The following is a 288,358-nucleotide window of genomic DNA, read 5'->3' as shown; positions in this document are numbered from 1 at the left end:
ACGTATGGTTCAGAGAATTAAATGAACTTAATGTGGTGTATTGAAAACTGTGCTAAAATTACAAGCTAGCACTTTAAATGTAAGGGGTTTTCTGGTCTTGCTTGCAGACTAGGGGGCTCTTTAGGGAAGCATGCAATCTGGGTGATTCTTCAGCAGTCAGGCCGCAAAGAGCCAGCCTAAAGCAAAGTAGGTTGAGCCTCTGTGTCTTAGAGGAACAGCCTGCTTTCTCTCTTTGATTCTTGTATACTAGGGTTCTGAATTCTAAGAAAAATGTTCAAGCATAAACACAGAGGAGTATTTTATGGTTTTATTTCCTGGAAGGTTGCAACATAACACTTAGGAATGAATATAGAAAAGAAAAATAGCCTTTTATAATAAGCCCGTTAGAGTGGCTCCAGCACTAGTAACACAGACACACACACACACACACACACACACACACACACAGTAGCTTTTGCTCACTGCATTTCTTAGGCAGATGCAGAACAGAGGCAAGCCAGGTTAATCACGTGATCCACTACTCAGAGCATTCCCACTCTTTGCATAAAGTTTCACCAAATTAAAAACAGAGATCTCAGAGCCAAGTTGTCACTTGTAACTTTGCAAAAACCAAAGACCAGAGTTTGAAACTCTTGCCCCAAGCTTGCGCTACCTGCCCCACAGCATACAATTCACAAACACTCCCTATTCAGCAGCGAGTCAGATTCAGTGCGTGACTTCTACCTCCAGCACTCAGTACTCCAGCTCACCAATAGGAGTTGCTGGGTGCTCAGCATTTTTGAAAATAAGGCCAATTATTTAGACAGTTAACTAATATTCAGCTCTTAAATCCATATTTAGGCATCTGTCTAAATAAGTGGCCTTATTTTTAAGAGCTCAGAGTCCACAAAATATCTTAGCAGCCTCAGGGGGAGCTGTTGGGTGCTCAGAATTTTTGAAAATCAGGTTGCTTTTGGCTTGATCCTGAACCCATCAAAGTCAATTGTAAACCTCAGACTGTGTTCAGTGGTGTAGGATCAGTCCCTGAATAGAGCTTTAGGAACTGAACTCTAGGAACTCATTTCTGAAAATTGATTTAGGGAATCTTAAGGGTGGCTGACAAAGAAGGGAAGAGAGAATATCAGACCAAGGACAAGTCTATTGAAGAAGGGAGGTAGAAGGAAAAGGAATTCAGGCAGTGGGAATGTCCTTTGGTGTAGGGAGCTATGGAGGGAGAAGTAATGAAAAATCTTAAGGAGCAGAAATTGCCTTTAAAATCTTTAGGCATTTCTCCCCATTTGAGAGATTGAAGATGCTGCATCTCTTCAGTTCATGTCTTTACATTAGAAGCCGCAGGAAGCCCATGGATCCCATGCCATCAATTTCTGTCCTCCACCATGCAACTTCCAGCACGACTTAAAAGCAGCATAATCTCCTGGCATTCTTGCAGAGCAGACCAAACCAACAGCAATTTGAAATTGACTAGGGTCACACATTGTTATACACAAAGTTGGTATAGCCGTGTCGGACCCAGGATATTAGAGAAACAAGGTGGGTGAAGTAATATCTTTTAGTGGACCAACTTCTGTTGGGGAGGAGAGGCAAACTTTTGCGCTTACACAGAGCTCTTTGTAAGGTCGGCTCTTTGTAAGCTCAAAAGCATGTCTCTCTCCCTAACAGGGGTTGGTCCAATAAGATATTGCCTCACCCACCTTGTCTCTCTACAGTCACCCACAGTTAAGGCCTCTCCTGTGGCCTTACCAAGCTAAGCAGAGGTGGGATCTCCTGCAGCTGCCTGTAAATATCTGTTGACCCTGTGTGATAGGCTGCCTGGGGCTTCCCTCACCATCTTCTGAGAAGCAGTGTTCACCCATGCGGGGAGCATCAGCCATAAACAATACAGTCATGTCAAGGTACCAATTAAAAGACCTTAAACCTTGCTTTAGTTGCTTGTGGAAGAGTGAACTCCCTGTTGGAGTGCCCCCTTTCGGCTGGGTGGGCATAGCAGCTGTCCTCTCACAGCTGGATATGGTGTAGCAGGCTCTCCTCATTTAGTGCCCCCTGTTGACAGCTGCTCTGGACCTGCAGTGATCTCCCTCTGTGACCTGGTGTGCCTGGGACAGCCCTCGCTGAAAATGACAGTCAGGGCAGGCTGCAAAAGGAAAGCACATTCTCCCAAAACTGGTGGCTTACCTGAAGTTAGACTCTCCAATCAGTCACGAACTGTACCTTTGATCTCCCACACTGATTATCAAGGAGTTAAATAAATAAATCACATCACCCCCTTATTGCATTCCAGTCTCTGGCTCCCAATCAGCACCTAGGTCCAGTCTAGTGAGCGGCTATTTAAAAAACTCTACTCAATATACAAAATGTTCTTCTGACCCCCTAGGGCCAGCCACATTGCCAGGTTGGATATTTTAGGTTGGATTTACTCAAAATACCATGCTGCCAGCCAATTCTTTAGTGTCTAAAACTAAAGGTTTCTTATAAAGAAAAAAGAAAGAACAAGAAGAGAGTTGTTAAATGATAAAGCACCCAAATATATACAGAGATTTCAAAGTCCATATATAAAGTTCTTAGCAGTATTGGTGAGTTTGCTGGCTTGAAAGTCCCTTTGGAACACATCCACAGCTCATTCAGTCCTTTGGAGTAACTTTTCTACAAACTGAAGCTCTGAACAGAGGTAAGAAGCAGGAATGAAGACAAAATGGAGATGATGCAGCTTCCTTTTATATTCTTTTGCCATGTGGCTTGTACTTTCTGTGTCCCCAAACACAAGCTTTAGAGCACACGGCATGGAAAAGCCTCAGAGTTCAGTCCATAAGCATACCACATGCCTTGATATGTATAAAGTGTATCCTCTAATTCCTTTCAATTAGTTCATTGTACAGTTGATGACCCTTGATGGGCCATTGAACAGGTTAGGCAGTGCTGATGCCAATCTGTCTGAGGGTGTCACCCAGAAATACAGTACAAGTTTGAAAACACAGATATATCACACATATCTAACTGTATAAGGTGATACAAACATATAAACAAGATCACACTTGGCAAATCATTATCTTTTCACAGATACCTCACATGGCATATCTGGTCAGATTCCTTGAAATTTTATAATATTGGTATCAAAAATATCATAAAGTGTCCCACATATTCCAAACAGCATCATACCCTCTTCTCTTGACTCAGCCCTCCAGCCAGGTCATGTTGAAATCCACCCCTTTGGGGGTAACAGAAAGTCTAACAAATAGAGTCCCAATTCTTACAAAAGGTCTTTGGCCCTGACCCTGGGCCCCATAGTCCTCCCACCCAGCTGAGGACTCCCAGTCATCCTTATCCCCTTGTCAGGGGTTTACCACACAATGGCTGGTTGGGAATCCCAGGCCCACCCACTAGACTAAGTTCCAGTTTAAGGATCCTATAATCAGCAGCCCAAATCGGTTCAGTCAGACTCCTTGTTGCTGCCTCCTTGGACCTTCCTACCACAGCCTGTCAGCTGGCCTCTCCCACAACCAGGGCCATCCTTACCCATACGCAAAGTACGCAGCTGCAGAGGGCACCAGGAAATTTGGGGCACCACATTTCCTGGTGCCCTGTGCAGCTGCGTCCTGCTCCAGCCCCTGCTTTGGCTCTTTCCACCCCGCCGAGGACTACAGCAGGGCTGGGCCTGCACTCACCAGTGGCGGGAAGTGCAGCAACCCGGCCCCAGCCACGCCACCCGTGAGTGCTGGGGCATGGTTCCCCCCCTTCCCCCCAATTCAGCCCCCCCTCCCCGTGGAGGCCTGGGGCCAGCCCCCCTGCTCCCTCCCCACAGAGGCCTGGGGCCAGTCCCCCTGCTCTCCCCCCAGATATCTGGGGGCCCACCCCACCCCCTACAGGGGGGCTGCATAATGCCCTAGAATTGCTAGGGACAGCCCTGCCCACAACCTCTTTAAATTCACCCTTATCTCAGGGCCAGGACCTACAGGGCTCTCCCCTGGAACCACCCCAACAAAATCCCAAAACAAAAGTACAAATATAAATTCACTTCTGTCCTCCTGGGGCTCTCAGTTCCTCAGCGGAATGCATCACAGTGTTCTGTCCCTGGAAGTCCAGATTCTGCCCTGTTATCAGGGCTCACTACCAGACCCTGTTCCACGCTGGTGGCTGCTTTGTTTATCTCCTGGCCTCCTGCCAGACTTTGCTACTTAGGAGAGGATCCCAGGGCCAGCTCTCTACCCGGGTTCCTCCTTGACCCCCCCAGACTCTCCACTCGTCCTCATCATAGATTGACTACAGAGTTTTTTCCTACATCCCCCTTCTGCTCCAGACTTCCTCTCTCTAACCACCCGGCTCCTCTCCCAGCTGGGACTCATCTTGGATTAGGGCTGACCCACCCTTTGGGTGCAGCCAGGAGGGTTAGCCTCAGGCCCACATTAACCCTTTCACTATCCGTGTAGTTAGACACCACTTCACACTAGTCTATGTGAATTCTATGAATGTGTAGGTAAAGCATAAACAGGATGCAATATGAATGAAGGAAACAATTAACTTTCCTCTTTCCCTTATCCTTGCTGGCCAGAATAACTTCTTCCCTTCCAATGGAAATAGGCTTCTAGGGAACTGCATCACAAAAGCAGGGACAGGATCAGTATTACCTTTAAGTAAGGCCTAAGTAAGTAAGTATCCACCCTTTATAGTGACAGAGCAACACTTGCATGTAGGTGGTGATGTATAATCATGAGCTTGCTTTGTTTTCTGTCTGTCACATAGTTTTCAATCCACATGACAGTATTCATGATCAAGCCAATTTGAATCAAATGTTTTAGAGAGACTGTCAAATGTTTTACTAACATCTAAATTATGAACATTGTATCTACCACTTCTTTCATCCACTAATTTTGTTAGTGTCAAAAACAATAAAACAATTACACTTGTCTAGCACGATATCTTTTGGTAAGTCCAAACTACTTATTGTTATCTTCTGGGGGAAAAAAATTACTTTCTTCCTTTCTTTCTTCCATTGCTTTCCTAATGCTAAAACTTCGAAGTTACACTTCTAAGGCAATAACTGGCAAGACAGCTCTCCTTTCCCATTTTGAAGACCAGTAGTATATTTGCTTTTCTTTAATCATATCTTACTGGTTATTTTCCTATGGCTTTTCCAAAAATATATGTCAGTGTTACAGTAGGTTTATTTGCTATTTCCCTCAAGACTAGCTAGACCTACTGATTAGTAGATGAACACCGTTTTCCATTTATCTCCCTTGTTATCCATACAATTAAAAAAAAATTAAATTTCAGCTCTTTTGGGAATGTTACAATCAGACCTCTCAACTTAGCAAATTCTAAATGTGAGCTGCAGTGTGTGATTGTGGATGCGTGAGCTGCCCTCTTGTGGCCAGGATGCCTCTGCTCTGCCCTTTATTCTCCATCTTCTAGGCTGTTTTACACAGACTGCACACACTTGCTTGTCCAATTGCCATCCTTACAGGGATCTCGGTTTATTCAGTCAATAACTCAAAAGTAAAGCTCAGAGTCTCAAAAATCTGTTCCAAGGGATGGCTCTAACCTGAGGGCCTGGGAGAGCGAAAGGGTTCCTTTATCTAGTCCTTTTCCTTTTTAATGAGTTTTTAGAGAGTAATACACCTGGGGTTTAGCATGCAGTTGTCCCGCTGAGAGCTTACTCCTCTGTAGACTTCCCAGAATCAACTCCCTCAAAACCTCCTTTAGCTCTTTTATCAGGAACCAGCTGCTTGCAGTTCCCTCCCTATGCCAGGTGTCTCTGGTTAGTTCATTTAGCTTGTTAGCTCCCTCACAAAGATCCAAAATGAGAGACACACTAATAAATATTCATGCAGGAAACTTAATTTGCTGTGGAATTCCTTCCTTCTGTATAAACAATTCTTTCTAGTGCCTCAGTTTCACGATTCTTTATCTCTGATGTAAACAATTGTGAATAACAAAAGTGAGGAGACCCAAAATGTGTGTGGAACAGACTTCACTTTGGGACTAAAATGAGGGGTATCCCTCAAGAGGAAGGACAACTCAGACATATGGTTACAACTTTTACTGTGGGGTTGCTACTGGCTGTGCCTCCAGAACAGGATGTGCTGTTGCTAAGAAGTGGTTTCTGTAGCAGCCATAATCAGATAAACACTTTCTGATTCTCTTTCCTTCACCTAGGTGATCTTTATAGGAGCTGAAGAAGTCTGGATAGAACCAGCCCAAATCTGGTTTAATTGTTTTTGTCTCAGGTGGAATGTGAGCAAACCCTACATTAAAGGAACTGTGAGCTCAGGCATTCTTGTACTTCAAGACATTATGGGTACATAACAACCAGAAAAACAACTCATTATTTTGCAGCCATGAGCCCTTCTGATCATTCATACTAAGTTATAGTAATACTAGAAAAAAGTAAATTTTCATCACATTGAATGTGCAAATTCCCATTAGCAAGAGGAGTGTGAATTCCAGAATATTATTGACCTATTAGTTTTAACTGGTTTTGTAAAACAAACCATTTACAGGTTGCAAGTGGAAAGCAACTAATATAGTAAATTGCTAAAGAAAAGCTACAGATAACTTGGCAAAAACAGGAGGCCAAGCAGGGGTCAAAATCAGTTATGCCAAAACAAATATCCTTGAAACCCAGACATCAAGCAGTAACATCATATTAGACGGCAAAAACATCAAGAAAGTAGAAAAGTTCATTTATCTGGGCAGCACCATACTAGCCAACAAATTCCTGGAGAAAGAAGTGACAAGGACATATCATTAAACAATGTATGAAAATCAGAGATACACAGCACCACAACAAAACTAAGAATTTTCAACTCAAACATAAATCTCAGTGCTAACATGCATCTGTGAGAGTTGGTGATCCATTAATGTGTTAGACAGAAAACTAGACACCTTGGAATATAAAAACCTATGAAATATTTTAGGCATCAGATAAAGAGACTGTCACTAGTGAAGAGATCCAAGAAATTACCAACCAGTGGCTCTTCTCCACTGGAATCAGAAGGAAGCACTGGACATATTTGGGGCATGTACTCTGGATGCCAACACACAGACTCCCACATGAAGCTGTCAAGTGGAAACCAACTGATGTGAGGAAAGAGGGTGCCCAAGAGAAACCTTAAAAAGGATCCTTTGCAGGTAGGGCAGAACAGTTGATCTCAACACCATGGAGCAGTTTGAAACAGCAGCTATCCCATTCAATTACATCATATAATGGCAAACTACTAAATAATGACAAATGTTTTAAATGCTTGTATACAAATGCTAGAAGTCTAAATACTAAGATGGGTGAACTTGAGTGCCTGGTCTTATATGAGGATATTGACATACTAGGCATCACAGAAACTTGGTAGAACAATGCTAACCAACGGAACATGGTAATACCAGAGTACAAAATATGTAGGAATGACAAAGTAGATTGTGCTGCTGAGGGGGTGGCACTATATGTGAAAGAAACCATAGAGTCAAATATAGCAGAAATCTTAAAGGGATCAAACTGTACCAGAGAATCTCTATGAATAGAAACTCCATGCTTGAATAATAAGAGGATAGCAGTGGTGGCAGTGATTGTGAAATGCTTAGGTAGATTAGAGAGGCTACAAAAATAGAAAACTCAATAACAATGGGGGATTTCAACTAACCCCATATTGACTGGGTACATGTCCCCTCAGGACAGGATGCAGAGATAGTTTCTATACATCATTAATGGGTGCTTCTTGGAGCAGCTAGTCCTGGAACCCACAAGGGGAGAGGCAATTCTTGATTTAGTCCTAAGTGGAGCACCAGGTCTGATTTGAGAGGTGAATATAGCTGAACCATTCAGTAATAGCAACCATAATGTAATTAAATTTAACATCCTTGGGGTCAGGGTGGAGGGGAGGATACCAAAGAAACTCCCCACAATCGCATTTAACTTCAAAAGGGGGGAACCTAAATAAAAATGAGTAAATTAGTTAAAAGGAAATTAAAGAGAACTGTCACAAGACTAAATTAATTGTAACCCACATGGAAGCTGTTTAATAACACCATAGCAAAGGCTCAAACTAAATGTATACACTAAATTAAATAAAAAAGAGTAAGAGACCCAAAAAATGCCATCATGGCTAAACAACATAATAAAAGAGGCAGTTAGAGGCAAAAATGCATCCTTTAAAAATTGGAAGTAAAATCCTACTGAGGAAAATAGAAGTATAAATTCTGGCAAGACAAGTGTAAATGCATAATTATGGAGGCCAAAAAACAATTTAAAGAGCAACTAGCAAAAGACACAAAAATGATCAGCAAAATTTTTTTTTAAGTACCTCAGAAGCAGGAAGCCTGCTAAACAGTCAGTAGGGCCACCGGATGATCAAGGTGCTAAAGAAACACTCAAGAAAGACAAGGCCATTGTGGAGAAGTTAAGTAAATTCTTTGCACTGATCTTCACTGCAGAGGATGTGAGGGGGACTCCCACACCTGAGCCATTGTTTTTAAATCAGATGAATCTGAGGAATAGTTATAGAGTGAGGGATCAGTAGAAGAGATTTCGGAACAAACTGATAAATTAAACAGTAATAAGTCACCAGGACCAGACGGTATTCACCCAAGAGTTCTGAAGAAACTCAAATATGAAATTACAGAACTACAAACTGTTGTATGTAGTCACTGTACCAGATAAGGGTAGCTAATGTAATGCTGAAAAAAGGCTCCAGAGGTGATCCTGGCAATTATAGGCCAGTAAGCCTAATTTCAGTACCAGGCAAATTGGTTGAAACTATAGGAAAGAACAGAAATCCCAGACACATAGATGAACATTATATGATGAAGAAGAGTCAATATGACTTTTGTAAAGGGAAATCATGCCTCACCTATCTGTTAGAATTCTCTGAGGGTGTCAACAAGCATGCAGACAGAGTGATCCAGTGAATATAATGTACTTAGACTTTCAGAAAGCCTTTGATAATATCCCACACCAAAAGCTCTTAAGCAAAACAAGCAGTCATGGGAGAAGAGGAAAGGACTTCCTATGGATCAGTACCTAATTAAAAGATAGGAAGCAAAGGGTAGGAATAAATGGTTGGCTTTCACAATGGAGACCTCTGCTGTTCATCATATTCATAAATGATCTAGAAAAGGCTGTGAACAGTGAGGTGTCAATATTTGAAGACAATACAAAATTATTCAAGAAAGTTAATTCCAAAGCTGATTGTGAAGAATTACAAAGCAATCTTACAAAACTGGGTGACCAGGCAAGAAAATTAAAGACAAGATGGGTGAGGTAATATCTTTTATTGGACCAACTTCTGTTGGTGAGAGAGAGAGAAGCTTTCAAGCTTACACAGAGCTCTTCTTCAGGTCAGCTCTTTGTAAGTTCAAAAGCTGTCCCTCTCACAAACTCTCTCCATTAATTTGTTCCGTATGGCTGATGTCCGGTGTGCAGTCCAGAATAACAGAGTGATATCTTGCTGACTTCAGAGCTGTCACAATCTTCAGTTTGACTTTTGTTGCCAGTAACTGTATGATCTCATTTTGAATTTTTTTTCCAAGGTAGTGGGTGGTGACTCTTCTTAGGTGCTCCTGGAGTACAGCATCAAACTCAGCCATCAGCTCCACAATTTTAAGGAAGTTTCCATTGTTTGGCACATACAGCTGATCTGAAGTGCCACGCAGTGTTAGGTTTTGGGTAGCAAGCATTCTTACATTGGCAATGAGCCTTTTCAGAACATTTTGCTAGTAAAGAGACTCTGATACAATCTTTTCTTGATGCTGATCATCTATGGTAGCCTTTAACCTTAGTCTCATCTCAAGCTCTTTCCACTTATAGAATGCTCTCTGGTGATTTGCTGCCTTCTCATGGCATGCCAGATTTCTTGTCAGATTTTTCCACTCCTTTGTTCCTGTAGAATCCAATGTGTCTGGAACATTAGACTGGAAGAGTTTGCAACAAAAACAGTATGCAGCATTCTGGGGTTTTGAGTACATAAGCCATGGCCTCTCCACTTTGTCACCGTTGGGGATTTCACACCAGTAATGTGTTAGATGGAAACTTCTATTTTCATTCTTTGGAGAACATGAAGTTTTTCACTTGCTGTGGCTCATGCAGCACAAGAAAGTCCCTCAGGCTACTGCTCAATTAGGTCCACAGTCCTGGATCATCTAAACTTAAGGAACTGAACTCAGCAGCAGCTGTTTCTTGCACCTCCACCACACTCTTCTCTGATCTACACTTTTCTTCAGGAATGTGCATGGTTACATCCATTTGAGACAGTACTACAGTAGCTGTCAGGTCACCTGCACTCTGACTAACTGCAAGATCAGGCATCTCCTCACCACTCACATCCTCACTGGGGCTAGAAGACTCACCATGAACATTTTTGTCTATGTATCTCAGGAAAGCTCCTTCCTGCTTAGATAAAAAAAAAGCTTCCTTTGCTCTTTCTTCTTCTGAATGCTGCCCCAAAGGGGCATTTTCTTCTTTCACTCATGAGTGCTGTTCTGTGCCAGCTATAGTGGCTCTCAACATTCAATTGAAGGGGACAAATAAGCAGGCTGGTAGCAGGGCCTGAGTGAGGGAAGATATCAGTGTCTTAAGGGCCTAACTGGCTCCTACTACTTCAGTTGACTGCCTATTCTCCTCCTCAAGTGGGTTCAGGGAAGCAGCAGGAAACAGGAAGCTCCCTAAGAAGCTGGTGTTAATCAGTCCACGCTCCGGGAAGTGCTAGAGAGGTACATAAGAGGCTTCTCCTCCTCCTCTCTCACCCTGCAGCTACTGCTGCTTTCTGTTATTCCCTCTCACCTTTTCTCCTGCCTGCCTGTTATATCTCTTGTGCCCTGCTTCCTCCAGCACAGCACTCCACCATCTCTTGCATCTCGAGCAGAGAGAATACATATGCACCAGCAGCAGACACAATATTCTACGCTCTGGGTCCTAGTTGTACCCCCGCACAGTCTGGCACCTGAGGGCGGCCACATCAGTTCGCCTCCTGGTAAGGCCAGCCCTGAAGACAATGTAAACCTAGACCATCCCTGACTGTGTTTAAGAACATAAGAATGGTCACATTGGGTCAGACCAGTGTTCCATCTAGCTCAGTGTCTTGTCCTCTGACAGTGGCCAGAGCTCGATGCTTTGGTGGGAATGACCAGAATAGGGCAATTAATGAGTGATCCATCCCTGCCTCAGATGCCAAAACATTGTGGCCTGGCCCTGACTGTCTTTCCTCAGTGCAGGAGGCTGGACTAAATGACCTCTCAAGTCAAGGTCTGCTTTGGCCTAATTTTAAAGCCTGACCCAAACCCAGATAGACCACAGCCAATCTGAACCCAACCTGAGCAGGTTGAGTTCTTTTCCTACCTGACCTGAATCATTGGACACTTGTAGTTGGGTCCCGTTGGGTTTGGGTCTTATTGCAGGGATCCGCTCCCAGCTCTACATTTCTATGATTCTATGAGGGAGTTACACATATAACTCTTTACAGAAATTAATATTAATGGACGTTCCAAACCTAATTTACCCTGCACAAAAATTTAAAAAGCCCTAATGTTTCACACTTCAGGCCTGAGTGTATCAAAATTCTAGTAGGGTGTTGTAGTTCATGAAAGTTCCCAAACTAGAATTCCACGCTTTAGAGAGGGGCCAAGCTACAGATTTCGGTTCTAGATTTCAAATTGCACTAAATTTGAGGCGTTTGGATCCAGGGATTAAGTTCATGCCCATCTCCACTATTAATAACTGAAAGTTGCACAGTGTTCTTTCCAGACAGGGTGGATGTGGTGTTTCATTTACAGACAACTCATAAAAAAGGCGTTACCATTTAAACACTGGCATTGAATTTATTTTCAACATATCTTTGTGAAAATCCTATTCTTTTTACTAAAACTATTAGTTTAAGTTTATTGGTTTAGAAAATCCCTCATAACATAAATAAATATGTTTTCTACAAGGTCTGTGGTCAATAGATACTTATTTGAACTGTAAACAGAAGCTAAGGGTTGCTATGGTGTGTTTTTTTGCTCAAAGGCTATTTAGTTCATTGAGCGAACAACAATACCGACAGTGGAGTTCATAAAACGCAGAGCATAGGAGTAAAACAACTGTCCTCAGCATGGCTCTGCAAAGTCCTTATTTCAAGAAAACCAGTGTGATATCGCAAGATCAACAGCGAAGGTACGTACAAGCAGGAAGTCAGATTGATCAGTTTCACTGTAGGTGGGGTTACTTTAACCTATATTTTGTGATATCAAGATATAAAGCAGCTCTCAAAGTTTGTTTGTTTTTGTGTTTTTTACAAGCTCAAACACCAAAAGTTATAGGCTGCCTTTAGTTAAAATACACATTCTAAATAAATATTTACCATATATTAGGCTAAAGGGACATTTAAGAGATTCCAAAAGGAGTGTGGGCTGCTCCAGAATGGGAGTACAGAGTGCCCAAGGACATGATGCAGCTTTATTTATTTATACCACTCCCCCTACACTTAAACATGCCTCTCAGCATTTGATGCAAATGGTATATGGCAGTTGAGATTACTATTAGTTTTGAGTTCAGTTCGGTCTGAAAACTTCACACACACACACACACACACACACACACACACACACACACACACACACACACACACACAAGCTGAACGTTTAGCTGAGTCAAGCAAGGTTTCAGGTTTCAAAATGAAACTTTTTCACAAGAATATTCAATCCTATTAAGTATGGAGTTGCTGATGCATCTCTAAAATGAATCCATCTATTAGGTCTGGTCTACACCTAAAAATTAGATCAACCTAGCTATGTTGCTCAGGGCTATGATAAATTTCATGCCTTGAGCACCATAGTTAGGTTGACCTATGCTCTAGTATAGACACGACTAAGTCAATGGAAGAACTCTCTTCTCGTGGAGATGGATCGACTACATTGACAGAAAAACCCCTTCCACGACTGTAAGAAGCGTCTCTACCCTACGGCGCTACAGTGGCAGAGCTGCAGTGCCATAGCTGTGCCGCTGTAGCAGCTATGGTGTAGACATGGTCTTAATTAGAAGAGAACATAATAACTTAGAGTTTTTAAACTGTGTCTATGCTGTATCTACAAGTATGCAAAAGCTGCTCTTATTTACTTATGCTAACTAACTGATCAGAGAGTACGTTTTACTAAAATCAGAAATACAGTAAGTATAGGTAAAAGCTTCCATATGAATTCTGTTTACAATTTTACTTTTAGTCTCAAATGTCCAGCTTTTCTGAATAGTCCTATAAGGGTGTTAGAAGGAAAGGTTGATGCTTTTAAAAAATTAATAAGGAAGCCAATTTTAATGGGAAAGAGTGGTTTGGCTCACATGGGAGTAATTAACTATAATAGGAGTTACACTTGTAATAAGTCAGGCAAATAATTGAATATTTCACTCATCATTAATAAAAGAAGGTAATAATGTGAAGCAGGAGTTCTGTTCATTTATTATTAGTAATAGAACGTAATGACATATCAGTTCGTTGAGTGGCAATTACTCCAACACAGAGATGGGATGGGTCTGAAGAGGTACCTTTTACTGATCAGTTGCATCATCTCTTATATATGTAATAAATTATTCTTGGAAATAAACAAAAACTTAAGAACTTCTGAAATAGGAATGTGGAAAGACATTAGTGAGAAAATTATTTTTAAAACCAAACTGTAGATTATTAGAACTTAAAATATTAAATCTATTTTCCCTTTTGCCATTTTTAGTTCATTTATTTTTTAATCTCTCTGATCTTGGACAACGGATATAGACTAGTTGCTTCCTCTTCTATATCTAGTCAGTCAAATTCATTTTTAGGTTATACACCTAAGTGGTGCAAATACTGCAGGAAAACGTTTATTTTAATGGATTCGTCTCCATGGCTTTTTTTTAAATTGTGGGAATTTGTCTTATATTTTGTAAAATCTTGTTTATAAAACCCTAAATTTTGGACCAAAGCTGATGATATTCCCTAAGAACTATATTATATTATAAACAGAATAATCTATATTACTAATCAAAAGAGAAATAGAGCAAATTATTCTATTGATCTAACTCATCTACTGATTTCTGCTGTATGTTTTTAAAATGTTAAATCATCTAACTAACAACTTGTATCTGATCAGGTTATTGTCTTAATTGTCTCTGTGTACAGTTAGAGTAGGCTCAGATGTGCTTGTGCTTTACTGCATGTGCCACAAACTGAACATCGTCTCTTAGTGAATTATGACTAAAAAGCAAAGCAAGTAAAGAAATCTTAGAGACCTAATTCCATACGTCTCCATGCATGAATCAGCGTAATGTTCCCTAGGTGACCACAAGCAGCTATAATATAAATTAATATTCTGGTACCATTGTCCTTATGTAGAACAAATGGAGTTGGAATTAAGAGGTGCGATCTGCATGAGATGGAGGTTCATGATGCCAAAGGCAGAGGTATGCACTCAGAAACCATGTCCCTTTACTCCTAAAAATCTAACTTGGAATCCCTTCCAGGGCTGCAACCAAAGAAGACCTGCAAAGCAGCATCTCTTTGAAGAGGAGCAGGAATTTTTGTCCCATTGTTCCCTTATGAGACCCAGCTTTTGAGTCATGCAAATGGACTTAGTGCTTGTCTTCACGTACAGCACTGCAGCGCATCCAGTGAAGACACTCTATGATAATGGGAGAGAGCTCTCTCATCGGCATAATAAAACCACCTCCACAAGAGGCAGGAGAAGCTATGTTGACTGGAGAAGCTCTGTCCACACCAGCACTTATGTCGGTGTGCCTTATGTCAATCAGTGAGGTAGTTTATTTACAACCCGGAGCAACATAATTTCTCCGAACATAAGTTGTAGTGTAGACTTAGCCTTCATCTGAATCAGATTTTAGCCCCAGAACTGTGCATAGAACACAGTATATGGTACAAGACTAAAAAAGTATTCTTGTGTGTTGTAAATAATGTATATAATACATCTAACTGAAGCTCTGATACTGCAAACACTTATGTATCTGCTTTATTTTTCATGAGCCACTGAAGTCAATGCAAGATCAAAGCCTAAAATATTAAAATCCCCAAATTATTTTGTCACATCATTATGTCAGGCCAGTGACCTAGTCTTCAAAGTTGCTGAGCCTTGACTCTAAAGGAAGCAGAGGGAGATTGGCCCAGTTAAGGGAGCACAATAAACCAAGGCAAAACCACAAACAAAAACTTTCCCATCTCAGGCAAAACTTACCCCAGTCTTAGCAGGTCCTTGAAACATTAATGTCGCTGTGTGTAACCTGTCCATTTCTGTAGAACAGCAGAATTACAATGTCAAAGAAGAAATTTAATAAGACACTGACAAACACATTAACACTCTTCCACAGCAGATGAATTCTGTTAATTTAATCAAATGATCATTCCCTTGAATTAACACTCCTCCTTTTTGAGATAAAACAGGAAAATAGAATCCTGACAATTCAACAGAGGCAAATCAAGGCCTAATTTTTAAACAGGCTTGAGAGAATTAGATTTTTTTTTTAAATCAGTAAATGTAATACATTTAATCAGTAAACATCAATTTCACTGTACACACACAAACCAATGAAAAACAGTATTTCCATCAATAAAAATCTAAATGTATAGATGCAAAGAAAGAAAAATGCTGTTTGAGAACTTCCTTGTATTTGATTTACTTTGTATATTTTTGTTAGGGGCTTATTCCTTCACCCGCTTACTTCCCTGGTCCTTCTCACATGAACAGAGAGCAAAAATACCCGAAGTCCAAAGGTGCAAACAATTTGATGTTTATTGGAGTGAACTTCCAGCAAGCATAATTCCAGTTTCCTTCCTTAGCGTCCCCCTTCCCAGCTCTGACACCACAGAGCCTTACCTGTGTCCCCGTTCCCATTCCCCCCTTAGCAAAACATGATTCCAATTTCCCCACCCCCATTCCCATTTCCCCCCCTTACTTCCTGATTGACTCTGTTTAGCTATACCTTAACCAATCATTTTCCTGAAATTTAACTAACCAATCTTAACATATTGTCACATGATTATTTAACCAATTATATCCCACCACCTTAATTAGTTTATTAATTAAGTATTAATATTATTAGTTATTAATATTAATTAGTTTATTAATTATACAGCAGACAGAAACAATCACAGAACCAGACGGAGATTATACAGAAAAACAATAGGGAAATGGGGACTACAATGATAGAACAACACAGAAATGAGGATTTCACAACTACATCTATAAAGACATAAGGATTTCCTAGCTATGTCTATTGATAAGTGAGTTCTTGCCAGACAGGATGCTATCAAACCAAGTTTCCTTTTACATTTTCTAGGCACTTCTCTTTCTCTGGAGGTGATAGGCACTATCAGGACAGGATTATATTCCTAACAGACCAATAGCACCTTATTTCAATGTGACTAGGTTGGAATGTGAGGATGTGACCGGTCGCTTCCCTTATTACGGCTGCCTCTGCTGCTGAGCCAAAGGCCTTGGCCTAAGAACAGGGCCTCAGACTGTCACAGTAAGAGAAGGCCCTTACACCGGCAGACAGTGATTTGGATTCTTTCTTTTATACCTCTATAACTAGCCAAGTGATAAGAATACACCTAAATTCTTAGACTATAGGCCTTTACAGACAGGCCTGAATATCTATATCATAACACGCCATCCCTTTTTTTCTTTTTCTTTTGGGATCCTCCTGCCCAGGTATCCCTGGAAAAGCATAGGATATGTGGCGACATTTCCTGAGAGGGCCAGGCATCAAGGTGGAATGCGTCGTTGCTCCATCTGTTCCACTGCCCCTTGTGTAGTATAGTGCCCTGCACCTTCTCTTGTATGGGCATACCACACCTATTCCAATTAGTGTTCCAGACTTCCCATTATAGTGGGCCTGAGAAGGTTGGGTCCGGTTTGTCTAGTACACTGTAGGGTTTGGAGGGCTTATTACATTACTTATAGGTTATCCCCATATGCAACGTAACACAAGTACAGTTAACAATACAAAATCCACAGCAACACCGAGTCCTGACCACTGCAGTATGCTCCAACATCCAAGCCACCACCAAAACACTGCCTCTCCCTCCTTCGACAGGGTCACGATCTTATGTGTCCAGTTGCTGGCAGTTGCAACAAGCTGCCCCTGCAGGTTTTGCATGCTTTTGTCCATATCATAAGTCCATTGAATGTTCACAAAGAAATGGGATATTGTCCAAACCATCTTCACCACTTGGTATGGAATCAGGCAGTATGCCCTGGTTTGATTATTCACAGCAATAAGATTCACAGATCCATTTGTGCACCAAAGTCCGGATAGCAGCATGTAGATAGGTGTAGTTTGGTTATGGGCTGGTATAATTGTGCCCTCAGTAATACATACAGTTCCAGCAAAACACCTTATACACAGTACACCCAATTGTCCACCCCTTGCATAGGCCATTGATCCTGCTTCTCCATAGTCATAGGAGAGGGGCACATCCAAACATCTTCTGTTGATTTATACCATTTCACACACCCCTTCGTTGATTCCCAGTGAGCTCCTCCCCTTCTCATTATTCCCATAGAGCTTGTGGGGCCCTTCTTAGTTGCCGTTCCATTTCCATTTCCAGGTACCATGGTAGCTACAGGTGCTGGCCTCCTAGTTGAGCATTTTGCATTCCCATATACACATCTCCCACCCTGCAAGGTTAGCCTTTTGAAGCCATCCCCCACCCACATCATGTTTCTGTTCATTAAAACACAACAATGCTAGCAAGATGAAAAACACCACAGACAAACAACACAAAACATAGATCCATGGTATTCTGGGTTATTTTTCCGCTGGCGCCAGCTTGCTTGTAGAGTATCTGAAAAACAAAAGAAACAATTTCCACCACCCCCTAGTGGGGACAAATTATTGCCTAATAATAATACCACTTCCTTTTACAAATTTCTTTGCTATTTGCAGGAAAAACAGAAGAATTACCTCCAGGCTGTCCTTATTTTGTTCTATAGTCAGGCTAGTGAATTACCCCACTCACTGGTCATTTATGAAATTCATGAGGGTGTGTACCTCAGTTTCCCCTCTTGTACAACAGACCAAGTTTGCAATAATTTCTCTGCTGTACCAAGCATTACGTTTATTCTCAGGTAATAGCTGAGACAGCTTTAGATTTTAGCACTGTACACACACACACACCCCTTAAGGTTAACCTGTTCCCCTTATTTTTAAGCTTGACTTGTTTTTTCTTTTTTCACCTCCCTTTCCTGGAGTGCCATAATCCGAGTCTTCTAGTAGCTTGTTTGCTGACCAGATGTATTCATTATCTGAAGCTCCTTTGTGCCCATCAGCTAGGTAATTTGCATTTACACAGGTTTCAGAGTAGCAGCCGTGTTAGTCTGTATTCGCAAAAAGAAAAGGAGTACTTGTGGCACCTTAGAGACTAACAAATTTATTAGAGCATAAGCTTTCGTGAGCTACAGCTCACTTCATCGGATGCATCCGATGAAGTGAGCTGTAGCTCATGAAAGCTTATGCTCTAATAAATTTGTTAGTCTCTAAGGTGCCACAAGTACTCCTTTTCTTTTTGCATTTACACAGAGGCTTTCTAGCATGCTTTTGGATCCAAAGCTATTAGCAGCTCAGAGACTGTCTTAAAAGGAACACATTCCACTTCCACTAGAGTTCTGATTACTTTCCACTTTCATCTCCTGCTCCAAATCATACAAAGATCTGAAAAAGAAAGCACAACCTATTGTGGCTCCTTTTGGAACCCTAATAGGATTTTAATTAAGTATCATGTTTTGTTTTCATTTCCTTTTTTTTACCCCTTCTCCAATATACACTGCACACGTCCTGGGAAAATGCATACGCCTTCCATAGTTTAACCTCCATAACATTCGCCATATTAATTTTACACAAGGTGTAACTGCCTCCCCCGTGCCCACAGAGTTTTCATTCACACCCACCAAAGCAACAATCTGATCCCCCAGAGCCACCCCCAGGCTCAGTGTTCCCATCATTCCTCCCCTTTTCCTTTTAGCTATGCACACACACAAAATTCTCTTTTGCCTAACATCCCTTGCACTGCGATTACTGTTTTACACAACTGTACCTTGATTACACTCCCATCTTGTACAACTAGACACAACCAGGGGCAGCCAAGTTAAGTTGCAATAGAAACCTCTTACATTCCTTTAGTGATTTTGATTACATTACCCAATAGTCAAATAATTTTGATCAGATTATCTCTCCGCCTGCAGCAGTCCCTTATAGACCATTTCTGTTGGAAAAGGGCCAATTTTCCTTCAGAATAGCTGTAAAGGCTTCTGGGGACAGAAGCATAGTGGTGGTAGTAGCCACTCTACTGACCCCCTTGGATAATTTAATTACCAAGCTTCCATCCAATGTGACTGCACAGAGTTGCACATACAGTTACATTTATATAACTGGGTTTTATCATTAAACAAAAACTTTCTTCTTGTAACACCACAACTGTTACTCTTTTAACATCTTCACAATAGTTACCTTTTACCATTTTCACAACTCCCAAATGTTTACTTTCCTCCAAACCCTGTATTATCAATTTTTGCAAAAGCTATTTGTAATTTTTCACTCCTTTAAATCACTTACTCCTACATTTAGTTCTTTAAGGTAGTGCAATTTGTCTGTAACAACTTATCCACCAAGTACAACTATTGCCACACAGCTGCCTTAATCTGTGCTGTCTTTATCTTGAGACTGTTCAAAGAGGCAGTAAAACATTTGTCTCCATGGATGCCCATGGATCTTTTACTCCAAAAATTCCAGTGGAATACAGCAGACCTCCCTCATACTTTGTCCAAAATAACCAAAAACATTTCACATAAGTATCCAAAGTACCCTCCATTAAAACTTCAGAAAAACAAAAGTGTGGAAAGGCAGGGGGAGAGGTGGGAGAAGAGGAGGAAAGAAACCAATTAAGCCCATCAGGTCAGTTTAAAGTATAGTCTACCAGCAGCAAATTAAGTAAACCGAGAAAAAGAAGAAGGAAAAGAAGAAAAGGACATAGTTAGCTCTGAGCCATGAGTAGGCTCCCTGGGTTGAAACAGTTGGGAACCCTCATCCCCAGGTTCTCATTCTGGGTCTGGGAGAAGAGTGGGGTTGTTACCTGCTTCTGCAAACCCTGCCATTTTGCACTTTGAAACCTTTTTTTTTCCTTCTTCTTCCTTTCTTTCTTTCTCTCCATTCCCCCAGGACCAAGTCCCAGCTCCAGTCTCTAAAGGTAGTCTGTTAACTCTGCTTTTGACTTTAAACCCTGTTGTGTAAAATCATCTTTAACCACCCCTAACTAATTTACAGTCCTTCAGCAGCCCTTGCTGAAGCAGCACCAAACTTGAAAGATTACTGGCAGCTTCCCATAATGCTGCCCTTACTTCAAACCTCTCACAAGTGGACTGAAGTGCCTCCTTTCCCTGAAAGGCATTCAGTCCCAATGGGCAGAGACCTTCTTCCCCTACCCATATACCAAGGAGGATGGGCTCCTCAGCCACCCCTCATCCTTCTGGGTCCCCTAACACTTCCTCCATTTCCATTTTAATCTCATCCCAGGTTGACCCCTGCACCTGGTATGGGCCCTGGTTCTTCCATATGCATTTATCCAAAAAATCCTTTACCCTCGCTTGCCAGAACCCACAGCTACCATCACGAGAATTTGCGATACCCCCTCCAAGCAGCTGCGCGGACTGTTGGGGAGGGGGACTTAAAGACTGCCACTCACCTATCCGATGTGATGCATCCGAGTCACTGGCACCAAGATGTTAGGGGCTTATTTCTTCACCCGCTTACTTCCCTGGTCCTTCTCGCATGAACAGAGAGCAAAAATACCCAAAGTCCAAAGGTGCAAACTATTTGATGTTTATTGGGGTGAACTTCCAGCAAGCATGATTCCAGTTTCCTTCCTTAGTGTCCCCCTTTCCAGCTCTGACACCACAGAGCTTTACCTGTGTCCCTGTTCCCGTTCCCATTCCCCACCCCTTAGCAAAACATGATTCCAATTTCCGCACCCTCATTCCCTGTTCCCATCCCCCCCTTACTTCCTGACTGACTGCAGATTATATAGTAAAACTTGAGTTCTGCTTAGCTATACCTTAACCAATCATTTTACTGAAATTTAACTAACCAATCCTAACATATTGTAACATGTGATGTTGACAATTTGTGGTTTAACTATTATAAAGCTTTAACTTTTTGAATCTCAATGTTCACTGACATTAAATAATTGTCTGATCCTGCCTATTGTTTCCTGCAACTGTGAAATTTAAATAGATAAAACTTAGGGCGTGGATTAAACACAGTTAACTCACGTGATTAACTCAAAAAAATTAATTGCAATTAATCACCCACTGTTAAACAATCGACTACCAATTGAAATGTATTAAATATTTTTGGATGTTTTTCTACATTTTCAGATATATTGATTTAAATTCCAACACAGAATACAAAGTGTACAGTGCTCACTTTATATTATTATTTTTATTACAAATATTTGCACTGTAAAAATGATACAAGAAATAGTATTTTTCAATTCACCTCATACAAGTACTGTAGTGTAATCTCTTTATTGTGAAAGTACAACTTACAAATGTGGAATTATGTACAAAAAATAACTGCATTCATAAATAAAGCAGTGTAAAACTTTAGCACCTACAAGTCCATTCAGCCAGTCACTCAGACAAACAAGTTTGTTTACATTTGTAGGAGATAATGCTGCCCACCTCTTGTTTACAATGTCACCTGAAAGTTAGAACAGACGTTCGCATAGCTGGCATCGCAAGATATTTATGTGCCAGATGCATTAAAGATTCATATGTCTCTTTGTGCTTCAGCCACCATTCCAGAGGACATGCGTCCATGCTAATGACTGATTCTGCTTGATAACAATCCAACGGACTGATGCATGTTCACTTTCATCATCTGAGTCAGATGCAACCAGCAGAAGGTTGATTTTCTTAAAGGCTTCTGGGGACAGAAGCATAGTGGTGGTAGTAGCCACTCTACTGACCCCCTTGGATAATTTAATTACCAAGCTTCCATCCAATGTGACTGCACAGAGTTGCACATAGTTACATTTATATAACTGAGTTTTATCATTAAACAAAAACTTTCTTCTTGTAACACCACAGCTGTTACTCTTTTAACATCTTCACAATAGTTACCTTTTACCATTTGAGCCCATCAGGTCAGTTTAAAGTATAGTCTACCAGCAGCAAATTAAGTAAACCGAGAAAAAGAAGAAGGAAAAGAAGAAAAGGACATAGTTAGCTCTGAGCCATGAGTAGGCTCCCTGGGTTGAAACAGTTGGGAACCCTTATCCCCAGCAGAAGGTTGATTTTCTTTTTTGATGGTTCAGCTTCTGTAGTTTCTGCATCGGAGTGTTGCTCTTTTAAGACTTCTGAAATCATGCTCCATAGCTCATCTCTCTCAGAGTTTGGAAGGTGCTTCAGATTCTTAAACCTTGGGTCAAGTGCAGTCGCTATCTTTAGAAATGTGTTCTGTGTTGTAATTGAAATCAATTTATTTAAAAATGTAGAAAACATCCAAAAATATTTAAATAAATGGTATTCTATTGTTGTTTAACAGTGTGATTAATCGTGATTAATTTTTTTAATCTCAACAGCCCTAATAAAAATGCTTAAAATCCATAATTTCATGCAACTGTAAAAATGTATACCAAGAATTAAAAAAGGCTTTAAAATAAACATTGATATTCTATCAAAATTGTTTTAAAAAAATGAATTCTACTATGTCTATTTTTAAATATGGAGGCCTTCTTAAGTAGCTGCAATTGCAAAACTTGGAGTAGGATATTAAAAAGAGCCTGAGACATTTAGGCACCTTAATTCCCATTGGGCCCCTTTGAACATCCCAACCTATGTGAACAAAATAACTCAAACAATTGCACCCTGGGTTTTTGCTTGTGGCCCATCAGACCCACTTCTCTAAAAATTTGGCCCCAGAGTCACATTTGGTGAGTTGAAATGTGAAACCACCACCTAAAGGAGGGGAAAATGTGGGGAAAGCAGGGTTCTAGGCCATTAGTATTTAGATGATTTAAACAGTCTGTACAGCAGTTGTAGCGCAATTGTTCAAATTATGGCATATACACTGGGTATGTCTGCACTTCGAGCTGTGGTTGTGATTCCCGCTCCAGGAGACATACCTGCACCAACTCTGAGAGATCTAGGGTGCTAAAAATAGAATATACCCACAGCAGCATGAGTAGCAGGATGAACTGGCAACTCCCAAGTATGTACTCTCTGAGATGCTACAAAAGTACTTGGAGCAATTAGCCCGTCCCATTGCTTGCGCTGTCCCAGTTACACTCTATTTTTAGTGTGCTGGCTTAATCAGAACTAGCATGGGTATTTCTCCTTGAGCTGGGAATCCCACCCCCCCTCCCAGGTGTAGATAGACTATTGCAGCTCATGGCCTCTCCCTTCTGACATATAGAGGCATAGGAACTGTCCTACCAGAAAAGACTAGTGGTCCATCTAGTCCAGTAGCTGGTATCTGACCGTGGCCAATGTCAGATATTCAGAAGAAGGTGTAAAATCCCTCTAATGCACCTACCTAATGGGGCAATATTGCCCCATCTAGTGATCAGCTGATGAGAGCCTGTGTAATTTTACCTTGGTAATGCAACTGCATTATTATTCCTATAACAACTGCTACTGCTATTTTAGAAGCTTATTAAACTGGTCTCAGCATTCCGGAGAGTCCATTCACATCTGACCTGAGCATTCTAAGACAGGGGCCTCCTGAACCCAGAGCCTCCTTGCCTGGGAGCTGGAGTACTGCCCATCATTGTAGACAAGCTTTAATTCAGTGTCTTCAGTAAAATTATAAAAAGATCTTTAGAAAGCCATCTGTCACAAGCAGAGTCCAGTCTGACCCATTTAAAATGCTAACTAATGCTGCTGATCCAATTTTGTTTGACTGCTGCTGCCACATATCTTGGGATTCATGAGGACCTCAGCTGTTTTTCTTTCATTTTTGTATTGCTGCCCGAGTATTGGCATGTGTAATGTTGCAAGATTAAGCTAAAAATAGAAAGTTCAAAAGACATGAAGGAAGATTTTACACTGTTTTGACTGCTGCTTTCTTTGGGGAACAAAAAATGCCAGCTCCACAGCAAAGAACAAAACAAGAACAAAGACACTAAACAACCCTAAGAGATAAAGGACAGAACTGAACTTTAGAACATACAGGTGATCTCGGAATAGAAGAAATAATCAGCCTAACTAGGCTTTCAACGCACAGACTGTTACCCGCTTTCCAGATCTCAGACAAACATGGCCCAGTTTATGAGGGGGATGTCCTTGGTTTTAACCAGTTAAACATTTCCTGCTCACGCAGTATGCCTGGCCAATGTGGATTTGATCAAATCACTTTAAAATGAGGGCTGTGCTAGGTCCCTACCTAGTTTGGAAAGTGGATTACAAACATCAGTTTTAAATGATTTTGTCAGTTCACAGGAATAGCCAAACTGAATCAGACCGAGGCCCATCTAGTCTAGTATCTTGTCACCAGCAGCAGCAAGTACCAGAGGCTCGGAGAAAGGTGCAAGAAACCCACCAGTTTACCTGGATTACCAAGGATTACCTGCCTTGAGTGAAAGTTTCCCCCTAATCCCCAATAGTTCAAGGTTGGTTGAAGCCCTGAAGCATGGGGATTTAACAATAGAGTTTCTATTTTTAAAAGGTAAGTGATGTCTAAGCCACATAAGCAAACAACTACAATTAAAGCATTAAAAATGTTTTGCTACAACAAGTAAATTTTAGGCCCTTAGATCCATATTTGGGGGCCTCAAGAGAAGTAGTTTGATTTTCAGTCAGTGGAAGCGGCACATGCTGAGCACCTCTGACAATCAGGCCACTTTTATTTAGGTGCCTAAAATAGCACTTAGGTGATGAACTTTGGGCACTCAAGTTTGTAAACTCTGACCTTATTGTATTTAAGCTGAGCTACAGTGACTCTATTAGGCAACCAACCACTCAAACAGATGCAGAAAAGCAATTATGAGAAGAAAGCAAAGCTGCTCCCCCTTTCTGAAGGTGGTGAGGAGATGGCAAATGGAAACCTTCTTAGGGGCTGTTCGAGGAAAATGCTCTTGGATACTTTAGATTGCAACTAACTAATGGATAACAGTTGGAAAGAGAGTGAAAAGGCATCTTAAAAATTAAAATAGGCTCTGAAATATCATAATCTACAATGCAACATACTGCTATGAATACGATCTTACACCTGAGTTGAATACTATCCAACTGAGACAGAATGAGAACATTGGTGTGAATGGTGACAAGGCAATTCAGATACTCTTTGGTACACCTGAAGCAGATCTCCTCAAAACACCTGCCTGCTAATAATGGCTCCTTGTGTTTGTGGGTAGAGATGAGATTGCTGCCTTACTCTAGATTCCTATTAAACTGATATCAAGCATAGTTGTTTCATAAATAATTGATCATGTTTTCCCAGTAACTAATGAAGTGCTCTAGGAATTATTTAGACAAATTGTGCAGGGGGAAATGGAAAGATAAGATAAGATAAAGCAATGCTGTTCTATTATCTAAGTGCAAAAGCTCCCTCTAGCGATGAGAATGTTCCTTAAGCAATTATGAACGTCAAATATAAAATAATAACGGCCTAGTATGGCTGTCTATTCACACTCTATGCCTTCCTGCCTCTTGCAATGCGCTTTATCTGGGACACCAACTGAAAACTACTCAAATTTCAGCCACATAAGAACACAGCAGCACAACTGCTCTAGGGCCTTTGTCTGCAAGAGTTTGAGGCCAATATGTTGCAAACTGCACCTGCTGCCTTTTATCTCACAAGTATACCTCAAGATTTTATATATAATCTCTTTTAGTAACATGGGACCTCATAAACTGTGTCTTAATTTATGCCCCACTAAGGTAATTAAGACCAGTGATGACCGAAGGCCTAGTGTTCCCAGATATAATCTCAAGATGGTGGTAGAATGGATGGCTTTCTTCTTCAAGTGCCACAACTCTACTCTGTAATGCTCTCTCCTCAAACTCTTTGGCCTGTGTTATACAGGATGCCAGAGAAAATGATCATAATGATCCCTTCTGGCCTTCAATTCGAGGAATCTCAACCTAAACCATGGAATATCTATGGCAATCTTCCTGGCAAGTCGACAAACACTTTAAATGGCCTTTTTGTAGTTTTCTTACCTATAATTTTAATTATGGTTTGTGCACAGTGCTATATACAATATAAAAGGCAAAGAAAGGTTACATGATATGCCTGACCAAGACTACTTTGCAATTCAGCAACAGGCCCAAGAATGGAAGAACTCAGACTTCTTCCTATCCCCCACTCTAGGGTTGCCAGCTCTGACTGGTCCTATTAAAATCTCCCGGATTGTGTTCAGTTGTCACTGGGAGATTGATGCTTATTCCGGGGGACTCCAGGCCAATCCACTCCTCTGCTCTCACCTTCACAAAATACCACAGCAATCCTGAGAGTTTAGAAGAATGCATATTTCATTCAATATAAAAAAAAAGTCTCTATTTATATAGGAAAAAAATCCCAACACATTAGTGAGTGCGGGGAGAGAAAAAGAACGTTACGGTACCATTCTGCAATGTATAGAAACATAAATATAAAAAAGAGACTTCTGAAAAACAAACACACTAGGAAGAATTCCAGACCCTTAGTCCTGAAACCAAATCCCATGGGCAGAACCTTGCCTTTGCACAGAGTCACACTAACTTTGATGGAGATCAACCTGAGCACAAAGACCAAGCAGTGGAATTCTGACCACAAGACCAGAGTGCCATAGACTGGAAGGAAACAGATATTTTCTGCCATTTGCCAATATACACTGACTTTTCTACCATGTTGACTTCATTACAGTCTTCCCTCCCTCCCCACTTCTACAGACAAAATTCTCTGCCGATAGATGAAAATGCATTCTCTGAATTTTCCAAACCATTTCCATGAAACAATACAGGGTTAAGGACAAGACTCGTAATCCCTATCCTTCAATGAGAATAACACAGGCTCACCCCTGCGCCTCATGGAACTCATTATGGGATTGGGATGGGAGTTCTAGCAATAAATTTACCAACTCAAATAATTTCAACCAAAGGCAAAGCATAAGTTGGTTCCAGATAAGAAAAAATACAGCTGATATTGACTTACACAGTCTGATTTTTCTAACTATTGTATAGTTTAAATAGTTGACATTTTGGAGAAATTAGGTAGTTTACAATAATGTTTTTTTTTAAAAAAAGCAATGCATGTTATCCTCAGCCATCCATTCAAGTTTTACATAGCTTAAACTACAACCTCCTCTTCTGGTCAAGTAAAATTAATATCTAAACAGCTGAGATTTTTTCCCCACAGAAAAACATAGTAAAACATTACTTTCTTAGGGAGAAAAAAATCAAGAATATCATTAAACTCTACCTGAGAATTCTGGATGCTGCCATTACATAAACACAGGCCTGTGAACAAACTATATACAGTAAACTTCTGACCAGAGTTTCTGCCACTTAGAGTGTCCCTTTTTAAAATGACAGGTTTCAGAGTAGCAGCCGTATTAGTCTGTATTCGCAAGACTCGGTCACTCGATTACAGACCTAAGAGTGGCTATCCTTCAACAAAAAAGCTTCAAAAACAGACTCCAACGAGAGACTGCTGAATTGGAATTAATTTGCAAACTGGATACAATTAACTTAGGCTTGAATAGAGACTGGGAATGGATGAGTCATTAAACAAAGTAAAACTATTTCCCCATGGTATTTCTCCCCTCCACCCCACCCCCCACTGTTCCTCCGATATTCTTGTTAACTGCTGGAATTAGCCTACCTTGCTTGTCACCATGAAAGGTTTTCCTCCTTTCCCCCCCCTCCCGCCCCGCTGCTGGTGATGGCTTATCTTAAGTGATCACTCTCCTTACAGTGTGTATGATAAACCCATTGTTTCATGTTCTCTGTGTGTGTATATAAATCTCTCCTCTGTTTTTTCCACCAAATGCATCCGATGAAGTGAGCTGTAGCTCACGAAAGCTTATGCTCTAATAAATTTGTTAGTCTCTAAGGTGCCACAAGTACTCCTTTTCCTTTTTAAAATGTCCAGTACCCAGTCCCCCACAAAAAAAAGTCTTATTGGTACATTAGAATCAGATTACTACGTCAAGTCCCAGTAACCATCAACATACACTAATAAAAAGAGAGCAGCATAAAACAAAAACCATCCTAATTCCAAATGAGTCCCCCACTACAATATCCTTTCTGGGTAACCAGAAATATTTACAGGTACATGATAAGAGGGGAAAGTAGGGCATTATCTGCAAGCATTCCTTAAACCATTCTTTTTATTTCATATTAGTGATGATTTGAACATACAGCAAGGAATTTCAGAGCAATGTCCAAAACATCACCCTTAAACTCACCCTGCTGTGTGTTAATGGTATGGTAGCACCCCTGCTTGATGACTTCTAATCCCTAAAGAAAGTGGAGTAATTTAAAGCATAAAGTTCCATTTTTAGCTCTTGATCGTCTTGTTTCTGAAGCAGTAGATATGTCAGAAAATCATAGTATTGTAATGTTTTCCAAAGTCCTTTTATTTTACAGGCATGTCACAACCACCATCCCAGTGCATACTGTGTCCAGAGAAGCAGCCTGAATGCTATGAGACATCCAGTCCCATATGTAGACTCCTACCTAGCCTACCTTGGTTTATGACCAAAATTCCCAATTTGATAAACACTCACCTCTCTTCTCAGCTAGTGGGGTCAGAGTCAGAAAGGTCTGTTTAAATCACTAGTTCCTTGTCTGTCTCTGAGATGGACACATAGGCCCTGATCCTGCATCAAGAATGCACTCACTTAAATTGAGCTCTGTACAGGTGCAAGAGTCCACACCTGTGCATCCCAATTCAGGATTGGAGCCTTAGAATGTCACCTTACACAGAGTACAGACAAAGGTATCTGGGAGTGGGTTCTAATTAGTAGGGATTCCGGTTTAGCTATGTACCCACCTGGATGATTTTTATATAATTTTAAATTATTATTGACTCACTTCTTGTGGACATCACTGAAGAAATGAGTCTTAAGGAGGGATGTGAATAAAGACCTGGCAGGAGCTTGGTGAACCAAAATTGGGGGAGTATTCTACAAATAGGAGGTGGCTTGAAGATTGTAATGAGACATCTGGGATTCCAGACTCCTTTCTTAGATTCAAAATAAGAAGTAATTGTGGTAAGTCGGAGGTGTCTCTTGGCAAATTCTGACCTTTTACAGGCAATCACTGTAAGTTTACATATAGATTCAAATCTAAATAGAGATATAGATCTCTCTCCTCCCTCAGAGACCCCACTGCTGATCTGTCAAAAGTTGAACTCCGGAGTGCACTGACTGATAAACACATTGGACCTTAGGCTCAAAGTTAAAAATGGCCTCCTGCTTCAGCTTGCTTGTAAATGCCACCGAATGACAGTATCACTCCATATGGCTAATCAACCACATGTACCATATCCTGAAGAGCAATCTGGGATGCAAGTCATTGAGCAGATCCAGAGGAGAAATCCAGCAAAGTAACAGAGTGGACTGGGAAATGGCTTGTTTCTTCAGTTCAGTGGCATTTATAAGGAAGATGAGGCTGGAGGACAGTTTTAATGTTCAACCCCCAGCTAGATGTGTTAGTCTGTCACAGCGCACCCAGGGACTTTTAGCAGCTGGTCAGCTCCTTGTCCAGAGAACAGTAAGCAATTAAAGGTCACGCCTCCTGAACCAATTTTTGATTGTTGAGGAGTTTTCAATGGGAGTTTTCTTAGTCAGGCCCGAAATTAAGAGGCTTTCAAAGTATGAAACTAACATTGATCCCTGGAAAGACCTTATTCTAAACAAACAGAAACTCCGTCCTGAGGAGAGTTCAAAGCTAAGTCCCCAGCAGCTGTCTGCATTGGTTTCCACTCCCTCCGGGATAAATATTCATGAGCCAGCCTGGTTTCCAATGGCGACAGTAAACACACTGGGGAAACCAGCAACTATCAGGGCATCCTGTTTCAGTTGAACACACAGAATAAAACTAACCCTGGCAAACTTGGCAGCACACTCTACACCAGGCTTTGCTACTAACACAGCCGCTGTTTTGGGGACTTTGCAATCAACGTGGCATGGTCTTGACTTTACACAGCAGTAGCTGGTGTCTCAGAAGCTGAGAATTAGGACTTGCTGGCTATAGCTGGTATCTTTAGCCTTTGGTAAGGATTGTTCTTTTTAAGATTATTATTACAATAATGCTTCTCTTAGCAGTCACCCAATGGAGCAACGCAAATCAGCTGCCTAGTAGAAGAGGGTTATTAAGTAAAGGGGAAACAAAATAGCACACAGATTGCCTGTTGGAGGTTGGGTTCTTAGTGCAGATTCCTTGCCAAATCCTGAAAGAAAGTGCTAGGAGAGAAAGGGATGAAGGAGAGAGAGCTGTGGGATTGGAGGGTCTTAGAGAGCATCTCCTCTTAGTCTTCCTAGTGGTGACAACATATCGCGTCACAGGGGAGACACAGATGGGAAGCAGATCAGCTGGATTCAGGAGAACCACCTCCGCCGGGTATCAGTTACCAGCAGCCAGACCTTTGGTGGAACTTGCCTCATCCTCGTCTCCTTCTCTCAGCACCCCCCAGCATGGGAAAGCTCTGCCTGCCAGTCGGGTCTTAGGACAACAGGGAGCCCGGGCCCGGGAGGAGGAGCAGGCAGCACTGCGGAGGGACCAGGTTCGGCAGGACAAGATCTGGAGGGAGTTTATGGAGGCTGAATGGAGGGGAAGAAAATATTGGTAAGTACCTCAATTCCAACTTCAAGTGCTTGTCTTAACACTGCCATTGCTCAGAGACTTAGGATATATCTACACTGTAGCTGGAAGAGGTAATTTCCAGCTCAAGTAGATATACCTGCGCTACCTCTGATCAAACTAGCATGATAAAGACAGAAGGGGAGCCGTGGTGGTATGAGCGGCAGGAGGGGCTAGCCATGCGAGTATGTACCTAGGGTCTCAGATGGAATTGCACTCAGGATAGCTAGCCCAGCTTGATGTTTGCACTGCTGTGGCTACACTTTATATTTAGTGCACTTACTCTGATTGATCTAGTGTGGGTATGTCAACCTGAGCTGGAAATCACACCTACGCTCAGTGCGGACATACCCTGAGGGCCTGATCCAAAACCCATTAAGTCAATGGAAAAACTTCTACTAAATGGACTTTGGATCAGGCCCTAATTCTGCAACTGCCAAGAGTAAACACTATCTCTGTTCTCCTCTTTTTGGCAATACTCTGTTGGAGTGTATCTCTGGGCAAGTCGTGCTTGAGCAGAAACAGAGACACTAAGGAACCCCAGGCTTAATACTGCTCAGCTGTATATGGATGTCCACACAGTGAGGATAGAAATGTGACAGTATCTGAATTGATTGCACAGATGCTGATATTATTGCCTGTCCTCAAATTCTTGGAAGTGGCTGACATAGAGACTGGACAGAGCGTTCTGCCAAAAAATTATTTGTGCTTCAACCCTGCAAATCTCTTGAGTGCCCTTAACCCCGCACATATTGACACACCCACACAGGGAAAATCCCATTGTTACTAATATATCAGCAGGGTGTATAGCATGCCTGGGGCATAAATTATGCTTTGACTGGATATATACACAGTTGAGCTGATGGAACCAGGCTTTAAGATCTCTCTCGCTCTCACACATGCACACTATTTGTGAAAAGAAAAGGAGTACTTGTGGCACCTTAGAGACTAACAAATTTATTTGAGCATAAGCTTTCGTGAGCTACAGCTCACTTCATCGGATGCATTTGGTGGAAAATACAGAGGGGAGATTGATATACACACACAGAGAACATCTCCCCTCTGTATTTTCCACCAAATGCATCCGATGAAGTGAGCTGTAGCGCACGAAAGCTTATGCTCAAATAAATTTGTTAGTCTCTAAGGTGCCACAAGTACTCCTTTTCTTTTTGTGAATACAGACTAACACGGCTGCTACTCTGAAACCTGACACTATTTGTGATCATTCTCCAATTTACATCAACATGCCCGCTAGAAGAATATGTTTGGTAAAAGCAAGGTTAGCTTGAGTTCTGATTGTATGCCAACCTCATCCAGCCAGACACCAGGGAAGCAAGGTAATAAGTGGGTAATCAGCTACCATGACCTTCCCTTGGATTCACTGGGAAGGAGGGAAGAGATTTTTTGGTAACTCCCCTTCTCCCACCAGCCTCCTGCAGATGACACCAACCCTAGCAATGATTGTTTCTTTCCTCAGGGACATATTTTTAACTTCTCTCTTTGCCTCTTTCAACTCAGCCTCCAGGTGAGAGGAACAAAGCTCACCAGCAGCTCCACGTCCCCTCACAGAGCTTGGGATGGGAGAAATCCTCTCCATTCTGGTAGCCTGGGAATGAAAGAGGGCCTAAGGGAATGAGACCAATGGGTTGATTTTCATATGATGAAGCCTAGGCAGTCCTTGATTACTAGTACTTCAGAATACAAATATAGCATTATCCAGATCTGATATGTTTGTACAGCGCCTAGCACAATGGGACCCTGATCTTGGCTGGGGTCTCTAGGCACTACTGAGATATGAAAATATATAATAATAATAAATGCAATGCCAATTAATTATTATTATATGCTAAACTGCATTGCAGGACTTCCACACCACAGTAGCACTGTCCACCTGGTGAGATACTGCACAGCAAGCTAGTGAGCTGTAGATTTACACTATGAATTGCCGTGCAGTAACTCATTAGGAAGGCAAGCCCTGAGATAGCACCTTTTCTCCACAGATACCAAAGCACTTTAGAAAGATGGCTATACTGTCATTAGCCCCATTTTACAGATGAGGAAAGTGAAGGGATTTGCCCAAACTCACAAAGCAAATTAGTGGCAGAGTCAGGCATAGGACTCAGGTTTTCTGACTCACAATCCTATGATCATGCCACAGCTTCCAGTTAGTCCATTTGTACAAAACACTGTAGCAGGTGGCTGCTCCCCTACTTGCAAATAAAGCTTAGCATGATAACAATGAAAGCCATGTGCTCATTGCGGGAGGGAGGTGTTAAGCACAGAGAGCTTTATGACTGTAAGAAACTGTTCTCCTATTAAACTAGTCTGAGCAGCAGGAAATGGATGGACTGAAAACGTCAGATTTGGAACTTAAATAGACTCTCAAATGGCAGACACAACAGCAAAAAACTTCTCTTTATTGAGTTACTTTTCTAAGGAGAGCACAGACTTCAGGTGCTTCTGCCTTACTGTTTACTTTAAAAATGACAGCCTGTAGGGCTGTGAAAAAACATACAGAATACCTCTATGTTTGTTCTTGTTTGGAGGAATTTCTTTCTATTAATATGGCTATTAACTAGAAAAACCAAGGTAGAATACCTAGAATTCTGGCTAAGATTGGGGATTACTCTATGTCAAAGTTCGGGTATTGTTAATAATAACTGTTAATTGACACCAGCTGATTTCTAGGTTGTGGGTTGTTGGAAATGGAATTTTCGTTGTGAGAAAAAGTGTGCAAAGACGGACATCAGAGCAGCATATATTATTGGCATGATAGGAGAGATTGGCAAGGGATCGTTTGCCAGCAACCATAACACACATGTCTTTGGAACACAAGAGCTCATCCACTTTTTGAAGCTGACGCTCTTGAACTTTCAGCCAATTCAGTAAATGGAGATGTTTGCAGCTCCTGCTAAGAGCAGATCCACGTCTGCACCATGTGAAACCATTCTGTGTATCCACTGTGTGTGTGTGATTTTAATTGTTCAGGTACCACAGTGATGAGCACCATATAAGAACATGAATTAACAACTTCTGGCCCAGTTGTGTTCAAATTCAGAGCTGGATTCATCTGAGAGGAATGTACAGCTTGGTTCTAAAATAAAGTCTGACTGTACCATGCTATTCTAGTCACACAATTGAGATAAAAATTATCTGGAGAGAGAGAGAGAGAGAGAGAGAGAGAGAGAGATCGGTACAGCAGGGACCCCCAAAACCCTGGTCTGTATTAAAAGGCAAAATCACTATTGTAATTATCTGACTACTTCTGCTGAGAGGAAAGAGTTTGTCCAGAGAAAATGGGAGTGAAAACCTTTCATTTATTATTTGTTACTGGGACTGTGTCTTACTATGCGTTTGTGTCCTGCCTGGCACAGGGTGATCCCAATTGTGATGCGGGTCTTCCATTAATACCCACTTCTGCTCAAAGGGACATCTATAGTCACTGCAAATATTTATACATTTTAAATAAGCCAAAATAATCTCTTAATCGGGGCTGAGCCTGCTCATTTTCTCTTTTAAAAAGAAAAGAGCCCTAAAATTAACGGATCACTTAAAATCACTATTCTTTGACTTTTGCAGCTTTATTCTATGATACAGAATCAGGTTTATTTTAAATCATAGAAAGTTTATGAAACTAAAGTACAGAACAGGAATGAGACATGCAAGTTAAAAACTTTTTTTTCTACTCCAAGGTACCAGAATTGGGGTTTCATGAAGGACTATGATCCAATGGTAGGTTACACATAAATTTACTAACTGTAATCCAGGCTCTTTTTTGGTTTACAACAGAGTTTCTAGTAGGCTAATTTTCTAAATTGAGCCATCCTTGAAAATAATTTGTCAAATTGTTTAAGATTAAAAACAGCAGGAAAATATGCCTAAGAAATCTGAAGTGCCACACATCTGCTATTCTTGTTCTAAGCAGATGGAATGCACTGGGTGTGTATTTCATTTCAGTTTTGAATCAAGTACAAATGCCATAAAAGGACTGACATTTTAAAATGGTACTTGAAGAATCAGCCTAGGAAGGAAATTAAGAAATATTGTCAGCACAACAGAATCTGATTCATTTATTTTAAAAAACCCATCATCATCTTGCTCAACAAGTTTATAAATGGGATTATATGATGTGGTTGCCTAGAATAGCAGGTTACTGGACTTGATGACTTGGGGGTGGAGGATATCTTCCATCTTTTGTTCTTGCCATCACCACCACCAGAGCGGTGACTGACAGCCCATGCAATGCTGTTGAAGTCAATGGGTTTGTATAGGAAGTCATGGTCCCAATGATAAAATTCACATTCACTGTGAATGGGAGCAGTATCAGGTCCTGGCTTGAAGTAGAATTCCCCCCTCCCCTCGCCCGCAGGTGCCTATATTCTAAGAGGGGGAGTGTTATCTTATCACAAGAATGTACACCAATGACTTTGAATCCAATCCTGCAGCCTTTACTCAGCCAAAACTCCTCCTTTGAGTAACTGGAAATTTACCTGTGTAAGGACAAAGGACCATTTATATTTTAAAATACCAAATGACTGGAAAAAAAATTAAAAATGGATGATTCAACCAGCCAATCTGAAACCACTTTATCTGGATGAAAGTTGGTGCGTTAACTTACCATCTGCTCAGACTATTCTTTGATTGGCTCAGAGAGCTAACTTCTTGGATGCTGCTTCTTTAAAGACTGCTGACCCTTGGTGAATAAGATGACATACCACTTTTCAACAGCAAATTAAGGTGTGTCTTCTTGGAAGCTGATGGGGCATCACCAATTTCAGTTAGTTTAATAATGATTAATTTTACTGTCTCTACAGAACATTTTCACATAAAGTCAGTAAATAAAATGTCAGGTAAAATTTTTTAAAATATCTGAGTGACTTAGAGTCTTAGGTCTCATTGACTTTCATTTTTGAAAATGGGAATTAGAGGCTGTTGAAAATTTTACCCATAATCTTAAGCAAGGGTCTTTCCATTTATTTTTTCCAGGGTAAGAAAAAGGAGCAGGAGCAACTGCCTGAGTATATGCCTGTGTTCTCAGACAACATTCCCAACACCACCAATCAGACTATCGGCAGTAGAATGAACACTGAAATTGGCAAAACTCTAGTAAACATGGATTACTTCCTCAGCAGTGGAAGACAAAAGAAGAAACTTGACCCCGAGTTCCAGTCCTCCTAGTGTTAGAAAGAAAATATCCCTAACAAGATATGTGGCAGGATTCAAGCTAACAATCTTTTTAGAGTCTCACAGTAAGAAAGTTACAAAGCATCAAAGCCTTTCCTGATATCACTGTATTGCATGACATTTTTTCATGAGCAAAGGTGGACCTTGTGCTTAAAAATCTTCTGGGGAAATCCTAATATTCGGAGTGATTAGAATGGATATAAACAGTTGTTTAGATCACAGGGTCCAATCATGCTCCCATCAAAGAAATGGCATTAACTTCAAAGGGAACAAGGTCACCGCCAGAGAAGAAACCCTAACCTAAGATTGGTCACAAGATCTTGCCAGATGCAAGATAACATTATATTTTTAATTTCAAAGTAATCATTGCACTAGATAGCAGCAGTCCCTTGTGTTCCATTTGTTTAGCTAGGGTTTTATCATACTCCCCATCACCTCAGTGTCTGAACTCCTCACCAAAAGTAAAAACCAAGATGATGAAAACCTCTGTTCTAATTTTTCTCCCTACCTTTGTGGAAATGGGTGCAATTTTCCATTTTTTTAATTTGCTTTTTCCCCTCTCCTTCCTTTTACTGCTACCACTGCCCTCCTCTTTCTCTTCGCCTGATTTAGTTGTGTCTGGGGGAATACTAACACAGAGAAGAGGGTTTTACACTCTGCTCTGGAGGCACTGGTAGTCATTCTGATCTCCTTCAGTGATAAGTTCCAAGGTTCAGTTGCCCAGAAAATCTGGTCTCCCGTTCTTACAAGCTTCACCCTTGAGTTTAACAGATTCATAGTTCCTGAAGAATGTAGTTGCCCAAGAAGATCATCATCATATTGAAAGAGGGAGCATTCTTTAAGATATCTAGAGCCAATTCTATGGAGGGGCTTGAAGGCAAGGATGAAGACTTTGGTTTGACCAGAGAATGCAGAGCACTGAGACGATGCGAAGAGGATGGCTGTTTTCTGGACTAATTTTAGCTGTTTAAGGTTGGAGTGCTCAGACCAAGTGAAAAGGGCTTTAGTAATCCATCTTGAAGATCCCAAAAGTATGGATCACTGTAGCAGAGTCATCACCCAAATATACCCGGCACAATGCTCTAGCCAGACGTAAGTGGAAAGGCATTTTTCTGTAGTTGCCTGTATTTCAGACTCCAGCAGCAGGAGGCAGTCCAAAAGCACTGACAAGGTGAGGACCAATTTGACAACTGAGAGCTAGCCACCCTCAATAGAAGGTGAGGGGATGGGATTTCAGCAAGGCATAGGGACAGTTTGGAGCTAGTGCTCTCTGTGCTGGGGAGTAAAGGAGATGTAGAGGTAGGTGCAACCTGCTGCCATTTAAGACCATGGCAACACACAGTTCCCCTAATGGTTTCACCTATGTTTTAAAAGGCTGGGGAGAGAATTGATCCTTGTGGGATGCCACAGCTGAGCTCTCTGGAGATGAAGGAACACCACAATCTGCGAGCAGCCTGAAAGGAGGCCTGGCTCCATTACAGTGCTTTGCCATTGACCCTTGAGGAGATGCAGGAATCTTCTATAGTAAATGGGCTCAAAATACTGTATAGAGTTGCCCAAAGCAGGGGTGACATAACCATCATTCTGCCCCCTCACCCTGACAGTCCAGGCTCTCTCCTGAGCCCAAGGACTTCTTCCCCTTCCTCCCCCACCCCAGCATCTAACAGAGGTAGAGAGGAGATCAGGTGCTCCCCTATCTCTACAATGACCAGCACAGCTTGCTGGCTACAAAGGGGAACGAATGCTGCCCCACCTAAGCACACAGAGATGTGCTCAGCACTGTGTCCAAGACTAGTCTGTGCAGCTTGTAATTTACATTATCTCCTTGGAAATTAACATTCAGTTTTGTGCTGTAATTAGATTCCTTATCCTGAGAGATACTGCAGTGCCCCAACTCCCATTGAGGTAGGAGTTGCATGCTGAGTTGCAGGTGGTCAGTATCTCTCATGATCAAGCTCTTATCCAGCCTCATGTAAGAGCAGCTCATTTATAACTAGGGCTCTACCAAATTCAGGCCACAAAAAACGCATCACAGACCATGAAATCTGGTCTTTTGTGTGCTTTTACCGTATACCATACAGATTTCACAAAGACCAGCTTTTCTCCAATTGTGGGTCCTGACCCAAAAGGGAATTGCAGGGGGGTCACAAGGTTATTTTAGGGGGGGTGAAGTATTGCCACCCTTACTTCTGTGCTGCCTTCAGAGCTGGGTGGCCAGAGAATGGCAGCTGTTGGCCAGGCGCCCAGCTCTGAAGGCAGCGCCCAGCCAGCAGCAGTGCAGAAGTAAGGCTGGCAGTACCATACCATGCCAAGCCATCCTTACTTCTGCACTGCTGCTGGCGGCAGCTCTACCTTCAGAGCTGGGCTCCCGGCCAGCAGCCACCACTTTCCAGCTGCCCAGCTCTGAAGGCAGCACCACTGCCAGCAGCAGCGCAGAAGTAAGAGTAGCAGTACTGCAACCCCCCACACCCTACAATAACCTTGTGACCCGCCTGCCTCCAATCCCCCCACACACACAGCTCCTTTTTGGGTTAGGACCCCTACAATTACAACACCATGAAATTTCAGATGTAATGAGCTGAAATCATGAAATTTATGATTTTTTAAATCCTATGATCATAAAATGGACCAAAATGGACCGTGAATTTGGTAGGGCCCTATTTATAACTCATTCAGCAAAGAACACTGAAAGCACATGAAGTTACATGCCTAGCAACCTGCAGGTGGCACTCCAGACCAAACAATCCCTTGGAAAGAAAAGTAAGGGAAAGCAATGTTACACAATGATTTTTAAAATGAACATTCCTATTGGCAGCATGCCAGATTCCCAACGTGGTTACCCCTGTGTAAATCCAGAGTAACTCCACTGAAGAGTGACTCCAGATTTACACTGGGGTAGCAGAGTACATTCTCTCTCTTTTTTAAATTGGATTAAAAGCATCAAGCAAAATAATGCCACAGTAATTTCAGAGGGATGGGGAGGTTGCAGTGAAATGTCTTACTGGTTTGTCTTTTTAATTAAAATGTTTTGGCTTTAACTGATAAAAACTCATTTATTTTGCATAACTATTTTGATTTATTGCTGGAATGAGTTGCTGTGCATCATCAGTGTTAAATCAGGCTACTCTGTTCAGAGGTCTTGACATGATGGAAATGAGAGAAGGAACATTTCACATCTTTGCTACTTGGCAATGGGAAAAAGCTGCCACGTTCTTTGGGGCAAGTAAGGGAAATGGCTTCTTTTCAGAACTGTGGCATGTCAATGAGGATATGGAATGTGGGTAGAAATTAGATTTTAACTCTAAGGGCCCGATTCTGCCTTTGGATATACGTCTACACTGCAGTTGGGGGTGTGATTGTAGCTCAGATAGGCATACAGGCATTAATTGCTCTAGCTTTAATCTCGCTAGCATGGCTAAAAAAAAATACTCTGGCACAGGCTGTACAAGCCCGCCTAGAATCGGCCTGCCAAACTAGATAGGATAAAGCTAGCAGGAAAGTACCTACCTGAGCTTCAATATTGCATCCGCTTGCAAAAATAGATGACCCCTTAGGTACACAGTTGCAACTCTCATTGAAATTCTGTTCCTAAGCTCACAGAAATTAGATCTAGGTGTCTAAGGGAAGACTGGTGCACAGGAGATTTATACTTGAGGGGGGGTTGAAATTAGAGCTGGTCAAAAAATTTCTGTAAAATAGTATTGCTGGGTTTTGACCAGCTCACAGATTAGTTGAAATTTTTTGAATATTTGAAATTTTGATCATTTAAATTAATTACCCACATTTTTTCTGCAGGGATTTTATCCCTAAAATATCTTTTCTATATATTAATTATCTCTACATTTTTTTTAAATTACATTTTTAAGCCTTTCTATCTAGTTGTAAATGTAACAACAGTTTTTCTAAGAGCTTGATTATGGAACCCTTATTCATATAGTCCCCTTGAGGACAATAACTACATCATTATTCAGAGAAGTTGGTGCCAACGTCCTCCCAGTAGCTGAGACTCGCAAGAAATAAAAATACTTTGAAATTTCACACTTATGCCTTCACGTCACACGTATGCTCACAAATCATTGAAATCCTTCTCTGGCATATTTTTACCATGGTTTTGCTTACAAATAGTGATCCTGATTCTGCAGTCTTTACACCAGCAAAGCTCCCATTGCAGTGCCGGATGAGGTCTTCTACTAAGTACTTGTACTGACTGAAGCATGTTTACGCGGTACAAAGCAAGGTCCTAATCCTGCAAACATTTAAGCACAGAATTCTACTGTGCATAGGCCTATTGATTTCAATGGGACTACTTAACTTTATGTGCATGAATACATTGATAAGCGTTTGCAGGATCAGGGCCATCACTATGTTACAATTGCAAAAACCCTGGATAAAAGCAACAGCATTTCTACAGAAAATCTTAGTAAGCATACCTGGGATTGTGCCAAAGCATACAGGGATTTTCAGCTTAATCATGAAAGTGCACAGCATTAGAATTAACAGTGCCATGCATTGTTGCCAGATTACAATATTCCAGAACGTTGTTGCCCAGATTCAATGTGTGATTATGTTAATACCTTGACTTTCTGATTAAGATCATTGAAAAGGGGATTGAAAATGGCTTTAAATTGCTGGTAAGTGGCAATTAGATATTAATAACTTATTTCTTTCCCAAAGGTACTGAGCACTCACAACTCCTGTTTAAATCAATGCAGGCTACAAGCACTCAGCACCTTTGAAAAATCAGGTCATAAACACATTTCACTAACAAATGTCTGGAAGGGGAAAGCAATTGCTTATAAAGTAAAACAAATAAAGGACAGTACAGCCTTGATAATCTGAGTGATGCATGGACATTTTGAATAGATCTGGATAATTTATGTTATTTAGTTGTAACCCAAAACTCTAGAAAATTACCACCCAGTAAATAAAAATCAGAGCCCAACAATATCCTACCTCACCCATATATTATCAGCCCTCATCACATCCTTCCTTTCACGAAAGCGTGGTAAGATAAGATGGGCTGTGCAGTTTATTCTGGGCTATTTCAATCCATCTGGGACTTCAAATTCTAAAGCTGAGAGCCCCTTGTAGAGAATCCCCCATCAGCAGCCCCTTCTTCGTTAATGTGAGGATGCTCCTACTTGAGCCCCTATGCTGAGTTCAATGGCAACAATGTCACAAAGGAAGAGTGGTGTTCTCTAGGGTAGGCAGGTGCTAAGTCATAAATCCTACAATCAAAGCTAGCACCTAAGGCTAACCAATATGCAGTCAGAGCTAATCAAGGAGCTCTTGTGAAACATGCCCATGGTGAGATGTCTTAATCAAGAAGGCTGTCGCATTCTATACCAGTTTCAGTGTTCAAATTTATCTGAGGCATAGTTCCACATACTCTGCCTAGGACCCCAGCATCGATCAGCAATCTGAGAATATACCCAGAGTCCCTGGTGATCTTGTAGTGGGGCAGCTAACCCATGAGGTCACATCATCATTACCACTGTTATGACCAGCTAGATTAAAACTAGTGCAGGTGTGCACTTGAAGTATAGATGTACCCTTTAAGAGTAGCTGGGGATCTAACCAAAACTGCAAACTGAGTTAACGACTGAGAAAAGACAGACACACACTCTCATCACCAGGGCAGCTATAATCCTTACCCTATCCACCGTTGCTTCCCCAAATCCAAAAGCATCATTTCTGTCATATCTCAAGTAACCATTATACTCCTGGGCAAATTCTGTGCCAGAAAATTAAAAAATTCTGCACACAATATTTTATAATTCTGCATATTTTATTTGTCAAAAAACACAATATAATCATGGCAGTTTCAATTATTTTGGTAATTTATTTCAAAATACCTGTCAGCAAATATATCTGTAACAATACAAACAAAAAATAAAAAGATACAGGGAATGTTTTTTTGACAAATAGATTCCTTAATAGGCATATTAATACAGAGCTAGCTAGCCCTCATTCATAGTAATGGAGATTGCTATATATTGAAGATCAGACTAGATTATCATAATGGCCCCTTCTGGCCTTAAAAATGTATGCATAATCAATGGAAATTCAATGTGATTAATAGATCTTGAAGAAATGACACTGATGGGGATAAATGAGATTTGAATATTCAATGCCGAATTGTATTGTAAATATTTCAGTGTTCTTATGGTATATAGTTATGTTCTTCAGTTTTATAAGCTTTGCTGTATTTCTTGCCTGATCCAAAACAAGAGATTAAGACAGTTCATTTTTCATATTTCCTGCAGTTAGAGAACATGTACCAGTAAGAATATTACTCTCATTCTTCAGCTTGATAAAGTGTTTTCCCTGGAGCACTTTGGAGCATTTGGGAGCTCTTTAACATTAGTGCTAACTGAATGCACTCGGTAGATTCGAATGCTCCAAAAATTGCATATTTTATGTGTTCTCATTTCAAGCCCTGCTCATAAAAAGTAAAGAAAACATCAGTGTGAAATCTACAGTATTTATACAGCAAGACACCAAATTTATTTGTCATATCTTTATCAATTTGATAAAGTCAGGAATATAATTCTCAAATGGGTTTTGCTGATTTTTTAAAAACACTAAAAAGATTTAGTTTGTGAGGTTTATCTCCCATGTAGTTCAAAATATAGTGAAACCGATGATGACTGTAAATCCAATCATGTAGCTTAGAAATGCCTACATTTAAATTCCACATTTTCTGCCTTTTAAACATATTATAAAATAAAACTTCATTGTTTAGAAGTCATTTCAGTAGGTCAATAAGGGCACCAGTCCTGCATGAACAATAAAAAAGTAATAAGATTCCTGCAACAAACGCACGCAAAAGTTACATATGAACAATCAGATGCCGATCTATAATTGAACTGGGCTGGGCTTTATATATAGATAGCTATTCTGGTTTGCCTCCCACATATATACAGTAATGTATAAACAGCATAAAGCTCTGAATCAACAATCACCCTCAGTCAGGCACACTAACTCAAATATTCATGCCAAGACCAATACATTTTTTTAAATTAGTGGTAATTTGCCATAACCTCTTAAGAGGTTCCACCCAGATCCAAGCCAGTACAACTTTCCTAAGATATTTTAAGTAATCTAAGGGTTTCTAACATAAAAGCTCTATTGGCTCTTTAAAGAGACAGTAGCTCTTCCTCTCTTGAAATGTACATGGAACAGCTGGCTGAATTCCTTGAATCCTGGCTCCCTGGCAAGGATCTCACAAACTCTGCATCTGCAACTGTGGAGTCATATAGTTCTGTAAATCACAGCTCTCTCTTTCCCAGAGAGTACAAATGCCAGACACACTTCATCTGACTTATACCTTAACTCTCAAAATCTCTCAGGAAAGTAATAAGCATCCACAAAACCACCCACAGAAGTTGTGTGTGAATGTTATGTAAAAATTGGGGCCAGATCCTTGCCTCAATACAGCCCCTTTGTGCTACTCTAGTGATGCGAAATGGTTGCAAAGTTAGCTTAATCAGCTTCCAGGAGAATGCTTGTGTGTAGGGGAATCCCCCAGGTGGCATAAATGGATCGATACATAACATTAAAATGTAGTGTGTGAACACAGAGAAGAAAATATTGAACCAACTATCATGAGAGACAGCTTGATTCAGCAGATGAGGTACAGAATCAGGACACCTGGGTTCTCTTCCTGGGTTTGCCACTGAATTGCTATGCAATCTTGGGCAAGTTACTTAAACTCTCCCTGCCTCTGGTTTCCCATCTATCGACTCCCTGATTAGGTGCCTTTTTAATACACCTACTTTTTAAGGTCTGTGAATTTAAAGGTGCTATATAAGTAATATAGGTAATAATTATTGATGCAAATGAGAAACAAAGACAATCTAACCCAACAATTTATTGTACAAACACCAGCAACTGTCACAATGTTTATTAATAGCTATAAGATTTTTTTTCTTAGAATCCACACGAATTGAAAATGTTGACAAGAATCCCTGTGAAGCAAAATTGCTCTATTTCACAGTGCCTTAGCACTGGCTGTATTCTACCAATTAGAGACAAGCCAGCCACAGAACCACAGACCCAAACACCCTTAGCTTGGATTCAAACACAACTTCTATAGCAGGCCTTTGCTATTCAGTTCTGTGAGGGAGTTCTCCAAGTGAAGGAGGAGTGATTATGTGAATGGGGAAAGGCTGTTGTCTGTAGTGTGTGTGTTTGTGGTGTGCTTGCTGCTTGACTGAAATACACCATGTGGTCTGTTTGTGTGGGGGACCGTGGGCTGAGCCTAGCGGTCTGCTAGGCAAGGCTGAGAGCTTCTTAATGAGGTTTTGAGCCCTAAGCCCTTTAACACTCATCAACCCTTAACCAGGGGGCGGGGCTACTCAGGAAGACCAGGGCTTTAAAAAGCTCACTCTTAAGTGACTAGAGGAGCTAGCAAACAGGAGTAGGTAACAGGGGAGTTCTGTGAGGGCTAGATACACTTTATATTCTTTAAACTTAAAGCCAAAACCACCCCTGATGAAAACAAAACAACAACAAAGGAACAAGCTGCAGGAGTAAAAAGAGAATGCAGGCAGAATTCCAGCAACAGAATGGGGGCTATGCAGTTTATTGCACCCAATGCAGCATGTATGGGCAGGTGGTTTAAGTGTGCGTTCAGTGCAAGGAGCTCTTGGCCCTCAGAGACCATGGACAGGCTTTAGAGCCCAGAGTGGCTGAACTGGAGGAGCTAAGGGAGACAGAAAAGTACATAGATGAGACTTTCCGGGACACAGTAGAATGAACCCAACCCCGGTCCAACAGGCTCTGTTCTGTTGAGGAGGATGAACATCTCACGGAAGGAGAACATCCAACTAGAGCAGGTGGAAACAATCCCATAGTTGGGACCTTCCTTCCAGATGTCGTCGTATCCTCTCACACTGAGGGTACCTCTCCGGGGGAGGGAACTCCAGTTATTAGGAAGAGACAGGTATTAGTAATGGGTGATTTGATTGTTAGAAACACAGATAGCTGGGTTTGCAATGATGAGGAGAACGGCATGGTGACTTGCCTGTCTAGTGCAAAGGTTGCGGATCTCTCAAGACATCTAGATAGACTGATGTGTAGTGCTGGGGAGCAGCCGGTTGTCATAGTACATGTAGGTAGGAAAGGATTAGAGAGAGGTCCTGGAAGCCAAATTTAGGCTGCTAGGTAAGAGATTGAAGTCCAGGACCTCCATATTAGCATGCTCTGAAATGCTTCCAGTTCCATGTGCAGGGCCACTCAGACAGGCAGAACTGCAGGGTTTCATTGCATGGATGAGAAGATGGTGTAGGGAGGAGGGGTTTAGATTTATTATGGGGAAACTTTTGGGAAAGGAGGAGCCTATACAGGAAGGATGGGCTCACCAAAACCAAAATGGAAACAGATTGCCCAACGAGCTTTTTAATTTTAAGTGTCAGAAGTTTTTAAACTAAGGGCTGGGGGAAAGCCAACGGGTGTGGAGGAGCACATGGTTCAGACAGACACATCCCTTAGGGGAGGATCTATTAATTGAGATCCTTTATGTCCTAGTAAGGAGGAGAGGATGGAAGATAATAAAATAGGGGTAGGATCTGATGGGAAACAGTCAAATGAAAAAGAGTCCCATTCAATTACATCATGTAATGGCAGACAACTAAAAAGTGAAAAGTTTTTAAAGTGCTTATATACAAATGCTAGAAGTCTAAATAATAAGCTGGGTGAACTAGAGTGCCTTGTATTAAATGAGGATATTGACTTAATAGGCATCACAGAAACTTGATGGAATGAGGATAATCAGTGGGACACAGTAATACCAGGGTACAAAATATATCGGAAGGACAGAACAGATCGTGCTGGTGTGGGTATGGCACTATATGTAAAAGAAGGAGTAGAATCAAATGAAGTAGAAATCTTAAATGAACCAAACTGTACCATAGAATCTCTATGGATAGTAATTCCATGCTCTAATAATAAGAATACGGCAGTAGGGATAGATTACTGACCACCTGACCAGGATGGCGATAGTGACTGTGAAATGTTTAGGGAGATTAGAGAGGCTATAAAAATAAAAAACTCAATAATAATGGGGGGATTTCAACTATCCCCATATTGACTGGGTACATATCACATCAGGACAGGATGCAGAGATAAAGTTTCTTCACACCTTAAACGACTGCTTCTTGAAGCAGCTAGTCCTGGAACCGACAAAAGGAGAGGCAATTCTTGATTTAGTCCTAAGCAATGTTCCCTCTAATTTTTGACAGGCCGTGTGTGCAAAAAATTTCTTCTGTGCAAATGTTTTTGCACACGGTGTTTAGCCATGTGCGTGGGGTTTAGGATCTGTGTTCACGTGCACAGGCTCACAGCTTAGAGGGAACAGTGGTCCTAGGTGGAGCACAGTATCTGGTCCAAAGAGGTGAATATAGCTGGACTGCTTGATAATAGTGACCATAATATAATTAAATTTAACATCCCTGTGGTGGGGAAAACACCACATCAGCTCAACTTTCTAGTATTTAATTTCAGAAAGGGGAACTACACAAAAATGAGGAAGTTAGTTAAACTGAAATTAAAAGGAACAGCACAAAAAATTGAAATTCCTGAAAGCTGCATGGAAACTTTTTAAAAGACACCATAATAGAGGCTCAACTTAAATATATACCCCAAATTAAAAAAACATAGTAAGAGAACCAAAAAAGTGCCACCCTGGCTAACCAACAAAGTAAAAGAAGCAGTAAGAGACAAAAAGGCATCCTTTAAAAAGTGGAAGTTAAATCCTAGTGAGGAAAATGGAAAGGTGCATAAATTCTGGCAAATGAAATGTAAAAATATAATTAGGAAGGCCAAAAAAGAATTTGAAGAACAGCTAGCCAAAGACTCAAAAAGGAATAGCAAAAAAAAAAATTTAAGTTCCTCTGAAGCAGGAAGCTTCCTAAACAACCAGTGGGGCCACTGGACGATGGAGACGCTAAAGGAGCACTCAAGGACGACAAGGCCATTGTGGAGAAACTAAATTAATTCTTTGCATCAGTCTTCATGGCTGAGGATGTGAGAGAGATTCAGAAATCTGAGCCATTCTTTTTATGTGACAAATCTGAGGAACTGTCCCAGATTGAGGTGTCATTAGAGGAGGTTTTGGAATGAACCGATAAACTAAGCAGTAAGAAGTCACCAGCACCAGATGCTATTCACCCAAAAGTTCTGAAGGAACTCAAATGTAAAATTGCAGAACTATTAACTGTAGTTTGTAACCTATCATTTAAATCTGCTTCTGTACCAAATTACTAGAGGATGGCTAATGTGACCCAATTTTTAAAAAGGACTCCAGAGGTGATCCTGGCAATTTCAGGCTGGGACGCCTAACTTCAGTACCAGGCAAATTGGTTGAAACGATAGTAATGAACAGAATTATTAAGATGCATAGTTGAACACAATTTGTTGGGGAAGAGTCCACATGGTTTTTGTAAAGGGAAATCATGCCTCAACAAACTACTAGAATTCATGGGAGTGGGAGGAGGAGAGTCAAAAAGCATGTGCACAAGGGAGATCCAGTGGATATAGTGTACTTAGATTTTCAGAAAGCCTTTGACAAGGTCCCTCACCAAAGGCTCTTAAGCAAAGTAAGCTGTCAGAGGATAAGAGGGAAGGTCTTCTTGTGGATTGGTAACTGGCTAAAAGATAAGAAACAAAGGGTAGGAATAACCTGTCAGTTTTCAGAATGGAGAGAGGTAAATAGTGGTGTCCCCCGGGGTATGTACTGGAACCAGTGCTATTCAACATATTAATAAATGATCTGGAAAAATTGGTAAACAGTGAGATGGCAAAATTTGCAGATGATACAAAACTACTCAAGATAGTTAAGTACCAATCAGACTGTGAAGAGCTACAAAAGGATCTCACAAAAGTGGGTGACTGGGCAACAAAATGGCGGATGAAATTCAATGTTGATAAATGCAAAGTAATGCACATTGGAAAACATAATCCCAATTATACATACAAAATGATAGGGTCTAAATTAGCTGTTACCCCTCAAGAAAGAGATCTTGGAATCATTGTGGATAGTTCTCTGAAAACATCCAGTCAATGTGCAGAAGCAGTCAAAAAAGCAAACAGAATATTGGGAATCATTAAGAAAGAGATAGATAATAAGATAGAAAAATATCATATTGCATCTATGTAAATCCATGATATGCCCACATCTTGAACACTGTGTGCAGATGTGGTCGCCTCATTTCAAGAACAATATATTGGAATTGGAAAAGATTCAGAAAAGGGCAACAAAAATTAGGGGTATGGAACGGCTGCCATATGAGGAAAGAATAATAAAACAGGGACTTTTCAGCTTGGAAAAGAGATAACTAATGGGGGAATATAATAGAGGGCTATAAAATCATGACTGGTGTGGAGAAAGTAAATAAGGAAGTGTTATTTACTCCTTCTCATAACACAAGAACTAGGGGTCTCCAAATGAAATTAATAGGCAGCAGGTTTAAAACAAACAAAAGGAAGTATTTTTTCACACAACGCACAGTCAACTTGTGGAACTCCTTGCCAAAGGCTGTTGTGAAGGCCAAGACAGTAACAGGGTTCAAAAAAGAACTAGATAAATTCATGGAGGATAGGTCCATCAATGGCTATTAGCCAGGATGGGCATGGATGGTGCCCCAGCCTCTGTTTGCCAGAAGCTGGGAATGAGTGACAGGGGATGGATCACTTGATGATTACCTGTTCTGTTCATTCCCTCTGGGGCACCTGGCACTGGCCACTGTCGGAAGACAGGATGCTGGGCTAGATGGAACTTTGGTCTGACCCAAAATGGCCATTCTTATGAAAGGCAAATGAACTTTCTACATAAAAGGGACAATGTCCTAATTTAATATAAAAACCCATTTAAAGAGATTTAGTGCACACTACTCACCTTATGTGTCTTATCTCTATTTTTTTAATCCTGTGATTTTTTTTATGTTAGGATCTTAATAACCTACTTCTTAGCTAGCTTAGCTAACCATATTATTTTAAATAACATGCCAATCCCCAGAGTGGCTTACAGACGCTAATACAACGGCTCTGCTGTTACTGAATAAGCTATTTCACAAAGCAAATACTGAGTCAACAAGCTGTATTTTTGCTTACAGTACTTCCATTCAAAATTCTGTGAAGCTTCTATTCAGCCTAACATTTAGCAGGCCTTTTGTAAGCACAGCAATATTCTCGTTCTGCCTCTAAAAGCTATACAGCACATAGTACACGTAAAACCACTCAACTGGCATGCAGCCATCAACATTTCTTTTACATTTCCCTCAAACGCTCTTTCACAATATCATCGGCATATGGAACAAATAGGAATCTGCAGGACAAGCCACCAAATGCAAAGGACGCCAAGTAAAAAAGCATTTGGCTGAATTGCAAACAAGCTGAGAAGACTATTAAAAAAGTGGAGAACTAAAATGAATCATGTATCCAAGTCTCCTGGTTTTCCAGGAATGTCCTAGTTTTAGGTGTTCTGACTTTCCAGTAGGGAGAGCAAAAAAAAAGTTTGTTTTGTTTTGCAGTTTTTGCTAAACCCTAGCTGGCCTGAGATAATGGTTATTTGCCCACTGTGCCTACTCACTTCCCCTGTTTCCTCTGGCTCTGCTGTCACCCAGCTGCCCTCTGCCAAGGGTTGTCAGCAGGCAGGGAGTGAAGAGCAGATGTGCTGTGAGATAAGCGTCTCCTCACCTCATTTCCAGGGCCAACTTAAGGCCAACACTTCAAAAGGTATGTGTTTAGGGCCCCAGAGCTCATCTGATCCTGTTATGTTGAAAGGGGCTTGGATCACAAATCTCTATGAGATTGGGTCAGTGTGAACACACAGGTCAATTAACATAACTGTCAGACTGAGTAAATCAGAAGCCCCCCACAAATAAGACAAAAGGAGGTTGTGACGCCACCCAGGAGCTTGGACTGAGTGGTTGGAGAGGTTGTGTTGAGTATTGTTCTCTGTTTATGTGCTTGAGGGAAGGTAAAAGATTAGAGAAGACAGAACACACAACAGAGTACAGACAAGAACAGAGAGAGAGTGAGAGAGAGGCAGAGGCAAAAAGCAAGAAAGCCAAGCAACAGCCTGTGAGTACTGCATCACCTTGGTAAAAGACAGAGAGAGAGAGAGAGAGAGAGAGAGATATTTGGGGCCTGTTCTCTGGTGCTAGCTAAAGAGGCTTGAGGCTATCAGCTAAGAAACTGCTCCTTTTGTTCTTGGTTTTTTTTCCTGCTTTTGGAGAAGCAGGACTTTATACATTCCTTGTAAATAAACAAGATTGCATCAATTTCCACTTCCAACTAGCACATTGCCAGGGCCCTGAAATTTGACTAGCTGCTTGGGTTGAAAAGGGGGAACAATACCACCAGTAGGAGATTATAATTCACATGCTTGGAGGCAGTATTGCCATACCCAAGCACTTAAAAGGGCAGGCTCCCAAAAAGCATGAGATTGGCTTTAAAAATTTATTTTTTTTAAATAATAAATTCTGTGTTTGCTTCTAGCTTTTGAGACATAGCACGCTTGTCTTCAAACTTTTCTCCACAACCATGAGGGGTAGAACATTACTCTTGTTTTAAAATGAAAGTTGAGAGTCTCACATACTGACATAGCTCTACATGCTTCAAGAACCACCAAATATTGTGAGAATTACCAGCACTGCAGCAGGGAGCAGACTGTCACCACAAAGCCATCTGCTCTACAAGACAGGCAGAGACAGCAGCTGCAACTTCATCCACACCTGCTAGAGTAGAGGAGGAGGAAAGAAACTGTCCAGACTAAATACCTCTCTGTTGCCCTGCCATATAACACTACAAGCCCCATCCCAACTAGCCCAATTTGCTAGAGCAAATTGGCCAAACCATTGCAGCCAGGTGGAGCTGTGGTAAGGGGCCTCTTACCTATTGTGCCTTTGCTCTTCAGGGAGCTTGTGTGTGTGTGGAGGGGACTGATAGGGCCTCCTCTGCTCAGCCTGCTACACAGTGCTTTATTTGTAATGAAACAGGTGCCAGGGCTGAAGCAATTTTTTTTTGCTTTCATAACTGATGCGGCAAGCCCAGAGGTATGAACCACCAAGCCAAGCGGTGCTGGGGCTCAGCCCTGGCAAGCCCTAGCACAAATTAAGAACTGCAGCTACAGATTGTCTTTTGGGTAGCAGATGCATGGGCTGGGGCCACCTGACCACCACAGCTGCTCCCGATGGAACATTTGCTTGGACAGCAGGGAAGCTTCCAGCTGCTACTGTTGCTCCTGCTCCAGCAGGTGGGCTGGGATTTCTTCCATTCTGGTGCACCAGAGCCAATGCAACTGCTAGTATTGCTCTCTGACAAGCTGAGGTGGAGGGTTTGACTTGTGCTGTTCCTGGTCTTTGGGACACACCCCAGCCCATGGTGCAGAGGGCTGTGTGTGTGGGAGAAGGATCTCCTGGTGCCCCAGCAGCTAGTCCTGTTCACCTGATACCACCTCAGCAGAGTGCTCTCTGAGGTGGGCTTGGTGGGGTATCACTCACAGACTCCTGTGAGGAATGGCAGAGTCTGAGGCTTCCCTTCTCCCAACCTAGAGACTAGCCAACCTGAAGAAAGGTTGAGGAGGAAAGAAGCCCCACCAACCTAAAGACCACCAGTGCATGACACCTGCCTGCCACCCTAGCAATAGATGGGTCTTGGGGGGGAGTTTCCAACACATCACACACCCCCAGACAGAGGATACCATGTTTAAAAGAGGTGCTTCTTTCTCTGTTATCCCAGCAAACTCCCCTGCTGGGATGACAGGAACCACCCCCCAAGTCCTCAGTTCTCACTGAACTCAATGAGAGCTGGGGAAGCTAATGCCTTCCAAGGCGCACTCATCACTGCACAGGATAGGGGTCTGCAGTGGAGATTTGTTACACTAGTGATTAATCTGTACCAGTTTGCAACAGGAGATTGGTGCAGCTGAAGCTCATTCACCCACATCTCTGACAGGCTTCAGGTGGCAATTCTAGGCCAGTCCTACTCCCCACTGAAGTCAGTGGCAAAACTTCCATTTGACTTCAATGGAAGTATGATCAGGCCCTTGTACCTTAAAACGTTATGCCTCAGGACAAGTGGAGCTGCTTACATGAAAATGGTGCACTCAGAGGCAGAGCCTGGGTCAGAAACTATTGATACATCACAGCAAAAGTCCTGGGAAAAGTCCTGACTCTCTCTCTAGCAACCTAAAGATCTAGTCTCATGAGAAGCAACTATTGCTCTCTGGTACCTGTGTGGCTTCTATTCAAACACGGGGGGAGCCAGATACAAGCATTCAATGGCAGAACATGGCTCTGAATTTGTAGTTTGAACAAGGTAATAAGTGTATATTTTGCACAGATTTCAGGCCAATTTTCTTTATTTTCACCCACCTGCAAAATTAAAGGCTGTTTTTAAAATTGGAGCCCTCTCTGTTACCATGCTAGGTTAAGAGAACAAAGTGAAATAAAAAGCAGGTTTGAGTTCCTGGTGAAAAAAAATTGTGACTCAGAGCCTCATTCTGGTTTAGGACACGCTAAAGATAATTCTAGGCCATTATCAGAAAAATGAATGGTTTGCTATTGAAAGCTTATTTTCTTTTTTCTGTTTATTTTTAAGATAGCAATCAGCATTGAAGAATGCTCTTTGCATTCTTATTTCAAGTGAATTAGTGTTGAACCATGGGCCATCTGCTACAAAACAGGCAATCTGCCCACTGAAGATTAGAAAAATATAAAGACTTGAAGCATAAATTGCAATGTAAAGGGGTATTCTCCTTTTCTGCAAAGTATTGATTGGGAGAATCCTATATTTGATACAAAGTAGAACAATTTGGCCAGAACGGCAGGCAGTCCAGAGTGAACGACATGAACAAAAAGTCATTGTTATATTAGAATTTGAATTAAAAATGTTTTGTCCTACAGTAGAGCAGTCTGCTTTTGTGATGCGTGTCTTCTTCTAAGCTGTGCTGGGAGCTTAGATAGAAGTGACCTGTAAACAGATGCAAAGCAATGTCATTATATAAACAGGACAAGGAAAGGCAGTAAATCATTTCACTTGTTTAATTTCCTGTCCTGGAAGACAAGGTATATTTTAAAAAAATCTGCAGAACTGACACATTAATTTGTTTTACAGGTAAATGAATACAAGCACTCATAATAGATTCAAATAAAAATATGCTGGTGAAGGTGTATATATAATTTAATGAGTTCAAACCACATCCTTGATCACTTTAAATTTGGTAGACATTACAGTAGCATTGGATAATATCAGTCACGGTATTCTTTGACATGATATTTTTCAGACCATAAGCTGCATTTTTAGGGTGAAGCAGATGATACCTTAAATGTCTTCCTGCCATCCTCAAAATATCTAAAATGCTACAGACATCTATGGCACTGGTTTTCAAAAGTGCTGAGAGGTCTTCAACGGAAGCTGTGGGTGTTCTGAAAATCAGATCTATAACAAACAACATTACCACCAGGTTGAGATTTTTGTCTAACAAGAAATACCTGGAATAATTGATTAACAAGTTTTCATTTATTTCAAGGTTTGACTTCTTAAATTCTTTATTTGTTCCTGATCAATTTCTGTCCTGAACGAAGTAGTATGTATTCATACAGGCAAGAAGTTCAAACCTGTTATCTTTTTCAAGATCCCCAAATTCACTTCTCAGAGTGCTCTGTAATTAAAGAGTTTTCTTTCTTATTTTTGATGCATTTATAGTTTACACCCTTACAAAAAGTTATCTGTACAGATTTATATTTTTTCCACTTTCAATTACTCTTTTAATTAGGCAGAGCGGTGACGTCCTGGCCCAAATAGACTGCGCTTCTCTTTTTTTGCCACTGACTTACAAGTGTGGTTGTGTGATTTACATGTTAAATTCTTTGAATGTTCTTGGTTTACATCAGCAGCACCATACAAGTGAAGGTAACTGGGATGGCTGCAAGAAATCTGTCTGTCCATCCTATTTCAGGGACAATTGAAAAACCCTTGTGAAACACACAAAATACCCATATAAATTGGTAAGCTCTTTGGGACAGGAACCATCTTAGTGTTCTGTGTTTGTGCAGCACCTAGCACAATCAGGTCCTGGCACATGACTGGGGCTCCTAGTCCTATGCTAATATAAATACATAATAATAATTAATAATAATGCTAATCAAATGTGAATAGATATTTGGCAACAAGGTAAAAAGGAAATGTTACATTTGCGGATAGATCCTCACTACCAAGGGAACATGCTCCAACAAAAGCTGGTTTAGTGAGACCAGTCTGACATTTTGGTAATTTAGGACACCTGCAGTGATCAAAGAAACAGGACCCTATATCTAACTGTGTAATTACAGTAGGTGAACATCCTTTGGAGAGTCCCTCTAGCTGTGACAAGCTGAGAGAGACAGGAGGGCTTAAAAAAAGCTGCACTTTTTAACACTGTGGTAACTAACACAAGCGAGAGATCCTGAGGCAAAAACATAGTGAAGAGCAGGCACTGCAGTTTTACAAGTGTAAGCAGAGTCAGGATGAGCTCTACCCTGACATCTGGTGGCGAGTCATGGTGGGTTGTGGAAAAGAACTTCAGGGGCTGATCTCATTTGCATAGGCACACCCACCCTGCCTAGATGGTCACTTCGGCTGCTGTAGGAGCCCCAGTTTCTCTGTTATTGGGGCAGGAATAAACTGTTATTATCCTGATTATGTGAATCAAGGACAGTGGAACTGTACTTGGCCTTTTGTTATGCTGGAGGGACTCACCATCAACTAAGCAGCACTCGCTAGGCAAGGGTCATGGGTACCAAAAGCCAGTGAATAGAGAGAGCCTGTGGTCAGGTATTAATATTTGGTGGGGGTCTTACATGGTAATTGCACTTCCTCTGCTCTCCACTGTAGAATATCAGAGCTTGTTTTGATTCCCTTAGGAGTCTAGTTACAGGCTGCTGAGCTGAATTCACTTTGGGCTAAGAGTGCACCAGCACTGAGGCTCCCTTACTACAAGCTGAAATCCTAAAAGAGCTAAACTGAGCTGAAATCACTGAGTGTTGTGTTAAGTAGTGGGGGAGCCTGAAGACATATGGTGGAGCAGTTTGTGGGATGGCGAGCAGAGCAGCTTGTCAGATGCCTGGAGCAGCTAATGGGGGCGGCTGGCAGAGCAGAGCCTCATGGAGAGGTGGGGCAATCCGCTTTGGCCCACATGAGGTGCCCCTTAACCCCTCCCCCACATCTCCACCCAGGTTGGGAGGTAAAACTCTGCAGATAAACTTTCGAACTCTGGGGCTGTTCTGACCAGGAACAGAGATTTTCGGGTCATGGGACTTTGGGTGATTTTGGGTTGCTGGACTTAAGAACCAAAGGGAAAGGGCACGCCCCAATTTGCTTGGGGTGGGGTTTTTTTGCTCATGGGTTGTGTTATGAATCCTGTTGGTGGTGTTTCCCCAACATAATGCCACATTGTTTCTCTCTGTTATTAAAAGACTTTTTGCTACGCTCAGACTATGTGCTTGCGAGAGGGGAAGTTTTGCCTCTTGGAGGCGCCTAGCGGGGGTGGTATGTATTTGTCCCAGGTCACTGGGACCTATAGGGTGGGGGCTCGAGCCGGTTTTGCATTGTGTTATTGGAATGGAACCCCTAGATACTGAACTCAGCCCTTGTTGCTGCCAACTCTGACGGGCAGAAAGGTTACAAAAGATAAACTCACTGAGGGCAGCCCTCTATCCCTCCTTGGGGTTGACCCTGGCAAGCTTACCTCATGGTAAAATTTAAGTGCCCTGAGGTAAAAAAAAAAACAAAACAAAAAACCCCAAAGCACAAAACCCACAGTATTGTTAGCACTGAAGCCAAACCTTGAACAGTAACAGCTCAACAACTCTAGGAACTGAGATTTAACTTTTTGAACTTCCTTTCTACTTGTTCCAAAGTGACACTGTCAAGCTTGACATTAGCCATATCTTCACTGCAAAAGGTTTGTTTTTACATCAAGCTAGCTACTTTAATGTAAAATCCCAGTGAAGCAAGGCTATGTACTTGTCACCTATGGGTAGCTAGTTAAAATCAATCTTGTAGCCCATGCACATATGCTCCTGGGGTTTACCCCATAACTACCACAGTGCTTTGCCTCTCTGCCGCTGGATTTTACAGTGAGACAGATACCTGGTGATACTTATAATAAAGTTTTAAACCAATTTTAGGTGCTATAACTGCCAACGTTAAATGTTTATTGTTCCCTTTCCAGGATTTCCCAGGATCATCCCTGTTTTTTAAGCAGCTGTCCCCGGAAATATGGAAGGGTGCTCAGTACACACTGCCAGCTGTCCAGTTTTCTGGGCTCAAGATCATCCAGGATGGCCTGATTTTTTTTTGTACCTTAGAGACAGCAACCCTATCCTGAGCGCAGAGACCGCGTGACAGGCATGTTACATACATTGAACCCATGACAGATCTTGGAGGCAGGACATGCTATAGGGCTAGGCAAACTCACCCCAGGCACACAGAGCCAGCATGGGCTGTTACCTCCTGCTGCCCTGGGTTTGCCTTCTTCATTCTCCTAAAAACAATCCAAATCTCTCCCAGCACAGCTTCAGGGGCTCCATGGTGCTGAGTTGTAGCCCCAAGGCTGGCCTTGCCCTGTTTGTGCACTCAGGGCTTGCTGCGCTCACTGCCAACAACTTCTAAACAGGAGTTTGGTGCCAGCTACTTTTTCGCTGTTGGAACAGTTAGGGACTGGAAGGAGGAGTCTGGGCCCCAGACACGCAGAAGCACAAACTATTCTCCATCCAGTGCATTATCTACCCCCATCCGTGTTGGGGCTGAGGGCCAGGGCATCCAGTGCAACATCTCCCCTCACCCCCACTCCGTGCTGGGGCTTCAAGCCAGAGCTCTCCATCCTCCTCCCAGCCCAATCCATGCTGGGGCTGGGACTAGGGTGAGGCAGTATCTGGTTGTCGACCAGAACACCGGGTCGCAGGGTAGATAAAAATCCATGATTTTAAAAATAATAATAAAAAAATTGGATTTTTTAAAATTTAAATTGGATTTTTTTTATAAAATGTTTTTTGAGGAAAAACCCTATTAAAATACATTATAGCTCCATGATATTTCATCATGGAATAGGCATTAAAAATTCTAATTCTATAATATGAGACAATATATTCATGTAATGTTTAAGGAAAGTTTTGTAAATGAGTTCCAATAGTTCAAGGATTAGGGACCCAATCTTATGGCATTCCATAGGTTTCTGTATAGATTATTTAGGTTAATCTTTCTATCTACCCAATGGGACTCAGTGCTAAGTCTAAAAGATACCATCAGAGATGCTTAGTTTTGCAGTTTTCAAACTGTGCATGTGTGTCTCCAGAGGTAGCATACTTGTTAACAACAAAAATGTTTTTAAATAAATAAATACATAAATAATATATAGTGGTGAGAAATAACAGACCTCAACCCTATTGTCCTTCTGAAAATTTGTGTACACAGAGTCAATCCCTTACCACTCTCTAAAAGTTTAAAAAAGTCCAATGAATAGAAGATTGTTGGGGGCAGAATAAATCTGGACAAGGAGAAGAAGCCTGGAGATAAATGTGAGAAGGGAGGGACAAGAAGTTGAAACAAAAGTGAAACTGTTTGAGCAGCATATTCCAGAAGTCTTGAGGTCTTTCTGAGTGTAGCCTTCATTGATTTGAGGTCTACCATATCATGCTCATTTGATGCACCTTCTAGCCAAAGACTTCAGTGTTCCAGAAATAAAGGCTAATGTTGTTGAAATTGCAAAATACTTCCTAATACAGCATGGCAAGAAAATCCTCCAAATATTAATGATTAACCTATTGAATTGGAGATAGTTCACCTCCCAATGACTTCAGAAATATCTGCTTCAATTACCTTTGGTAAATGAAATAACCAAACCATCATTCATTTCTGATATAGCTGTAAAACTAATCTGAAAAGTTTTTTTTTTTAAAAATCACTTAAAAATGTATAGTGTGTACCTTCTACAAATGAAACCTACATCTATCTTTGAGTTGTGAGGAATATGTATTAAGGTTATAACAACCAACAAGAATGCACTTTTATGTAGAAATCCATGATTAAATCGAGTCTTCCTGACTAGTGATTTAAATTGATCACGATTTAAATCAAATCTACCCTGGGACTAGTATATAATGCTTAGGCAATCAAAAAAGGCAAGCATTTTCTATCACATTTCTTATGAACAAGTATAGATCTGTTACAAAATTTCAAGAATCCCATCTTTTCTCTGTATAATTTTAGGTATCCTTCCCAACATCCTTTTTTGACCCAGACACTTGTTTAGCTGAATGTTACTTACAGCCAGTATTCCTGTAATCCTATAATCTTGGCACAATGAGACCTGCTAAGAATCTGATGGGAGAAAATGGAGATTTAACTAATATAGTCTAATCCAAATAAGAAAATCAGCATGTTTGTGGGCCCTTGCGGTAGAAATTTTTTTGCTATTGATTTCTAAGCTCTTTACAATCATTAATCAATGCTCAGCACAATCTCATCATTTTACAGATGTGGAGATTAAGATTTTTAAAGATATTTAAGTGTCTAAAGATGCAAAAAGGCATCTAGTGGGATTTTCATGGGAGTTATGCACCTATGCACTTAAATGAAATCCACTCTGCTCGGTCGAAAAGGGATCCTGGAAGTTCTGGTTAGTACAGGGACTGTCTGGTTTGCGGCATGCACAGCGGGGCTGGCAGGCTCCCTGCTGGCCTCCGCTCTGCGCGGCTCCCAAGAAGTAGCAGCTAATGGGAGTTGTGAGGGAGGCACCTGCGGATGGGGCAGCGTGCAGAGCTGCCTGGCCATACCTCCATGTAGGAGCAGGAGGGAGGACAAGATGCTGCTTCTGGGAGTTGCTGGAGGTAAGCGCTGCCTGGAGCCTGCACCCCTAACCCCCTCCCATTCTCTGAACCCCTCAATTCCAGCCCAGAGTACCCTCCTGCACCCCAAATCCCTCATCCCCGAGCCCACACCCCCAGCCGGAGTTCTCATTCCCCCCTGCCCCAGCCCTGATCCCCCTCCCACCTTCCAAACCCCTGAGTCCCAGCTCGGAACACCCTACTGCACTCCAAACCCCTCATCCCCACCCCAGAGCCTGGACCCCCGCCCCAACCAGAGCCCTCATCCCCCGTCCCAGCCCAGAGCCCATACCCCCGGCTGGAGTTCTCACACCCCCCCCATTGCCCCAACCTCCTGCCCCAACCCTGATCCCCCTCCTACCCTCCAAACTCCTCAGTCCCAGCCCAGAGTGTCCCCCTGCATTCCAAACCGCTCATCCCCACCCCAGAGCCTGGACCCCTGCCCAGCCCTGATCCCCCTCCCACCCTCCAAACTCCTCAGTCCCAGCCCAGAGTGCCCCCCTGCATTCCAAACCGCTCATCCCCACCCCAGAACCTGGACCCCTGCCCCAGCTGGAGCCCTCATCCCCCGTCCCAACCCAGCAGCGAAAGTGAGTGAGGCTGGGTCGGGGAGAGGGAGCGACAAAGGGAGGGGCAGGGCGGGGCTAGGGTGTTTCCTTTGTGCCAGGAAAGTTGGCAACCCTAGCTGGGAGTTGGGCTCTTAGGGCTCTCCAGTGCAACATCCCTGCCTCCAGTTCCTGCTGGGGCTGAGAGCTGGGATTCCCCAATGCCAGCCCCCCGAGGCAGTGTCAGGGCCCCCCAGTGCCACACCTGCTCCCCCCAGGCACTGCTGGGACCCCCAAATGGCACACCCTCCCCCCAGCAATGCCGGGGGCCCCCCGTGCCACACCCGCTCCCCCCAGAGACAGTGCCGGGGCTCCCCAGGGCCACATCCCCCCCCAGCAATGTCAGGGGCCCCCAGTGCCACACCTGCTCTCCCCAGGCACTGCCGGGACCCCCAAATGGCACACCCTCCCCCCCAGCAATGACGGAGCTCCCCAGTGCCACACCCGCTCTCCCTGAGGCAGTGCCCAGGCTCCCCAGGGCCACCCCCCCCCAGCAATGCTGGGGCCCCCCAGTACCACACCCGCTCCCCCCAGAGACAGTGCCAGGGCTCCCCAGGGCCACATCCTCCCCCAGCAATGCCGGGGCCCTGCTGCTCCCCGCTCCCGTCCCGGATTTGCAGCGTGGCTCCCCGCCCCAGCTGCGCTCGGGCTGGCCCCGTGGCGCCTGCCAGCGGAAGGGGAAGGAGGCGCCCCTGGGCCAGAGCATGGCGCGATGGAGGCGCTGCTGGCCCCGGCCAACTGGAGCACGCGGCTCGTGCGCACGGTGATCAAGCTGCCACAGGTGGGGGCCATGCGGGCAGCCCGCTCCGCACGCGGCGTCAGCCTGGAGAGCCTGGTGCTGGAGCTGAGCGGGTAAGAGACGGGAGCGGGGGGGGCCGTGGCCAGGCCTTGCTTTGCTCCCGGCCTGGGGCCGAGCGGCGGAAGCGCCCTTGGCTCGAGGGACTTCTTGGCACGGGGAGCTCGCCCCGCTTTGCCCACTCTCCGGGCTTCACATGCGAGCCCAGGGCTGAGGACGAATTGTTCCCCCGGCTGCTGTTCACTGAGGGCGGGACTGTGAGCGGAAGGAGGGACGCGCGCCCAGCTCTTGAACCCTTATGGAAAAGGCGGCGTCTCCTTGTAGCCCCCCGAGAGCTTGCATAGCTCCTTGCGGCTTCAACGTGCAGCAACTTCCCGGCCCCCCTAGGCGGCCACCCGGGCATTCCCCGCCCTGCACCTTCACCACCACCAGTATCACCGCAGCAGCGAGACGTTGGCTTCCAGGCCTGGGCTTTAGTCCAACAGAACAGGCTGGGACCTCATGTACTTTCAGCAACTGTTTTATAAGTTTCTGTCAAGGTTCCTTCCCCATTCTGAATGCGAGGGTACAGATGTGGGGACCTGCATGAAAGACCCCTAAGCTTATTCTTACCCGCTTAGCTTAAATCCTTCCCCAAGGTACAGACTTTGCCTTGACCTTGAACAGTATGCTGCCACCACCAAGCGAATTAAACAAAGAACAGGGAAAGAGCCCACTTGGAGACGTCTTCCCCCAAAATATCCCCCCAAGTCCTACACCCCCTTTCCTGGGGAAGGCTTGATAAGAATCCTCACCAATTGGTACAGGTGAACACAGACCCAAACCCTTGGATCTTAAGAACAATGATCAATCAATCAGGTTCTTAAAAGAAGAATTTTAATGAAAGAAAAGGTAAAAAAATTACCTCTGTAAAATCAGGATGGAAAATACTTTACAGAGTATTGTATTCAGATTCAAAACACAGAGGATCCCCCTCTGGGCAAAACCTTAAAGTTACAGAAAACAGAAATAAATGACCCTCTTAACACAGTGTAAGCGGGGGAATAGTCCCGCTCTTGCGGGGAACTTTCCTGGCTTCTGCACTAACCTGGTAAAGTGGGCTAGTGAAAGGATCTGAGTCCTCGCTCCCACTTCCTTTACCCCGTGGCCTCCCTGCCCTTGAGGACTCCCCTTCCACTCTCCTGTCTGGCAGAGTCCTCGTAACCCCAACAAGGCTGGGCCCAGGATTCCTGGGGGGCTCAACCCCCAATCTTGCTGTGGTGACCTAGGACAGGGGCTAGGGTGTCCCCACTCCAGGGTACTCTCTCTGCACTGGGCACTTCTCTGACCCACTGACCATTACATACAAGTTAAAGCAAATGCAAGTTATTTAATCAACAATTAATTTTAAAAAGAGTAAGGAAAAATGGGAAAGGTTAAAGGAAACACATCAACCCTCTCTGTGGCAGGGAACATCACAAACAGTGTCTCTGGAACGTCAGGGCAGTTCACAGTCTGTTCCTTGTAAGTCCCAGGCCTTCTTCTCAGGCCCTGGCTGTGTTGCAGGGATGCTGTGGGTTGGACACTTGCTCTGGTGGTGGCCTCAGGCTCTAAGTGGTAGGACCTTTCAGTGTCGCCTCCGCCCTATCGGGGTTATGATCCAACCCTGGCCTGCAGAGCCTCTTGGTTGAGGCATCTCCCTGTGCTGGGCCCGGTGCCCAGGGTCCGTCTCGGTCTCCCCAGCTGCTCACCGCACCCAGCTCCAGACTACTCCAGCCCCAGCTCCACCACTTGGTCTCTGCACTGCTGCTGCTGCTGCTCTGCCTCCAGCTACCTGGGCTGCTTCTTTGGCCCCTCTGGCTCGGTTGCTGCAGCTCTGCTCCCAGGACTCCAGCTGCTCTCTCTGGGCTGCTTTTCTGGTCCCTCTGGATCTGGCACAGCTCTGCTCCCCAGCTTAGCTTGGGCCCCTGCTTTCTCCTTAGCTTGGCCCCTCTGTGTCTGACCCAGGCAAAGCCAGCTCACACTGGAGGACAGGACCTCCCTGGCCTCCTGACTCTTTGATTAGCCTGTTCACCCTGTCATTGAGGCTGACCTGAAGCATTGGCCTCTCCTCATTGTTCCTGGGGACTGTCAGTCTCAGGGTCCTGATTTCCCATAGACTGTTCCCCTTTTAGTACTGGGAGCTAGCAACTAAAACACCCCACTGAATGTTAGTAAGGGGACAACAGTCCCCTCACAACAGGGAAAATTCACATAAAACAAAAGATAAACTAATCTGCCTTTCCTGGCTTACCTATACTGGTTGCAATATTGGAGACTTGGATTAGGATGGGTTGGAGAAGATGGATTTCTGTCTGGCATCTCTGGAGAGAGAACAAACACGTAAACAAAGAGCACAAACAAAAGCCTTTCCCTCTCCAAGATTTGAAAAAAGAAAAGGAGTATTTGTGGCACCTTAGAGACTAACAAATTTATTAGAGCACAAGCTTTCGTGAGCTACAGCTCACTTCATCGGATGAGCTGTAGCTCACGAAAGCTTATGCTCTAATAAATTTGTTAGTCTCTAAGGTGCCACAAGTACTCCTTTTCTTTTTGCGAATACAGACTAGCTGCTACTCTGAAACCTGTCAAGATTTGAAAGTATCTTGTTCCCTTATTGGTCCTTTGGGTCAGGTGCCAGCCAGGTTAGCTGAGCTTCTTAACCCTTTACAGGTAACAAGATGTTATCTCTGGCCAGGAGGGATTTTATAGCACTGTATACAGAAAGGTGGTTATCCTTTCTTTTATGACAGTTTCCATTCCCCAGAAAGCATGTTTTAAGTGAAACAGGATAGTCCTTTACCTTGGTTTCATTCTTAAAGTAGGCCCCAGCCCAGGGGGCTGGCTATGCTAAGCTTGCCTTACTTCAATGGGAAATGGAATGCTGTTTTAAATTAAAAATCCTTACTTGTAGGAAGACAAGAATATTCAAAACAATTACCCTCTTATGAAATACGCTATTTGCTCTAACAAAGAAATCCTGTAGAAGTTGTAGATGTGTACTTAAAAGTAAACCCATTTTGTCCCAGGCTCATATGACTTACCTTAAACGTTAGTCAACAGTTAGTGCTTAGGGGTAGTAGATTTGAACTCCTGGTTATGCCAAGATTCCCCCAGGGAATGGTAACCAATCAAGGTTATTGATTCAACCAGTTAAGGCTTATTTTAAAAAGCCTTGACTTGAAAACCTATTTATTTATGGAGTTAGTCTATGTAACTTGATCTTCCTACTGTTGTCAGCTTCATCCACTACCCCCCACCCACTCAATTATCTTTCTTGGCAGCTGGTGCATCCTATCTTAATTTAGACTGTAAATTCTTTGGAGCAGGAACTGTCTTTTTGATTTGTGTTTACACAGCACAATGAGGCCCCCAATCCTGACTGGCACCTCTAGGTGCTACTGTCATACAAATAAGAAGCAGAGAATTGTATGCTCCCTTTTTGCAATAAGTTTGCTCAACTTTGTAAAGTGCACGTAGCTGCTCTGGTGCTATTCTCATCACAAGCACTTGCAAGAAGTAATAATGATTCCTAAGCTGACAGACTCAGTCAGACAGGTGGTGCTGCTCTTTACTGGCAATGCTTTATATAGAAGGAGCAGATGCACTGATGTTTAAATCTGCTGAACTGGAGTCACAACTTTTGGATTATGTTTGAGAGTAAAGTCATTGGTAAACTACAGCCTACATAAAGATCTCTGAACCAAGCCTCCACCTTCAATCCAATCACCCTTCTGCTATGAAGCCTACAAGAAGCTAATTTATTACTATTATAAAAGTTCAAAGTAGGGCTTGAGTGCTCAGCATCTCTTAAACTGGAGTCTTAAAAAGCTGATTTTATATGTAACTCTGCCCAATGCACCCTATTCTACCCTCTCAGCTGTTCTCATACTCATTTGTGTGGTGTGTGAACTCTGGATTGTGAATTCCTTGTGACAGGATCTGTCTCTATCTCTTATGTGAGGCATCAGCCCCACCTGCAGTTGCACCACAAATAATAAAGGACATTATTTGCCTCCTTAGCAGTTTAGACCTGTCCACACTGTGGCCTCAATTGTCTCCTGAACTGGCCACTTTGTGTGTCTTGGATGGCACCAATTTGCAGCATCTGTCCCTAAGTGTCTAGCTGAGAATCCCATAATACAATAACTTTATTGTATTATGTACAATTTATTTGGATGTAAATTATAAAGATAGCATTCAGTACAATATTTACCAGCAAGCGTAGGCTTGAATGGAAGGATGGTGCAGTTATTAAGACACGGGACCACAGCTCAGTTCATTGCTCTGTCCCTGGCTTCATCTGTAGCTTTTTTGCAACCTAATTTCTCTCCTCAGTTTTCTCATCTAGATCAGGGATAAAATTCCTTACTTACCTCACATGAGCACCTTCCCCCACGGGTTCAACCACCTCATAGGGCCCCTGCCATTGCGCCAAAAGCTTGCTTTCTGCCATGGGTACCAACACCATCACCCGATCCCCTGGTTGGAGCTGTCGGATTTTTGCCTGGGGATTGTAATGGGTTCGCTGGGCCTCCTGTACCTTTTCCAAATGTTCCCATACAATAGGGGTGACCTGGGCTATCCGTTCTCGCATGTGCAACACATGATCAATTATATTTCTCCCCTCATTGGGTGCCCCTTCCCACTCAGGTTTCAGAGTAGCAGCCGTGTTAGTCTGTATTTGCAAAAAGAAAAGGAGTACTTGTGGCAGTCTCTAAGGTGCCACAAGTACTCCTTTTCTTCCTTCCCACTCAGTGCTCCAACTCTTTGTGGCTTCTGGTGGGCCTTCAGCCCCTCTCTTTTTCTACCTGGGCTCTCCTGGTGGCCCAGTCACCCATGATCTAGGGCTTGGTGCTGCTAGTTTAACCGGGGAACTGGGCAGACCCATACTCCCTAATCCACCTTATGGGGTCTCACTTATCCCACATATGTACACCAGACTAGTGAAGCTAAATGGGGTAGAGACCACAGCACCGGTTGATTCGGGGAGTGCTATCACACTTGTCTTGGGGAAGCTCATGAAGCATAGTCAGCTGCTTGTGGGCTAAGTGTACAGGGATAACATGCGTCCATGGGACAGTTGGTTATTACCCCACCATCCCAGTAAAAATCGAGATTCAGGGGAACACGATTGAGGTAGCAGCAGGTGTAGTCCCTAAACTCCCATACCCACTGCTCATAGGGAGGGACTTCCCAGGGTTTGAAGACTTACTCCCGGTAGGGGAATTGGAGAAAGGAGGAAGCCTTGAAAGTAGTGAGGCATTCACAGTAGACTGTCAACTCTCAACCTTCCCTGAAATAGCCCCAGATTTGTTCTCCACTCCCAGACAGCATAGAAAGACGAAAAGGGAAAGAAGGGCAGCTTAGGCCTTGGAAACCTGAATTCTGGCCCAAAGCCAGAGGGTCACTCTTGTAGGTAGGCAGACCCGAGCAGCTGAAAAGGAGGCCACCCAGGAGGGAGAAGCACCTGAATCTGACCCACACTCTAACGCCTTTGAACCAGTAGAAGCAACAGAGACTGGTCCCCTAGATCTTGGGCAGATTAGCCCCGGGAGATGAAATTTTGGACGGGACCAGGCTGAAAACCCAAGGTACGACAATATTAGGAAGGAGGTGACCGAAATAGATGGGGTCCCTGTGGAAAGGAAAAACCAGGGTACAGGACTCCACTTCATAATGAAGAAGTATCTCTTATACCGGGTTCCACCAGTACAGGGGCAGAAGGTACAGCAGATCCTAGTACCTCAAAAACACAGAATGCAAGGGTGACCAGATGGTTTCTGTCCCTACAACCTTTCCAATTCACCATACAACACCGGGCTGGAAGCCACCATGGCAATGCAGATGGCTTGTCACGAGTACACTGCCTGACGTCCCAAGTTGCCCAACCCCGTAGTGTTGAGCAGAGGGGGGGATATGTGACAGAGTTGGGCCAAAAGAAAAGGAGTACTTGTGGCACCTTAGAAACTAACAAGTTTATTTGAGCATAAGCTTTCGTGAGCTACAGCTCACTTCATCGGATGTAGTCTCTAAGGTGCCACAAGTACTCCTTTTCTTTTTGCAAATACAGACTAACACGGCTGCTACTCTGAAACTTGTAATTATGCAAGGGTTGGGCCAGATGGCTACAGGAGAGTAATAGAAGGCAGATATATTAGCCCCAGGTTAAGTAAGTCCCTTTTCCCTGGGTAAGGTAACAGGGAAGGTTCCAGAACAATCAGGAACCTTCTGGAGACAATTAAGACAGACAGACTGATTAGAATACCTGCAGCCAATTAAGGCAGGCTAATCAGGGCATCTGGGTTTAAAAAGGAGTTCACTTCAGTTTGATGTGTGTGTGTAAGGAGCAAGAGGTGTTGAGAGTGAGAATGTAGACTGTTGGAGGACTGAGGAGTACAAGCATTATCAGACACCAGGAGGAAAGTCCTATGGTGAGGATAAAGAAGGTGTTGGGAGGAGGCCATGGGGTAGTAGCCCAGGGAGTTGTAGCTGTTGCACAGTTGTTCCAGGAGGCACTCTAGACAGCTACATTCCACAGGGCCCTGGGCTGGAATCCGGAGTAGAGGGTGGGCCCGGATTCCTCCCAAACCTCCCAACTCCTGGTCAGACACAGGAGGAGTTAACCTAGACTGTAGGTTCACAAAAACGGCCAAGCTGAGGGCTGCCATGAAGCTCCAAAGCGAGCAAATACGCCAATAAGCACAAGACCCACCAAGGTAGAGGAGGAACTTGTCACAAAGTATATATTGAAATAGACTGTGAGATCTTCAGGCCTAGGACTTTGTCTTCCTGAATGTACAGTTTGCACAATGGGAACTGGATTCTGCTGGGCACTCCCACAACAGGCAGGTTTTTAAAATGAAATTCTCAATGAACCTATTATTATAGTCTTTGTGTGCAAACAAACTGTTCAATTTTTTTCTCTTTAGCTTTCTTGTGTTTCTAAGGTACCAGAGTTACTACAGTTATCCCCTAGAGACTTACCTGGAATACCCCATCCTAATTGCACAAGGTAATACTTTTTTCTTGTTTTATATTTTATCTTTTCCCTGATTTCCTATCTGTAATGACTGAGCTTTTCTTTCAGATGCTATTCTCCTGCTCTTTGTTCTGCATTACAGTGGCAACATGAAGCAAGCTTTGCCTTACATAGTGATGTATCCTTTGACATCTACTCATTTCCATTTACACAGCACTTCTGGCAGCTCTTTGACAGAAGACTGAGCATTTTATCTCCTAATGCCAGTGAAAACCATATTCAGCCACCTTTTAATGTGTATTTTGTATTTGCATGCAACTTTCTTAGATCCCAGTAAAACCCTTTATACCAGCAAACACTATATCAGTAACTGATTTTACTGGCCTCACAACTGAGGAGGAATGAGACTAATTCATAATTTACATTTGTGTCAGATATGCACAATGGAATATATAAAGCTTCTTATAACTTTTTTACACAATTACATCAACTGTGGATCATATACACAGTGACTTTTAGATGGTCCTTTGAAAAGATATACAGCGTTGGGTTTACATTTGGCACTGGACGCTTTGGAGCAGGTCTTCATAAATTTATCAGGCACCAACCAGAGATAATGTGAAAAGTGAGGGAACCACCAGCAACATCTGGGGTAGTGACTGCTGAGAAAGTGACCACCCTGCCATTCCTGCTGCTGCTGCAGAAGGGGAGAGGCTGGGATTTACACCAGCATACTGTCTTTGGGCTCTGTTTTAGGGCTCCATCTTTCCTAACAGCTTCAGCCTGCAGATATGTGTTAAATGTGAAACTCCACCCCCTCTATTTCCTGGAGGTCAGAAAGGGAGGTTGTTGGGTCCTGGGTTTTTATTATCTTCTGTGCCAAGAGCTCCAAGTCTTCTGGCTGCTGCTGTTGGGGATGCTCTGTAATACTTCTCCCTCAGAGTCTCCTGGCTCCTGCAGGGCAGTGGGTGGGTGGGTTTCTGCTACCCTGCACCTCCCATCTTCTGTTTGGCTCCTCTTCATACTTGGGTAACCAGTGCTGCCATTTGCTGCTGCTTTAAGGATGGACATTATTATTGACAATTTCACTACTATTCCTAGGGTTTTGAATAGCAGCAGTAAAACAGTATTGTTAATTTCACTCTGCCACTGCTTGCAGACTTGTGCTATTACGATGTTAGATTAAAGTTTGTAATAAATTTACAACGCTGTGGGTTTTTAAAATGCTGCTACTGATAGAGCATCTTATTTGAAGTTTACAAAACTGTTATAAAAATATTTAAAACTATGGTCCTGAACCTTAACCAGGTATGTGACTTTATTCACATGAATAGCCCGGTTGATTTCAGCAGGACTACCAATGTGTTTAAAGTTAAGTATGTGCCTAAATGTTTGCAGAATCAAAGTTCCAGGTTTGTGACTGAAGTAATTATTCCAGCATAGAGTGACTTTTTTTATTTCAGAGTAATGTCCACACACGGAGCTATTCTACAATTGCTATTACAGACTAGTTTATTCTTAAATAGCTATTCCAGTCAATTTCCTAGAGTAGACGAGGCGTTGGTGAAAGTCCAGCCCTCAGGTCCAACATCCACCGGGGAAGGGAAGTGTATGAGGACTGGTCTGTTGTCCCCAGGACCCTGCCACAAGCGTATTAGCCTTTTGTATTAGCCTCTGGGAGGTACAGTGATTGCTAGTAAAGTGGTTACTTCTAGAGCCATCCTGGGACCAGTGTTAATCTGATTAACTTTGTTTTACTCAAAACAGTTTTACAACATATTTTCTCTATTGAAACTGTTTCAGCAAGAGTATCTTCTATTTTCAGTGAGATTAGGAAAACATAGCTAATATCCTGACCTACAGATTTTTAAGTGTTCAGGTGCTCACATAACAATGAGCATTATGAAACTTAACCCAAGGTAAGATTTGTGGGAGGATGGTACTTTCTAACTCTGCAGAAATGGATAATAGACCTGGCCATGGTAAGTAGTAGCTCTTAAGTTGAAAGTGTTCCAATATATATGTCATCCCTTTCATAGCTCCATTTATCAGTGAAAAACAATTTTAATCATTTTTATATACAGTAGAACCCCATTTCTCTGAGCCGCCTTTATCCAGCTCTCTATATTAACCAAACCCACCAGTGCACACAGGGGAATATGGGAAATTGACGCTTTGCCCGGGTGGCAGGGCTCAGGCTGACAGCTTGTTAAGAACTCATGTTGGTTTTGTTAATAAATGAACAAAACATTGTTTGCAAGAAATAAGGGTTTGTGTATTTTGTAAGTAGATAAGATGCTTTTCCCAGAGGGGTCAGCTAATTTAAAAGCAACTCTGCATCTTAAAAAAAAAAAAAAAAAAAAAAAAATGGATAGAAAGCTCTTTGCCCATTCTCCTGATTATCTGAATTTTTGATTATCCGATCTGGCCCCGGTTCCACTTAGATGGTAAATGCGTTTTCACTGTATTTTATCATTTATTCTAGAAGGTGTTCTGAAAATGAACTCTTCTGAGCTGTTAATGAGCAGTTTTCAAGTACTGCTTTGTATCTCATCTCTATTAATAGTTTGAGAACATTCCACTAGCTCATGGAGCACACTTAGTTTAAAAATTTTTGTTTTAAAGTTAAAGTCAGTCACCAACTGCTGTAATTGTTACAGTTCATGTTTTATATTTCTCTTAGAGCCTGTACCACAAAATTAGACCAATTAGTTTCTAGTCAGTTTCACTTTGTTTCATCGTTTCTTAGTAAGATTCTGTAATGTTTGGGATGCAACCAATGAAGGAATTTTTTTAAATGTCAAAAGTATTTCTACTTTTTTTTAAAAAAAAAAAGGCAAAGCATACATTATAGGCCTACGCTAAATACTTTATTAGAACTAGAAACAGATGTTTCTGGGTTTTTTTGGTATCCTTTTCTGCAGAATTTGTGTACATTAATCAATGCAGCAAGTAAATTTGCTCAGCTGCGGTATCTGTGGCAGACAAGAGATTCCGGACAAGTGAGCGCCCTGACCTGGAGTATGTCTGCATACACATGTGCAAGTAAGCAACATGCAAAAGCATTGGGTTTTGTATAATAAAGCGACCACTCCAAAGCCATTACTGTTCCTAATGTATCTACAGCAAGAGGCCTTATCAAACCCATAGTAAATCTGAATCTTCCCCAGGTAGCTTTCTATATTATTGTCTAAAAGTAAGGGTGAAATCCTGACCCTGTCAAAGCCAGTAGGAGTTTTGCCATTGACTTCAACTTAGTCAGGACATTGCCCTAAGTTTAATAATTTGACCATATTTGAATGTTGTTTTTCTTTGAGAACAGGTTCTTTTATGCATAATATTTCATCTGTTACTTTTATGCAGAAAGGGTCTCAGTCCTTTATTATTATTTAAAAAATAATGAAAGTCCAGGTGAGAAAAATAACAAAATTTGTAGCTCTGATGTGCATTGCAACTTTCTTCCTATTTTGTCTTCACAACTTAACGTCTTAGGACTTCCCATTAGTTAATTACTATAATACCAGACAATTGACAATATTGGAACATCACTGATCAAACATAATATCGAGCCATATCATAATAGGGCCAAAAGAATATTTTTCTTCATTTAAATAAATGATTTATACATAATTCTGTATTTCATTAGAAAAAAGATCTCCTGTCTTAAAGGATCAAATGAAAGGATCTCAAGCCATTTTCTAGCAATAATTTTAAAGACATAACACTAATTCAGGAAAACATTTAGAAACATTTGCTAAACATTAAGTCATGTCATGAACAGGAATGAACTTAAGCATGTTCCTAAATCCAGGTAATAACTTGTATAGGGTTCTGGTGTATAGGTTAGTTATACTTGCCAACTCCTGGTAGCAGTTCATACAAAAGGGCCTGCTACAACTGTTAATTAGAAATGTCTTGTGCAATTATGTCTTGTATTTACTGTTTTGGAAAATTACTGCCATAGCTTCTGATCTTTACACAATTTGTTTAACTTACTAAAATATTTTATAATAGAGATATTATGTCAGATCACTCACATTGTGAGACATGATATTGATCTAGAGATTAAGGCCAGAAGGGACCATTATGTTCATCTAGTCTGACTCTGGCATTACACAGGCCCATGGAATTTCACTCAAATTCCTGCAGTGAAAGGAATTATTCTTGTGTATAGCATAAGTGAGACATGGACAGAGATATATGGGCTTATATAAATTTTCCAATACAGTAAACTGGTAAAATTTTGCTCTAGTTTTTAACTGAGAGATTATATGTGTGTGTGTGTGTGTGTGTGTGTGTGTTTTTAATTTGAAATAGAAACTCATAGCCATCTGACAGACTGAGATCAGCCACCAAAAGACAGAAGAAAATGGTAAATGTGGAAGTAAGAAGCAATAAGCTTTTGCCACAGCTTACCTGGTGGTAATTTTTCCATCTGAAAATTTAGGAAAGTTCCAACTCTATCAGCATTTTGTTTTACTACTTTCAAATGAAGAAAGAAAGCGAGCTCAGGGTTGGGACTTCATTTCTGAGGCTACAATAAGTGGGGGTTACATTTAAGATGTGGATATTTGTATGGATTTTTTTTGTTCTTTTTTCTCAACTGCAAAGCAGAAGTTTCATTGTTTTTAGTAGTTGGATGCATCAGCAGATCCTCTCTGGCATACTAACCACAATTCCTTTAATTTACAGCAAGAATAGTTACAACTTTAATGACCACAAATGATCTTATAGGTGAGTAATATGAAATTGCCTTCATTTCTTTACTGCCTCACTATCCAAAGGTAACAGCAGCCTGTCCTGTTTTAATCGCAGTTATCTGGTTCTCAATAGAATAAACTATGTAGCTGAGTGGTTTATTCCAGTAAGGGAACTTGATTACTGCTAAGAAAACAGCACAGGGCTATTGTTATGGCGAGGATTTTAGCACCCATGGGGAAGACAATGGGAAGAAAAAAATCTACTTGTGTTCATCATGGGGGATGTTAGCAGTTTAAAAGGCAGATCTACTCTTAGAGAAAAAATAGATTAAAAAATTTGCTTAATTATGGAAATGCCTTCATAAAGGAAAAACAAAACCCCCTCTTTCTGTTGGAACACACAGTAATTCAGTAGTGACTTTTCCCAAATGGATAAGATATCAGAAACAGCTGCTTCTCTCTCACTGGTAGACTTTTGTATTTAAAAAAACAAAACAAAAAACACCCCTATTCAAGAACTGTAAAACCATTGAAATTATTTGTACTAGTTTAAAATTTGAAGGAAGTACATGATTAATGAAACTTACATTTGGCCGAAACTAATGTAGATTGCTGTGATGCTGTCCACCAACAAGTGCAGTGAAGTAAGAGATTGGCTGACAACACATGGAATTCAGAAACCATGTGATGGGCACATTAGATAGAATAAATCCCTTACAAAACTAAGGGATGTTTAAAATCAGCCTTTTACTCGGGGTGGGGGGAAGGGGGGGGGGAACAGACAAAAACCAGTGTATTTGAGAAAGTGACCCTGCCTGTTGTTGGCATTTCAACTGCTCAAACTAGTACAATCCAAAATGTTGTTTTTAGTGGAAAATGACTAAATTTTCACATGGTAGAAAGCAGTTTTAGACAATGGAAATGAGTAAGTCAGTATTTTTGATGTTTTACTAGATGAGCTAAAGAAAACTGCTCCATCGTACTACCCAGAGTAAATTTTAAAAAGACATTAGTACCCATAAAGTGCATCAAAATGTAGCACAATGAAAAACAGATGGGAGCAGTGATATTTGGACTTTAAACACAAATGTGGCCTGTCAACTGTTTGAGAGTTGAGAGCTCACGCTATTTTCCCCCTCATTGTTCTTGGTTACTCCATGTCTGGTGGTTATGCAGCATAGTGTATTTATAAATATCACCAGCTCTTAGAAAAGGTTTTTTGTATATTTACTTTCTAAAATGGAACAAATGGGATAAAGACACATGTGCAGTGTCAGTTGAACAGAGAAACTGCTTCTTTGATTTTTCAAATAGATTTTGTAGCCTTACTTAAAAAAAAAAACCCTAAGGTAATCAAGACAAATGATTGCTTTGTAACAAGCAAATCTCATTGTTCAAGTTTGTGTCAGATTTTTGCCTATTAAACTCTGGCAATTACCAATAAATGTTTACTGTAAGAAAAAACAAACAAACCATCTCACAAGCCTGAACTTAATAGACAGTTGTTTAAATAGAGCATTACATATGTTTATATACTCCTGTAAGATGCAGGTGATAAAAACAGGTATTGTGTGAATTTAAACCAGATTTATTAAACTTGTCATACATGGCAAGTTCATTTTTAATGTCAAAGTGATTCAAAGAAGCAGATTTACATTAAGGAATCTAGATGTATTTTTTTAAAATACTTCTAGGTATTACTTAATCATTATTCATAGGTGAGAATACATCTACCTAATTCATTTCCCCGCCTCAAACAAAACATGAATCTGGAAATTATTTTCAGAATTTTTGATGTCTGACATATGGGTTCCTTAACACAGTATTTTGAGGCAGTCCATTAAGGAGTTGTGGAAGGTGAACTGTTCAGAATGTACATTAGTAAAACTTTGTGCACAAGTTATTGTATCCTGTGGAAGTGGTAGCAGGTAATGTTAGTATTCATGCTTACAACCTTTCTATTAATTGAATGTTTTTCTCCTTCTTAGTTCTAGTCCGTTTCATAATCATGCTGGTTCTTAACATATGGGTCACAGCCACAATATTGCGTTACAGGAAGACTGAAAAGACTGATTAGATGACAGGTTCTCCCCAGCTTCAACATAGGTCAAACAGTTTGGACCAAAAAAATAGTGAAACCTGAATAAGAGACCTCCATGTCCAGGCAGCCTCCTGTATGCCACCTGCCTCATATTATCCCTTAAAAGATTAAGTACAATGTTACCCATGTTTTATTACAATTAATACTACTTAATGAAGAATATTTTATTAGAAGTAAATTTTATTGGTCATTTTTTAAGACAGGTTTCAGTAGTACCTGATATATTCTCTGCATTTTTTTTTTGTTTTTGATATTTTGTACTATGTAGATTCCTCGGACTTTTGCTCTTGGGGGAATTCTGTACCAAAAAATTAAGTTATGTGCACAATATTAAATTCTGCATATTTTATTTGTTAAAATAACACTATATAATCATGACTGTTTCAATTTTTTTGATTTATTTCAAAATACCTGTCAGCAACTGTCTGTACCAATCCAGATGACAAAAAAAGATTACCCCAGGAGTAGAGAGTTAAAGACATCCCTGTAACAACCCAGTTTGTTTCTCTGCCCCCTCCCCCACCAAGAGCCCAGCCACAGGGCCAGACACCTGCACCTCTCTTCCCAGAGTCCAGTCGCAGGGCCCCCAATCCAGAGGGAGAAACAGCTTGATGCTGGGTTCCAGACTTGCACAAGAAACTCCATACACCAGCTTTCCTTCAGGGTGTGCTGGGAACTGCAGCTGCTGAGAACCCTCCAACTCTGTCCCTGTCCCCCTGGCAGTGTCTTCTATCTGTGAGCTGGGCTCTGCTGGGTCCAGTTGGGCTCTGCAGTGTTAACTCTACAGGGAAAAGAAATTGTGCGTAGAACAGTAATTCTGCATTGTGCAGTGGCACAGAATTCCCCTAGGAGAAGTTCTTGTAACACTACAGTTCTTTACAGATTAAGGGTCATCTTTTCAGCAGTTTTCTTCATTTATAGAGGCACAGTTTTGTCCCTCCAAATTATTTTGATTTTCCTTTTGCAACTGTATGACCACAACTCATTAGTAGGTCCCTCTCTTTTTTTTTTTGTAAACAGATCTGTAATTAGATAACTACCTATGGAGTTGGCAAAGAAGGAAGCCAGTTGAAAATCTGGCCCTAAATTTGTAATTCATCTGTAGTATCACAGAACAAGCTAGGTTTGCTGCACCCATAGTGAATATATCAAATGCTCTTTTCATCCAATTAAAAAGCTTATCATCATACAAAACACCCAGAAGTCAGCTGTTTTGTCTAACCCATCTTTACTGGGATAAAAGCAAAAGTGCACCTATTAACCTTTTAGGGATCTTTCAATCCTACAACTCTAACCCATACCCATTTATTTGGTGGGTGTTCAGTTGCCCTCTAGTAATAGCTGGGCCACATAGAGAGGTTAATGTGTAACAAGACAGGTCATCCTGGGATGCCCCCTCATGGCTAGAAGTGGCCCTGAAGGTGGCCCAACATCAGTTTCTCCATCCTAAGGTTCCTCAAACTCTACCTTCACTCTTTAGTCCAATAATACCCTGGTTGTGATCTAATTTATTAGTGTAAATGCTTCAAAATGACCCCCAAAGTCACAAAGTACAGTCCATCAACATAATACAAAAGCCAGGCTGTTCTTTGGCCTCCCTCTTTGCTCACAGAAGGGGGTGCTCAGCATTCTCCCCAGTATCAACCCTCTTTCCTCCCACCACAAATGAACAGTGTCCACCTGCCCTTGGCTTAATGAAAGTGCAAGATAATTAAGGGCCACTCATCCTGGGCTTAAATTCTGAGTCCCGCCCTGGATTCCCCCAGAATTAGTCCCTTGTACCTTCCTCCTCACTGAGCTCAAAGAGTCAGCAAGCAAACTTCCTTCCACTGCTCTCCTGGCCCAGAGCTTTCCTAGCTCCTTGTCTGGAACACTGGCCTGTCTGGATTTACCTTCTCTCTTGGCTCAAAGTCAGCAGGTAAACTCTTTTCTGTTGCTCTCTGGCCCTGAGCTTTTTCCAGCTCTCTTCCTTCATCAGCTCTCCACTATTGCTTCCTTGGGGAACTCCAGCAGCTCACTCTCACGATAGGAACCTTCTACCAGATCCCCACTGCCTCTTATTGTCTTCTTTTCCAAACTTCTGCCAGACCCATTTTATAGGCCGGGTGTCTCCTCTGCATTCCCATTAGAAGGCAGCTATCCAGGCATATGTGGAGTAGGCCTGCTCCCTTTTAAAGGGCCAGTACTCCAGCTCAATGAGCCTGCTACAGTCTTAGCAAACAAAGAGCTCAGGCAGTAGAGGTTTTTGCTTTAAGATCCCATTGATGCCAGGTTTGATCTCCACTGCTGATGACTCACCTCAGTGCAGGACACTACACAACCACAGGCCAACGGTCTCTCATAGGGGCTTACCTACTTTCTAATAGAATCTGATGCAACTCCTTCTATTATATGGTTCTGCAAGTTTTCTGTGTTGTTAAGATGCAAATATGTACTTGAGGTTTTACTTTTGCATTCCACTTATAACATGCTTTGTAGTAGAGCAAAATATCAGGTTTATTAAAAGATATGTTTGCGTAATTACTAGCAGTGACTTTTGACATTTGTCTATGGGGAATTAATACTATTTTTCCAACCAGCAATTGTTATATATTATTCTGGTGTGTAGGATGCCTTGTTTTCTCCCAGAATTAAATTTTTCAGGTAGAAAAGCATCTTCTTTTTAAAAGAGCTTCTGTACCATTATTGATTTAGTCTATTGATCACTAGGGGGTTAAGGCCTGGTCCCATGGGAAAACTTCCATTTAATTCAACAGGATCAGGATTTCAACCCAGTGTGTGAGATCATAGGCATTAATCCAGCAATTAGATCCACAGAAGTGGACCCCGTGTACCTGTGCAGAGCTCCATTACTTCAATGTGAGCTTAAGGGTCTGCTTGCACAGAAAAGATTGCAGGATCAGGACCTCCAGTACCAGAAATCACCATAACTTCATAATAAAGTATTTTTTGCCAACCCTACAGGTATTTTTAATGCCTTTCACTTTATTTCAAAATCAGTTACTTAGTATTGACTTAATGGAGCAAATGCAAGGGTAGATTTTTAGCTTTAGACAGTCTGTACAAATTTTCAAAAGTTTGTGTTGGATGTGCAAAGTGTGACTATTTTAAAAAAGCATTTACAAATATTTTCCTACTGGGTAAAAACTGTATAAAACACTTAAATGTATAAAGAAGCACCAGTTTTTCTGTTCTATAGTGGCACATGAAAAATGTAATTTTCAGCTATTTTTGTTATCTTACATGGGATTTTTAATAATCCATTTCTGCAATAAAAAACAACTTTTATGACATTTGTCTTGATCTTGCCATTATACACAGAGGGAAAACTGAACATTTATTATATATACATAAAAAGAACAGGAGTACTTGTGGCACCTTAGAGACTAACAAATTTATTAGAGTATAAGCTTTCGTGAGCTACAGCTCACTTCATCGGATGCATCGGGAGAGACAGGTGCATCTCATCTTTATAATGGAATGATCTTTACCAAATGCTAAGCTTATGTTCCAAATAAATATCTCAGATTGAGAAAATCTCTTAGAGTTGTGAAGTCATCACATGCCAAAGGCTAAGTCTGCAAATCTACCAAACCAGGAATTCTGTTTCTGTTAAAAAAGTGTATGAAGAACTCTCTGATGAAGCTATGAAAGTGCTGCTTTCATACGCTTCCAGTTACCTGGGCAAGTCTAGGTTTTCAGCAATGATTTCTATGAAAACTAATCATCAAAATGGTTTTAACTTGGAAAATGACTCATATCTGGCACTATCAGATTCAGAAACATTGAGCAACTCTGCAGTTCAAAACAGGCCCATTCTGCTCACAAAAATCTTAGGCCGTGTCCAAACATGCCAAAGAATCCATATTTTCAAAATTATAGTCTTAAAAACCCAATTTAGATTGGATTATATAATTAAACTCTGTAGATGAATAAGGTCACAAAACCATCCAAACTTTAATGTCCTTGAGCCACACGATAACCGAAGATGTTTTCTCCTTCCCTAACCACCGTGGCAATAGTGACTGCTGAGTACTGAGACTCTTTTCAAAACAGGGAGATGAGCTCTAAAGAAGATAGGAAAAAAGCATTCCCACAGGACAGGCTTTCTGCAGGATATCACAGATTCACATGAGGAATTTCACCTGATAAAACTTACTTATCCCCTGTTAAGATAAACTCCTAGGTTCTTTGATACATTACAATCAGTCCAATATTTGAAAAAGTTCCAGAGCTGGATGCGACTGCAAGTTGAGAGGAGCCTCCATTTAACCCAGTCCTCTACACAAGGCATGATTGCTATCCCCTTCTTCAGAAGGAACATTACTATCCAGTCATCCTTCCTGACAATGCACATGGAGCTAAAGAAAAAAAAATGTATTGAAGGTTTGGAGCCACTAGACTGAATGTCACTTACTACTTGTGAAGGACCATGAAGATATGGACATCAGTGGAAGCGAGGTAGTCTCCTAGCCCCACTGTTATGCTTGCTATGCTGGTGACTGCCATTTTAATTATTTTCTTTGTTACGTGCTGTTCCATCTCCTCCCAGCTTCTTGAGTGCTACATGTAACAACAGATTCCTGTAAATCTAAGCAGGTGAACTGGAATTTGCAGCTTTAATCTCTAAAGTCTTATCTACACGTTGTGACAGAGCACGCCTGAGGGGTGTTTTTTGTAGAATACTCTGTGTTGCCCTAATTACCCAGTGTAGACCAGATTATGTTAATGTGAACTAGATATCTGTTAGAATGCTCCAGCTCCCCCATGTAAATCCTGCTGGTGTGCTCTACCTATCACACTCCTCTACAGCACTTTGCTGTACTGTGTAGACAAGCCCTAGCAGGTGACAAACTGTTAATAATCCCCCCACTTTTGTCCCCAGGGACACTGGACTTTAGAATGCAAAGAGGTAGCTCCGAATATATGAAGCACCTCCATAAATTGGACGTATCTAGAGAGTTCACCAAGATAATCAGTGTGACAGGCTGACATTCCTGCAATATACTGAATTAAGTTGCACTTTATGTATTGCGCTTTAATATTTTTGGGGATCATTGTATTAAAAATGCAATTGAATATGTGTTATTGTGGAATTATATGCATTTAACTTCTGTAGGAGACTGACTAATGCAATCTCTGGCAGGTATTAGGAACTTCCAAGGGTGTTTTGAAATAACACATGTGAAGCAGATTTCCTAGGAAAACCTGAGTGTAAGGGAATGCAAATGACCCACTTTGAATCCACTCTTTTGAAACTGTGCCCTGAGGACAAAAATTAATTACCTGGCCCTCAAAACTCCAAATCAAAAGTCTCTTAAACAGTATAAAGGGTGGACAAAACTTATGAGTGTGTTTGTTCTGAGGTGAAACTGTGATGAACTTGTGATCACAAAAGAAACCCCTTAGGTGAGGTTTGGAAGGACTGCTCCGGCAAGAGCCCATGTTAGGGTGGGGCTGGTAAGAGTAGTAGGATGTCTGTAGGTTCTTTTACTGTTTACTTCGTAGTGCTTTTACCTTAAATAATCAAATAAAAGTTATTTTGTGGTAATTTATAATTGCTGACAATCTCTTTATCAGAAAGAAAGCAAGCAGGTGCATTTGGGCAGCCTGCTGGGATTAACACAGTGAAATCCAGGAATGGTGCATCCTGGAAATACCCCAGTCAGAATGGAGAGACACGCAGGTCTCTACCCAAGAGAGGCAATGACCTGAAAGTGGGTGCGCTTGCTGGACCATTGAGGGAATATACAGGTGCTGTTGCCCTGAATTGTGACAATCAGGACTCCCTGTAATTTGTAGACTGTTGCCCTCCAGTATTTACCCAAGGACCAAAAGAAACATTTCCAAAAAACCTGCCAATTACTTGACTCTGCTCAGTCAGGAAGAACAACAATACCCAGCCACTGGAGCTCACACAGGGAATCTGAGGGTACATCTAGACTGCAGTTACTAGGCCTGATTGCGGCTTGAGCCAACGTACCCAAGATAGTTGTAATCTAACTAACCCAGGTCCTGGAGCAGCGAAACCATGGCAATACAAGCTTCAGAGTGGGTTAGCCCTATGAGGAATTACCAGGGTTATAAATGGATTTTGTGAACCCTGCACATACTGCCGCGACTTCACTCTTCTGGGACCCGAACTAGCTAGGTTAACATTAGCTCAGCTATGTTGGCGGGAGCTGCAGTCAGACATTAGACATCAGCTGCAGTATTACATATCCTCAGTGGAACTGGGCTTTAATTTCGCAGATTACCAAGGTTCTTTTATTCCCAGCGATGTTCTTGAGAGCCTGATGTAGGGGTTCACCAGAAAGAATTTAAACAATGGCAAAACAAACTTTCTAAACAAATAATGTGAACAAATATAACCTTCCATAGCTCTCCTTTACATTATATCAATGGCAGTAGCCTTTATTAAATTAATAAGCAACTGCTGTATGTTGTCTCTTAATCACTTAATCTTGTTCATAGGGAAATGCTTTTAAAAGAAAAGTTTGCAATGACAGTCAGAATTAGTAGAACAAACAACATGGTCTTGGCAGGTATTTCTGAAACTGACTAAAGAATGAGCTTGCCCAATTCTGAATAAAACAGACCCTACATGGGCTATGGGAAAGTGCGACTGTGAACAGAATGTAATCAGATCAATAGGTTAAGGTAACGTTTTGTACAAAGCGACCTAAATGGGAGGAGCTGAATATGAGGAAAAGGAAGCTGATATGCACGTATGTCTACAGTGATTGTAGTTAAAATCTTGATAATTTTGCATTCCAGATTACATTTTTAGTAGGCATCCTAGTTTTCCATGATAAAAAACCAAAATCCTCCAATAAAAAAACCCCAAATCTATATATTTTGCAATTAAAATGAAACGTTGAACTTTAGTTTCCCTAGCCACAATAAATATGGGTAGCAGTTGAACATGTTTGATATACAGTAGAACCCTGTTTATCCAAAACTCCACTACCCAGCTGTCCGTATTAACCAAACCACCAGCCGCCTGTTGTTGTCAGCCCCTGGCGGTATTGTTAATACAGAGAACTGGATATGGAGGCTTAGATAAATGGAGTTCACTCCGTGTATTAGCTCAGTTTTTTATGTTTTTATTTTTTCACAAAATGTAAAAACTAAAGATTCTCTGTAAAAATGCAAATTCCACGTTTTTTCATGGCAAACAGATTTCTAGGATCCCTGATTATTAATGTTATTCCTTAGTACAAGGAATAATTAGGGAGTTCCACAGTAACATTAGTTACTTGCAAGGGCAAAACTAAGTACAATTTACTATTTGTGTAACAGGCAACTATTGTGTACTGTACATACAAACACACACACATACATCTCAATGAGGAGGCTGATAAACACAGTATATTCTCTCTTTGTACGGTGGATATTTCACAATGATTTTTAAGGTTAAACTTGGTTATAAAAATGCTACCTATCAGAGGCCATATTATCCCCTCCCATATGAAAAGCCACATGAAGGAACTTCTTATGGAGGAAATCCCCAGGATGATTTCTTTGTGGAGATTCCCTGTAACATGATGCTTAGAGTGAGGTGTTTCTTCCACAGAAAAGTCACCCCAAATTTGGCAGATCCCTAGGGATCCTCAGGAGGTTAGGGCTTTCCATGTGGAGACACTGCAGTGGCTTTGGCTCCAAGCAGCTCCTGGTCCTTGCTTACCATGTTGTCATTGGATCTGTGCTGCCAGGGACCTCCTTCTGGCCTTAGTTAGATTTCTTTACACCTTCCCCTTAAATGACAGATTTCATTTTCACACAATCATGACAATTGCTGCCTTTTATATATAAATATTTCAATCAATTACCAGTTTTGTCAAAATCAGGAACTATTTTACCTTACTCAGATAGCTTATTTTTATATATATATATATTCTCCAATTCAGAATAGGATAGAACTTCCCACAATGTAACAAAATATTTTATATAAAATATGTATGCTTTCAGTGAATGGAAACAGTTTTATTGAATATATTTTTTAAATTTTGTTTTGTCTGCAAATATGTATTACCTAAAATCTGCTTCATTTCAGTAAATCACAACAAGCAGGGAAAGGATACACAGCTTTTACTGTGCATTGGGCCAATACTTGAACATTTTAGTTTTAAGTTGAAGAATGCACAAACATTTTAGGCTGAGAATGCATAACTATAAAACTGAGCGCAGACTGGGTAAGTTACACTGTATTAGCGGTAATAAAATGTAACTATATTCATTTTCAATACTCCTGTGGTCCTAAGTCCACTCTTCATGATAGTGTTATACAAGTCATGGTCCTATCCTTTAAACATCTCAACACTGTTCCCAAAGAAAAGATCAAGTGAAATGTCTTCCTTCCTTGAAACGTTAGATCATATTTTTAATTATCACACTACCAAACAATATATATATATATATATATATATATATATAAAAAAAGAGACCAAGTAAGAGGCTACATTTTTTTTTTTTTTTTTTACTGTCGATATGTTTAACATAGCATCCTGTAGTTGTATAAAACATGCATTTTGGGGGATAATTATGAACACAGCATGAACGAGCCCACATAAATTATATTTTTGTACAAGTCCAAGTTAAAAAAAAAAAATCAGATTAAGTGCCTCTGAGGCCCTTTATTCCCAGCTATAAGTTCTCAAAACACACTACTGAAATATTTTTCTACGCCTACAGCTATGTGCTAGAGAACTGGATTCAAAAATTTAAAATACATCTACGGTCTGTTTTAGTTTTCTTCAAAGTTTGTGACAGTCCTTTGATATTGAACTGTGAAAATGTAAAAATAGTCAGACTTTTTTTCCAGAAATAAAAACACATCTAGGAGAATACACAAAAAAGGCAAAATGAAGTTTCATAGCACTTAATAAGGATAATATAAAGTCAATGACTAATATTGAGGTTTGTAAAAAGGACTGGATGAAAAGTTACATGTACACATGAAAGTTATATTAGTTTCAATACTATCAGTTATTGTTTCTGTAACAAAACTCCCCCCAACCCCAAAACCAATCAATATACATTCAAAATAGGCTGACACTGATATAATTGTGTGTAAAAATAGTGCACTATTTTTTCTGCCACAAAGCAAATTTGTATCCTAAGAGCTGGTAAACATTCTTTTATCCTTAAATACAGAGAATGGGCATAGACCTTGCAAAAATTAAATTAAGGCATTCAGATAGGTAAAATAGGACTGCCCATTATGAAATAACTGAAATGAGTATGTACTTCAAACGTCTCATTATATTAGCTGCTCAACGACAAGCAGCTTTTGATAAACATGTATGAATGATATTAACTTCAACATTATGGCTTTACACAAGTGCATAGTTGCAACTGCAGTAAGTAATGGTATCTGATTAATATGCATAAAAAAATAAAGTGGAAAGTTTTTTAAAACCCTCTTGCAGTATTACAGTACAATATATATACACAGTATAATGGTCACTTCTTAAAGATGCAGTCTATATCACTGTGGTGGATCTTTCCCGCCTACTTTTCTGGCAAACATGCTGGTGGCATCTCTCTATCAAAGTTGAAAGATGGAGTTCTTCAGTTTTAATTTTCACTCTTCTCAATTCTTTTGTGAAATGTAGTGTGTGTGTCTTGCCAAGATAAACTTTTTTGGAACAAGACTCTAAAAGGTTAGCTAAAGTATCTTTATACTATTACCAACAGTCCTCATTTGATCAGTTACCCCAAGGAATTATAAAAAAGCCCTCAGAGATTAGTAATTTATATTGCAGCAAAAAATTGTAAACCTCCGATATATATAGCACAGTCTCTCAGGAAAATATATATTTTTAATAAATTTTGGAATATCGTGTTTCAGTCTTGTTTTAATGGGAAGAAAATTATCACCTTGAATAGTGACTGCATTCACAGAAGGCAGTTAGCTGAAAAAGAAGAAAGGTTTGATCAGTAAATGCAATGTACATCCCTCTGCTGAAAAGAGAAATTTGCTCCAATTTTTTATTATAAATATGCACTTCTGCACTCTTGCAACAAATGCTACTTATTTGCATTAAATAGCATTATGTTATTTAAAAACACTGTACCCTATGCACCACAATTTCAAACTTATGCTGAGATTAAAACAATTATATTTTATTGATACTACTAACTCAGTTCATTGGGCATTCTCCTGAGGGAATTCTGTGCCAAAAAATACAAGTTCTGTGCAAAATATTTTAAAATTCTGCACATAGTATTTGTCAATAAATAATCATGGATGCTCCAGCATGGCAGTGGAGAGCACAGGCCACTGGCTGCATTGAGGGGGGAGGTTGCCCAGCAGCTCCCCTCCCCCACCAGAACACATTTGGCGGTGAGGCTGCACCTGACCGTAACACAGTACAAGAGCCGGACCTGCTCCAGAAACACCTTGGAGCCCTGCCCCACCACACCAGGCACACTAGGTGTGGGCAGGCAGGCTCAGACCAGCAGGATCCAAGTGTGGAGGGGCTTTGTGTGTGGGGGGGGGATCCAAATGTGGGGTTGAGAGGATTCTGTGTGGGGCAATCTAGGTGAGGGTGGCTCAATGGTGGGGTCCAGGTACAATCTGAATACACGGGGGCTCTTTGGGTAGAGGGATTCCAAGTGCAGGGACAATGGGACTCTGCAGGAGGGGTCCAAGTGAAGGTAGATGGGGCTCAGCAGGGGGAGTCTGGTGCTCGTTGGGAGGGGTCTGGGTGTAGCGAGCTCATTGGGGGGTCTGTGTGTTGAGGGAGTGGAGCTTGGTGGGATGGATGCCTCATAGGGATGGTCCAAGTGCATACAGGGTGGGGCTCATTAGGGTGGTCAGGTGCATAGGGGGTGGGGCTCATTGGGGTAGGGTTTCAAGCATGTAGGGCTCAGCAGGGAGTGGTCTGGGTTCAGGGGTGGAGATCTGGATCCACAGAGGTGGGACTTGGTGGAGGAGTCCGTGTGTGTGTGTGTGTGTGTGTGTGTGTGTGTGTGTGTGTGTGTGTGTGTGTGAGAGAGAGAGAGAGAGAGAGAGAGGATGCGAGGTTCAGAAGGGGGTCTGGGTATGGGAGGGAAGTCCAGATGCATGGGGGCTGGGTGGACAGGAGAGCAGCTCCATATAGAGTGACCCCTCCCTCCATGGTTGAGGAGCAATGGGGGCAGGAAGAAGGGCAGAGGGATGTGCGGAGCCGGGGGAGATTTGCAAACTAATTAGATCATTTTCAGTTAAACTAGTTTTACTTAATTATAAATAGAACTGCTTTATATTCACAATAGCATTCAAGGAATTCAGCTCACTGCATTACCAATTCAATTTTACTTGGAATTTTTTCAAGTGCATTGTTAAAACCCAAAAAGCACAACACTACAGAGAAAAGCCAAGTCATAAATCTGTATTTCATAGCAATATTAGAAAATGAACAATGCAAAGCTCGTTTCAAGTCTGCTAGCCATAGACAAGTCACTTTACACTTTAAAAAGGCATTTTTACTGCAAACTGACATATCTTCAGTGTGTCAAAGATTAAAATGTGACAATTTTATTTTTACATCTCAAAAATGGTTTGTTTATAAAGGTTAGCAGTACTACTGCCATAAGTATATTCTCTGACAGTAGCAGTTATCTCCTTTTCCACTCAACTGGGGCAGATAGACATGAATTCTGAACAGAAAACTATAATTAAAATCACGTATGTAAAAGGCAAATACTCATTTTTAGTTAAAGTGACTTCTCTGAAAATTGATCTTTTTCAAACTGAATGAAATTTCATTTTGAATGCATAATATTAAAAATGAGATCTCTCATACTTTTTCTGCTTTGAAAAACAAAACCCAACTAGCATGCTCTATTCAAAAGAGAAACAATGCATTCCTCACTACTTTGATTTACCCTTTTACATCTTCAGAAATCAAAAACATCGTCATCACCATCAATATCATCATCAAGATCATCAAATGACCAATCCCAGTCTTTAAATGCCAAATCAAGCAATCTGCAATAGGAGGTTTTGATGTTTAAAATGGACTTCTCTTTATTAAAATATTCCAAAGTCTAATGTTATTAAAATTATCACTATCTATTAAAATACTTCCTTGTGTACACAGTCTTCTGATTTAACATTTCATGACATGTGGCATAACAAAAAGCAGGTTATAACTGAGGATTAATCTTTACATAAGAGTTTTCATTTCTCTATACAAAGTCCATGGCCATGCTAAATGCATATTTTTATATATATATATAATTTGTTTTAATAAACTAGATGAATTTAGTGCGCATGTAGATCAATATATTTATACACTGGAAATTTGACACATAAATCACTAAATGTAATGTAAATTCCATTTAATTAATTCATATGACTCTTTCAGACTAAAGTCAGGAATCCTATTTTTGTAACATTTCATAAAGTTGTTTAAAAAAAAAATTCTAAAGCTTCATAAGGGCTAACTGCCGTCTTGCCTTGATGTTGCAGTTCTTCTTGACTGAGCTGCAATTTTATGCTCATCTGCTAAACCTTCCATGAAACAATATGTGAGCCATGAATAATTGTTTCAGCTCATCTAAAGAGCTAATATTTTATGCAAGTCAAAATTAATACATACTAAAGCATCTGAATACTCTTAAGGGGTTGGTCGGTTTAGATTTGCAAACAAATTAAACGTAGATTTTACCATCCAGCATTTAGGACTTCATCAAAAGCCCAATAAAGTCAATAGGGTCTTTCCATTGACTTCAATGGATTTTGCATCAGGCCTTTAAACATGACAAAGCGAGGATGGAGGAAAAATACTGACCTAAATAAAGTGCGTAAATGAACCTCCTCTGGCATAGTGTTTAAAATAAAGTATGTATTTATTATAATTAGTTTACATGTATTAAATATGATGGGCTTTGAGTTTTGTTTTTAAATTTCTTTAACTTTCAAAAAATGATGAATCACTGAAGTTTTATTTTTTATTCTATGAGCTGTAAGTGTTGTCATTCCTCATATAGTGGTAGCAGATATTAGATATCAAAAGAAGTTGTCATTCGTGTGGGGAAGTGAAAGTTAATCTTCCTTGCCACGATTTAGTGCCGCAATGAAACTGACAATCAGAAAACAATACATAGTGTATGTGGAAACTGGTTTGCCTTCTTTTTAATAATTTAAAAGAACAACTGCAAAAAACTTAAAGAAACGATCAGGACATTCAAGTCTTTTGAGGGAAAATCCTCATTATTAATGAAGTATAGAAAAGAAAAATAAACATTCCATATTGTAAACCCTTGCAGTAAGAACCTTTAGAGAAACACAAGTCAAACACAAACTGGCCATAGCATTCACACTAATTCAAAAAAAAACAAACAAACAAACTATTTGATGAACACACACCAAAAAAAAAATCTTAATTGAATTGATTTGACAAAGAAGCTCGCAATAGTAAGATGGATGTGATGACCTCACAGGCCTTTTCCATCTATAACTCCTATGATTTTACAACATAATTCAATATTAAATTCATTAACAAAAAGCCATAATCTGGACAGGTTTCAGAGTAGTAGCTGTGTTAGTCTGTATCAGCAAAAACAATGAGGAGTCCTTGTGGCACCTTAGAGACTAAATTTATTTGGACATAAGCTTTCATGGGCTAGAACCTAGTGCAGTTGAAGGAATAAAATGTGTAAAAGCAAAAAGATACGCAGAATACATTTTTTGTTGTTACTCTGACATACTTCAGATTTCCCACAGTATATTTAATTACAATATCCTGGGCAAATTCATCCCAGTGCAGCTCTGCTGAAGTCAGAGTTGCACCAGGGATTAATTTGAGCAATTATGCAGTTATCTTAGGTGAAAATAGTACCAGACTTTAATTTTTTAAAAATCCCATCCATATTAGGATACAGAAACAGAGTAGATGGGTTATGAAGGAGAAAGATTTAAAACAAGCAATAAATACAATAACAACAAGCAATATATAAAATCCAAAAATGACAAATACGTTAACATATTTATACGAATTTGTTCTTTTTTTCAAAAACTAGATTACCAAATGTGATTAACTGATAGATAGATGTAAATATATAACTTTCAAAATATTGTCATTTACAGATTTTAAGTGAGTTCTCATGGTTAGTATGGTCAGCATGCTCACAGGATGAGAAACAGGTCCCTATTACTTACTGTTGCTATGGCAAAATATACAGTATAGAAAAAAAAAATCAGTGAAGAATGATTCGAAGGAGAGGGCCAGAGCTTAAAAAAAAAAAAATTAGTAATAAAATGTAGAAGTAAATGTTACTACATGTACTATGTTACATGAACATTTTGTTAAAAAAAAATCATGAGGATAAAAGTAGACTGTTACATACAAGGTGAAAATCTTAACTGAAAATTGCTGTTGACAAGTCAGAGTCTATGGTTTGCTTCTTCAGAGGTCAGTAATACAGTAATAAAAAACGGTTACCTACCTTTTGTAACTGTTGTTCTTCGAGATGTGTTGCTCATGTCAATTCCAAGAACGTGTGTGTGTGCTGCATGCATGATCATTGGAAGGTTTTCTCCTAGTGGTACCCGTCGGGTTGGCTGTGGAACCCCCTGGAGTGGCACCCTTATACTGGTATGAATACAGGTCCCTGCTGACCCTTCAGTTCCTTCTTGCTGGATACTCAAACAAAGGAGAGGCGAGTGGGTCTTGGAATGAGTATGAGCAACACATCTCGAAGAACAGTTACGAAAGGTAGGTAACCTTTTTTTCTTCTTAAAGTGACTGCTCATGTCAATTCCAAGTAGGTGACGCTCAAGCAGTACCCTGGAGGAGGGGTCGGAGTTCATCGAGCTGCTGACTGTAGCATGGCTCTACCAAATACAGCATCATCTCTAGCCAGCTGAGTGATGGTGCAGTGCGACGTAAAGGTGTGAATAGACGTCCCCATCTCTGCCCTGCAGATGTCCTGAATGGGGACTTGTACCAGGAATGCTGCAGATGAAGCCTGTGCTCTTGTGGAGTGCGCTGTCAATACTGGGGCCAGAAACTTTGCTAGGTCATAGCACGTTCTGATGCCAGCCGTGATAGAAGAGATTCTCTGAGACGAAATAGGGAGACTCTTCATTCTTTTGGCAATAGTGATGAAGAGCTGCGTTGACTTCCTATATGGCTTTGTTCGCTCGATGTAAAAGGCTAATGCCCGTCTAACATCCAGGGAATGGAGCATGCATTCCCTGTCATTGGTGTGTGGCTTAGGATAGAACACCGGCACGTGAAATTGTGAAACTGCCTTTGGGAGAAAAGCTGGGTGCGGCCGCAATTGTACCTTGTCCTTATAAAACATGGTATAAGGGGGCTCGGACATCAAAGCCTGGAGCTCAGACTGGCTGATGTGATAGTCACTAGGAACACCACTTTCCAATACAGATAGAGCAGGGAGCACGTTGCTAGGGGCTCAAAGAGAGGGCCCATGAGCCTTGAGAGCACCAGATTAAAACCCCATGGAGGGATCGGTTGTTTTATTTGGGGGTACAGTCTGTCCAGCCCTTGAGGAAATGACCCACCAGAGGGTTAGGAAACACAGTGTCCCATTGAGCTGGGATGGAAAGCCGAAATTGCCGCCACATGCACCTTTACTGATGAAAATGCCAGCCACTGTTGCTTCAGGTGAAGCAAGTAGTCCAGGATAAAGGGAATCAAGGACTGCAATAGAGTATCACCTTTCTGGAGGGACCAAATGAAAAATCTCTTACCCTTTGCCAGATAAGTGGCCTGAGTGGAAGTCTTCCTGTTGCTGAGGAGACCCTCCCTAACTGAGTCTAGGCAGGAAGTTCTAGCGGAGTCAGCCATGGAGTTTCCATCCTGTGCGATGGAGAGACTCTAGGCTGGGGTGCTGGAATGGCAGTGGTCCTGTGTGATCAAGTCTGAAACCAAGGGCAAAGTCATGGGCGTATCCACTGACAGGTCCAGCAGCATGGTGAACCAGTGCTGATGTGGACATGTTGGTAGGAGGCCTCCAACTGTATTGAGTGCACAGCTTGAGGGCTTCCTGGCACAGGGGAGAAGAGCAAGCACCACCTTGTCTGTTTATATAAAACACTGCTGTGGTATTGTCTTTCAGTATGGATACACATCTGCCCTGTAGCTGGGTTTGAAACATTGAGCAAGAGAGGCGAACCGTCCGCAGCTCCCTGATATTGATATGCAGCGGAAGTTCCGCCGGAGAGACCAGAGGCCTTGTGTCCTGAATTTGTCCAGGTGTGCCCCCCCATCCCCCCGCCATCTCTGGCTGGAGACAGCGACGGCATTCCAACATATACTGCTTGTAAGTTGAGTCGCCATCGGAGAGATTCGAGAATCCTAGGAGTAAGAGAGTGACCAGTCTATGTGGTCTCGGTTTGGCCTGTAAACTCTGGCTAGCCACACCTGAAGAGGACGTAGCCGCAACCTGGCACACTGTACCACATACGTGCAGGCAGCCATATGCCCGAGCAACTTCAGACAAGTTTGCGCCGTCATAGTGGGGAAATCTCTTGAGATCCTCTATGATGGCGTGCATGGCAAGGAAACAAGCTCCTGGGAGAAAACCCCTGGCCTAAGTCGAGTCCAAGAGGGCTCCGATGAACTTTATCCTCTGTGTAGAGATTATAGTAGAATTTTTCACGTTTAGAAAGAGACTGAGCCTGAGGAATTCACGTGCACCAGAGTCACATGGTCCTCCACTTGGGCCCAAGATCAACCCTTGATCAGCCAGTTGTCCAGGTACAAGAAAACTTGCACTTGTCGCTTTTGCAGGAAGGCCACCACAACTGTCATGCATTTGACGAACACCCGAGGAGCCGACGAGAGGCCAAATGGGAGGACTGTGAACTGATAGTGGGTGTCGTTGACCACAAATAAAATGAAACGTCTGTGGGACAGGATTATGGATACATAGAAGTACGCATCCTTCAAATAAAGAATGGCTTACCAGTCCCCTGAATCCAGAAAGGGAATGATGGAAGCCAAGAAGACCATGCGAAACTTCAGCTTCTTCATGAATCTGTTACGGTTTCACAAGTCAAGAATAGGCTGGAGCCCACCCTTGGCCTTGGGGATTAGGAAGTAATGGGAATAGAATCCCCTGCCCCTGAACTCCATAGGAACCTCTTTTACCGCCCCGAGTCGTAGGAGCATTTGCACCCCCTGCACTAGAAGTTGCTTGCAAGAAGGGTCCCTGAAGAGGGACAGAAAAGGTGGGGGAGAGGATATATAATTGGAGAGAATATACCAATTCTACCATGCTCAAGACCCAGACATCTGATATTATTTGGGCTCAAGCATGGTAGAAATGGGATAGATGGTTCACAAAAGGAGGGGAAAGATCCGGGATTGGACTGGTGTGATGTCCCTGGGCGCACCTTCAAAAGTTTTTCTTAGGAGCTGGCAACTGTCTCACCAAGCCATGGCCCTGGGTAGAGGATGACTGCGGAGGCCTTCTAGTATTCCTACCCTGTCTCCTGTTATAGTCTTGTCTCGGCTGAGAGGGGTAGAAGCAAGGCAGTGGCTGAGGCTTAAAATGCTTTCTTTGCAGGAATGGCATATGAAGCCCCAAGGACTTTATGGTCACTCTAGAGTGCTTGAAACTATGGAGCCTAGAATCCGTCTGCTCAGCGAAGAGACTTGTACCATCGAAGGGCAGGTCCTGGAGAGTCTGTTGGACCTCCATGGAGAGGCCCAAGACTTGAGCCACAAGCTGCACCGCATGACAATGGCCGTGGACATTGTACGGGTGGCCGAGTCTGCTGAGTCTAATGCAGCCTGCAAGGAAGTCCTTGCAATGTTCTTGCCTTCCTCCAGGGCCGCCCCGAAGTCAGAGCAGGAGTCAGAGGGAAGTAGCTCCTTAAAGTTGGACAGGGAGTTCCAAGAGTTAAAACTATAGTGCCTAAGAACTGCCTGCTGATTCGAAGCTGGAACCCCCAGTGGAATAGACCTTATGGTCAAAGAAGTCCAGCTTCAGTGCCTCTTTAGACTTTGGATTGAGGCCCTGGTGACCCTGCCTTTCTTTGGCATTGGCTGCATCCACGACTAACATGTCCGGCTGAGGGTGGGTGAAAAGGTATTAGTATCCTTTAGAGGGTACAAAGTACTTCCTTTCCACCCCTTTAGCAGTGGGGAAAAATGGAAGCAGGAGTGTGCCAGAGGGTCTTGGTAGTATTGTGGAGGGTCTTGATCAATGGCAAGGCCATGCTGGAAGGACCTTCTAGTGTCAGAATGTCTACCATAGGGTCCATTTCTTCTGACACCTCCTCCGCTTGCAGGCCCAGATTTTGGGCTACTTTTCTCAGCAGCTCCTGATGGGCTCTATTGTCCAAAGCCGGTAAGGAGGCAAATGAGCCCGGTACTGCCTCGCCCGGGGAGGAAGATGAAGTCCTCCTGACCTTCCAACTCACAGAGGTTCTCCCTTGCAGGAGCTTCCTGTTCAGTGGTGGATGTGAATTTGGAGCCGGGTCTTGTCCTGGGCTTGGAACCCCTTGGAGGTTCCCTCACCATGGAGGCAGGTGGAGGTCCCCGTCTGTCTGAAGTGACTAAAAGGGACCTGAGGCTTGGCCTCTGGGCTCTATGATATGCCCATGTGGTTCAAAACAGCCACTGAGCAGGTGCCTGCCACTGTGGTGGCCAGGGCATCATTGGAAGTTGCTGCATCTCGTTATGCCTGGAGAGACGAGACCAGTGCCAGCTGCGTCTGGAAACACCCGATTCCAGCTCTGACTCTGATCTTGGGCTCCACGGTGGTGCCGTGTGGGAAGGTGCTGATGATTGGTGCCAAGGCGAGGACGACCGGTGCCGTAGCATGTCCGGTTTGTCCTTGGATAGTCCAGCCACCCTGCGTCATGCTGGAGCTGCTGGTGCTGTCAGCTCTGCCAGCTCCGGGGAGTGCTGGATTGCCATCTCTTTGAGGTTCCTAGCAGTCTCAGAAGTGTCAGGAATGGACGGCATGTCCAACTCCCCAATTTGGCTCTCCCGTCCCAGGGAGTCCAACAGGACTGGACTCAACAGTTCCCCCTGGGTGGCCGGAATTAACAGTACCAGCTGTCCCTGAGCAGGAGCTGAGTGTCCTGATGTGGGATGCACTCCCTGTGCACCCTTGCGTTCCACTGCTCGGACTGTCGGTGAGCGCCCCTTTTCAGCTCTTCTCCATTTCTTATGTGGCACTTGGGACTGAGATCGGTGCCACGAAATCAAAAAACTTGTCTTCAGTGCCAGGGAGTGTCAGTGCTGCGGATCTCTGGACCCTGAGTTCTTCGCCGGAACCACAGCCTCCCTTACTGAGGCCGATGCGTGCTGTACTGAAGTGCTGGGCTTGGATCCTGATGCGGTCTGAGCCAGCTGGGGACAGAGATCTGACTCCATAAGGAGAAGCTTAAGTCTAAAGTCTCTCTCCTTCTTAGTCCTTGGGCAGAAGCTCCTGCAGATCTTGCACGTGTCGGTCTGGTGGGTTTCCCCCAAGCACTTTAAGCATGAGTCATGAGGATGCCCCAGTCCCCAGAGGGAAGTAAGAAAACAGGGAACGGGGGAGAACCCCCAAACGAAACTTCTCTACGAACTAACTAAAACACTAGAAAAAACTACACTAAGTAGAACTATATACAAGAACAACTGTTCGCTAGAAGAGCTTGCCCGAGGCAAGAGAACAAAGTAGCTCCAATGACTGTCACTGGTGGGAAGAAGGAACTGAAGAGGTGGCAGGTCAGCAGGGACCTATATTCACTGCCATAAGGGCACCACTCCAGGAGGCTCCACAGCCAACCCGACGGAAAACTTTCTGACGATCGAGCACGTGGTGCGCATACACCTACTTGGAATGGACATGAGCAATCATTTGAAGAAGAATGTTAACTAGACTGCAATTAATGTGCAAGTGAGTGCATCCCACTTTGCTCCTGAATAGTCAGAAGACAGTACCGGCAGGATTCATGATTCAATCTGATTACAAACTTTTGCTTCCTGATTCAGGATGATTATTTCTTTTTAACTTCTAACGCTGTCTACCATTTAGAATATAAATTTAAATACCACAATTTATTTCATGACTATGATGCAAAGCTTTCTAGATATTCTGAAAGTATGCCAGAACGTAAGGAAATCTTCCTGGGGTGAACATCGAGATTTATTGCCCCTCAAGTTATATATCATTTTAAGCTTTACCTGAGTCAATATTTACTTCTCATGTCAATAAAGCTTGATGTTCACTTCAACATAGTCAATATCAGTTTAATAAATTGGGCAAATATGGACCAGACCATGACCATCAGAAGGCTACTAAAATGTTCAGGTTTAGCGAAGGATTTTTGAGCATAGTTTTCTAACTGTTAGCTTTAAGGATTTAGGAGGAAAATTCATTTACAAATGTTTTACTAGAGACGTACAAGTACTCAACAGATTATAAATACATGAAAATCCTACTGACATCAACTTTGGAAAAGCTAGTGCTTTAGCAAAGATATTCTTCCAAGGACTTTTCTCTATTAGGATAATTTCTTAGTGGATGGCTGGCAACTGACTTACTCTGTGTATTTGGCTGATATACTCATCCAGTTTGACTGGTTTTGCAGTAATAATACAAATTTAACTCTGAAATAGGACTACTAGAGCTTGCCTTTTGTATCATCACTGATAGGTCTAAAAGTAAATTATTTACAAGTTGTTACTATGGTTACGATTTTGTTGTTTTGGGATGCAAGAATGGTCCTGGCACCACATTCAGCCAAAGTACTGAGAAGCAAGTCAGTGACCATTCATTTGAAAGAGACAAACTGGTTGAAAGTGGGGGAACTCAGTTACTGCAAGCACGGGCAAGGTTTAATCCTCTGATAGCCATTACTGTAAAAGTTTTTTGGGGACTATAAGACTTTTAACAAATTTTGTCCCTTCTCTTTTTACAAGTATCAATGTCTCTGTCACAAATGCATGTGCTATATATGGACACACATCATGATTTTCCTCCCCATAGCAAGTATAATTTAATGTGAACTTTTCATATAAAAAATGTATAGCAGAGAGAATCCAACAGGGCTACAAGATGTTACACATAGTTATCTAGGATTGTAAAGTAAAACTGTGTGTCAGAAATACAATGTGATCTGTATATAAAGATCACAGTAGTGCATACACAAAAAAGGGCAGAGTTAAGAGTGAACATTCAACTTTTATATTTCCTAACTTAAGTGTTTTATTTTCAACCTTCTATTCAACCTTAATGTTCTGTTAACACAGGAGTTTCTTGTACAGTATTATATACAAGTCAGTCCCAGAAGCTTTTTCTCAGAATATAATTTACATATCAGTAATGTAAAGCTGAAGAGAATGAATATGAGTATATCACCCAATCAGACAGGGCAGCTCTCATTCTACTGGCTCCTATCAGAGGACAGTCTGTGTAATTGGGAATTGTTGTTTTCGGAGAAACAAACACATGTTAGTATACATCAAAAATACATCACAATTATTCAACTGCGATGACCGGGAGAACCGCATGGTGACTTGCCTGCCTGGAGTGAAGGTTACGGATCTCTCAAGACATCCAGATAGGCTTATGTGTAGTGCTGGGGAGGAGTCGGTGGTCGTGATACATATAGGTATCAATGACAGAGGGAAGGAGAGGAGGAGTCCTGGAGGCCCAATTTAAGCTGCTAGGTAAGAGATTGAAGTCCAGGACCTCCATTGTACCATTCTCTAAAATGCTTCCATTCCCATGTACACGGCCAGTTAGCCAGGCAGAACTGCAGGGTCTCAATGCATGGATGAGATGATGGTGTAGGGAGGAGGGGTTTATATTTATTAGGAACTGGGGAAACTTTTGGGACAGGGGGAGCCTATACAAGGAAGATGGGCTCCACCTAAACCAAAATGGAACCAGATTGTTGGCACTTAAAATTAAAAAGCTCGTTGGGCGGTTTTTAAACTAAGGGCTGGGGAAAAGCCGACAGGTGCGGAGGAGCACATGGTTCGGACATCCCTTAGGAGAGGATCTATAAATGGAGTTTCCCTATGTCATAATAAGGAGGAGAGGATGGAAGATGATAAAATACAGGTAGGATTTGATGAGAACCACTCAAATGAAAAAAAGTTCCTTTCAATTACATTGTGTAATGGCAGGCAGCTAAACAGTGACAAGTTTTTAAAGTGCTTATTTACAAATGCTAGAAGTAAATAATAAGCTGGGTGAACTGGAGTGCCTTGTATTAAATGAGGATATTGACATAATATGCATCACAGAAACTTGGTGGAATGAGGATAATCAATAGGTCACAGTAATACTATAGTACAAAATATAGCGGAAGGACAGAACTGGTAGTGGTGGTGGGGGAGTGGCACTATATGTGAAAGAAAGCGTAGAATCAAACCAAGTAAAAATCTTAAATGAACCAAACTGTACCATAGAATCTCTATGGATAGTAATTCCATGCTCTAATAATAAGAATATAGCAGTAGCGATATATTACAGACCACCTGACCAGGTTGGTGATGGTGACTGTGAAATGCTCAGGAAGATTAGAGAAGCTATTAAAACAAAAAACTCAGTAATAATGGGGGATTTCAACTGCCCCCATATTGACTGGGTACATATCAAATCAGGACAGGATGCAGAGATAAAATTTCTTGACATCTTAAATGACTGCTTCTTGGAGCAGCTAGTCCTGGAACCCACAAGAGGAGAGGCAATTCTTGATTTAGTCCTGGAGCACAGGATCATAGAATATCAGGGCTGGAAGGGACCTCAAGAGATCATTTAGTCCAACCCTCTGTTCAAAGCAGGACCAATCCCCAACTAAATCATCCCAGCCAGGGCTTTGTCAAGCCTGACCTTGAAAACCTCTAAGGAAGGAGATTCCACCACCTCCCTAGGTAACCCTTCCAGTGCTTCACTACCCTCCTAGTGAAAAAGTTTTTCCTAACATCCAACCTAAACCTCCCCCACTACAACTTGAGACCATTACTCCTTGTTCTGAGAACAGAGAACAGTCTAGATCCATCCTCTTTGGAACCCCCTTTCAGGTAGTTGAAAGCAGCTATCAAATCCCCCCTAATTCTTCTCTTCCACAGACTAAACAATCCCAGTTCCCTAAGCCTCTCCTCAAGTCTTGTGCTCCAGCCCCCTAATCATTTTTGTTGACCTCCGCTGGACTCTTTCCAATTTTTCCACATCCTTCTTGAAGTGTGGGGCTCAAAACTGGACACAGTACTCCAGATCAGGCCTCACCAATGTCGAATAAAGGGGAATGATCACATCCCTTGATCTGCTGGCAATGCCCCTACAGCCCAAATTATACAGCCCAAAATGCCGTTAGCCTTCTTGGCAACAAGAGCACACTGTTGACTCATACCCAGCTTATCGTCCACTGTAACCACTACATCCTTTTCTGCAGAACTGCTGCCTAGCCATTTGGTCCCTAGGATCTAGTCCAAAAGGTGAATATAGCTGGACCTCTTGGTAATAGTGACCATAATATAATTAAATTTAACATCCCTGTGGCGGGGAAAACACCACAGCAGCCCAACACTGTAGTATTTAATTTCAGAAAGGGGAACTACACAAAAATGAGGAAGTTAGTTAAACAGAAATTAAAAGGTATAGCATCAAAAGTGAAATTCCTGCAAGCTGCACGGAAACTTTAAAGACAACATAATAGAGGCTCAAGTTAAATGTATACTCCAAATTAAGCAACATATAAAACCAAAAAAAGAACCACCTTGGCTAAACAACAAAGTAAAAAGCAGTAAGAGGCAAAAAGGCATCCTTTAAAAAGTGGAAGTTAAATTCTAATGGAGAAAACAGAAAGGAGCATAAACTCTGGCAAATGAAGTATAAAAATATAATTAGGAAGCCCAAAAGAGTATCTGAAGAACAGCTAGCAAAGACTCAAAAAGTAGTAGCAAAAAATGTTTTAAGTACATCAGAAGCAGTGGGGCCACTGGATGATCGAGATGATAAATGAGCACTCCAGGATAATAAGGCCATTGCGGAGAAACTAAATGAATTCTTTGCATAGGTCTTCACGGTTGAGGATCTGAGGGAGATTCCCAAACCTGAGCCATTCTTTTTAGGTGACAAATCTGAGGAACTGTCCCAGATTGAGGTGTCACTGCAGGATAGCTAATGTGATGCCAATTTTTAAAAAGGGCTCCCTGGCAATTACAGGCCGGTAAGCCTGACTTCAGTACTGGGCAAATGGGTTGAAACGACAGTCATGAACAAAACTGTCAGACAAATAGACTAACAGAATTTGTTGGGGAAGAGTCAACATGGTTTTTGTAAAGGGAAATCATGCCTCATGGATCTACCAGAATTCTTTGAGGAGGTCAACAAACATGTGCATAGGGGGATCCAGTGGATATAGTGTATTTAGATTTTCAGAAACCCTTTGACAAGGTCCCTCACCAAAGGCTCTTAAGCAAAGTAAGAAGTCATGGGATGAGAGGGAAGGTTCTCTCATGGATTGGTAACTGGTTAAAAGACAGGAAACAACGGGTAGGAATAAATGGTCAGTTTTCAGAATGGAGAGAGGTAAATAGTGGTGTCCCCCAGGGGTCTGTACTGGGAGCAGTCCTATTCAACATATTCATAAATGATCTGGAAAAAGGGGTAAACGGTGAGGTGGCAAAATTTGCAGAGGATACAAAACTACTCAAGATAGTTAAGTCCCAGGCAGACTGTGAAGAGCTAAAAAGGATCTCTCAAAACTGGGTGAATGGGCAACAAATTGGCAGATAAAATTCAATGTTGATAAATGCAAAGTAATGCACATTGGAAAACATAATCCCAATTATACATATAAAATGATGGGGTCTAAATTAGCTGTTACCACTCAAGAAAGAGATCTTGGAGTCATTGTGGATTGTTCTCTGAAAACATGCACTCAATGTGCAGTGGCAGTCAAAAAAGCAAAGAAAATGTTGGGAATCATTAAGACAGGGATAGATAATAAGACAGAAAATATCATATTGCCTCTATATAAATCCATGATATGCCCACATATTGAATACTGCATGCAGCTGTGGTAGCCCATCTCAAAAAAGATATATTGGAATTGAAAACGGTTCAGAAAAGGGCAACAAAAATGATCAGGGGTATGGAACGGCTGCCAGATGAGGAGAGATTAATAAAACAGGGACTTTTCAGCTTGGAAAAGAGATAACTAAGGGGGGAATATGATAGAGGTCTATAAAACCATGACTGGTGTGGAGAAAGTAAATAAGCAAGTGTTGTTTACTCCTTCTCATAACACAAGAACTAGGGGCACCAAATGAAATTAATAGGCAGCAGGTTTAAAACAAACAAAAGGAAGTATTTTTTCCACATAACACACTGTCAACCTGTGGAACTCCTTGCCAGAGGATGTCGTGAAGGCCAAGACTATAACAGGGTTCAAAAAAAGAACTAGATAAATTCATAGAGGATAGATCCATCAATGGCTATTAGCCAGGATGGGCAGGGATGGTGTCCCTAGCCTCTGTTTGCCAGAAGCTGGGAGTGGGCAACAGGGGGATGGATCACTTGTTCTGTTCATTCTCTCTGGGGAACCTGGCATTGGCCACTGTCGGAAGACAGGATACTGGGCTACATGGACCCTTGGTCTGACCCAGTATAACCGTTCTTATGCTAGTGAAACATGGCATTAAAAATTGAATTGTATTAAAATTAACCTATAACCTGATTAGGTCTGAAATCTGAGATAATTTAAAACTGGTATAGCACACAGGGAAAATCAGTCTGGGGTGATTTAATTATTTAGATCTCCCATTCCAGCCCTAAAATTCAAAGGGTTAAATTAAAACAATTATACTGTGTTGTCTCATCACATTCCAAAATACAACGGGGCCAATTAAAGTTATATATTCGCATATCACTACCTATCTTCTTAAGGCAATTCTTGCAGTTCTGTATGCTTGCTCAGCTGCTGATTTTACAAGTTACATAGATGATAACACACATCTGAGATAAGGAAAGGGCCCAATATGAACAGTTCAGGCTTTCCTTAGTGTTCTGTAGCATCTGCTACCCAGCAAAGAGGATTATGGACATTAGAAGTATAATAACTGTATTGTTATTGCATGGCATCACTAAAGGGTAGAGAAGTTAAGGTGGTTTGTGTGCTTGAACTATGTATTTTCATAGTTTAAATATCTGGATTCCTTTTAAGTGTAACCTTGATGCCGAATTTTGCATTTATAATGCTTGATTTTGTGATAATTGCAACATCTCTCTAATGTTTTTTACTCTTAAATTACTATATATAATCTCCAACTTTAACTCCATTTAAACATTTTTTTAAACTGGGAAGAAATGTAAGGCCTGACCCAAAGCCCAGTGAAGTAAATGGAAAGATACCAATGGAGCAGCTTCTCTTAAACATGTAATTTACCTACATTTTCCTGCAGCCCAGCTCAACACACACAAAACATTAAGTGTAAGAATTGGGTTTTCAGTAGAAATACCAGACAGGCAGTAAGATGCCTGCACTTTTTCCACTAAGTCCTTCAATATTTTGGTACAGCTGAAGTTCTAAATCACATATGATATAACTATATGAAGTTCCATTTCTAGAAGGTTTGGGGTGGAGTGGAATCTAATCTTTAAAGATAAGTAACTATACTGCTGGAGCATTCTTTAGTCCAGGAAAACTGCTAATTAGACTGTGATTCTAATAAGCTATTGGATAGCAAAGTAGTCAGTACTTACCTAAGAGAATATTAAAAATGAGATCAGTTTATTGTTTTGCTTTTGGAGTAAATTTATCTTTAGTGCATTCAGCATTAAAAAGTAAGAGAGACAGAAGGAAATATGGCTTTTCCTGCCTCTACACTGGATTTCAGCAGGTAGCTCCTACAAGCTGCAACTAATAGACTTCTCCATCTCCCTCAAAGAAAGATGGGGCAGAGAGAGAAAGCATGTGTACACATTCTTATCTGTTAATCTGTGTGCTTGTGACAGAAACAGACCGACAGAGAGGCTAAAACAACAGTGAAAGAAGAATTGGTACCTAACTTTAGCTACTCCTTTTCTCAGAGTCCCAATTTAAGATTTCAATAGTCTCCCTATTTTAAATCAACCATTTTAATCCTGACTTGGCAAAAATGTAAAGAATTAAATGATGTATGAAATAGAGAAGGCAACAACTTATACCATCTCTACGTATTAGGTAGAACTGTTTGGAAAATTCTGAAAAGAACCAACTAAATTTAATTGGTTTTTTGTTTGTTTCATTTTTGGGGGGAGGGAGGATGTTTTCTAATTAGCTCTAATATTAGCAAAAAGTCATCTAGGTTTGTATGCTGGCACACATAATGGAGTATACATGGAGACTCCCTTTCAATAAACTAGCCTGAGTTTTCCCTCTATTAACAACAATCCGACACTGTGAGAGGATGATATTGGATATCAGAAGAGGAACTTCTCTAAAAGATCACTGGTTGGTAGTGACAACTAGCCCATAGTATTGTGCATCATTGAGAACATTACCCCTCACAACTGAACAATTTCTCTTGATGAAGTTTGTGCAAACATCAGTCAACTTGCTGATCCTCTCCTCTGACAGACTACTGCACTAAGCACAACCCTTTCAAAAAAAAAAAATCAATTGTCTAGATAAAGTTAGAGCCCTCTTCTCCTGATTATAAACCAAAGACTAGGCAGAAGTAAGCTAATCATCTAGATAAATTTTCAAGTACATTTTCCTCTGTCTTAAGATAACAGAATCCACTATCAAAACCTTTGGAAAAAACTGAGGGGAAGAGAAATGAAAATCTGATGTGGAGAGATGAGAATTAACAATTGTCTTTGTCAACAGCAAATCTCAGGATTCTCCAGTGGAGATTAGCTATGTGAATATGAAAGACTGAATCTTAAAGGCCTAAGCAGGGACACATGCACGCTGGAGATGAATGAATGTCTGCAAAGATGGTATTGATCAGAGGATGTGGGGCTTCCTCAACCACGAGATGCCATTCGGGAGGGAGGATTATTGGTAAGAGATGGAGTCCATCTGACCAAGAAGAGGAGCATCCTTGGACACTGACTACCCAACCTATGAGGAAGGCTTTAAAATAGGTTCAAAGGGAGGAGAAGAAAAATGCCCACAGGTTGGTATATAAAAAAAGTGACCTTCACAGAGGGCGAGATGCTAGGGGGATAGGGGAGGGAAAATGGACAATTACAATAGTTTCAAAGAAGCAATAAGAGGGAAAAACTGGATGTCTATACACAAATGTAAGGAATATGGGGAATAAACAAGAAGAACTGGAAGAATTAGTACATAAAAGTTAAGTCTTAATTTAGGTTATCACTGAGACTTGGTGGGATAAATCTCATGATAGAGTACGGGTATGGAAGACTATATCTTATTCAGGAAGGAGAGACAGGGGAAAAAGGGAGGGGGTATTGCTGTATACATCAAGAATGCATACACTTCTTCTGGACTTGTTTATAGACCTAATGGGGGTCAAAGTGGACTTTTTGTGGTTGACAAATTACCTGAGAAGATAGCAGATGGTAGAGGAATTGGGTTGCTAACTGGACTTCCTTGTATTATCTGCCTGTAAGAAGCCAGTCATCAAGCTATGGGAAGACAGTAAACCCATTTCTTCTCATCCAAGCTGCCACCGCTGAAAAGACCTTCGTAAAGATCCTGGGTGCCATAGATAGTCTCAGTAGAAGGATTCTGAATAGTTAATGGTCATGACCAAGGAGGAACCTGAGGAACCTTCTGTGAGCTGGGTGAATGTCTATATGAAAGTAAAAAGAAAAGGAGTACTTGTGGCACCTTAGAGACTAAAATTTATTTGAGCATAAGCTTTCGTGAGCTACAGCTCACTTCATCGGATGCATTTGGTGGAAAAAACAGAGGGGAGATTGATATTCACACACAGAGAACATGAAACAATGGGTTTTATCATGCACTCTGTAAGGAGAGTGATCACTTAAGATAAGCCATCACCAGCAGCGGGGAGGGGGGGGGAGAGAAGAGAGGAAAACCTTTCATGGTGACAAGCAAGATAGGCTATTTCCAGCAGTTAACAAGAACATCTGAGGAACAGTGGGGGGTGGGGTGGGGGGGAGAAATAACATGGGGAAATAGTTTTTACTTTGTGTAATGACTCATCCATTCCCAGTCTCTATTCAAGCCTAAATTAATTGTATCCAGTTTGCAAATTAATTCCAATTCAGCAGTCTCTCGTTGGAGTCTGTTTTTGAAGCTTTTTTGTTGAAGGATAGCCACCCTCAGGTCTGTAATCGAGTGACCAGAGAGATTGAAGTGTTCTCCAACTGCTTTTTGAATGTTATAATTCTTGACGTCTGATTTGTGCCATTTATTCTTTTACGTAGAGACTGTCCAGTTTGACCAATGTACATGGCAGAGGGGCATTGCTGGCACATGATGGCATATATCACATTGGTAGATGCGCAGGTGAACGAGCCTCTGATAGTGTGGCTAATGTGATTATGCCCTATGATGGTGTCCCCTGAATAGATATGTGGATAGAGTTGGCAACGGGCTTTGTTGCAAGGATAGGTTCCTGGGTTAGTGGTTCTGTTGTGTGGTATACGTCTTTCAAGTCTAGAGCCACGAATCACATGGCCTCGTCCAGAGAGGGAATTACTGATACCAATATAAAGAAAAGGAGTACTTGTGGCACCTTAGAGACTAACAAATTTATTTGAGCATAAGCTTTCGTGAGCTACAGCTCACTTCATCAGATGCATGAATAAATCTGTTAGTCTCTAAGGTGCCACAAGTACTCCTTTTCTTTTTGCAGATACAGACTAACACAGCTGCTACTCTGAAACCTGATACCAATATGACCATGGAAAATTTTAATTTTTGTATAAATACATTTAGCCAGTGTAAGCTAAGAATCAGTCTCCAGTCCCCATTCTTTTTGGGGACTAAGAAGTAAGGGGAATAGAATACTTTCCCTTGATGTTGAGGTGGAACTCTTTCTATGGTTCTCCAGTGGAGAAATGAGTCCACTTCTTGACACAGAATTTGGTCATGAGATTTGTCTCAGAAAAAGGAACCATAAAGAGGTTTTATGGGCTGGAGTTGACAGAAGCTCAATCAAATAGCCATAGTGTATAATTTCCAGCTCTCGTTTGTCTGTTGTTAAAGCTCTCCAGTTGTGGGTCTTCAAAAATACCGAGAGGCAATAGGTCTTGACAGTCCCATCAAAAGAAATTCGTCATCTGTGGGTTAGCGTGAAGTGTGGCAATGGATGTTGCAGGAGCTGTGTACTTAGGCCTTTGTATCTTTTGTTGTTTGAGTGGTGGTTCCTGGAAGCACTGGTGGTAAAATGGTTGAAGAGGTAGTCTTGCTCTGTACTCCTGTTTATGATACTTTCTTTTAGGGGCAGGGGTATAGATACTCAGAAAACAAAGCATTGTCTTTGAGTCCTTGAAAGAGTGAAGAGAAGCATCCTCTTTTCACAGAGTAATTTAACTGAATCAAAGGGCAGATCTTGAATTGTATTCTGCACCTCTCTAGGAATACCTGAGGATTGTAACCCAGAATCCCCCCTCATGGGAATGGCCATAGCATGCACAGGATCTACTGCAGTCTGGAGATACGTTTTGGCCACTAGTTTGCCTTCACAAATTATGGACTGGAACTGAGGTCTATCTTCCTGAGAGAGCTTATCCTTAAAATCCAACAACCACGATGATTAATGAAGTTGTATTTAGTTAGAAGGGCCTGATAATTTGACATTCCAAATTGGAGAGAGGGGGAAGAGAAGATTTTTCTCCTTAGGAAGCTGAGCTGTTCAACACCCTTGTCCAAGGATATAGTTTTGGAATGTTGCAGTCTGGATCTTTTGGTGCTTGTTTGTACCACCAGAGTTGGGCCGGGTGCAAGAGAATAGAAACTCTGCCCCCTTACATGGAAAGTAGCAGCATATCTCAGCTCTCTTTGCATTGGAAGTGCAAGAAGAGGGAGTGTGCCACACTGTTCTAGCTGTATTCATGATGGCCCCATTTATCGTGAAGGCCTCTCAACAGGGACTTGAGGGTTACAAGAAATCCAGAAATCTATGTTAGGGCTCCTGAATCTCTTCAGGCTGTATCTGGAGCTCAAACACCACCCTTTGTAGGAACTCCTGATATTGCTTGTGGTCATCTGGCAAAGATGGCAAAGATGGTGATAACTGCCTCATTTGGGAAAGATCATGAAATTGCTCCCGAATCATCAGAAATGTCAGATCCAGTTCAACTTCATTTTCCCCATACACTGATGGGGCCAGTTTGTGTTGGCCAGGAGATGGTAAGTAAGGCTCACATACTTCTCCCAGGAGCGTAAAGTAGGCATCCCAGGGGCCCCAAGGACCCCAATATGAGGAATCAAGTGGCTGAGGAGGACCCCATGGCACAAGGTGGCACCTGTGTCTTGGAAAGTCATATCTGGTTGGAGAATGGAACCCAATCTCTGAGGACCAGTTTCTAAACAGTAAGATTAGGACCCTTCTGGAACTTCCTACTCAACGAATGAAAAAGCCGGATCCTGAACTATCAGTGTAACCAACAGTACTGGGTATTCAGGCTTGTGGGTGGCAGAAGAGAGCAGATTTGTATCCTTGGAATAACTTCCTTTTCTGGAGTAACTATGTCTCTGAATAAAGAGGGACATAAGGGGGGAGGGTGATGATAGGGGAGAGCAAAAATATCCTTTGGAAAGACTTAAGTCTCGAACCAGCCTAGGGTTTGGCGGGAGCTGGTGGAACTGTTGGAGCTGATGATTCCCTGGTCACAGTGGAAGTTGGATCCCACCACAGCTGTGACTACATCGGTACAGGGTCTGACCTGGATGTCAAAGGGATGTCTGCCTTTCGGTTTACACATTGGAATCAATATCAGAACTTAAGTATCTGTGCTTCTTTGCACCACTTCCTCCTGATGAGGTGATTTACTTGGGTCTAAATCTTGAGGACCCATGCACAAAGACTCTCCCAACTTTGAAGAATGCAGAAAGGGAGGGATCTCTTGTCTTCAGGGAAGCTTTCAAAAAAGATTTGTTTCTATGCTTGTGAAAAGCCCCTTGCTCTCTTGAGAAGCCTTCTTCTTAGGCTTGGAAGTCTTAGCTTTGACTCCTGAGCTTGTGCTCAGAGGAGCACTCCCTGTTGACTGAGGTCAATGTACTGGGGTGGGGGTGGGGCAAAGGGCGGAGGCATGGTGTGTCTCTCAATGGCCCAGATCTGATCGGGGTCTCCTGGTCTTCTCCATCAGATATTTTCTAAACCTTAGCTCTCAACCTTCATGAGTTCTGAGAGAGAAGGAGAGGCCAATATTGTACTTAGATGAGATGTGAACCCCACCTAGGCAGTAAAGCCAGCGTTGGTGTTCGTCACTCTCTGAAAAGGAGTGGCAGCAGAAAATGCAATTCTTGAACCCTGGGAAACTGGACATAATCCTAACTTCCCTGGGAGGATTTCCAGGAGGCAGGGAAAAATAACTAACTACACTAGTAGTTAACGCTAAAAGAATAAAATACCAAAACTATTTACAATATGTTTACAGATTGAAGGAGTCAAGGGAAGAAGCTGTGGACACAGAAGATTCTGACTTAGGCCATGAAGTGGTAAGAAAGAACTAGAGAGGTGCCAGTCTGCACTGCCCCTTATGCCCTCTGTTCAGAACACAAAAAGAATTGTGCATATGCAGACCAATGGACACAGTTTACTAAAAATCTCCAGATTCAGGTGCATGGTGCACATGTGTACCCACATCTGGAATATACATAGGGACCATTCATTTGAAGAAATACTAATGGGTGTTGCAATGTAATTATAAATGGAGAATCATCATCGAGCAGGTGTGTTTCTAGTAGAGTCCCACAAGAATCTCCTTCTTGGCCTTATGCCATTTAACATTTTATCAGTGATCTGGAAAAACAAAATCCTCACTGATGAAATTTGCAGATAATACAAAAATTGGAGAAGTGGTAAATAATAAAGAGGAGAGATCACTGATACACAGCAATCTGGATTACTTGGTAAACTGGGTACATGCAAACAATATGAGTTTTAATATGCCTAAATATAAATGTATGCATCTAGGAACAAAGAACGTAGGCTACACTTACAAGCTAGGGGCACTCTATCCTGGGAAGCAGACTATGAAAAAGATTTTGGGGTGGAAGATAGTCAGCTGAATATGAGCTCCCAGTACAATACCACAGCCAAAATGGTTTAATGAAATTCTTGGATGCATAAATAGGGGAATCTACAGTAGGCATAGAGAGGTTATTTTACTTTTGTAACTGGCACTGGTGCAACTGCTTTTGGACCATTGTGTCCAGTTCTGGTGTCCTCAATTCAGACAGATGTTGATTAACTGAAGATGGTTCAGAGAAAAGTCATGAGAACATGTAAATGATTAGAAAACATATCTTATAGTGACAGATTCAAGGAATTCAATCTATTTAGCTTAAAGAAAAGGTTAAGGGGTGATCTGATCAATCTATAAGTACCTACATGGGGAACAAATATTTAATAATGGGCTCTTCAATGTAGCAGAGAAAACATGATTCAATGTTTGGAAGTTGAAGCTAGACAAATTCAGATTGGAGATCATGCTCAACTAATTATTTGGGGGAAGTTCTATGGCCCTGTATTACTCAGGAGGTCAGAGTAGATGATCACAATGGTCCCTTCTGGCTTATGAATCTATGAACAGTCCTCAAATATATTAAGGCTGTTATAAAGAGAATGACAGGTTTCAGAGTAGCAGCCGTGTTAGTCTGTATTCGCAAAAAGAAAAGGAGTACTTGTGGCACCTTAGAGACTAACAAATTTATTTGAGCATAAGCTTTCGTGAGATGATGAAGTGAGCTGTAGCTCACGAAAGCTTATGCTCAAATAAATTTGTTAGTCTCTAAGGTGCCACAAGTACTCCTTTTCTTTTTATAAAGAGAATGGTGATCAATTATTCTCTATGTCCACTGAAGATAGGACAAATAGTAATCAGCTTAATCTAAAGCAAGGGAAATTTAGGTTAGATATTAGGAGAAAATTTCTAATTATAAGGATAGTTAAGCACTGGAATATGGTTCTGTGGGAGATTGTGGAATTCCTGTCATTGGAGGTTTTTAAGAAGAGGTTTGACCAACAACTGTCAGGGATGGTCTAGGCATACTTGATTCCTGCCTCAGCACAGAGGGTTGCACTAGATGACCTCTTGAGGTCCATTTCACAGCTCTATGATTCCATAAGCCATTAGTGACTTTCTGGCATCTGTGTTCTACCATCACTATGCTGCTTAGCAGGGTCTTTTATTCTGAAAAGCACATTTGTTGAAAACACCTCTCTGTTACCTATGTTGGCCATCAATTGATGAAAAAAAGGATGGGGAGTCCTGCTGCTCTTTATCAGACACTTTTCTTTGTTACCACAGAGAATTCTGAGAGCTTGGCTGAGTTCTGTGCTCTTTCAGTCAGAAGAATCGTTTATATTTACATCAGTCCTTGTGTTCTGGAGAGGGACAATAAAATAAAGAACAGTCCCTATTGAAGAGTATGTTCTCTTGTACTCTGGAAGGAACATTTCTGAAGTGTCAAGACTCCAAGTTTTTCAGCAATTAGATGTCAAAAAGAGACCATCCCTTTAAGTGGGACTCCTTTCTCAGGGCACTGAACATGCAGGAGACTGGCTCTTGCAGTGCTGTAAATGGGGGAGAGGGACCTGTGGGGGGAAACAGCTTGACAGCTCCATTTATTCTTCACTAAGAGTGATATAAAGGCTAAGGAATATAGAAATTTGTCAAAAAGAAAAGGAGTACTTGTGGCACCTTAGAGACTAACAAATTGAGCTGTAGCTCACGAAAGCATTATTCTCAAATAAATTTGTTAGTCTCTAAGGTGCCACAAGTACTCCTTTTCTTTTTGTGAATACAGACTAACACGGCTGCTACTCTGAAACCAGAAATTTGTCCATGCAACTATCCAATGGATTAGCTGACACAGCGGGTGGGAAATGGACCAACTAGCACCTTTGAATCCTAAAGATTCATTGCCCCCAAACTGTGGCAAAACTTTAGGGTGGTTGGAGGTGGATGCGTAAGTAAATAGTACTCGTGCCTGGAAACACAGGCTGAAAAGTAAGCTAAAGAGAAATATCTTCTGTGTCCTGTATGAAGTTAGATAAGATTGACACTGAGGGCTCTGAGGACAGGAATAGTCCTGATGCCAATTTTTCCTCACCTGGATTAGATGGACAATAGAGAAGGTAGAAGTAGCATATTTACTTAAACACTGGGTGAGCTTTAACAGGAATACCTGACATTTAGCACTTTACATATTCAAAGGGCTCTTGTAACAGTATGTACACATTACTTGAGCGCGCGCACACACACACAGATTATTAAGGTTGCAACGTCAAGCACCCAAAAGTTAGGCAATTCCAGAATTAAGATTGCCTTAGTTCAGCCCTCTTGTGAATATGCATTATTATAGGGACTTGAATTACACAAATACATGCTCTTTTTTCCACAGAACTCCTGCCTCATTCAGTGCACAGACAATGAATCAGTGTTGTGTAATGAATAAGGTTGTTGTCTGTCAGACCCTTACTTAATTTTTTGCAGAAGTTGGAATGTGTGTGGTGAATGAGGCAGATGACGGCAAGAAGAGAAAGGATAGTTTCATGGTGAAGGCAGCTGAACGCTGCCCTGGGGAAAATGGATTCTATCCCTTGCCTCTGCCACAAAGTTCCTACGGGTATGTCTATACTGCCTGCCAATCCAGCGCTCTCCCATCGAGTCCTGTACTCCACTGCCGCGAGAGGCGCAGGCAGAGTCGATGGGGGAGTGGCAGCAGTCGACTCACCGCAGTGAAGACACCTCGGTGAGTAGGTCTAAGTATGTTGACTTCAGCTACGTTATTCACTAGTGTAGACCAGGCCTATGTGATGGCGGGCAAGTCACTAATACCAAACTTTTCACAAATGATCATTAATTGTGTGTTCCTCATTTTCTAGCTCCCCAACCTGAAACCTTGAGGTATGGTTTGAAGAAGTGCTGACATTGCAACTTTTAAAATAAGTGTGTCTGTGTGTGTACTGTCCTAGATTTTTCAAAGAAGCAAACTAAAAAAATAGAAATTCCATCTGGTGGAATCATATTGACACCCACAAGGGTAATTACCAGAGTTGCAACCTTTAGATCCACTGCACAGATCTCTGCCACTTGACCTAACAGAGTAACTGATAAGAGTAGTACATAGTCATCCGCTAGAACTAGAGCAGAGGGCGGAGAGAGACTTTTGCCAGTGGGTTTTCACAGATATTTGTAAATAGCACAGGGATAGTGAGATTCTGGAATATCAGATTCTATTCCAAGTGTGGAGTGGCTCTAGTGGTCACAGACCCTTCTGCCCCAGTACCTACTAGCCTCTCTTTGCCCCAGTCTCCTCGCTACGCCAGTCCCAGACTCACCTCCTACCAGTGTTTCCAGTCCCAGCTATTCCCCATCCTCTCCTTCCCACATAGCTCCTTGCCCCCAATCTACTCCTTCTACTACCCTACCTCTCCTCTGAGGTCTGGCTCTTGTCCCCTCTGTATTCAAGTCAGACTGCTCCTCCTCTATGCTGCCTAGTTTCTGGGTGCCTCCACAGAAGCAATGAGAACACAGAAGAAACACAATGGCCTATAGGAGCACCTACAGGGAAAAAAATCTTACTTAGCATCTGCAGCCCTGAGATGCAGCATGTTCAGTGCACACAGAATCTTCAGAGAATTTAGGTGCCAACCGCTAACAAGTCTCTACTGAGCATGTGTGAACTAAGAATTTTCAAAGGCTTGTAAATTCGCCAAATTTGGGTGTCTTCCCCCCCACCCCCCCCGGACAGTAAAAAGCACATTCCTGATACAAAGGCAACCAGCACTGACAGATTTAAATTCCCTGCTCCAAAAGCATGGAGGCACTATTACTTCTTAATGAAATACCTGTAAGAACTTTTTTTAACGTGAGCAAAACAACATATTTTCCCCTAATCTCACGCTCAAACAGATGAACTATTTTTGCTGCAATGTTCCCAAGACATTTGGCATAGGAAATTTTAGCCCAAATGGTTAAAATTTCACAAAAAGTTATAAGCAACTGAAAACAGGATCTTATAATGTGAAGCAAAAAGCACCCTTTCACATAGGTGACTGCTACCAGTTCTGCCTATAATATATAACATATACAGTAGATTTAATTCAGAGATAAGCTCATTTAAATAAGGAAATGAAACATGCTTCCTCACACAGCTTTCTTAATATTTTGTATACTGGAATTCACAAAAGATGACAGGCCGGTCTTGCATTTCATAAGTCATAGTATAAATACAAAAGGAAACAAAACAAAAAAAGATATCTTTGTGAATTGCCCATAACACTTATGTAATGCAATGTATCACAGTGGGAAACTGTTTAAAGTTATTCTTTAATAGCAACTTTTGTGTTACCTTGGTTTGTTTGGAGGAAGCTGTCGGCTTGGCCGTCTCATAGACTGATTTGGCTGTACCTTCATGGAAGTTCTAGGAGAAGATCGAGCAAAGGGGTCAGGTGCTGGAGGCTTTTTTGGAATTTTTTTCACCAATCGGCTCACCCATTTCTGTTGTTCCTCTGTAGAATTAGCTAACAATAGTAGATTCTTTGCAGTTGAAATATCATAATACACTGTAAGAGAAATTTTAAAACAAAATCTCATTATTACATTTTTTACATGAGCTCACCTTAAAAAAAAACTAATGGCCAGATCCTTGGGTTCTCATAAATTGCACAGAGTGGAAGTCAAGTGGTGCAATACAAACCCACTTGGGCTGTTATGATCACAATGCTACTTTGGGTATAGATTATGCCACCGCACCTTTAACCTTCCCGCCAAAGGAGCCTTTCCAATCTATCCACAGTCTGCACCCTCTTCTGATTTCTTCCATTTGGAGGATAAGGGGATGATTATACTCCATGTTACTAAGGAAGCAGGTATACAGGGAAACAAACATATGCTGTTACAGCCATCTCATATGCCCATAAGAGATAGTGAGCATAGAGAACTGTGGAACTCAGTCCAGAGGGAGCAACTTTTCCGAGTGTCATAATCTGTATTGCCACATACATTGACATCTCTGTCCCATACTGAAATGCAATACAATCCACTGTGTAAGTAGCCTTTTTGGATAGCCCTTCCCTTATGATGTTGACAGCACTGAAAGTATGTGACATACATGCCCCTATGCTGGCTGAATGTCACTATACTGCAGTGAGCTGATCTTCCCTAACAGAATCCTGATATGCACCCAAGGATCTGTCACTCCAGCAGTTACTACCTTTTACCTTGAGCTTATACGAGATCACATCATTATGAGAAACCTGTATCTGAATTACTACCTTTAGTTAATTGGCAACCAGGCATTTATTCAATTATTTACTACTTACCTTTGCAAGGTGCTATAATCTCTTCCTTTTTATCCATGTGATCTTTGTGACATTTGATATGGCAGCGGCGGCACTCTAGAGCAGGAGGAGGTTTAAACATGTGCCACAGTGGCTTCATACAAGCCTCACAGTTGGTTGGAAAATGATACAGAGTGGGTATAAACTCATGTCCCTTGTGGCAAATGTAATTTGATTTCTCCCCCATAGGCTCCACAGGAAATTCTGGTTCCTTCTTGCTTTCTCCTTCATTAGCATACAGAATCTAGAGTTAAAGCAAAATAACCACAACATTCATACTCAATGGGTGTAGGTAAAGGGCAATAATTTCGTTAGCAAAATTCAGGAATACAAATTAGAGTAGGTTAGAATGGGTTTTCTTGACAATTTATATGATCTACTTTTCTCACTTGTACTTGTGCCTTCTTTAATAAAAAAATTAAAATATTTTTGAAGCATCTTGTATTTATTTGCATAAGGAATTTTATAAGTTTGTTTTTCTAAAAATACTAATTTATAACTACATACCTGGAATATCCTGGGAATCTCTTTGGAATCTGCTCTGTACACATCGGTCTGTGTGACTGGCCGGACATGAAACAATTTGCTGTAGAAGCAGATTTTAAAGAAATAAAACAAAAAAATACATTTGATATTAGAGTGTTATCTAATTATTAAATGTACTGATTTAAAATATACAATTAATTACGGAATTGTATTGTACCTTAGCTAATAAGGTACATCAGTGTGATGTAAAGACTGCCAGCAAACAAAATTCTAAATCCACTTTATTCAACTCCTATTCCCAACTCTGCATATCAATCTCCAGCCATTAAACCACATAGCCAAATTAAGAGCCAAACCACAAGAGCCAAATTAAATCTGAATAGCTGCATTCTGCACTTGTTAAGCAGAATGTTAGGAACCATTAAGAAAGGATTAGATAATAAGACTGAAAATGTCATATTGCCTCTGTATAAATCGATGGTACACCCACACCTAGAATATTGCCCAGTTCTGGTCACCTTATCGCCAAAAGGATACATTAGAATGGGAAAAGGTACTGAGAAGGGCAACAAAAATGATTAGGGGTATGGAACAGTTTCCATATGAGGAGAGATTAAAAACACTGGGACTTTTCAGCTTGGAAAAGAGGCGATATGATAGAGGTCTATAAATCTTGACTGGCATGGAGAAAGAGAATAAGGAAGCATTATTTACTCCTTCACATAACACAAGAACCAGGGGTCACACAATGAAACTAATAGGCAGCAGGTTTAAAACAAACAAAAGGAATATTTCTTCACATAATGGACAGTCAATCTGTGGAACTCGTTGCCAGCGGATGTGGTGAAGGCCAAAACTATAATGGAGTTCAAAAAAGAAATAGGTAAGTTTATGGAAGATAGGTCCATCAATGGCTATTAGCCAAGATGATCAAGGATGCAAACCTATGCTCGAGTGTTCCTTGCTTCTGTTTGTCAGAAGCTGGGAATGGACAACAGGGGATGGATCAATCACTGTTTACCTGTTCTATTCATTCCTTATGAAGCATCTGGCATTGGCCACTGTTGGAAGATAGGATACTGGGCTAGATGGACCATTGGTCTGACCCAGTATGGCCATTCTTATGTTTACGTATGGCACTTGTAACCCACAGCCGAGTGCGTGACACAGTTTCCCCACTCTGTGCCAATCTGCAGAGGATATGAGTTGTTACAGCCCCCAGCTATAAAGTTTTGGCTCTTTAGTTCAAGCTGTAGCTCCTCAAGCTCTTAGTTCTGGAGGTCTCTAGATCAGTGCCCAGTGTGTCAGACACACACTGACTGACCTCAAACTGTAATTTAAACATATGACAACAGAGTCATTATCAGCTCTCAAAAATAATTTTCTAAAGTTGTTTTCTTTTCAAGGCCATCTGCTAATGTTCACCTGAAAGTTAATGAAGTAATGTATACCACAATCTCCTTTAATAATACTTACTCAATATCTAACACCATGTAGGGGTTAGAATGTTCTTTATCTTGTTCACTATCATAGAACAGAATCTTCTTACTGCTTACAATTACATACTGTTAAAAAAGATACAAAGGTATTAACTTAGTTCTTGAAATACAGACTTTATCTCAAGTATTTATTTCTGCCAAGTCAAATACTTTCATAAAATTCTTTCATAATTTTATTATTAAATAGTCAATAATAGCATGGTAGTTTGGGTCCACAATTTGAGCACAAAGTAAGTCATACTTTATATCACAATGACATAAAATTGTGATAATTTGGTAACAAACGACCTTTATATTTGTAAACATCTATTTTAAAAAAGATTAAACCCAATAGAACTGCTAACAAGATACAAAGCCTTTGGTTTCTATGTTATTAGTTTAATTTTGACTCAGATTGGTCCTGTTCACAGTGAACACGTGTCCCCTTCACAGAAATCACCACAGTTAGCACATTTGTTGGTAGTCTCAATAAAGGAGCCAAAGACTGAGTAGATAAGAAAAAACCTCCCACCCTAAAAGTTGTCCAGAATAGGCAGGTTGGTAGAGTAGGGGGAGAGAGCTGACACCACCACCACCTATTATATACCTGTTCTGTGTTTAAAAAAAAAAAAGACATCAGGGGAGCTTGAGATATACCACAGGCTGAAACATCACCAGTTCAGGGAAGACATCCAGTTCTTTATCTCCTACCTATCCTAGTGTGTTGTTGGGATCAGCACCTAGATGATGAGCAGTTGACTAAAGCTGAACCAAGGCAAAATTGAGGTGATGCCAGTAGGAAGAAGGAAACACCTGAACTCACCTCTTCCTCCCTTATCAAGGGCATCTGCCCTTGGATTATGTCAGTTCACAGACTTAGGATCCTGTTCGGACTCTTCGCTGCTAGATAACCAAACAGTAAATGGCAGTTGTGTAAAAAATGTCTAATCCCATCTGTACCCTGACCTAACAGACTCAGACCTGTCAATGGTGATCTGTGCATATACTATCTTCAAGACTGATTAGAGAACATATATGTAGGAAAGAAGTCACATATCTTTAAAAAGCTGCAACTAATACAAAATCTAGCAAATCTGTTAAGTAGAGGTCAATTTCTATATATTTCTCACCTTTTTCACCCATCCAAATTTCTTAGTGTTATTTCGGACAGGTAGTGATAGCCAACCCTCTAATCTTGATTCTGCAAATAAATATTAAAGTAAGTATTTAAACAACACACATTCATCTGAGACCAAAACGCATATGAAATAGCCTTTATTTAGAAAGAATAAGGCAGATATACAAATACCATAACCTGATAAGCAAAATGCCTTGCAACATTTATCACAGCAGATTTTTCAGGGTCAAAAAGCTGTATTGCACAGCCAATACTAGCAGATAATGCCACTCAAAAACTAGTCATTCAGACTAAGAAAAAAGAGCCAATGTCTAACTATAAAATTATGCTATCACACATTCTCTTTAGTAAAAATAAGACAAAGACATTTATGATTTTAAATGCCTATAATTATTTAACTATCAGCCTCCAGCCACTAAAATTGCTTGCGTGAAGACATTAGTACAGAATACACAACATTCAGTTTTAGGGAAAAAAACACCTTCTAAATATGAATACACATAAGCAAATACATATTTTAAAGACTGTATATTAAAGTTTGTATTTAATGCATACTACATATGTATATTTTTATTATACAAGGTCAATACATTTCCTCAAATATTAATTTACTGTGGGAGTTGCGGTGGGTTATAAATAAAATGAACTATTTTCCTGAGTAACAGCAATAGCTAAATCACAAGAGTGTTGGCATTATAATTAGAACTTCTTGCTCTACAATCTTTTCCTCAGAACCTGTGTAAATCACCACAGCTTTCTCACCAGTATCAGGTTTCAGAGTAGCAGCCGTGTTAGTCTGTATTCGCAAAAAGAAAAGGAGTACTTGTGGCATCTTAGAGACTAACAAATTTATTAGAGCATAAGCTTTCGTGAGCTACAGCTCACTTCATTGGATGCATTTGGTGGAAAATACAGAGGGGAGACCTATATACAAACACAGAGAACATGAAACAATGGGTTTATCATACACACTGTAAGGAGAGTGATCACTTAAGATGAGCCATCACCAGCAGCAGGGTGGGGAAAAGGAGGAAAACCTTTCATGGTGACAAGCAAGGTAGGCTATTTCCAGCAGTTAACAAGAACATCTGAGGAACAGTGGGGGGTGAGGTGGGGGGGGAGAAATAACATGGGGAAATAGTTTTACTTTGTGTAATGACTCATCCATTCCCAGTCTCTATTCAAGCCTAAGTTAATTGTATCCAGTTTATAAATTAATTCCAATTCAGCAGTCTCTCTTTGGAGTCTGGTTTTGAAGTTTTTTTGTTGAAGGATAGCCACTCTCGGGTCTGTAATCGAGTGAAAGGAGAGACTGAAGTGTTCTCCAACTGCTTTTTGAATGTTATAATTCTTGATGTCTGATTAGTGTCCATTTATTCTTTTACGTAGAGACTGTCCAGTTTGACCAATGTACATGGCAGAGGGGCATTGCTGGCACATGATGGCATATATCACATTGGTAGATGTGCAGGTGAACAAGCCTCTGATAGTGTGGCTGATGTGATTAGGCCCTATGATGGCGTCCCCTGAATAAATATGTGGACAGAGTTGGCAACGGGCTTTGTTGCAAGGATAGGTTCCTGGGTTAGTGGTTCTGTTGTGTGGTGTGTGGTTGCTGGGGCCTAATCACATCAGCCACACTATCAGAGGCTCGTTCACCTGCGCATCTAGCAATGTGATATATGCCATCATGTGCCAGCAATGCCCCTCTACCATGTACATTGGCCAAACTGGACAGTCTCTACGTAAAAGAATAAATGGACACAAATCAGACGTCAAGAATTATAACATTCAAAAAGCAGTTGGAGAACACTTCAATCTCTCTGGTCACTCGATCACAGACGTAAGAGTGGCTATACTTCAACAAAAAAACTTCAAAACCAGACTCCAAAGAGAGACTGCTGAATTGGAATTAATTTGCAAACTGGATACAATTAATTTAGGCTTGAATAGAGACTGGGAATGGATGAGTCATTACACAAAGTAAAACTATTTCCCCATGTTATTTCTCCCCCCCGCCCCACCCCCCACTGTTCCTCAGATGTTCTTGTTAACTGCTGGAAATGGCCTACCTTGCTTGTCACCATGAAAGGTTTTCCTCCTTCCCCCCCCGCTGCTGGTGATGGCTCATCTTAAGTGATCACTTTCCTTACAGTGTGTATGATAAAACCCATTGTTTCATGTTCTCTGTGTGTGTGTATATAAATCTCCCCTCTGTATTTTCCACCAAATGCATCCGATGAAGTGAGCTGTAGCTCACGAAAGCTTATGCTCAAATAAATTTTTTAGTCTCTAAGGTGCCACAAGTACTCCTTTTCTTTTCACCAGTAACAAGAAGTCACCTTTGGCTAACCCTTTTGCCTTTACTGCATTCAGTAAACTCTCACTGAACCACTTAATAAGAAATAGCTTTTGCCGCTAGTTTCACACAGTAGGAATATTTTATACCACCTTTTCTCTGAAGATTTCAAAGTGGCTTTACATACATTAAGCCTCAACATCTCAATTGTAATTTAATATTTGTTTTGTGGTAGAAGCCAAAGACCAATCAGGATCATGCTCTCACTGTGCTAGGCACTGTATCTACACACAAGATCCCCCTGCTCCTGCTTACAAACTACTTGAAGATAATAATTTGCCTCATTTGTGAGGTAAATAGTATTAGGCAGAACTGGTTACCCACAATAATTGCTTTCTGATTGTCTATATCAGAAGAGATCATCATACTCATAGATCTCTGCCTCTGCACAAAAACTCTACATTCAAAGTTCTAACACATTTGATTTTAACAAGGGCATCTTGTTTCAGCAGCCTATGCATGGAATGTAACATCCCCTGGCCCTGTAACCACCAGTTCCTTTTAAGCAGGTAGTGAAATCATTCCTATGTGTACAAATGGGAATTGAATACAAAGAGATAAACTTTTCAGAATCCTCAACATTGTAGACAGAAAGGTAGGAGAGAGGTTATCTAGTATGATATATACACTATCTTCAGAGTATATTTGTTTGTTTGCTGGTACCCTTAATGAGGATGCACATTTTAATACACACACCAAGTACGTGGGCAGCACTGCACATACATTTTGCCCCATATGTCTGGCTTGTTAGATTGTAATGAAACAATTTAAATCTTCATCACAGCATCACATGTGGCTCTTCAGGGCCCAACATATGACTTTTAATGGTCTCAGTGAGTTTGCCTGGAGCTACTCTCTCTGCCTGATATCAGGCAGAGCAAGCAGAATGCTAATCAAAAGAATGCTCCCCAGTGTAAAAAGAATGTATTCACTAAGAAGAAATATTCACATACTACTCTCCAACCTCTAAGAATTCAGCTTGAGGGGGAACAGAAAGTGAATCTTCCCATTTTACTGCTTCTGGGGGCTGTTCTCTACTAAGAGAACAGAAGAAGCAACAGGCAATTGTCCCTTGCCTGCTGTCAGTGCAGCTGCATAGTTTAAATACTCTTCATTCGATTTGCTGCTAAAACTGGCTCCACCCCAGTAATGGTTAAATGCTCTCCCTCCATAACTTTTCCCACATACAGGAATAAGAGAAAAACCGCTGATGAAAAATATTCAGCCACCTCCAGGAAAAGGAATTGGGAGGAGAAGCTGGGTTTGGCTGGGTCCCACCAAGAAATGCTCACGGAGTTTAAAAAATCTCTGTCAGCGGAGCTGCATAAGCATTCACCTGTTTCTGTTTTTGTGTATCCCTATAGAATGTTTCCCAGTAGCAGAAATATGAGAATCTAGTCTCTCTCCTCTTAAACCGCATCCTTAGTCTGGGGGCAGGTACAGGATGAGAATCTAGTTTCTCCTCAAACTGCATCCTTAGTCTGGGAGCAGCGACAAGACAGGAGAGTGCATATCTCCTAGAAAATCCCCCTCATGGCAGCTTAGATTTGCCTGTATGCTCAATGGACATGAACCATATTTTTTTTTATCTCAACAGGGCAATGTCCCAGCCCTGCCTTATTATCAGAAAGGCAACAGATATGATTTATTGAAGTCAATATATAATTAAACATTTCTTAAAGACAGCCTAATTTGGCCTGAACTCTGAAAGCCCTTGGATCTAACAAAGGTCCCAGGATAAAAGTATGGCGGTTATAACAGCAGCTAGAAAGAGAGACCAAAATCTAGTTTGTGTTTCTTTTATAAGGAACACCAGAACATAAAGAATCTACTTTCGTCCTTACCTCTGTGTGCTGATAATATTCCAAACTTAAATTTATCCTTATGTTGAAAGTTAGTGCATGTTTCAGTTAATCCATAATCAAAGAAATCTTTAGTCAGATATTAGATCCCACTATGTTAAAAAAACACCCTCACTTTAGTACTAGGAGGGTTGATTCATAGAGTATGTGTATATTCAAATATAATTAGTTCAAAATATGTAATATATATTTATAAAAAGAGTTATCTTTCACCACCAGCCTCAAATAATTATTTTCTTTTTGCTGCTGGAAAAGTAAATTTTGATAACTTGCTACTGCCTTTTATGCTGACAAGGATCCATAATGAACACACAAATCTTATGTATTAGGGGCCAATTTTTCAGAAACAACCTCCAAGTTTTTGGCATCTTAGTCATGTAACATCCAACTTTACACAAAGAATTTGGGCAAGCCAAAATTGGATTTGCACAGGCAAGTAGTAGCTGTACTCACAAAGTGAACTGCTAGATATTCAATTATTCAACTGGAGTAGTTAATTGCTCAACCGGAACAAATAGGTAAGGTTTTAGATACCCAAAAACTTTGAGATGCATAAAGTTAGGCACAGACACTGGATAAAGACTAGTTTGAACATAGGGCAATAAAATCACCTTACAAAAGATTTCTACAAAATGATTGTTTTTAAACTATAGGTCTGATCTGGTTGCAAACACTGAATATTTAGAAAAAAACAGGCCAATTCTTTGTTCATGCAACATTCTCTTTAGCATGTTCTGGATTACAACTCGTACTTCCAGTGCTTTTGAAAATAGTATATTAATGGTGTTAGTTATAAAAAAGGCCCAAAAGAAAAAGTTAGAACAAAATATAAGTGCACTAAATCATTTCAGGCATGTCACCTGTGCTATCAGATTCTGAAGGGCTGTGTACACAAGACAATGGTTCTTCCTCTGAGTCAGAATCAGAGTCGAGAAGCATGTGAGAACTGGAAGGCTTAGTGGCAATACTGACTGAGGTAGAAGAATGCTGGTAGGTAAGAGACATGGACTCCATAGTGTGGGATTGAGTGATATGGACTAAACACCCAGCACAAAGGAGGAAAAAGGACAGAAAAGTTAAAACAGAATCACTGACAAGAGAATATTAGTTTTTACATTTTATCATTTAATACAGTATTTACAAATGAACATATCAATTAAGAGGAAAAATAATTGTTAGTTCGAATGAGATACCAAATGTAATATTTTAATACTTAAACAATTGAAATGAACTTTTTTTAAACAATTTCAGAAGAACGAACGAAGTATAGTCAAAATAAAGATTGTTTTCAGTTAGTGTGTGGTTATTAAGTGCTATCAGATTACTGAAAAGGTACAAGGAAGTACAGAAAAAGCAAGGAAGTCACGGAAGCATAAGAATGTCATTTAATGATTTGATTTCCATGATAAAACACTATGAAACTGATAAAAATAGGAATATTAATACAAAAATCATACCAGGGAATCCATCATCTGCCTCAGCATCCCCAGGTCCACTGCCTATGCTGCTGCAGTCTAGGCCAATATGTATTGACTGGAGCTGTGAGCGAAGTTGTTCAATGTCGCTATCCTTGCTGTCAAGTGTCATCTGCAGTTCGATTCGTATCTGGCTCTCCTCTGCTATTTGCTGTGAAAATGATTTGAAAAGGTTTGCCTTTTAGTATTACTGTTGTACTCTATAATTTCTTATTTTTAGTATTTTCTTGGTGGAATGAGGACTTTACAACCAATCTTGAAATATACAACTATTTAATTTCTTTAGCTGAATCATCCCTAAGATATGGAAAAACGTATGTATAATAAATATAACATCTTGGAATAATTTTAAACTCAGATTCAATTTCTTAAACAAATTTAAGAACATTTTTATTGTTATTTATTGCTGCAAATTCACTTCTTACTGCCTGCATTTCATTGATCTCCTTCTGATATTTAATCATCATCTGGGTTAACTTTTCACGTTCAGATTTCAGTTCCATATGCAGTTTCCTATTCTCCTTTTCTTTCCTCCGCACATCAGTGTCAGCTCCACGTTTGACTGGATCCTTCCGATTCATGATCTCAGCCAACTTGTTTACAGCCTTAAAACAAAAAACAAAACAAAACACAGAACACATAATAAAGCCCCCATAGGTAAACAACAGTTACAAATAACGTCATCTCTCCAACCCATGATTAGCCTCTATTAAAATATTTTACCCATGAATTCAAAAATATGTGTGCATTTCCATCTAAATAAAATGCCAATTTAATTCTGTGGATCAATCAAGTATTGTAAAAATGATAATGACATTTCACTCTGGAACAAAGTACTTTTGTTCTTTTACATACTTTCTTTAGATAGCCCAGTTAGTTAGAAGCCAAATAAAACTCTGAATTGGAATGTCCAATATGGCTCTAGGATGCCCAGAGCACAATGCAGGAGCACAAAATCTGACACGAAGTCTAGTATCCAAACTTTGGCAGAGTTTATTACCAGATGTTTCAGGGAAAGATGAAAAACACAGAGGAAGATAATTCAGGGATGCTAACAATATAATTAAATCAAACTATGTCATAAGCAAAACACATGTTAAAACTAGCTTCTGAATCAAAATAAAGTATTTATCTGGATTAGGATTTATACTGGGCTAAATCACATTGGGACAAACTGTTTTATTCAAGTACCGTGAATCTACATTACAGGTCTGCACCCAAGATGTGCAAGTTTTCCTAATGTAATCTGATTTAGTAAAAATCTCTGAGGATATAAAAATTGTGTCCAGGCTTCAATGAGTGCATACAGCTGGTTTATAACAGAAAGCAATCATTCCATTTAAAAATGCTATCTGCTGACTGAACAATATATTATTCCAATTATCATGATAATCTGCTCATTCTTTTATACTTACCTGGGTTTTCAGTGTTCTCTCAGACAACAACTGCTTCTCAAACTGAGTTTTAATAATTGTTGTATTTGTTTCTTCCTCTTTTAGCCTTGCAATTTCTGCAACAAGGTAATAAGAAATCTGTAATGGCTAATTAGAGCATTAAGTGGTACACTTTTTGAGAACTAAATTCAAATTAAATTCAGGTTGTGCAGTGAACACTCACGTTCTTGGACTTCTTTCAGTTTATTATTCAATTCTTCTTTCTCATTAGCAAGATTAGCCACATCACTGGTTAGTGTCCTATTGGCTTCCTCCAGCTTAAAAAAATATTAAGTATATATTACCACACAACAAAAAGTAATGCAACAAATTTACTTCATTACTTAAAAGAAGGAAAATACATCAGAATGAGAAAAAGGTAAAAGAATAGAGGATTTGGAGAAATGGGAGGCACAGAGGAGAGAATGACCAAACAAAGATATGTGAAGGGCCGGGGGTGCGGAGGAGAGAGAGGGGAGGGAAATGAAAAATGTTGTAAAGATTGAGAGATATGGAAAAAAGGAACAGGAAGAGTCTGCCATCAAAATCAAGACACTAACAAGCTCAGGACTTGGCAGAATTCATGAAAAATTACAGCCATCTGGAAGTGAGAGACTTCAAAACAGAGAATATGCAGGTTTAAGTGCTGTATGGAGTTGAGAAGGCTTGGAATTGAAGACGGGGAAAGGAGCTCACTGCAGCAAATATTTAGAATGAAAAGGAACTAAAGGAGAGCCTGCTGAAAGAGAGGGCAGGGATATAAGCTGAGTCAGAGAAGCACAAGCACAGAGCTGAAGATAATCATATACTGAAGTGAATTTCTTGCAAGACAGAGCAGGCATTCCATAGACAATTGAAGGAAAGGGTTAAGTTTAAGACTGGTAAGGACAGAAGAGCATATGGTTATGAATAATCAGGGTTAATTCAGATTTCAGAGATGTGGAGGAGGTGGCAGATTTTAGATAATGATCTGTGAGAGCTGGAGAGAGGTGATAGAACTGATGTTCAGAAGGTTTGTGTAATAAGAAGGGCAGGTGAGGGGAAAAGAGAGACCCACGTGAGGAACACAGTGGAGGTGAAGATCCAGAAGATGTGTGTGGAAGCCAGGGATTGAAAATGAAGAAACATTTCAAGGAAGGAAAAGAGGTAGTGATGCCAGTTAATGATGGAATCAACAGCAGTTGATGGAAAATGCAGACCACATGCTTACTGATTAACAGAGATGAAGTGGGTTATAGCTCCACATTTTGGGATGTGACTAAGAATTAATGAGACACTGCAAGAAAGTCAGCTCTTAATTGAGAGTGCTGGCAGCTTCAGCTGCTTCTTGCTTTCTAGAGGACCTGAAGGGCAGAGAGGGTGACCTGTATATATATGTTTAGCACATTAGGATCAGGGGATATAGAATTGGCATCTTTTCTCTAGAACTAGCTAATAGATCTGTATCCCTCCCAGGCTGTTTATAGCTAAGTTTTAGTCACAGGTATTTTTAGTATAAGTCATGGACAGGTCACAGGCAGAATTCGCAGCCCGTGACCTGTCCATGACTTCTACTATATACCCCTAACAAAAACTTGGGCCAGGGGCCGCAGGTGCTCAGGGGAGAATAGGTGCTGGGGGTGGAGGGAGGGTTGGTGGGGCTGGTAGGCTCCCTGCACTGCTCCAATGGGAGCTGTGTGGGCAGTGCCTGCAGGCAGGGGCAGTGCCCCCTGGCCCCTCCGCCTAGGAGCTCCAGGGACATGCAAGCCGCTTCCGGGGTAAGCACCGGCCCGCACCCCAACCCCCTGCCACAGTCCTGAACTCCTCCCACACCCAAACTACTGCTGCTTTGGGGGGGGGGGGGGAGTGAGAAACGATATGGTGGCCCAAGACTGCCCCAGCAACAGCCCATGCGGCTGGCCCAGGGACTGTCCGAGCTGCTTGGGCAGCCCTGGAACCAACCGCTGCAGAATCCCTCCAGCCACAAATCCCTTCTAGCCAAAGGAATCAACTCCTAGGATGTCATGTTTCAGAACAACTAGGAATTTTTATGGCCGAACTATACACATCTGAAATATGATTTAGAATGGAAAATGTGACATAACTATACCATCATATACAGATTTTTATATACAACTGAATATATATACATTCTCAGTTTTGTTTCCATAGGTCCAAAGTATGGAAATAACTATTTTTTCATCCAGATGTGAAAAATATGTAAACAGAAAATGTTCCTCGGTATTTGTAATGATTTCTAAATTTCAATTAAACAGTATTAACCATGTAATGGCTTTTAAAAGAAGAAATTCATGATCTCATACTGCTTTCCTCTAGTCTACTTTAACAAAAATCCAAAAATCTTTCAAGCTGTGTATTTCTGTAAGCCTCCAAATGTATCTTTGTTATAATGATTAAAGAACTTATAGCATGCACAAAAATATACCACAGGAGTTATGATGCAGATTACTCACAGATCCTATGGTAGCATCTTTCTCAGTAAGTTCTTGCTTATGCCTAGCCATCATCTCTTTAATCTCCAATTCTTTCATGATCTTCTCTTTTTCCAAATCAGAGTACTGTTCTTCAGCAATGGAGCGAGCAAGTTGCTCTGAATCAGCTTTTGTCAAAGTTATCTCAAGTTGTGCAGCCAGGGAGTCTCTACAAATTATTGAAAAATTAATTAGTTCAAAAACTATATGAAAACCTTTTCCAACTGAAGTAAATATCCTGATTTTCTGTACATATACAAATAAGCATCAAACCCTCACCTCTCATCTTGCAACTCCTGTATCTTTTGCTGCATTTCTTTACAAAGTTTGTTTTTTTCTTCACATTCCTCTTTAAGCTCACGAACTTGGGTCTTATACAAAGTCTAGAATTTGAAACAAAGAAAAGGAAAGAAAAAGGACTTGCATATTCTAGCTGATAGGGTATGTGAATGAATGAGACAAGATCATGTTAAATCAAAAATCCTTTAATACAGCAAGAGACCAAGCACAGCAGTGTTGTGTCTCTTCTAGGCAGCAATACTCCAAAACAGTTTCTTTCACCTTCAATGCATGCACCCTCTCAAAGAACCCCCTTTATCACCACCCTCCTGAAACCCAGCTAGTGGGAAAACGTGAACCCATTGAAATCCCCCCCAGCCACCCATACATTCATCCATAAATGTGGTGTGCTGTCCTCACACGATTAGAAGTTCGAAAGTATGTATGCATGTACAATTTATACTACACACATCCACGCTTTTTGATTTTTTTTTTGTATTGCAACATAACTCATTAAAAATACTTTAGAAATTTGTTTTTAGAGTGGTTTGCAAAAAGTAGCCTTTCCAAATCTATAATATTAAGACAGTTCTTCATAAGCTATCATGTCCATTTAATGGAAACATAACTAACGATCAAGAATTATTTATCTGTTCATGTAAAAAGTTGATCTCCCACAGAAATACATCTTTTTATAAAGATTGTTATTATTTTAAGCGGGCAAATAAGTCATTGCAAATTAGTTACATGACAAATTGAATCCTTTTTTTTCTGTTTACGCATTGCTGTGACAGATCCTACTTTTGCACAAGTATTTGCAGAGTAGTTTATGAGAACAAATTTCAGACTACATGAACGTTTGCAGACTGTTCTTTAAAAAGTATTTGCAAGTCACTTTCTGAGATGCAACTGTTCATCTAACTTAGATGGTACTGTTTCTGCTCCTTAAAGAGTGGATTGGTAAAACAAAAACTACAATACATACTGAGAAATATTGTTCAGCTTCAAGCTGGTCTTGAAGCTCTTTCATTTGTCCATCTGCATCCTGACGTTCTCTGTAAAGTCACAAAACAGTGCTTGTAAGCAAAATTTGTGAAGATATTCCAAACAACTACATAAGCATAGAAGGCTGTGTGCATGCAAACACATCTGTAAAACTCTCTTATATCTTAGCATCCCCTGATCAAAGTACGGTCGTCTATACCAAATCCTGAGGGATCTTCTGTCCCCCAGGTCTCTCTTGTTCCCCTATTCTCCCTGGACAGCTACGAATAAATACTGTGCTCTCTTCTGATCTGGAAAGGTTAGTAAACAGCCTTTTAAACTGACAGTATTGTTACATGGGCTAGCCAACAAGAGACATTACAAAAGCAAATAGTCACTGGCCTCTTCTCTCATCTCCATGCAGGACATCAATAAAGTGACAATCCGAGCTCCAAAATCTCAGGTAGTCAGAGTCGCAAGATGGACCTTGAACGTTAATTTAGTGCTCTTTATAGTGCAGATTTTTTTAAACACACCCATTATTAAAGCAGCTCATTCAATCACTAGTCAGCACTTCTGAATAATAGTAATACTTTGCACTTCTTCCATCAGAGGACCTCAAGAGTGCTTTACCAATGGCAGTGAATTAGACCAGAAGAGCCTCCACAAAACTCATTTTATAGATGGAATAAAAATGAGATCTTTCTAACACCTACATTAGTCTTGCCTTTTCAGCCACAAGACCATTCTTGCTCCAGATAACATACATTGCTAATTACAGAGAGCAACAAATCTCATATTCCCAATTTGTTTTTTAGTATCATCATAAAAGATTTATTTTAATTAGTGGTAACTGATTAGTGTTTGTAAGTCGCACTGAAGATGAAGTTACTAAGTGCTAAGACTATTATCTCATTTTTAGCTGCAAATTTAGAGGTGCGCAATCATTTTAGTCTGATTCCAATGTAGACTCTTCGGGAAAGCTAATTCTAATCAGCTTTTCATTTCACTCAAATCTTAACATGATCCTTTATGCCTTCACACAATCTATTTTTTGAAAACAGCATTTCAGAGTAGCTTTCTATTGAATCTACAGGTGTAACTCATGTGGTCAGGAATTTTTTTTTCTTTTTTGTAAGCTCTTGGGGGCAGCAACCGTCTCTTAGCATTTGTTTGTACAGAGCCTATTACAATAAGGTCCCAATCTCTGCCACGGCCGTTAGATACTACTATAGCATAAACAACGGCAATCAACCATCAGGAGTGTCTATGATACGATTGATTTTATATAATCAGGATTTTATATACATACGGCTCTCAAATTTTGCATAAGTAAGATAAAAATACAACTGAATTTTTAAAATTAAAGAATTAAATAAATCTGTGATGCAACTCTACTTACTTGCGGAGTTCATTATTTTGCTTTTCCAAGCTCAGTTTGATTTCCAGGAGATGGTTATTCTCTTGTTTTAGCTGTTTCTCTGACATTTTCAATGTGTTGACTTGTTGTGTTTGCATCTTCAGGTCATTCTGCGTGAGGCAGCGCTTTTGTGTTTCCTGTTCTATTTTTAATGTCAAGTTTTTAACCTGAAAAAACAAATTAATATTTTTTGTTTTGTTACATCAGAGGAATATAACGGACCCATACAGTAAGGAACTCTAAACAATATTTACATTTGCACTGATTCTCTATTGTTTTTATTGTATTAACTATTGTACAGCTCAAAAATGTCTTTTTTGGATATAAAGATTATTCTATAGCTAAAATTATCTCTAAGAAGAATAAGCAAGTTTTTCACCCTAATATTACAGAATTTTACATTCCACATAACAAATTTTTTAAGTTTGTCACAACATTGAAAAACTTCAGAAAATTAAACTTTACACTGTAAGGAAACCTTCCTGCAACCTACAGAAGTGAGTGTGGAGATATACTTACTATTATTTTCATTTGTAAAGATTTACAGATACTGCCCATAATCAGGAAATTTAATACTTTTAAAACTGGAACAAATTTTACAATATCCAGAAAGTTCCAATTCAGACTACTTATATAATTGCTACTTACATCTTCATTTAGTTTATCCTTTTGTTTAAGCAGCTCGTTTATTTTCTGTTGCGACTGTTTGAGATCACAGTCCAACATAGAACACCGTTTTTCAATTTCTAACAAGCAGTTTTCTACTTTTTGCTTTGAAGCTCTCTCCTCCAACAGCTTCTTTTCCATTTCTGTGAAATAAGAGAATTTAAATGTGAAGTCAGTCAGAGTTGTGGGTGCTCAGACCTTCTGAAAATAAGGACACTTATTTAGGTGCCTAGCTGTGGCCAAAATTTTAAACTTGGGTGCCTACAATTTAACATACTTTGGATTCATGTGGGATGAAAGGCACTAGATGGCATGACAAACTGATGATAAAATTATGAGACACACAAAGGTGAGTGACTTAATATCTTTTACAGGACCACCTTCTGTTGAGAGATATGGTTTTGTGCTTATATAGAGCTCTTCTTCAGGATGTGGGTCTAGGATCCTTAGAAAACAGATAGCCATTTTCCCACCAACAATGCTTCAAAGCCTTGACAACTTTAACAGAAGGATCCGGAGTTAGAATTGATGAAGAGCCCGACATTCTGGAACCTTTAGTAAGCAAGCTTCTTGGAGAAAGCCACAGGCACCAAACCTAGTCTCTTAGGCTTTGCATCTGATGACCACCCAAGAACCAGAGGGTTTAGCAGCTAGAGCTTCCTTAAAGGAAGTACCTGGAGCCTATTCTGCCCCTTTTTGAACAGTCTGGGCATGAAAGTCCAGCAAATGAAACACACAGAAGGAGAATGACCTTCCCCCAAGGACTTCAGGCACCTAATATGTCCTCCCAGTGTTGGGCAACCAGATGAGCACAAAGCATGTCTCTTAAATCCCGTTTCTTTTTCTTTGGTTCTGCCATAACACAGAATCAAACCTACCAACTCTACAAAGCCATCTACACTTATTACTATACTTAATGACAGGTTTCAGAGTAGCAGCCGTGTTAGTCTGTATTCGCAAAAAGAAAAGGAGTAGTTGTGGCACCTTAGTCTCTAAGGTGCCACAAGTACTCCTTTTCTTTTTACTATACTTAAATTACACTACACACTAAAAACAACCACCACAAAAATTACCAAAGGTATGCTCAATGGAGAAAAACCCCTGGATCTGAATGGATCAGAGCAGTTCATTTCCATTTAGCATAGCAGTTGAAAGGAACTGAGATGGTAGAGGACCCCCAGCATTCCCTTATATGGCCTCATGCTCAGAATGTTCAAAAACACTGAAGGGAAGCATAGGAGAGGGCGTACAACTGTCCCGATGAATACTGCTTGGAGACGGTTCTACCGTTAGGCACCAACAGGCCTATAAGTGGGAATACGCAGAGCCATTCAAAGAGGTTAATGTACATGACATGGAGTGACTGCCTGTACTAAAATCCTTTTATTTATCCCCAGAATAGCTACCAATAGGGCAGTGCATGAATCCTTAAATCATTCCACCAATGTACCTTAACCCTAACATGCAGGAGAGTATAATTCAAACAGCATCTGCATTCAAACCTTGGCCACTCTTGGGATGGTTAAATGGGGGTGGGGAGAACTGTGCCAAATGTGATTACTTTACGTGATCTGAGCAACTCTAGAATTTTTAATTTATATACAAAACTCTTGAATCAGCTTCCTAACGTGATTCAGAAGTGTATAATCTTATAAATTTCAACTTCACAATTAGCATTATAAAACTTATATTATCTAGGTTACATAATTTTAAAATTAAGATTGTATGCATACCTTTCATGGCTTCAGACTTGGCTTCCTCAATAGATTCATAGATTTTATTCTTGTCTGCTAATCGTGCTTTTGTGGCTTTATGTTCAGCTTCTTCTTGTTCCAGGTTCTGCTGCATAACCTTGAGTTTATATGTCATATCTATTTCCATGTTGCTCTTCTCCTGTTGAAGTTATAGGAAAAAGGAAATTGACTTATTTGACAAAACAGTTACTCTTGACTGCAAACTAAGGCTAACATAGTTACGATTAGTAGTACTATGGAGCATGACTAAAAGGCAATACACTAACAGAAGAAGACATAGTCCATGCTCTAAGGAGCTTACAATTTAAGACATCAGTCCTGCAATTGTTTTAGTGTGGGCACAAAGAGGCACTGCACGGTTGCAATGGTACTCCTGTGTGTAAGAAATTATTGGATTGAGGCTTAAAAAGGGAGTACTATGTCAAGTTAACTATGGTTCAAAATTTAGGATTTGTGAAAGCAAGATTTTATAGGTTTCAGAGTAGCAGCCGTGCTAGTGCGTATTCGCAAAAAGATTTTATAAAACTTAATACCAATAGAAAAGTTTTTCATAGATTTGCTACTAACAACAGTTTGTTTTCTTTAAAATTTCTGCTTTAAAAGAAATTTGTACGGAACTGTAGCTTTACATGGCACTTTACAGAGAAAGAAAATAACACGGTTCCTGACTAGCAGACTGTAATCTAAGTGAGAAAAACACAGAACAGACACAGAGAAAAGGTAGCCAATATGAAAGCAAAGAAACATAGTGTAAATCACATTCTATAATGCAACAAGTAAAAAAACTCTACGCTTCAGCAAGTTCCGATTTTTCAATGGGGACTAAAATAACCTTGTGCACAATAAAGCCTACACAATAGAGCATCCCTATAACATCTAATCTGCTATGGGCAATCTTTCAACATGTTGCACAGGGAGCTTTCTAAGCAATCTGTGCAACACACCAAGAATAAATTCCTCTAATACACTAAGGTCGATTGACAGACCGTGTCTAAGATTTCCAAAGGGGTCCGCACCTCCATTCAAAAATTTTTAGGGGTCCACAAATGAGAAAAGATTGAAAACCACGGCTCTAAGATATTCCTCTATCTTAAAAATACATTTACTGATTTCCTATACATGCTGAAAATTATTTAAATAGAAAATTTAGGAAAAAAAGTTACCAATTCATGTAACTACCATGGAGTTTCAATCTGATGCAGTTTAGTTTCCATTAATGCCATCATTTTATATTCTACCTTTTATACTGCAAACCAAGTATACATTCTACTCTAACGTGTGCAGTTACCTTTTCCAAATCTGTGAACCTCTCTTGCAATTGTCTCTTCTCCACTTCTGCTTTGGCTAATGCACTCTTTCCATTTTTTACTTCTTCTTCTAGGCTAGATATTCGACCTAAAAATATCCAAAACAACCACCAGTCAGAAAAAAAGTTAGCAATAAAAAGAAAAAAAAGGTAGCTACAAAAGTTAAAACAAATACTGTGACAAAGCTCTGTCCTTGCCTCCGTGGGTCCCGCATTTCCTGGCGGATTTCGCTAGCCTCAGAGGCTCACTGTGACCCTCCACGTAACCCTTCTTTCTCTAGAGACAAGGATCACAGTCTACTGAGTCATTTTCAACATAAGCCAGTGAGGGAAGTGAGGAGAAGTTATCGTTCCTTGCACAGTCTCTGTTGTTTCCCAGCCTCAGTGATTAATCGGGGGCAAAGGTGGGGGAGGGGCCTACCCTCTACTCCGGGCTCCAGCCCAGGGACCCTAATAGTATCAGCTATGGTAGCTGACCTTTTAGAAACATGACACATACAATTCCCTGGGCTACTTTCCCCACAGCAGCCCTCACTTCCTCAAGCTCCACTTCACCCTTACCTCAGGGTCTCTTTCCTTGTGCCTGATATGGTGTGTACTACTCAGCCTCTCCAACCGCACAACTTCTTCCCACAGCTCCTGACATGCACACCCACCTGACTGACTGGGAGGCTTTTAACTAGTTTCAGCCAGCCCCTGATTGGCTTCAGGTGTCCCAATCAACCTAGCCTTCTCCCTGCCTTCTGGAAAGTTCTTAATTGGCCCCCGGTGTCTTAATTGACCTGGAGCAGCTGCCATTTCACTTATCCTGGTACCAGGGATTTGTTTAGCCTGGTGCTAATATATCTATCTCCCACTACTCTTCCATAGCCATCTGGCCTTGCCCTGTCACAATACATTCACATTTAATAGGTATTAGCAACATTTTACATCTACTGATACAATTTTATTAAGAAAAGATACAATTGACTTGGACAATTTATTAAAATTAGTTACAATTCCCAGATCAAATAATTACACTATACTCTTTTGTATTTCTGAAACGCGAATTAATGTAGACATTTGCTGTAATACCTTGTAGATCGCTGATAATCTCTGACCCGTGACTTCGATCTCTTCTTTCAGATTCTAGTGCTGACTGAAGATTGATGAAGTCCTTCTCAAGTTTTAGTTTAGCATTCTCAAGCATGCAGTTTTTATCTTGTAATTCTCGATTATTAGCTTCCAACTGCTGGATTTGCTTTGTACTTTCCGTGTGGTTCTTCCTTAACCTGGCTGCAGTATCAGACTCTGTGCGTAGCAAAGCATTGGCCTCATCCAGCTATTGATTAATAAATGCACATTTTAGACAATTAAAATGAAAAACAGCATCTCCATTACAAATCAATCATCAATTTATGGACTTAAGGAAAAGGAAAAATATGAAAATATTTTCTAACATTACATTAGTAAACCAACATTTCATATTAAAGAGCAACTTCTGTAACTTCTTGCAATTTTCTTCTGCTATATAGGAATCCTGAACTTCAGTAACCCATTACAACGACTTTAAATTAACACACACACACACACACACACACACACACACACACACACACACACACACAGAAATACAACTTGCCTGTCTTTGCAGCTGATTGATTTTCTCATTTGATATCTGAGAGTTTTGATTTCTCCTTTTCAAATCTTCCAGCTGGTCTTTCAAACTGTTAACTATAATAAAATAATCATATGTGACCTCCATCACACACTGATTCACAATCTTTAAACAGATCTTACCAACAAAACAACAGTTCTGTTTTCTTATGTTAAAATCCCTGTGTACCACATTTAAGATTCTGATCCACATACCATCATTTTCCAAATTGCGTTTTTTATCTGCTTCATGTTCTGCTTTCCGCTGGTATTCTGCATTCTTGTGCTGAAGAAGAGCTTTCTCTCTTTCTAATTGCCTTAATGCAGATTCTACATTCTTCCTTGATGTTACCTGGAGATAATTATAGTTAAGTTCAAATAAAATACACAGAACCATGGTATTACTTTAAAGTTATAAAGGATAGCTCATAGATTCCAATTAACTTACAAATATACAAAAATGTATTACATCTGCTTGCTGTATACACACACCGTAACACTTAACAGCTGTGTTTGTATATAACTGTAGAACAATATACAATTAGCAAATAACTATATAATTATACAATTCTATTTCTAAGGAATCTGGGTAGTCAGGAGATCAGCAAAGGATATAACACCAGTTCAAATCCACTCCAGACTGGCAGTGCCCGAAAGCGGTTACCGTATGAAGTCTGTTGATAGTCTATGTTAAATGATTGTGTGGGCTTCTGTCTAGTTTCCAGTGAACAAGTATGCAATGACCAAGCAGCATCAGCAAAACTGGCAGACTCAGCAGCAAAACCAATGATTAAATGGGCATGAGAACTAAGCTATATTCATCCCCTCCAGAGGTGGTCCCTGAACTTCAGGGTTGAGGCACAAGGATGGGGGGCAGTAGAGGGATGCTTGAACTGCCACTACCTGTTATCTGCTCTATGGAGGGAATATTTCAGCCTTCAACAGTATCAACCCTGCATCTTTAACTGGAATTCAATTCACACATGCTATTTCTCTACAAATTATTAACTAAAGAACGAGACCTAGTAAACATGATTCTGGAATCAATTAAATAATGTAGGAATCACTCTACTCTCCTCTTGCCAAGATATTGCAATAGTGGCAGCATATTTATGCTAGGATATACTGATAGAACATAAACTCATGTTCTTGTGCCATAGTTCCATTGTTACTTAAAAGTTAGTGTATCCTGAGAAACGTAAACATACCTAAAACATGTAAGAACACTTAAGCAATAGAAAATACACTGATTTACCTCTTCATCTAGTTCTTTCACTGTCTTCTCTAAACGAGCATTAACAGACCTGAGGAATATGAAAACAATTAGAATAAAAGCAAGCATTGGTTATAATGAAAAACAGAACAACATGGATGTGTCTTGTGAATCCTGCTTTAAGCAACCACACAAGCACCAAGAAAAAAATAATTTGTCCAGTAGAGGCGATCTTCTCCAAAGACAAAACAAAAAGATGGTCAGGGATGCAACTCCATGATCCAGGTATCCCTAAACCTCTGACTACCAGAAGCTGGGACTGGACTACATGGGATGGATCATTGCCCTGTTTTGTTCCTTACCTCTGAAGCATCTGTCACTGACCACTGTCGGAAGACAGCCTACTGGGCTAAATGGACCACTGGCCTGACCCAGTACGACCACTGTTATGTTCTAAAAGTAGCGGTAGTCATATGGGGCTAACAAATTGGCTGTTTAAAAGGAGATTTTCTTAGTGGAGCTGGGATCCCTTAAGTATGCTTTTAATTGTATTTCAAGTTTTTAAAATGGAAAATTAAAAAAAGTTTGGCATAAATATTCCAAATATAAACCACTAACTCTTACCTGCATTTCTGTTCTAATTCATCTTTGGCTTGTATTTCATTACTGAGTTGTTCTTCTAATTTGCTCATTTTTTTCTGAAACTGTGCAAACTGTCAGAAAAAGTATGGTCCACATATAAAATATTATCACGTAAAAATGAGTGTAGTTCAGTTAAATAACCAAGACAGATAAGCAATGAAAATCAATATAATCTTACAATTTGATGGGAACAGAACATTATTTCTCAACCAGCCACCACTATTGGATTACTGGGAATTAAAGTTACTTCTCTGCAAGATATTAACGCTCATGAAGATTCTTCATGAAGATATCCATAGAAACAAAACTTGTTGCATACAATATTAAAATAAATCTATCCATCACAGTATTATGTGCTGCAGATGGTGAACCACAAAAGCTCCACAGGAATAGAATGTTGTTTCTGGCCCTCTCCTTTATTCTCTCTAACCCCAACTTTTGAGAGCAGATTCTTTGGATTAGTCTCTCCAAAAAAAACTATATCGAGCATATGACCAAAATGGATGACATTTTAAGAATGCCTCTGAGCATGCTCAGGTAGAACACATCATGAAAGAAGGTGAGAATTTCTTAGTCTAACACTTGCACAGAACCTAACTTGTCCCCATTACATTTTGGAAAACTCCGTATTGCCAATTCCCAACATTCTAAAACCATTCGTCAATACACAAAAATTCATGAGACTGGATTAAAAATCATAAATTTAGGAGTTTTTAATTGCCTTCTGGGCTTCTGAGTCTATAGGTTTTCAAACTTTTTTCTGCAAACATAAGGGGAAGAAACATTTAAAAAAAAACCCAAAATTTGAGATGGTCACAATTACATGACTATAGGAGCTGGGGCATTAAGAAAAACATAAAATATGGTGATGTGATATTATAAAAATTACAAGAATTGGCAACACAAATATAGCATTTTATCAATCCTTTGTATTTTACAAATCAGAAATATAGAAAATAAAATATTTTCTATTGAAACATACGATTGAAGGGACTATGTCACATATGCTTGGCTCTAAAACTACTGGAAGAATTCAGCAGATACTGCATGCAATTTTAAATGGCAATAGCTTCCTTTTAAAGAACACCACAAACTCCTAATCTGCACAGTATGATGGAAAGGAAGTACAAAAGCACAGGATGTATTTATTTTTATGTTTGCCGATGCATGGCATGAGCTTTTTCCACAGCTGTTTTTAAAGGTTTAAAAATTACCAACTCTCACAATTTTAAATTAATGGCATAATCCCTTTGATTTAGTAAGAGAGGGCTAAGATCAATAATGGTTAGTATATTTATTTATTTTGATATACACAAAAATCCTATCAGACTTTCTGCCATCTTAGTGAATAAACTCAGTTGGCAATCCACAAATACTGAATAAACCTTCCTGCTTCAAAACTAACTCCTACTGAGGGTCAGTTTTATGCTCATAACCATTCCTTCACCAGTACTGTGTGAAAATTTACTTTTCATGCCCTGGACAAATTAGCAGTGAATCACTTAGATGTGGAGCCAAAATCTACAACATTCCCTGGAACAAAATCTTTTGTGGTGAACAGAGCCTTACACGTTTATTTGCAAAATAAATTCTGGTTGCCAAATAGGAATTAAAGGTAACTATAGTATAAATCTGAACGAATATTAACCTTATTTCACTTATAACTAACTGTAGGCTCTTTCTTAAAAGCAATTTACAAGTTCTTTTATTCATAAACAAATTAATCTACTGTTAACAGTTTACTGGGATAAACCTTTAAGATCTATTACTTCATGCTGACAAAAAAATAACTTAGCTATCTTAATTTCTTTCATGATTTAAAATAATGCACTTACCTCTTTGCTGTCCTATAAAAAGAAGAAAACATTTTTTTTAATCGTGAGCATTAAAAAGGCAAAACAGGAAACATTTCCTACAAATCTTTTTTTTTTTAAATGGTCTCACCATGCTTAATAAAATTTCAGACTTAGAATATTTTATACTTTGAAGGTCATCTTGGAATCTAATCATGTTTTAATTACAAAATGTTAAAGAATTTACAAATATTTGTTTTATTAGAACTAATATTCTCTACTACAGGAAATACATTTTCAATGGTTGCAGAAATTTATACAAATGTTAATACACCTTTTTAAATTTCTAAATTAAACTAATACTATATAAACACAATCCTTTCATCTAAAATGTATACTGCACAATTTCATGTAGTAGTTTGACATTTTCATGTTTACAGATGGAATCTCTGTCAGTAATTATACAGAAATATTCTAACATTAAGCAATACAAATTAACTATTCATAACTGAATATTGTTTAAATCCACTGTGCAAGTCTTAACAGACAGCAAAATAATTTAAACATACATTAATGTTTATTTAAAAAAAAGGTACTTACCTCATTTTTCCTGGATTGCATGGATTCATTTTCTCTACAAGACTGAGGAGAGTCACTTAGCAACCTGTCAGAAAAAACCCAACTCTTATTCAAGTTTTCAACAACTCTAGCAACCATGCCAATCAACTCATTTTAATCAATTCTCTCAAGTCTTAACCTCTGCTAGGCTATTCTCCGAATGAAGCCATTTTTATTCAGTATGAGTTTTCATTTGAATGTTCTCTTGGCCAAAGTAAACGTTCAGACTTTTTCAGTTCAACACAAGTTTCTAATGTTTAAATGAATACTTACAATAGGTCTATAATTATTTAGACAATACACATGATTAAATGTAAATTCAACATAAATAGTAATGAAAAGAAACAGCCCTAACACAATGTATGTCCTAGTTGTATACTTTTTTCTAAAATTAGCTAATCCAAAAATCCAGTATATATGCTGGAGTACAATAGCAATTTTATAAATTACTACATAAAAATTAGAAAATTCCAAAAATTGGCATATTTTGATAAATCCAATTTAAACTCCGCATTTCACATATTCAACAAGGAACAGAACTATATTATAGTGTAAAATTAGCTGTGTGTTTAAAGCAAAAGGAGAGGAATGTAATAAAATAATTTTCAACTGTATTTGACAAGATGCACATTAAAATACATCACATACAGATTCTCTCGATAGTAGGTAAATCCTATAAAAGGCAGCTGGTTTCCCACAAAGGCTTTGGGGATTGGAAAGGTTTCCACATCTCCTTTGTCATCCTCAATGTCATCAAAATTACTGCTGTCTATGTCACTGCTAAGCTCAGGTACAACAGGAGCAGCAGCTACAAAGGAAAAAATGGTCAGCTTCATGGTAAGATTCAACATTCTGTTGTGGATATATCAATACACTATATAATGAAAGGTAAATATGGCACACAGTAATTTCATCTAATTTAATTTATATTATTTATCACATAGCAAATCCATTAATATCTTTGGATTAATAAAATAATTTTCTTTCCACACCCACATCTGACAAAGTAAATGTTTTGAACTGATCTGTTACCATGCAATACAAAGAAAATCGTTTTAAAAAATCAGTTTGCCGAAGCAGGCAGTTTTTATTGCATAAAACATACATTTTCTAAAGCATTCAGATTTAGGTCAGATATTTAATCCCAATTTTACCTTAACTATATGAATAAGCTTCAATAAGTGTGTCTGATTACTGAAGTTTTGATCAAATAGTAAACTAAAACAGCTAAATTTTTGCCAGAGGCAATTAAGTTCTATGAACTTAAATGATTCTAAGTGGTAGGTTAGACAGTACTCGTACAACTTCAGGAGGTAAGCAAGTTAGGAAAGTACAACTGACTATGTAGCCATTTGTTAAAAAAAATAAAAGATCAAACTCTGTTGTTCAAACAAATGTGCTCTCTCTGTATTTACAGCATGGCAAAAAGGGGGGGGGGTATTTACAAACCCATATTGACATTTATTTTATTATAAACAAGAACAATAGTAAGAAAAACAGCCTATGTGACATCCCTTGAGACCCAAAAAAATTACTGTACAAAACTGTTATGTGAATATTTTAAGTGTTTTACCTTTTTAATTCCATGCTGTTAAAACAGTAGCTGTTTATGCAAATATTGAATATATTCAAAATATAAACTACGGTTTACTTACTCTCTCGAATGTTATCCCAGTTCCATTGATCACTCTTAAAGAAAGGGTGCTGTTTAATTTCTTCTACACCATTTCTCCCAAGTCGCACCTCCCTAAACATAGTAATTAACCCAATTTCACATTAGAAAAATCAGTACTCCATTTTTGTTAAGTAACTTGTGACTGCGCTTAAGTGCACAGAGACTTTAAACAAAATTAAGGTTCAAAGAGATATGGACAGTCAATGTAATTCAGGCGAACTTTAATTAAAACCAAATCATCTGTTGTTTCTCATATTAAAAATGCTCCCAGTTTCTTAGCAGGCACTCTCTCTGCACGTACTAAAATGGCTAGAATTCTGAATCTGCCACGTGTGGAGTAAAATATTTTTCCATCTAGATTTTGTGTAGAAAGGGAGCACACAAGCACAAGTTTTAAATAAAAAAAATTAACTGCAAACTTAGAAAGTCTGCCAAACCACATGACAAACCTTAGGACGCAAATGAAGGGAGGTCTGGCTTAGTACACAGAACGGTTATTCAAAATCCCAATGAAATAAATATTTCAAAACTCTATCCTCCTCCCCTGAAAAATAACCTTTACATGCCTTTTGCTTATGTTTACAATGAAGTCACCATGTGGCAAGTTTTAGATGCGACAACAAACTTATTCTTTATATATGACTATCTTTTAACATAGCTCTCAGAACATAAAAACAACTTATGGACTTGAACAGATAAGTCACATGATAGATGCTCATTCCTTCTTGTCACTTTAAGTGCTTCAGTAGCGATTATGTATACAGAAAGAGAGCATCTGTTTTAAATAAATCCCCCGAGCACACATTTAATATAAACAGGAAGATGTACACACGTGGGGGAAGTACTCCTGGATACTTTTATATTATTAAACTCTTCTCACATCTCCTCTCCACCTTTCAGCCATCCTAGGTCTTGAACAAGACAAATCCTTACTAAAGCAGCTCTTTCATGAATGATATTTCTTTAGCTGCATGCAATCTTGCTCAACAGACCACACAGTCCCTCTTTGAAATAAAGAACTAGTACATACCACCAGATACATATTTCTTTAAGTTTTTTTAGTAGCTGTTTTTTTTTTTAAATCAATCAATCATTTTACACAGTCAGTTACTGGGTTAGATTCTCTGCTGTGGCCAAGCTCTGTTCAGCACTAGGGAGCACGAGGGCACCAGGGAATTAGTTATTTTTCTGATTCTGCACTATGTAGCTCTTGTGCCCATTGCAGCATCTCCTGACTGTCCTAGTGCCTGGCACTGGAGGATAGCAAAACATAGGTGAGAGGGAGGAAGGGAGAGAGAGAGAGGTGGAGGTGGCTGGGGCAAGAACATGCTACATCAGCTTAATACCAATGAGGAGCTCTACTATACAAGACGAGATCTCATTTAGCAGTTTACATCCAGAATCATTCCCCTTTGTGGGGAATTAGCTATACTTGTAAATTCTTACCTCAAAAGCAGGTTTTAAAAAGCATATCTAAGAAAATCTCTTCTAAGAAAACTGGAATAACTCAGCATAAAATTCTCTATTTTTGATCATGTATCTGTTTTGATTATTATTTACTGAGCACCGACGACATTCTCAGCGCTTAATGAATGCAAGACAAGTTGGTCCCTGTCTCAAGGAACTCACAATGTATTTCAAACATTGTTACTGTATTTTGGACCTTGTTTGCATGGCACTAGAAAAGATTTTCTTTGGGGCAATTCTGAATTCTTAAGAGTGCGGACAATGTAGTTATTGCCAAAAGTACTCATGAAAACATTAGTTTTAGTTAAATATAACACAGAGCTTGCACAACAGCCAGCCACTAGAAAGCAGGAGATAAGGTTAATTTCTCACAAAGCGAGAATGATTTAGATAGCACAATTAAGGGGAAGGAATCCATTGTTCTAAGATACCGCAAGTGTGTTTGCGCCCACTATAAGAGAGATTGTATAAATGTAGTACACACACGTACCTGTCAGTTAAAAAGTCACAGATGAGGTTCTTTGCATGCTTAGTGATTTCCACATCATCTGGGAAACTTAATGAATTCTTGTGATCCATGATTTTACTATATGTTCCCACCAAGGAGTCTGCATAAAATGGAGTGTCCCCTAAAATAAAACATGCATAAATGTTAAGATTTTTAATTTAAAATTTAAGTATTTTAAGATAAACAGAGGGGAAAAAAAGCAGAGCTATCAATTATAAAGTTCAGGCTTATTCTGAAAAGTGGCTCTATAAAAATGGGATTGCTTTATAAAAATGGGATTGAGTTCATTGTATCTCAATTTTTTAAAAAAATCATATGTACTCCATTTACAACAAACTATTTCCCCCGTAAATACTTGCATTACAAACTAAGCCTATGCCCAGGGGAATCAAGCTAGGATATTTCCACCATCATTACTGAAGTTTCTGCACACCAAAACAGATCTTTCATACTCATACAGTGTCTTTCAATTATGCCCTCAGTAACACCTTTGTAAATCCACTAACTTCAAGGGGCTTGGATAGGAGTAATTGACTGGAACCATTAAACACTTCGGTTGATGCATGTTATGGAATAGAATTCACAATTAACTCTTAGTGGTGTCAGTTCTGCACTTCTAACAAGAACAAACAGCAATCAAAATGTATTTGTCACCAAAGTGATCAGCTAACACTCTGAATATGCAAAAAGAACAGCTCCATTGACCAAATGGTGGATATTTTTACATAATTCTCTTTCAGAGTTGAAACGCACTTTAATGGAAAAAAAACCCTGAGGAATATGTTTAATGACCAAGTTACCTATTTTGTTCATCAGGAGAAAAACATTCAGCAGAAAAAAAGGCATTCTGATTTAACAGATTCAATAAATCATCAGCAATTAGAACATTTTCACCATGTGGAAAGTTTATTAGTCTCTACAAACTAATACATAGAAGCCATTTTGCTCTTGAGGAGGATATAAAAGAGAAGAACCAAACACAAGTAGACTCCAAGAAAGAACAAGTTAGCATTTACATTAGTGTCAATTAAACTCCCAGACTCTGCTGTGACCTCCCAACTAGTCCTAGTTTGGTTCCTACAGAAATCATCTATTTAGGGTGACCAGACAGCAAGTGTGAAAAATTGGGAGAGGGGATTGGGGGTAATAGGAGCCTATACAAGAAAAAGACCCCAAAATCAAGACATTTGGTCACCCTACATCCATCAGATGCACAAATTCCATGGTCTACCAATGCTCCCTCCTTCTTCACTCTAAAAGAGTCTTCTCTCCCCTTTTCTCTTCAGCACCATCATAAAAGGCTCCTATCAAGGCCATTCATCACCACCCTAGTATCCCCTCAACTAAGGCAATCCCTCTCTTGGCAACCCAATTCTCTGCTTTCCAACTAATACTTCAGCTTTGTATCTAATGTACAATAAAATGTAATACAATTTCATTAGGTGTAGCACCTTTCATATAAACTGTATCCCAAAATGCTCTACAGCCTTATTTTAAATATAAATTAAAATTGATGAAGTCAGAAGCAGAACTATTAAGAAGTAAAGCCAAGAGAACAGATATTTTCAACTGACATTTGAAATAAGGAAATCAACAAGGCTAAGAGGTTCAACAGCTGTTCCCGATTGCAAGAGCTGAAAAGGATGTGTTTTTTTGTTTTTTTAAAAAAGTGTTCAGAGCTATATTAGCAGAAGGAATGGAGGGCAATAGAAACGATTGTTTGACAAGCTGAAACAAGTCTACTGCAATGTTCCCTCTAATTTTTCTCACCTATGTGCAGAATGAATTTTGTTATGTGCACCAATATGGAGGTGATGTGTGACACATCACCTTCATATTGGTGCACATAACTTAAGTCATATGGTGGGGGTGGGGCCGAGGGGTTTGGAGTGTGGGAGGGGACTCAGGGCTGGGTCTGGGGATAAGGGGCACAGGGCTGGGGCAGAGAGTTGGGGTGCAGGCTCTGGGGTGGGGCCGGGGATGAGGGGTTTGGGTTACAGGAGAGTGCTCTGGGGCTATGGCAAGGAGAGAGGACTCCCCCCAGCTCTCTCTCGCCCCTGCAGCACCTGGGCTGTGGGGGGGCAGGGGAGCACCTCTCCCCATCGCAGCAGCTCCGGGGCTGGAGCCACTGGATGGGCACCAGACTAGGGTTGGTTTCGGGCTGGGGGAGGCAGGTCCGGGCCGCCCCTCCCCTGGTTGCGGCAGGTCTGAGACTGAGTTGAGGATGGGGGACGGGTGCCCCTCCCCTGGTGCGGCAGGTTGGGGGCCGGGCTAGGTTGGGGCTGGGGGAGGGGTACCTCTTCCCTGGCTGCAGTCCTGGTGGGGTGGGTTCCCGGAGTGCCTGCACGGCGCTAAATAGGCTGCTGCACGTCTGCACAGCTTACAGAGAACTTAGGTCTACCAAGGTATTTAAAACAGAACAGGTAATTTTGAACTGGATCCTAAAATTAATGAGGTGGCATTGGAGTTGTTTTAAGATGGGGATGATATAGCTGAACGTTGTGTGTGTGAGAAGGCAAGCAGCTATAGTCTGCATATCCTTGGGGGTGAAAAGAAGCTATCCGCAATAGTCCACATAAGAATAGAGGAAACCATGGATGCAGACTTCAGTGAAGTTGGACTTTAGGCAGTATTGTACATGGGCAATGCTGCTGAAATGTTGAGAAGAACATTTACAAACAATATAGATGCAGGAGGAGTAAATCAGAGATAAGCAAGACATCAATTATATGTATTGTCGGGTTCAATCAAAGAGGCAGCTTGATGATGCTCTCATTTAAGAGAAAACACTTATGTGTGTAAACATTTAGTTGAATGAAGTTTAGCCACAGCTCAGTATAAGGAGAGAACGTGCACAAGAGGATTCATTGAAAAGTATTAAAAGGTAGACGTAGTTGAATATCGTAACTGTAAAGGTAGTTAAAGACTGAAATAAGATGTCTGAGGAGAAAGTAGATGGAAAAAGCAAACTGACAACTAAAAGAATAGCACAAGCATGTAGGGACAAAATCCAGAAAGGCTAAGGCACAAAATGAGTTACACCTAACAGGGACAACATATAAGGCAATAAAAGAAAAAGATGAAAGAAAGTGTAGGTCTACTACATAGCGGGGAAGAAGAGATAACAATGGACAACACCAAGGCCGAGATGTTTAATGCCTAGTTTGTTTCAGTCTTCTTTAAGAAAGAGAATTTATCCAGATGCTTAATACAATTAATATTAACGGGGAGATGGGGGACGTGGAGAGAAGACACAAACCATAGGGAAATGAAAAGTGAAAGAATATTTAGATAAGTCAGATATATTCAAGTGGGCAGACTTTAATAAAATTCACACTAAGATGCTTAAGCCTTAAGATAATAGCTGAAGCAATCCCGGAACCATTAGTCATGGTGTTAGAGCTCTCATAGGGTACATGTCTACACTGCAATTAAACACTTGCAGCTGGCCCTTGCCAGTTGACTCGGGCTCCCAGGACTTGGGCTGTGGGGCTGTTTAATTGTGGTGTACACATTCTGGCTTGAGCTGCAGCCCGAGCTCTAGGACCCTCTGACCTCACAAGGCTCTCGATTCTGGGTTTCAGCCCAAGCCCAGACATCTACACCAAAATTAAATAGTCCCGCAAACCAGAGTCAGCTGACACGGGCCAGCTGCAGGTTTTCAATTTCAGTGGAGACATAATCATAGAGGAAGGGTGAGGTCCCAGAGGACTGGAGAAGGGCAAACATAGTACCTATCTTCAAAAAGGAGAACAAAGAGGACCCAGGCAATAATAGACGAGTCAGACTTACGTTGATACCTGGAAAGATACTGGAGCAAATTATTCAATAATTTATATGCACCTAGAGGATAAGAAGGTGATAATTTATAGCCTACATGGATTTGTCAACAACAAATCATACCAACCCAACCTAGTTTCCTTCTTTGATAGGGCTACTAGCATAGCGGACGGAGGGGATTTTAGTAAAACTTTTGACATCATCTCATATTACAGTCTTATAGGCAAATAGGGAAATGTGGTCTAGAACAAATTGTTGAAAGGTGGGTGCACAACTGGTTGAAAGGCCAAGGTATCAATGGTTTGCTGTCACACTGGGAGGACTTATCCAGTGGGGTCCTACAGGGTGTATCCTGATCTAATACTATTTACCGGTTTCATTAATGAATTGGAGAAAGGAGTGAAGAGGATGCTTATAAAATCTGCAGAAGACACTATGCTAGGAAGGGTTGCAAGTACTTTTAAATTCTAATCCTGTCCTCCACACAACCTGGATAAATTGGATAACTGGTCTGAAACCAACAAGATGAAATTCAATAAAGACAATACAAAGTACTGCACTTAGGAAGGAATAATAAAATGCACAAATACAAAATGGGAAATAATTGGCTAGGCAGTTGTACTGCAGAAAAGGATCTCGGGGTTATAGTGGATCACAAATTGAATATGAGTCAACAACGTGATGCAGCTGTAAAAAGAAGGCTAATATAATTCTTGGATGCATTAACAGGAGTGTCATAGGGAAGACACGGGAGGTAATTGTCCTGCTCTACTCAGCACTGGTGAGGCCTCAGATGGACTAGTGTCCAGTTTTGGGTACCACACTTAAGGATTTGGAGAAATTCGAGAGTGTCCAGAGGAGAGCAACAAAAATTACAAAAGGTTTATAAAACCTGACTTGTGAGGAAAGGGTAAAATAAACTGGCATGTTTTCTTCTTCAGAAAATAAGACTTTCAGGAATCTGATAACAGTCTTCAAATATGTTACGGGCTGTTATATAAAGGATGTTGATCAATTGTTCTCCATGTCAACTGAAGGTAGGACAAGGAGTAATCAGCTTAATTGGCAGCAAGGGAGATTTAGGTTAGATAGTAGGAAAAACTCTCTCACTATCAGGGTGGTTAAGTACTAGAATAGGTCACCAAGGGATGTTGTCGAAACCCAGTCATTAGAGGATTTTAACAACAGGTTAGACAAATGCCTGTCACAGATGGTCTAGGTATACTTGATCCTGCCTCTGTGCAGGGATAATCTTGAGGTCCCTTTCAACCCTACATTTCTATGGTTCTAAGAGTCACAATGAAACAAACAGGAAGGAAGCAAAGAAGAGAAGAGCATGCAGAAGAGAAGGAAATGAGGTTGAGGAGTAAGAGGGGGGGAAAAACGAATAGAAATGAGAAACGTGGTAATTAGAAGCATCACAAACAAGATGGGCCATAGGAGAAGAAATGTATACAAACTATGAAGTATCATTAACTCTCCCAAATTAAACCCCAGATTATAGAGAAAACTGAGCTAATGAGCCCCTCAACGATAAAAACCTCAGACTTTCAAAATACTGGTGTTCCCCACATTTGATGATGTACTGGAGGAGAGAAAGGAGGTCCCAACCACAAAACAAAAATGAAAATGAAGTTCTGTCTTGGCACTACTGGACAGACTTCTAACACATTAACTATTAAGGTGCATTGATTAAATTGATCCTGGGATGCAACTTACTAACTAGCCTTCATAAGTCAAATGTGCCTCATCCTCAGAGGCACTAACATTTCAATGACTGCAGACTTGGGAGGAGCTTTCCTGCCCCCAGAACCTTAAAAATATATCTGTTCCTGCAGTGTTCCCAGAACATGTTGGTATCGATAGTGAGTAATCATGCTCAGTTCCAGGCTCCTCACCAATGCTCTGATACTATGATCTGAGGCTGGTTTACAACCTTGGATGGCTATGGTCCTCTATAATGGATCTAATATGCATATACATTACATGTCCTAATGGTCCAGAGCTTTACAATGGAAAATCCTGACCGGAGAGTACAAGAATTAGTCAAAAGCAGAAGCAATCACAGGCTGAACTGTCTCGATGCATCCATATATCTTACTTGTTGCTATATAAGGGTAATTGAATCATAAAATATATTTCACTAGGAGGGGGGTGGTGAAGCACTGGAATGAGTTACCTTGGGACATGGTGGAATCTCCATTCTTAGAGGTTTTAAGGCCCGGCCTGACAAAGCCCTGGCTGGGGTGATTTAGTTGGTGTTGGTCCTGCTTTGAGCAGGGGATTGGACTAGATGACCTCCTGAGGTCTCTTCCAACCCCAATAGTCTATGATTCTATGATAAAAGTTCTTGAATAGAAGTTTCCAGAAGGGGATGGGGGAAAAATTTAATGAATTAAATTATTACTCACCAACAAGCATCTCAAAGAGAAAAACTCCTACAGACCACCAATCACACTCCCGTCCATAGCAGCCATCACCTCCTTGTGACTTCAAGACTTCAGGTGATATGTAATCAGGCGTTCCAACAGCTGTATCACAGCGCACCATACCAGTCTATGTAATTGCAAAAAATTGCAAGTAATAATCCATTTAATTGAAAAACAATACAATAAACACAGTGTTTCACCAAAATTAAAATTAACCCATTTATGTTATCTTGAGAAAAAAACCTCCCAAAGTAAGTAGTTTGGGAAACATTTAAGGCCTCCAAAAGTTCCTATTCCAGAAGTGGTTTCTGACAAAATGACTATTTCTGGTAACTCCTCTTATTTCTTTTTTAAAGCATATCTTTCAAGATTGAAAAAAAATTAAAAAGGAAATGTGACTTAGCCTAGCTTCCAGTATTAATAAAGCTGAGCATGCATACTATGGGCCTGATCCAAAGCGTACTGAAGTCAATGACTCAATTGACTTCAATGGGCTTTGGATTAGGCCCTAAAAGAGCAGACAGATACAGACACAGGTTGTTTTTTTTTTTTGGTTAGGCACTAAGATCAGTTGGGGGCTGAGTTTTTTGGTCTTGTTTTGTTTTTATTTTAATGCTTGAAAAACCAATTTAAATTAAAAGAAAAGCTATTTTGGAAGAATGGGAAGGTTAAGCTCTACAAGAAAATACGATTTTTAAAGCCAAGCACAGGTTTTATCCTTAAAAACACTTGCTAGTACCTCACTATTTAGCAACATAAAGGCCCTGACTATCCATACTCCTTGCTCCTAGCTGAACGATCAATAAAAGAAGAGTCAAAGTCAGGTCTGCTAGCATACTGGTTTAAAGTGATATGAGCTCAACTTCCCTAAATTCAAGCTTCAACTAGGTTTATTCCAGAGAGTCCAGATCGCAACAATGAAAAGAAATCCTGGATAAAGTACAGTATAAGTATCACAAATACTCTTGCAACATTGCTTCTTATCCAGTCTCTCAATCCCAAGATTCTTGTAAACCACAGAAAGTTTCTCACCCACTTTACCCTCAGTTCTGTGAAAGAAAATAAGTAGTAACAGCTGAAAACAGAATTAAAACAAAAAAACCACCAAAATCAAATTTCTGTTTTCTCAAGGAAACGTATTGCTGTCAGAGCTACAATGGCAGAGGTCCAGTCAGATATTCTAGACTTCCCATTTAGAGTGTGACTGACAAGTTGTAAAGTAGTATTGGTTTGGTTATCACAAGTAATATAAACCAACATGTGATTTGATTTTTTTTTTAAACCAAAATCACAGACCATAAGGATTACAGGTAGAAAATTAGGTAAAATTAGGACATGTAAATGGACACTGCAGAGACCCTTAAGGAGCTACAAAAGTGACCCCAGTTAATGCCTGTGCAATCTAGTTCAGAGATTCTATTCTGAATCCGGGGTCCCTAAGAAAAGGGTAACACTACAATTCCAGGTTGCTTGATAGGCCAGCTACGGCTTTCTGCATTATAAAATGAATAGAGTAGATGATGGCCACTCTGGGATAAGGCAGTAGCTTCTTTTTACAATGGGTGATTAAAAACTTATTGCATTCTCTTCCTTTTAGGACAGGATGAATAAGAAAATGCTATGTTTAACTCTACAGAATACCCAGATGCTACAGTATCCATGACTCAAGTGTATATTTTTGATTAGGCACAGGCATGGAATACGTCTTTAAACCTTCTGCCTATGATAGCATTGTGAGCATAGATCTACAAACCTTGTCTGAATTTTGAGCGTCTCTCTCATCCCGATTTTGAACATGAATGAAGTTTCTCCAGTTGAACCTACCTCTCCTGTTTAACGAGGATTGTGGCTGCCAAATAAACTTTGGTATTGTTGGATGCCCCTGGAGGTCTGGAAGCCATACTAGATGGCTGAAATGGGAGACTGCTGAGGGAGATCTGGAGTCTTTGACAGTCATTTGCTGAAGCCACCTGAATTCCTCCCCGAGCAAGAATTTTCCTTGAAAGGGGAAAGTTGTCAATCTGGTTTTCAAGGAATAGTCAGAAGGCCTCTGCTTCAGTCACAGTCTATGCACTTGGACCAGGCTAATCATTGTGATATTTCCCGCCCATTCCTTGCACAGCTTTGACTAAAGAAGCCATAAAGAAAGAAGACAGATTCCTAATATTTCTGTAGTATCACAAGGTAGAGAGGTCAAACCAAAGTAGGGCAGCGTATTAGTCAATCTGACTGTTCATTTCCACAAAATCTCTTGATTTACTTAGTTTTTGCAGTGATCTGATGCTTGCTGAAGAATCTTAGGTAATGTAGACTGAAGTTTGCAGAAAAGATCCCAAATATCTCAATGTCCAGCAAATGAAGTTTCCATTTTTCTCTTAAACAGGATCTTCAGTGCTATTCTGAGCCTTCAGAGGATAGTATTTCTCCTTTTTATCTGGCTGTAGCTGTATCTTCTCTTACATTCCACATGAAATTCTCTCAGGAGCAGATCTGGGGACTAACATCTCCTTGACAGACTATACACACGAGATTGCCATTTTCCATCATTCATTCGTCAGAGCATGCAAAAAGCTTTGAGGGCTTTGTATGAATATTTAAATACTAGGTACTCTAAGACTAATTGCATCAGCTTTTACACCTCCAATGTTAACATCCGGAAATTAGAGAATGAGGTCCTCTTTATCCCAAGAATAAGGATCAGGAACTCTTTACCAATTCCGTGGATCATCTCCTTCCCAGAGTTAATTGACCTCTATACTCTACTGTCTCAATGGCTGGGTTACAGTGAGATCAGACTGTCAAACAGGACTGCTCCGAAGCTGAAAGGTCAGAGAGCTAAAGGGGGATGTCTTTCTCTGGGCAAAGAGCATCCTATTCTCTTTTCATTAAATCCTAAGCCTGTTTCTCTCTAAGCCTCTAGTGCTCTGGCTACCATATCTACCAGAGGAGCTCTGTGACATAATGTCTCTTCTGTTAAGTAAAGGGCCTTTTCTTTCCCCGAGACTGTTATTGCCCTGCTCAGGACAGAGCTAGAAGCTTTTCAGAGGTGAAAGATGTAGGAGTTGGGCAGTCTCAGAGGCTGCACCCTGAAAGGGGCTAAGTACTTCCAACTGGGAGGCGGAAGGGTTCCTCCAATAAGATGCAATATGTTTATATCTTAGAAGAACTGGGAACTGTGTGTGCCTTTTCTCTTGGTATCTCACATAGGTCCCCTATGCTGATCAACTCCCCAAGTCTCTGTGGCTGGGAGTGAGCTGGACTGGCTTCTGCAAATGCTGCAGACAGAATGGGTTATTTATTCATCTCCAGGGCCTTATGAAAAGGTCAGAATGGCTCAATATACAAGAATGCTGCTGCAAGAGTGATGGTTTAGACTTCCTGATGGTGCTTTTCTGAAGAGACAGAAGGTACCAGCACCCTTCAACTCTTCTTTGTAGAAATAATGAAGTCAGTCAGGCCAGGTCTGGAGGCAATACTGAGCCTGGGCCTGCGTATCACAGGGCTTATAGCACAGAGCTAGAGCAAGAGTTATCCAAGTTCATTGGGGAGCAAAAGGCTGAGTTGTAGAAGAAGGAAGAATCTCTCTCTGAAGGTTATTCCATCTACTGAGGGTGTAGTCCCAAATTGATGACCATCATTCCTTCTGTCCGGCAACACCTCCTTTCCTCAGAGTTCTCTTTGAGTTTGAACTTCCCTAAGAGTTTAGCTAGAAGGGAACAGAGATACTGACTGGTCTGTCTGAAAAGCCAAGCTTCGTGGACAGTTCTTGTCCCTGGAGTTTCTACAGGAATCAGCCATGACGCATGTTGCAGTCCTGTGATGGCTGTTTCATTAGTCATGGAACCAAAAAGACAGCAGTCTTTTGGTGCCTCAAGTACTGTAGCTGAGGCAGCTGCATGCAAGCATATGATTGGAGCTCCTCCTAAGCCTCTGAGGCCTACTCCATTTTTTCCTTTGTTCAGGCCTTTCTTTCAGTTAGGGGAAAAACTATACATGATCCTCCTGCAGGAGGTAAAAACAACTGAGCTTTGTAAGCCAACAAGTCCCATATATGAGGGGTAATGTCATGAAAACAATTCGCAATTCTGTGCATCTGCTGGTTGGAAGAAATTACACTCCGAGTGTCTACCTGGTATGGAAGATTTAATAGATAACGCTGTTTTGAATTCTATAAAAAATAGTTACTCACCTTCTTGTAACTGTTGTTCTTCGAGATGTGTTGTTCATGTCCATTCTAATCAGGTGTGCATGCTCTGCATGCACAGTTGCTGGAAATTTCTCCCCCAGCAGCTCCCGTCGGGTTGGCTGTGGAGCCCCCTGGAGTGGTGCCTTCATGGCGCTCAATATATGACCCTGCTGACCTGGCCCCTCCTCAGTTCCTTCTTGCTGGCTGTTCCGACAGGGGGTAGGAGGGTGGGTATTGAAATGGATGTGAACAACACATCTCGAAGAACAGCTACAAGACAGTAAGTAACCGTTTTTCTTCTTCGAGTGCTTGTTCATGTCGATTCCAGTCAGGTGACTTACAAGCTCTACCCCTGAGGTGGAGTTGGAGTTAAAGAATTGCTGATTGGAGCACTGCTCTGCTGAAAGCTGCATCATCTCTAGCGTGCTGTGCGATGGCAAAGTGAGAGGTGAACATATGCACCAAGGACCAAGTAGCTGCCCTGCAGATTTCCTGTATCAGGACCTGGGCCAGGAACTCAGCTGATGAGGCCTGTGCCCTTATGGAATGAGCCTTAAGAGGCGGGGCTGGAACCTTTGCCAGCTCACAACATGTGCAGATACAGGCAGTGATCCAGGACGATAATCTTTGAAATGAGACCAGGAGTCCTTTCCTTCAGTCTGCCACTGCCACGAACAGCTGGTTTGACCTCCTGAACGGCTTTGTGCACTCGATGTAGAATGCTAACACCTGCCAAACATCGAAAGACAGAAGACTTTGCTCTTGGGTACTGTTGTGGGGCTAGGGATAGAAAATAGGTAGAAAAATGTCTTGGCTACTTGCGCCTTGTCCTTGTGGAAGACCATATAGGGTGAATTGGAGGTAAGGGCCTTTAACTCCAACACCCTCCTGGCTGATGTGATGGCAACCAGGAAGGCTACCTTCCATGACAGGCAGAGAAGGGAGCAAGTCACCAGCAGTTCGAATGGGGGTCCCATTATTCTGGAGAAGACCAAATTAAGGTCCCATGCCAGAAGAGGCTGTCTAACCTGAGGATATATCCGTTCCAGGCCCTTAAGAAAACATCCTACCACAGGGTTAGCAATATGAATCGTCCAGATGTGCCCAGATGGAAGGCTGAGATAGCAGCAAGGTGTACCTTGATGGATAACACTGTCAGGCCTTGTTGGTTGAGGTGCACAAGGTACTCCAGGATGAGTGGTACAGACGCCTGGAGCGGAGGAGTGTGATGTTGGTCACACCAACAAGTGAACCTCTTCCACTTGACCAGATAAGTGGCCCTGGTGGATGATTTTCTGCTGAGAAGCAGGACCTTTCTTACTGGTTAAGAGCACAGGAGCTTCATTGGGTTTAGCCATGAAGCTTCCAAGATGTGAGATGGAGGGACTGGAGGTCCAAGTAGCGAAGGCGATTGTGGTCCTGTGTCATCAGATCAGGGTAGAGTGATAACACGATAGGAATGTCCACTGACAGCTCCAGAAACGTGGTGTACTAATGTTGGCAGGACCATGCTGGGGCCAGTAGAATTACTTTCGTTCTGACTCTGTGGATTTTCAGCAGTACTCTGCACGAGTGGATGGTGGAAAGGCATACATGAGACTGTCTCCCCTGGGAAGCAGGAACGCATCCGAGATCGAACCCAGGCTGTGTTTCTGAAAGGAGTAGAACACTGGGCACCTCCTGTTGCTCCACGTAACAAACAGATCTACCTGGGGAACCCCTCACTTTTGGGAGATGGAATATATGACATATATGCAGACAGCTGCAGCGGCACAGGAGCTAGCAAACAGAGCTCTAAACAGGGGAGTTTGAGTGGGAGTTTGGATTGTGGTGCTTGTTTGGGGTTTGCTTTTGCTGGGGGGGGGTGATCTTTTTGGTGTGCCTTGTGTTTCCCAGATTAACAGGATTTAGGTGGGAAGGTGATGACAGATACGGAGGCAGCTGTGGGAGTGACTCCTGTAGTGGAAAACACATTGAGGATGACTGGATGTGGAAGCTGTGGTATGTACATGATCCTGGAGGGGGGAACCGGTAAGAGTTTTTTCTGCATGAAATGTCGTCTGATAGAGCTGATGGAGGAAAAGATGCGAGGTTTGGAGATGCAGGTGGAAACTCTGGTTGAGTTTAGGAAGGGGTTTGAGCAGATGATGGAGCAAAGATATGAGGTATCTGAAGGGAAAAGCTCAGACTCACGGATGGAAGCAGGGCTGGGGAACTTTGAGGAGAGACTGGATGAGGAAAGTGGTCAGTGGAAACATGTGACTCAAAGAACCAGGCAGAGGAAAAGACGGGCTAGTGAAGGAGAAATAGAGCTTAGGAACAGGTTTGCAGAGTTGGAAAATGAAGAAGGGGCTCAGCAGGTACTTGTTGAAGGTGGAAGGGTAAGGAAGAAGAGAAGAGAGGCTAGTCCTATAGAAAAGCGGAAGAGTCAAGGGAGACTAGACCAAATATGAGCCCCAGGAGGATACAGGATGGGTTGAAGAAGATTATAAGGGAAAACAGGAATGGAAAGAACTTGCAGCCAGAGGGAACAGGGGAGAGACTGGAGAATAGAACCGTCACCAGGAAAAGGCAGGTCTATGTGATTGGGGACTCTTTATTGAGAAGAATAGACAGGCCTGTAACTAGAGCTGATCCAGAGAATAGAAGGGTGTGCTGTCTTCTGGGTGCTAAGATACGGGATGTAGACCTGAGGTTGAAAAGGATCCTCAAGGGAGCGGGAAAGAATCCCCTAATTATCCTTCATGTGGGAACAAATGATACAGCTAGATTCTCGCTGGAAAGTATTAAGGGAGACTATGCTAGGCTGGGGAAGACGCTTAAGGAAATTGAGGCTCAGGTGATCTTTAGCAGGATCCTTCCTGTTCCTAGAGAAGGGCAACAAAGGTGTGACAAGATTATAACTGTCAACAGATGGCTTAGGCAGTGGTGCTATAAGGAGGGCTTTGGGATGTATGGCCACTGGGAGGCATTCACGGACAGAGGACAGTTCTCTCGGGATGGACTTCATCTGAGTAGGGAAGGAAATAGACTTCTAGGATCGAGGCTGGCACAACTGATAAAGAGAGCTTTAAACTAGGAATTAGGGGGAGATGGATGGGAGATGTCCAGGAAATCTCCATGCCAGATTTTAGCATTGAGAGGGAAGAAGACGAAGTAAGAAAGGATACAGCTGTGGGTAGGAGAATGTATATAAAGAGCGAGGGTGGTGTGGATTCTAGTCTAATAGGTTATACTGGCTGTAGAATGACTGTGCCTAATAGGGTACAAAATGTGAGCGAGGCCATACAGCAAAAATTAAGATGTTTGTACACCAATGCGAGGAGCCTAGGTAACAAAATGGAGGAACTAGAGCTACTGGTGCAGGAAGTGAAACCAGATATTATACGGATAACAGAAACATGGTGGAATAGTAGTCATGACTGGACTACAGGTATTGAAGGGTATGTGCTGTTTAGGAAAGACAGAAACAAACGTGAAGGTGGTGGAGTAGCATTGTATATCAATGATGAGGTAGAATGTAAAGAAATAAGAAGAGATGCAATGGATAAGACAGAGTCCGTCTGGGCAAAAATTACATTGGGGAAGAAAACTAGTAAAGCCTCTCCTACGATAGTTCTTGGGGTGTGCTATAGACCTCCGGGATCTAATTTGGATATGGATAGAGCCCTTTTTAATGTCTTTAATAAAGTAAATACTAATGGAAACTGCGTGATCATGGGAGACTTTAACTTCCCAGATATAGACTGGAGGACCAGTGCTAGTAATAATAATAGGACTCAGATTTTCCTAGATGCGATAGCTGATGGATTCCTTCATCAAGTAGTTGCTGAACCGACTAGAGGGGATGCCATTTTAGATTTAATTTTGGTGAGTAGCAAGGACCTCATAGAAGAAATGGTTGTAGGGGACAATCTTGGCTCAAGTGATCATGAGCTAATTCAGTTCAAACTAAATGGAAGGATTAACAAAAATAAATCTGCAACTAAGGTTTTGATTTCAAAAGGGCTGACTTTCAAAAATTAAGGAAATTAGTTAGGGAAGTGGATTGGACTGAAGAATTTATGGATCTAAAGGTAGAGGAGGCCTGGGATTACTTTAAATCGAAGCTGCAGAAGCTATCGGAAGCCTGTATCCCAAGAAAGGGGAAAAAATTCATAGGAAGGAGTTGTAGACCAAGCTGGATGAGCAAGCATCTTAGAGAGGTGATTAAGAAGAAGCAGAAAGCATACAGGGAGTGGAAGATGGGAGGGATCAGCAAGGAAAGCTACCTAATTGAGGTCAGAACATGTAGGGATAAAGTGAGACGGGCTAAAAGTCGAGTAGAGTTGGACCTTGCAAAGGGAATTAAAACCAATAGTAAAAGGTTCTATAGCCATATAAATAAGAAGAAAACTAAGAAAGAAGAAGTGGGGCCGCTTAACACTGAGGATGGGGTGGAGGTTAAAGATAATCTAGGCATGGCCCAATATCTAAACACATACTTTGCCTCAGTCTTTAATAAGGCTAAGGAGGATCTTAGGGATAATGGTAGCATGGCAAATGGGAATGAGGATATAGAAGTAGATATTACCATATCTGAGGTAGAAGCGAAACTCAAACAGCTTAATGGGACTAAATCGGGGGGCCCAGATAATCTTCATCCAAGAATATTAAAGGAATTGGCACCTGAAATTGCAAGCCCATTAGGAAGAATTTTTAATGAATCTGTAAACTCAGGAGTAGTACCGAATGATTGGAGAATTGCTAATATAGTTCCTATTTTTAAGAAAGGAAAAAAAAGTGATCCGGGTAACTACAGGCCAGTTAGTTTGACATCTGTAGTATGCAAGGTCCTGGAAAAAATTTTGAAGGAGAAATTAGTTAAGGACATTGAAGTCAATGGTAAATGGGACAAAATACAACATGGTTTTACAAAAGGTAGATCGTGCCAAACCAACCTAATCTCCTTTTTTGAAAAGGTAACAGATTTTTTAGATAAAGGAAATGCAGTGGATCTAATTTACCTAGATTTCAGTAAGGCATTTGATACCGTGCCACATGGGAAATTATTAGTTAAATTGGAGAAGATGGGGATCAATATGTACATCAAAAGGTGGATAAGGAATTGGTTAAAGGGGAGACTGCAACGGGTCCTACTGAAAGGCGAACTGTCAGGTTGGAGGGAGGTTTCTAGTGGAGTTCCTCAGGGATCGGTTTTGGGACCAATCTTATTTAATCTTTTTATTACTGACCTTGGCACAAAAAGTGGGAGTGTGCTAATAAAGTTTGCAAATGATACAAAGCTGGGAGGTATTGCCAATTCGGAGAAGGATCGGGATATTATACAGGAGGATCTGGATGACCTTGTAAACTGGAGTAATAGTAATAGGATGAAATTTAATAGTGAGAAGTGTAAGGTTATGCATTTAGGGATTAATAACAAGAATTTTAGTTATAAGTTGGGGACGCATCAATTAGAAGTAACGGAAGAGGAGAAGGACCTTGGAGTATTGGTTGATCATAGGATGACTATGAGCTGCCAATGTGATATGGCTGTGAAAAAAGCTAATGCGGTTTTCGGATGCATCAGGAGAGGCATTTCCAGTAGGGATAAGGAGGTTTTAGTACCATTATACAAGGCACTGGTGAGACCTCACCTAGAATACTGTGTGCAGTTCTGGTTTCCCATGTTTAAAAAGGATGAATTCAAACTGGAGCAGGTACAGAAAAGGGCTACTAGGATGATCCGAGGAATGGAAAACTTGTCTTATGAAAGGAGACTTAAGGAGCTTGGCTTGTTTAGCCTAACTAAAAGAAGGTTGAGGGGAGATATGATTGCTCTCTATAAATATATCAGAGGGATAAATACAGGAGAGGGAGAGGAATTATTTCAGCTCAGCACCAATGTGGACACAAGAACAAATGGGTATAAACTGGCCACCAGGAAGTTTAGACTTGAGATCAGATGAAGGTTTTTAACCATCAGAGGAGTGAAGTTTTGGAATAGCCTTCCAAGGGAAGCAGTGGGAGCAAAAGATCTATCTGGTTTTAAGATTCTACTTGATAAGTTTATGGAGGAGATGGTATGATGGGATAATGGGATTTTGGTAAGTAATTGATCTTTAAATATTCAGGGTAAATAGGCCAAATCCCCTGAGATGGGATATTAGATGGATGGGATCTGAGTTACCCAGGAAAGAATTTTCTGTAGCATCTGGCTGGTGAATCTTGCCCATATGCTCAGGATTTAGCTGATTGCCATATTTGGGGCCGGGAAGGAATTTTCCTCCAGGGCAGATTGGAGAGGCCCTGGAGGTTTTTCGCCTTTCTCTGTAGCATGGGGCATGGTTGACTTGAGGGAGGCTTCTCTGCTCCTTGAAGTCTTTAAACCATGATTTAAGGACTTCAATAGCTCAGACATGGGTGAGGTTTTTCATAGGAGTGGGTGGGTGAGATTCTGTGGCTTGCACTGTGCAGGAGGTCAGACAAGATGATCAGAATGGTCCCTTCTGACCTTAAAAAGAAAAGGAGTACTTGTGGCACCTTAGAGACTAACAAATTTATTAGAGCATAAGCTTTCGTGAGCTACAGCTCACTTCATCGGATGCATTTGGATGCTTCTGACCTTAGTATCTATAAATCTATATGACATCCAGGTGGATGGCCAACTCGTGATTGTGAAATGATCTGCTGAGGTGGTCCTCAGGTTCGTTCTGCACACCTAGGAGATAGTCCACTCCATTCACCTGAAGGCGTTCTATGCAGAACTCCCACAGCTGAAGTGCCTCCCGACATAGGGGGGAAGAGCGGGGTCCACCCTGCTTCTTGATGTAAAACTTGGCCGAAGTGTTGTCCGTCATTACCCGCACACACTGCTTTGAAGCCAGGATAGGAAGATTTGGCACGCTAGCTGTACTGCTCTGAGCTCTTTCTTGATATCGATATGCAGGGAGAGCTCATCCTGTGACCATAATCCTTGTGTTTGGAGCTCTCCCAGATGCGCCCCCCAACCCAGAGCTGACACGTCAATTACTAGAGACAAAGAAAGCTGAGGGCTGTTGAAGGGGATGCCCTTGCACACTGTGCGAACGTCTAGCCACCACTGGAGGGACAAGAACTTGGTCTGGCACCATGACCACAGATAACAGGCTGTCGTGCCCTTGGAGGTATACAGATGCGAGTCATGTTTGAAGTGGTCTGAGCCTCAGTCTGACATGCTGGACCACATAAGTGCAGGCTGCCATGTGGCCGAGGAGACTCAGGCATCCCTTCTCGGTAGTAGTCAGGTACCATCTGAGGCTTTGGATAATGTTTTTCATGGTCTGATATCTGGTGTCTGGCAGGAGCGCCCTTGCCTGCACTGAGTCCAGCACCGCACCGATGAATTCTATTCTTTGAGTTGGTGACAAGATTGACTTGTTCACCTTGAGGAGGAGTCCCAGCCTCTTAAAAGGAGCTCTGATTAGTTGGACTTGAGACTCCACCTGCTCCCTGGTGCGTCGCCTGAGTAGCCAGTCGTCTAGATACGGGTATACCTGTACCTGCCTCCTGCGAAGGAAGGCTGCTACGACCTATATACACTTGGTGAACACTCGGGGGGCTGTCAACAGACTGAAGGGGAGGACCATGAACTGACAGTGTGTGGCGCTGGCTACACACTGCAGAAATAGTCTGTGTGCAGGCTGAATAGCTATGTGAAAGTACGCGTCTTTCATGTTGAGGGAGGCGTACCAGTCTCATGAATCCAGGGAAGGGATAATAGTGCTCAGGGAAATCATGCGGAACTTCAATTTCACCATGAACCAGGTCTAGAATGGGTCAGACACCCCCCTCCCCGTTTGCCTTGAGGATTAGGAAATAGCGGGAGTAGAACCCCTTGCCCCTTAGTTCTTGAGGAACATTGCCCCTATGGCAAGAAGCGATTGCACCTCCTGGATAAGGAGTTGCTTGTGAGAAGGGTCCCTGAAGAGGGACGGGAAAGGGCAGTGGGAGGGAGGGGAGGAGCAGAATTGGAGAGAGTACCCCACTTCCACCGTACGGAGAACCTAGCAGTCCTATGTTATTTGGGACCACGCATGGTAGAAGTGGGATAGACAATTCCAAAAGCAGGATTGAGGATCCAGTATACAGTCTGGCACTTTGTCCCCGGGCGCACCTTCAAAAGGTCTGCTTGGAGGCTGTTCAGGCATGCGCTTGGCCCTGTGATGATGAGGGCTGGGACGGCTTATGCCTGCCGTTCCTACCTCGCCATCTAGAAAGTCTTGCCTAGGGCGACAGAGCTGCGAGTCTCTGTGCTCAGAGATCTTCTGCAGTGCCAATTCTGCCACCGATAGTGGTGCACTCCGCATCGAGGAGATTGGTGCCGGGTCCTGCCATGCCGAGGTGGACTGCAGTTTAAAAGCCAGCTCCATGAGGAGCTGTTTCAACCTGAAATCCCACTCCTTTTTGGTCTTTGGTCGAAAACCCTTGCAAATCCTGCATCTAACAGCCTGGCGAGCCTCCCCTAGACTCTTTAAAACAAGCGTGGTGGGGGTTGCCCATTGGCATCAGCTTACTGCAGGACTTGCAGGGCTTGAACTCTGGGGATCGAGGCTTGCCCTCAGGTCCCCAAGGGGAAAGATCGGAGTGGAGGGGAAACCCCACTCCCAACAGAACTACTACGAACTAGTTTATAGTTCTAGTTTTTATTATTGAGATAAGCTACACTAGAAAGCTACGGGAAGCGAGGAGAACTTGCAAGCAAGCCACTCGCAGTTCCGACAACCATCACAGGTGGTAAGAAGGAACTGAGGAGGGGCTGGGTCGGCAGGGTTGTATATTGAGCGTCATGAAGGCGCCACTCTAGGGGGCTCTACAGCTGACCCTACGGAAGCTGCTGGGAGAAAAATTTCTGGCAACTGTGCATGCGGCACGCATACACCTGATTGGAATAGACATGAACAAGCATTCGAAGAACAGTAAGATTCCTCTTTTCCATCCCCCACAAATCCATGCTGCTATTTTTCTGGGCTCTTTATACATAAATGAACTGTTAATACATACTACAGGTAAAGAAACTCAAAGTTAAAAAAGAAAAATAGGTGCTAGGGAATATATATAAAGGAAAGGGTAAAAACCTTAAAATCCCTCCTGGCCAGAGGAAAAACCCTTTCACCTGTAAAGGGTTAAGAAACTAAAATAACCTCACTGGCACCTGACCAAAATGACCAGTGAGGAGACAAGATACTTTCAAAGATGGAGGGTGGGGGGAAACAAAGGGTTCTCTCTGTCTGTGTGACCTTCCAGGAGAGAAGCAACAGAGAGCACAATGCTAGCGGCTCAAAGGAAGGGCCCGTTTGCGCCAGGGTTTGCTGGTTTGAGATTAGTTGTAGACCACCTGTTGAATAAACTTTCTTCCCAAACAGATTAAGTTTCCTTGCATCTTTCTGTTTGTGGGTAGCACTTGCTTGGCTCTCTCTACTCCTCTCATTGGCCACCCATACAACTAGGAATCCAGGAGGGGGGCTGGGAGTATAGCTACTCATACCTATTGGCTGACACACAATATTTCTTCTCTGCCCTCTTCAAAATGGGAGGGAGAGAAGACTGGGTCTGCCACAGGGCTCTGACTGGACCCATTACCGCCTCGTTAATGGGTAGGGCTGCACGGGGAGATTTCTGCAAACCAGTAAAGTGCCTGATCCACTATTGCTTATTGTTAAAAGCAGCCAAGTCAGCAGACTGCAAATTGGCCATGCAGCAGCCTCACCTTAACCAAGGCAGGAGGGGAGGGGTTTTGGGTGCCACAGACAGGACAGCTTGACTCCACGTCCTTCCTGATAAGAATTGCGTTGAAGTTTCTGATACATGCATTTTAGACGAGCAGGGTGTGCCCTCAGGAATGCGTCTGTTAGAGCCTCAAGACTGCAAACTCTGTGAAAAACTCACACCTAGTTAATCAATAATCAGAAGGAAACCTCTTGCTTGACCCTTGAAACTGCTTGCTTAACAAGTGACATGTCATTGTTTTACTAATGTATAAATAAGGGGGAAAAGTTTGAGGTAGTGGGACTCCTCGGGACTGGACTTTCCTTCTGGATGCAGCTTGTGTTCTCCACTGGCAGACAGGCTGCAGCTGTGCCACTCGAGAGCCACACTCAGCTTCAGTAATTAATTGAGGGTTGGGGGTATTTTACTAACCTGCCGTGGACGTGTGTAAGTGCTTGAGACTAAGTAAAGGTTAGCTTTAAGTGAAAGCACTCATGTTGTCCTGTTTGTGCCAGCCATCTATCGTTCGGACGGCCGTGTCTCCCCTGATTTATTTCCTGACATCACCACCACAGAGTAAAAGTTACCAAGAGCTTTCAGTTGAAAGAACCCTGGGTAACAGAGCCACCTTAAATGGTGCTGCTGCATCTAGAATGTCAATGAGGCTGAGAGACAATGCCTAGAGCTCTTCAATCTCTAGTCCCAGGTTAGCTGCTACCCACTTCAGAAACTCCTGATGGGCTCTAAAGTCACCTTGCGGCAGTTAGCCACTCGGTCCTGAGATGTCCTGGTCTGCGGAGGAGGAAGAAGAGGCCTCTATTGGAAGGTTAGGGCTGTTTTCTCGTCTTCAGCTTTAATTACCTCCATGTGGCCCTCGTCTTGTGCATCAGTACTGGGAGTCGGTGTCCAGTACCGAGCGGAGTGAAGCGGGATCCTGGCCCTCGGAAGCAAACGAGTATGACAGTGAGAAGATGGACACGATACTGAGGGAAAACGCCATGGGTTCCTGAATGGCCATTGCATAGGCCATTGTCCACTTGACCAGTTACTCGTGGGGGGACCTGCACTGAGGTCCATCAGCACATAGAACAGTACCAGTGGTGGCTCTTGCACTGGGTGTAGGGCTCCACGTAAGACTCAGATGACGAGTCCTCCCGAGATGACCAAGGGCAGTGGTACTCCTTACTTCCGACGTCTGGTGCTGAAGGTCTGGAGACCAGTGGCTGAAGCAAGAGGAATTATTCCAGCAACCATCAGGGGCGGTAAGAAGGAATTGAGTGGATGTGGGGCCAGTGGCACCCTTTATACCGTCACATAGAGGGTGCTAGAGTCAACCTGATGGATACCACTGAGGGAAAAATCTCCAGCAACAGTCCATGCCATGCACACGCACCTAACATGGTATGGATATGAGCAAAAACTTGAAGAAAAACAAGTTAAGGGTTCATATTAAGCAAATCAAATAATATTTTTATGTTATTTCAACTAAAAGTAAAACAAGGCCCATTATCACATTAAGTTTAGTCTCAGACGACTGAACAAATTTGGCTTACTGCAAGCAAAGTGTCAGTCAGGGTTCTGAATATCTATACAGGGAAAGGATCAGAGAATGTGTTCAGAGAATAAGAACCTGGAAAGCCTTACAGAATTTGTACAATGAAAGAAGCAAAGCCTGAAGGCATAAGCCACCTAATATGTAGCTTAATAATAACAATACAGATAGGGTGGTCCCATCAGACTCTTACAGCTACAAGGTTCACATTATATTTATTTATTTGGATTTAATATTTCAAAGAACATGTATTCAAAAGGACCCTGAAAATAATTAGACTTACAGTAACAACCTGGCAACATATATATCTAATATAAAAATAAATTAACTCTGCCAGTCAGCAGCCTTACATAATCAAATTAACTGTATGTAAGCCATGCTGGTCCCAGGATATTAGAGAGATAAGATGGCTGAGGTAATATCTTTTATTGGACCAACTTCAGCAGTTGATCCACTAAAAGATATTACCTCACTCACCTAACAGAAGTTGGTCCAATAAAAGGTATTACCTCAGCCATCTTGTCTCCCGAATAATCAAATTAAGATAAACAATCCATCTACCTGTGGAATAGAATCACTGTAGCATTAACAAAATGAACTAAACGATGCTAGAAATGAAGGCTATTACATTTCTCAATAAGCTTATAAAATACCATATGAGGAAAAAAGACATCAGTATTTCAGAGTACATTTGCAATTACTATAAAAGGGTAGTACTCAAAAATATATTACAAAAAAAATACTGGAGAAAAGAAGAAGTGAAATAGGTTGCAAAGGAACAAGAACATATTTTGTATAAGTAATATATGCAAATTCTAGCACAACATAGCAGAAGAAAGCACTAAAGTAATATCCTTCAGGCCAAAATATACTCTTGTTAAGTCAAAGCTGATAAAACAAAGGAACACCAATATTAAAATATCAGAGAAACATTTTAAAACTAAAGATAATCAACATAACACTTGTACATTCACACAAAGTTCATGACAACTTACGGTGCCTTTGTAGAGTAAAACACAAGGGGATGGGGGAATATGTCTAATTACAGAGTAATTTCACTGTTTACTTTTTATTCTTCACTTAACAAGAACAAAGTGTAAACTGAAAAATACAGAAGATTTTAAAAGTCTGCTTTAAAATATTGTTAGTAGTCCAAATAAGGCTTTTTTAAAGCCATACAAGTTTTTCTTGAAACTAGCACACAAAATGTATTGCCTAATGGACCATGTTCTTTAAATATGTGGGAAATTAAAAAATAGAATATTTTGAATACTAGCAATAAGCAGTCCCAATCAGTGCATCACACTTCATTAGTCACATTACTTTAATCTAAATTTTTAAATTGAAAACCACTAGGGGGTGCTGTTGGAGCAATTATATATAGTAATGACTATATGGGACTATGTAAATTGTTGCCTCTTCAGTAAAAATTTCATTTATACCAAAGTATTAGTTTATAAACTGCTCCAAGATTACTAATGTTGAAATTAGGAGTTGTCTCATGAGCTGTTCAAACATTTGGCTAAAGAATGAACACACAGAAATTCATAAACATACATGCTCCCAGAAATAACAAAAAGTAGGTCTCTTTCCTTTGTCGCCATGCCAGAATAGTTTATTATGGACCAATGTTACAAAATACAGAATGTCCCTTCCTCCACTTAAAATTAGACAACAAGGAATATTCTGCCAATCAAGCAGCTCAATTAGCTGAACATTCCTTTATTCCTTACATCCCTGAGTAATTTACAATAAAATAAAACCTGAACATTCTCTATCTTTGTGGTAGATAAAATATTTAATTGCATACTTACTTCATCCATTTTCATACATGTGCCAAAATCTGCCAACTTTAGATGCCCATGTTTATCCAAAAGCATATTGTCAGGCTTCACGTCTCTGTGTATCAAGCCCATGGAGTGAATTGCATCCAGAGCAAGGACAACTTCAGCTGTGTAAAACTTGGCCCATTTTTCAGGCACATCATAATTGCTCATAAGGTTTACAAGATCTCCACCTGGCATGTATTCCATTACCATGTACAAGTATCGGTCATCTTGAAAGGCACAAAAGAGCTAAAGCAGAAAAGAAGGAAAATTACTCGAGGGATATTTGAAAAAGCAACCTTCTTTCTATTCTGGTTTCATGAAACTCTGTTCTTAGATAATCAGAGATTTTCAAGATTGTTGTAAGGCAAGTTCAATTTTTTTTAAAGTTTCGAATAAAGACTTTGGTTAATCTAACAGTAATCTAACATATGCTAAACATTAAAACTGCCTTATCTCAATCTTAAAAAACTACTAATTTCTTATTTATTCCATTTATTAAGTGCATCTCATTCTGTTTCTCAGCATGAAACCCAGTGTAATGAGGCATCATTGAAATGTCAGCTCCCTCTGAGATACAAGCACAATTCAGAGTACTGGAAATAGCTAAACAGAGGCTGATGTCTCTAAAATTGCTTTGTAATTTCATTTCTGTATTATGTTATAGCTCCTAAATATTTACGTAATTATTATTTGGAACTCATTACTGCTGTTTCCCTCTAACATCACCAAGCAAAAGCAGAAATGATAAATGCAGGTTAATGTATCTGAAGTGGAGATGCATAAAGTGATTAACTTTACTAATAGTTAAATATAGCTTGATATAGATTACAGTTTATATTTTAGGTTACTGGTCTATTGAAAGTAAGTTTATTTCTTTGCAAAATATTTTAGAGAGTTTCACTGAATGCACTCCAGGACTTTCACCTCTAGATCCCATCCATTTGAAAACAGCCCAAGTAAGGCCAGGCCATTACTATGTAATTGGTCAGTGGCCAGTATTAAAATGAGATGGCGGTATTTACCTTTTACATACAGAGAATCACATCTACACACTTGAAAATGTTTCAAATTATAACTATTTAATTCTTAAATTACAAGTACCAAGAATTTTTTCCTGCATTTAGATTTTCATTGTTACAGATTGTTGAGGTACATGGGTGCATAAATAGATACTTTATATTTAAATCCACTTTCCTCCTCCATAATATATTCCGTAATGACACAATGAATTGTTTGTGACCTCATGATTGAGCCATGTTACAAACACTAATAAAATTAATCTGGCAGAATAGATTAGTAGAAAAAATTTCAGTTCACTCACATATTTTTGTACTGTAACTGCAATCAGACTCACAATTTTCCCTTCACACAAAAATTACTATAATTTCAAGTAGAGTACTAATTTGAGGCTGTTTTGTAAATTCCATTTCATTTTATACAGCAGCTAAAGTGATCAAGCTAAAAGTTAGCCTATCAATATGGACAAATATAAACTAAAACAAAATCACTGATCCTGATTCAGAATTCAGTTACACTGGTGTGACTTCTAAATTGAGATCAGAATCTGACCCATTATTTGAATTTAAATGCATATTCAAAACTGACCCAAAAATTAAATACATTTAACTTAAATTTAAAAACTACAGAAAAACACTCCTTACTTGCACCACCCAGGGACTGTTGGCAAAGGCCATGATATCTCTTTCTTCCCAGAAAAAGGCTGAATCCGATCTTTTTATCATTTCAAATTTACTAAGAAGCTTCATTGCATAAACCTTCTGTGACGTTTTATGGCGAACCTGTTGGTTAAGAAGGATGGAAAAAATTGTGTTTTTAACAATTATAAAAAACAAAGTAAAACTAATTTCTTACCTGCTAATTGTTTTCTGTGACATGGCAAGTCCCCTACATCAGGTGGTAACCAATCCAGATTTCTATGACTGCAATTTCTAGGCAGTCAGGAACTCTATAACTAGTTGAGAACTTCCAAAGCCAGAGGGAAAAAAAAAAAAACTTATGGCTCTACTTACTTCTAGCCATTCTGCCAGAGTCTGTTAATCAAATAAGGTATTTTAGAGGGTGTCTATACTGGAGTCACCGTACAAAAGAAACTAATAGGCAAGAGTAATTTATTCTTCACTGAGATGCTGCCACCTTTATAAACAATGGGTAGGCACAGCAGTGACCTGACCTCACTCAAGAGAGACACTGCCTTTAATGAGACATGCACCAAGCTTGAGATTCAACTGGGAGGTTGGCACTGAGAGAGATTTCTTTTGAAACTGCTCCTTGAGTACACAACATCCAAATAGTCTAGAGCTCTTAAAAAGAATGGAGACAAGATGGAAGTTAGCTGAAATGCTCCTCCCTCCCAAAAGTCTCACTGGTTAAGGACAGACAACCCCAGGAAGCTGGCATCTAGTCAGATGGATTCCAATGTTAACTGATTGAGACTATCTACTGCAACAAAGCACTTGGAGAGAGATTCCTGAAATTAGTCTTAGAACTTTGGAATTTCTCAAAATTCAACTGGAACAGTGTATCTACTCTAGCAAGAATGACTGCTAGCAGGAAAAGGGAATGAAAATGACTGACAGATGACAGAGATATACCCATTATCTATACTAGTGGCAGCCATATCCTTGAATTAGCACTGCACAGATCAAACGTCACAAAGCTTTTTGAAAAGGTATCCCGATCTAGAACAGACTAAAAATAAGATGCAACTACTGAAATATATTTTTACTGCAAATTCACACATGTAAATGGTGACAAAGAAAACTAGCAATCACTGACGAGTCATTTTCATCCACCTATTTAGAAAATACATGCCCCACACTGAAACAACAAAAAAACCCAATATGTGAAAGCCATCAGGGGATGTGGAACAGGGGTAGAGGAAAAACATATTTTTACATCTTAAAGCATAATGGTTGCAATCCCTTATAAATTTTTATTCTAACAAGTTTAATTGCAGATTTTAAATATTCATAAATGTCTCCTTTTTAATACTATTGAGCTTTTTGTTTCAATAGTACCTGTCGCAGTGAGTTCAAAGCTTAATTATACATTGTTCAAAAAAATGTTTTCATCTGTTTAAAATGTTTTGATTTTTAACTTGATAAGACATCATCTTGTTATTCTACTACAAAAACAGTAGAAGGTACAAGGCAAATAAGATCACCCAAATGACCTTCTCTATAGATTTCATTATTTTATATACCTTTATGTCACCGCTTATCTAAGCTGTCTCAATATTTCCATGTCTGTAATCATTTTACTTGTCCTTCTAATTCTGCTATATTCTTTTTGAAATGGAACAGCGAGAACTGCATTCAAGCATCTCATCTATCTATAACAGTATGGTAACATTACAGTATTATTCTTTATCCTATTCATAAAGCAAGCTAGCATTTGTTTGCTTTTTTTTTTTTAAACCAATGCTGAGGAAATGCTTTCATCGAACTATTCACAGTTACACCCTAAACGTTTTCCTGAGTTGTTGTAATATTTACGAGCAACTCCACTTGTTCCTTCTAGCATGTTACCTTACATTTGTCTACATTTCATTTCACCTGCCAGTCTTGCCCAATTGTCTAACTTTGTTAGGTTCTTCGGAAGTTCCTCATAACGTTAGTCTTGACTAGCCTAACATGTGTCATTTGAAATTTTACCATCTCAACGTTCGCTTTCTTTTCCAGTTCAGTAAAGTATTAAAACAACATTTGTCTCACTACAAATCCTTTGGGCAATCCACTTTAGAGTCCTTTGTTGTTGAAAATTGACCGTTTATTCCTATTTCTGTTCCCAATCAGTTCCTCAATCCATTTAGGCTCAAACTGAATAAATGGTCTAAAACTTGTATTACAGTCTAAATGAGAACTTATATCACAAAATCTGGAGTAGTTCTAGAAAACTCTAAATAGGCGGAGTTTGGACACATAACCCTGTGGAGATATTTGATAATCCCTGTGACATAAAAGACAGACTAACTGGCACTTTAAGGACCCACTAAAGGCTTTTAGTGTCCTTAAAGGGATGGGTTCAGACATTATTTCAATATAGTATTGAAGTGAAACAAATATTCAAAGGACAGATGTCTGAATTCTCCTAAAGCTTCTTTTGAGGAATAAAACAGATTATGAGTAGAATATGTAATCAGAGGTAAGATACCTGAATCACACTGAATACAAATTTATTGCATCTTAGATATATGCATGTATCTCCCTTTTTGGTTTTACAAAAGGGATTCAGCTTTCTTTTACATAGCAAATAATCTTAATTTGTTAAACCAAAATCAGAAGGTTAGAGATTTGACTGGTGTATTCCAGGACAGACTATTTAGTAAAATCAACTAGAAAACAATTGCTCAGCTAATGATCAATTAAGTTATGCAACTAAACATTTATTTTAAGGATGTATCGTTTTGCATAACAGCACATTGTGGCAAAGTTCCTCCTCTGCCTTGGTGAGTCCTGCACTTATTGGCGGATTTTCTTGCCTCAGAGGTTTACGGCAGCCCTCAGTTTAGCCACTATCGTGGCTCAAATCTGCCGTTCACTCAGTTAGCCTCATCACTGGCCAACATGGAGAAAGGAAGAAGAACAATTCCCACAGTCTCTGCTGATCCACCTAGTGGATCAGAGAACAGGCCAGAGACCTTCCCCTCTGGTGGAACACAGAGTTCAACTCCTCCAGTATCAAGTAGGGAGTTGGGAGGGATGAAGGGAACCCAGGCCCGCCCTCCACTCTGGGTTCCAGACCAAGGCCCTGTGGATTGCAGCTGTCTACAGTGGCTCCTGTAACAGCTGTGCGACAGCTACAACTCCCTGGGCTACTTCCCCATGGCCTCCTCCCAACACCTTGTTTATCCTCACCATAGGACCTTCCTCCTGGTGTCTGATAATGCTTGTACACCTCAGTCCTCCAATAGTCCGCGTTCTCACTCTCAGGTCCTAGTGCCTCTTGCTCGCAGCTCCTCACATGCACATCACAAACTGAAGAGAGCTCCTTTTTAAAACCCAGGTGCCCTGATTAGCCTGCCTTAATTGATTCTAGCAGCTTCTTGATTGGCTGCAGGTGTTCTAATCAGCCTGTCTGCCTTAATTGTTTCCAAAATGTTCCGGATTGTTCTGGAACCTTCCCTGTTACCTTACCCTGGGAAAAGGGACCTACTTAACCTGGGGCTAATATATCTAACTTCTATCACTCTCCTGTAGCCATCTGGCCCGACCTTGTCACAATATGTCTTATTCTCCTATTGATCTCAGAGTAAAGTCTTTAAAATGTGCACAGTCTCTTGCCTCCCCTGTAACCCTCAACCAAACACCTCATTCTGAGGAGCTGCCAGCATTACAGTTTCTTGAGACAATAAGCACTAGTTGTAGGAGCAGAAAAATAATCTAGGCACAAGATACTCTGGAAAGCAGCCAAAACATGTCTTGAAACATCATTAGGTAGATGTATATTATGTTCTTGAATACATGAGCTTTGTGCTGCCTAGACAAGTATGCACATTTTAGGGATCAGCCTCTTAAACAGCCTGTTACTAGGCTACAACTTTCTAGATGGTTAGCTCATGGGAACTGTAGATTTAAAAAAAAATTACCCATATGCTGTAATACCTCTAAAGTTCATACAATTTAAGGCATTAAGGAAATGTCCTCACATAAGATTACTTGGAGAACTAATTCCTTTCCCATTCCAATTATCAACATTGTGTACTGTTGAATGCACTGGAAGCTATATTACATAAACCAGAGCTTCCATAGGTCCTTTTGCTCAATTGCAGAAGAAATATTGGCACAGAGGCCCTCAGAGAAAAATCTATTCATCAGAGGCATTGGGATAAAACTGCCTAGGGTCAACGCTAAGTCATGCCATCAGTTTATGATTCTGAGCGATCATTCACTACTGGGGGATCAGAGTAGCAGTTTTGGGGTTGGTGTGGCATGCACAGCTGACTTTATGCCAAAGGAAATTTTCCTGCCATTAGAGAAATTCTCCAGTGGCCAGTTACAGGCAGAAACCAAATCCTATGTAGCACATGTGGGGTGCAAAGCAGTGGGAACGGAGACAAGAATCTGTCCCACTGACTGGGCAGGGGGTGTCAAATTATCAGGTGGCTAAAAACATTTCCTGAGAAAACTACAGGATACATCCACTATCTTGGGCAGCACTGAGAAACAGAAGTACCTCAAGACAATGAATAACTGTGGCAATGACACATCCACAGATTTGCTCTGTCCTGAGCTGGCCACGTGTGTGAAAGGACCTAGGCGAGATCTTTCTTGTAGTATCAATATGGCCATCAGTGAAGCAACTAATTTCATTCATGTTGGCACCACGCACTAAAGCTAGTTTGATTCATGTATGCTTTCTTAAAGCATTACAGTTACTCTATGGCCTGGTCCCTGCTTCATTAATGAAATGTAAAACAAATTAATGGTGTCTTAAAAGACAAGTCTCCCCAAGACACATTCTGCCACCACATAAGAGGTGCACTGAAGACCCTCCCAATCACTATATCAAAAGGTAATCTGCATATTGAGGAAATGATGTGGCTGTTCTAAATAGTCAGCTTTCTCCATGCATCAAATCTAGTACTGATAATGCTGCCAAGTCTTGTCATGCCAAACTTAAAATCCTAGGGCACAGAAAGGTTTTGAAAGTAACCTAAAATATCACAAGATGTGCTGCTGATGCAATAAAGAGGTAAACTTAGTTAGGGCTGCTACAGAGATGGAGCCAGAGTTAGTCTCCTAAAGGAGGAGGTTTTCAGCTGGTAGAGACAAAAGAAAATCTGCTCCTTTTTTATGGGCTAGCATTGAAGCATGCATCCTGTCAGAAGTCAGAGTAGATGCAACAGACAATGCGCTACATGTTTAATGGCAACAATAAATGGTAGCCCATTTACACACATCTTGACCAGTGTGGTCTTCATGAACTCCATAAGACTGCAGAGATTTAACACTGAAATTGTGTAATACAGATCTCCCAGAGATACTGACTCCCCGAAGGTACGGTAAATGGACCTAACACACACTGCCTTTCCCTATTGTGTAGGCAGGGAGCTTGTATGGTAAAAGATTATGCTAGTCAGCAATATACTGGACCATAACCCAGTACTTTGTGATAAGGCACAAGAGAAAAAACACAGAAAGCCACTTATATTTGAATTTCAATCAATACGATTTTACCCCAAGAGAAAACAATATGCAAAACCACATACTGAATACACATTAACCTCCTTCGCATAAACTATTGGCCATAATCTAAATATACAATATTTGTTTTATGTCTGCCTTAGACACCAGTCACAGCTCCTCACTCAATGCGTAATGAAAGGAATTGGCAGTTGAAGATAGATGCATCCTATTCACCCTCTCATCGGGTGACTTCTACATTCTTAGGTTGCTCATCAGCTATTGGTCTCTCTACACCCAAAGCTAGAATCCAAGAGTGGAGTTTTATTACTTTTGGAGCATCAGAAAATTGTTTTTCCACCAAAGCCAGAAACTGAGCCCAGAGCCAACTGGTCTCCCCCTGCAAGGCTGACATCTGGGGACAGGAGAAGGGTATTTGTTAATCTATGCACAAGACAATGCCACAGAATGTGTTGTCCCCAACTGAGTAGGCAGAACACAGAAATCAGGGAAACTAATCTGCATTAGCTCTCCTTTCTTGGGGAGCTGCCACATAGGAGCTGCAAATTTTGGGAGAGTTGGCTTTCACTGCAGGGTGACCCTTCTGCTAGATAGGTTAATATGCCATCTTTTTGACTTGCTTTAGTGCAGCAATATTTATGATACAGAACGGTATGCACTGTTCAGAGAAAATGTAAATGTTTTGGGTTTTGTTGATTTAATTCAGATTTTCAATCTTATTTTACTCCTGGTGGAGAGATTAAAAACACTCTCACTGTTCATCTTGGAAAAGAGATGGCAGAGGGGGAATGAGATAGAGGTCTACAAAATCATGAATGATGTGGAGACAGTGAATAAAGAAGTGTTATTTACCCCTTCACATAACACAAGAACCAGAAGTCACCCAATGAAATTAATAGGCAACAAGTTTAAAACAAACAATTTTTCACACAACTCACAGTAAACCTGTGAAACTCATTGACAGGAGATGTTGTGCAGGCCAAAAGTATAAATGAGTTCAAAAAAGAATTAGATAAGCTGATGGAGGACAGGTCCATCAATGGCTATTAGCAAAAATGCTCAGGGATGCAACCCCATGTTTTGGGTGTCCCAAAACCTCTGACTGCTAAAATCTGGGACTGGATGATGGAACGGATCACTCGATAAAATGCTCTGTTCACTCCCTCTGAAGCATCTGGCACAGGCCACAGTCACAAGACAAGATACTAGACTAGATGAACCATTGGTCTGACCCAGTGTGGCCATTCTTAGGTTATTATGGTGCCCTCTGTTTTTAGAGCCTGCCAAAGCAAATTCCTATCTTGGTTGTAAACTGAACTATATGTTTTAATTATTGCAAATCATCATCCATGATTGTTTGAAAAGACTTATGATAATATTCTGAATGCAGCAGAAAGTGATAGGGCTTAGAGCTCAACAATTTCAACTTGTATTGAACCTTCTGATGTCAAAATGTCTATGTATGCCCTCATCATGACTAATGTTAGCACAGCACCATGAATGGTATTTTTCAGTTCATTGCTATTCTAGATTCAGCAATAGGAGCACACAACATTATGGTTTTTATAGATTATACAAGGCTAATAACTACAAAATTGGAGTGATTTTTAAAAAATTCTATATATAGAATTCATAGAATTTTTGGCAGCTTATAACACCCTTATAGTAGAGTAAATACTAAGTCTAAATTATATCATTTAAAATAATCACTTGGGATGTATTACTTTAAGTTGGAATGAAATGTATAAAAAGATCTGTGTAAATCTGAGTGTGTCAAAATTCCCTCCCTCCACCCCAACAATTATTTTAGGCCTTCTTCTGGTACGTTTGCTGAAACCAATGCCAGGTCAAAAACACATATATTTTAATCTGAACATATTATGAATGTTAACACACTTTACAACATTCTTTTCCCTCTTCCTCTTGTCTGATAGAGGAAGGACTGTACTCCACACTAGCCCATTTGCACTTTGGCTTTCTCTGCTAGCCCAGGAACCAAGTACATACCTGTAGCACCTCTCCTAAGCACTTCCCGTTTCTACAGTCAAGCGAAACAAAAAAAAATCTCTATTAGAAGTATTGCAAAGTAACACTTGATACAGGAATCAGTAGTGGAAGGCAGACAGAAATGAGGCCTACAGGGAAAGTTTCCTCCTCACAAAACTATTTGCAGCAGCTCCTCTTCTGTCAAGTGGGGCCCTAAGAAGTAGTTTCTCTTTTTCTACCACTGAGAGCAGACAGATTAAAGATGTACTGTTGGTATTGAGTAAAGGCCTTATGATAGACAGTAATCCCTGTGATGCCTATATTTTGTGGGCTCTCCATTAACTCTGCTGAAGCCAAGCAGAGCTCACCTAGCGGTACAGTGTGTAAGAGCTGCACTCTTACATTGTCACACAGGGATGACCTTGAAAAAAAATCACTGCTTTTTCACACAGCTCAAATGAATCACATCCAAATTTGCAAGTTACCCATGAGTAAGGCTGCGATTTAGTCCCGGAGGTCATGGAATCCGTGACTTCCAGCAACCTCCATTACTTCAGCCTGCAGTGGTCAGGAGCTGCAGGGTCCCCCCCCTGCCCGCTTGGGGCAGGAAGCTGTGGGGTACCCTCACCGCCCCAGGCAGCGGGGCAACCCCTCAGCTCCTGGCGGCCGGGAACCCCCATCTCCCTGCCGCCGGGGGCAGCGCAGCAGAGGAATCCCAAGCTCCCAGCGGGTGGCAGCAGGGGAACCCCCAAGCTCCCGGCTGCCAGGTGTGGCAGGGAACCCTGGCCACCAGAGATGGCAGACAGCTCTGGGCTGCTGCAGAGGAACCCAAGCTCCTGGCCCCCATGGGTGAGCTCCCAGCCCCTGCGGGCAGCGGGGGATGCCCAGAGCTGCAGGCGACGGGGTACCCTGCAGCTGCCCTGATTGAAGTAGTGTGGGGATCCACAGATCCCCATTTTGTCAAGGATATTTTTAGTAAAAGTTAGAAACAGGTCACTGACTCCGTGAATTTTTCTGTTTTGCCCGTGACCTGTCCATGACTTTTACTAAAAATATCCGTGACAAAATCTTAGCCTTACCCATGAGTCATGCAAATGTTGTTACAGTTGCTATTTTCGTTCTCCCATTTATCTTCCAAACTATTATTTCATTTTGGAAAGCATCTTAGGCATATTTCGCATGTAAGAAATTATCCAAAAAAGTTATTCTATTTAAACTGCGACACAATTTTTTTTAGTTACAGTAATTTTAATGAGGAATCCAATATCTAATTAAGACAGCAATACATCTATTACAAAGTATAGAGATAGGGGAATGAAAACTTTTTCTAATTATTTTAACCAGGGCAATTTGTATTTACTGGTCAAGACATATCAAATCTAAAACATTTCTTTTTGAAAATTAACCTAGCTTGCTGCAGGGGAAACCAGCAATACAAATAACAAAAGTTGTCACGAACCTTATGTGCATGCCCTGTTTTTTCTTCAACATTCTATTTGTTAAAATACTCTGGATAATTTTCTTGACTCTGTTTTTATTATTTCACCAGCCTTGGGAACGGCTAGCAGTTTTATAAATGGACTATAAGTGTCTAATTTCATTGCAGCTTCTCTAAGTATTTCTACATCCTTTCTTGAAGTGTTATTTTGTAACTACTTACAGCAATGCTTCTTGGCAAAGAGCAAACATTCTTTTTTTCCCCTCTTCTTCATAGAAAAAACAACTATCACAAAGCTGTGAAATTTATAGGCACTTTCCAACACGGATCCCAGCTGGTCCTACGTCTATTATAATTACAACAAACTTTTAAAATGAGAAGTTGGTGAAAACATATATATAAAATTTAAAGTAGGTATTTTAGAAATATTACACACACACACACACACACACACACGCGCGCGCTTTTAATTTTAAAATGGTTGATTTATCTTACAACCACACTTGGCAGCCTTGGATACATCAAAATCAATTGCAAAGGAAACTATGGATGACCCAAATCAGCAGATGAAGTGTTCTCCAATCTCATCTTTATTTAAATTTCTAAATAGGTATTTACATTGGGTAATATACCTTGAAAACAAACTATTTGCATTTTTAAATTAGAAACAAAAATTAAGAAAAGAAATTTGGAATAAAAACCTTGTATATAAATAGTATTAATTGAATGCATTATAAAACCGTTGTCCCACGTACCGAGAGCAAGAGAGAACTGTGGGGAAAGCCTTCTTGCTGCACTATTGACACTTTACCAACAAAGGAAGTTTCATGATACTATTACATTATAGTGACCATTTGTGGCCAAGAAAAAACATACCTGGCAGAAGCTAAATACTCTAAAGCTGCCCTAGGTAAGGGAAACAGCTTTTCAGTTCTTTCCCTTGCAAACCACCGTTATGGTAAACTATTTTTGAGGTCTTATTTTATGATCTTCAATACACTACTAAGCTTCAGCACAGGAAAGTGTGTTAAGGATATAATGTGAATATTTAATTCCCTTTGATTTTTATGTCACAAAGTTTATATTTAACAAGGAATTTGATACTAAATTACAACAAGCAGAGAATTAAAAAAAATAAATCCATGTTTGAAAATATGCATACTTTCCATTAAAAGCGTGGCACTAAGTGTATCTAGTTGGTGCAATAAATCTAGCTGACAAGTAGTAATCAGATGATGAGTAGACATTCTTACCAACTGTACTTCTCCAAAAGCGCCTCTTCCAATCACCTTAACAACATCATAGTCTTCAGCTTTCATTTGTAAAGCTCGAATTTTTTCCACAATTTTCTCATCTAAAACAAGTTTAAAGAATGATGTCATAAAGACAGATCTGTAGCAGTGTGTGAATAGCTCTGGTAATATTTGTCATCCAGACAGTAAAAACAAGCCATCTGAACACAAAAGTTAAAATTTGCAACTAACTCCTACATTGTTTTTAAACCATTTGCTCAGAATTAAAAGCCATAATTGCAGTCTTTTTGGTATTTCTTGGTAAACAGGTGAATGATCATCTCTTCTTAACTGTGAAAACTAGTACTATTCTGATTTCAGTTGTATTCTACCTAATGCCTTAAAAACATACACTTTTCAAGCCTCCAGACACATTTTAGCAGCTAAAGACCCAACACGTCAACCTTGAACTTTTACTCCTTTGCCACCTGCTGTGCTGCCACCATCCACTAACATTCTTTTGATGAGGGTGGAATGTTAAAGTATCTAGCACATTCAGCAGCATAGCAGGTACAATCTGCCAGGATATACCTGTGAGGTTCAATAGCCATCCAGTGGTTAAGCATACTGAATATATTTCTTTCACAACAAATATACTGAATATATTTCTTTCACAACAGGACCAGAGAAGAGTCTCTGGTCTAGGAAACCTTCGTGGTTCTTTCTTGGGGTTGCTCCTTTCCAGTCCTTCCTTAAGCAGAAATTCGCAGCTTTTCTCTTTAGAACAGGGCTGTACTACTTTCTCCCTACCCAGGAGTCTCCCTAGCTCTCCTCCATGGAGCTGGGTCTGTTAGTCAGATTTTTCTAGGACCTCTCAGGCCTCCTCTCTGGAGCCGAGTTGTATATTAGCCAACTGGGGGTCCTTTACCAGCTTCTGCCCCAGCTAGTTCCCTTTCCTTAATCATCATTCATGTTGCTCAGCAAGCCAGCCTTTCACTGCTGGTATCTCCTGGCATCTGTTTTGCTGTGAGAAGAGGCAACCTTTATGCTAGTCCCTTTCTCCCAGGTCATCCTCAGTTGGTCATGTGAGAGGGGAGCTTTGCCCCACCCTCTCTGCAAAGCTCCCAGCATTAAGTCCTTAAAGAAACAGTAATGGGATTTCCTCCTGAACGCTTCTTACCCCAGGACTGCTTCCTCTCTTCCAGTGTCTCTCAAATCCTTGTATATATAATCAGATCTTTCAATCTCTTAAAGAGCCATGCCACATAATGGGGTAGGCAGACTATTAGGCCATACTACCCTTAAGGGACAGATAGCCAAAGGAATTTTTGCTCCCCAGACCAATGTAAACATTAATGGAATTATGGTTCCTCCTGTTATTCCCAGGACACTTTAACATTTGAAAGGAGTGGGTATCCCCTGAGTAGTTGCAAATCTCCCCCTCTCCCCACCCCACCAAGTTTGAGTTCTAGTTTAGAAAGCAGTTTTAACTAAGCTAGTTATAAAAACTGCATCAGCTAGCACAGCTTTGTCTATACTGCAGCTCCAATTCGTTTTAAAACAAGACTGAATTTTTGGGGAAATGTTCCTTCCATAGACAACAGCTATGTTTTGAAGTTGTTTAAGAGAGTATCATAGTAAGTTTGTTATTTACATGGCAAAGATGCACCTAAAACAAACATTGCAACTAAACAACCATACTTTAAAATCTATTTAAGATGTGGTAGAAGGACTTGTCTGAACTAAAAGTATAGTTTTATTGAAAAATTTACATGATAGTGTATGCCATTCTGAGTAATTACATACTTATTTTCTGCAAATTACAATAGAACCTCACTAACTGCAAGACTTCTGAATTACTGAATTTTGCAATTGGTATTTAAGCAAAAGATAAAATAAAGTAAGGATAATACATCCTAAAAATACTCATTTCACCAGTACAGTTTTAATTATTGATAATACTTTAGTACTGATCAGTATATTTGCAATACATTTGTAAGAGTAATGAAATTTTAGTAATGAAACATCACCATAGCAATGAGATCTCAAGTATCTAATGAGAAGGGAATGCTGTTTTTATAGTACAAGCTCTATTTTGTGGTGATTAGCAAAGCACACATAACTAATGTATAGTATTTCTGCCCATTCAGCTTCCAAGACTGTTATAGTGCAATCATGACAACATCAACCATATTTAAGAGCAACTTACATCTATTTAAGAAATTATCTATGTTCTTGTTTTTCCTCAGTGCTGGAAAATCCAGATCAAGGACCAAAGAATTCAGGCCATCCTGAAAAGAAATAAAAATAAGTTAATTGTAAACATGTTTCTAGAATTTCAAAATTAACCCCTCTCTCTTAAAACTATTGTAATAAGTATGGTTCTATATTACTCAAGCACAGACTACAATCCCATTATGCAAATATAGTTATCTTAATGAACGCAAAAGGATTGCACAGGCGCGAGGACAGCAGCATGTGTTTTAGAATTCTCCCTCACTCAAGAAATCGTTTCAATGGATTTCTGATCATGAATTCGGACTCCCTAGGACAAGACAAACCAGAACTTCCTTACATCTTAAAACATTTTTGTTCTTTGAGGCACAGTAAGGCAATCCTCATTTTGAAATCAATTGTACAGAATAACTGGTTTCAGTAACTTTTATGAATGGGAAGCAAAGAGCTCCCCAAAATCTAAGTATAATAGAAGTCCAAAGAATATTTATAGAACAGAAAGAGGCTAATAAAAAAAGTTTAGTTATTGAAAATATTTCTTTCCCTTATCAACACTGAAGGGAAGTGGGACAGGTGAGTGAGAACCTAATCTAGAGAAGGAAAAATGAAAAATTTCTCCTCTAAAGAAATCAGATTAATTGGATTCCTCTCTTAGAAACCAAAGCTCAAAAGGCCGTCTCCACAAATACATAAATTGTCCAATCATGAAGAAACAAAAACTGTTAAAGGAAGTTTCATGTATTTAGAAGAATCAGAGGTCATCCAAATCCCCCATCCACAGAAGCAGGCAGGAGAGCGATGGGGAAATACTAAATCAGGTGGGAAACAGCCAAAAGGTAGGACCAATCTGGTCCTCAAGATGAGCAAAATGAAAGATTTGTGCTACAACACAGATACAAATACAAAAGAACACATATTCCTTCTCATTAGCATAAATTCACAAGTTAGGCCAGATTTTTGGTCCAGAAAATGTGATTATTAGGGCTGTCAAGTGATTAAAAAAATTAATTGTGATTAATCATTGATTAATCGTGCTGTTAAACAATAATAGAATACCATTTATTTAAATATTTTGGATGTTTTCTACATTTTCAAATATATTGATTTTGCTTATAACAGAATACAGAGTGCATGGTGCTCACTTTATATTTATTTTTTATTACAAATATTTGCACTGTAAAAAACAAAAGAAATAGTATTTTTCAATTCACCTAATACAAGTACTATAGTGCAATCACTTTATCATGAAAGTTGATCTTACAAATGTAGACTTATGTACAAAATTATGTACACTCCAGAGCAGTGGTGGACAACCTGCGGGCCACATGCGGCCCGTCAGGATAAGCCGTTGGCAGGCCACGAGACAGTTTGTTTATATTGGCCGCCTTCCCAGTTCCCAGTGATCGCGGTTCGCCACCCACCACTGCTCTGGAGAATACCAGCACAAGAACCACTATCTTGTGGTTAAATGTACTGACAAAAAACTTGTTAAATTCCTAAATTTTACCAAACTGGTATTCTTCAAGGAAAAAGGAGTTTGTATACAACTGACCTGCTATGTCAAAAGAACACAGTCAATATAACTCCTTATGCAGGAGATAATGTTTTTTTTTTTTTCAAAACAAGATAGTTCAGATCATTGGACAGCCTTTATTACATTCATTGTATTCAATCCTCAATATTGTAAAACATTAATGATATACCTCACCATAGGAAAATACATAGGTAAGTTTAGGCTCTGTGTACTATGATGAACTAGCATATGTTTAGAAAAGCAAGAGGAGTGAAACCTGATGATGAGGTGCAGACACTCAACTCAGGAGGCTAGGATATCACCTTGCAATAATGAGGTACACAATGTTCACTTGGGAACCTCAAATATTCACACACTGCCAATGCAAAGAACTAAGCAGCAGAGGGATTATAAAGCACCTGTGTTTAAGGTTCTCCCACTCCTTAGAAACAAACATTAAGCACTGCAAGAAGCTCACTAAAATACTGTCATACTTCTTAATGCTAATCAACTACTCAGCAAGTTCTTGAAGGCACTAAGAACTGAAGATTTAGAAATGCAGAAATTCAAATAGAGGGATTCAAATATAGTGGAACAGAGCAAGTGTCTGCATGAAACCTTTGAAACATGTAGTCATCCCATAAGGTCTTTTGAAAGGTAGAGACTAATCTCTGAGCTGTTGGATGTCCAGCCTGCAATGCAGCTTCAAGTAGTAGGAATAGCACATTAAGGGTATGTCTACACTGCAAAAATAACCGCAACACCTAGTCTCAAAGCCCAGGTCAACTGACTCGGTCTCACAGAGCTCAGGCTGCATGGCTAAAAATAGCAGTGTAGATGGTCCTGCTCAGGTTGGAGCCCAGGCTCTGAAACTTGGCATGGGTAGAAGGTGAAGAATTGCCTAATCTGTTAATTTATGTCTTCCTAGAGGCTTTTCTACATGCAACATAGGAAAAACTAGACTTGTCACTGGGACCCCAACTAAATCTGTAACAATACTAACAAGATTTCTACAGCCTAAATCCAATTATGTGTCCACAATTTCCATTGAAGTTAATGGGCATTGCACATACAATTAATTTATCAGCTATGTACATATAAAAGGAATAAAACTTGGATAAATTCTATTACTGGGTGCGCTATAGACTGAAGTATCTTCCTCTGAAAAGCTGTGTCTGCAGATGAATACATCTATCTTGTGTTGTCTGATGATGGTACGAGAGCAAGGCCATATTGCTGCTTGCATCTCTTTTCATAGGAGTCATGAAAATTTTCCACCTACAATGGAACTACTGGCATATTTGATGTTTAGATCAGTAGATTTTTCTTTGCCTTTTGTAAGATTCTAAGATACCTGCCTTAATCCAGTTATCTATGGAGGAACTGGAAGTGTTCTGCATTAGACTGTGTGATGATAATAAGGATCTCAAAGTCTTAAAGGTTTCAGCCTTCTTTTGATAGATGTTATGGGCACCACATCTATCAAAGTTTATGCTATCTATCTAGTTTATGCTAATCTCTCCCTTTGAATTCAAAGGGTTAGATGGAGGAATATAACAACATCATTCTGGTCCATGACTAGGGCTTCCAGGTACTACAGTAATAGTATTTATGGAATTGGGAGTTTTGTTTTGGAATAAAAGGCTAAATCAGCCCTCTGTGGCTCCCCTGACAAATATTCCAACTCTGAAATTCTCTTATGGTCAGATCAGCATTGTGAAAAAGGTTGCTGGACACTACACTGGAAAGTAAATATAAATGATACTGAGTTAGGGGTATCAAAAGGAAAGTGATGATACAGCTGAAAATACCAAGTCCCAGTTGTGACGGGTTCCCCCTGAGATACCACTTGGGTACCACTGAGCACTCTGACCCACCAGCCTGGGCTCCCTCTCACACTGTGCTGCTGTGACAAGCTGCAAAGCCCTCCAATCTTGCACTTTCACCAGCATTCACACAGATAGGGACACACCCAGCTGCAGTTACATGCAGGCTCTCTAACCACCAGCCTTCCGAGCCTGGGACCCCAGAGCAGTACCGTCCTGCCCTGGTCAAATCTGGCCAGTATATGGGTTTAACACCCAGTCCGCCTCTCCCTCAGTGTGAAGAGAACCATGCACACTTGTGATAACCAAGCTGAGATTTTCCCCAGACACCTTAGTCAAATGCACACTGGCCTGGATTAAAAAAGTTTATTAACTACAAAAGGATAGATTTTAAGTAATTATAAGTGACAGCAACAGATCAAAGCAGATTACCTAGTAAATAAACAAAAACACAAACTGAGTTTAACATACTAGATAGGTAGGATATGCATTAGCAAATTCTCACCCGAATGATAAACAGGCTGGAAGATTCTTAAAGCACAAGCTGCCTTGGCTTTGCAGCATGGGTTTCCCCGGTTTTCATACACAGGCTAGAAATCCCGCTAGCCTGGGACCATCACTTCCCACAGCTGAGTCTTTGTTCCTCGGGTGTTTCCAGTAGGGTGTTGTTGTAGGGAGAGTGAGGTACCATCATGATGTAATTTCCCCCTTTTATATCTTCTTCTCACTTGCTAGAAAGCTCTTCTGCTGTGACCTGGGTCAAACAGTCCCCATTGTGTGGTGCTATCTCTGAGAGGTTTCTATCATACAATTCCTTGTGCTTGTGTGCAATTCCTCAATAAGCCATTAAACATTTTTTGGCCTTTTTACTGTTGTACCTGAAAGGCTGCTTCTGGGTGTTTTCAACCTCACGTTTCAGTAACGCATACATAGTCAAACTTCATAACTTCACATACAATGACAGCACATATAATCCAATGAGATATTAATGTCTAGCAGATCAAGACCTTTACACTGATACCTCACATGGCATACTTTGTACAAAACATATCCTAATTATATGACAGTGGTGAATAAGGGGGAGCCATGGTGTCACACCAGTTTCCCCAAAGGAAGAGGAGAAATAACTCCTGATCCATTTGCTTGCTCGTAACACTGTTTAAGGCTGTCACCGCTAACTTCCAGAAGTTTGACACAATCGTACTTTTTGAAGGAACTGGAGACGCAACTGAAGCCATACTCTTCGATGTAATCTCCTTGTGAAAAACTTATGAGAAGCCTTAACTAACCATAAATATATAATATACCACCACAAACATGCAGATTTCAATTCTGTAATTTCTACCTTTATAAATATGCTATCCTAGGTATTGCTATACCAGATCATACTCATAATACATCTAGTTTAGCGTTCTAATCTCTAATAGTGGCCAGTACCAGATGGTTCAAAGGAAGGCACAAGAACCCCTGTAGTTGGCAGCATGGTATGTTCACTAAAAATTTAGATAATCCATTTAAACAAGTTTTTTTTGAAAATTACTGACTAACACTTCACAGACACTATTTGTAATCTGGCACAATAACTCACTTACTTATATGAATCAACATTAACCATGTACAGAACTATGTGCAATGTAGTTTATAAAACAAACAACCTTAAGCTACTCAGCAAAACAAAAACATAACTAATAACAGTCAGATTTAAGGCTGTTCAGAATGGGTAATGTGAAAGGGAGACAGGTGAGGTTAAGAAGGGGAAATGATTATCTGAGTGCAGATGGGGACTGTCACTACCATTTAATAGAATCCAGCACAATGGGGCCCCAATTGCAATTGTGTACCACAGTGATTGGCTACTATGGACTACCAACAATACAAACAATGGGGCTACAATTCCATAAGGCGTTTTGATGATGCTGGAAATCTCAACCATAATCTGATTTTGTCATTCCTCAGAAGCCCTCAATTGACTATAGATCCATAATTGAGCCTGAATTTATCTTAGATACAGATCAGGGATGTTCATTACTAAATGTACCTGCATAGACTCAAAAGTAAAACCTGTTCTTTTCCCAAACATCAACAGTCCTCCTAACTCCACTGCTCCCTACGTGGACCCGTATCTCCTGCTTGCTCTCCATTTATTGTCACAGTCCAGTTCACCGTAACTGCACCCATATGTCCCTTCAGTGGTCCACCAAAGGCACCCACTCGCAGGTTGCACCTCCCCAGTCATTGCCTCTCTTGCATGGAGATTGGCATCTCATTCCCATCTGACTGGGGTATTTGTAGGCTGCACTGTTCCCTGACTTCACTGTGTTATTACCAGCAGAGACAGGCTGGGCTGCCCAAGCCCACCTGCTTGGTTTTTCTTCAGAGACAATTAAAACGCTGAATTGCTGTAATTATAAGTTACTGACAAAGCACTTCTTATACAAGCCTATTTTATCCTTAAGGTAAAAGGATGACGGAGAAACATATCAAAAACAATAAAAGAACCTACACTCACGCTAATAAGCTTACCAGAGAACATCCCAACTCTAACATAGGTTTTGAAGGACTGCTGCCAGAGCCTCACCCAAGGACTTTCCTTTGTGATCACAAATTCATCACAGCTCCAGCTCAGAACAAGCACACAGTCTTATGGGGCTTCAGTAGCCCCAGTCTTTCCATCCTACCCTAAGGATTGGGGCCCTCCGTGGACCAGAGGTCCTGTCCATTTGCTGGATCAGGAAGAAGGCCCTGAGCCACTTTAAAACCAGGCTATTTATCCAAAAATCCTTTCTTTGTCTGTTGGTTCCTGGAGAATCCAGTTTGCACTAGCATATGTGTACCACTCCAGGGGTTGGCTTCAAAGAGCTGATAACAGAAAAAGTATATTAGCATCCCCCTCCAACTAGAGAAGGTACATATAATTCCACAACACATACACAATTACATTTTTAATACAATGGGCCCTCAAAGGTATTAACCCTAATTTAATAAGGTTTAACTTAAGACGTTTCTCTTAATTTGATAAGGTTTATCCAGGATATTGTCAGTCTGTCACAGTCACTGTAATTTGTTTTTTTTAAACTACTACTCCAGAATCTGTACAAGCTGGAAGAGAATTGAAAATTACTTTTGGCTATTTATGACCTGCAAGGTCATTCTGCATTATATTTTGGGTGGGTTTTTTTTAAATGCATGGATTAATATGTTCTATCTATATCCTATTTATAGATCCGGGGGAAAAAAGGCATCAAATTATATATTTTAGTGATGCTGTACTAGAGGGTCCATACAATTGTAACAGTTAAATGTAAGTTATCAACATCACACCGTGACATTGTTAAAATGTCTGAGGGTGATGGGGTGTACAAGGCCTTTCAGATCCTCCAGATGGCCTTGTGCTTCTTCAGCACTCCACCCCAGAAAAAAGGCAGTAGAGTGGGGTCCTCCTTGCTGCCTAAAGAGGTTGCAGGGAAGGCAGCCAGTCAGAGCCTAGAAGGTTCAAGGAAGGACCCTGTTCCTGACTGACTGAGGAAACCGCAGCAGGGGGACAGAGCAGTAGCTGGCTGGGACCAGGAAGAGTGGAAGGCTGGGAGACTCCACAGGTACAGAGACTGTGGAGAAACACTGCCTAAGCAGAAGTAGGACTCTGAAGCTCTCCAGGCACAGAGGCCTGCGAGAAAGAGCCCCCCCAAAAAAGGCGAGAAACTTGTTATAAGCTCACCAGGCAAAGGAGCCTGTGAGAAAGAACCCTGAGAGAAGAGGACAGAGATTGTTACCGACTCTCTAAGCAAGGAGGCCTGGGAGAGATGCTGCTTAAACGAAGAAAAAGCAGAGGACCCAAGAAGCTGATGGGACAGAGTGAGAAGCAACCCAGGCAATGCAGCAATAGACAATAGTGAAGGAATCACCAGGTGCCTGCTAGTTGTAGGGTCTCTGGGTTGGGACCCAGAGTAATGGGCGGGCCTGGGTCCCCACACAGGCCAAGGATGCAACAAGTTTTGGTTGGCACTCAAGAAGGAGGCAAGTGCTTAAACAGGCCGAAAGACAGGACTCAGGACTTTGGGGAGGGTCAACCTTTTGTTGGACTATGCTACCCTGGAAGGGGTTTGTTTTCCATTTGTTTCACATACAGACTGCATGCGACTTGGCTGAGTCACTGAAAACCCACCTAAAAAGAGAAACTGCCAGCAGAGGGCATCAAAAAAAACAAAAAACAAACAAACAAAAAAAAGAACAGGCCAGCACCTGGCCAGCAAGAGACACTCACGAGTGGCCACACCTTTACATTTATGTCTAGGAGCCTTCTCTTCAACCCACCAATTCCTATATTTTATGAAGATTGTAAAATTGTATCACTTTAATTATACCAAATGTACAATGATTAGCTCTCTCTTCTCCCAGCTTTCCACAAATTCTGTTCATAAAAATTTAAACAGCTTTTACATGTAGCTTTTACATGTACATGAACAGTCATAGAAACTGAGATGAAAATTATGCCACCTAGATCACTAGAAATCTTCCTAATTTCTGATGTCTATCATCCACAACGTGCAACAACAAAATCAGGCCTGGCGAAAATAAGTAGCATTTCAAAGTCTAAAGTTTATCCTTGAAGTTGCATGTTTGTTTTAGGTGATATTTATAAAAAGCGTGTTGTTGTTTTTGTTTTTCTATAAAAGTAGAAGCTAAAAACAAACCCAAAGGCCAATATTTCTGTGTTTTTGCTTAATCCTGGGAGAAGTGATAGAAAGTCTTGTAAAAATTCTTTCAAAGAAAGCAAATTTTAAGGTTCACAAAAACATTAAACAAATACGAGGAGTCATTTCAAATACATGTTAACGTTTATTGTATGAAAGACCTCTCTATATTTTAATACTTGACCAACTGATGTTTTAAGCTCTAAACTGTTGCTGAAGGGTGTCTTTCACCTAAGAGCATTAAATTTGTATTACATTTATGAACATTGATGAGCATGCCTGGGTCAAAAGATTATACAGTAAAACAGACCATCCAAACTGAAGATAAGTAATCCAGGAAATGACATCCTCTGTCTAGGCCTCATAGATAAGTCATTCCTACCAGGAAATATGTTATTAAAGTGATTTCACTGTTCACTTCCTCTTTCTGTTATTACAAAAGGTTTAAAGCCATCAGAACTAAAAACAGCAGGAACCAAACACACACAATGTTGGCAAAAGCAAAGGCAACCCCAGTCCTATCAAAAAAGATCTATTTGTGTAAATTCACTTAAACACACTTTATATTGCATTTCTCCAGCAGACAAATCTCAATTAAAAGTTTTTTTCAGCATTCTCCTGCATCAGAAGAGAGGATTTCCCAGAACAATTAGCCACTAGGAATCCACTTTGAAAGTAGCCCTCAATTTTGCCTTCTAAGCAGGCATCCTGTACAGTTTGAAGACCTAAATAAGTGGAGGAAAAATTAACTAAGGAAAAGCCCTGGAAACAAAAGAGCTAAACATATGTGTTGTTCACTCTGACAAAAGACAACTGGGGAGAAAAAAGAAGCCACAAAATAGCCAGTCAAGTTCTCTGCTAATATACATTTCAAGAAATCCCACTGAAATCAGCACAGAATCTGGCCTCACCTGTGTTGGCACTTAATTCTAAAGTTATAATGGCTGGTTGAGCCTGTTTGGGGTTTATGCCTTCATCAACTCTGTTCAGTTGAATGGCCTGGCCTACTCAGATTTAGGCCCCGCCATACTATGAGCAAAAAAATTGGTAGAATCCAAAACATCTTTTCACAGTACCACCAGGTACAATACCAATTACATTTTTAGTGTTTTCAATTCATAACTAATCTAGAAAACAAAATCATCTTGGTGACTTAGAAGCACAGCTACTGATAATATAAACTCCTAAAAACAGAATAATCACTTTTTAAATGACAAGTTTCAGAGTAGCAGCCGTGTTAGACTATATTCGCAAAAAGAAATGGAGTACTTGTGGCACCTTAGAAACTAACAAATTTATTTGAGCATAAGCTTTCGTGAGCACCCCAATCCCCAATTTTGTGAGCATTCAGGATCCACCATACAATTTCCATACCCAGATGTGGCCCTAGGGCCAAAAAGTTTGCCCACCCCTCTTCTAGAATGTTTCCAAAGCAAAATAGTAAGTAGAGGTATGTGAAGGAAGTGATGAAGGGGGCTAAAATCCCGGAAACATGTACTGTTGGGAGGTTTTCTTGTTCTGGAAGACTATTTGAAATTTAATAGTTTTTTTTCAGATTACATTATTTGAGTTTTAACTGTATGGAATCTGGTAGTTTAGATTTGTGACTAAAAAGAAATGTATTCAAATATATCTGAATGTAGTCATCATCTACAAGTAAATACATATTTAGAGATTAAAACCATGCAACATAGACAATAGGTTTCAGTGAAATGTGGTTCTTCTCAGATTTTGCACCTGGACAACATTTAAAACAATTTTCAGGGGTTATTTATTTATTTGACTATTGGGGGGAAAAACATCTTGATTACCATTTATAGTACAGTAGCACATACAGTCACCACTCACATCCTCTTAGGCAGTGTACACATAAAGAGATACAGCCTCTGCCCTAAAGAGCTTACAATGTAGTTTAAAATGGAATTTACAGATGAACAAAGTAAACAAACTGGAGGAGACGGGTGAGAAGGAGCAGCAACAGTATATTCATAAACTTACTTGTTGAACACAGGTTTTATAGATAATTAATACTTTCAATATTACAGTGTTATTTAGCAATAAAGACTCTAAAAAAAATTATACATGTACTTTAGCCAGAAATACTTCAATTAAATATTATTTCCACTTCTATTACATGTCACCATTTGTCTCTTCCCACAGCTCATCTGCTGCCATTTTTGTCCTCAGACTCCAGCAATATAAAATAAATTCTAGGTCTATTTTTGCTGTGACAGTGCAATCACAGAAGATTCAGTCATCTAGTATAACCTGTCCTGAGCCAAATGTCACTATATATTTATAAATTCCTTAGTTGGTTTTAATTTTTGATTTGGCATTGCTCTCAAAAGAGTAGACAAGCATAAAAATGCACTGAGTCCTAAATTAAAAATGTTAAATAAATACATAAACAGTATTAAGGGTAATTTCTTTCCTGTTAATTTGGTTTCTCCAAGGTTTCCAATAGCATAGCATACAACAGGCTTCAGCAGAAGGACACAGGAAAGCAAAATAATTCTGATTATTACTCTACCACATATGTAACTGGCTGTATCAACTCAGTTGAAGGCTTCCCAAACAACCAAACTGAATTTACACTCCAAAAAAATTAAAACAAAAAAAATCAAAACTAGAAGTAGAGTTGGAAAAAGAGAAACTAATGTTCAGGTTTCAAGTCGTACAAAGTATTCCTTTCCAATGCTGACAAGTCACAAGATATTGATCAAAAATTTTAACTGATCCACCAGTTTAGTAAAGCTTGCTATATTCTGGACAATGGTCCAGAATATAGCAAGTGAATACAGAAAGTTTCAGATCAGACTACAGTACAATTTTAATCTCTAGTAATATTGGTAGAACAAGACTAGAGTTTTAACTGGAACGTTTCCCAGGTAAACTGTATACTTAGGTAAACCATTATGGTCTAAACAACTAGCTTAGAGTACTATGAATAAAGACCCACCAATACATTTTACAAGAAGCAAAAGAGTGTAGTTTAAACAAAAGTATATGCCACTACCCGTTTTAAATTAGAAAATGAACAGATTAGCAGCAGCGGGAAATAAAAAACCCTTTTTATTTGCACACTAAAATGGAAGCATTATCAGCTAAGAAGCAGAAAACTCCTTTAATCCGCAGAACTTTACAATAATTATGATACACTTATTGATAGAAACATGTATAAGATTTTGTTTATAAAATTTTAGAAAGGAACTTGGTTTACAAAGTATGTTTTAACAATTCTATTTAAATTAATGTCTCAATTTTTGGGTAACTGGTATCAAAAGTAATTACACTGTTCATAAATATAAATCACACTTAATATTTCAAATTTTCTATTTAAAATGGAAACCGCATATACCTTGCAAATGTCAGATTTCAAAAAACCCTTTTACAAAGATAAAAGTGCATTCACAAAGATTCTAATTTCATACTTAGCATCTACTACATTAGGAATTTAAGGAAAATTAACTGGGACTACATTACATCCCTCGGTTCAACATGTGTTCAAGAAAGTACCAAACTTCCCTAGGAACCTTAGTACAGCAGTTAGATTCACTGCTAATTTTCTCTCCCAAGAAGAAAAAGCATATGTTGTTCAAGCACATGCATGTGAATATATGTTTAATACATATTCCTATAAATACATATTCAGGCATTTTAAAAAGATATTTTCTTTTACTAGAGAAGTTTGTCAGACATATTTTATATGCCAAACTCTGCACCAGGACTGCTCCAGTTGTAAGTGTAACAGAAACACTCCAGCATTTGAATCATTCTGACATGTGCTGCAATGTAACATCCTAGGCCTAAGGAACAGAGGAGACCTTCTGCAGAACACTACTCCTGCTTCAGTACGAATGGAGGGCACATTTTTGGGGACTGACAATACTGATCCCTGCTTCCTAAGTAAAAACCAGAAGGACTCTGTGAAAAAGATAACCTCCAAGGAAGTCAAATTGGCATTTCCAACAGTCAATAGCTTCAGGCAAGGCAATTAAGAGGATACTGGTCCTGACTTTCATTTTCGTGCCTACTGGAATTAGAAAGGGAAGAGAACACATTACTTCATATAACAATCCCAATAAAAAAGGATTCATTTTCCATAGCCTCCTCTCTGGAGCAAAAAAGATTCAACTTCCTCTTGGTGTTTGAAACAAATCAATCTGTGGAATCTCCCATTACTGGAACACTGCCTGAGAAGCTCTGCTGTTAAACTCCCACTCCTTCAGAGACAGGATCAGCTATTCATCTTGGATATTAAGTTGCCTTCAATGAGGAAAGCACTGTTAGGGGCCAGTTTTCTACCTAATAAAGGATCCAAAAGGCTGCTTACTCTCAGCTGAAAACTGTTCCAGACGCCCTGAGAAGAATTGCTCTCTATTGTTAAATTTAGTAGAGGAGTGGAATCGACAAAAGAGCTGCTTGCCCTCTGTTAATTTCTGTAGGCTTAACTCTGACAACTAGATAAAGCCAGAAGCTTTTCTTTAGCCCTTGCTTTGATTATTGCTTTATCCAGTGGCTAACCAAAACTTTTCCCTTTGCATTTGGACGAGTCCATTAGATGCATTGCCCAAAACAGCAGTCAAAGTTGTCTTGAAAATACGGATGTTCCCATACATTTAGCCACAAAGGACAGGGCATGAATGAGACACTGGAAACAAAAGCTGCAGGCAATGGAAGTTAAACATAGGGTAGATTTAAGGTCTTTAACCTTCCCTGAAGGATCCTCCAATTAGAAGCTGGTCCATGCCAAAGAAGTAGAAACCACAGAGGTGCAGAGGGTCACAGAAGATCATTTCTTCTGAGGGAGGTTTCAATTCTTCTATTTGTGATTATCTTATAGGGGTGGGTGACCTATTTGTTCAGTAAAAAGCCCCAATTTGGAAGAGATTAACAGTCTGCCTTTGACCTGGCTACAGCATAAAACTTCTAGGTTTATTTATTTGGGTGGGGTGGGGATTATGTCTCTTTATAATTGCTGGGTTGCTCCCATTCAGAATTAATTCCATATTTGATCATGGGAGTGGAGAATTTCATATCCTGTCAGATGCATATTTTGCTCAAGATTGTGAAGTTGCTGGAAGTAAAATAGACATACCTTCTCAAAATCTGCCGCAGGAGAGATTTGGATCCCAGCAGCATTTATACACCCAACATAACCACAGCAGTGTCAACAGCAAATTATATAGAAGGCACTAATGAGCACTGGTGGAAAGTTTCCTATGAAGCACTAAAGGAATTCCCAAAGAAGGGCAAGAAAAGGAGTGCCAATTAAGGCTGCTTTAAAAAAAAAAAACATAAAAAACAGACTAGAACTTCAAAAAACACACTTCACACACACACTACACACACACACACACACACACACACACACCCCTTTCCAGTCATAAACTTGAGAGAATTATGTAACCTATCAATAAAAAGTGTATTTGTTCATGCGAAACACATTTGAAACAGAGCTAACTATCCAATCTGGCTTCTGGCTAGCTGCTGCCTCAATTCTCCTCACACAGGTTGAATCTCCCAACATTCCAATCTGGTTTGGTTGCTACAGTGACTTTGGCCTCTTGCTAAAACATAAAAGAAAACTCCACTCTTTATGGATAGACCCAAAGTCCAAAACACAAACAAAACAAATGAGTCTTGCACCCCAATATCAAACTGGGCACAGGCCGTCCCTCCAGACTTGAACAAACTGTGGCTTTGGGAAGGGGGACTGCCTTCTCTATGCTCTTGATGCTCCTTTTGTTGGTGCCCACACTGTGTGGAGGAGGAGAAGGAAGCAGCATAACTCAGCTGCAGAGGGGAACCAGGGACAGGCAGGGGGTTAGATAAAATAGCGGCGGGGGGGGGGAGGGAAAAGAGGAGACAGAAGCAAAAGGGACCAGTTGAATGAGATGTACTACTAAAGGACACGGGCAGAAGAAACACTAGCCATTGGAGCATGCTTCCTTCCAGAATATGGACTTGAATTTATGATCACCGAGTGTCAACATTTTTCTGCTAACTATCAAATCATTTGTATAAGTCTCTCTCTCTCTCTCTCTCTCAGCTCTCAGGAGCTGATGGAAAGGATAACAGCCTACTACTGCTATAATTTACTCTGCTAGCTCTAGTTGCAGAGGTCAGAACTGTGGATTTAAGAGTTTCAGTGCTACTGATAACCCATGTGAGAATCAATATCATTTTACATGACTGAACGTGTTTTTTCAAAGGTTAGGGAAATACATTAAAAATAGTTTAAAAGAACATTAAGGTTTCAAAGTCAGGCACTCAACATATAGGAAATGCCAGAATTAAGTTTACCTGTGAAATTAAGGATCCCTGTGCATAATGTTTTGTCATGTAGTCTTTAATTACATGATGTGACAAAGTTCCTCCTCTGCCTTGGTGGGCCTTGCGCTTATTGGCGGATTTGCTCGCCTCAGAGATTCACGGCAGCCCTCAGTTTGGCCACTTTTGCTAGTGGCTCAAACCTACCGTTCACTCAGCTAACCTCATCACTGGACGGCATGGGGAAAGGGAGGAGAACAACCCCCGCAGTCTCTGCTGACCCACCTAGTGGGTTAGGGGACAGGCCAGGGACCTTCCCCTCTGGTGGGACTGGGGTGACCAGACGTCCCGATAAAATCAGGACTATCCCGATATTTAACCCTTTGTCCACGTCCTGATCAATGTACGACCGGGACGCCATTTGTCCTGATATTCAGGTAAGGAGGCAAGCAGGAGGGATGCACTGACCCCGTGGGTACTCTGGGGCTGAAGCACCCACAGGGAAAAATTGCAGCCAAGTTCCCCACTCCTCGCCTCCTTCTCCCACTAGTGCTTCCCGCCGCCCAACAGTTGTTCAGCGGCGCTTAGCACTTTCCAAGAGAGAGGAGCGGGTCTGCGGCAAGTTCAAGGGAGAAGGCGGAGAAGAGGCAGGGCAGGGGCAGGGACTTGGGGGAAGGGGATGGAATGGGGGCAGGGCGAGGGCGGTGCAGAGGCGGGGCATGGGAAAGCTCCGTAGAGCGAGTGGCAGGCTGGCGAAGAGCTGAGTGGTGGACAAGTGAGCAGGTGTTGAGGCGAGCGATGGGTGGGGGACTGAGGAGGGACGCAGCAAGCCAGCGACAGGCAGGGGGATGAGGAAGGGCGTGGTGGGGGGGTCTGTGTGGGGGCAGAGCCTGGGAGGAGCAGGGGTGAACTGTGGGCGGGGCTGATGGCACCCTAATGGGTTCCGATATTTTAGTATGGTGATCTGGTCACCATAGGTCGGACCCCCAGTCCAGGTCAACTCCTCTTGGATCAAATAGGGAGTTGAGGGGGATGGGGGGAACCCAGGCCCACCCTCTACTCCGGGTTCCTGCCCAGGACACCGTGGATCACAGCTGTCAACAGTGTTTCCTGTAACAGCTGCACGACAGCTACAACTCCCTGGGCTACTTCCCCATGGCCTCCTCGCAACACCTTCTTTATCCTCACTGCAGGACCTTCCTCCTGATGACGCTGGTACTCCTAAGTCCTCCAGCAGTACACCTTCTCACTCTCAGCTCCTTGAGCACCTTACTAATTGAAGTGAGGTACTTTTTAAACCAGGCGCCCTGATTAGCCTGCCTGTCCTAATTGAGTCTAGTAGCATCTTAATTGGCTTCAGGTGCCCTAATTAGCATGCCTGCCATAATTGTTTCCAGCAACTTCCTGGAACAGCCCTTATCTTACTCATGCTTAATCTGGGGCTACAGTATCTACCTTCTATCACTCTCCTGTAGCCCGACCCTGTCACAATGATCAGAAACTATTCTTTCCACAGCACTCCAGCCTCATTCAGTGCACAGGATAGATAGTGCTCCTCAAATGAATCTGAGTTGTACAGCAAAATGAGGCTGTTATCTGTTGGACCCCTGCCTTATTTATTGCAGAAACTGAAAGATGCAGTGAATGAGGCAGTCTCATGGTTATTTAGATTCTATTCCTGCCTCTTCCAAAGAGTCCCTATGCGACACTGGGCAAATCGCTTAAACCAAACTTTTCATGGGCCATTCTATGAGTTCCTCATTTCTAGATACCACACCAGGGCCTGATCTGAAGATGTGCTGAGCACTCCCAACTGTAACTAAGGGTAAGTCAATGGGAATTATGCTTTCAATATCTGAAATGCTACATCATGCTAAGTACTTTGACAAAATTAAGCCTTAGACATCCCAAGCTGGGCACCCAAAATTAACTAACACTTTTTACAGTTTTTGGCCTCAACTCCGAGCCTCAGTTTCTCATCTGTAAAATGGGGGAAATGCCATCATTTTACCTCAGAGGGGTGTTGTGAAAGAATTTCATTTATGTTCATGAAATATTCAGATACTATAGTGATAAGCCCCATAGAAAAATCTATGAGGAAATTAATTTTTAGCATCCAATCCCACTTTAGGTTCCTATAAAATACTGTATGTTGCTGTCCTCTGATATAAAAGACCAGACAAAGACTAATATTTTTACTATGTCAACTTACGTGAACTTTAGGTACCTCATTTAAAAATACTGGGGGTATTTGGACCTAAATTGTTATTATGGAAATAAAACTGCAAATCTACATTTGAACCTAGTTGGAGATAGATTTGTATTGCTCCTTTAATAAGAGCACATATAGCAAATGACAGTTAATTGTTAACCAGGATCTCTCTGCAATTATACCCCATTTTTTTAAGTGTTAGGTAAACAAATATTTGGTGAACTACTATTATGGCCAGTTCAACTTATCAGCCCATTGATTTTTTTCTTAAAATGATACAAGCACAATAAAGTATTGTTTGAACATAAAAATCTTTTAATAATGCAGAAATGAATAGCAATAAAGGTCTTGTAAGTAATGCTGCATTTTAAGCCAACTGCAATGACTCCAACTTTTATAATATTACACACACAGAAACTCCATTAAAAGAACATTAAGATTGCATACTCAAAATTTAAGAAATGCCAGAATTAAGGTTGCCCATGAAATCTTGTGCACATGTATTCTGATTGTCTACAATCACGTAATTAAAGACTATTTTTCCCCATAGGAATCCCCATCCTGTGCTCTGAATGAGGTAGGATGGATGATATCCACTGAAAAAGAGGTTACTTACTCGTATAGTAACTGAAGTTATTCAAGATGCGTTGTCCCTATATGTATTCCACTGTGGATAAATATGCATTCACTCCATGTACCCAAGAATGGAAGATTTTTGCAAGCGGTGTTCATTGGCCTGTGCTGTTCTTCTCCTGGTATAAAGGGTGGTGCAGACAAACTGCCTCTCCAGTTCCTTCTCTACCATGAACGATGAGTAAAGGATCCAAACCAGAGGAAAAAGAGGGCAGGCGGGGGAATACAGATAAGGACCACACATCTTGAAGAACTCCAGTTATCATACAAGGTAAATAATGTCTCTTTCTTCTTCATCCCTATGTGAACTCCACTGTGGGTGACGGACAAGCTGTAATCATTGAAGAGGAGGGTGCAAGGACCCATGCAGTACAGATGAATGAAGGACCACCGCTCCAAAAGATGCATCAGTTGCAGAGGCTTGGACCCATGTGCAAATGTTTTGTGAATGTACGTACAGAGCTCCACATTGTAGTTTCACAGATGTCAACTAGTGGCATTTCATAAATCGCAGCTACTGAAGCTGCCTTGGCTCTGGTATAATGGTCCTTCACACCTTGCAGAGGAGGGTAACAGAGGAGGATACAGCCGGAAATCCAAAGTCTCTGAGCAAAGATTGACTGTCCCTTCATCTGTTCTGCCAATGAAACGTATAGGCTAGTGATTTCCTAAATGATTGTTCTTTGTACGTAGAATACCAACACTTGGCGAACATCCAGGGAATGGAGTCTTCTCCCCTCATTAGTAGCACATGGCTTCAGAAAAAAAGACAGGTAGGTATATTGTCTTGTTTATGTGAAAGGCTGAGATTATTTTGGGGGTGAATTTTTGATTTTCTTAATGAAACCATATCCTTACGGAAAACTGTGTAGGATGGATCACCCATAAGGACTCCTAGTTATCCAATACTTCTAGCCAAAGTGACAGCCACTAGAAAGGTGACCTTCACAGACAAATGGAACAGTGAGCAGATCACTAACGGTTCATAGAATCATAGAATATCAGGGTTGGAAGGGACCTCAGGAGGTCATTTAGTCCAACCCCCTGCTCAAAGCAGGACCAATCCCCAAATAAATCATCCCAGCCAGGGCTTTGTCAAGCCTGACCTTAAAAACCTCAAAGGAAGGAGATTCCACCACCTCCCTAGGTAAAGCATTCCAGTGCTTCACCACCCTCCTAGTGAAAAAGTTTTTCCTAATATCCAACCTAAACCTCCCCCAATGCAACTTGAGACCATTATTCCTTGTTCTGTCATCTGCTACCACTGAGAACAGTCTAGATCCATCCTCTTTGGAAACCCCTTTCAGGTAGTTGAAAGCAGCTATCAAATCCCCCCCCCCTTCTTCTTTTCTTCAGACTAAACAATCCCAGTTCCCTCAGCCTCTCCTCATAAATCATGTGTTCCAGTCCCCTAATCATTTTTGTTGCCCTCCGCTGGACGCTTTCCACTTTTTCCACATCCTTCTTGTAGTGTGGGGCCCAAAACTGGACACAGGACTCCAGATGTGGCCTCAAACAATGTCAAATAGAGGGGAACAATCACGTCCCTCGATCTGCTGGGAATGCTTATTCTTATACAAAATGCCATTAGCTTTCTTAGCAACAAGGGCACACTGTTGACTCATATCCAGCTTCTTGTCCACTGTAACCCCTAGGTCCTTCTCTGCAGAACTGCTGCCTAGCCATTCGGTCCCTAGTCTGTAGCGATGCATGGGATTCTTCCGTTCTAAGTGCAGGACTCTGCACTTGTCCTTGTTGAACCTCATCAGACTTTTTTGGCCCAATCCTGATTGACAGTACCAAGTTAAGATCCTATGTCAAAGCAGGATTAATTACTGGAGGGAAGAGTCTAACTACACCCTCTAGGAAACATACAATCACTGGATGGTTGATAATGGAATGGCTGAATAATTGTCAACTGAAGGGTAGCAGATGCTAATCACCGCAATGTGCACTTATAGGGAGCTACAGGAAAGATCTGAAGTCTTCAAAGTAAGTAGAAAGTCTAGAATATAGTGGTAATGTTTGATTCTTCTGGGGGCATCTGGAGATGTTGAGCTCAAATAGAAAATCTGTTCCGCTTATCCAAAAAACACTTTGTGGTGGATTTCTTTCTACTATTGTTAAGGATGGCTTGAACTACTATTGAATATGTCCACTTTAGATTTGATCCCCATTCAAATACCAAGCTGAGAGGTGGAGGGAGTCCGAATTGTGATATCTGATCTTGCCCTTTTCCTTTGTTGAGAGGTCTGAGAAAGACCAGAGATAGATGGATGGGTTGACAGCTGAAGAAGGTTGTAAAATCAAAACTGTCTGGGCCACCTGAGAGCGATGAGGATGATCACCGCCCCATTCTGCTACATCTTCCTGAGAACTGAAGGTAAGAAAGATATGGGGGGGGGGGGAAGGCATACAGTATTAAGGGTCCCTCCCACAAGATTAGGAGGGCATCCACTTTGGAGTCCTAACCTTGCAATCCTCTGAAGCAGTGTATCTTGGATTTCCTGTTTTCTTGTGATGCAAACAGGTCTCAAGAGGGGAATGCACATTGCCTATGTACGTTCACCACAGAATCGTGCAGCTCCCATTTGTGGGGAGGGATAGCTTAGTGGTTTGAGCATTGGCCTGCTAAACCTAAGGCTGTGAGTTCAGTCCTTGAGGGGAGCATTTAGGGATCTGGGGCAAAAACTGGGGTTTGGTTCTGCTTTGAGCAGAGGGTTGGACTAGATGAGGTCCCTTCCAACCCTTATATTCTATGTTTATAATGAGGTGTCTGTTAAGACTGTCCACTAGTGTATTGTGTAATCCCAAAATGTGTATTGCTGATAAGATGATCTGGTGATGAAAACACCAGTTCCACAGACTGACCACCTCTATGTACAGGGGTGTACAGCTCATTCCCCTTTGCTTGCTAATGTAGAACACGGTTGTCATGTTGTTGGACATCACCTGAATATGTTAGGATTGTATGAGCAGTAAGAATTACTTTTTTTGAACAGTTCTGGACTCTAGGAGGTTTATGTGCACCCTGGTCTCTTTGCCCTTAGGTAGTAAATGCCCTGAATAAGTGATATTATATTTATGCTAAAGCTATACATTTGTAAGTCAGCTATTTCAACACATAACCAATAGCCACTGACCTCGAGACTATGTTAGCTACATCAACTGCAGCCTGTAGAGATGTTCTAGCCACCAATCTACCCTCCTTAATTAGGGTTTGAAATTGTGCTCTATCCTCTGGAGGGAGAGCTCATCTCTGAATTCTGAAACCTTTTAATAGTTGACAAAATCATTCTTATACAGCAAGGCCTCGTATTGGCTATTCAGAATTTCAGGCTGGTGGACATGAATGTTTGGCCTCTTTATCTGAGGGAGTGGACCTCAGGTGCTTTTACCCTTTCAGTGGCTGCATGAGCCATCAAAGAGTTTGGGCCAGGATGAATAAATAAAAATTCTGTTCCCTTGGCTGGGGTGATGATTCTCTTTTCTGTGCTCTTGGAAGTAGGTGCACATGTTCCCGGAGAATGTCACATGATTCCAGGACAGCCTTGTTAACGAAGAGCATCACTCCACTAGATCCTGTACTCTGTAAAACATCCAGGAGTCTGAGGTGTTTCCTGCAGAGGAATCTGGAGCTCATCCACAGCTTTCCTCCGCAGGCCTTGAAACCGTTTATGGTCATCTGGTGGGGATGGTGAGGCGAGAGCAACTACCTCATCAGATGATGATGATACTCCTGTTAGGGGGAGTACCACTGGATCTGGCTCTTCTTCCTCCTCTACTATGGGCTGCTGAGAAAGCTCTAGCTGTTCTCTGGAGTGGGGAGGGATGGTGTAATTCCCCATGAAAATGTACCAATACTTGATATCACATGTAGGAGTCCCTAAGTCCCCAGTAATGCACAGAATACAAGTGATCCCTGGGGACCATCTTTACGAGGTCATGACAGGGCCTAGGAGATTCTGGATCCTCTATCTGGGCTCACATCTCTCAGCAAAGGTGATGTTGGGTCCCTCCTCCATATCAGATTCCTCTGAAGAGAAAAATGTGGACTCAGTTCCAATGGTATTGCCCTCAATGCTCTAACAAGTACATAAAGTAAGGGATCAATCTCTCTCATAGTATTCATGGTCCAGCACTGTTAGGATCTCCTTTGTAAGAACTGGATCCAATAGAAAGGGGGAATTCTGGGTCCAGAAAGACAGATATCCTCCAAAGTGGTGTTTCTTTCAGTCCTAATTGGAATGAAGAGTTTTCTCCCTGTGCACTTTCAGAGCTGGTGTAGAAATGCTCTTGAAAGCCAGTGTTTCCTTTTGTGCTCATGTCAATACTAGCAGTGCATGGCATTTTCTGGTGTCTTCTGTCAGTACCAATAGTTGTCCCAGCCTTGCCTCATGTCGCTCTTTGCTCAATATCAATGGTGCCGATGTGGAGGTATTTTTATTTTTCAGAACCTGTGGGTTGGTATGTGACCCCTATGGGCTGAGAAGTCCTTAGCTCTACCTTTTTTTGCCCCTGTTTCAGACGTAGCTGTGCTAGATGGTGTGTTCATTGACACCTCTGCTCAATATACAGGAGGGTCTGCCCAGCCTGGATAATACTGGGGCCTCATAACACTCTCCATAAGATGTTTCCAAAGTTTCAATTCCCACGTTCGCCAGTTTGGCTGGGGCACTGAGCAGAGACATGAGCTTCTTCAAGCAGGATAGGCACCTCTGAATCATCGCTGACTAGCAGGAGAAAGGATTCTTGAAGCCCAGAGTCCTGGGCATAATCTAGTCCCATAAGGGCGGGCGGGGGAGTGCGAGCTCCTGAGGGGGTCCCATGGGGGGGGGCGCGCACGAAGGGGGTTATCCCCAGAGTACTAACTAAATCTAAACACCTATCAAATTTTTATATTTACAAGTGTGACAGTCTGTACCCTTACGTTCACCACTTTTCAAACTATCATAAATCTCATACAAAAGTTTGTCTTGTGAGGTATCATTTGAAAACTCAATCTGCTGAACATTATTGTCCTGATGAGAGAAATCTTTTTGCTTTAAATTCACTTAGCTTGCTAAAGTAAGTATTAGCTTGTGTTTTACCTTTTATTTCTTTGTAACTAATTCTGACTTTTATGCCTCATTACTAAAAAGTTAAGATTTTTGTCATGGATTTTGTTAGTAAAAGTCACGGACAGGTCACAGGCAATAAACAAAAAATCATGGAAGCCTGTGACCTTTCTGTGACTTATGAAAAATACTTTAGGGGACATGACTAACAGTGGGAGCCCCAGCGGGGACTGACCCACTGGTCCTGGGCCGCTTACCCAGCAACAGCGGCCACTGCTTCAGCCCTGGGCCATTGCCCTTGCAAGCAGGGACTGACCACTGGCCCCGGGGTGCAACTCTGGTGGTGGGGGACACTGGTACAGCAGCCCCAGGCTGCTGACAGCTGCTCCAGTTCTGCCACTGCGGCAGGCTGAAGCCAAAGAAGTCACAGACGTCTGGTAAAATCACAAAATCTGTGACAGATTTCTAACCTTACTCATTACTTATAATCACTTAAAATCTATCTTTCTGTAGTTAATAAACTTGTTTTGTTGTTTTATCTAAACCAGTCTGTCTGTGTGTGTGTGTGTGTGTGTGTGTGTGTGTGTGTGTGTGTGTACCTTCATTTGGGATAACAAGATAGGTGTATATCATTTTCTATTAATAAAATGACAGACTTTCTATGAGCTTGTATTGTCCAGAAGGAAAAAACTGGTGCACGTTTCTGGGACTGGGAATTTGCTGGTGTTACTCTGCAATATAATTCAGGAGTGACTAGCTAAGAGCACTCATATGATTGAGGCTGTGTGAGAACAGGCCAGGAGTGGTTGTTCTCATAGTGAAGCAGTGTGAAAGGCACCCAGGTTGAAGAACTGAGGGGACACAGCTGTCCAACAGTCCAGACTGTACCCTGGGTAATGTCACAACAATAGTTACAGGTTGAAGTCAGAGGATCAGTTCTGTGGACACTGGAGGGTCTCAGACCATGTGGTGATAGAAACTAACTGGAGAGATCATCGATCTGTACCACCCCTTATGCCCTTGGTCTGGGGCACAAGATGAGGAGAGCAGGCGCAGATCAATGGACACTACTAGCAAAAATTTTCCAGTCTCAGGAACATGGAGCGCATGCATACTCACATCAGAATACACACTGGGACCAGCAATGAAAGAAGAATGGTAATCGCTATACCACATTATTTTTTAATCTAAATTGTGTGTGGTCCCATGCCTCATTCACTGCAAACAATCCAAACCTTGCACTGAATACAGCATATATTTCTCTTTGAATACTTTGTGAAAGTAGTCCATTTCAGGTAACTCAATGTTCTTGAGCTGATTGAAATCACTGGATGGTGAGCACAAAAACTGCTATCACTGCATTCTCAAATACCATGACGGATCACCAATTTTACATCTGGTTAAACCACACTCTCGTTTAAAAAGCTATTTATTGTGATAATACTGTATATAGTAATTCTGAAGCAAAAGTGGGATACTGGATATGTCATTTGCATAACTAATACTCAGAACGCTCTTCCATCCTAATTATTTTTCAGCAGTACTGGAGTCTGAACTCTTGGAACAAATTAAACATTTGGGTGTACTTGTGTATGCACCAAAGTCTTCCCTGTGTGTTTTTAAGCACTGACATTTAAAACAATAGTAGGATAACTGGAGTATTTAATGAAGGTTCAAAATCAAAATAAAATTCCCAGACTTTTACTGTTCAGGTTGAAAACTGAATAATCTGTTTAACATATTGTTAAAAGAGAAAAATTCAGATACAAAGAATTGAAATACTTGTTTTTACTTTTAAAAAGGGAAACCATGCACTGTACAATTACCTTATTATTTTTATTTTTATTAATAATAAAATAAAATAATAATAATAATATTAAGGTTAGTTACACAACTATCACCTTAGAACTAACTAGCACTGCTTTAGAAGTTTACTAATAAACTCAGATTCTAAATAAGATGGGTCTCTCACCACTTACACAACTTGGACTGTGTTGCTAACATTTATGAAAGCAGAAGTTGTGGGCCGATACCATACTTCTTGCTTCACAGTAAAAAACATGGTGAAATAGCCTCATACTCAGACCATGTTCCAGAAGCCTCTCCTCCTCCTCCTCCTCCCACCCCATGTTGAAAATGAACTGCAAAAAAAGGGGGGGAGGGGATTTTCTGTACACACACACACACACACACACAAACTCTTCAGCTATATGGGCTGCACTTCCATGTTAAAACCACTTAACTTTTTTCAACAAAAAACAAAAAGAGGGAGAGATTTCTGGATCAAACCTCATTTAAAAATATTTTCCCCCATTTGTACTTTTGGGGGAGTAGACATATAAATTTCATCACTTCTTTATTGTCCCAGAAGAAAATCCCAGCTCTTTTATTGCTAACAGCATAAGCAGTAGACTCAGCAGGGGAAAGCTGCTGCAGAAAGCAGCACTGACTTCCCTCCCGTGACAAATCTGTGACTTAGGAGGTGATGGGGAAATGTTACTTTACCTTGAAAGTCACAACTAAAATTTAGAAAACTACCATAGAGCCCACCATTTAAAGATAAAAAGCTAACATACTATATAGCCAATAAATATAAAGGAGTCATGCCCTACTGTATGCAATAATTCATATTTTGTAAAACCTTTTTCTAGCTTCTGATATCACCACCCTGTCCTACATACTAATGCAATTCTATATTTATAACTACATCTCTTCATCTAGAAAGCCATAACACTCAGTGGAAATTCTTTTCACTAGATACTCAAAATAGTAGTCATAGAAACATTAATCCATGCTTTAGCTGACTCACTATCTGAAAATACAATTCAAATTTCTTCAAAAGTATACATTTATTTTTCATGCATTCTCAAACACTAGTGTTTCTTAAATCTGTAAAATTAAAAATCCTGACCAAATCAAGGAGGTTTTTTTTAGTAAAAATAATCAAAAATTGTGAATTGATTAAGAATAGTAAGGAATTATATATATTTAAATTTCACTGACCAGAGTCAATCTAATCTCTTATTCTGCCTTCCTTGCAATAGAAATTAATTTATAAACTACAGTACAATCATATTAACTATTGTCATTTCCTCTGCTTCTTAAGAGACTGTGTGATAATCTGGGTTGATTTGAATAATAAAAGGTCTTTTAAAAAAGGTGTTAAAAATTATGAGAATGCATTACTATTGCCTCTTAACAAAGGGGGTGGGTAAAATAAACCAACAAAACCCTGCTGCAAAAGAGTAAACAAAGGGATTTGATTGGCTGAGAGGAATTACTACTAACCATGTACACAAAACTATATGGTGTCCTAAGGCTGGTAACTCTGAATTTCAACCAAAGTTCTATGTGAGTCAAACGCTAGCTGTTGGCAGAGTAAAGCATTTTGGAGAGTGAAGTCCCACAGCAAAGTGCCACCTAAAACCGGTATTTATAGTAAGTGACCAACAAAAACCAGGCAAGAAGAGGAAATGAAAGATGAAAGGACAAAAGGAAAGAGTAGGATTAAGTGGGGGAATGCCAAAGGCCACCCCAGAGATGATTTGAGAGAAACTATTATTTGTATTACTATAGTACCTAGGAACCATAGTCAAAGACCAGGACCCTGATAGCGTACAAAGACAGAACAAAAAGATGGTCCTTGCCACAAATAGTTTACAGACTATGATGACTGTTAACATGGAGATGGATTTGGACTGAGAGATCGGGAAAAGCAGAAGAAGCTATCATTTTGATCTTTTATTTTGTGCATCTAACCCAGTGTTTCCCAAACTTGGGATGCTGCTTGTTCAGGGAAAGCCCCTGGCAGGCCTGGCCAGTTTGTTTACCTGCCGCATCTGCAGGTTCAGCCAATCGCAGCTCCCACAGACTGCGGTTCGCTGTGCCTGGCCAATGGGGGCTGCGGGAAGCGGCGGCCAGTACGTCCCGGCACCACTTCTCGCAGCCCCCTTTAGCCAGGCACATTTGGGGGAGGGGCGGAAAGAGGTGGGGAAGAGGTGGGGCAGGGATGGAGCGGGGGTGGGAAGAGGTGGGGCAGGAGTGGGGCCTTGGGGGAAGGGGTGGAGTGGGGGCAGGGCCTAGGCTTGAGCAACTTAAGAAACTAGAAGTCCTTATATGTTAATACTTATGAAAAAGGAATCAGCCTCACTAAGTTTTCAAACCAACAGAAACTACTGTTGAAGTTATTCCACATTATTCTAGCACAATGACTGAGGGTTTTGCTTATTTGGAGAGGAGTCTGATCATATTAGTTTAGAAATGTGAATTAATTTTCTGAAATTATTTATTTTTTCAGTTTATATATTCATTCAGTATAAAACAGTCTATCTTTTTCTCCAGGCATTCCTTGACATTTAAAAAATACTTATACAAACAACTACTCATGGAGCATAAATCATAGCTCAGCAGCTAAATATCTATTTCCAATCCTTGTGACCTAGCCCCAGAACCCTACTAGTCTCTCTCAAGTAGGGAAAAGCAAATGTGCTTTGTAGTGTGCTCCAAAAGTCAAAAAGTAGGACTATGTTATATCAGTGGACTCAAGTTCCAAAACTGAAAATCCAGCAAACAGCACCCCCCACCTACCCCAAACCTACCCCAATATCCACCCAACCTTAGCTGCCAAAACCATTCAGTGGTCTTTGGTATACATAATTATTTAAAAACAAACAACAAACAACAAGATTTTACCAATCAAACAAATACAAGCACAATCAACATGAAATTTTCTCAATCTTCCACTTGCTGTGTGGCAATGGGTGGAGGAGAAAAGAGAATCTGTCCACCCCTAAGAACTATTGCTACAATAGTCTACTGTACTGAATACATGACAAGTTAAGAAAGTGAATTTCTTCACAGTTTTTCATTTCCTGATCATACTTAAACTGAAAAGAGTTACATAAACATTGTCTTATTTTCAGCAGATTATCTGCATCATCCACCCAGTGAGAGCCAGGAACTGTTTTAACATATCAATTATTCTGCAGATATTATGCAAAATAGAGACCAATACACACAACGGAAATATTGCAGTTGTCTAGAACACTCAAATTACAAAATTAAAATCAATTTCTTTAATGAGATGCCTGAGTATCACTGTATATATATTAAACTCTGACATTCCCAAGACCTTCAGATGTGAAGATATGTACTGTGGCTGTTGTTCAATTACATTATTCTAAAATAAAATCACTTTCTGATAGACTCTGCATGCATTATAACACCTTGCAATTAACTGCAAGTGTATTCATCAAACTAGCAGTCAATCTAATACAATCATCCAGCTGTCTCAGGAAGAGTCATTCTGTCACAGCACTGTCCAAATAGCAAACTACAGGTCAAGAATGGTCAACCACATGGATTCAAACAGATCATTCATATTGTTGGTACATCATAAACTGTGTTATATAGCCACTTCAGAGTATGATATGAACTTGTGCTTCACCTATAGACCCATCCCCATCATTGGATAGGGAGGTGGGCCAACGCTGATACAATGGGGTTGGGAGGAAGGTGAAAAAAAAAGTGGGATCTGTACCAAAGTACAATTCCCAGGGCTGCTCAGAGGTCAAACAAGGAGTATCTCACTATCTTATATGAAGGCCATGTGACCACTGTGCTCCGTTATAAAAAGGAGATTACCAAAACGTTTAAAGTCCACGTGGAAACTTAGCGGCTCCATTCCTTTGTGCTCCCAGGACCTCTAGCTCAACCTCAATATTGAGGTTGCAACATTTTGTATACTTAATTTCAGTAATGGCTGCACAGCATGCAAAGGTCTGTCTGAGGGATTGGAGGCTTCAAACCAGCAGACCTCTCACACCACAATTCAGAGCAATTAATCAGATGGGAGTATCTAAGAAAGTCAACAGAAGTAAAAGTATCAGAAACAATCCAAAACATTCACCAGCCTTGGCTGAAATTTGTCAGCTCAGTCAAGAAGAAAGAGAAAGTTCCTGTGTAGCCTAGATTCATTAGTGACCACAAAACAGAAAATGTCTAAATTTCTTATTCATTAGTATTATATCTATTGCTATATATAGACATAGAAAACACCCCTGCAAATCTGTGGATATCCGCCAACCATTTTTGCAGCTCGGATGCAGATACAAGTTTTGTATCCGGGCAGGGTTCTGGAGCACACACTCACCTGAATGGAGCGGCTGTCACCCAGCCATCAGGCTCCAGCTCAGCTTTTTGAATCACATCAGCGGGCTGTGATATGTGGCAATAGTGGGAGTTCTAGTCCCCCAGGTTGCTCGGATGGAGAAGGTAAACTACAACTCCCATAAGAGAGTAAGCCAAGTGACATTTTGAAAGAGGTGTGGTTATACTTTAAACTAGGGGACAGCACCAGTGGGTGCTGTGAAAAAAGTGGCTGCTGCCACTGTCTGTCCCAGCCAGATGTGTATGTGGTAGAGCTGCCACGGCTGCTTAGGGGTGTTCCCAGCCCCCCCACTGGGAGGGCAGTGCTACATAAAAGAGCGCAGAATTGTAGCCTCCCTACCCAGAGCAGGGAAGGAGGTACGTGGGGATGGAACGGGCAGCGGGGCAGGAGGTCTCTGGGGAGAAGGGGGACGGAGGGGGTGGTTAGGGGCTTGTCACAGCCCTGCATCACTGGTGCACGGTGACTTGTGGAGCTGTTAGTAGAGCTTTGCAAATCCGTGGATATCCATGGACAATTTTTGCAGATCACAGATTGGATGCAGATACAAATTTTTGTGCAGGTCTAGACATAACTAGAAAACAAAGGAGCCAGTCTCTCCTTGATCAGAAGCCATCAACAATAATGATTTCAACTTGATATGTCTTTGGTTTTTCTGGGTTACTATAGCCAGGTCCCAGTTCCAGCCCACCCAGCCCAGTTTGCAAGCCACCAAAGACTCATCTTCACACAAGAGGAAAACCCTTCATCTGCAACAGAGTTCATTTATTAGGGCGAGACGTTTACCTACCTAAATCTAGATAAAGGAGAGACTGGCTGTGTTCTTTCTGTGCTGCCAACTAGACTGAGGAGAAAACCTCTTTGACTTTCAGATGACTGTAAAATCTGCTTCCATTTTTGAATGTGCTTTCAATAGCCAATCATTTAGATATAGTAGAATGCAATTGACCTGAAGCAGACTGATAGTATGATTACCTCTAAAAACTCCTCCCAGACAAATAATTTTTATAAAGCCTCATCAAATATACTTACTGAAAGACAGATTTAAGAAAGTATTTCTAAAGGAGTAAAAGCCAGATTTTACATTATCTGAATTGAGATGAAAAATAGCATGACTAGGAATTTCAAAAGGAATGCATGTTATGTTTTTGTGTGTGTCTATGTCAAGATGGAAAAGAAAATTAATTTTTCTTTTAAACTTTTTCCTCAATAAACTGGGACCTGGAAAAGCAAAACAAAGATATCTGTATTTCAGAATCTGAGCTATAAAGCAATCCTGCTAACAACATTAGCCCGAATTGAATAGTTTATGGGACTTAAACACAGTCACCACCATTGATCCAGATACAGAAAGAATGAGACACATACGGCATAGTTTGGTAAATGGGGAGTCCACAAGTCATTAAAATTATTAAGCAGTGAGGAACCACTACCCAAACTGCCTGGCAGGGCTGCTCCAGTGTGGATTTCACCAGGACACCACTGGCCTACGTTCTTCAAACCTGAGGGCAGGCATGAGGCAATACCCTCACTACACTCTCAGGCCTGCCTGGGGACCCTGGCTGGACGCCAGAGACCCAACCCATTTCACCATAGGTGCCGACTCCATGGGTGCTCTGGGGCTGGAGCACCCATGGAAAAAAAAATAGTGGGTGCTCAGCACCCACCGGCCACAGCTGTTCCCCGCTCCTGTTCATCAGCTGATGGAGGGGGCTCTGCTGTTTGGTGGCTCAGGGAGGGCAGAGAGCAGTGGGTGGGCAGGGGCCCTAGGAAGGGGGTGGAGTGGGGGCAGGAAGAGGTGAAGCAAGGGCAGGGCTTTGGGGGAGGGGAACAGAGCAGAGGCAGGAAGAGATAGAAGGCAAGGCCTGGGGGAAAAGAGCGGAGTTGGGGCAGGGCCTCTGGGCAAACGGGGTTTGAGCACCCCCGGGGAAAAGGAAAAATCGGCACCTGTGCATTTCACTCCTCTACACAGGAGAGATGAGATATGGGGAACTACATACTGCACAAGACAGGGAGGTGTACTCCTCCCCAGGCCACATCATACTTAGAGCTCATGTCCAAGCAGGACATGCAGGGACCTCACATTGGATCCTTTTTAACCCATCAACTACGCTGAAATCCACCACCTTGAGACATGCAATTTAACACCCCCAAAACAGGCCTCTGGGATGCCAGGTGGAAGGTGAATCCTCCCCCACCCCAGTAGTTTGCCAATTCTGGTATATAAGAAAAATCTCTTCCAGATCGCAAACCAAATTTGGCAATTAGCCTAGCCCAACATCATAAGAGATCCAGCATACAACATAAGGGTGGGAAAGGACAGAATTTGGAACAGTTACTCACTAGCAGCCAACAGAAACACTGCCCCCTTGCAGGTGACAGCCAACCATCCTGATGACTGCTATCCCATGGCAGCCAAAGTGGGCAGGATAGATGCCAGTACTGTATCTGGATGCCATGTGAGACAGCACACCACATATACAGCATGGGAGGGAGGGAAGAGGAAGATACAAGAAAGCAGCAGCTCCTTCTCTCCCCTCGCCCCCCCCCCAACACACAGAGCAGGCCACTGGCAGGGAAGGGGGAAACCTGGGGGAGTGTGCGTAACTGTTTCAGCCACTTCCATTTGATATATTTCCCTCTCCCTGCTTTGGAGGAGAGGGTGTCCCCACTACTCAAAGACCCATCAAATCACACCCTTTGCTAGAGAGGTGAACATTTCCTGAAGTACCTGGAAGTTCCTTGGAAATCTTTGTTTGCAAACTCTCCAGGCCTGGAACTATTTCATATGGTTTGAATGGGCCATATAAGGGACTATTGTGAGGGAGGGTACGATATCCCTAAAGAAAATAGTTACATATCAGATCAATCACTGAATTAAGCAACATAATTAACCTTGTCTCCCTTTGACACTGACACACACGCGTGCACATGCTCATGAAACTTTGCCCACAGTCCTCCACACCTAAGATTACTTTAGCTGGAAGATAAACAGGGAAATTTATCTCTTGCTATATTTTTCAATTTTGACATACTTTTGGCTGTAGTTAGTTTTCCTATTTTCTCCTGCATAACTAGTAAGGTGAAGGTACCTGATTTTAAAGTCCGAATAGATCCATTGACTTCCATGGTGTCAAGTATCGGGGGTAGCCATGTTAGTCTGTATCCACAAAAACAACAAGGAGTCCAGTGGCACCTTAAAGACTAACAGATTTATTTGGGCATAAGCTTTCGTGGGTAAAAAACCACTTCTTCAGATGCAATAGATGCATCTGTCAACTTCATGATATTTAAATTTGTTAGTCTCTAAGGTGCCACAAGTACTCTTTCTTTTTGACATTTTTCACTGAATGAAAAAGTCAGAATTTCATTCCATTTCAAATGAAACTCTTAGCTATCAATCAAAAGACCCTATTGTATTCCTGCGAACTTACTCTGTCATTTCAAACCATCTCAGTAGCTTAAAAAAATGTTAAAATGGACAATATTATCAAGTGTTCGATTGCAATGCTAGATGAAATACATGACTGCAATGCCAAATCAGAGCAGTACACCTCTACAAAATTTTAGCTACATTATATTAAGTTGACATGTTAACTTCATTCTATGGAGAGTATCAAATTACATTTTTAATTATCCATGGGTCAGGGTTACCACATTAAGACCATACTCTATTCTTGATCCACATCAGATATCCCACTGGTTAAGATTTCCCCAATATTTTTTTTTTTAAAAGAAGATCACTGGCCTTATTTAACCAACTGAGCCAACACCCATTTTAGCTATTTTTCACTTTCCGCCAATAAACAATATATTTCAACTTTACTTTCTAAATCTGTTCAGAGAGGATTGAGGGGGTGAGCGGGAGAATCATCCTTAAAAAAAAGGATCTTATTTACAGGTTGGTGTCTCTGAAGGTTTATCGGGGTTTTTTTTAAAAGTTAAGTCTATTTAATGCCTTGGTAATAGGACTGTAACAGTTTTGACAAAGTGCATGATAAACTGGAGAGCCAAACTCTAAAGCAACTTTGTTAATTCTCCCATAATGTGCCAGATTTTAAAAATCCATTGCTCTGAATGATATTGCTACCTTATTTTGATTTGAAAATATCAAGCTTGTGATGCTAATCTCATATTCAGTAAGCTTTAAAGACATTTCTTGTTTCAGTAGCTGAAAAATGAAATTTTTCAAGTAAGCAGCACTGCTGCATGAAATTCAAAGCATATACACAACTTGCTGAGAGACTCAGTAAATGAATGCATATTTGACAGAAGTGCTATTGAGGACGTCACAAGGCTCTGCACGTTTGGGGACGGGGGAGAAAAGGGTGCCCCCAGTTGCCCAGTGCAGAGTCGATGCACACTGTCACACAGTCCTTGAGACACTCAGCTGAGCCAGACAATCAGGGACTCTGGCCCCCTAGGCAGGGCAAAGCAAACAAACAGTCTATAGGCAGGGTCTCCAGTACGGGGCGGAAGGTAGGGGAATCTGGATCCACGCTACTCCACCGGATTCCGACCCAGGGACCAGTGAAGCCAGCAACCCCTTTTTTCGGAATTCAAGTATTGGCTCCCAATACATTCCCTGGGTCACTTACAACTCTTAAGTTCACTTTGGGCCTGTCTTTTCCAGGCAGCAGCCTGGTGTCCCCACAGCCAGTGGGTTCTCCCTAGTGTAGTCAGGGATACCCACCTCAGTAGTCTGGAGGGCTGACGATTCTTCAGCAGGAGCAGCAGCCCACATCCATCATCCTCCTCAGCCAGCCCAGACTGAGCTGACCCAGCTTCCTTTTATTTGCTCCTTGCACCTGGAGCAGGCACAGCAGAGACAAAGGGATAGGGGTTTCTTGGGCCCAAAGTGACTGTTTAACTCCCATTTGCTTGGTGTGGGGTTGATACAGCCCATCTCAAGGATGTTTTACTAACTATGCTAGATGCCTGTTGGTTAAAAGCTCTTTTATTCTGTTCTAACCGAAACCATGGATATTTGGTGAGCTGAATTGAGAGATGAGATTTTGGAACACTGACTCTTAATAGAAGGTGACTGAGCAGCCTTATGTTACATGCAACTCATTGTGTTTCACTGTTAGTTCCATGGTTTTGGAATTCAGTTCATACGTTGTTTTAGGGTTATTTGAATGATGGGGGGGGGGGGGGAGGAGAGAGCCGGGAGGGGCTGGAATTTTATATTGAAAGTTTTATCTGTGTAACTTTGTTTCACCTCTGTAGTTTTTATTCAATAGCATCAGCTCCATACTCAAGGTACCTAGTTATTTTCTTTTAACAAAAGCTTATTTAAAAGATGACATCAGTGACATTACTTCTCTGTTATTGCACTCCCTTTTATTGAGAGCTTCAAACTCAAATACATCCCTCATGCCTATCCGCACCCAAAAAATATTTGGAACACCAATACAAACAATTCATAGCACATACTGCACATATTTCAGCTAGACAGGAGGGATAAAATTCGATGATTTTTTTAAAATAATTTCCAGATTTAAACTAAATGTTTTCTTTTTAAAAATAAACCTGTTTAAGAACAAATGGATATCAACTGACCATCAACAAGTTTAGACAGTAGGGACAAAAAAATGGTTTCAAGAATGAAATTGGTAAATTTATGGAGAGGATGATATGATGAGATTGCCTGCAATGACGTGTAATCCATCTGTGACTGCTAGTAGCAAATATTCCCAATGGCTGAAGATGAGACACTAGACAGGGAGGGCACTGAGTTACTACTGAGAATTCTTTCCCAGGTGTCTAATAGGTCTTGCTGAGATACTCAGGGTCCAACTGATGGCCATATTTGGGATTAGGAAAGAACTTTCTCCCAGTTCAGATTAGCAGAGACCTTTGGGTGGGGGGGAAAGTTTGCTCTCCTCTGCAGCACGGGTCACTTGCAGGTTTAAACTAGAGTAAATGGTGTAACCTGAAGTCTTTAAATCATGATTTGAGAACTACAGTAACTCAGCTAGAGGGGTGGGTGAGGTTCTGTGGCCTGCAATGTGCACGAGGTCAGACTAACTCATCATGATGGTTCCTTCTGGTCTTAAAATCTATGAAGCTCTTTAAAATTAAATTTCAAATTATGACAATTTATCGTAAGGATTAAAAATTATAATCTATCAAAATCATTTAAATAAAAAAAAATACCAACAACATGCTGAAATTAAGATGAGAAGAATTCAGGACGAGGATAATGAAGTATACCTAAAACTTATAACATGAGTACACAGTGCTCCACTGATATACCTTTTGGCCATAGACTTAGGCACTCCAGAAATAAAGGAAAATGTTGCTGTAAATGTTGTAAAATACTTCAGTAACAACCACTTTTCTTTAGTTTCACTTAAGAAAGAAGAAGAATGATCAAAACTAGTTCTCTCCCAACACGTACAACTGAATTCAATGGCCGATTGTTTTGAGCTATTTATTCAAGACTGGCCTATCCTGATGACAATTTTTGTAGAAAATCATGACAAAATAAATGGAATTATCATAGCCAAAGCAGTCGACAGTGGACTGAGGAGAAACAGATGACATGTTGAAAATACTGTGAATTATTTCTATAGCTTTGTACAAACTGCAGAAGAAGAAGCTGCTCTACTGCTGATGCTGTTGAAATTTGAAAAGAACATCAAGAAACACTGCAGAAGTATCCAACATCAAAGTTAAACTGCTGGTAGTGAAAAAGTGGATGGATCAAGCACTTAGTCCACCTCTTTTACTTGTCAATCTTCTCAAAACAAACCACCAGGGTAGACATCTGACTGCTGAAAAGAAGGATACTGTTATGTCATGGACATCAAAATCAAACATCAATCATAATAAATGGCAGGGGTAAATGATGAATCATTCAAGCAGGATATGTTTTGCTTCTGAAGTTTTAAAAGAAAGTCAAACCATTAAAATGGGGAAAGTCCCTGATTAAGTTCCTGGAACAACTTTTGACAGCAGAAGCCTCTTGTGCAAGTGCTGAGAGAATATTTTCTTCGTTTAGACTAATGTGACACCTTGACACCCCAATATTCAACATCATCATGTTTTTAAGATACGTTTTGTATGCCTTGTGAGGTATCAGTCTAAAAGACTTGATCTGCTAGACATTAATATCTCATTGGACTGTGTTATCGTCGTATGTGAAATTATGAAGTTTGTATGAATGTTTTACTGAAACACGTTGCGATGTTGAAAGCACCCAAAAGCAGCCTTTTAGGTACATCAGTAAAAAGGCCAAACAATGCTAATGGCATATTGAGAAAATACACACAAGGATTACCCCAGGAACTGTGTACAATAGAAACATCTCAGAGATAACACTAGACAATGAGAACTGTTTGACCCAGGTCACAGCAAAAGAGCTTTCCAGCAAGTGGGAAGAAGATATAAACGGGGGACCTCACTCTCCCTGCAACAACACACCTGGAAACACCAGAGGGGATTGGACTGAACTGTGGGATGTGATGGTCCCAGGCCAGAAGGATCTTTAGCCTGTGTATGAAAACCTGGGAAAACCAAGGTAACTTGTGCTTTAAGAGTCTGCCAGCCTGTTTATCACTCGGGGTGAGAATTGCTAATTTATATCCTACCTATCTAGTGTGTTAAGATGAGTTTGCAGGTTTTGTTTATTTACTAAGGTAAACTGCTCTGATCTGTTGACGATCCCTTATAATCTCTTAAAATCTACCTCTGCACTTAATAAACTTGTTTTTGTTTTAAACCCAGTTTTTGTAATTCATAATTGGGGAGCGGGGAAAGCTGTGCATATCTCTCTCCACAGTGAGGGAGAGGGTGAATTTCAATTAGCTTACACTGTACAGTTCTGGTGCAGAGCAAGACAGTACAATTATGGGTTTACTCTCCAGCGGGAGAGTGCTGGACAATTCCTTAGCTCAAAGCCTTCCTAAGCAGTACTGATTTCAGTGTGTCTTTCTGCAGTTGGGTGTATCCCCACCTGTATCTGTGCTAGAGGAGGCTTGAGAGCCTGGCACAGCAGGACAGGGTGAGGGAGCCCAGGCTGGTGGAACAGGCAGGTTCAATGGAACCCCAGTACATCAGGTGGCAGAAACAATTAGTTTAATTCATTAACTACAGTTAATTCCTTTCTTTTAGAATCTGAATAAATATATGTTAAACTATATAACTACCTAAATGTGTGTACATTTGTTTAGAGAGTGTATCCTCTTTATTAACAAGTAGTACCAAATTTATCATAAAGGCTATATTTAGTTGCAAATCAACATGTTTAAATGGTTATACCAACCAGTGAGAATGAGTCTCTCCTTTGAAAGATAACTAAGAAGTACAAATGCAAAACAAGGTTAAAATTTATTTAAATAAGATTTCCTTGCTGATTTAAATCAATCCACCCTGTACTTAAACAGAAAATGATGAGAGGACACAGATGGTCTCATCCTTCAAAAAGAGAAGACATTTAACCTTGTCCTTTTGTGAAAAGTCAATTTTTTTTCCTCCTCATGAGAGGATTTTATTTGGATTTAAATGAAGTAGCATAAAACATTTCTCCCAGGCTCTGGGCACCTTTCCATTCAATTAAAAAAAACAAAAAAGGCAATACAAAAAAGCCCTACAAAAATCAGAACAGCAGCATATTTTGTCCTCTTCCCTCTCTCCCTCCCATCCTGGCAAATGATGACCTGGCCTCAGTTATTCACATCTGTGTCACCTCTTGACTTGTCTACAGCAGTGCAATCTACTTGGAAATGTAGCCTTCAGCTCTTAGGAAACTCCAACTGGTACAGAACATTACAGCACATCTCCTCAGGAATACTAATTACTATTGCAAATATGTCATACTCGTCCTCCACTCCCTACAATGGCTTCTCATAGATTGAATATCAAATCAAGTTGAAGGCCTCAGTCCTCACTTCAATGTGCTCAATGATCTGAGACAAGGAAATCTAGGAGATGGACTAAAGCTCCAGGATGAAGATAGTGTTTGACAACTTTGTTCCTCTGGCACAACGGAATTGTCTACACTAAAGCATAAAACTCATCTATGCAGGAGACAGAGCTTTCTCAGGGACAGTCCAAGACTCTGGAACAAAATCCCACAGGAACTAAGGACCATCACAAACCTCACCATCTTTCACTCCGAATGCAAGGCACATTTCTTTGACCTTGCCTTCTCCAACGAAGTTATGGAAACATATTATGAAAGAAAAATTCCTGAACAAGACACTCCACTGCATACCCTTCTCCCATTGGAGACAGGATAAGATAACAAGCACGTGATAGCTGGTAGTCACATTGCTTAATGCACTACTTTGGAGGCACCCAGACAACACAATGATGAGGACGGTATATTAATTTACATAGAACAGAACAGAATTCATTTCCCAATATAAAAGAGTGCATCTACACTTCTGTGCCCCCTCTGGCCAAACAGGTTCTGCAAAGGCCTGCATTGGTTTCCCCTTCATTCAGGCTCCTCATTAACCTCACAGACACTTGCGTCCAATAACAACATCCCTTTTGGGGGTCCAGCTTGTTAACACAAAATCAACTAAAAAATAAAGTCTCTTCTGCCCTGTCTCACACTGGACCCAGCCCCTTATCCATGAGGTCTACCTTTTTAAAGTACCTTTCACCCCAGTCCCAAGTAGGGCACAGCCCCTCTTCCCTGAGAGTCTGTCTTCCTGTTCTCTCAGCGCTTCTTAGAATGGAGTTTGGTCTTCTCTGTCTTCTCTGCAGGCTTCCTTCCTTGCTGGGTCTTCCCTCTGGTTCACTAAAAAGGCTCCTGCAGGGCCCTGATTCTCTGCAGTATTGCAAAGCATCTGCCAATACTCAGCACCTTCCCTGATTGGGTCACCTGACTCAGTCACATGACTTTCATTCTCCCCACTTGGAGAGGTGAGTTAGCTGTGTCATAGGTGGACTGAGGCCCATCTCTTCTTAAGGGGACAGCTATCCTGGGACACCAAAATTATGAGGTTAGTCCTACAGATTTTGAAAATCTTGATTTTGTGTTCTTTATTTATTTTGTGTTCAAGTATTCCAGAATGTCAACGGGAGTTTGTTGCAATAGGTTACAAGAGGGCAACTTCTCCAGAGTTCCATCTCTGCTAGCCAGCCTCTTGAAGTGACACCCATTTAGACTGAAGTTTAGTAAAAGGGGGAAAATTAGGAGATTAAAAATTGGTTTTAATTTCAAAATTGACAAACCTTAGGCTTAGATTGCTCTTCAAGAACTAGGTTAACCAAAAAGAAAAGGAGTACCCGTGGCACCTTAGAGACTAACAAATTTATTAGAGCATAAGCTTTCGTGAGCTACAGCTCACTTCATCGGATGCATCCGATGAAGTGAGCTGTAGCTCACGAAAGCTTATGCTCTAATAAATTTGTTAGTCTCTAAGGTGCCCCGGGTACTCCTTTTCTTTTTGCGAATACAGACTAACACGGCTGCTACTCTAAAACCTGTCATTAGGTTAACCAAAGTAAAGCAGCACAGGTTGAAGCTAGCAAAATGTACACCAAGCTAATTAAAGTATTTTGCTTTCAGAGTTTGATTAAATAAAATGTATCCGGTGGAATATTTCTCAACCAATCAAGACTGTGCGCTAAATCTTGCTCAAATTTACTGACTGCAGGAGGAAAGGGGTATTATGTCAGGAATACATATACATTACTCTCATTAAGCCTTAATAAATAACAGTATGAATTACTGTTTTGGGGAAATAAAGTATTAAAAAATTGAGAAATAAATCAAAGGGACTGTATTAGTCAAGAGATTACTAATAGAGGTAAAAGACTTTCTAATTTAAAATCGCCAGTTATATTCTAGCTGACATCAGTAGTTATCAGAAGTTGTTAATACCAATGCCTCTTCAACGGCCACATACATAAAGGAAGTTTCTGATCAAAATTCAGTTTCCATTGTACAAAATATCCATTTATTTATTTTTTTTTAAAAAGCCCACAACTTTTATACCAACAAACTCAGAAGAAAGATTAGCAATTAAATGGCATGGCATGGAGACTGACCTATCCCTCTGACTGCTGCAAGTGGTCTCCCAAGAACTGGGTTGAGGCACACAGATGTGGAAGCTTCAATCATCTCTGCCTGCACTGTTCTGATTCTGTGGAAGAAAAGGGCACTTGTCTCCAGTGCACACTCATTACTTTTTTTGTAAAGGGATTATATTTTTTAATGAATTATACTATCCTGCTACTATATATGTGGAGCTCTGATAAACTGATTTTTTTTAATCCTAGAGCTGTCACAATATTAGCACCACTGTAATATTCTAATTACAATCTAATTCAAATTTCACATCTTGAGTCTGTAAGAATGTATACAGTACATGCTGGTTATCTGGTGCTGTTTCTGTTTGTTCATTGCAGCCACGGTATTCTAGAAAGCCTAAAACAAGGGCCTTAAACATGTAGCCTGTGGAGATATTTGCTGCGGCCCACCAAGCTCCCTGCACACCCCCCCCCAGGTTATTTCCTGCGGCCGCCAAGCTCCCCTCCCCCACCGCCCCCCCAGCACACCTCATCCCCGCTTCTCTACCTACCACCAGATGCTTCCTGCTGCCAAACAACTGTTTGGCAGCACTTAGCAGTTTCTAGGAGGAAGCGGGGAGGAGCAGGGAGCCATGTGCTCAGGGGAGGAGGAGAAGGAGAAGAGGCGGGGCAGGGGCGGAGATTTGGGGAAGGGATTGGAATAGAGGCAGGGAGGGGGCGGAGTTGGGGTGGGGACTTTGGGGAAGGAGTTGAAATGGGGACAGGGAAGGGGTGGGAAGAGGCACGGCCTCATGGAAGGGGTGGAGTAGGGGCAAGGCCAGGGACAGCGGCGGGGGGGACAGTGTCAGTGATGCGGTCCTCGGGCCAATGTATTAGTCTTCATGCAGCCCACCTGGTAATTTGAGTTTGAGATCCCTGGCCTAAAACACGTCTAGTGTAGAACAATTGATTGACAATTAGATTGTATAGTCTATTCTATTTGCTACTTTATATTTATTTTGCAAACAAAATAACAGAAGACAATGTTTTCTGCTGAAAATAGAAGGGGAAGGAATCCTATTAGTGGGACTGGAGAATTTACATTTTCAGTGCAAGGCATATAAAAACAAGCGTTATTGCATGACAACATTTACAAAAAATTTGCTTGTTTTAGGAATAATTTTACATATTAAATTAAAAACTCTACAGCTTCTCAAAACAGATTCCTATATTTGCACATTCCACAGCCTATTGCATCCAAAGCAAAGTGTTCTAAATTTAAATGTTTGATTAGGAAAGTCTGTTTTTGACCACTATAAACTTAGTTTATTTTAAGTACAGCACTATAATGTATATCATGAAAAAAAACAGAACAATCCACTTTCTGTACGTGATTTTTCTTTTAGGTCCTTATGGTATCCTAATCTGATCCTTCCTATTCTTCTCAATCTGCCATTGTCTACATCTCTTCTAGTCTTTCACCTTCTTGTCATTCCTTAACTCTCCCAATCTCATGAAAAATATACTGAATCAGGTAGAAGAGATTAAAGCAATTTGCCTGTTTCTGTTTCCATCCTGCCAGCCAACATACTGCTACACTGTCAGAATATCCTCTCTCCATTCTCCAAATGTATCAACATGATAATTTGTGAGAGAAGAGATGCTATCTAGATAGACCTGTGGTTAGTTGGATCACAGCACCAAAGATAGTTCAATACCTGAATGAAATACCAGAAAATGAGACTTCTATTACACCAGTGGTGGGCAACCTGCAGCCCCATGCAGCCTCTCAGGGTAATCCACTGGCGGGCCATGAGGCAGTTTGTTTACCATTGGCCTTCAACATTGGTTCTCCACTTGTAAGGTAAATTCCCTTCTCTTCATGTGCCAATATATATTTATGCCTGTATCTGTAATTTTCACTCCAGGCGTCTGAAGAAGTGAGTTTTTTACCCATGAAAGCTTATGCCCAAATAAATCTGTTAGTCTTTAAGGTGTCACCAGACTCCTCATTGTTTTTGTGGATACAGACTAACACAGCTACCACTCTGATGCTTGGTACCATGCAAGCCACTGAATTTAGCCGTATGAAGTGGAAATCCATCAACTTCATGAAAAAAACTTGCACAGATACAGACAGACATCATCTTCCTCTCCAACTGCAAACAGATGGACATCATACCAAATGGACTGAAGGTAAAAAATCCATTGCAATCGACATATTACACTGACTATGGTGAGAGATTGTGCCACACACTCTCAAAGAAACTGAGGAACCACCTGATCAGCATCCTGTACAGCAAAGAATGAGCTCTCAAAACTGGAGACTCTCATACAAAACCAACCTTCCACACAAACTTCCACATGGCTGGACTTTATAAAAACAAGAGAAGCCATTTACAACACACACTTTACTTCTCTACAGAGGAAAAAGGACAGTAAAACTATCTAAACTCCTACATGCCACAGAGGGCAACAACAGTGGTACCCTTAACTCACCCAACAATATTGTTAATCTATCCAACCACACACTTAGCCCCGCAGAAGAGTCTGTCCTATCTCGGGGACTCTCTTTCTACCCCACCACCCCCATGCACATGACACAGTTCTGTGGTGATCTGGAAGCCTACTTTTGCCATCTCCGACTCAAGGAATATTTTCAACACACCACTGAACAGAGCACTGACCTACAGGAACCCTTCTACCAACACTACAAGAAGAAGAATTCTGCATGGACTCCTCCTGACGGTCAAAATGACAGGCTGGACTTCTACACAGAGTGCTTCCACAGACGTGCACAGGCTGAAATTGTGAACAAACAGCATCACTTTCCCCATAACCTCAGCTATACAGAACACAATGCCCATCAGAAACAGCCTCAGAAACAACTCTGACATTATAATCAAAAGGGCTGACAAAGGAGGTGCTGTAGTCATCATGAACAGGTTGGATTATGAACAACAGGCTGCCAGACAACTCTCCAATACAACATTTCTACAGGCCACTATCCTCTGATCCCACTGAGGAGTACCAAAAGAAACTACACCATCTGCTCAAGAAACTCCCTGCTACGCTACGGGAACAAATCTACACAGACTAACCCCTACAGCCCCGACCAGGGGTATTCTATCTGCTACCCAAAATCCATAAACTTGGAAATCCTGGACACCCCATCATCTCAGGCATTGGCACTCTTACAGCAGGATTATCTGGCTATTTGGACTCTCTCCTCAGACCCTATGCTACCAGCACTCCTTGCTATCTTGAGACACGACCAACTTCCTGAGGAAACTACAATGCATTGGTGATCTTCCTGAAAACACCATTCTGGCCACATGGATGTAGAGGCTCTTTACACCAATATTTCACATGAGGATGGACTACAAGCTGTCAGTTTTTTACCCACCAAAGCTTATGCCCAAATAAATCTGTTAGTCTTTAAGGTGCCACCGGACTCCTCCTTGTTTTTGTGGATACAGACTAACATGGCTACCCCTTTGATGCTTTGTTTACTGTGACTGTCCGCAGGCACAGCCGCACACAGCAACCAGTGGCCACGGTTCGCCGTTCTCAGACAATGTGAGCATTAGGTGACCGTGCCTACGGACGGTAAATGTAAACTAACCGTCTCGCGGCCCGCCAGCAGATTACCCTGATGGGCTGCAGGTTGCCCAACACTGTGTTACACCCTGGGTCCAGGACATCTGCTCCACCTTTAGTTTTCCCTCACATATGTACTATATAGGGATGTAAAAAGTTAAACAGTTAACCGGTAAGCATTAGGTTTACCGTTAACTGGACTTTAACCATTAACCCTGGCTGGGCTGGCTGGCCAGAGGGACCCCAGCCCTGGGCGAGACTGGCTGGGCGGACCAGAACAGCTCCAGCCCCGGTGATACCCCAGCTCCTGCAGCCCCATGCCAGAGTGCCGGAGGAATCCCAAACCTGGCCATGCCAGGTCAGTCGAAGTGACCTTGGTTAACGATTAAACAATATAATTTTAATCGTTTAACTGGTTAACTTTTTTAACTGACATTTACATCCCTATACTGTATTAATCTCAACTGCAACCAAAGAACTGAGAAACAAGGTGAGGAAATCCAGTGAAACAGCATGAATGTAGTCCCAAGGTCTAGAGAAGAAAAATTGTTTATTTCAAAATAGCGATCAGGAAGAGGAGGGATCTGAGAAAACTGACTCTTACACAATTACAAGAAAACAAAACGTCCAAACTTTAAGACCCAAACTTCAGAAAAAACAACTAAAGCATACATACACTTTTATTGGAAAATAGGTCTCAGTTGTTGCTTCTCAACAGTTGCTTAAATTAATCCTTCATGCTCTAAACAGTGGTAAGGAAGATAAAAAAAACCAGAAATTGTATAAAATATCTATTATAAAATGAATAGCTATTAGAAGTATCACACAAATCAAGAAAATGACATATACCAAAAGGTCACATCTTTGCATAAAGTCAACTTTGCCACCAACTGCTGTCTAAATTCCCAATCCTGCAAACACACACAAGCATGTGCCTGACTCTAAGTATATGAGTAGTCCCAATGAAGTAGACAGGACTACCTTCAAGGTTAAAGTTAAGCATATTTGCAAGCGTCTGCAGGATTGGAGCTTAATAAGGATACTTAAACAGGAATTTGTAATGAGAAATATGGTAGAATCCACAGAGAAGCAACGTATAACAGAATGAACTGCTTCCCTTTTTTTTTTTTTTTTTTTTTTTAAAAAAAGGGGGGGTTCAAGCTCATATTCTAAAGTGGATAAATAATGAAAGTTTAAGAGATACACAAAGTAGAATAATTTTTATTTTTAATTGGTTCCCATTTTTACATTTATGTTTGTTTTTTAAAAGTTACATTTATTAAAAAGTACTTGAACTCCTTGAATTTTCTTAGTATACATATTTCTGAGAATGACTATTTCCTTTGGTATGTCTGACCACAAGATCCTGTATCTATAGACAGTGAAGCTTTGTCACCTCCTGAACTCTAATGCTTCAAAAATATTTTGTCTTTGTATTTTTATCTGTGTTTTTTTATTATTAAAACAGTGCTCAGAATTGCTTAATGCCAAACTACAAATAGGAAATAAATTAATGTAAAACAGATTGTGGTAAAACTGAAAAAGCTCTCTAATTCCCTCTATACAGCATACTTGACATACTTTTGAAAGATTATTAAAGTGAGGAATTGAGAATACCAGTTCCACTTTAGCTTTAATAAATGCTTCATTAAATTTCCCACCACTGCTTAAAAAGACAAAACATATCACTGAGGTAACTAAGATGTTCCCTTTATAATTTAAATAATCTGTTCACTCAAAATGGACTATTTTTTTACCATCCACAAAAATGTAAACCAAACACCGTATCTAAAAGTGTATTTTCAATAAAACACTGGAAATAGTTATATCAGACTTGGGGTTTTTTGGTATTGTATCCATCTTTCCCTTTAAGCGCCTAGAAATAGGCTCTCTCATTTGTACCTTTGAATTTTAAATCAGTACTCACTATAACAGCATTGTTGTAGATGGTCCTGCACTGGCCCGAAGTGGCGCTAATACTAGTGCATCCTCATGCAGCAAAACACCAAAGCAAGTTGCAATGTAATTAGCCCTATTTTGTCCTAGTGCAATGTGCCTACATTAGGGGTCTACACTGCTGTAACTGCATCAAGGTAACAACAGTGTGAACTTCCTTAAGGTAGACTGGGTCTAAGATTAGACACAGCATATCATACAGTGGGGTAGCATTTCAAATTATAATGCCAATGTTTCTACCGTTACTATCATGTTCTTTAAATGTGCACAAGCATCCTTTTTCCATTTCAAATAGACTCTTTACCTGAATCGACTCCATTATTTCCCAACCCACAAATGAAAGACAAATAGTAAGAAGGATGTGTGATGTAAATCCACAAAAGTTGACTGAGGTCTAGGGCAGCAGTAGAGTTTTTTTCAGAGATAATGCTGCCCGCTTCTTATTTACAATGTCAATGAAAGTGAGAACAGGCTTTCACATGGCACTTCTGTAGCCAGCGTTGCAAGGTATTATATGCCAGCTATGCTAAATATTCATATGTCCCTTCATGCTTTAGCTTTATGACATTCCAGAGGACATGCTTCCATGCTGATGACACTTGTTAAAAAAATAATGCATTAATTAAATTTGTGACTGAACTCCTTGGGGGAGAATTGTATGTCTCCTGCACTGTGGTTTTACTTGAATTCTGCCATATATTTTGCGTTATGGCAGTCTCAGATGACAACCCAGGAGATGTTGTTTGATTTAAGAACACTTTCACTATAGATCTGATGAAAGGCAAAAAAGGTACTAATGTGATATTTCTAAATATAGCTACATCACTCAACCCAAGGTTTAAGAAGTGCATTCAAAAATCTGAGAGGGACAAGGTGTGGACCATGATGTCAGAAGTCTTCAAAGAGCAACACTCCAATGCAGAGACTACATAACCCAAACCACCAAAAAAGAAAATCAACCTTCTGTTGGTGGCATCTGACTTGGATGATGAAAATGAATGTGCATCAGTATGCACTGCTTCAGATTGTTATCGAGCAGAACCCGTCATCAGCATGGAAGTATGTCCTCTGGAATGCTGGCCAAAGCATGAAGAGGCATACCTTGTCTGTTTTCAAAGATGTGTGTGCATGACTATACGCCCAATCAGATTGACAGTTCTGTTCATCTTCTGGGGTCTATGCCTTTGATAGAATCTATATTGCTTCCTTATGTAGGCTTGGAGATCTTGTGCACACCTTTTTTTTGTATATGACATAGCACATTTTCTGTCCTTACTAACATGTATTCTTTCCTTTTAGGATACTGGACATGTTTTAGGACTAGTTCAATTGCTCTCTGTTCCAACTAGTTTATACTGCATTAGTATTCACTTCTGGTCCACTGTCCCAGAGTCATTTGACACAAGTAAGCTTCTGTCTGCAATTAAACAATCCTTTCTAGTTCTATGAGTCATCTCTGCAAAAAAGTTTTTATATACTCCTCCACTCTAAGGATACTCTTAAATTGCATGTTAGTATTTTCATTCATGTCTAGGATCTGGGATAAACTGTTCCAGAGAGATAGCAGGAAATTCTGAAGGTCCTTTGTACGGCTCATATGAAAAGAACGTTATACAAGACAAACATTTTCAGGAACTTCATAAGAAGGTCCACAGGTTTTTCATAGAATTCCAAGGCCAGAAAGGACCATTCTGATTTTCTAGTCCAGCGGTTCTGAACCAGTGGCCCACAGGCTGCATGCAACCCAATTAGCACATAGCTGCAGCCCAGCTATGCGTTAAAGGCTGCCGGGCCACGGGTCCAGGTTCCCGGCTGCCCAGCATGCCTGGCCCAGCTGGGGTCTGGGCTGCCAGCCAGTTCTGCAGGGTCCGGGGCTGCCGGCCAGCCCTACGTAGCGGGATTCCACAGCTGCCAGCCGGCCCCATGGGGTCAAGGTCCGGACTGCCACCCGCTGCACAACCAGATCCAGGGTCAGGGCTGCTGGCCCCCTGCCCAGGGCTCTGCTCCTGGCCTCACTCTGCGGAGGAGTCTCTGGGCGGGAGGCGCTGGGCATAGGGATCTGTGGGGGAAAATGAAGGGAATACACTGTGGTTCTTAACCTGCATCCCACAATGATAAATAGGTTGAGAACCACTGAGCTAGTCTGATCTATTGCATAACAAAGGCCATAGTACTTCACCAAAATTCCTAGAACATACCTTTTAAAAAACATCCCATCTTGATTTTAAAATTCCCAGTGTTGGAGAATCCACCACAACCCTTGGTAAGGTGTTCCAATGGTTAATTATCTTCACGGTTGAAAATTCACACCTTATTTCCAGACTGAATTTCTCTAGCTTCAACTTCCATTTTACGACTTTGTCTACTACATTGAAGAGCCCTCTATCAAATATTTTTACCTCATGTACGTACCTACAGATGTGATCATCACCCCTTAAACCTCTTTATTAAGCTAAACAGACTGAGCTCCTTGGGAATGTCCACAATGCAATAAAAAAAAAAAAAAAAACATGGCACTGAGTCTCAGAGACCAGATCAACTGACTTGGGCTCAGGTTGTGGGGCCTAAAATTGTAGTGTACACATTTGGGCTCCAACTGGAGCCTGGGATCTGAGGCTTCATCCCCTCATGGGGTTTCAGAGCCCAGGTTCCAGCCCAAACCCTACTCTGCAATTTTTAGCCCCACAACTTGAGCTAAAGTCTGCTGACCTAGGCCAGCCACAGCCATGCAATAGGTCTGTTATTGAAGTGTAGATATGGGACTTTGAGTCTATCACTACAAGGCATTTTCTTTAATCCTTTAATCATTTTCATGGCTCATCTCAGAACCTTCTTCAATTTATCAACATCCTTCTTGAATTGTGGAGACCAGAACTGGACACAATATTCAGCATCAGTCACACCAGTGCCAAATACAGAGGTAAAATAACTTTTCTCCTCCTACCGATTCCCCTGTTTATGCATTCAACAATCACATTGACCCTTTTGGCCACAGCATCACACAGGAAGCTCATGTTCAGCTGATTATCCACCACAATCTTCAAATCTTTTTTCAGTCACTGCTTCCCAGGATAAAGTCCCGAATCCTGGGAGTATGGCCTACATTCTTTGTTCCTACATCATATACATTTAACTGTATTAAAATGCATATTGTTTGCTTCCACTCAGTTTACCAAGTGATCCATATCACTCTGTATCAGTGACCTGTCCTCTTCATTATTTACCATTCCCACAATTTTTGAGCCATCTGCAAACTTTATCAGCAATATTTTTATGTTTTCCTAAAGTTCATTGATAAAAATGTTAAACAGCACAGGACCAAGAACCAACCCCAATGACATCCCCTTAGAAACAGACCCACTCAGTGATGAGTCCCTGTTTACAATTACACTTTGAGACCTATCAGTCAACCAACTTTTAATCCATTTAATAGGACATGTTAATTTTATATTATTTTAGGTTTTTTAATCAAAAAGGCATGCAGTAGCAAGACAAGACAAATGCCTTATAGACATCTAACTATATTACATTAACACAATTAACTTTATCAAACAAACTTGTAATCTCATCAAAAAAGATAGCTGAATATATCTTCGATTATCTTTTTTGAGATAAAGATACAACAAGGAAAGGCACTCTAGCACTGCAGGTTGTGAGCTGGGGTGATGTGATTTTTCTTCCATTGTAGAACAGAAACAGTTTTGAAGGTTTTAGTACTGAACTGAAGCAATTGTCAACCAAAAGTCATCTCAGTTATTAGATCATTCAGAAAGGGACATGTATGCATGCCTTTAATGGGACACAGTCAAGTTTAAAAAAAACCCAAAATCATACTTCCATCTAAAATTTACTTTACTTACTGTTATAAGTAATTCCTACAGTTATCATAACTAAAGGCAAATCAAGAAAACATTTTTTGTTTTGTTTATTTTGTGTTTCTCCCTTCATAGTCAATTTTGTCTGTTGATTTTGTGAGTTTCACAGGGAAACAGTAATATAAGGAATATGTATCTTTAAATGGAAAAAAATGTGATTGTAAAAGCAAAAAATAAAAGGCAGGAATGGAGAGACAGATGTAGAACCTGAAACTACTTTAATTGACAAAGAAAAAGATTTAGATGTCAAGCTGTGTCCCTTTATTGGCAAAATATTAGCACTTCTAGGGAAAAATACAATCACTTCTAAACCTCTTTTTATTTTGGCAATAACTGCTCCCTAGTAGGCGAAGACTTATTTGCCTATCCACAGGCAAGCAGATCAGGTCCTAAAAGGGCATAGGAATCAATAATTTGTTCAAGTGTGTGGTTGAGTACTAGAGCTCCTATGTTTAAAGAGCAAACTCATTTGCATCAAGTACACTGTGGTTAGTCCATGTGCATCCAACTGGTTATTTAGGGGTATAAGAATGCAGACGTATCTCCTGAAAGAGCACAGCTTAGTCTCCCCTGGACCATCCTTCAGTTCATCCCAGTTTCTGGGGGGTTTTCCCTCAGCCTCCATTCAGGCTGAGCAACGAGCCAAATCAAGCATATCTGGAGCCCCTATGAAATCATCACTGCTACTATCCCCCTCACCCAATTCCAAGACTCAAAGATTCAGTATGCAACTATCTTTGCTTCACCCACCTCAAAACTTCCCTGTTGTGCCAGAGATGTGTAAGGTGAACAAAACTGGCGTATTTCTGGAAAGAGTTAAGGCATCAGTGAATGGAGATAACTGGATTTCCTTAAAACAGGAGGACACTGTTTGTACTCTGTTTCCCCAGAAGACTCAAGTAGTGCTACAGAGTTTTCAATTAACTCAAAGGAGCTCATATGCCCCATTACAGAGCAATGGAGTATGACCAGTATCCTAGCATTTCAGGCTCTTCCTGGTGAAGTGATGCCCTCCTTATCTTTGGTCTTCCTGCAGATGCATATTCAGCAGCACTGTCTAGCCACCATAGGTTCCTTATCACTACCAAACAGCAAAAGGCACTATATTACCTTTCATTGAGAATGTATGCAAAATAAGCCAAGTGTACCTCATCATCCCAGGAAGTAGAATTGAGGAGGAATTTAGCAAAGAAATAGGACAGGTAGATAATTCATCTCCTTTTCCTGTCATTCAGCGATGCTTCCAAAGTAATTGATATAACAAACCAGTTCTCAATTTTGTTTTTGAGACTATGACTATACTAGAGAGCTTACAATGGTGCAGCTCCAATGTATCCGCTCTAAGCCACTGGGAGAGAGCTCTCCCATTGGTTTAACTACTCCAGCCCCCGTGAGCTGCAGTAGCTATGTCAGCGGGAGAAGCTCTCCCACCGACATAGCACTGTCAACACCTGCACTTATGTCGGTGTAACTTATGTTGCTCAGAAGGGTTCTTTAGTCACACTCCTGAACAACATAAGTTATGTCAACATAAGCTGTAGTGTAGACATTGACTGACCACAAGCTAAGGCTGAGTTCTAAATGCAAATCAGCAAATTTGTCCTTGAGGTAAGGACAAAGAAACCAACTTTATATTTAACCAAAGTAATTCTTTCTGACAACCAATGAAATGGGGCAATTTTTTGGGGGGGAGGGGAAGGGTCAGATAATATGAGAGCCACACTTAGATTTATTAGGAACTGGGGAAACTTTTGGGAAAGGGGGAGCCTATACAGGAAGGATGGGCTCCATCAAAACCAAAGTGGAACCTGTTTGCTGTCACATAAAATTAAAAAGGTCGTAGAGCAGTTTTTAAACTAAGGAATGGGCAGGGGGGAAAGCCAACAGGTGCAGAGGAGCAAGTGCTTCAGATAGAGACATCCCTTAGGGGAAGATCTATCAATGGAGATTCTCTATATTCTAGTAAGGAGGAGAAGATGGAACATGATAAAATATGGGTAGGATCTGATGAGAAATAGTCAAATGAAAAAGAGTTCCATTCACATAACATTACATATGTTATTATATCACATCATGGCAAACAGCTAAAAAGTGACAATTGTTTTATGTGCTTATATACACAAATGCCAGAAGTTCAAATACTAAGACAGCTGAGCTTGAATGCCTCGTATTAAATGAGGATATTGATATTATAGGCATCACAAAAACTTGGTGGAATGAGGATAATCAATGGGACAGCAAATACCAGGGTACAAAATATATCAGGAGGACAGAATAGGTCATGTTGGTGAAGGAGTGGCACTATATGTGAAAGAAAGCGTAGAGTCAAATGAAGTAAAAATCTTAAATGAACCAAACTGTACCACAGAATCTCTATGGATAGTAATGCCATGCTCGAATAGTAAGAATATAGCAGTAGGGATATACTATCGAACACCTGACCAGGATCATGATAGTGACTATGAAATGCTCAGGAAGATTAGAGAGGCTATACTAAAGAAGTACCTTAATAATAATGGGGGATTTCAACTACCCCCATATTGACTAGGTATATGTCACCTCAGTACGGGATGCAGATAAAGTTTCTTGACACCTTAAATGACTGCTTCTTGGAGCAGTCCCTCTAAGCTGCGCAGTTACACAGCAGGGTTTCAAGGGCCACGCAAGTGGGGAGAGACACTTCTGCTCCAGCCCCAGAGCTCCCGCAACTGGGTAGAGGTGCCTCTTCCCTGGCCCCGGAGCTTCCCCGGCCCCAAGCTGCTGCAGTGAGAGAGGGCTGGGGGGAGTCCTCTCTCCCAGCCACAGCCACTGGATGTTGTGAAGGCCAAGACTACAACAGGGTTAAAAAAATAAATAGATAAATTCATGGAGGATAGATCCATCAATGGCTATTAGCCAGGATGGGCAAGGATGCAGAACCATGCTCTGAAGTGTCCCCAGCCTCCGTTTGCCAGAAGCGGGGAAATGGACGACACGTGATGGATCATCTGATGATTGCCTCTTTTGTTTATTCCCTCTGAAGCACCTGGCATTGGCCACTGTCGGAAGACAGGATACTGGGCTAGATGTACCATTGTTCCAACCCTGTATGGCCATTCTTATGTTCAGAAATACTTTACATAAAAAGCTTCCTAGTCTTCCTTTTCCATATCAAAAACTCCTTCTGTTGTCAGGAGATTTCCCTCTCTTTTCTTCAGCCTCTCTCAGCCAGTAAAAACCCAGAAGGTACCACAAGCTAGTTAACTCTTGTTGAAATCCTCTACACTAGCAGTTTGTCAAACTGTGCCATACGTATCACCAGTGAATTGTGAGCTGGCTGAAAGCATAGCATCAGGAGAAGAATCCATCACAATTATACCGATACACCAACTAATTTTGAGTTTTAGGCATGGTCCATTAGATCTTGAACTTTAACAACCATGGTCCTACACTGCCATACGTATTTTAAAAACAAAAACAAATAAACTCTGGTCCTGACAGCATATTAACATGTATACTAAATCAGCAGAAATCCAGATAAAACAGGTCCACTTCACTGGGATTTTAGGTTGCCTATTCCTATCATAAAAATAAACCTCTGGTTACTATCTCCCATATACTTATCCACATTCGAACCCACAGCAAAGTCTGGCCTATTCTGACAGAGCTGATAATCTCATAAAAAACTGATCTAATAGATTGAAAATAAAGCGAAACCCTCCACTATACCCAAACTGCATTCTTTCTTTTAATATTCTAAGACACGTCACTTTCCCCAGTATTTGATATATAAATCAAGCATATTTTGGAGAGAGAGAGAAAAAAAAGTGATCCTCACTGGATCCATCATATAGTTCCAATGTCATTACACCAGGTTCAGTAAAACAATCCCCACAGTATCAAAATTGCTAATGATTTTCCTCTTCTATAAAACAAATAATGTTAGGGCAGAATCTCCCCAGTATTGTTCATCTCTAAGAAAAAAAAATACAGTCGTAAAAATAATCCTCATTTAATTCTGTACTACAGAAAATTTTCTGTTTTTTATTAAAACACTCAAAGGACAACAGATTTCCCTTGCTCCAAGAAAACAGAGTTGGGGAGAAAGCAACAACACACATGAACTTTATTTCTGGATATTTGTGCCCTAGGAATCAGGCTTGGTAGCAAGACAGAAAAAAATTAGGTGTCACATCCTTGGGTAGAATGCACAAATAAGGCTTTCGGCTTCTCCAATCCTGCACCCCAGCACAGTACTTTATCTTGGAAAAAGTCCAACAGTTCGCATATAATGTAATCTTAAAAGTCAGCATCCTTTCTGTGTAACATGTTGACAGTCAGAAATATAAACTTTATTTGCACATTACTTAATTGGTAGGATGCTCACATTTGGGGTTTTTTTTGTTTTTGTTTTTTTAAGTACAGTGGGAACTCACTTATTTGCACTTGTGACTGTAAGACCGATTGTGGATTATCTGATTTCATAAATGAGGAGGTTGGAGTGATTTAAATCACTTATTTTAATCATAACTTAAATCAGCAAGTAGGAAACTTTAACTTAAATAATCTATTTTAATATTTTGCATTTGTTCTTTTCAGTTATTTTCCTAAAGAAAGTTTGATTCTCATTGTTGGTTACCATTAAAACACGTTAATTTGCAACTAAACATCTATTTTATACTATCTTTGGTTCTTCTTTTTACTAATCAGGGAGATACACTGCCTATATACACATTTATTCAAATCATTATATAGCTTACATACATTTGTTCATAATAAAAAAAAAAGAGTACAGTAATGGGAATAAACTACTGACCACCTGACCAAGATGATGATGGTAATGGTGACTGTGAAATCCTCAGGGAGATTAGAAAAGCTACAAAAAACAGAAAACTCAATAATAATGGGGGATTTCAACTATCCCTATATTGACTGGGAACATTTCATCTCAGAACAGCATGCAGGGATAATTTCTAGACATCATTAATGACTGATTTTTTGGAGCAACTAGTCCTGGAACCCACAACGGAAGAGGTAATTCTTGATGTAATTATAAGTGGAGCACAGGATGGGGTCCAAGAGGTGAATATAGATGAACTGCTCAGTAATAGCTATCATCATGTAATTAAATTTAACATCCTTGCAGGAGGAAAACATACCAAAGAAACTCACCAAAGTGGCATTTAACTTCAAAAAAGGGGGAAGTGCACAAAAATGAGGAGACTACTTAAATGGACATTAAAAGGAACAGTTGCCTGAGTGAAATGCCTGCAAACTGCATGGAAGCCATTTAAAAACACCATATAGATGCTCCTATTAAAAGTATACCCTAAATTTAAAAAAAAAAAAAAAAAACAGTAATAGGACCAAAACAACGCCACCATGACTAAACATTAGAATAAAGGACACTGTTAGTGGCAAAAAGGCATCTTTTAAAAACTGGAAGTCAAATCTAACACGAAAATAGAAAGGAGCATAAATTCTGGCAAGTCAAGTTTATAAGTATAATTACGCAGGCCAAAAAAGCACTGGAAGAGCAATTAGCAAAAGATTTTAAAAAACTGACGTTAATTTTTGTAAGTGCATCAGAAGCAGGAAGCCTGCCAAACAATCAGGGGGGCCACTGGACGACTGAGATGCTAAAAAAAACAACAAGGAGTCCAGTGGTACTTGAGATGCTAAAGGAGCTCTCCAAGAAGATAAGGCCATTGCGAAGAAGCTCAATGAATTCTTTGCATCACTCTTCACGGCCGAGTATGTAAGGGAGATTCCCACACTTAAGCCATTCTTTTCAGGTTACAATCTGACGAACTGTCCCACAGTGAGGTGTCAATAGAGGAGCTTTTGGAACAAACTGATGAATTAAACAGTAATAAGTCACTAGGAACCAGATGGTATTCATCCAAGAGTGCTGAAGGAACTCAAATATGAAACTGCAAAACTAATAACTGTGGTATGTAATCTATTAAGTCAGCAGCTGTACCAGATGATTGAAGGATAGCTAATGAGGCACCAATTTTTTAAAAAGGCTCCAGAGGCAATCCTGGCAATTACAAGCCAGTAAGTCTAACTTCAGTATCAGTATATAATATGATAAATTGTGTTTTCTGTGTGAAAGAGACACTTGGAATACAATATAGTAATAGCTATAGCCAATAGGAGTGGGTGGGTGAGATTCTGTGGCCTGCGCTGTGCAGGAGGTCGGACTAGATGATCAGAATGGTCCCTTCTGACCTTAGTATCTATGAATCTATAAGTCAAAATCAGAATGATTTTCATTTTAGTTACATGCCATTTTATGCAAAAATATTTTAAATAAGTGAACTATTTCTGTAACTGTCACAATAGCACATGACCATAGAAAGAGTGCATTAGATCTGCTTCCAACAAGCACCTGTAATTGAATAAGGCCCTGCCTAGAAAATTTTGTCCAAAATTTCCCAAAATAGCAACAACGTTGTTAGTAAAATTGCAGCCACGGTATAGATTGATTAGTGGCCACTGCCACCATTTTAAGCACTGTGTCACATAACCTTGCTCATGGCAGATCTAATTAATAGGAATAAATTGGAATAGGGCAAACAGCTGACATCCCATCTACATTAGGACTCCAAACAATGGTGGGAATTTTTTTTTTTTAAAACATTTTCCTAGTGTAGGGAAGGCCTGACACACAGTACATGTGACTTAGGAACTAAGCACTAACTTCAGTGTTTTGTTTACACAGTTATAGACTAATTAAAAAGTCTTTGTTCCTTATAAAGGTTCCCAGAATAAATACAGTACTCTTGTTCTTAACTAAAGCTGTATGCCACTGAAAAAAGTATTTTAAATAAATCTGTTACTAAAAACATTTGGTGGTTTTTGATTACAGCTTAAACAAAGTTTGAGTAAGAATATAAAATTTAATCCATGATTTTTTTTCTTTATCATATAATCTATTTCTTAGGACTCAATCATTTACATCCTTAAAATATACAGACAGTTTCTCCGTGCAAGTGGTATGGTTACAGTTACTTTCTACAGATGAAACACTGGCAAGCCACAATATGTATTAAGAGAACAAATGGAGGTAAGTCTTTTTTTTTTTTAAATGTAAGCAAATTTTTGAATTTAATAGATTGGAAACCTTCAGCTAACAATTAGACCAATTATTTATGATACGTATTGTATTAATAATAGGTTAGTAGCTAACAAAAGAATACTCCATTATTCAAAATATGAAGTTATATTTACTATACACAGGTTTTTTTATGAATACATATATTCATCCTCCACTTGGTGGGAGGAAGGTTGAGCATAAGCAAGACACCTTAAATTTATTTCAATCTACATTTTTAAAATAAAAAAAAACAATGTAGTGAATTCACAAAACTGTATAGTTCATTTTTCCTTAAGGGTGCTAATTAAGGACCCCATCTTATACACTGATTCATGCTGATCTTTACAGCAGACAGTCCCTATGCGGAAGTCAATAGAGCTGCACAAGCGCCCACCCACATGGATGAGTTTGCAGCAACAAGACCTAAAAAAGTAGAACTTGTCAGAACGTTTTTGCCAAAATGGAAAGTTTTGTTTCTGTTCCAATGCAGAACAAAAACAGATTTTCAAATCAAAAAAGCTGCAATGAAACAGAATTGTAATCCTCCAGTCAGCTCTACTAGGAAGACTGCCGTTAAGACTGCTTGCAAATGATGAACGAGCAACAAAAGTCAAGCAGTTTTATTGCTATAAAAGCTTCTATTTTTTTTTTTTTTGCTACTTAATCAAACTTCTGGAATTATAAAGATTAAAAAAAAAAAGGCAGGTGGGGAAGGATTTTGGATCCCTGATGTTGACTAGGAGCTAGTCTACACGAGAAGTGCTACTTTAGCGCAGCTGCACTGCTGTAGCACGTCTGATGAAAACACTATGTAATAATCCACCTCCACAAGAGGTGGTAGAGAGCTTCTCCCGGGGACATAGCACTGTCCACATGGGCACTTAGATCAGTGTAATTTACGCAGCTCGGGGGGTGGGCTTATTCAGACACCTGAGTCATGTAAGTTATGCTGAAGTAAGTAGTAGTGTAGACTTGGCCTAATTCTTGCAAATTCTATTCACTGTCTTACCAAGAACTGCATGAAACAAACGGCCTCTCCACAGACAAACGATCATTTGGTCTTCTCACTAGTTTATTGCCCTGACTCTCCAGATCAGAACTAGTGGCACGTTGACTGAGCTCTTCCCGGTGTTTGACTGTGCAAATTAACAAATGATGGACTAATATTACTCATTCAAAATTATGTAGTGGTAAATTCATGCCAATCAGATGGCTTTTCTATTAGAAGAGAAAATGGGAATTGATTCTAAAGTTTTATTTATTAAAGCCCCTCTCCTGCAAACTGATCCATATGACAGACTCTTATGACAACATGAAGCCCCTAAATCAATGCAGTTCTGCTCACTGATCTGCTAATGCAGATCAGCTTTTGGAATTGTGGCCTGAATTAGCACAGCTGGAATACAGTTGATATTTATTTAATCGATAACAATACTGAATTTAGACATAGTTGGCATTCTTTTCCCATACCTACTCTCAGAAAATATATGTCACATCTATGCTCGATATAGGACCTAGGATTTACCAGAAAATATTTGTTCTGGGGTTGTTCCCCATCCCCCTATTTGTTTATAAATCAACTTCCTTTTAAGAAAGTAAGTGAATTTTAATTAAATAGACAATTTGTTTTTAACTCTTTAAATTTTGAAGGCATGAATATACCAAGATATTTAACACTCTACTACTACTACTCTTCTCTTAGCTTCTCATTTACATTGGATTAGTCTTTTGCATCTGTTAAAGCAGGGGTCCTCAAACTTGGGTTCGGGACCCCTGAGGGGGTGATGAGGTTATTACATGGGGGGTCATGAGTTGTCAGCCTCCACCATTTATAATGGTGCTAAATATATTTTAAAAGTGTTTTTAATTCATAAGGGGGCGGTCACACTCAGATGCTTGCTGTGTGAAAGGGGTCATCAGTAAAAGTTGAGAACCACTGTGTTAAAGTCTACACTGTGTTGTTTAGGTGTTAGCTAATAAAGTCTACACTAAAATACTAGAATGTCATGTGTGCTAAACTGATAGAGTTGAATCAGGGAAAGGACCTAGCTTCAACCTTTCAGTCTACACTGCCTGCCTTGTCTGCACTAGATTTTTAAAAAAGAAAAGGAGTACTTGTGGCACCTTAGAGACTAAGAAATTTATTTGAGCATAAGCTTTCGTGAGCTACAGCTCACTTCATCGGATGCTGTAACTCATGAAAGCTTATGCTCAAATAAATTTGTTAGTCTCTAAGGTGCCACAAGTATTCCTTTTCTTTTTTGAGAATACAGACTAACACGGCTGCTACTCTGAAACTAGAGTTTTAGAACATGTTAAGTATTAGCAAACACTTATCAATACACTTTTAAATCCTAATAAAGACAAACCCATTGAGTGATACAACTGTTACATAAATGAAGTGTATAATACTGGCGTATAATGAAGCATGAGTTAAACAGACTAAGAACTATCTGACAGATGTAAAAAAGTAGCTATCAATGGGGAATCATCACTGAATAGGGGTATCTCTAGTAGGGTTCTAAAGGGATCAGTACTATACCTGACGCTATTCAACATTTTTATCAATGATCTGGAAGTAAATATAAAATCACTTCCAATAAATTTGTGAATGACATAGACTGACAGAACGGTAAATAATGATGAGACCTACAGAGCAATCTGCATCACTTAGGAAGCTGGGCCCATTCAAACAGAACATGTTTTAATACGCCCAAACATTAGGTCATACATCTAAAGGGAAAAAATGCAGGCCGTACCTATGGAATAGATGACTATGTACTGGAAAACAGCGATTCTGAAAAAGAAGTAGGGGATCACAGCAGAAAAGCAACTCAACATGAGCTCCCACTGAAGAGTGATACTGTGGCAAAAAGAACTAATGCAATCTTTAGATATACAAGTGGAGTAGTAAGAAGGAGTAGGGAAGCAATTTATGTCTGTCTATTATCAGAGGGGTAGCCGTGGGTCTGTATCCATAAAAACAACGAGGAACCTGAATCTGAAGAAGTGGGTTTTTTACCCATGAAAGCTTATGCCCAAATAAATCAGTTAGTCTTTAAGGTGCAACCGGACTCCTCATTGTTTTTATGTCCGTCTATGGCATCACTAGACCAATACAAGAATACTGCGTACATTTCTGGTGTGCATATTTTAAAAAGGACCTTGAAAAATTGGAGAAGGTGCAGACAAGAGGCACAACAATAATTTGATGGCTGGAGAAAACGCCCTAAGCATGAGACTAAAAGAGCTCAATGTGTTCAGTTTATCATAAAGAAGACAAAGCTGACTTGATTGCAGTATGCAAGTATCTTCACAGGGAAAAAATACTGGGTACTATAGGACTCATCAGTATTGCAGAGAAAGGCATAACAAAAACCAATGGCTAGAACCTAAAGCCAGACAAATTAGAAATAAGGCACATTTAACTAACAAAAACAGTGAGGGTGATTAACCATTAGAACAAACTATCCAGGGAAGTGGTGAATTCTCCATCTCTTGATATCTTCAGATCAAGACTGGATGTCTTTGTGGAAGATATTCTACCATCAAACAAGATACTGGGCTCAATAAAGAGGTAGCTGGTTGAAATTTAACAGCCTCTGATGTACAGGAGGCCAGACTAGAGGGCCTTAAACATTATGCATCTATGTACTGGGCTCCTTAGGCTCTACCGATCGATATTTAGCCATTTTCCAGACTGCACACAGCAAAAATCTCTTCATTTAGAAATTACTGAATAGTATAGCCTGTGCTAAGCAGTGGAACCGATATCTAAAGAAAGATAATCCTTACCTCATCTTTTCAATTCTCTCAAATTTGCACCCTGTGCTGCGGATTAAAACTATTATTTTTCCCTCTCTACAGCTTACAGAAAATAAGATACACACACAAAATGCAGAACAGCAGCTGTTTTATGACTTATTAGATGTACAGTATTAGGAAACAGATTCCACTTCAGATTCCATTCTATAGTTTATGTGTTAAACTCTTCCTATTCAGACAATGATCAGTTAACATTTCATCAACCTAAAAATAATGTAACTTTTTTTTTTGTAATGTATCTAGTCTTTTAAAGACTGTTTCCCCATCCCCAATATCTGCCACTGTATTTCCACTTTGAGTACATTTCTACTTTCAGCACAAATCGCCCTGACTCAGCTGTTTATAAAGAAACCTTCCTCTCTACTTAAATGTGAGGTTTTCATATGCAGTACATCATATTCAATCTAGGAGAAAACAAGCATGGAACACCAGGCTAAACTTCACAAAGCGACACTAGCAAGCTCTAAGAGTGAAAATATCTGTAGGATAATTACTACAGCTTTCACATACAACAACAACAAAATTCTTTAGTAACTGATTATTTTAGATGTATAAAAAGGAGACTATCAAATTTTACTATTTTGTGCATACGCATTATACTATTTCATCCATTGTTATTCATTCCAAACAATATTTAAGTTGTATCTATTCTAGAAAGGGGGAGTTCATGTGACAAAATTATGCCCTTCACTATAAAAAATAAGCACTAATAGTCTACTCAATAAATCTCTTACCTTGTTCTGTGATGTCTCATTTATTGCATAAGGTGATCTAACTACAATATACTGGTGTAAGTTTACAAAATGTACAAGCTGTGCTAAACTATTGTCAAGCAGACACTGGTCTTAATTTTGAATCATGCAATTTTTATTCAAGATCACATTAACAACTGCACTTTTACAATATCTACCCTCCCAAGCCCAAGGACAAAAAATAATGAGTTTAAAAGCCGAAAATAAAGTGTGAAAAAAAAAATCAGCCAGCATTAAGTATTAACCTGATGAGTTTTTCAGATCTGCTGTACTATTTTAAACAACTCTTTCTGGCCATAGGTCAAAGTTTTCCGAATGAAATACCAACATGAAAATGCTGGGAGTGAAGCCCGGAGGCAGCTCTCTTTGCTTTGGCCTAGGTTAAACCCTATCAGAGCCCAGCAAAATCAGTAGCACTATTTCCCACCCTCTCCATCAAGTATCACGGGGGACAGTAACCTCTGAGTATCCATGACAGGAATAGCACAACTAGACCCATGAAAAGAACTTAATAAGCATTACAGGGGATCCCTGCATCCTCTCATTCCCCACCCCCCAGCACTGACACACACACACTGTTCAGTCAGTTCCTGCACTTTGGCTAAACAGGACTGAGTCATTTTTGCAAACAAGTCCCATGGCCTCTCAGAATAAGTGTCTGCAACGAACAACTCTTGGAACAGAGAAAGAAAAAAAATTCAAACCTTTCACTCAGGCTGCAGGCACTAGGACTTCTCTGCCACAGAACACTGTTCTGACAGAGAAGACCTGATGCCTGCTAAAAGCACTGAGACTCCCCCCACCATCTTTCTAGGGCTTACATCAGAGGTGGGCAAACTCCGGCCCGTGGGACCATCCTGCCCGGCCCCTGAGCTCCCCAGCCGGGGAAGCTAGCCCCCAGCCTCTCTTCTCCTGTTCCCCTTCCCCCACAGGCTCTGCACGACGCACCGCCAGCGCTCTGGCCCGCCACTCGGCATGCTAAGGGGGTGGGCAGTGGAGAGTCCTGGGGGGGCAGTCAGGGGCAGGGAACAGGGGGTGGTTGGATAGGGTGGATGTTCGGGGGGGCAGTTAGGGGACAGGGGAACAGTTGGATAGGCGTGGAAGTCCCAGGAGGCCTGTCAGAGGCAGGGGTGTGGATAGGGTTCAGAGCAGTCAGAGGACAGGAGGGTTGGATAGGGGTGCAATTCCAGGGGCCGGTTAAGCGTGGAGGGTCCCGGGAGGGGGGGGTCAGGGCACAAGGAGCAGGGGGTGTTGGATGGGTCGGGGGTTCAGAGATGGGCAGTCAGGGGGTGGGAAGTGGGAGGGGGTGGATAGGGGGCAGGGGCCAGGCTGTTTGGGGAGGCACAACCTCCCCTACCTGGCCCTCCATACAATTTTGCGATGTGGCCCTCAGGCCAAAAAGTTTGCCCACCCCTGGCTTACGTGTTTCAAATGGGGAGATCACACTCCCTTTTCACTCCTTCTTGGAGGCATCGGTTTCCCCGGAAAAGAAACAGCATTTCATACTCAAAAAGGAAAAAATTGCTATATTACAAAAGGCAGAGAGAAATCTCTTCACCCCAACAGGAAATAAGTGTCCCTGTTATATCCCCAAGATATATTTATTTCCTGGATGTTTTCTTTTCCTGCAGTGTTTCTACATCATGCTCCGGGCCACAAGTCTCATCTTTAACTTCATAGTAATTGAGTGTGGTTTAATTTGGGGGCCCACACCTGGGAGAAGGAGGTGGCACACACCTGGCCTCTACATAGGAGAAAAACGTATTTGCTTCCATTTCTCAAAATAATCTTAGAGTCCATGCTCGGTACCAAATTGAGTAAATTAAGTGCAAATAAAGCTAAGGGAAAGGAGCTCTCTGCCCCCATCCAAAGGCATTTCCCTCATCATCCAAGAAAGGAGCCCTCTCAGCCAGTCAAGCAGGAAGCACTCCACAGGCCCCCACCCCCAACACAAACACACAAAGTTCACTGGGGGGGGGGACGGGCGGGTGAGAGTTGTTCTCTACCATCCCGCTCCTGCCCAACGCCAGCCATCAAGAAGAGCACATTTTCACCATCATGGCCTTCCCTCGTTATCCCAAGGGGGGATCGCACCAACACCCTCCCAAATTCATTCAAGGGGAGAACACTCACCATCCCTTTCAAAGTCATCAAGTGAGAGCTCCCCCCAACCCACCCATCGGGAAGTACTCTCTCTCTCTCTTTTCCCATTCCTTCCCCCACCCACACAGAGAGAGAGACACAACCCCTCAGCCAAGGGGGCTGGAGGTATGCACCCCGCTGAGGGGGACATCTACCAAAAACCCATCCACGTCTGAGTGACCCGTTGCCCTCCGAACAAGCCCAGGGGAGCGCTGTTTATCACCCCACCCAGCCAGTCCGTCCGTCCGTCCATCGATCCATCCCTGGGAGGGGGGAGCTCCAAAGGCCCCTATTGTGCCCGGGGGGGGGGGTCTAACTCACCAGCAAACTTTCCACATTGACTGGGGACCGAGGGTCTCGGATCATGGACTCCAGCTTCCTCTGGCGGCTCGTGGTCACCCCGTCCCCGGGCTCCAGGGGCGCAGGCGGGGGGGGGAACGGACATCTTCGCTGTCTGAAGCTGGCTCATCCTCCCCCTCCCCGCGGGGCTGTGCGAGCTGCCGGGCAGGAGGAGATCACTCTCTAGCCGGCTCCGGTGTCCGCTCCGGGGCCTAGCGCTGCGGAGAAGCCGGGGGCTCCCGGCCGGGCCTGGGCCCTGTCTCAGGAGCAGAGGGGACGCTCCCCGACTGGGCGCTGCTGAGGCTGCTCCGCCCCTGGGCACCGCTCAGCTGCAAAGGCATGAACAGCGCGGGGCGGCAGCCGGGGCGGGGGGGGGGGGGGGCAGAGAGATTGCCGGGGCGGCCCCGACTCTCCCCCCCCCGCTCTGGACGGGCACCGAGTCACTCCCGGGTCCCCGGCACCAGCCTGGCCATTGCACCAGCCAAACACCCGCCGCGGCGGAGGGAAAGCGGCGGGCGGCGCTGGAGGCCGGCTCCCCTCCTCCTCCTCCTCCGGCGGCGGCGGCGGCTGGGCGGGAGAAGCGGCTCCCAGCGGCGGCGGGAGGCTCGCTGCTGCCCCTCTCTCGCCGTGTCACTCAGTCCATGGGGCGGCCGCCGCCCGCAGCGAGTCACTGTCCCTGCCGCTGCCTCCCGCCGCCCCCATTCTCCGGCTCCCGCCCCTCAGCCTGACACCCAGCAGCCGGCCTCCCTTACCCACAAGCCTCCGCTCCGAGCGGCCGGACACGCCGCCCCGCGCCTAGGGCGCATAGCTCCGCGCTCGCTCATCGCCTGACTATACCCCTCAGCGCAGCTGGCGGGACAGCGCGGGGTCACCCCCCCCCCGGCTGCGGCAGGGACACGCCGTCACCCCCCAAAGCGGGCGCTGAGCAGCTTGCCCCGCCGCCGCCTCCTCCGGCTGCCCTCAGCCCGGCCAAAATAGCAGGCTGACCCGCCCTGTCGTTATCGCCTCCTCCTGAGCCAGCGTGTGAAGGAAGGCGGCGAACCCAGCACGTGGAGGGGTCCGGGAGGGGGGCACAAGCTTCCCATCCTCAGGGTTGTATGGTATGTATGTATGTACCGCCTGGTCCTATAAAGCCCTAGACACTTGGTATAATAATTGGGTGGTGACTCCAAACCAGCCCCCCGCCCCCCACACTTCACTGCCACCCAAGGTGCAGCTCAAGAACCCCCTGTGCCCCTCGCGGTTGACCTGGAGCAGAGGGCTCCCAGAGTGCATGGATGTTAAGAACCCACGAGCCGCTGTAGTGGGTTGCACCAATGGTCCATCTAGCCCAGTATCCTGTTTTCCTACAGTCACCAGTATCAGATGCTTCAGAGGGGATGAACAGAACAGGCAATCATCAGGGGATCCATCCTCTGTCACCCACTTCCAGTTCCTAGCAAACAGGCTAGCGACACTCGGAGCATGTGGTTGTATCCCTGACCATCTTGACCAGTAACCATTGATGGACCTATCTTCTGTGAACTTATCTGATTCTGTTTCGAACCCATACTTTTGGCCTTCACGATATCCCATCGTAGCAAGTTCGACAGCTGACCATGTGTTGTGTGAAGAAGTACTTCCTTTTGTTTGTTTTAAACCTGTTGTCTGTTAATTTCATCAGGTGACCCTTAGTTCTTGTGTTATGTGAAGAGATGAATAATACTTCCCTATGAATTTGTTCATACCAGTCATGATTTTACAGACCTCTCTCATATCCCCCCTTAGTCATCTCTTTTCTAAGAGCTCTCCCCTCAGCTTAATTACTCCAATCCCCACAAGTGGCAGTAGCTATGTCGGTGGGAAAAGCTGTCCTGCCAACATAGTGCTGTCCGCACCGGTGCTTATATCACCGTAAGGTATGTCGCTTAGTGGGGTGGCTAAGTCACACCCCTGAGCAATATAATTTATCTCAACTTAAACTGTAGTGTAGCCATAGCCTAAGAGTAAATCTCTTCTATGTGAGAGACAGAACCTTCTCCACAGGTAATCTGAGATTGTGGAATGAATTTCCCTCAGAACTAAGAACTATCACAAAACTTACCACTTTCCACTTCCATGTGCAAGGCACATTTCTTTTACCTTGCCTTCTCTATTATAAACTCCTAGTAACAGGTATATGGAACCAAAACAAAAAAAAAAACCTTATCAAAACAAGATACTCCTCTCCATACACTTCTTCCACCAGGGAAGGATAAGAGAACAAATGCAACAGATGTGTAATCATGTTGCTTAATGCAGTATTGAAAGGTTCTTACAATAATGAGCATAGTATAAAAATCTAAAGAGAATGTGAGTAGGCTGAGCCAGAATGTGCTGGGAACAACCACAAACTGGAGGGAAGTTTGGGACTGCTGGCCTACTATTTATTTGTATTGTGTTAGCATCTTGAGGCCACAAATCGAGGATTGTCCCCATTGCACTAGGTAGGCACTGCATACACGTAAAATGATAGCCCATGCCCCTGAGAACTTACAATCTATGTATAAGATGAGAGAAAACAAATAGAGAGGGGAGCACAAGATAATAGTAAGATGATTGTGATCAATCATATAAGCGGTGGTCACAGCAGACCACGTGCCTAATCATTGTCAAATATTTTGTAGTCATCATGGCATAGGTGGGTTTTAAAAGTGATTGTGGCCTTGCAGATTTTTACAGGGAGCTTCTCCCCATGTATAAGAGTGAGTGTGGGAGAAAGCATGAAGGTGCTCATTGGGCAATTTGACAGATGGGCACTCCAGGCTGGCATCCTGGACATAGCAAAGGCAGGAGTTGTTGTTTCCATAGTGTGTTAGATAAGAGATTAAAGTAAGGGATGGAATAGTTGGTGAAGAACCTTAAAATTGAAGACCAGTAGCTTGTGTTATACTATACTATAAGGGGAGGCAATGTATGAGTACAAAGAGGGGGGTGATGTGGCAAGTGAGAGAGATGATTTTTGCAGCAGCATTTTGTATGAATTTAAGATGGCATTAGACGAGAAAATAAAATAAAAGAAGAGGTTATAGTCAGGAAGCAAGATAATGAGGGCCTGGCAAAGAGTTTTAGCTATGTGGGTAGAAAGGAAATACTGGATCTTACAGATGATATGTAGGAAGAAGTGGCAAGATTTAGACACAGCCTGGATGCATTAGATCTAGAGGAAGGGACAAAATAAAGACTAAGCTGATATTACTGTCATGAGTGTCAGTGGTCACAGTGACTGAGAAAGGTAGAAGAACTTAGTGGGGAAAGATCAAAAGTCTAGTTTTGGTCATGCTGAGCTTGGGTTGACAGCTGGGTATCCATGAAATGATGTCAGAAAGACAGGCTAATATTTTAATTTAGACAGGAGACAGGTCCAAAGTGGACAAGTAGATCTGTGAGTCGCTTGCATGGTTTTGAATAGGATCACCCCATACAATATTCTAAGTCAGAGCCCTGGAGCCAAACAATCCCAGATTATGCGGAAGTTCAGATCTGAATTTCACAGCTAGACTCTATAGTAAGCTGATCAAAACCCTGAATCTGACACACACAAAAACCTCTGAACTTTGTGGAAGACCAAAATTCAAATGTCATGGTTGAAGCCTGTATGTAATTGTAACACCTTTATAATCTTGTGAAAGAGTTCCTTGAGGAAGTGTGTGAAAAAATATTTATTGAAACATGTATTATTATTATCTTATTATTAATAATATTTTATTATTTAATGATATATTAGAGTAATGCCCACTCCACATTACCATTGTTCTGGGTACTGTTCAGAAACACATGAGAAGATATAGACTCTACCTCAAAGAGCTTTACATCTAATTTGAGACAAGACACAACCAGTAGGTGTGACAAGTAGGACTGAAGGGGTTGGAGGAATAATGGGGTAACAATAATAAGTTACCTAGGTTAGCTGTTCAATAGCTTGATAGTTCTAAATCACCTGAAAGATTTTTTTAATAAATAAATCGGCTATTCCCAACTACTACACAGCCTAGTCATAATTGGTTGGCTGATTTCCTGTACATCACATCAGATTTCCATCACATCAGAAATGTATTTTAAGAAGGGATTTAAAATTAGTTGAACAAAAGACTAAAAAATGTATTGTAGGGAACAAGTCTGTAATAGTTAGTATAGAGCATCAGAAGCCTGATCCAGTGCCCATTAAACTCAATGGGAATATTTCTGTTGACTTCAGTGGCCATTGAATCATGCCCCAGACTGAGAGTCAAGACCCTGCACTCTCTTTTGAGCATTCACAGGGTATTTCTACACAGCAAGCTGCAGCCCACAGCAGTGAGTCTTAGAGCCTGGGTCTACAGACTCAGGCTTGCAGGGCACACATTATGGCACTAAAAATAACTGTGTACCTGTTCAGGCTCAGGTTGGGTTTTGAAGCCCAACCCCCTCCCTAGGCTTCAGGACCCAAGTCCAAATATCTACACAGATATTTTTAGCCCGTAGTGTCAGCCCAAGTCTGTAGACCCAGGCTGTGAGACTCGCAGCCACAGGCTGCTGCTTGCTATGTAGACATACCCACCCTGACTTTGGGCAAGTTGCATATCTGTGCCTCTGTTTCCTTATACTTATTAATTTTTGTAAAGAACTTTGAGATCTACAGATGAAAAGCACTTTACAAATGCTAAGTCTTCTTTTTTATCACTTTCTCTAACTTTCATGATTCTGTGACATTTAAGGTAACATTTAAACTCATCATAACAAAGAAATTCTTGGCCAAGCACGACAAAGCCTGTTTTGAATATAGTTTAGTTATAGTCTGAAAAGTGACTGTAGAAACAGTACCTTCTTGAAGTTCTTACTTAATGCATCTGTTCCATCTGCCTTCAGGTCATATCTGTTTACTGACAAAGTAAATTTTACTACCGTTAGAATTGAAGAGTCAATATAGCAATGGTAGAGTGACCTGAAATCTCTTCTGGCTTATGAATAATCAACAAAAGCATCACCTAAGATCCAACTGCAGAATCTTTACTTTTGGTTATAAGTGACAGAAAGGACATATTTCAGAGTGGTAGCCATGTTAGTCTGTATCAGCAAAAACAATGAGGAGTCCTTGTGGCATCTTAGAGACTAACAAATTTATTTGGGCATAAGCTTTCATGGGCTAAAACCCACTTCATCGGATGAAGTCCTGTTCATCAGGACATAGTTTGACTGTCAGATCCCATCATGAGTTTGCAGCGCTGGCAATCAGAAAAATTTTCTTTAGACATGTAAATGGAGTAAATTTTATATGAATATAATTAAGAAAAAAGTATATTCTGTTTTCCTACTTTTCTAAATAAAATAATAAGACTTATTAGGTATATAGTGCTTTTCAGCCATAGATCTCAAAATACTTTACAAAGGAGGTAAGTATTATCCCCACTTTAGAGATGGGGAAACTGAGGCATAAAGAGGCAAAGTGACTTCTCCAAGGTCACCCAGGTGACAGAGTTGGGAATAAAACCTAGGTCTTCTAAATTCCAGTCCAGTGCTCTATCCCATTTTAAAAGGACACAGAGGAAAATAATTTGGCCTATCATTTAGATTTTATAAAAACAAACTTTACAAATACTGTAGATATGTTTGTCATGAAACATTTTTTCAAATAGTTAAAAACATTCACCTGCAGTGCTTGAAACCATTGCAGCACTGAGAAACTGAAAGTGAAACTAGTTGTAACAAAATTGAAACAGACTTCACTAATTTTCATTGTTCACACTAAAATAAATATGAAAAAGTAAACAAAGAGCATAGGGATAAGTAAATAGACTTTTAAAAGTTATTTTACTTTTACTAATGTAAGGTGTTATTAGTAAACTAGAAAAAGACATTTATTTATAATACATTGCAAGTCAACAGTGTCCTTTTAAGTATAGCAATTTACGCAGTCTTGTCATGTCCCACAAAACCGAGTCAATATAGAAAGAAACTATATTTTTAATTAATAGTTTGCAATGCATTTTACATAGATACAAAATTATATAAATAATTAAAGAAGAGGGAATGCATCTCCACAGAATGAAAGAAAGGGAGGGGAAGAAACTGACAGTGAGAAGAAGAAAGAAGAAGTGAAGGAGAAAGGTGATCCCTAGTGTGTTCAGCAAATGAAGAGCATATAAAGTGGAAATATGATACAGACATGAATTAGTTATATAGATGTTATTGTATGATCCTATCTATAATTTCAGATTTTCTCGGCTAGCCGTTCTCAGCATTCCCAACCTAGAGTCCCCATGGACACGCACACTGAGCCACCCATGAAAACAATACATCCGCTGCTAACAAAGCCAGACCTTGTGCTCACTATGCCCTTTCCAATAAGCATGCATACACCTAGCCCTGATTTCCTTAATTTGAGGGCTCAGAAAGGATGGTGTTAAGTGCAGTAATGAATCAGATACCCTGTGAGTGGAGATACATAGAGGATCAAATTGTCAGCCACTGTTGATAACATTCAGATTAAAAGTGGATTCCACTGGTGTGACAAGTGATGCTGCAGATTTGAACACAGAGTGAGAACATTCCCTGGTCAAAGCTGGAGTCAAGGCTAAATGCTAATACCCATATCTTGAGAAATATGCCTGGTCAGAGCCTATGTTTTATTTTTCTTACAAAAATTAACACTTTCAGCAATACAGTGCCCTAAACATCAACTGGGTTATTCTCCTTGACCTGTGTCTTGGGTTTTATTGAGGCTGCAAACAATAAAACAACCTTTGCATGTAATTTGCTTGAAATTTAGCAGAAACATTGTTGGTATGAAGTAGAGAATGAACTTTTAACTCTGAAGCCCAGATAGTCAATTTTTTCCATGCAATTTTAAATACTTTTGCAATAGTTTTATTGCAAAATTATATATACATACTATTTGTTTGTTTACATTGATAATACATTGGTAAGGGGGTAGGTAGCCAATCCTTAGCTCAATAGGGCTTCTTATGTGCATATTTGCAAGATCAGGATCTAAATATGCAGTTGGTAGAACATAGGTTTTTTTATTAGAATACTGCAATTTAATATTGTCAGGTTTCAATCAGTATTATCACACCTCTGTTTTAATTTAATTTTTGCCTAATTGGCAGCTGGTTTTCTCTTTTCTAAATAGATCATTAATCAAGTAGCAGTGATGTGTGAATAATTACTGGGAGGTAACCATCTAGGAAAGAACAATTCTGGTGTTAACCTGTGTCTGGCAGTTTTGGAGTCTGATTCACTGTAATTATGGATTAATTCATTCTTATCACTTTTTGTAGGGTGAAATCCCAGGATTTCAAAGTTCTTTGAAAACATTAATGAATTAAGCTTCACAATACCTCTATGCAGTAGTATTAGTATATTCATTTACTATATGGGGAAAACGAGGCACAGAAATGTTAAGTGAGTTGCCCAACATCACAGAGGAAGTCTGAATTAAGACATCATTCCCCTCCATCCAATACTGAAAAATGAATAGTGGTAGTAAATCAAGCACAAACAAGAAAACAAAAAGCTAAACCAAATAAATATTCTTTGTATTATGCCTTTAAAGCTGCCGAACTCAATTCATGTTGGACTACCAAGCCTAATGAAGTCCAAAGCTGAGGGCCCCCTATGCTCCTGGAGAGTTCAGTCCAAGGAACTGACAGCTCTTAAATGCTGTGATGGAGAATAGGGTAAGAGGTGGTTTCTCAGATAACCGGATCCCAGACCATTTGGGGGTTTAAAGATTATTACCAATACTCTTTATCCAGAAATAAATCATTTAAATTTATTTCATTAGCATAACAGATTATTTTTATTTTTAGATACATAAATACTAAATGCAGGAAAAAAAGAAATAATGGTTTGTTTCTTATTTTCCCTTTGTCGTATGTTGGTATTTTAATTCATTCTCATGGTTAATGAGTTACCTTTTCTAAATCTATTTTACACATGCAGGTAATAAAACCACAAACACATAAAGGAAGGAATATGCTATGGGCCTCCATAGTCTGGATGGTAATAAGGAGCTCAGTATGTTATAATGATTAAGTTAAAAAATCAGCCAAAATCATAGTAATTGGTCATTTTCCTATTCCAGTGTTAGTTGGTTGAATGTTACAGCTGGGTAGGCTTTGAAGAAACAATTTCTTGATGCTATATCATTTCATTAATTTATACAGCATCTGTTGCTTTGCAACAAGGTGCATTAAATACAACATAATTTTCAAAACCCATACATTTCCAAAGCAACTCTCAGTAAGAGTGCCACTACCATATCAATCACTAACACAGGGCAGATATAAAAATATTAAACCACCCAAATCAGAGATGTAATTAAATGCAAACCAAAACTGCCAACCAAATGTTAAACAAAATAAATTAGCTTTATACTTCAACTATATAGATAACAGAGGATATTGACCTCCAGGATCTGGAACAGGTCCTTTTCTCAGACAGGTATGATGTATTATTATTTCTTCTTACTGTTTCTAGTAGCACCCAAAATATGCTATATGATGTATACGTACATATAGGAGGGTACAGTCCCTGCTATGCAAAAGTTTACAATCTATAAAAGACAAATGCCAAAGGATAGATGAAAGGAGGTACAACACACAAAGTGGTGTAGGTGATGACTGGACATTTCTTGATAACGCGAGGCTTGTTCTGTCTGTCCATTTGATTAGATATATATAATATCCCCCTCAACACTGCCACTGCTGGCTTCTTGGGGGGCACTGGGAAGGTAGCAAAAATGTATAATCTGGGTTACTTGAAAACGATCCATGGTGCTAGTCAGTGGCGGATTTAGAGTTAGTGGGGCCCTGTGCATAGCTTCATTTTTGGGGGCCCCCCTTGGGATCCACCCAAGAAAAAGAACATTCTCTCTTATCTGCCCCCCCTTTTTTCATTCTTTTTTTCTTCATCCTCCTCCTATATTATAAGTAATGGAAAGTAAATAAAAATAAAGTGAGGTACCTTGATTGAGGCAGGGGGTTGGGGTGCAGGAGGGGGTGAGGGTTGCGATTTCTAGAAGGAAGTTTGGGTGCGGGGTGCAGGCTTTGGGCTGGGGCAGGGGGTGGCACTTACCTCAGACGGCAAGGTCCCCAAAGCGACCAATATACACACCCCTCCAGCAGCGGCTCCTAGACGGGACGGGGGCAGGGGGTCTCTGCACACCACTGCCCACAAGCACCATCCCCGCAGCTCCCATTGGTCACAGTTCCCAGCCAATGGGAGCTGTGGAGTTGGCATTCGGGACAGGATGCAGAGACACACACACACACACACCCAGGGGTCGCAGGGACATGCCTGGCTGCCTGAGCCCTGCTGCGCGCTGACCGGGTCTCAGGGGCAGGTTGTCATATATGTCCTGCATTTTGGGGCCCCCCGGTCGATTTTTTTCATGGTAAATCTGCTCCTGGTACTGGTGTGCCAGATTCTGTGCTGCACCTCTCAGGAGGAGGCACATCCTGGAGAGTGGGGGCAGGGATAGCTTTAAGTCCTCTTTGCTTCTCCCAGCTTCTAGGACCTATGGAGATGTGGCATACTATAAAGCTACTCCAGGGGCTGCTCTCATTACAGTAGCTTCCCCACACGTAGGAAGCTTCACAGCCCAGAAAAGTTAGAACACAGAGTGCTCCAGCCACTCCGACTCTTGCCCTCATCATGCTCCCTCCCTCTCCTTGGCATGACCCTTCACCAAGGCTGCACGGGTAGAGGTTAAGAACAACATAAGGCTGCCTATGCCATGACTATGCTATCCTTGTGCTGGGGCCATTTTCTGGAAGCTCTGCCATCAGCACACTGATGTGTTATCATCTCTTCCAGTTAACACAATGCAATAAACTTCTACTTCATTTAGGAGGTGGCTGCTCTGGACTTAGTCTTCTGTGATATACCATCACTGGGTTAGAAGGTGAGTATAGGCAAACCACTGGACACCAGTGACCACAGCACAATTAGGTTTGAAATGCCCATAGCAGCTGACTCTCCACAGGGCAATGTAACTAAAGATCTTTATTCTTGCAGTTCTGGCTGCAACTTCAAATCCCCACACCACAATACAGAAATACATGAGAACTAACAGTATCATCCCCCGTCAAAGGCTGAGTCTTCCCTAGTGTTGTTGGGAAAGCTCAAGCTGGTCTAGCCAACCCAGTGGTATAAACAACCACTTCTCTTATAGCTCCCACTGAGGAAGCTGCAGCAGTGGTGAAACAGGAGAGAGTTCCTGAAAAGTTTGAGTGTTGACATGGCTTTAGAGATAAGAATTTACTCACTGCAGGGAATGATGTCATTTATATTTAAACAGACCAGTCAGACTGCAGTTCAAACATTGGACAGAGAGAGAGAGAGATAGAATAACCAAGATCCTATTTTTCTTTTTAGGTGGATTTCTGAGTCTGATTTTCTTTTTCAGTTCTCACTTTCTCTAGTTTTAGAGCTTTCTTTGTTTTGCCTGTTTCTTCAAAATACTTACACTTCCCTTACACTGTTCCTATAGTCACAGCCTGAACAATCAATTTTGACAATTGTTACTAAATATGACTGTCAGGAATTTTCTGTCTGAATAGTTTTTTGTCAGAAAATGAGAATTCATCTTAAGCTAAATGTTTCACAGAAACATATTGATTTCTATGAACTTCCACCAAACCAAGGGAAGGTTTTCTGCCTAATTTCTTGCCAGCTCACTGGATGAGCTATTGGGGATCCCAGGCTTCCAGGCAGCTCTGTCATAGGAACGCCTTGGCTTTCAGGATCTATGTCCCTGGGGCAATCCCACAATACAGACCTCCCCAGGGTTAGAGCTCTTGGTTCACCATCTGTCTGCTAGCCATATCTTAGCTATGAGCCTTGGAGCTTGGGTTCCCAGACTCAATTTCATTTTAAAATTTTGGAAATGAAATGTTTTGATTATTTTGAAATGAAATTATTCAGATTTTCCCTTCCATAGGAAATGTCAAAATTTAGACTTTTCATTCTGAAATGGTACTTTTTTTTTTCTTCAGAATTTTAGAATTTCTCCTGGAACAGAAATTCCAACTTTCAACCAGGTTAAAAAGCTGTTCTTCATCTGGGGTTTCTGGGGAAGAGGGCTGCCTAATCTAAATCATATGTATTAATCTGTTTGACCCATTAATGTGGGTTTGACCCATCTATGCAGCTGGAACAAACTGTTAAAAACTGTTTAATAAATTCTGCTGTTTTGACTGTGTTCACAAGGTCTGTTTTCCCACCCATGATTGATTACTATTTCCTCCTCAGTGAAGTGCCCCTGCAGCAACCACACCTTTCTCCTGCTCTTTTCAACTACCTAATTCCAACTGCTTCTCCAAAATGAAACTGAATCTTTCAGGATCTTCTGATTCTAACATTCCTGGCAGCAAATTTAAAACTGATAAAATAAATACTCTTATCATTCAGTGTATAGTTAACCTGTGGAACTCACTGCCACAATATATAATTGAGACCAAGAGCTTAGTAGGATTCAATAAAAGGATTAGACATAGGTAGTGTATAGGAATTGGATAATGTCCCTCTAAGTAGTTTGTGACCTCTTTGGTTACTATCTTCTATGTTTTAAAAACCACTGGAATCCTTCCAGAGTCCAATGTATATTTGGACCCAACTGTTTCTTCATATTGCATATGTTGTGTAAAGAGCAAAAGACACAACTTATATGTGGTCCGGCCTCAGCACAAGGGACTGGACTTGATGCCCTCCTGAGGAACCCTTCCATCCCTACATTTCTATGATAATCAGAAGAGTTATATTAGATAAGATAGATTTACATGCCTTACAAAACATGTTAAGGACATAAGCCAACCATTAGATAATGGAGGCTAGGAAGAAATTTTTCCAATGGACAATTCATTCCATAATTGTCGACTGCTAGGGTTTCTTTCTTCTTAAGTATCAAGTACTATCTGCTAGCAGAAAAAATACTGGACTAGATGGACCAGTGATCCTGTAGGTGTGTAGGTGTGCCACAAGAAAGTTGTACTAGAGCTTCAGAGAAGGGAAGGAAAACTGGTTAGAGCTAATCAAGGTTTACATACAACCAGAGATTATGTAGTCTGGTGAGGAGGAGATAATTTTGAGATTGTTCAAATTATGACAGTTATACTGAAAATGAATCAGATGCTGCATTGTTCCTGTCTCATATAAGAATGGGGGTCATGAAATAAAACTAAGATAATCAATGTAAAATAAACAAAAAGAAATACATACGTACACAACCTTTGGAATTCACTGCTGCCTAAGGCTATCAACACAAATACCTAAACAGGATTTTTAAAAAACTGAATTACTTTATTAGACAAGGTAATATCTTTTATTGGACCAACTTCTGTTGGTGAGAGACAAGCTTTGAAACTTACACAGCTCTTCTTCGGGTCTGAGAAACTAACTCAGAGTGTTTGAGGTGGAACAAATTGTTTAGCATAAGAATTAACACACATTTCTCTCAATATATAAGCTCCCATTAATAATATCTACAGCTTTGCAATTTGGCCAGTCAGGTCTTATGCTTCAGAATATAAGGTATCAGCCACTGCTAGAAGCAGGTTACTCTTTTCTTTGTACCACTGGTCTGTCTTGTGTGCAAGTTCTTACTTTGTGCTGTACTTATTATGTTCTAATGTAGTGCTAGTAAAAGACTGAAAAATGGGGAGATTGAACTCACTCTTTGTCCAGACAGTGGGCATTGCATAGGCAGCCAAGTAATCTTTCCGGTACTACATATGGCATATCTGCCACTACCTGACCTGAAAGAAGTTCAGAAATTATTTCCAGGGAAAGTAGATGAGTTTTCAGGTTCCTCCACTTACTGGCTTTTCAAATGAGATTGCGAACAAAGATACTAATTTGAATGGTGATTTTTGTGTTTGTTGCACTGGACTTAGATCCCTGGTTCATTTGTTATAGGATGCCATGCACTTGCCAGATGGTAATGATAAATGAAGACAATAAGGGCTGGTATATGGTCAATCAACACTCTTGGGAGCATTTCAGGTGGTGCCTTGAACAGAATTTTTTTCCTGGGGACCCTGGCACCACTCCCAGGCAGACTTATCATTCCAAGGCAGTCTTTTCTTGGGTAGAAATGCACTAGTATGCCATCCACCATGGCATTGCCTTCAGGGAGCACACTGTTGGGACTTCTTATACCAGCAGATTCACTTCAGGAAGTCAGGCATAGTGCTCTCTCCCCACTTAAAATTGTCTTCAGAGGACCCAACACTGGGCTTCCTCTCTAAATGGAGTTGGACTACCTGAACTTTCCTATTCTGGTAATGGAACTGTGAATCTCAGTCTACTCACCACATTATACAATACCTCCATCATAATTGTATTACTATTAGCACTTCACCAGAACTCTTTACTGCCTGAGAGACAAGACTTTACTCACTAGAGAAAACAAACTCTGTACCAACTGATTTCCAAGTGCCGCTCCCAATTCTCCAAATGCCCCTTTCAAATACCACCCTACTCTTCTTATTCCCAGTACCAATTGCCATTCTGCTTCAGGCATGCTGCTGAACAGTTATTTCTGATTTAATATTTGGGTTTAGTGAAAGAACATTACTTTTACTTAAACTGAGATAAAAAATATTAATTAAATGCAAACCAGATAACTTGCCCCGCTTGTGATATCAGAGGTAGGAAAAAGAAGAGGATTTGCTGTTTTATCACATTTTCTTTCTAAAACGTGAAGATAGCTCTGCAGATTTCCCCTCCTTATCCCACATAAATTGCTCCTGCTTTTCAGTGTTAGGCATAGGGTCTGTTAATTGCTGGTGCCGAAGTAGAAGAGGGAGCATAAATGCATGCAGTATTTTCAGCCCAGTCCTATATAAACAGTTATTGTGGTCTTGTTTTTATTTCCAGGCAACAGCTTTCAGAAAAATATATATAGAATATGGAGCACATAAGGACAGCCCCTTTCTCCCATTCTTCTAGATTCTAATAATTTTAAGATACAACAGCATAAATTTGGAGTCTGGACTTTCTCCATATACAGTGGTACAGTATTTATAACACTGGACATGGACATTTATTTGGAAGCCTCCAGTAAGTGACCATTTTAATTTTGTGAAATTTTATACATCCTCCCACCCACCCACTTTTATAAATCAGATAAGTGAAATGTTTCAGGAGTCTGAATATGCAATAAATCTCCAATAAAGCATGGGAGACTTTCATAATGGGGGAAACAAAAATATATAATCACCATTCATTTTTCTTACTTGAAATGTTCCGTACTATTTATTATTTATGCAGGGCCATTGGTGTTCCTGGCACTTTACAGACAAATCAAAAATAGGCCCATGCACTGAGGAGCTTACTACTTAAAGTCCAAATTGGGCAAAGTACAAAGTGCCTTCAATACCCAATCCTGTTCCACTGAAGTCAATAGGCATTATGGGAATCAAGATGGTAATTGAAGTCAAAGCCTGGAGGGCACACATCTTGCAGGAGCAGACCCCAACTTAGATGAAGGGAAGGAAGGGAGGACAAAAAGTCTGATCCTAAGAGGTGTTTTACACCTGTAACTCCCATTGACCTAGGACCAAAATGGGGGTGGGATGGGGAAGGAGGCTGCATTGGAAGGATAAGAGTACTGAACTGTATATCCTTTGTAGTTACTGTTATTTGAATTAGAGCTTAGCACAGTATATCTCTTTGCTGGATACTCAAAAAACAGAGGGAGAACATGTGGTAGTCAGTAGAAGTTATGTGAGTTAATTATAGAGAACGAAGGTACAGAATATTGCATGGTAAAGTCATTACAGAATAGGTTCACAGTTTCATAGATTCCAAAGCCAGAAGGGACCATTGTGATCATTTACCTCCTGCATAACACAGGCCATAGAACTTGCCCAGAAAATTTCCTAGACCATCTCTTTTAGAAAAACATACAATCTTGATTTAAAAATTCCCAGTGCTGGAGAATCCACCACAACCCTTATTAAATTATTCTAAAAACTAATTACTCTTACTGTTAAAAAATTACACATTATTTCCAGTCTGAATTTGTCTAGCTTCAATTTCCAGCCATTGGGACTTGTTATACGTTTCTCTGCTACATTGAAGAGCCCATTATCAAATATTGGTTCTCCCTCTAGGTACTTATAGACAGCAATCAAGTCACCCCTTAATTTTCTCTTTATTAAACTAAATAGATTGAGTTCTTCAAATCTATCACTATAAGGCATGTTTTATAATTGTTTAATCATCCTCATGGCTCTTCTGTGAACCCGCTCCAGTTTATCAACATCCTTCTTGAATTGTGAGCATCAGAACTGGACACAGCAGTTGCACCAGTGCCAAATAACCTCTCTAGTCCTACTCCAGCTTCCCTGTTTATGCATCCCAGGATTGCATTAGCTCTTTTTGCCACAGTATTACACTGGGAGCTCATGTTCAATTGATTATCCACCACAACAGTCAATTATTTTTTAGAGTCACTGCTTCTGAGGATAGAGTCCCCCATTCCGTAACTGTGGCCTACATTGTTTGTTCCTAGATGTATACATTTCCATTTAGCAGTATTAAACACATATTGTTTGCTTGCACTCAGTTTACCAAGTGATCCAGATTGCTGTGAATCAATGTTCATAGATACTAAGGTCAGAAGGGACCATTCTGATCATATAGTCCGACCTCCTGCACAGCGCAGGCCACAGAATCTCACCCACCCACTCCTATGAAAAACCTCACCCATGTCTGAGCTATTGAAGTCCTTAAATCATGGTTCAAAGACTTCAAGGAGCAGAGAAGCCTCCCTCAAGTCAACCATGCCCCATGCTACAGAGGAAGGCAAAAAACCTCCAGGGCCTCTCCAATCTGCCCTGGAGGAAAATTCCTTCCTGACCCCAAATATGGCAATCAGCTAAACCCTGAGCATATGGGCAAGATTCACCAGCCAGATACCCAGGAAAGAATTTTCTATAGTAACTCAGATCCCATCCATCTAATATCCCATCTCAGGGGATTTGGCCTATTTACCCTGAATATTTAATATTTAATGTTCTGTCCTCTTCAATATTTACAACTTTCCCAGTTTTTGTATCATCTGCAAACTTTATCTTGATGATTAAACTTGATGATTTAATGTTTTCTTCCAGGTCGTTGATATAAATGTTAAATAACATGGCCAAGAACTGATCTTGTGGGATGCTATGGCAACACACCCACTTGATAATGAGTCCTTGTTTACAATTACATTTTGAGGTCTATCTTTAATGTGTGCCTTGTTAACTTTATATTGTTCTATTTTTTTAGACAAAAAGTATTAAGTACCAAGTCAAATGCCTTTCAGAAGTCACATTGTTACCTCTATCAACCAAACTTGCAATCTCATCAAAAAGATATCAAGTTAGTTTGACAGGCTCCATTTTCCATAAACCCATTTGAATACACATTAATTATATTACCCTCCTTTAATTCTTTATTAATTGAGTCCTGTATCAGCTGCTTCATTATCTTGCCCAGGATGGATCTCAGGCTGATGACCTGAGTAATTATAGGTTATCCCATTTACCTTTTATAAAAAAAAAATTGGCATAACACCAGCTTTCTTCCAGTCTTCTAGAACTTCCTTAGTGCTCCAAGACTTATTGGAAATCAACGTTAATGGTCTAGAGAGCTCCTCAGCCAACTCTTTTAAAACTCTTGGATAAAAGTTATCTGGACCTGCTGATTTAAAAATTACTAACTTTAGTAGTTTCTGTTTAACATCCTCCAGAAATATGAATGGAATGGAAAGGGTTATCTTTGCCATGTAGAGACTATATCCTCTTTCCCCTCCTTCCCAAATACAGAACAGAAATATTTATTGAATACTGCTGCCTTTTCTGCTTTACTATTGATAATTCTACGTTTCCATCTAGTAATGAACCATTACCAGGATTCTTTTTGTTCATAATAATATTAATAAAGTAGATCAGAGCTTCAAACTAAATTGTTCTCATTATTATAAAGTTATTATAAACTCTCTAATCTAGTCACAGTAAACAAGTTATTAGGATTGAGCCTGCCATCCTTAGTAAGGCAAACCTCCTATTGACTTTGAGGGGGATTTTCTTCACCTAAGGACTGCTGGACTAGGATCATTTTGGTTTACTTCAGAAGTGCTTGTTGTAACTTCAGCTGTGCTAAGAATGCACATCTTCAGCTCCAGTAACTTCTCACTTTGAGCACGTTATATACTTATTCCTGTAGTGAAGCCACAATCGTTCAATGGTTTGAGACATCAGGCACTTGCCTCAAAAGCCATCTCCCACAGCTGAATAGAGAAACCATGACAGATACACAGTTTCAGTAGAAATACACCATTATTCCTGCGATTCACAGCTCCAAGGTCAAGTCACTCTGTCAGGCTTACAGAATCTTGCTGCAAATAGTTTATTTCTAAGCATGCTTTGTTACCACCATTAATTGCAGGGAATTTAACTTGGCATATAGCAATTGTGGTGACTGGCATCAGTGTAAAACTCTAAAATAGAAAGAAAAAAAACCCAGTCTCTCGGGCTTCAGTTCTATGCACGCTTCTTCAACAAAGTGGATGGAACTACAGCATGGCCGTTGCTATTTTCTTTTGTTACTGCCTGGAGACCCACAAAGAGGAAACTCTGCTATCACTGATGACGACTAATGGAAATGTTGGTTCAAGCCTTAAGAGAGTGAGACCTCACATGGACAGCCAGTTCAATGGTTTGTACAGCGCCTAACATTGAAGACTAGTACTGTCATGGCTTCTGAAAGATCAGGAAAGTTTAGTGGAGCATTTCCTTATTGGGAAGTAAATATAAAGAAAGAAAAAATATCCAATGTCAACTCATTTGCAGTATTTACCTGACACTTTTGAATAGATATTAGAAAACAAAGCTAGAGTACAGCTTACAACTCTCAGAACCAGAATTTCAGAAAATAACTCTGTTTATAGCACGACAGTTCATGTGTCTAACACTAAAACCACTGGTTTTACACCCTCTCTCTTTACATCTCTCTCTTAACCCAACACATTAAATCCTTCATGTCCAGATGCCATTGAAAATCTCTCTCACTTTTCCAGGATTTGCATGCATCTAGTAAGATGGTGTATCTTCCAAGGGCTAGAACAACTCTTTGTATGTGTGTGCTTAGGCTAAAGCTTTCCATATAAGTGAGGAAGGTAGAAGCTAAGGCCCAGATCCTCAAAGATGTTTAGGCTCCTAACTTCAATGGAAGTTAGGAGCCTAAATACCTTTGAGGATCCAGGCCTAAATGCCTACAAAGAAAAGCATTAATACTGTTGCAGATAGCTAACATTTGCCTTTTGCTGGCGCTTTCAGATCCAGGGTTCTTCTGTTCAACTTCGAGTTGCATCTTGGTTGTGCTGGGTCTTAACCAAAATCGCAGATCTTCAGGGAAGTGTATTATGATTATTGCTTTATATAATGTGTACTACATTGAAATTTAATAAAATAAAAAAAACACATTGAGTTTAAGCAATACATTTAAATGCTTCCATATCCCAGTTTTCAGTACCTGTCCCTCACTCGCCAGTATTCAAATGCAACTAAGAGACCCCAGCCACTTAAATATTTAAAAACCCAAATTTCTTCTCATTTACATAAATGGTTCTTTAAAAAAAGTATTGAACTATGCCATTTCAGTTTTAATTTTCAAAAGGATGTAGCTATTTTTCTCCTGTAACTTAAAGTGACAAATATAGTTACCTCACTTCAACGCCTTGCAAGTAAAGGGACCTCCTGGTCCCTATTTTGATAGTATACACAGTTAAAGGGAGGATTTCTCTTAGAAAAGTTTAGAAAAATATGTACACAACATAGAAACTATACAGAAAAGTACAGTATCTATACCAAATTGGGTCATTTAGGCCTCAACATATTTTAAAATATATGTATATTATTGGCAGAGACATCAGATGTGAGAGCAAAAAGAATAGCAGATCATGGCTTAGATAACAGTAAATACCTTTTTAACAGTGTCAGATCTGGGCACCTTCATTTAAGATGTAAACAGTTTAAACCTGATTCAAGCTACTAAGAAACTGAGACCTTGTTCATACTCAGGATTAGCCACAAATCAACATTTGGCAACTGGCACCCAGCATAACTACACCACTGTAAACTGCAAGTGTAGCCTAAGCCATGATTTATACCAGTTGACCTCAACCCTGCTTGTAAGTGGGATAAACTCCTTGCAAACACAGCTTATACAAAATGTAAAGCTTGTATCCTTAAACGGACCTTCCAAAACTGTCTCTTTCCCTAAAAAGTCCTATTGGTTTCAACACTTTTATTCACATTCAAAACTCTGCAGTAGTTATCTTCGCTCTCATTATGCCAAATAAGGTCTGAATTGGCCAGTTATGTGGCTTGCTCTAAATTATGGAGTCAGAAGCAGGGCATTTTATAATAATGCATTCTGGTTATGGCTATCACTGACTAATGCAATTAGAGATGCTCAATCATTCTAATGTGGTAAGAGTAAAAAAAAATTCATACCTGTTCCTAATGTACTGAAAGCAGAATACCTGGAGACAGTTGAGGGAGGAACATTATGCAGGCACGCATGTTGCAAAATGGTTTATTTTTATATAAAAAACAAGTAATTTCAATAACCACTTTACACACAAAAAAATCAAATAGATGCACTGTATTATATATACTCACAGGAGTAAAGTCTTATCTTCTCTATTAAGAGTAGTTTCATATTTACATCTGGCCCCAGGCTTCCCTCACAATTTTGTAATTTTACCCCCCCCTTTTTTTTTTTAAATGTTTAAATGTTTTTCCTCCATCTGTTGCTGTGTGAAAGACCCACACTAAAAGGTGAAAAGAGGATACTATCTACAAAATGCATGACAAAAATACATGACAAAGAAAAAACTTCCTCAACTTCTCTTTAATAGCGATGTCAATATTTTTACTTGTTGCAAATAACATTGACAAGTGTGTTTAAGATGGAGTCCATTTAATATATGCACAGCTCATTATTCCACATTACATGACTTCACAGCTCCAGTTCAAGACCCTATCCTAATGCACAAAATGTAGGTTTCCTCACTCTTGTGCTAATAAAATCTTAAGTGTTTATTTCACAGTAAACAGTCCAAATTGTCCAAACTGTTGAAATGATCCTAGAAAAGGCTAATTAAATGATTACTGCTTATTCCGTCCAAAAGCAAACAACTCTGCCACCTAGAGGGAGATATGTTTTGTCAGACAGACTGAGGTCTTGCAACTCAGACAATTTAATCTAAGGTCTACTGAACAGGTTCTCAAGAAATCATATCTTCCTCCAATGATCTCTCTACTCACAGATGCTTTCTAATTTCTTGCTTGCTCCGGATCCTTTACAAGCTTCATCTCAATCCATATTATAACCAAGCCAGCAAGTGTACCTTCATTTTTTCCTAAACCTTAGATGAATCCTAAGTAATGCTTCTATTGAAGCTCATGGTTCACTGTACTAAAGGAAGCCAAAGTAGGAAAGATAATGAGATTCCAATAATGCTGAAGTCCCATTTGGAATTCACTAAGCCATCTCCCTAGATCTGGAAGTTGTTAGATCACATAGAAAACATCTGAGTGCTGCTTGAAACAAGTATTGGTCTGCTTAATACTTTATCTACTGGGCAAACTATATATAATTGGATTAATTTGGGGTCTTCATTTAGTTGCATTTAAGCTATTTAGAGTCCGCTACCCTCTGCTGTTTGTTAACAAAATAAAAGCGGACTTGTTTTAAACAGCTGTATAAAACATCAATATTTAAAAATTCTGATTAGCTGAAGTCTCCAATTAGCATTGGCTTTAATGGACTTAACTACAGTAAAGTATTTCAGCAGTTAGAACATAGTGGTAGTTCTATTTTTGACCTTCCTGTGAATTGAGAAAGTGATTACACTAAGTCTGTCATAGTTGGAAGTTTAAAATTATGCATGGGCAAATTAAAGAAAAATCTTGATACGCATACAATCTATACTATAGCAAAACAATAGCGAGTCCCACACTTAAGTTGTTATCCCAGATGAACTAACTCATTTGGAAAAATAGTCCCAGAGGGACAGTAGTGTAAAACACTTTATACCTTGTTAAACATTTTAGAAAAAAAGGGAAACTGCAGCTACAGCTGAGAGAACAGTTCCAAATTAGGCACCTTTTTGCATGGTAAAATTATGAAAAAGGCAGCTCTACTATTCTGAAGCACTGCATTACAGTTAAGTTCAAGACATATGCAGCAACTATTAACAACAGATTTACACATCGATCACTGGGTATGTAGCACTGTCAAGATGCCTCAATACTACAATGACATACCATCTAATTATAGAAGTTAGTGAGCCGGTACAATAAAATGTTTCAATTAGGGCTGGCAAGCAATTAAAAAAAATCACACAATTAATTGCACTGTTAAACAATAATAGAATACCATTTAAATATTTTTGGATGTGTTCTACATTTTCAAATTTATTGATTTCAAGTGCACAGTACTCACTTTATAATTTATTTTTGATTACGAAGTATTTGCACTGTAAAAACCAAAAATAGTATTTTTCAATTCACCTAATGCAAGTACTGTAGTGCAATCTCTTTATCATGAAAGTTGAACTTACAAATATAGAATTGTGAAAAGAAAAAAACTGCATTCATAAATAAAACCATGTAAAATTTTGAAGCTTGCAAGTCCACTCAGTCCTACTTCTTGTTCAGCCAATCAAGTTTGTTTACATTTGCAGAAGATAATGCTGCCTACTTCTTGTTTACAATGTCACCTGAAAGTGAAAACAGGTCTTCTCAAGGCACTGTTGTAACCGGTGTTGCAAGATATTTACATGCCATATGCACAAAGATTCATATGTCCCTTCCTGCTTCAACCACCATGCCAGAGGATGCGAGTCCATGCGGATGACAGGTTCTGCTCGATAACAATCCAAAGCACTGAGGACCAACGCATGTTCATTTTCATTATCCGAGTCAGATGCCACCAGCAGAAGGTTGTTGTTCTTTTTTGCTGGTTTGGGTTCTGTAGTTTCCGCATCGGAGTATTGCTCTTTTAAGACTTCTGAAAGCATGCTCCACACCTCGTCCCTTTCAGATTTTGGAAGGCACTTCAGATTCTTAAACCTTGGGTCAAGTACTGTAGCTATCTTTAGAAATCTCACATTGGTACCTTGTGTTTTGTCAAATCTGCAGTGAAAGTGCTGAGCCATCATCCGAGACTGCTATAACATGAAATATATGGCAGAAGTGGGCAAAAAAGAGCAGGGAACATACAATTCTCCCCCAAGGAGTTCAGTCACAAATTTAATTAATGTACTATTTTTTTTAAATGAGCATCAGCATGGAAGCATATCCTCTGGAATGGTGGCCAAAGCATGAAGGGGCATATGAATGTTTAGCATATCTGGCACGTAAAGACTTTGCAATGCTGGCTACAAAAGTGCCATGCGAACACCTGTTCTTACTTTTTGATGACACTGTAAAGAGGACAATATTATCTCTTGTAAATGTAAACAAATTTGTTTGACTTAGCGATTGGCTGAACAAATAGGACCGAGTGGACTTGAAGCATCTAAAGTTTTACATTGTTTTGTTTTTGAGTGCAGTTGTGTACAAAAAAAATAAAAAAATCTACATTTGTAAGTTGCACTTGCACAACAAAAAGATTGCATTACAGTACTTGTATGAGATGAATTGAAAAATAGTATTTCTTTTATCATTTTTACAGTGTAAATATTTGTAATAAAAGTATACTTTGATTTCAATATATATATATATGAAAATGTAGAAAAACATCCAAAATATTTAATAAATTTCAATTGGTATTCTATTGTTTAACAGTGCAATTAAAACTGTGATGAATCGTGATTATATTCACCTAATGACTTTCTACTGTTTAAAGAGAAAGCCAAGATGAAGTTCAACTAAACACCGTTAGACTGACTTTTTATATTTACAGGTTTATTTCAGTTTTTGCTGTACAAAGGCAAAAGTGCAATTCATTTTGTCAATCTACATTAGTGACTATCTAAACATGATACAGATATATATATATATACACACACACACACACACACACAAAAGCCATGCCTTTAACTTCATTGTTAGCACCGTGCAGAGTTAGATGCAAACCACATCCACATAGTGCAAGGCATAGCTTCAATTTTTCATAATGTTTACTTGTCATATTCCTTATGGGTAAGAAAAGTCTTCCAATGCTCCAGTTCTTGATTCTTGCATTATATTTAACAATCCTGTTTAGTGACAGTGCAGCTTCAGAATTAAAAGTGCTTCTTTATTATCTCTATTCTTGCAGGACCATATTTTGGTCCAGATGTGGCTTTAAAGAACCTTCATTTTTTGAAGTAATTTCTTGTCCATATTTATTATCATTCAAATTATTTAATAAAAACGGTAAAAACAAGGCCATTTCCCCCAAACGCTGCAGATTACGCACAAGTGTAGAAACAAAGCTCCTAAAAATGGTTCCTTGAATTGCCTTCTTTTAGGCTGAAGCAATTGAAGATAATTGTGTGAAAGCACTCAACAACTGAATTATTCCCATTTTAAGTTTGAAAAAATATTCATAGTTCCAAGTGACTCAGGGAATTCTGCAGTGCAGATATTCATGATAATCTGCACAGGATTTGGTGTTCTAATGGTTCTTCACCCTTCAAGTTGATTTAGAAGATTTCACTCTAGAAGGGAAGTGAAAAAGATTACCAAAACATTTATTCTCTTTCAGGGAACATTCATATTTATGAAAGCTAAGGTATGGTAGAATTAAAAAAAGTACTGCATCTACATATGATCTTATTGTGCTATACACTGATTTAGAAACTTTACATATATGCCCTTTAAAAATTCAGGTGTAAGAATTACAGGGTAACGAACGACACTATAAAATGGTTCTATCGCCCCTCACCGTTAAGATCACTCCTCTGATACTGAAAAACATAAGGGCGGGGAGGTGCTAGGACAGTAGTACTTAAACCAGTGAAATAAAAAAAAATATGTGGTTGCGTGACATGAAAGGGAGTGTAAATCTTGATAGGCACAAAAACAAGGAAGTGGGGGAAAAACAAACTAGGCAGATACAAGAAGCGTTATTCTTTAAAGCTGATCCTACATTTGAGCAGTTTATAGAGACAAGCAATAGTTACACAAGAAGTGCTAACATGAAGCATGACTGCTTATGCAAGTAAAATGATGAACTAATTCATGCTGTGCTTTATAGCTTAAACTGCTAATAGAGGTTTCCCAAACTTTACTGAGATAAATGCTTGACACAGAAAATTTATTAATATGTCTTATTCAAAGATTTCAAAATATTTAGTCTCATCACACCAGTTATTATACTCATTTTGCAAGACAGATAAATGGAAGTAGAGATTACATGATTTGCCCAACTTCACATTGAATGTGCAGCAGAGGAGGGAATTAAACCCAGAAATCCTTACTGCTAGTCTTTTTGTTCTAATAGGACAAGTTGCTAAGTATTGCCATGGTTGAAAGCAGAAATGTACTTTAGAATCCTGACTATCTCACTTAAAAAAAATAGGAATGGCTGATTATTAATAATTTAAGCTATTTTGTAACAGAAATAATCCCCAATTCCTCTTTTCCTTGGCACTCAAAGAAGAAATCCAAGACTAATTTATGTAGGAAGGTACAAGACATGAGAATTTTGAGGGAAGTTAGTGATTTTATTGAGTATTGCTGTGGCAAGTAAACAGGAACAGGTCATCCACAGTTTTATACCCACACTAATTACAGAAATCCTGGACTCCATTGTTTTAAAAAATATTTCCACTCCCTATGGAAGACGATTAACATTCTATAACTACATGCTGGAAGCTACAAATCTTGGACCTCTTTACACTGACTTTTGCAAAGGGTTAACTTCTCATCCCTCTAGGATTAGTGCCACTAAACACAGGAGATAGTTTATAAGGAAAAACTATTGCGTTAGGATTATGTTAACACAACGACTGTCAGAAACGGACCAATCACATCACCATGTTGCTATTCCACAAGTGGCACAAAAACAAATCTTACCGGGGGAAGGGCAACTACTGCTTTTCAAATAGCATTCTGAAAATAAGTCACCTTAACTACTCCCCACACCGTCCCATCAAAACTATATATCCTGCTTTGTTTGCTTCCAGACAGCAGTAACCTGCATATATGACTGGTTATTTTGCATCTCTATTGATGAAGACAGACATATCCGCTCTCACTTGAAGTGAGCAATTGAGTTAGTTGTCAAGTTTTCCTGTTTTGCAAACTGTAAGATTCTGTAGCAAGGCATTATACATCTAATCACAGAACAGCAGGGCACCAGATTATATTATACAATAGTGTTACACAAATCAAAATATGTATAGGTAACCAGTAGAGCAGAGCAAATAACTGATTTTTTCAGTTCACCCAGAGTTCTGTAAAAAAAAAAAAAAATTAGTTTGAGTCAAAATTAATCTAAAGATCTTAAAATGTTTCAGAGAATCAAGAAGTCCGTTCCTGAATGAACGAAACATGTTTGATCTGAAATGCTTTGTTTCCAGCATTATTAAAGGGCTAGATTCACTAAACACCAAGAAGAGGAGGAGGAGCCTTCCTTATAACTTTTAGCCCAGTAGTTAGTAAACATAGCCTGGTGGTGGTGAGTCCCCTATCACTCTCTCTCTCTGGCTCAAGTACTTTATACAAAGTGGAACAGCTTCAACAGGAGAGAGACTTGCCCCAGAACACCCCATAGCTTGGTGATTAGGGGATGATCCTGTGAGGTAGAAGAACCAATCCAAATCCTTGCCCTGTATAAAGAAATGGAGATAACGGAACCCAGGCCTTCCACATCCCTGGCTCTATGCATTGGGCTAAAAGTTGTAAGGATGAACCCACCGCCAGCTGTTCTCTGAATGGGACCTATGTTCCTTTGCAAATCTAGCCCAAAACTTTTTTTTTGGACTAAACTATTAATGTGTGTCAAATCTGAAAACAGTTTCATGTCAACAAAAACCACATTGTTCAACAAAAACTATTTATCCAAAAGATTTTGCCCAGCTCTAGTAACAAGAGCTAAAGTTGATTCTGAAATATTTTTCATATGCTGAGAATTTAGCCCACTTTTAAAATTACACAAGTTTCAGGTGTACTTGTGGCACCTTGAAGACTAACAAATTTATTTGAGCATAAGCTTTCGTGAGCTGTAGCTCACGAAAGCTTATGCTCAAATAAATTTGTTAGTCTTCAAGGTGCCACAAGTACTTCTTTTCTTTTTGCGAATACAGACTAACATGGCTGCTACTCAAACAAGTTTCAGGGGGATTATAAGTGTTTATCATTCTGACAAACTGAACTAAATACAATACATATTTCACAGTAGTTTGTCTCATGTTGATAAATGCCTTTCTTCCATTTAAATTTCTCACATACCTTCATCAAGAGGTACCGGTGATTTAGTTTCCGACGTCAGAGTATCCATATCTTCAAAAGTTTTGGCACCTGGGTTATCTTGCTCCACTTCACATAAATATACATCAATGGGTCCCTTTGTGCTCTTTATACGTACTTCTATACAATCCTGTAAAACGGATTTTATATACATGGAATCAGAAGAAATTTATAGATTAAGACAAACTAATTTTTACTTCAAGTATTATGCTTCTATTTTAACACAAATTAACATACAAAAACAGGTCTAGATATAGGAGGGACATATTAATTTCAAGAGACTTTACTTAAGCCAATTTAAAGGTTCTTTAGTTCTTGGTAAATTGGTAGGGTTACCTATGAAGCTGCCATATTGAATGACATCTATTAAATAATGTAATTAAGCAACTGAACAATTCTGTGTGCTAGAAGGGTTTTATTTTGACAAGGGTCCATCCAATGTGAAGAACTACTTTTTTTAGTTGGTCATTTTCAACAGGCCATGTTGATAAATGACTGAATTTTATTACACTGTTATAAACAGAGGTAGCAAAAGTGATGAGTTTAGGGTCAATGTGACAATTGAATAGCTCAAAACAATCAATCAGTGTTGGCACAAATTTTACTGCTAACACAATCAGTAAGGCAGGACAAATTTAATAAATTGCTATGTCAACACCCCCAGTAGATATCAGCAATGTAATGGGCTTTCAAGAACCAGAGGCAGAGGACACGAAATCACCCCAAGACATTAATCAAAAAACTGATTTAGGTGTAAACATTATAGGGAAACAAGTTCTAGAACTATTTTTTCCCCAAAGAGACAAGTGCATTATTAAAAAAAAATATGCATGAAAATTTTATAGTATGTTGTACTAGCTTTCAAACAATTACAGTCATGGCTGGTAGCACCTCTTACTAAGATTGCTTGAAACTTTCTATTATAAGCCTCTGTTTTCAGTTGCTTATAAAACTGTGCCTAACCAACCAATTAGGCTGAAAATTTCCATGTTAGGCATCTACCTGAGGAGGAATCATTTCGGAAAATTTCAAAGTCAGGCAGTTTACAGCTGTTTCCAAGAATGAAAGTAGGGAAACCCACTGCCAGAAATTTACACTATAGCCAAAGCAGTATGTAATTTGAGAAGCTGTAGCTCCCTGATGCTAAGCAAGTTAGCGAAACCAAGCTTGTCAGAGATCATCACTAATTGTATGTTTTTCTTTTTTGATTGCCTGACTTAACACCCTGGGATCTGGTTTGCTTAAGTGCTGCACACTCACAGCTGCAACCGAAGTCAACAGGAGCTGTGCTTTGAACATATAAAGATCTATATAGGGTTAAGTACTTTGAAAAGTCAGGTCTAGGAGTCTCAAATTGGGTAGTAGCGTATGCTTGTAAACTAAGCCCTGATCTGTACCCGGGGGGGCGGGGGGGAGAAAGGGGGCATCTAAGTTGCACAGCTTCAGATACATGAATAACGTAGCTGAAGTCGACGTACTTAGACCTACTCACCGTGGTGTCTTCACCACACACATAAGTCGACTGCTGCCACTCCCCCATCGACTCCGCCTCTCGCGGCTGTGGAGTACAGGAGTCGACGGGAGAGTGCTCGGGGATTGATTTATTGCGTCTAGTCTAGATGCGATAAATCGACCCCCGCTGGATCGATCGCTGCCCGTGTAGACATACTCTTAATCTCTGTGCCTCAGTTCTCCATCTTTAAAATGGAGGATGTTAATCAAACCGCCTCATCTCAAGATGTGGTTTTAAATTACATTAATTTGTGAAGCATTCAGGTACTTTAGCAATGAGCACCTTAGAAAAGCCCACAAAAATTAATAATTTGGTTTCCTGAGCAAGGTTTAAGTGAATACCATCTATCCTTTGCACTGACTGAGGTAGATACACTGTGAAGAAAAAATAGTATGTGATCATACAATTAAAGATCATAATGCTTATGCACAATGGGACCAAATTCAGGCTGTACAAGGAACCTTAAAGGTGACATTTCTTAACTTGAGTGCTTGATTTTACAATCTTAATCTTTTTTTTAAACATAGTGTTGTGTGCAAGTTACTCTGCTTCTTTAATTTCCCTTTTTTTTTTTTTTAAAATTGACCCCTTTTCACTTTTAAAAACAGATGCATCTTGCATATAGTCTATTCTATTCAGAACTTGGAATAAAAAAATTTTCAGATGAAATCAGCACGTGTACCTCAGCAAACACACAAATGCCCAAAGCCACAATATTTTTGCAGTTTGTAACAAAAATAAACTAAGGTTTTTTTAGGCCAAAAGGAACCATTATGATCATCTAGTCTGACTTCCTATATAACAGGACAGTAAGCGACCAGAGAGATGTGAGGTACTTTTCACTAGCAATTATAAGCCTCTCCTGACAAAATTCTAGAATGATCTCACTTGCCTAGATTTTACAATCTATTTATACTTTGGAGTTTGTATTAAACCCTGTAAAGTACTGTATAAGCTTCTTTATTCAATTCCCTCTCAAACTCAAATACAGAATGAGGTAGCTTGGGCATCAGTTACAGATGCTCCTTCATCCACAGCAAAAGTGAAGTGGTAATCTATGATACTATTTTTTCCTAGTCTAGGTAATAAGAGTTACCATCTTAAAAGCTAAAACACTGTCCCCACACACTTTTACACCAAACATTATTGCAGGTACCTTTGTTTTATGAAAAGTATCAGATAAGAACACCAATATTCTATCATACCAATATTAATTTCAGTATGTGAAAAATCAATTGCTCTTCTTGCAAACTCAAATTCTAAAAATGCAGTTGACTTAGAGTAATGAAAAGCAATACTTACTTCTTTAGGAGCTGGTATTTCTAGTTTTGTTTCTTCTGGAGCTTTGATTGCCATAACAATCTGTTCTTGAAAGGCCTTAATGCTATGAATATCTTGATATGTCACATAAGCTAGTGTACACACAAGTCAAGGATTCTATAAGGAAATCTGTTAACTGTTTTAAGAAGAAGGGATGGCTGTTACTGTGTGATATAATTACTTTCTGATCTCTTTCAAGGAATGGCCAAGTTTCACTGGTCATTGTCTGAAAATGAATTTATTTAAGTACCAGACTTTTTTCTAGTTAGCCTTCTGCCTAGAGGCAAGCATAGAATGAGGAATCTTAGGTGATATTCCCAATTTTCATGTTTGGTATTTAATTCATCTCAATTACAAAAAGACTTTTCATTTGTCAAAGCTTGCCTATGAGATAGGACTACTAAATGTAAATATTCATAATTACTACAGTGACAGTGTTCCTTTAAGACCACACCTTCAACTTTTACCTTCTGCTGTTTATTCTATATAGACATTACCTGCACATAAAAGTTTATTTGGGACCAGTAATTCCAAGTATTACTTGCCCTGTACTAAATCATGAGGAGGAAGGCAATGAATTCCACGTCTTACTCGCTATATTAAATTTCCACCACTAAATGCTTGGTGCCAGTAGCCAAAGTAACTGATCCAGCAGTTAAAAGGGTATTTTGTGTTTTCTTTATCATCCGTTAATTCAAACAACTGGTGAGCACAGTCCTTAATTAATTCATCCAGAGCTTCTTCCATTGTTGATAAATCAGAAAGTTCATCTCTAAGCTTTTGCTGTTCTGATGCCTTTCCAGCAACCTGATCGAGATCAGATCCTCTAAAAGAATATGAAAGTTATCAAGAATATTATTTAAAGCTTATATTTATAAATAAATTCTGTAGTGCAATACAAAATACTTAAACATTTTTTAACTTTTAAAAAAGCGAACCTAAAATGTTGAAAGCTTTTTGGTCATAAACTATTATTTTTAGTTTCTTGTAGTCAGTTAAAAAAAATCTTCACAATTGCTTCATTTCCTGATACTAGAAAGTTAAAAGCATCCTATAATTACAGACTGTATTAATTATACAGTGTAATTTAAGAGGCTGTACCATCTCATTTATGAAAGTTACTGCAAAACACGAATGAAGCTAAAACACGTGTTCACAATTAAGTCAAAGTTAGGTCAAACTACATTATACAAAATATCTGTATTATTTTTGCAAATGTAAGTTAGAAATTTCAAAGCCAACTCACACCCACTGGATAAGATTCTTAGATCTTTTCTGAATTAGGTGGATTCCATCCAGTACATTGGTGATGTCATATACTCTTCGTTTTCGTACCCCAAGAGTTGTTGCTACTTCATTCAAATCAAGAACACCATCTGGAGCAGTTTTGACAAGATCCATGAATTTTCGGGTCAAGTAAACCAGGGATGCATCAAAACGAGGCTTTGTGACTTTCAGGGTTTCTGTAAAGGTTTGACATTGCATCATTTAGTATTAATCCATGCAGTCCTGTTCAAAACATTGTCATAATTTTCCAATATACAATGCTTATGAAAAGTGTTATTAGGACAGGAGGTTGAAGTTTTGTTCTATATCAGTACAAGTCATAAAGAAAGCTGTCCATCCAATATGCCTTAATTAATTTGCAGAAGTTACATCTAGAAAGCTAAAAGGTATCGCCATGCCTTTTAAATTCTTGACATTAGACTTCCAACAAGGATATCAACTGTGATATGAACATATGTATAAGTAATTTTACAAACTGGTAGGCTACTAAACAGCCATGATGATATCTTGTGTTTAAAATAGTCCTGTTGCCAATTACAAGCCTGAAACCAAGAAGTAAAAGACTGTCTGAATGCAACCTACCTATGCCATCTGGTCCCTCACTTAAACATAACATAAAATTAAAAGTTGCTTATTATGTCTGCACATAACTTATTAAATGACTTCTAACAAAGGAAAAAGTAAACTAGACCACCCAGTTTTCAAACAGCTGTAATTATAAGAGTATCAATTACCACAATTTACTTCCATTAAATTCAATCACTGGCTAATTTGCTCCTCCATTTCATTTAATCAAAACATCAAGAACAAAATCTTTTTTAAGAACTCCAGCTGCCTTTTGATCTTTCAGAAAGAAGAGAATAATTCAGACGTTGACCACAGAAAACTAATCAACAGAAAGTTTTCTTTATTTTTCTCCCTTGCATTACAACTCAGAAAAGGTGCTAATAACTTGTAGGAGGAAGTTACCCCTTTGGGAGAAAGACAGCATAAAAATACCCTCTTCCAGATTTTTTTTTTTTTTTTTAGGGGAAGTGGAATTAATTTGGAAATGTTTAGCTTCTGACTGTGAGAAAGGTTGTCTAAACTAAGGTTATGTCTACACTGCAGATGACTGTCAGTACAGCTATATTGGTCAGAAATCACACTTCTGACTGACATAGCTATGCCAGCAGAAGTCTGTAGTGTAGATGCAGCCATTCCAGCAAAACTGCACTTTACTAATAAGTAGCACAGCTTTGCTTGTTTAGCTGTGTCCACACTAGGAGTGCTTTGCTGGTACAGTATATTAGTACTTCTATACCAGTGAACCACTCCTAGTGTACACCCAGCTTACATAAACTTATTAAGATGATTTCTGATAATTGGATGAAGTTTATGGTTTAAAAAACAATTCAGTTATTAATCACATAAATGTTTCCGAGCAGTACTTTATTTTACCCTTAAAGTTTTGCTTAGACATCAAAGGTGCAGAGCTCAAGGATATTGCACATGCAGCTATCAAAAGTTTTGAAGACTGACACAGAGAAACTGCTTGGTACCCTTACACTTTGGCCATTTTTCTGCCTTTAATTCCTGCAATTTAACCTGGAAATGTTTTATTCGAATGTGAAATATTAGAGTACATATTCAGTTCAAATACTGAATCTTTTGAACCCCAGGATACGCAACACCTTACAAGACAGTGAGAACCACACAACCGAGGAATCCCAGCAGAAAGCTTGCTATGCTCATCAGAACTGTTCTAATAAACTAAATCCCCAATCCTGTAATTGCATCCATGAAGGAAGACTCTCACTGAGCTCAACAAGAGACACTACAGGTCCAAGAGTCATTTGAGAGTATATGGAATCAAGACCTACCTCTGCCTATCTGTAAAACATTGAAGGTGCTCCACAGGCCTAAGAGGCTCTCCTACTGGTTCTCTCTATGGTTCAGAAGTTTCAAATATTGTATCACTATAGGGTGCACTCCAGTCCAGGTTTTACAGCCCAAGAGCACCTGAAATTTGATTTAAAAACACCTATGGGCCAAGTTCTCCACAGCCCACTAACTTCAATTGAGTTGCATGGCATGTAACTCATAGCAGAATTTGTCCCATATATTCCTTAATTTGTGCTATTAAACGACCAATTTCTGTCCCTGATTCTGTTAAGACTATGCCTGCTCCAGGTTTGACTTAATAAATCTTAAGATTTTTTTAATTGAAATTTTCCAGTATTAATGAGACACGTGTCCTTAGTTTGCATGACATCTTCACGGTATGTTAATTTATTTCATTCCTGTAAGGTTGTGTACCTTATATATCAGAACGGCAGAGATCCAATCACCACATCAAATTAAGCTAACAGCAATTTTTTTTTTTTTTTTTAAAAGTACACCAGAAGCAGGAAGCCTGCCACACAATCAGTGGAGCCACTAGATGATCAAGGGGCTCAAGGAGCACTCAAAGAAGATAAGGCCATTGTGGAGAAACTAAATGAATTCTTTGAATCAGTCTTCACTGCAGAGGATGTAAGGGAGATTCCCACACTTTCTTTTTAGGTGACAAATCTGAGGAACTGTCCCAGGCTGATGTGTTAACAGAGGAGGTTCTGGAACAAATTGATAAATTAAATGGTAGTAAGCCACCAGGTCCAGAAGGTATTCACACAAGAGTTTTGAAGGAACTCAAATACGAAACTGCAGAACTACTAACTGCGGTATGTAACCTATCACTTAAATCAGCTTCTGCACATGACTGGAGGATAGCTGATGTGACACCAATTTTTAGAAAAGGCTCCAGAGTCAATCCTTGCAATTATAGGCAACTTCAGTACCAGGCAAATTGGTTGAAACTATAGTAAAGAACAGAATTCTGAGGCACATGGATGAACATGATTTGTTGGGGGAAAAGTCAACATGGCTTTTGTAAAGGGAAATCACACCTCACCAATTATAATTCTTTGAGGGGAGGTCAACAAACATGTGGAAAAGGGTGATCCAGTGGATATAGTGTACTTGGACTTTCACAAAGCCTTTGACAAAGTCCCCCACTAAAGGGTCTTAAGGAAATTAAGCAGTCATGGAATAAGAGGGAAGGTCCTCTCATGGATCAGTAACTGGTTAAAAGATAGGAAACAAAGGGTAGGAATAAATGGTCAGTTTTCACAATGAAGACAGGTAATAGTGTGCACCTGGGATCTGTCTGGGACCAGTCCTGTTCATAATGATCTGGAAAAAGGAGTGGGGTGCCAAATTTGACAGACAAAATTACTTAAGATCGTTAAGTCCAAATCAGACTGCAAAGAGTGACAAAGGAATCTCACAAAACTGGGTGACCGGGCAACAAACTGATAAATGCAAAGTAATGCACATTGGAAAACAATCTCAACAATACATACAAAGTGTCACAAGGTTATTTTGGGTGGAGGGGGGCGTTCACACTATTGCCACCCTCATTTCTGAGCTGGACAACCAGCGAGTAGCAGCCGTTGGCCAGGCACCCAGCTGTGAAAGCAGCGCCCCTCAAGCAGCAGCACAGAAGTAAGGCTGGCAATATCATACCATGCCACCCTTACTTCTGTGCTGCTGCCTTCAGAGCTGGGCGGCCAGAGATTGGCGGCTGCTGACTGAGGGCCCAGCTCTGCAGGCTGCAGCGCAGAGGTAAAGGTGGAAATACCACACCATGCCATGCTTACTTCTGCACTGCTGCTGGTGGCGACTTTGCCTTCAGAGCTGGACTCCCAGCCAGCAGCCACCACTCTCTAGCTACCCAGCTCTGAAGGCAGCACCACCACCAGCAGCAGCACAGAAGTAGTGTTCAGTACTGCTACACCCTCCCACAATAACCTTGTGATCCCACGACAACTCCTTTTTGGGTCAGGGCCCCTACAATTACAACACCATGAAATTTCAGATTTAAATAGCTAAAATCATGAAATTTACGATTTTTAAAATCCTATGATATTGAAATTAACCAAAATGGACCAGGAATTTGCTAGGACCCTACTAATAACCCATCACTATAATGAGATGGAAAGTGAAAAACAAAATGGTCAGTGATGGGCTGATTATTACCGCTTGCTCAACTGCTTGATTTTGCTCTATGCCTTCCTTCCCTCTGTTTTATACAGATTATAAACAAATAAGGAAGCAAGTATGTATACAGTACCTGGCATTCTTTGGGTAAATACAGGAACTAAGTTTGTGAAGAGAGCAGCAGTTTATTCAAACTCCTCCTCTAACCGCATAAACCTTGAGAAAAAGAAACATCTCTAAATTTGAAGTTCAGAAACTTACTTCTCATTGTCACAAACTGGACCTCATCTTCCATATTAAGGTTGATTTTTGGTGGCTAAAAAAACAAAAACAAAAAGGTGAGTTTAGGACATAAATATACATATGGAAAACAGGAAGCTTTCCTGCGTGAAGGTTAGCTTCCTTCCTGTAGGATGGAGGCTTTCGTTAAATAAGTTGTCTTAAAAGTCTTCACACAGCTTCAGTGTTTTTTTTCTACTGTTCATAGCTTTGCGCAAGTGTAACCAAGGGAAAATTTAACCATCTGGTTAGTTTTCACTGCTGGGATTGAAAACTCTGTAGGATGAAACTGAGAACTGAGCTAGTTTTCACTGTGCTCTGGCTCAAACCTTTCCCAACCCAGTAGCAGATACAGGCACTTGAGCCGTGTAGAATTAATATAAAGGCTTGTGGAAGGGGTGAGTAGTGAAGACACCCCCCAAAACTCAACTCCTATCACACCTGCAGAAATCAGGAGTAATAAAGGACCGGGGATCCACCCAGGTGATTGCTATGAGGCTCTCAGGTGGGGGAGAGAATGTTCCTGCTTAGCTGGGCAAGAGGTTCACTCCTCACATAGACATTGCATAGAAAGCATGCCTTGATCATCTCTTCCTCACTTCTTGAAAGCCCATTACATAGATTATACAATTGAGAACACAGGTCGCTATAACTACAATGCAAATAGTTTGACTTCAACTCTTACGCTGGAAGACAATGCTAGTAGCAGAATTTATATTAACCCTGGCTGTTTTCTGAGCAATAGAACTGCAACAACGATCCTAGAAGGCCTCCCTCTTTTTCCTGCTACTTCTTTTGAAGTAATGCCACGGAACAAGATCGTTTATCAAAGTTTCCCCAGTGAAACAGCTAAAAATGTCCAGCTACCAACCACAATTCAGTAAAGAAAGGTACCAAGTCAAAAGTAGCCCAAGTTTTAGGATCGGTAAAAATACGCTTTAAAAAAAAAAAAAAATCCACCGCAGTAGAAACAGATCCGGGAATAAAAAAAAAAACGCGTATGAACAGATTCAGTTTTTCAATCACGCTCCCGGGTAAGCCACTGCATCGTCGGCGCAGCAGAACCCGGCAGCAAAGCCGGGGAGAGAGAAGCGGTTTATCTGCAGCGGCGGCCAAGGCGCCCGGAGAGCCAGCGCCGCGCAGAGCAGTTCGGCGGCGGGCAGCGTGGAGCCGCCGTCACATCATTTAACCGCACACCTAAGAAAAGCCTCCTTTGGGGCAACGCTGATTTTTAACGCCGCCACATCCTCCCTTTGCCAGGGGACCAGCCAGGGGGTGGGCGGGGGTGGATATTGGGTCGCTCACGGCGCGTGGAGCGAGCCCGCCATCGCCCCCAGCTCAGGCGTCCCCCTCGCGCTCTGTGCTGCTCAGGGGGTCGGGGGGAGCGACTCGGCCAGGGCGCCGCGCAGCCGCTTCCCGCCCCTCACTCACCCGCAGCGTGTCCGGGTGCAGCGGCCGCAGGCTCTTCCCCTTGGCGGGAGTGGCCATGTTAGCTCGGCCCCTCTCCTCCCCGCCCAGCGGCCGGCGCCAGGCCTCTCGCGGGCCCGGGACGCTGCTTACAGGCCGCCGCCCACCTGGAGCGGCGAGTCCGTGCCCGGGCGAGCGCCGCCCCCCGTCACACCTCTGGGAGGAGCGGGCAGGGCCCGGCTGCGTCGCGATCCGCTCGCCAGGCCGGCGGCCGCTGGGCGGGAAAAAGCGACTCCCGGCGATGGTGGCGCGAGGCGCGGCCGCCTCCCGCAGCCCCTCCACCGGGCTCCCCGCGGCCAGCCGCCCTTACCCACAAGCCTCCGCGACGTGGGGGGGGGACAGGGGTGACAGGCTGCCCCGCCCCCTGGCTGCACAAACCCCGCCCCTTCCTGGCGCCCTTCGCGGGCGGCGGAGACGCTCTCCTCAGGCCGGGGGAGCTTACCCGTCCGCGGCGCGGGGCTGGGCCGACGCCCTAGCGAAGCTCAGGCTATTTTCTTATCTGAAGGGTGAGAGGAGACGATGGAGGAAAACACCCGTAACCCCAAATCCCTGTCCCGCCCGCGCTAAACCCGGCTGGTTCCAGCCCATGGGGGTGCCCTGCAGCCCGACCCCAGCGGTAGCCATTGAAACCGGAGAGGGGTTCTCAAGGCCCCAGGGGCTGTGCTGTACCCGCCCCCCCCCATCTCACTAAACCTCTGGGCCCCTCCATGGCTCTCGGTCTGGAGAAAGCCCCTTCCCAGGTGCCACCATTGCTCCTCGGTGAGGGAGACCAAATCCAGCCCTTGTTTGTGGGGGCACCATCACCTTCCCCCAGATATTCCCCTCCCCCCCTCATGATTCAGCAGAGAGAGATATGTGAGGGGATAGGTGTTTGCAGCATTGAGGGCTGAGGCCCAGGAGACTTCCTGTCCCTCTCAAAAGAAAAGGAGGACTTGTGGCACCTTAGATGATGTAAAAGTGATGACAAAAGAAAAGGAGGACTTGTGGCACCTTAGATGATGTAAAAGTGATGTAAAACTAAAATGATGTAAAAGTGATGACAAAATGCTAATGAATCAGCTGTTAGTATATTGTGTTGAAGTATATGAGCCTTATGAAATGTTCTCATGGGCTGTTCATGGCTTGCAAGCTGGGCACCCCACTCTAGACCATCCCTGACCGGTATTTGTCTAACCTGTTCTTAAAAACCATAAATGAAGGAGATTCTACAACCTTTCCAGGTAATTTTTTCCAGTGCTTAACTACCTTTACAGTTAGGAAGTTTTTCCTAATGGCTACTGTAAATCTCCCTGCGGTAATTTAAGCCCATTATTTCTTGACCTGTCCTCAGTGGATAAGGAGATCAATTTATCACCCTAGTATTTATGACAACCCTTTATGCACTTGAAGATTATGTCCCTTCCCACAGTCTTCTCTTCCGCAAACTAAACAAACCTATTTTTTTCAATCTTTCCTTTTAGGTCAGGTTTTCTAGAACTTTAATAATTTTTGTTGCTCTCTTCTGGACTTTCTCCAATTGTCTACATTTTTTCTGCAGTGTAGTGTCCTGAACTGAACACAATATTCCAGTTGAGGCTGAGTAGAGTGGAAGAATTACTTATGACTTGCTTACAACATTCACTCTAATACATCCCAGAATGATATTTGCTTTTTTTTGCAACAGCGTTGGCCCATATTTAGTTTGACATCTACTATCCTTTTCTGCAATACTCCCTCCTAGGCAGTCATTTCTCATTTTGTATTTGTGCAATTGAGTATTCCTTCCTAAGTGTAGTACTTTGCATTTGTCATTACTGAAAAGCCTCTCTCTCCCTGTTCCTGAGGTGTGAGTGGGAGGCCCTCCAACAACAGCAGTGTGTGCAGCCTCCCTGAACAAACCCTGTACCTTCCCCACCTGCTACAACAGCTCCTGCCTCTCCTCCTAATCATTTCCCCTCTCTCATAGCTCCTTTCTCCCATCCCGTTCATCTGACTACCACCATGGGCACTAGCCTGGTTGCACATCTCTTTGCTTTAGCAGGGCCCTCAAAAGGAAAGGCTCAGAGTCACTTCCTGCAATCGAAATGTAAAGTCAAAATATGTCTACTACCTTTTAAATGATGTATAGCTAAAATGCTTGTTCATCAGTTAAAATCATCCTGTTCATACTGGCTATTTCTATTGATTGTCCCTGCAAGCTTTAAGAGAAAGCCACTGATAGGTAATTTGTGGTTGGGTTTCTCTGCATAAAGCACCTCTGAAGTTTCTTTCCTGTATTGGGTCCTGTATGCATTGTGGATAAAATTCATGTTTCTTTGTTTGTGCTGGTACTGTACATGAGTCAGTTTCATCCTGTGTTGTGGTTTGTTTTTTGAACTGCAATGGGCTATAACAGAATATAGCATGAAGGATCAAGTCCTGTTGGGCATGAAGGCCATTCCTCATATTTGATATGCCGTGCTATTCAGGTCGAACAACACTGTCAGATTTTATTCATTCTTAGTTGCGTTCCTTATCTCTGTAGGAAAATTAGACGTTCCCTCACAGGAACCTCTGCCACCACTACTTGCTGTACCAGATCTCCTGGTAGATGGTGGTATTTTCTGCCTAAACCTATTGTTTAGTGTTATACTCTTCAGAGTTTAGATGAAGCTGGTGGCCTCTCAAAAGGGTACATGGAATTGAGCTAGGCTGTTTTTATGTCCTAATCAATTTACAGCAGTATCATACAAAAGTTCACTATGTGGCAGCTCTTTCAAGGCCAGATTTTCATGTTACAGCAGATGTGCAAGTTTAAGTGTTGGTCATTTGAGGATGCTGACATTGTAGATGCTTGTCTGTGCTCCACATGGCTGCTTCAGACAATTATGCAGCTGCAGGAGGCTCTCAAGTCCTGGTGCACCAGCCCATCAAGGACAGTTTGAAGTATTAGTGACATTTGCTACCTATATTCATTACTGTGTGATGCAGTGTGTCACCATGCCAAAGTGGGTCACAGCTGAGAATACCAAATTCAGGACAGATTGCTGAGAAACAGGGCAAATACACCCCATACTGGTGGTTATTCTATTGTTAGATTTTAGCAAGCCAGTAACAAGTGAACATCTGTATTACCACACTAGTTAACAAGGCTTTCTTCCGGCAACTCACGGAAGCTACTAGATCGCATGCCCTGATTCTCATGGGTGACTTTAATTTTCCTGATATCTGCTGGGAGAGCAATACAGCGGTGCATAGACAATCCAGGAAGTTTTTGGAAAGCGTAGGGGACAATTTCCTGGTGCAAGTGCTAGGGGAGCCAACTAGGGGGAGCGCTTTTCTTGACCTGCTGCTCACAAACCGGGTAGAATTAGTGGGGGAAGCAAAAGTGGATGGGAATCTGGGAGGCAGTGACCATGAGTTGGTTGAGTTCAGGATCCTGACGCAGGGAAGAAAGGTAAGCAGCAGGATACGGACCCTGGACTTCAGGAAAGCAGACTTTGACTCCCTCAGGGAACAGATGGCCAGGATCCCCTGGGGGACTAACATGAAAGGGAAGGGAGTCCAGGAGAGCTGGCTGTATTTCAAGGAATCCCTGTTGAGGTTACAGGGACAAACCATCCCGATGAGTCGAAAGAATAGTAAATATGGCAGGCGACCAGCTTGGCTTAATGGTGAAATCCTAGCGGATCTTAAACATAAAAAAGAAGCTTACAAGAAGTGGAAGGTTGGACATATGACCAGGGAAGAGTATAAAAATATTGCTCGGGCATGTAGGAAAGATATCAGGAGGGCCAAATCGCACCTGGAGCTGCAGCTAGCAAGAGATGTCAAGAGTAACAAGAAGGGTTTCTTCAGGTATGTTGGCAACAAGAAGAAAGCCAAGGAAAGTGTGGGCCCCTTACTGAATGAGGGAGGCAAGCTAGTGACAGAGGATGTGGAAAAAGCTAATGTACTCAATGCTTTTTTTGCCTCTGTTTTCACTAACAAGGTCAACTCCCAGACTGCTGTGCTGGGCATCACAAAACGGGGAAGAGATGGCCAGCCCTCTGTAGAGATAGAGGTGGTTAGGGACTATTTAGAAAAGCTGGACGTGCACAAGTCCATGGGGCCGGACGAATTGCATCCGAGAGTGCTGAAGGAATTGGCGGCTGTGATTGCAGAGCCCTTGGCCATTATCTTTGAAATCTCGTGGCGAACGGGGGAAGTCCCGGATGACTGGAAAAAGGCTAATGTAGTGCCCATCTTTAAAAAAGGGAAGAAGGAGGATCCTGGGAACTACAGGCCGGTCAGCCTCACCTCAGTCCCTGGAAAAATCATGGAGCAGGTCCTCAAAGAATCAATCCTGAAGCACTTAGAGGAGAGGAAAGTGATCAGGAACAGTCAGCATGGATTCACCAAGGGAAGGTCATGCCTGACTAATCTAATCGCCTTTTATGATGAGATTACTGGTTCTGTGGATGAAGGGAAAGCAGTGGATGTATTGTTTCTTGACTTTAGCAAAGCTTTTGACACGGTCTCCCACAGCATTCTTGTCAGCAAGTTAAGGAAGTATGGGCTGGATGAATGCACTATAAGGTGGGTAGAAAGCTGGCTAGATTGTCGGGCTCAACGGGTAGTGATCAATGGCTCCATGTCTAGTTGGCAGCCGGTGTCAAGTGGAGTGCCCCAGGGGTCGGTCCTGGGGCCCGTTTTGTTCAATATCTTCATAAATGATCTGGAGGATGGTGTGGATTGCACTCTCAGCAAATTTGCGGATGATACTAAACTGGGAGGAGTGGTAGATACGCTGGAGGGGAGGGATAGGATACAGAAGGACCTAGACAAATTGGAAGATTGGGCCAAAAGAAATCTAATGAGGTTCAATAAGGATAAGTGCAGGGTCCTGCACTTAGGATGGAAGAATCCAATGCACCGCTACAGACTAGGGACCGAATGGCTCGGCAGCAGTTCTGCGGAAAAGGACCTAGGGGTGACAGTGGACGAGAAGCTGGATATGAGTCAGCAGTGTGCCCTTGTTGCCAAGAAGGCCAATGGCATTTTGGGATGTATAAGTAGGGGCATAGCGAGCAGATCGAGGGACGTGATCGTTCCCCTCTATTCGACACTGGTGAGGCCTCATCTGGAGTACTGTGTCCAGTTTTGGGCCCCACACTACAGGAAGGATGTGGATAAATTGGAAAGAGTGCAACGAAGGGCAACGAAAATGATTAGGGGTCTAGAGCACATGACTTATGAGGAGAGGCTGAGGGAGCTGGGATTGTTTAGTCTGCAGAAGAGAAGAATGAGGGGGGATTTGATAGCTGCTTTCAACTACCTGAAAGGGGGTTTCAAAGAGGATGGCTCTAGACTGTTCTCAATGGTAGCAGATGACAGAACGAGGAGTAATGGTCTCAAGTTGCAATGGGGGAGGTTTAGATTGGATATTAGGAAAAACTTTTTCACTAAGAGGGTGGTGAAACACTGGAATGCGTTACCTAGGGAGGTGGTAGAATCTCCTTCCTTAGAGGTTTTTAAGGTCAGGCTTGACAAAGCCCTGGCTGGGATGATTTAACTGGGACTTGGTCCTGCTTTGAGCAGGGGGTTGGACTAGATGACCTTCTGGGGTCCCTTCCAACCCTGATATTCTATGATTCTATGATTCTAAGTAGTCATAAATGCAGTCTCTTTAGGCATTCCAGCCCCTAGCTCGCCACACAGACAACTGGACTTCATAATTAGGAGATTACTGAAAACTAGATCATACGTAGAGTTCTTCCAAACCCAAAGGACCAGCCATTTCACCAGGTCAATACATAATTCAGATCTTACCCCCCCACCCCCCAAAATTACACTTGGAGTCAATCCTTTAGTAACTAAAGATTTAATATAAAAAGAAAAGAAGTTATTGAATGGTTAAAAGACCATATACATTACAGTTGATTTTCAGAGATTGCAGGTAAGGATCATAACCGTGATGCAAATCTGCTAGCTTGTAAAAGTGTGTCTCTGGATTGCTCAGACTGGTTGTGGGGGTCATTCAGTCCCTTTGTTCAAAGCTTCATTAGAAATGCAGTCCACAGATGTGAAGCAGATGATAAAGACCAAGTAGTGATGTCACAGTCTCCCCTTATACCTTCAGCCCAGGTGCATGGAAGGAGTCTTAGGTCCCATATCCTCTTCATGTGTCCTTACATGCCATGATGAGTCACTGGGCCTGAGTGCTTTGTGAAACATCTCCAGGAAAAGCTCATTGGATGTGTTTAGGGTCTTCAATGGCCCATCAACTCATGGCTGTCTAATCCTGATGTAAATCTGTCTGGTGGGTATTACCCAGGAACATAACACCTGTTTGAGATACAAATACATAGCCAATTTTCATAACTTCAGATACAAAGATGGTGCATGTAAATATCATCATACTTAGCAAATCATAACTAAGGCTATGAGTTAGTCAGAGGTCATGGCAGTCAGATTCTGTGACTTTACCAGACCTCCGTGACTTCTTTGGCTTCAGCTGTCAGCGGCTGAAGCCAGGGCTACAGGCGGGACTATGCACCCCTGCCCTGCAGTTGGAGCTGGGGCAGTGCTCTCCTGTCCCACAGCTGGGGCTGGACCCAGACCATGTGTCCTTGCCCTGCAGCTTGTGGCGGGGGCTGAAGCCAGGTCTGTGTGCCCCTGCCCTGCAGTTTGTGGCAGGGGCTGCAGCGGGGCCCTATGCCCCTGCTCTGCAGCTTCCAAGGGCTGTGCCCACCGCCCCCTGGCTTTGGCCAGGGCTGTGCACCTGTGGTTAGGGTTGGAGTCAGGACTGTGTGCCCCTTACCCTGCAGCTGTGGCCAGTTCCAGAGTGAGAGCTGTGCTCATCCCCAGGGCGGGGGTGGAGGTGAGGGGCTCGACCTGTAAGTCCCCCTCATGGAATCCCAGCTGTCATTCCTCCCTCACATCTAGCCCTGACCCCCAAGTTACTTTTAGTGAAAGTCACAGACCGGTTCCAGGCTCCCCTGAATTTTTGTTTATTGCCTGGACCTGTCTGACTTTTACTAAAAATAACCATGACAAAGTCTTAACCTTAATTATAACTTGTTGATACTTACATGACAGTTTGTATCAGACTTAGTGCAATTGTTCCATAATGATGATAACCAGCTATACACTAATGTATCATGCCTTCTATACAGCATCACAGTGCATGAGCTGCTTTAGGCCGATTGAGCTATGTGGTGATACCCTTATTCCCTAGCATTCTTCAGTTATCTCCCTGTCTGCCACAACTTAGCTAGGGAACACCAAAAGATCTTTTTCCCCTTGAACACCAAAACCTCTATCCTCTCCTTCTTTAAATACCTCTGTAAACATGCTTGCACACCTGCCAGAATGGGACTGACACTCTCCAATTGGGGTAGATGGCTGGGGGCATACTAAATGTTGGGGCATTATAGGTGAATGTCCAATAGAAGGGCTTTGCATGTTTGTTTTAAAACTAGACCTGAGATACTGAGGGGACACCATTAGATGATTGACTGGCAGGCATTCATAATTTCATAGGTTATTAGGTCAGAAGGGAACATTGTGATCTAGTCTAGCCTCGCCTCCTGCATGACACAGGCCATAGGACAACCCTGAGTTAGAGACTCAGAGTTAAAAGGGACACCAAGGGTCATTTAGTATACCCCTTGCCAAGATTCAGAATTTGTTGTATCTAAACCATCCAAGACAGATGGCTATCCAGCCTCATTTTGAAAGCCTCCAGTGAAGAAGTTTCCACAACCTCCTGAGGCAGTCTGTTCCATTGTCCTACTCTTTGTACAGTTTTTCCTGAGATTTAATCTAAATCTGCTGTGCTGTAGTTTGAACTCATTGCCTCGTCCTGCCCTTTGTGGCAAAAGAGAACTTTATTGTCTGCACTAGAGCACGTCTTTTAGAAAAATATCCAATCTTGATTTTAAAGTGTCCAATGATGGAGAACTGATATCAACCCTTGGAAATTTGTTCCTATGGCTAATTACCCTCACAGTTTAAAATGTGTGCTGTATTTCTACTCTGAATTTGCCTAGCTTCAGCTTCCAGCTATTGAATCCTGTCATAGCTTTGTCTCCTAGACCGATAGGCTGTCTTATCAAAATTTCTGTTCCCCATGTAGATACTTACATGTTACCCCTTAACCTTCTCTTTGTTAAGCTAAAGAGATTGGACTCCTTGAGTCCATCACTATAAGGCATGTTTTCCAGTTCTTTAATTGTGCTCATGCCTATTCTTTGAATCTCTCCAATTTTTCAACATCCTTCTTGATTTATGGACACCAGAATTGGACAGAGGATTGCACCAGTAGCGGTTGCACAAGAACCAAATACAGAGATAATATTACCTCCTATTCCCCCCAAAGTCTTTTTCAGAATCACTAGGAAAGAGTCTCCTATCCTGCAAGTATGGCCTACATTCATTGTTCCTAGATGTATTACTTTACATTTGGAAGTATTTAAACATATTGTATTTGCTTGTGCCAGGTTCACTAAGAGATTGCCCTGTATCAGTGACCTGTCCTCTTTATTATTTGCCACTTTCCCAGTCTTTGGGTTGTCTGCAAACTTTATCAGCTATGATTTTTATGTTTTCTTCCAGGTCATCGATAAAGGCATTAAGTTGCATAGGACCAAGTACTGACTCCTGTGAGCCCCCCCCCCCCACACTAGAAAACACCCCTGCTCAGTGATGATTCCCTGTTAAAAGTTACATTTTGAGATTTACCAGTTAGCAAGTTTTTATTCCATTCAACATGTGCTATGTTGATTTTATATCATTCCAGTTTCTTAATCAAAATGTCATGTGATACCAAGTCAAATGCCTTACAGAAATCAAAATATATTTGTGATGAGGTGTAGTAGGCATTTGCTATTCCCTGCTGGAGGCCCTGCTGTCTTGGCACACCCTACCTGAAGGTGGTATCCTTTTGGGAAAAAAAAGCGGTGAGTTTAGTCTTCCAAGAGCTACCTAGAAAGGTCACCAAGGATCAGCTGCGGGCAGAGTCAAGAAGAATTGATCTTCCAGCAGCTAGAAGTAAGCAGAAGCCAATCAGGCTCAAGCAGGCAAGGTAACAAGGGCTGGCTGCTTCTTCCAGGATCATGTATAGGTAAAGCTGGGATGGGGAGGAATGATTTCCCTGTCTTAATCCAAGCAATCTGGCCTGTTCAGGGGCCTAACTCTGACACATCTTTTGGTTGAACTAGCAAAGGAATGTTAGGGAATTTAAAGCCCAGGTGGCCATCTTGAGTTAAATGTTACCTTAATTTTTAAGCAATAAATTAAGTTTACTTAATGAGATGCTCCTTTGACTCATAGGAGCCTGTGATATTACAGCTACTTTTGTACTTTTATCAACAAACTTGTAACCCCATCAGAAAAAGGTATCAGGACAAATACATTCTACAGCTTCTAAAAGTACCCCAAAACACTGGCAATACCAGCCATTTGTCCTAAAGCGAGTGGTTTGCTTATTTACTTTGAGTCCTTGTCTCTCTCCACCAGGGGGCAGTCATTCCATTTAAAAAGTATGATCTGTTAGAATAAATTTTAAAGCAGTAATTTCATCCAATGTTCTTTAAAGGAAATATTGGAAAATTAAAATATATTGTACCCAAACCCCCCTCACTTGTATAACTCATGCGCTTTTAGATTATCAAAAGCATTTTACATTTTACTATGTTTATGTTTACTGTTGCATTAGACTCCATGCTTCTTAGTTTGGACAATGAAATTAACCTGTTTTGTATAATATTGTTTTCACTGTTGGTTCTAATGCAGTAGTACAGTGCTGAGGTTGCATGTACTACAGGAGAATGTTTACATTTAAAATGGCTGTATTAACATTTTAAAAGAACTATATTAAAAGCTGTTATGCTGATGTGTTCTACTGTTTTAGATTCTTACTAGCATTTATTAGCCTATACATCTAAACCTAAATGTTGGTCTTAAAGTCACTTGGTCTTCCTTTAAATGCCATTTACTTATTTGCATTCCAGTAGTTCCATGAGGCCACAATCAAGATCAAAGCCCCATTACACTCAGAATTGTACAAATAAAAGACATTGTAGCTAATACTGTCTTATATTTTATAGCCTTGATCCTGCAACTGGAGTCTTGCAGATGAACACTTGTGCCATTGTGGGCTCCACTGAGCTGAGTGGGGTTTGGGTCAGTGCAAAATTCTGCCTGCAAGGACATGAAAGCAGAATCTGAGCCAATAAAAGAATAGAAGACATTAGCTACAAAATTTCTAGGAATTTAAAGGTATATTTTTCCAATTGTATGTGCCTAGTCCTGTGAGGTTTTGAGCCTCCCTCAACTCCCAGTCAAGGTTTTCAGCACCTAAGTTTGGGCCCAACAACGTTAGTATTTAGAAATGTAACACCATTGTGCAACTTTTTCACAATAATAAGTAATGAATTTGTGTCCTGTATGGCTGTGATGCTCTGCCGAAGGCCACATAATC

At 40.9% G+C, this 288,358-nt stretch overlaps 4 protein-coding genes and 1 long non-coding RNA gene across 11 annotated transcripts in view; 2 read left to right on the top strand and 3 right to left on the bottom strand.

Moving 5' to 3' along the window:
• The first annotated feature begins 29,939 nt into the window (after positions 1-29,939).
• C3H2orf50 (chromosome 3 C2orf50 homolog) lies at positions 29,940-38,152 on the top strand. Its single transcript, XM_043510241.1, has 4 exons — positions 29,940-30,193; positions 30,486-30,765; positions 34,473-34,512; positions 35,767-38,152. Exons 2-4 carry the CDS (start codon positions 30,497-30,499, stop codon positions 35,956-35,958), a joined length of 501 nt encoding a protein of 166 aa, XP_043366176.1. The 5' UTR covers positions 29,940-30,193; positions 30,486-30,496; the 3' UTR covers positions 35,959-38,152.
• Positions 38,153-60,015: 21,863 nt separating this feature from the next.
• On the top strand, positions 60,016-76,557 carry SLC66A3 (solute carrier family 66 member 3). 3 transcript variants are annotated; one of them, XM_038396849.2, is made up of 7 exons: positions 60,016-60,292; positions 67,187-67,269; positions 67,345-67,414; positions 69,161-69,218; positions 70,161-70,281; positions 71,929-71,970; positions 73,925-76,557. In XM_038396849.2, the coding sequence occupies exons 1-7, from the start codon at positions 60,153-60,155 to the stop codon at positions 74,011-74,013; spliced, it is 603 nt and encodes a 200-aa protein (XP_038252777.1). In that variant the 5' UTR covers positions 60,016-60,152; the 3' UTR covers positions 74,014-76,557. The 3 variants fall into 3 exon arrangements, with proteins under 3 accessions (XP_038252777.1, XP_038252778.1, XP_043366175.1); XM_043510240.1 differs by lacking the exon at positions 60,016-60,292 and adding an exon at positions 66,924-67,106; XM_038396850.2 differs by lacking the exon at positions 71,929-71,970 and having other exon boundaries at positions 60,045-60,292.
• Positions 76,558-81,914: 5,357 nt separating this feature from the next.
• Positions 81,915-242,341, bottom strand: ROCK2 (Rho associated coiled-coil containing protein kinase 2). 2 transcript variants are annotated; one of them, XM_038395923.2, is made up of 33 exons: positions 241,573-241,649; positions 178,653-178,734; positions 176,465-176,565; positions 166,283-166,420; positions 164,607-164,867; positions 147,308-147,452; positions 141,099-141,237; positions 139,122-139,213; positions 138,115-138,274; positions 137,449-137,512; positions 136,891-136,902; positions 135,038-135,126; positions 134,456-134,504; positions 133,417-133,552; positions 133,187-133,278; positions 132,640-132,886; positions 131,548-131,654; positions 130,239-130,398; positions 128,488-128,648; positions 127,822-128,006; positions 126,421-126,490; positions 125,436-125,539; positions 125,139-125,325; positions 122,870-122,963; positions 122,668-122,762; positions 121,678-121,857; positions 121,235-121,403; positions 115,549-115,619; positions 114,417-114,505; positions 112,962-113,040; positions 112,437-112,698; positions 111,464-111,677; positions 81,915-83,954 (listed from the first exon to the last, which is right to left on the bottom strand). In XM_038395923.2, the coding sequence occupies exons 1-33, from the start codon at positions 241,615-241,617 to the stop codon at positions 83,951-83,953; spliced, it is 4,083 nt and encodes a 1,360-aa protein (XP_038251851.1). In that variant the 5' UTR covers positions 241,618-241,649; the 3' UTR covers positions 81,915-83,950. The 2 variants fall into 2 exon arrangements, with proteins under 2 accessions (XP_038251851.1, XP_038251852.1); XM_038395924.2 differs by lacking the exon at positions 81,915-83,954 and adding an exon at positions 85,080-86,014 and having other exon boundaries at positions 241,573-242,341.
• Positions 242,342-261,368: 19,027 nt separating this feature from the next.
• Positions 261,369-278,259, bottom strand: E2F6 (E2F transcription factor 6). Of its 4 annotated transcripts, none has more exons than XM_038396830.2 (7): positions 277,900-278,185; positions 276,451-276,505; positions 272,129-272,345; positions 271,550-271,708; positions 270,865-270,979; positions 268,032-268,179; positions 261,369-265,294 (listed from the first exon to the last, which is right to left on the bottom strand). In XM_038396830.2, the coding sequence occupies exons 1-7, from the start codon at positions 277,954-277,956 to the stop codon at positions 265,290-265,292; spliced, it is 756 nt and encodes a 251-aa protein (XP_038252758.1). In that variant the 5' UTR covers positions 277,957-278,185; the 3' UTR covers positions 261,369-265,289. The 4 variants fall into 4 exon arrangements, with proteins under 4 accessions (XP_038252758.1, XP_038252755.1, XP_038252760.1 ...); XM_038396827.2 differs by lacking the exon at positions 261,369-265,294 and adding an exon at positions 266,190-267,034 and having other exon boundaries at positions 277,900-278,259; XM_038396832.2 differs by lacking the exon at positions 261,369-265,294 and adding an exon at positions 266,190-267,034 and having other exon boundaries at positions 278,043-278,256.
• Positions 278,260-283,739: 5,480 nt separating this feature from the next.
• Positions 283,740-288,358, bottom strand: part of LOC119853792 — a 7,567-nt gene continuing 2,948 nt past the window's right edge. The window contains exon 2 of the long non-coding RNA XR_005292217.1: positions 283,740-284,220. This is a non-coding gene — a long non-coding RNA (uncharacterized LOC119853792). The remainder of the gene's footprint in view (positions 284,221-288,358) is intronic.

Source organism: Dermochelys coriacea, chromosome 3 (genome assembly GCF_009764565.3).
Source record: "Dermochelys coriacea isolate rDerCor1 chromosome 3, rDerCor1.pri.v4, whole genome shotgun sequence".
Taxonomy (NCBI): domain Eukaryota; kingdom Metazoa; phylum Chordata; order Testudines; family Dermochelyidae; genus Dermochelys; species Dermochelys coriacea.
This window is presented reverse-complemented; position numbering and strand designations above follow the sequence as displayed.

Excerpts from the sequence above, each read along its gene's own strand:
- E2F6 (XM_038396827.2), bottom strand. The coding sequence starts at position 277,956 with ATGGCCACTCCCGCCAAGGGGAAGAGCCTGCGGCCGCTGCACCCGGAC. Across the intron at positions 270,980-271,549 it reads GATGATAAAGAAAACACAAA|ACTAGCTTATGTGACATATC; the intron begins ATACCCTTTTAA and ends ACTTGTGTGTAC. Across the intron at positions 268,180-270,864 it reads AAATACCAGCTCCTAAAGAA|GATTGTATAGAAGTACGTAT; the intron begins GTAAGTATTGCT and ends TCCGTTTTACAG.
- ROCK2 (XM_038395924.2), bottom strand. The coding sequence starts at position 241,617 with ATGATCCGAGACCCTCGGTCCCCAGTCAATGTGGAAAGTTTGCTG. Across the intron at positions 134,505-135,037 it reads GAATTAGAACAGAAATGCAG|GTCTGTTAATGCTCGTTTAG; the intron begins GTAAGAGTTAGT and ends CATATTCCTCAG. Across the intron at positions 132,887-133,186 it reads TCAATCAGCTGCAAAGACAG|CTGGATGAGGCCAATGCTTT; the intron begins GCAAGTTGTATT and ends ATTAATCAATAG.
- C3H2orf50 (XM_043510241.1), top strand. The coding sequence starts at position 30,497 with ATGGGAAGCAGATCAGCTGGATTCAGGAGAACCACCTCCGCCGGGTAT. Across the intron at positions 30,766-34,472 it reads TGGAGGGGAAGAAAATATTG|GTACCAGAATTGGGGTTTCA; the intron begins GTAAGTACCTCA and ends TTCTACTCCAAG. Across the intron at positions 34,513-35,766 it reads TGAAGGACTATGATCCAATG|GGTAAGAAAAAGGAGCAGGA; the intron begins GTAGGTTACACA and ends TATTTTTTCCAG.
- SLC66A3 (XM_038396849.2), top strand. The coding sequence starts at position 60,153 with ATGGAGGCGCTGCTGGCCCCGGCCAACTGGAGCACGCGGCTCGTGCGC. Across the intron at positions 60,293-67,186 it reads CTGGTGCTGGAGCTGAGCGG|CTTTCTTGTGTTTCTAAGGT; the intron begins GTAAGAGACGGG and ends TTTTCTCTTTAG. Across the intron at positions 67,270-67,344 it reads CCCCATCCTAATTGCACAAG|ATGCTATTCTCCTGCTCTTT; the intron begins GTAATACTTTTT and ends CTTTTCTTTCAG.